The sequence below is a fragment of the Rhipicephalus microplus genome, chromosome 9, assembly GCF_043290135.1.
Source record: "Rhipicephalus microplus isolate Deutch F79 chromosome 9, USDA_Rmic, whole genome shotgun sequence".
NCBI lineage: Eukaryota > Metazoa > Arthropoda > Arachnida > Ixodida > Ixodidae > Rhipicephalus > Rhipicephalus microplus.
Window position 1 is genome coordinate 53,057,160 of NC_134708.1, and position 243,793 is coordinate 53,300,952.

The 243,793-nt window shown below is 47.6% G+C and overlaps 5 protein-coding genes across 6 annotated transcripts; 2 read left to right on the forward strand and 3 right to left on the reverse strand.

Moving 5' to 3' along the window:
* Positions 1–7,544: 7,544 nt before the first annotated feature.
* Positions 7,545–10,098, reverse strand: LOC119163832 (vacuolar ATPase assembly protein VMA12). Its single transcript, XM_037415896.2, has 2 exons — positions 9,669–10,098; positions 7,545–8,058 (listed from the first exon to the last, which is right to left on the reverse strand). Exons 1-2 carry the CDS (start codon positions 10,049–10,051, stop codon positions 7,833–7,835), a joined length of 609 nt encoding a protein of 202 aa, XP_037271793.2. The 5' UTR covers positions 10,052–10,098; the 3' UTR covers positions 7,545–7,832.
* Positions 10,099–24,310: 14,212 nt separating this feature from the next.
* Positions 24,311–39,773, forward strand: LOC119163834 (uncharacterized). 2 transcript variants are annotated; one of them, XM_037415899.2, is made up of 7 exons: positions 24,311–24,511; positions 29,833–30,018; positions 31,445–31,519; positions 31,622–31,741; positions 32,837–32,920; positions 33,008–33,068; positions 39,351–39,773. In XM_037415899.2, exons 2-7 carry the CDS (start codon positions 29,925–29,927, stop codon positions 39,682–39,684), a joined length of 768 nt encoding a protein of 255 aa, XP_037271796.2. In that variant the 5' UTR covers positions 24,311–24,511; positions 29,833–29,924; the 3' UTR covers positions 39,685–39,773. The 2 variants fall into 2 exon arrangements, with proteins under 2 accessions (XP_037271796.2, XP_075729777.1); XM_075873662.1 differs by lacking the exon at positions 24,311–24,511 and adding an exon at positions 28,811–28,941.
* On the forward strand, positions 24,505–28,711 carry LOC119163833 (uncharacterized). Its single transcript, XM_037415897.2, has one exon. It carries the CDS (start codon positions 24,592–24,594, stop codon positions 27,100–27,102), a length of 2,511 nt encoding a protein of 836 aa, XP_037271794.2. The 5' UTR covers positions 24,505–24,591; the 3' UTR covers positions 27,103–28,711.
* A 2,000-nt stretch (positions 39,774–41,773) lies between the features above and the next one.
* Positions 41,774–76,188, reverse strand: LOC119163835 (phosphatidate cytidylyltransferase, mitochondrial). Its single transcript, XM_075873661.1, has 9 exons — positions 76,013–76,188; positions 75,180–75,362; positions 68,859–68,951; positions 59,614–59,761; positions 58,307–58,452; positions 51,567–51,732; positions 45,676–45,738; positions 44,761–44,835; positions 41,774–42,297 (listed from the first exon to the last, which is right to left on the reverse strand). Exons 1-9 carry the CDS (start codon positions 76,142–76,144, stop codon positions 42,284–42,286), a joined length of 1,020 nt encoding a protein of 339 aa, XP_075729776.1. The 5' UTR covers positions 76,145–76,188; the 3' UTR covers positions 41,774–42,283.
* A 7,251-nt stretch (positions 76,189–83,439) lies between these two features.
* LOC119163836 (uncharacterized) lies at positions 83,440–234,883 on the reverse strand. The gene is made up of 4 exons (XM_075873663.1): positions 234,728–234,883; positions 180,978–181,497; positions 87,283–87,525; positions 83,440–85,645 (listed from the first exon to the last, which is right to left on the reverse strand). Exons 2-4 carry the CDS (start codon positions 181,383–181,385, stop codon positions 85,520–85,522), a joined length of 777 nt encoding a protein of 258 aa, XP_075729778.1. The 5' UTR covers positions 181,386–181,497; positions 234,728–234,883; the 3' UTR covers positions 83,440–85,519.
* Between the last annotated feature and the right edge of the window lie 8,910 nt (positions 234,884–243,793).

Below are 243,793 nucleotides of genomic sequence, written 5' to 3' on the forward strand. Positions count from 1 at the left end.
CGCAGCCCTGCAAGATTATTCACCTGTCCACAGCGAACAATTTCAGAGGCAAAGGGAGGGCCACCAGTTTTGGGGGCGGCGATCCCCACCGGTGGCACTGTTCAGACCCAAAAATGGCACGTTGCATTCGTCACAGTTTTTTACAGCGTTACAATAGAAGTGCACAAAGCTCATAAGAAGGGGGAATGGAGGAGCTGTGTTTTTGCTTTGCTATTTCTACAGTGTTCACCAATAAAGATTCAACAAACTAGGTCCAATTAGCGTAAGTAGGTTCATTTAAAGCATACATTGTTCACATCTCACCGACACAATATTGCACTTGCACCACAGCCAGCATCACCTTCCTTGGCCAGATTCGCAACAGCGTAAGGCGGTTATCTCCAGCAAGCGCACATATCAACTGCTATACTTGAAATCGATAGCTCGCTCCAATTTCTGAACACTGTATGTAAAATGATTGAAGTTCATCTAAATTAAGAAATCGTTACTGATAAAACAGCTCTAAGGTGGCCAGTACGTCAAGGAGCATCATAAGCTAGCCAGCGTAATTACCTGGCAACCATGGCACAATGAATAAATTTTTGGAAAATTTGCAGAGCTAACATGTCTTACAGGTGCGTTTTTTTTTTTCACTCACAAGGTTAGCATGTGATTGAGGATCCCTGAAACTATAAATGAGCAGACACTGCTGCGAGGCTCTCAATATTGAAAAATTTTAAAAGTGCTGGTGCACGCACACCGTATTTACTCAATTGTAACATGACCAAAAAAATTGTGTGCGTCACTGCACTTTTCAGACAACTTGAATTTCAGTATTTGACTAACGCAAGGGTCGACTTCAGGTAGTATGCTGCAAAAAAAAAGAAAAAAAAAAATGTGCCAGTACTCCAGTTATAGACCAGTGTTAAATAAACAATGCAATAGATATGCATGCTAATGTGGGTAGCCTAGAATGTATCATTTCGTAACTGATGCTAACAGCATATGGCATCCATCTTATGTTTATAGAGATATAAGAAGCTATGAATGCAAAGGATGAGCCTTTTTAAGCTGGTAGAAACTAATTGACAGCCCTTTCACATAGGATGCTGTACAACTGTGCTGTCTCTGATTGGATGAAAGGCACAAAGACTGCACCAGGCAATCTCAATAAGAGCTTCTCTGAATGTCATCATCATCATCATCAGCCTGACTACGTCCACTGCAGGACAAAGGCCTTTCCCATGTTCCGCCAATTAACCCGGTCCTGTGCTTGCTGCTGCCAATTTATACCCGCAAACTTCTTAATCTCATCTGCCCACCTAACCTTCTGTCTCCCTCTAACCCGCTTGCCTTCTCTTGGAATCCAGTTAGTTACCCTTAACGACCTGCGGTTATCCTGCCTACGCGCTACATGCCCGGCCAATGTCCATTTCTTCTTCTTGATATCAGCTATGATATCCTTAACCCCTGTTTGTTCCCTAATCCACTCTGCTCTCTTCTTGTCTCTTAAGGTTACACCTACCATTTTTCTTTCCATTGCTCGCTGCATTGTCCTCAATTTAAGCTGAACTCTCTTTGTAAGTCTCCAAGTTTCTGCTCCGTAGCTAATACCGGCAAATAAGAACCTCTGAATGTAAGAATCCCCAAACATGGTGCATTGTCGGCCATGGGATCATCTCTACCCATAGAAAAATGCAGGGGTGCTTTCCCAGCACCACACGGACATGTGCCCAGTACCTCCGACGTACAAGGCTCAACCTTTATGTCATCGTTCAAAGGTTGATAGGCGGTTTAGTTGGTATATATTCATAATGAAAGTACTGGGAGCGCAAACTAACGGGACACAAGAGAGGAGACAAACAAGCACAGTTTGTCTCCTCTCTTGCGTCCCGTTAGTTTGTGCTCCCAATACTTTCATTATGAATACTTTCATTATGTTTGGAAACCCCATGAGAAGCATATTCATATACTTAGCCTTACATTTACCACTGCTTCAAAGCCATAATAACTTTTCTGAAAACTTTGAATCGATAAATGATATCCCATCCGAAAGTCACTTTGCCTATTCTGAGAACTCCGCAGATTTTCGGAATATATGAAGTGCAGCAAGAGTCATCCACACAGTGCAATTACAGACCCCTTAAAAAGAATGGCGTAGCTTGATTGGCAATGAGCGTGCCACATGCGCTGACACAGACCAGTTAAAAAAAACGAAACAAAGCAGGCCAAGCCACATACCAAGTGCCATCAAGATTGAGAAGAAAATATGCTTTCTGGGTGCAGCACCACAAGACGGACTATGTGTCGTGGGAGTTGGGAGTGAAACAGTATTGTAGGACAGAGGTGGCCAGAAGCAGATGGTGTCCAGGGAGTCAGAGTTGCAGCTGGTCAAGTTCTTGGCTCAGTCTCCACAGGCATTCACCTGTGTACGCATCAACCTTTGTTAGACATCTTGACATCAGCCAAGCGATGCGAGGACATCCGGACAAGACAAATCCAAACCCATTAAAGAGACCGCACAACACTTTTTCAGCACTGTCAGAAAACCCTGCTGATCGGTAGTCGAGGCTTCCAAGAACACACAAGCCAAACATTGTAGCGCAGCACGGGACCCGGAATTCACAGTTCATTCTCAAAGTCAGCTACAAATTGTTCCCTCTTCTTTCTACAAACGATGTCACATACAGGAACACACGGCCATTGCCTAAAATGAGCATTGCGAGTTGCATAGCTAACAAGGCCACTGCAGAAGAACACCAAGTGTTGGTGTGCGCTCACGATCACATTAAGTATTCCGCACATTCCTATAAATAGAAAAGAAAAACGCTTGAGGTCATTACGCGTACGAACATGACTTCATTCACCCATGCATTCTCTCCCTGCTGAGCCTCGACACGCTCATCGGGACGAGAGAAGAGGGAAAGCAATTACAGCGTGCGACCAATCTCTATAACTCCACTCAACTTGATGGATTGTAAAAATTTGTGGAGCAAATAACTCTCTTAAAAAAGCCATTCGATATTTACTAGGAAAAGTGTTGCAGGGCCCCTTTGAGGACAGTGTCCAAGCGTATTCTGGGAAACGCTGAAGGAACGCCAGGCCATTGTTGTCCCCCGCACTCAATGCTTTCCTTTTGAATGTCGTCACCATCAGTACACTGCGGCCACACTATTGTCTGTCACCACCCTCCCTTATGCCTGTTTTTCCTGGCCATTTGTCATCGTTCCATGACAAGTTAAATGCTTTTCTGGTAAACATATCACTCCAGCACAAGTTACGCTTTCCAGCCTTGCACTATGTCTGTGTTGTGTTTCCCACAATTCGTACATTTTTCCATATCAGTCATCTTTTCTTGCATTCGATAAGCATAACGCACATTTACTATTCATTCGCTACCAGCCTCGTTTCTCCCAGTTATGCCATTGCTTTTGTTCTAATAAGACCAATGTCATAGCTTCATGACCGAGTGTCATCAGTAATAAAGAAATGCCATAAATAGAAAAATAAACCAACCTTTATTCAAATATGCATGAAGGTAAGCACACAATCCCAACCGATACACAAGGAACTACCTGGTTGGACTTCAAATGTAAGTACTGACTTGTTTTGGTGGTGAATAAAAGTACAAAGGGGAATGTGTGTGTTTTACAGTACAGCTCTGATGTTTCGGGACTGATTCGGTCCCTTCTTGAGAGGTTACTATTCGGTCAGCTCCAAAGCTAGCGACTTTTCTTGGGTGTGTATGGCTCTCCATCATCCTTCTTTCCGCCGTTCTTGTTGATGCGGTGTTTTCTCCATCGGTTTTGTAGACCATGCATGTATACACTCGATAAGGTGTACATGCATGGTATACGTAGCGTAGTAAAATCTCGCTACTACGAACATCAGATTAACGAAACTTTCAGATTTAGGATTTTTTTTAAATCCCTGCCGGAATGCCTATATTGCCAATATGAAAAACTTTCAGAACTACGAATTTCAGAATGCCGATTATTTCAGATTAATGTATGCAATTTAACACCAAAATCAACTAGATGCTTCATTATTACGAGCTTCCGTGGATGTTTTGGTATGAAAATCCCTGAAGCTTACTCCTATCATCACCTGCAGCAGAATGCACAAAAAAAACCGCCTCGACGGGTGCAGCCCCATTAGTGTTTACATCAACGTAAGCATCAAATGCATGCAACAGCGCCGGAGTCACATGGTCGGAGCAGTCGCAGCGGTTGTAGGCTGAGTGCCACTTCTCCCCCACGTTGTTAGCTGCTGACGGTTGGAGCCGCGAAGTTGAGATCGCGTTGCGAGTTCGCTTTTCTGGCAAAGAGTTCTCCTGGCCTCAGCGTTAAAAAGAAACGGCGCCAGTTTCACTTTAAAAAAAAGTGCACATTCTGAAAATATGAATCATGAAAAAAAGCAAGTGGACATATGCAGGGAGCATGATATTGTGCCATCAACAGTGGCAACGATACTGAAGGATCGAAAGAAGATCTTGAAATTACATCGAGAATCACAGCCTGCTCCCTCAAGAAAACGCTTGCGGCAGGACAACTACCGAAACGACGACGCTGCCACCCTCACATGGTTCAAGGATGCCAGACACCACGGTGTGCCCTTGTCATGCCCTATTATTCATGAAAAGGCACGACAGTTCGCTGTCGCTTTGGGCACCTTCGGCTTCGATGTATGTGCCGGATGGCTCTATCAGTTCTGGCAAAGCAACGACATCGTGTGGCAAGTCGTGTGCGGGGAAGAAAAGGCAACGTATACTGGAAGTGCGTTTGCCTGGTGGAACAAGCGCTTTCAAAAGACCATCGAATCACTCAGTCCAGACTAAGTTTTCAACACCGACGAAGCGGCATGTTTTTATAATCTGTTGCTTGACAAAAGAATGTACTCTAAAGGCGAAAAATGCAAGGACGGAAAAAAATCGCGAGTTTGCGTGTAAGTGCTCTTCTGCTACAACATCACTGGCACGGAAATACTCGAACCTCTTGTTATTGGCAAGTCCGCCAAACCTCGCCGTTTGAAAAACTTTGTCTCATTGCCTTGTGACTACTGGGCAAATAAGAAGGCGTGGATGACATGTGAACTGTTCGCGCAGTGGCTGCTGCAACTCGGATGACACAAAGAAGAAAAAACAAAGGAAGGTTCTTGTAATCGCCGATAACTGTTCAGCACACATGGCGAATGTGCAGTTGAGCTATATGCAGCTTGAATTTCTACCCGCAAATTGTACTTTTTTGTTACAACCTTTAGACCAGGATATCATCAGATGTGTCAAAACCGAATTTTGGAAGCGACTTGTGCAGCGCCTTCTCATCAACATACGACTAAAGCTGCCAGGGTCATGGTAGAACATCAAGGCCAGCACCATTAGCAAATGCTGGGTAAAGGCAGGCCTTCTCAAGACTTTCCTTGCTCTGCAGGATTGCGAGCCTACACCACGAGACGGCAATAATGAAGTGGAGCTCAATACAGAGCCGTGAAATGAGCTTACCAAGAAGCTCCCAGTAGACGCTGGGGTAACCTTTGAGGATTAAGTGAACAGCGACTGCACAACCGCTACGTCCGCAGAGCTCACCTGCGAAGAAATCGTCAGTAAAGTGCGGGAGCAAGATTGCTCTAGTAGTAGTAACAAGGACGACACTGCAGATGCTGAGACTCGGACAACGAAAAGACTAGTTCCAGCCCGCATGTTGTGGACTTCCTTGAGAAGACCCGATCGTATTTAGGGTGCTGCAAAGACGTACCCGATGACATCCTTAGGAAGGTTGCGGAGGTGGAGGCATATATGCACCAGCGTCTGTTTTCTACCCGCCAGAAGAAGATAACAAATCTCTTTAAGCAGTAAATTTTTTTCCGCACGGTGCCCAGTGTTTTTGTTTATTGTTCACGCCCCAACATGTGCACCTCCTTCAAAGGTACGTGATTTTCGTTGTGTTAAATTAGGGGCACCATTTTTCAATACTACAATGTTTCAGAAAAGCTAACTAAATTTGGCTGTCCCGCATAGTTCGTTGTAACGAGATTCTACTGTATTAGCAAATAGTTTTTTAAATCACATTTGCACAGATTCTTCCCCAAGGTTTTATTAGGTGCTCCGTAATATATAGGCACAACCCGTGCACACACACAGGCAAATGTACAGACAGATCCATTGTTGAAGAGAACACTTGCATGTAATGCATGTATGGATTTTACTCTGTTGCACAAGCATAGTGGCATTGATTTGCATATCACTGCTGGTGGCTAATAGTTCTGCCTTATTATAAAGGAAAGAGCTAAGCATGAGCAATGTTTCCATATCTACTTACAGTTGAGAGCAGTATGAAAGGAGCTCATTCCAAGTGTTCCCTTTAACAGTGGATCAAACTGTACATATAACCTTTGCACAGCGAACAGTGCACTAAGGAACCTGATTGAGGCATGGCCTTTTCTGGTGAGTCGTCTACAGAACACAATCTGCACCAAGCCTCATCAGTCGAATGTTATGAAAGGCTTCTCAGAAGCTATTCCATGTAGCCGATGCATACGCTAACCTAGCTATGAATCGCTGTTTCACAGAGCCACTAGACCCAGTTTTTGCTGCTATACCACTCATGTTTAAGATCCTTCCAGAAGCTGTCAATAGAAAAAACAACACACATTTTTGGTCATGTAAAGTAATACACAAAGAAAGACATGCTTCCTTTTTGATGAGAACACATACAATCAGGGCTCCTGTGTACGCTCAAAGCTTTCTAGGTCTTCGATAAACGAAAAGATTACAGCTGTATAGAGAGAAACTTGGATGTCATCTGCTAATGAAACATACTGAATGAAGCACGTGTCCACTGAATTTCACAGGCTTGCTTAAATTACTTAGTGCCAACCATTAAAATCCCATTTGCATAATATGCATGTGTTCTCATGCATTTGACCGGTCGGTAATTCTAAAAAGTTACGTGTGTTCGAAAGTTTCACGGGACGTTTGAAGCCAACAAAAAGCGTGACACACATCAGCCAATAAACAATAGAGCTCTTTCAAACACCTGTCAATTGTCTCGGCTGCCGATCTTAACAGCTTTGCATGTGGTTGCACATATGTCTTTCTAGAGAGGCCACATGATTAGAGCAGCTTTTTTTACAACACATGCCGCAGTGACGCATCAAATATGACCAAATGCTTGTAAGTGTCGCATACTTGCCTCTGTCAAACCAAACTTTCAGTGCTGCTCTCCTTAGACCTATCGAATCCACACCAGCAGATCTGTGCATTAAATAGACTGAAGAGTCTCCAGTACTTCATTCATTTAGGTACAAATTTCAGTAGTTAGTAGCTGGCACAACCATATTTTGGTGTTGCATTGTGGCTATCTTTGTGAGGCGCCCACTGTAATGCACACATGCAAAGACTCAAGAAAGCCAAACGCACGTTCTAAGCCTGTGTATTAATGTGCCTTTTTCTTTCTGTTCTCGCATATATGCACAACAGCAAGTAGTTTTAGAGCCCTTAAAATAATAGAAGAGCACGAAAAAGCTAGGGCAAAAGACACATGGACGGACAAGTGTTCACTACCGGCTATCTGTCTATTTTGTCCCGTCTTTTTCACACACTCCTTTTATTTTTAAAACCTTGAAACAACTGTACCGGCCAAAGAACGTTGTAAGGTTCCACCCCAAGTTTGATAGCATTGATTGGAAAGCCACACAAACGAGTCACATTCATTGTTCAACGTGAACTAAACATTTGAACATATTCTACAAACAGAGCACTGTTATGACATGTCAACATACAGAGGGTCCAGCCTCTGAAATGTGCCCAAAACAAGACATCGAAAGCCACTGTAAAGGCGTGAAGTTCCTGTGGACTAGATGACACGTATTAAGAAATACAACTCAGCTACAGCCACCACAATAGAGGTGATGAGTCCGACGAGGACCTGTAGAGGAATGTGGGGATCCGGCAGCGAATATTCGACCGCCTTGTAGAAGAAGGCGAAAGTCCCGCCAACGGTGACCAGCAGGTTAACCACGGCCCACGACTGCTGCTTGACCTGGCGAACCTCGTCGCCGACCTTTGTGAACGGAGACGACCTGAAGAGTAACAAGGCAAGAGACATCAACTGAACAACAGTTACACTTTGGTTTGATCTATTTTTAATTAACTTTTTGCTTCCTATTGACAAGTATAGCATATTTCGCATGTTTTGCAGACCCAAAACCATGAGCAGGGGTGTAGTAAGAAATCTTTTTTTGGGGAAAGGGGGACCAAGCTTTGATTGATTTGTGGGGTTTAACGTCCCAAAACCGCTAGGTAAGATTACGAGGTCCGCACACTACAACATTTCCGCTTCCATCGGAAATGCAGCCGCCGCAGCCGGGAATCGAACCCGCGACCTGCGGGTCAGCAGCAGAGTACCTTAGCCACTAGACCACCGCGGCGGGGCAAAGGGGGACCAAGCTGCTTGTGTATGTGTACTAGTGGATATACACCTGCTAAGTTGTAAACTATTGTGGCAGGGAGAGTTGAGCCCCACTCTCATTACGCCAATGACCATGGAGTAATTGAGGCCATTGATAGCAAAACATCATGATTTTCCTTACCAAAGGCGACTTGAGCATTCAGTTCTATTTTTCAAGCACACGTTGCATCAAATAATAATATAACAATAACACTTCTCACACCCACACCAGAAAAAGCGACTACAAGAGATGCAGGAGAAGTAAATCTCTTATTGCGTGATCGACAGTAATAATCAGCAAAATTTTCTCTCAAATGACTTTCATGCATTTGTTTATAAGTAAATCCCACAGAGCACTAAGACAGAATAATTTCTGAACGTTTCCCCATAAATAATTTAGGAAATAATAGTAAAAAAAAAGAGAAGTGAACTGATTTTCTAATACGCTGCTCAAGAGCTATCTATGAAAAAGCACAATTCGATTGAATTGCTGTCACAATCAGCCTATTCACGTCCACTGCAGATCGAAGGCGTGGCCGCTCCTAATGATCCCAAATTAAAACTATATTACACTAGCCAATTTCCGTTTTAGTCCTGCGAACTTCATTTCATCAGCTAACTCCACCGTGTTTGGCTACTTTCCCCATCCCTTTGCATTCATGGCATCATTCCACAGCTTGCCACTCCCGAGATCAACTTGGGTACAGTCGTAGGCGTGTGTTGGGTTTCCCTTCGGTGGCAGGGGGGTGAATGAAGGGGCAAACTCTACGCCCCCCTCTTTTAAGTAACTGGGGGAGGGGGGGGGACGCCCCCACCACCTCCCCTGCGCTCGCCTATGGGTACAATGTCGTTGTGTGATTGATTCGTAGTGTTAAGCACCCCAAAGACACAACTCCCCACATCTCGCAGACCATGACGTTGGCGAGAAGCGCCAATGGGCACACGGTTGGGCTCCACGAGCGTCTACAGATTAGAAACATTGGCTATCAGAAACAGCATTTCGGCAGGAACTGTGGTATGCAGCGAGTTCTTGCGCTGCAGCTGATGCATGTCTAGCTGATGGTGAGTCGTAATCGAAAAAAAAAAAAAAAAGCTGGCGGACAAAACCAATTGCATGCGCGAAGCTGGTACACCATCCTCGCCTTCTTGTAATTAGCGTCACGAAAGTTTCCTTATAATGGCACAGCGGGCGCGTCAGTATCAAATGAAAGCGAGACCCACGAAGACGGCCCGTTAACCAACCTGGCGCGGCAAACGTCCACATCAGATGTCATGCGGTCGTAGTCCCGATTCATCTGCTGAGCCTTGAGCTTCTGCACGCGGGCTTCGAGTTCGGGGTTGCGCGGAGGCGTCACGGGACTCGGCAAGCACAGCTCTGATCCCTCCAGCAGCTTGTGCAAGTAAACGGGTGCATCGCCGGCGGAGTTGACGGCATCGCGCAGGGAACGCAGCGATCCAAAAGGCACGCCCGCGGAGTCACACTTGAGCAAATCTCCCGCTTTGTTTCGCAGGTCTTCATCGCAATTGGAGCTGTCGCGCAGGCTCTCTAAATATGCGATTAGCGTAGTTCCCGGCTTGATGCGGACGCCCTCGAAATTCAATAAACCCTTCCTGTGCGGTGCCATGTTTAGATGACCGGCAGCTGAATGCAAGCAACAAAACAACACAGTCACCTAATCATGACCTACTACACTCCTGACCTGTTCAGATAGCGGGGTTCCTATGGGAGCGCGTGTCCCCGCTCTCGTTCAATCGCTCGCCGTAGGTGGCGCTACCTATAACCTGTTCGTCTGCTACTGTGCGGCCGGCAGGAGGGCGACGGACTGATACCATGCGTCTGCTTCTGTGACAAACTGCCTATACGTGTGATTGTTTTTTGCTGAAAAGGCTAACGTGTGCTATGTGTTACATTTTAGTAGTTAGGCTATACTGGTTGATTGACTTCTAAAGCTGTATATTTGCGTAGAAATGTCTTGCTGCATGGTTGTTTTTGCCATTCCAGCCTAAAAAAACTTCAATTTAGTATTCATAAAGCTTTTGACTAATAATGTACTCATTGGTAATAGAATATCAAACTGATTTTAGGTTGTTTAGGACGCGTCAGGTGAAACGCAGTGCCCCTGTTGAGCACTTACCTTGGACACTCGCCCTGGACAGGTGTTACACTTGTAGTCAATTGATAGAAGAGAATAATGCACATACGCCCACGGACGCATATCAAGGAGAGACACAGGAATTGAAGCTTTAACTCTTACTGTGACCTACACAACAAAAATTGTGCGTCAAATTTCGCTACGGGAGTTTGTCTGCTGGAACGGGGAGCGCTGGCCGATGCGCGTTTCTATGATTTTATATGTCCGTGCGATGAGATGATATGGTAAAGGCAGTGATGTGCCTATCGAGGGCAACACATTGCGACCCCAATAAAGTTTTTATCGTCATCATTATCATCATCTTGTCGAGCATAGTTAATAATAATAATAATAATAATAATAATAATAATAATAATAATAATAATAATAATAATAATAATAATAATAATAATAATAATAATAATAATAATAATAATAATGTTTTATTTTTCATCAATAGTTTGATGAAGGACAGCGGCAGGTAAAAGCTGCTCTTCGAAAGAGGCAGCTTGACATAGGCCCACAGACGCCTTTAGCACGACAGCACTGGCAAACAGTTAGCAATGTTATCTAAGCAACAATTACAAAAATATCAAGTTCAAATTCTAAAAATAAAAATAGCAACCATGATAACAATGTAGCAACTGCAAAGAAATCTTGAAAACTATACATGTGTATATCGTGCAATTGAGTTCGGGTACAGAGTAAGAAATCTATGCCAGCTTTCACATATTTATCAATTAACGTAGAAACTGTGTAGAACAACCTATCTGTGGAGTAGTTTGTTCTCGAAGTTTTTATTTTCCATGTTTCTTTATGTCATGTTTCGAACAAATTATTTGGCTGCAGTTTCGAGAGGTCGTACAAATAATGTCGACTTTCTTGAAATTGACGCCTGACCACCAATGCTAACTTAAAATCGTAGAGACGATGTAGGGGTGGTATTCCAGCCTGTTGAAACAATTCACTTCTGCGAGCATCATACGACCAGTAAAAAATTATTCTAATATACGTCTTTTGCATCAGGTACAGTTTTTGTAAGCGCGTGTTAGTCGTAGTCCTTCATACCAAGAAACAATAAGCAAGATGCCAACAGAACAGTCATTTATAAAGTAAGAATTTTACCTTGTATAGTAGAACAGTTTTGCCACTGTACACCGTGCCCTCTACGCGAGATAACTGACCCAGCACACTGTAAATGCGATCGTTTCAAAGCATATTGCTCGAAAATGTAACTCCAAGAATTTTTATACAATTTACTAACTCAATAATAGTATCGCCATACTTGAAATGTATGTTTTCATTAACAGACTTATTTTTAGGGCGGAATAGTACCGCCTTTGTTGTACTAGTGGTTATGTTTGATTGATAGCGCCCAAGGGCGACACCCGCAGTTGGGGCGCGTACACATGCTGAAAATGTGCCATTATACTCGTTTGTCAATGAAAAGCAGATCCCTCAAAGTGATATCAAGGTTTCTGCTAAAAGAATTTGGCGAGTGTATGCGTGTGATTCGAGCAATGTTACAGCACTTCAAAATGAAACAAAACACATTTGTCGCTTTACTTATGCGTGCCACAATATGCCAGTTAAAGCTGATGTTTCAAACAAAGTTTCTGCACTTTCGAAGAATATCCTACTTGCTGGCACACAGTGACGGCTTGTGTCTGCAATAAAGAAAAACATATGTACGCGTACAGAGCTGCGTGCATTTGGGTCATAGTTCAATAAAATGTGCTAGCAAGGTTCTGGGCGCGTACATGATACAATGGAGGCATGCAACTAAACTTTTAAAATCTTGCGAGATTTTGGCTTTTCGGCTATTCTCTTTCTCTTTCCTTCTTTGGCTGTTTTGTCCCGCACGTAGTTTGAGAAGAAAGGACGGCTAAATTTTTGCAACACTAGCCGCGCCATGGCTTCTCGGTGCTCGCTAGTAGCGCCTTTATGGCTGAAAAGAGGGTTCAAGGCCACTGCAGGTAGCACAGTTTGCACAAAAAGTGCCATCGGCCTCTTTTTGGAAATGGCCAATGGCGCAAATGCTTCCGCGGCCCTTTCTAGAGTGCTCACAAAGGAAAGAAATGAGATCGTTGGGTATGAAAGCCCTCCCCTGTCTAAATTAAATATCACAGCAGTAGCTGGTCCAGATGAGCTGGGAGCCTTGATTTTGCCGATGCAGTCGTCGCAAGTAATGCAATCCTCAGCTGCTTTCACCAGGAAGCCCGCTATAAGGCCAAGCGTGCTGGCCCTTATGCCTGGCTGTGGGGCACCTGTGGGAAGGTAGAAATGAAAAGTGTGCAAGAATTTTATCAGTATATAGATAAGCATGCATGATTAAACCGACACGTGTCCGTATACAAAATATGAGAAATATATATATATATATATATATATATATATATATATATATATATATATATATATATATATATATGTATATATATATATATATATATATATATATATATATATATATATATATATATATATATATATATATATATATATATATGGATGTTAATGCGCTTTCAGATAACAACTGTTGCCCCACCGCGGTGGTCTAGTGGCTAAGGTACTCGGCTGCTGACCCGCAGGTCGCGGGACCGAATCCCGGCTTCGGCGGCTGCACTTTCGATGGAGGTGAAAATGCCGTAGGCCCGCGTTCTCAGATTTGGGCGCACGTTAAAGAACCCCAGGTGGTCGAAATTTCTGGAGCCCTTCACTACGGTGTCTCTCATAATAATATGGTGGTTTTGGAACGTTAAACCCCACATATCATCAAGATAACTGTTCATTCAGCCGACGTTTGCGTCGGGAGAGCCCCGTCTTTTTCAAGGTATAATAATATTTACACATTTTCCGCGTCGATTTATAGCTTGTCACGACAGGAGGGAAGAAGTCCGGAGAATAGTATAAACAACAACATAAAAAAAACTGAGGGAGAAACGTTTAAAAATAAAAAAAAATCTAGGAGAAGAAGCAAGAGAAAGACGACGGGATTAGGAAGGGACAGCATCTCAAGAGAGTAAGGCGAACGCAAACGAGCCATGCCATCATCTGTGTGCCAGTTATGACAGCGATTCAAAACCGCCGAAAATTTCTTCCCCGATTGCGGGAAAGGGACGTCGGTTAGTCGAGTTGTGTGGGCGCCTGGTGAAAGCATGTTATATTTTTAAATGTAAGCCATAGTACCTGCTTGTACCATGGACTTATCGTTACATACATACACAGTATAACTGATTGAGAAGCATGTTTTCATCTACATCGTGCACTGACGCAAACGCTGCCTCACGCGGCTTGCATGTAACACGGTAAGCAGCGCAGAGTTTATAATATATGCATAATATCGTATAGTGGGGAATTGTTGGACGGTGTGTAATAATTTTTAAATAATGTAAATCATTCCATTACACGGAATCAACGAGATATGAAAAGCGCACCACGGCAAGTCTGCAGGGCTTCTAGATGTGGCCGCATCGTCTGGGTTATAGTAGCAGATGTCGATGCCGCGCACTCGCCTGACGACCCTTGATTCTGGTTTACTAGCGAGTGCATTTCCAGAGGTTGTCCGGCTTGCTTTACTGCTGTGGAGCACGACGCCTGCCTTGCACTGGGCGATCCAAGAGGAGACGTTGTTTGCTCTGTACTGCCGCTTGGTGATGAGTGCATCATTCCCATCACGAGGACTTTCTGCAGTGATGAAAGCGCAGCACGGGCGTCTGTCTGATCGTTGCTTCCTTGAAGCTGTCTGATGGTGGAAAAAAGTGCTTCGACAGGGTCACTGGAGAATTTGGCAGTCAACACGTATAGGAAACCTGAACGGATGAGAAATTGTGTGCACTGTACTGTGGACATTGTGGTCAGTTGGAGAGCTTCGTATGTTTCAAGAGATATGAATGCCCTCTTATGTGGTGCCGCGGCTTTCCATGCTGCGAAAAAGGGCAGAAATTCCTGCTCCAGCCATATCAACCTGAAAATAAAGCAGTTTATTGTAGAAAATATGAAACCTAGCGGGATAAATGGAATGTACCTGTCATCATCTGGGGAACTGAACGGCATCCTGTTTTGGTCCCGGCTTACTACGTGGAAGGTTGTATTTCTTATGTTGTGTATGGTGAACCATTTAAATATCATTTCCATCAGCTCGATGGTTGGCAGGCAGTCTTCAAACCCGAAAATGCCAAATCTGCGGCCGTATTGTAAGAGGTATCGTAAGGCCGATGTCACCTAGAAACCAAGGAGACGCGACATATTAAAAATGATCGGAATTATTTAGAGAGAGGTTTCTAAGCTTGGACGTTCGTATACAGCAAGTGAGACGAGTTACAAGTGGCACTGCAGTCATCAATAACGTGCACTTTTAAGTGAGTTTGTGTTAGTGAACATATATTTATAGAAGCTCTAATGATACGTAATTATTGTGTGGTAAGCAATACGCGCAGGTACATTCGTTAAGAAAGGGAAATTGTATGTTCAGATAACCATGCGCTGTTAGCAGCAGCAGTAGCAGCAGCTCATGTGCATGTTTTTATGTGACCATACTGATAAATATGTTAGCAGTTATATACGTATTGAATTACATTTTCACCATTTGCTTCCGTTTGGGTTCTACAAACAAATAAACCAGAAACTAACATGAATATTCACGTATCGTTTGCGGTGAATTACTATTAAAAGGCAGTTTTTGTACTGCTTCATTTGAACGAAAAGCTGCAAAATTTTTTCTGCTTCTGCATGAACATTCACTTGACGTAATATGATGTAAAATGAGTTGTGGCGTAATATTAGCGCATAAAAGTTTGCCCGAGCGCGCCAAAGAATTTGAGAAGTATAAACGTCACTACTGATAGAAAACTGCGAGCATGATTCTAGCTCAATTAGATGTATTTTTTTGTGTAATACAGGTTGCAGGAAGCATACATAATTTACAGCTAACGAAAAGGCATTTCCTGCATGACCTGTGTGCGTCACGCATTGTGATGTCTACAAGGAATACAGAGAATCTGGGAGTGTGTGACACTAACGCTAAATGGGTTTACACCTTTTCTTATACATGCCTGTGGAGAGAACACTTCAACGGCCCTCTTCACGCTTAATTTCTCGAAGTTCGTCGGGTAAACGTGCTTCTGCGTAAGGTTCCGAACAAGCTTGAACGACGACTGTTTTTCTGTTATGTCCAGCAACTTTCTCAAATACGTGGGGCTGTAGTAATGCCCATTGTTGAACAGAACGCGTTTGGTGGACAACATCTGGTTGCGGAGATTTTTCAGGATGTGGCAGTGGTCAAAAGAAAGGAAGAGCCTCCGATTCATATCCATTGGATGTCTGCAACAACAACAAAAAAAAATGAATAAATAAATTGGAGAAAGGCGGCGTTTGCGGTGTGAATAATTAGTTGCATATACGGTTTTCTGTTTTTTACCAAAGTAATGTAAATGTTAGCCATTCGAAGGACGTGTGCGTTGTTAATTATTACCTTATTATAAAATTTCTCCACTCATGCCATGATCCTGCAGGTCTGTGTGTGTGTTTTATTGAGATTACCTACACCTTAAATCTTCCGAAACTTTAAGTATACTCACCCATTCATACAGTCGCATGCAGGTGCGCATACATTACGCAAACGCGTAACGTCAATTGATTTGTAAAGACGGGCTATTTACAGCGATTGTACTGTTGATAGCAATCTTGTTATGGACACGGCTTTCTTATATGGCAGCGCTGATTAAAAAAAAAGAAGGGGGGGGGGGGGGCTCTGATGCTGATACAGGCTTTTTTTTTTGTGCGACCAAGTCTTTTGTTTTTTTTTTCACTCAAACACGGCATGCATGCGCGTGCATACATTGATTGATAGATATGTGGGGTTTAACGTCCCAAAACCACCATATGATTTTGAGAGACGCCGTAGTGGAGGGCTCCGGAAATTTCGACCACCTGGGGTTCTTTAACGTGCACCCAAATCTGAGAACGCGGGCCTACAACATTTCCGCCTCCATCGGAAAAGCAGCAGCCGCAGCTGGGATTCGATCCATGCATACATTGAGGGCACACTGCGAATACATATAAAAAAATATTTACACTAGGCATTGCGCACAGCTTAATGCGAGCTGAGAGCAAAAATATATACTTAGCAACTTACGGCACAACTGGCATCATACGACCATTCCCTAACATGGTGAACATCTTTTTGTTCGAAGCGTGGTTGTCAGCTACAAGTCGGACCACTTGGAATCCTGCTTCTTCGATGGACTTAATTACTTCAAGTGTTAGTTGATGCAGGTGGTCTCCTTTTACTGACTGCGTGAAATAATATCCCACGGGTAGCCTGAAAAAGATAAAAATTAGCAGTATTCTGTAGCGTCGGTGTCAGCTGGGCTTAAAATCTCACTCCGTTGGAGAGAGGAGGAGAGCCAATTGCTCATCTCGAGTGCTTGTCAAATAAGTGCACAATGCTAAAGTTGACTTGCCGGGGGAAAGGGGGGGGGGAGCCCTCCTTAAAAAATAGAAGACGACTCCCCCTGCCCCTCCCCAGACTTTCAGCCCTGGTCGCGGAATAGCACATCATTGGTTAATTAAAGACAACGTTTTCTTTTTATATCTATAGGTGGGGTTAGTCTTTCAGTCACAGCGAAACGTATAGTGATAGACAAAGTGATGATTCACTTACGTGTAGTGCGTTGATAAGCCTACAAATACAAAGGCGAGAAGGTGTGTGGCCAGCTCGTTCTGAATGCCCACTTCTTTTTCTAGGCCTCCCATTTCGACTAGGCCATGGACTTTGTCTCCTTTTTTTTCGTACGTCAGTGCTTGCTTTAAAGACATTTCATCCACAATCAAAGAGCCCATTTTTTCCTAACAAAAAAAATGGGGGGGGGGGGGAATTCACTGTTAACAGACATGCGTTATATATCGGCGGAGACAGTTAATTATATAAATAACCTTCTTTGTTGTTCCGTACATGACCCATAATTTAACAGAAATGATTAGGGTTTAGAGCAAACATAGCGCACTGCCGTATACTCTTAAACAATACATCTTACGTTCGAGTAATCCTTGCCACAGGTCTGGTCCCTGTTTATTCACTTTAAATCACTTTTCATTCGGCTATACTAGCATGTATTTTGATCAGTCAAACACTGCCGCGTGCGCTGCTTCCTTCGTTATTCGCGTGCATATTGTAAATAATTCTGATCGAAGTAACGTACCCGTTCGGACAAGTGTGTGCTTTCCGTGTGCAGCCTTTGCTTCATTAGCGACGAAACAACTGCTCCAGTACAGTAGCCAATGTAACGCTTCAGTGTCATGCGACTTGGAAGGGTGAGGCACCCAGACCTCCGCAACATTTCGTACCCGCAGGGTGATTTAGCTTGCCACATTATGGCCTGCCTGATGGTCACCTCTTTCCAACGGTGATTTTTCTCACGCAGGCATTGCAATTGCTCCTTCAAAAATTCAGCCTTCTTGTCGTTCTCGTCCAGCATTTCCTGATGATGAAAGGGCAGTTGAAATGCGTAAATCACGCGCAAGATAACATACTGGAAGAAAGCGGAAGTGCAGGGGAGAATGGAAGCTTGACCCGCTGAAACATCGTAGAGCAGGGAATGCCGGCGCATCCAACAATTCGACATTTACGTACTGGACTTGCCCTTGTCAAGACAAGTTTAGATGTTGTGGGAGAGTGAGCAAACGTTCACACACACGCTACTAAAGGAGGCTGTTGCTGTCCTGACAAAGAATAGTGCACCTGATTGTCGAAACCTTGCATTTGGCATCATTCCTTATTCAACAATTCATAATCGCGAGAAAAGATATGCGTTTACTCTTAAGACAATAATAGATGTTTCATGTCACCACGTGGACATTCAATTGCAGCTATGCTACATTAATGAATTGCGCAACTTCAGACTTGCGTCATGTTCAGTAACCGGCCACCGACTCACACATACGGACTAGCGGAAACTGTTCACTTACACTTTCCAAACCATTCCTTCCTTTTTGAATGCAATGCTGCTCGCTCAAGTTTATAAGGCAGACATCACATGTGCGTCAAGCGTGGCTTCCTGTACGAGCATAAACCGATCGGCCCATAGCACCAACACAACACAGCTTGCAAATTACTGTCTTTCCAGTTGTCAGTCCAATGTCCCTAATTGTTTGCGACGACAGAAATTTGAACTCGTTGTTCGCAGGATAAAGGAATAAACTCGGGGTGCGCCAATCACGCAAGGGGGTACACACCGACCTTCGTATCTTAAACACTTGCTCATGTGCGCGCTTACCCACCAACCTTCTTTTATTCCGTGTCCTTATGTCAGGCCTACACCTTCGTATGACCAGAAAGATTGCCAGCATCGGCGTACACTAAAATGTCACGTAAATTTATATGAAGAAGAAAATCTATAAACAGAGTTTCTCTCGAGCAGACATCATGACAGCGGACTTGTCATCCTTAAGGCTATAATTGTATTTCAGTCTTTCAGAAAACAAGCCTGCTTGTCGAAACGCCGCCTCGAAACAACTTTGCTAAAACTACTGATTAAGCGAGTTGGTTCATGATTATTTTCAGTGTTTGTGTGTGTGTAAACAGCGATTAAAGAATGGGAACAACCCCTGTTCACAGGTTTTTTACTGCAAGCTTCCATCCTCCCCTTTCTGACGTTTCTTACAAAAAAGTATAGGGACACTAAGTTAATAGACTGATAAATGAGTACCTGATAATTCTCTATCGTTCCTGTTCCGATCATACGACTATTAGAACAGAAAAAATTAAGACTAGGTTTAATGTTCTGAGTTTGGCGAACAATCTTCGACACGTGCACGTCGCTTTATGTTGCGTCGCTCCTTGTGTACTTGGCCGCATTGGCTGAGAACATTTCTTTGAAACTTGCTACTTCAGACCTTGCATCTACTAACACAGCAGTCTTAGACATTACCTGAGGCCGTCAAAGTATGACGTCACTGCTAGCCGATGCGCGAGAACTTAAGGGTAGCATCGCCACCTTTACAATCTCTTATAGTTTCGAGAATTCCTTCGCTCACCGGACGTCCTCTCGTAGTACGGGTGATGTTGATAGAATTGACTTACTCCTAAATTGTTATTATGTTCAGAGTCATTTAAAATTAAGTGCGAATATAAAAGGATTAATATAACATTCGTCCACTGACGTAACTGCGTACCTGCAGCGTTAGAGCGCCATTCGCCTCGGCGAGGGCTTTCATCTCGAAAAAATCTTTCTTTAGCTTCTCTAGCTGTGAATGCAAATTACTGTTCATTTCTTTCAGCCTGCTGCACTTCCGCCGCAACGTCTTAGTTGCCGCGACCAGGGAGCGCATCTTCTTCAAACCGATCGACGTTTGCGACGTCATGGAGCGCCGCACTGGCCTCTTCTGGTGTTCCCCTTGTATAACTGAACTACAGTCCTCCATGTTGTCCTGACTTGATGGAAAATGCAACCACTCGGCCTCTTGTGCAGTTTCAATTGGGTTTTCAGAACTATATACTTCCCCAGGCTCCGCTGATGCTCGCTCTTCTTGAGAAGAATCTGCGTTGGACGTTCCCCTGTTAAGCCGAAAAAATAGCGAAGCATGACAGATATATTGTCCCGCTAAACGCATAAGGGAATACTGCTAACATTATTCTTATCCGTTGTTGTGTTAGACTTCAAGTTTTACTTACAGTATTTTTACTTGTATGGGTGCCAGCGTTGTTTCCCCCTGCGTTCGTTTTAGCCGCTTTTTCCGCGGCATTGGATCTTGCCCACGTGGATCAGGAGAAGCGGGAAATAAGGAAGGCACGGCTGTGGGCTTCAACATCTTCCTTTTCGTCACTGTTCTGTAATCTTCAGCGGTAAAATGCAGGCTGCATACCTTCGACCGGTCGCTGGGCTCCCAGCGATGCTTTCCTGAACCTTCATCAAAGGTAAAGGCGTATACGCATGGCTAGCAAGATTGCAAAATAACAGTCCATAACACCTTTTTTGTAATTAATTTTTCCAAAATGTAACAAGCCAAATGGGGAGGTTAAGAAAAAGCATAGCCACGATTTTATTCTGGGGAAGTACCTGTATACCCATTTAGTGCATTTTCATATTTTCTCGCAGCCTTTGTAAATGTCTTTTTAGATGACTACATTCGTCGATTGATGTTTAGTGATGGTACGTGGTCGAGTCCAGTGGCATACTTGAAGCCCTTTATTCGAAGAGCTCATTGGCTATACAAGGTTTCATAACAAAGCTGAATTTCCTAATGGCTGCTCAGTAACGAAGCGCGACCCAATACGACAGAGCCGAAACCGAGGCGCACTTGAGCGCCTTGGTCTTGGTTTAGAGCGCAAACCTCTAACCTGTACAATGACTCCGCCGTTGACGACGATGACTTCAGTGGTTTTTGTTCTTTTGCATTCTCCAAAACGAATCTTTGTCATGCATGATGTAATCTCAGATGCAGCACGCACATAAATAGAGTATCTGTCGCTGATTATTCCAGGTTCCTCATTTCGGTTTCACCGGCTGGGTCTCTTAACCCTCACAGAGCCGATGGGCTCATTGCACGAAGGACTTCAATTATGTCATTATACCCGACCGCCTGCCAGCCCTATATAGAGTGAACAGTTAATCGCCACATTTCGTTACCGGCGTAACGTTTCTAATTACCTTAAGTAAGCTTATACAGAAACGAACAAAGCTGTATGGGAAGATAGAGGTTTGAGATGAGAAATACATTTGACCAAATTCGGTCGCTAACTTCAGTGACACCCAGTGTTCAAGAGTTGTCCATCGCTAAACACACACACACACACACACACACACACACACACACACACACACACACACACACAGAGAGACAAACTGTGGAGGCAGCACGTAAATATTTCATATCATTAATTTTTTTATGGATTTCGGCGGCATTTGTTGAGGCAGCCTTCGGGAAGGGTGCTCGAACCCCTCGCAACCCACCGCTACGCATTTTTACATAATTTACAGATTTCGTATATTTACTTTTTTCTTGTGTGCTATATTTAAATTTCTTGGCACTATTTGTGGAGCCTGCCATATTAGCCGCGGTACTTTAAAAAAGCTTTCATGTTTTTTAGCTCAGTGAATTAGCATAACACACGGAAATAAAGTTTACTAAAGCACCCTGGTGCTTCTTGCTAGCTTGCAACTCGTTCTGAATTGAAACGACTCTCAAAAACACAAGACTCACCTTTTCTTCCAATTGCCTCGATCCATTCTTCCCGTATGTCTGTGGCAGGAAACTCGTGAAAACTTACTTTACTTTGTTTGCCTTGTTCCGATTTGCAATATGGCACGCAGCAATACACCATACTTACATTTGAGGTGTCAGCTCATCTAAAAAAAAAAACTGCACGCGGCCACTATTAGAGCTGACTACTGCAGCTATCTGCCGTCTGCAAGTTTCTGCACACGACCTACTGTGTTTCTGCGTATCTTCTGCAATTTGTGTATGCGTATCGTCTGGAACCATCGTGATTCAGTGTGAACAATGAATGCCTAACAATAGTTTTTTTATCTCGTTGGACTACGTTTTCATTCAAGAAATATTTTCATAATAAATTTTCCTTCATTTGTAGAAAAGTTCCCGTCTGCTTGCCACTGTGACCCTTTGTGTGCTTTTTTTACGGTTCTATTTCTGCTTCAAACGTCCACACGAATGCAGCCAACTCTGACGAGGAATCATATCGCTTTATTTGCCATATTTTACACATTCATACACAATTCATGCACAATAAGAACGATTTGCACTGCCACAGCGATGGCTGAAGCAGACGACAGCGAACAGGTGCTGCCTAGCGCCACGCCGCTCGTAGGTGACGGCCCTAGCGGCAGAAGGTATGAACTAGAACGTGGGCGCTGGAAGAGGTGCTCTCTGGGCAGGTCAGGAGTGTAGTAGGTCATGCACCTAATTACCTCCTAAAATAGAGTGTCTAGTAGCGCCACACCATCTTTTTTTTTTTTTTGCATTTATACATGTTCACACATGTCTATGAGTTAACACTTTTAATGTTCGTATACTGAATTTATTTTGCTTCGATAAAACCAATTTTATTAATAAAGTATTTATTAAAGCCACGTGTTATTAAAACAAGTGCGTTCTAACTGGTATTCAATTTGGTTTTCTTTGTTGACTCGTGGCCCTTTTGCTACAGCGTACTAGAAGGGAGCAGTGGAGTGAACGAGGCGGCCGCGCCGCATCTCGGCTGAGTCTCCGGCGGGTGACTGTAGCGGCGGCGCTGTAGTCGCATGATACTAAAGATCTCAGGAGCGTCTGCAATGGGAGCGCGCGCGCTCTAGCCTGCGAAAGCATGAAATTGTTCGTTGTTAGCGCGTTTAATCGTCACCCCCGGAACGGTTTAATGCGTTTTTGAGCCTTTATCAGTAGACGCACCTGCTACGCACCTTGGTGCACGAGTGAATATGCACGCACGCCGAAATTGTGTCGATACGTTCACTGTTTCAAGAGCCTGCCGACCCAGAAAAAAAAAATTCGATCAGAATTTGCACGGATCCGCCTAGCTTCTTATTCAATCAGTGCTTTGAGCTGCGTTACATCATAATTGGCTACTGGGGAACTACAAAGAGAGGAGAAGTATTAAAACTGCGATTAAATCATACGTTCGTTTTGTCGGCAGTCGCTACGACATCCAGAGCGCAGTGTTCCTCATATGAGCCTACAAGCAATCGATTGTCTCACGAGAAACCCGAGTACAAGTAACGTTGTCACAACATTAATCGGTGACGACTCTGTTTTATCATGTCAGTTTTGCGGGAGATAATAATTATTGCTTTCTGAAAGGCTTATTATATATTAAGCCTACTAAAACAACACACAAAGATATTAAAAAGTGCCAATTATATATGTAGCCCGTCTGTTAATCTGCGTCAATTCATTCTGACCAGTTCTCATTTTGTATCGACAGCTTAAATTGTGCGTATGCAATGCCCCTTAGTACAGCTACTATTTTTAGGCGGTGCATTTCTCGTCCACATTAAACTTGAACTAGTTTTGAGACCTCATACTGTCAAAAAGGTGAAATCTACAGTGCGCATTTGTAGAGACACGCTATCATCAGCTTCGCCAACTGTAAACTATTGGCGCAGGACTACCCAGGATTTCTTTTTTTTTAAGGGAGTTGGGGTGTGCAGCAGAACACCTGACCTTGGCAATTGGTGGTCGCTGTGAATGCGTGTAAATATTTTAGTATAGCCTAAAAAGTTAAATTACGAAAACATTTTGTGTTGTAGGGGGTTCTGATTCCCTTCCTCTCCCCTCCTTACTTATGGCTATCTGGTTCTGCGTGCGTGTGACACAGTATTTGTTTTTTTAATCTCACAGCTTTCTGAGCACCGCTAACTTACAATAAATCGGCTCAGTTATTCTGTAAATTGTAGACACCTAACCAACGAAGAAAGAGTTAAGAGAGAAGAAATCAGTATAAGATACAGCATTTCTGAATTATTCTTTATTTTACACAAGGGCTTTTATGGAGCTCAAATTCAGTGGATTGGCGCGTCATACTTCAACAGCTATGGCATTATGCGCTAGACATGAATGATGGGCAGGTACGCAGAAATATGCATCAAGAAAGCGCGACGGAGGAGCCGAAGCACATAGCAGTTCCTGCACGCGGCTTTCAGTACTATTCGACTGCAACGCCGCCGCTGCTGGCAACGTGGAAGGGATCAGGCGGTGAGGTGCGGTCACGCCACTTAACACTCTAGTACACTCTACTTTTGCACCCGGCTCTGACAACGGCACCGACCAATCATGCTGTGCGACGAATAAGAACGCCGCGCCATTTTGCCGAGGCGTGCGTGGAGTGTTGGTGAGCTGTCGGTCGTGCATGTATGTTTGAATTGGTGCTCGTGTCCGGCCCCGCTGACTGTCCGTAAACGAGCGACGTCTACACCTCCCGGCCTCTGGGTCTCGGAACAGGTGCGTCCCGACGTGTTGACGACTTTCTTTTTCCGTGATCGTTGTGTGCGCGCTTCGGGCGTCGAGAACAACGAGCCAAGATGGCTCCCACGGCAGATAACGTAGGCCTAACGACGAAGAAAACCATGTCGGAGCTTCGTGTGATAGACTTGCGCAGCGAGCTCGAGAAACGTGGACTAGACAAGACGGGCGTGAAGGCGGCGCTCATTGAACGACTGACGCACGCGCTGCGCGACGAAGGCGAGGACGCGGAGACGTACGAGTTCGAGGTGCCCGCTGAACCGACGCCGGTGAAGCCGGCCACGCCGGTAGCAGCCAGCGTCGGGTCGGCGAAGAAAACCGTCACCAAGCGCGTCAACAAAAAGTTAGCCCACGATGCCGAGTCTGAGACGCAGAGCAATGACGACGCGCACGAAGGCGGCGAGTCTGAAGAGGAGGACGAGCCCGAGATCGAGACGCTCGATGAAGAAGAGGAGGACGATGGCGAAGGCGGCGAGGAGAAGCTGAACAATGGCGAAGCCGACCCCAAAGAGGACGGTGACGGGGCGGGCGGTGACGCGAAGGCCGACAAAAAGAACGCGAAGGATTCGGCTTCGAAAGAGGACGAAGACGCTAGTCACGAGGCTGAGCAGGCCTTAATTGTGCACGCGGACGATAACCACGACTTGGACGCTGATATCGAGGAAGAGAACCAAGCCGCGAAAGAAAGTACGACGGAAACGGCGAAACCCGCCGCGGCTGCGAAGACTCCGGCGAAAAAGGCGGCGGCTGAAGCCAAGAAGGAAGCCGCCGAAGGTGGCAAAGCGGAGCCCAAGAAGGCCACTACGCCTAAGACGAAGGCAGCCGGCAAGGCGGTCAAGACCACTCCCAAGACGCCCGCTGAGCCCATGCGCAACCTGTGGGTGAGCGGGCTGGCAAACACCACTCGGGCTGCCGACTTGAAGGCCCTGTTCGGCAAGCACGGGAAGGTGGTGTCGGCAAAGATCGTCACCAACGCTAAGACCCCCGGCGCGAGATGTTATGGCTTCATGACCATGAGCACGGCCGAGGAAGCGACCAAGTGCATTCAGCACTTGCACCGCACTGAGCTTCACGGCAAGATGATCTCGGTCGAGTGCACGAAGCACGAGCCCGGCGGCGCCTTGCGCAAGTCGGAAGCCAAGACGACCGGAGCGGCCACCGCCGCCGCGGCTACGAAGACCACGCCTGCCGCCAAGGAAGGCAAAGAGCCAGCCGTCAAGGCAAAGCCAGCGGCTGCGAAGGCTGCCGCCAAAAAAGCAGCGGCTGAAAAGAAGGCCGCCGCTGACACCAAGGAGAAAAAAGAGGACAAGGGCGAGAAGGCCGAGGAAGAAGAGGCGGCTGAGGAAGCGGCAGAAGAAAAGGAAGGTGAGGAAGAAGAGGAAGGCGACGAGGACGAGAAGGGTAAAGAGCGGAAGCACAGGGATGACAAGGAGCGCAGGCGAAGCCGGAGCCACTCGCGAGAGCGATTCGCGAGGCGCCGTTTCTTCAGACCTTTCATCCGAGGCTTCAGGGCGGTGCGTGGCTTCAGGCGCCCCTTCCTCAGGCGGCCCTTCTTCCGAGGACCCTTCCGCGGCCGCATGGCTGGAGGGGACTACCGCGAGTCTCGCGAGCCCTTCAGGCGCAACGAAGACGCCGGTTCGTTCCGTCAGCGCGAGCTGGAACGCCGGCAGCGCGAAGAGGCCTTCCGCATCGAGCGTGAAAGAGAGCGCCTGCGTGTGGAACGCGAGAAGCTGGAACGCGAGCGGTTGGAACTCCTGCGGCTTGAGCGCGAGAAGCAGCGACTCGAGCGGGAACGCATCCAGCGTGAGCGCGAAGAACTGCGCCAACGAAAGATTGGGCGCACAGCTGATTTTGGCGGAGGCGGTGCCGCAGACGCCCTCATGCGGCGTCCAGTGAAGAGACCGTACGACGAGGAGCCCGGTGTTTTGGGCGGGCCTGCTCGCGGGGGCGTGGATGCTGCCGGCGGCGACGCCTTCTGGAGAGACCGCAAAAGGCCCCACTTGGGAGGGGGTCCCGGAGGACGGGACTATGACCGTGGCGCAGACAGAGACGACCGGCGCTTTGAGCGGCCCGGCGGTGACTTTAGTGGTGACAGAGAGTTTCGTGGCCGGCCACCCAGAGATCGTGTGCCGCGCGAGTCGCCCCCAGTGCGACGTATGGAACCCCGTTTTCCATCTAAAGAAGGCTTCTCTGGTGGTGCGGCATACGGTAGTGGAGGGGCCCGCTTCGGAGGTGGGCCCGCGGCAGCTGGCGATCATTGGAGCTCCAGTGGACGAGGAGCCGGTGGCTACTCATCGTCTGGCGTTGGCGGCTCATGGAATGCAGACGGCCGTAAGCCGGACTCGGGCCACCAATCTTGGTCCTCTCAGCCAGACCGCTGGTCTGCAGGAGGCGTAGGAGCACGCGGTGGCGGCTTAGGTGGCAGTTCTATGGGTCAGGGATCGCAAGGTTACAGCTCTGGAGCCGGCGGCTCCGGTATGATGGCCCACTCTGGTATTGGCAGTGGTGGAAGCTTCGGTGGCACTGGAAATCGGTACATGGGAGGAGGTGGCGGTGTCAGGCGGTACTGAAGAGTGAACAGACCTCAGCATGACGATGACTCGCGGTATTTAGCCTCATTCTGTCTCTGCAATCTTTAGCAGCAAGCATGTCAGTCATTGAGGAATGTGAAAAACACCGCCATCTGTATTGTTTAGCTTTTTGTTTGTCGTTTATTGAGGCACTGTCAGACAAGCTTGTGTGGTCAACATTGAGAAAGAAGCTGAAGGGAGAGAAAGAAAAAAAGTGTAGTATTGAGAAACAAAAATCTGCTAGCGCCCCATTCTATCTCGACAACTGTTGGAATGTAAACGTTGCGTCACTTGCACACAGGTTGAAATTCAAGATGTTTCGAGACAAATGATGTAAGATTGAAAAATCTCGCGCCCCAGTTTTGACAACTGTTGGAATGTATACAATGCTTCGCTTGTGCAACAGTTCATATTCAAGATGTTTCGAGACAAACATATGTTTCACAGTGTGTATCGACTTGTACCGCGTCAGAGAAAAATGTATGTTCCCTGAATGAGGCAATGTGCTGTCGCAAACTGAAGACTTTTCTAGGCTGAGATGGAATCGCATGCCTCGTATCGTTATTCCCGCAATACTGGCTGTCAAGTTCAAACCGGAGTTGTAAAAAAGTCTGCCATCACATTTCAAAATGTGTCAAATTCCCGAGGCAGAGAGATTTTTGATGCCCAAATGCTGCTGAAGACTTTGGGCAATGCAAAGTGTCGACCAAAGGTTCTCTACGTTTTTCGTGTGCGGGAAAGAAATATCTGAAGAATCGGGTGATGCATCTTCAATATTGTATAAGCTTCTGACCCGAGAGAAATTCGCAAATTCAGTAATTTGAATTTTTCTAAAAAGCATTGTACCAGACGCGGCACCTCGGAGGTCAACACATTTCATCACTGCTCTCGACATACGTGGAATGCTTGCGCACTTTTTTTCTGAGCCTTTTCACCCGCATCGTCTCTCATTTTGACACAGAAAGGATTGTCGGAGAGTCAGCATTGCAAACTTCCTCCATTAGCATTCTGTTTTTTTTTTTTTAGGTCTCCGCATTTTCTTTCAGCATCACACACACTGGTAATGGTTGTTGTTTCCATTGTTTGCATTGCCGTTGCCTCATTTTCATTGCGCTGGTGTGCTGGAACGGCAAAGGCATTTTGCATCACCTTGTACCCACCTATTCAATGAAATTTTGCATGTTTCATCAAGTAAAAAATTCCAAAATCATTTTCTTATCATTTAAAAAAAATGCCTTTGCTGTCATGTGTCACAGATGTGTGCCATTCTCTTGTTCACATTTGTTTTTCTAAATAAACATTTTGAAAGTATAGCCAGACTTTCATTTGCTTGTACAATAGTGCTTTCTGCAAATTGTGCGCGGTAAACCCATGTGTACAGTCCTTAGTGTCGTTTAGTATTGGCAGTTAACTGCTGCAAATAGACCTGATTAAGGGCATTAGTATTAATGTAGCCTTGTGTAACGAGTGGGGAAGGGGACATCTAATTAGAGTGCAGTGCTATTAATTCGTCATGAGTTTCATTTTCAGCTACCTGTGCACGTGCGTTCCAGCGGCGGACTTCCCATCTACTAGCAGACCTTGAATAAATGATCGTTCTTACACACAACACATGGTCTTGTCTCATTTTGGTGTGCGTGTTTCGTCTAGGCTGCCCTTATCTTACCCTTGACAGGAAGACGCCCGTGCACACCAAGGAAATGAACAGCCCGATATCGCGACCAGTTCTCGCAGCAGGCCAATTTGTGTAGGCAGTTCATTCTGAGCCCGCGATGTTGCTAGTGCTTTTGCTGGTGTTCGCGCACTTCACTTCGCAGACTGTGGTGGATGCGCTGGGTGGTAAGAAAGCTTTGCCTAATTACAACAATATCGTCTGCAGATGTCAATTGGCTGAACTGTGTATCAAGTTTTGAGACGGGACATCAGTTGTGTTGGAACACATTCAATGCAGGTCTGGCATTCGAAGTTTGGTCAAGGTCTTCATTGGAGTTTTTTTTGAGCATCTACTGCTGCAAATCTAAAGTTGTTACACCAACTGAAGCTCTTGCACCCTCTGGAGATTGTCCTGATATGCCTATGTCTTGGGATCAAATTTGTGCATTACAGTAAGGCCCAACAGCTAGTGGTTAACATATTCAGGTTGAAGAATCCCACATGGTCATTCGTTTGAATATATGATCAGAGTTGATTTCTTTGTAGTATTGTGACGAAGTCCCACAAATGGGCCTGTATGCATTAAGTTGAAATATGTGGGCCAAGGGATGCGTCATAAATTCGTGACTTGGGCATGAGCAGTCAAATATTGGTGAAATTTTTCAACGAAGACCCTGCACACAACTTATTGCATGCATTTTAAGCATAGAGTAGATCGAAATGGATTGTAGGAACGAAGGGTCACATTCACTTGCGTTAGCCAACATTTTCATGACTACAAGGCAGCATGGAAAATGAGCGAAAACACCAAAACTATGCTTTCTTCTGTCTTTTAATTTATGAAAACCTGAGCAGGTAGGTTACATTAAATGGAAACAACTTTATTATAGCAGGCTACGCTACCATTGTGGTGGTAGTGTTAAAGAGACGCAGAAACATTTTAAGAGAGTTTGTGGAGATTAATAGCATAAATAAATTAGAAGCACTTTGTCTTCATTCTTTGCTACTTTAGTTAAGTCATACCAACAAGCCTGGTGCCATACCCTTTAAAATTATTTTCAACTTGGCACCTTGCAGTACCATACAGCCTGGTGGTGCTCGGTCATGACGACCTGGTCAACGACAAAACGACTCGCATTTGGGATGCCGATGACGGCACCTGCTTCTCAATGCCGTTGGAGCTGAACGAGACATTAGCATCCGTACGACTTTTCCTCGACCCGCCCATAGACATCGGACTCGTGAGAGTCGTGTCAAAACCACGTGAGAAATGAATAACTGCCGGGGCTCTTTCAACGTATTCCTGGCTTTCCTCAGTGCCATTAGCAAACCTGCAGATATTGCTTTGTGTCTCGTAATGTTGGCCGTATAATGCCGAGGTCCATTCATTATCAGTATTTCTGCTGCCTTCGGTTACTAACGATGATGATGCCTTTAGTGGTGGCTCAGCGATTGGTGGTGCGTGGCGAAGAACGAGATCGCATGTTTGATCCAGGGTCATTGCAGCGGCCTATCAATGGGTGTGCAACGCACAAAAGCCTGTGCACTTAGATTCAGTTTCACATTGAAGAACCATGAATAACGAAAGTTGATTTATAGTCCTCACTACAGCATACAGCGACATCCTAATGTTTAATTTAGCGGCAATGACAACAGGTGATTGGTCGACAAGCTGTTCTCTAATTACTGAAACAACAGATAAAAAATGTAGAAAATAAGGGGCAATAATCTTCACATCGCATGGCTTAAGTTCCTTCCTATCATCTGCTGTAAACTTACCTGCTTAATGCAATAATTGTTGATAACTGTGGCTTTTAGGCTTTTGAATTTTCAGCCAATCTTAGCACCTCGCGCGGTATAGGTGGCATGCGATAAAATGTTGGAAAGAGAGATTTCCGTCTGCTATTGCTCAAATAGCTTCTCGTAACCATGCTTTTACCAATTGCGAGTTGGCAACATGGAATAAGCTAACACAGCTAACTTGTGAGCCGGGTGAAGAAATACAGTCTACACAGAGCTTTCCCTTGCACATGGCAATGCATCTGCTGTTTCTTTCCTGCAATTGAATTGTTGGCATTGTGACATTAAGCTGATGAATACCCCTGAGGAAGTTTATGATGCCACTTTCATCAACATTAGACTACATGGGAGTATTAGTTTTATTAGCGTGTTCAAACAAATACACACATTCACAAGAAAATACGGTGGCCAGCACAAACTCAAAATGTTTATTCATCAGCAAAAGCACTGAATAAATTGGAAAGCTCTCGCTATATCAAAGCAGGAAACGGCTTACATGAGGGACCGCACTATCGGCCCGATCGGTAGAGTGAAGGGATATGCATGTGTATTTACTCATGTGATTATTTTGCGTGTGCGTTTTTTATGCTGCCACTTTTAATATTCGGAGCTTTTAATTCTGAATAAACAGTGCGAGTTTGCACTTGCCCCTACCCTTTTTTTTGCGCACATGTTTTCTTAATTCGCACATCCTAATACTTTTACGTATGCATAATACACTAGGCTATCAATGAGTTATACCAGAACTGAACTACTATTGGCACCTTACTATATGCGCGAGATGAAGACTGCCAATAGACCTGTCCTTTCAAGTTTGCCGCGCATCATTCCTACCCTCTTGTCACCATTTTGACATAAATGTCACACTGTAACAATACGCATTTTCCAGAACCGAACGTTGTGTACTACCTGCTCGTGGACAACAGCAATGGATTCCCCACGGCCGAAAAGGACGACTTAGAAGGTGCGAAATCGAATTACGCCAAGCTGTGTCGCACGTTAAAAATAATGCGACCAAAGTGGTTACGGTGTGTTAAGCCGATCGTTACCTAATCGCCTGCTGCAGGCAACGTGTGGATCTACGGCGGAGAGCTTTCTGCGAAGGTTCGTGGCGTCGACATACATAGCGTAACTGAACTGTGCGAAGTGTCCATATTTCGCATCAACGACAACGTAGACAAGATGGGTAAGAAACGTTCTGTGAGCAGATATCTCATTATATAGACCGATATTCTTAAACACAAGAAAAAAACCCCGTTCTCGCAAAATACCGCCAAAGTTTCAAAGAAGAGTCCGGCAGTAAAAGTATCGGACATGAAGGAATCGTCTGTGCGTTGTTTTTAAATACTATAGCGCTGCTTTTAGCTTAAATGCTCAAGAGACCTTTTTAAAGCAAGCTCTTTAAGCTTGGATGTTTTTCTACGACTTTAAGAATGCCATCTATCTTTTACACAGTCTACCTCATTTTGTCCTACTTTCCACTTTCAGTTACAATCTAAAAAAAATGGCAGCTTTGCCGCACACCACTGTCCCTCCCAGACAGAATTTGCATAAGTGTGTCATCCAATAGTGCCAACGCATTTTCGCGATGTCAAGCACCTTGAACATTTTTGATAGTTGACCTTCCCATACAAGCCAAGTTTGCGTCTTTGGCATAGGTTGAACGTCCTGGCGAGTTTTGTCGGAGATTTTGACATACGTGCTCAGTCAACCATAATATTTCGGTAATAACAACACACTTTCAACTCTTTACATATGTAGAATTTACATTAGTCAAGAAAAAGTACCCGTGGCTCAAGCAAAAACCAGCTGGCACGACTGTCTTTCAACGGTGTAGAGGAGGACCTGTGGTTTTTGTGTGCAGAGCTGATGATTTTTCTAAGGTTGTAACCACGTACAACATTCATTTGTGCTCTGATGAAACTGTAGCTGGCATAATGCTACCAAATGAACTTTAGGCTTGGTATCTTTGCTTCCAAAGAAAGCTAAGGCTAACTTTTTTTGACAATTAAGATACAGGTCCGTTTGGCAGTTCCTGAATTCTCACAACTTGACACCAAGAGATAGATGCAGAAGTACAGCCTTTTTCTAATTTTTGCTGGGCCTGGGACTCGCACCCATACATTGCCACTGAGAGAAACCCATCAATTTTTAGTTTCAAGGCTAATCCTTTACATTCCATAAGAGAGGATGATAAAAATCTTATTCGTCTCTCATAACATTAAGGCAACTTGAATATGTACAATGTGAAATGGCGGACGAAACACTTGGGTTTTTTTAGATCTGTTACCGCAAACATCTGGACGTGCAGCATCCTCGCGGCAGCAAGTGACCACTGGGAAGCTTTCATGGCGGCTCATTTTATGCAAGTATTTATGCATTTTAAGCTCACCTTACACAAGTACGCCGCTGCACCCACTTGTTCCTAACCCTACTTTGTCAATTCATACAGATGCCACGTTGCCAGTAATGGCCGTCGCAGCAATACTGGCAGCAGTACTTTTCTGGAAAAGGTAATTGCACCGATTTTTTTTAGTACTAACGACATTTTCTGTCTCGCAACTCACCAATGTTGCACTCGCTTTTAACAAAATGTGACATAAACTTCAAATGTTTGCACAAATTCTAATCGGAAGGCTACTTGTCATGTGTCCAGAGCAGGCCCTGTAGCCAGGAAATTTTTTTGGAGTTGGGGGGGGGGGGGGGGGGGAGCACTTTTTGTGGGTCGTGAAAAACACCTAATTTCATTATCTATGCTTGGTACCCCCCCCCCCCCCCCCACCTTCCATCTCAATTCCGAGGAAAGGCACCTACCCTCTCTGTGGGCCTGGTCCAGAGTCAATGCTGGTTAATATATTTTTGCACAAATCTGTGAGAATTCTTTATTGCATGTTCCAGGCGTTCGCATATGCTTGTTTTCATGGCACCAGATCAAAGCCCAACTTTAAATACTTGTGTCTCTCAGGAACTACGTTGTAGTGCAAATGCACTATAAGTAAAAACCAGATCAAAGCCCAACTTTAAATACTTGTGTCTCTCAGGAACTACGTTGTAGTGCAAATGCACTATAAGTAAGAGTGCTTTTGTCACACAGGCTTGTTCCCTTGTTTCTTACACTTGTACTTTCCAAGCAAAATTTCTGCCTACAATTTTTCAAAACATTCTATATTCTAGATATAGAATTGAAATACCTGTAACATGGGGAATCTCCCGCCATCAAAGAAATTCACACCTAAGATCACTTTCAAACAGAAATTACGTTTATTAAGAGCTCAAAATCCTACACAACTAGAAGATAAAAACACTCTTCATTTGCAGAACAATTTGCTTAAAACCACGATTTTCAGTTGTCACCAGGCTGCACAGTAAAAACGTGAGCGTCTTAAATGCAGTTCTCGTATCTGTACTAGAATTCTTCAACATATGAACACCGTCTATGGGTATGACAGCGAAAGTTTGGGAAACTGAAAGCATTTTTTTTTTTAGCTCCAGTGTCCAATCATCACTGGCTCAAACAAGCAGATGATGACGTTTTTAACAACTTTCAACGATGCAATGGTTATATAAGCAATAAACTCCAATTTCCTTTTCCTCTCTTCTCCCATCCTGCCCAAAGTTTCTGCCGGAGTCACTAAGTAAAGTTACCGATTCATTCATTCTAATGAAAAGCTTACAGGGCGCACACTACAAAGGCATAAGAGAAGCAGACTTTCCGTAGTCAACTCCTACTAACTCACCCAGCTTTCAATACTTCTAAATTTTGATTTTTCGTAAACAATGAGCTAAGTGTAAGCATAATAAAAGGGACAATAAAGGCAAACATTACGTCAACGTACTTTGTTGAAATAGCGTTTAAGAAACCTTGCAGTGCTTATTTCGTGACAAAGAGGTGCTTACAGTAAAATGCCGGGCAAGCGGCCCCTCCATTTTTCAAGAGATCAGAAATAAGCGCCAATGTCTGGTCCAGGACCGAGTGAGCGCCCGCCCTCCTTGCATATCTGGTCGAATTATTCTTCACCGTAACAGACGCGCTTGCTCGGCATTTTATGATAGTTCGAAAAAATAAGAATCTCGTTTTAGACATCTGTGTATTTTCAAAGCAATTCAAACCACCACCCTACAACAGCGACCCCGTCATGTACCACTCATTTTGCCAACCTTCTATAGCCCCATAGTCGGCGCTGCGGAGTACGGTCCAGTGAAAATGCAACCTGCATCGTTCTCAAGGGTAACATCAAAGGGTTCTTTTTCCCTTGACACGAACAGAAATGCACGAGTCACGTTTTACTCCGCCTCTTAGTTTGCTGCAATCTTCCTTCGTATCTTGAGTGGGCCCAGAACTAGCTATTGGTTGCATTGAGGCTCTGTTATGTCATTGAGCTCTTGTTTCATAATATCCCACTGGTGGTGCATATCGAATCCTAAACTTGGCTTAATTTCAATAACTAAGGCACATTTGTTCTCGGGTGTTCTCGGGTGTTAACCTTTCGCTCCGACTACATGTTATTCACAGTTTAGTGACCCTTCAAGCAAGTAAGTACAGTGGAACTATAATTAGCAATGATACTTATAAGGCTGTCTGCATCTGTCTGGACATTCAAAGCAACAAAAATACATGTAGAGGGTCAAGTGAACCAAACTTCCTGAAACATTTACGCAAAGTGTAGCGCCTTTAATGACTCGAAGGTATACTAAAGCCAAACGACATTTCATGTGGGAGCAAAAGGTCAGTGCTACAGAATGTCTGAAAATGTCAACAATCTCAAAATGTCAATGCGCAGCTGCGCTCTTACAATAGAGGAATTAAGGTAAACATAGCTCGTGATTTGCGCTACCGCATGGGACAATCTAGAACAAAAAACCAATGACAAAGTAGGGCTCCAGTACAATTAAACGCAAGCATTCAGGCTAGCCACAAGAGAAAAGAACATTTAAGCACAAGACAGAATAAAATGCAACTAGTGCATTTCAGTCTGATTCATGGAGAAAAGGGAATCCCTGGCGTTACCCTTGAAAACGACACAAGTTTGGTTTCTGCCGGTTTGTGCTGCATTAAGGCCCCTTGCTCCATTTCTCCAGCTTTCAGGTAGTAAAGCAAGTAAATTTTGGTAGGCATGGCTGCGCCGAAAAGCCAATTTGGGGGTGGGCAGCTTGAATTGTCCTTACGGCATGTTATGGCGCGTGGACAATTCATACAGGATTTACTTTCCAATTGGCCCTTTGATGCCCGCTGTTGCTCTGGGGCAACAACCTCAAAAATATTTTCTTCAGCATACACACCCTGCTACGTTACCTTTCTGGCCCTATAAGTGGTAAGAGACAAATACTACGGAGCATCTTGAGCTTTAAAAAATGCGTTAATATAAATGCATCACGTTTTTGTAGTTTTGTTACAGCGTCTGACAGGTGCGACAAAAGGGCTCAGCACACGGAAGGAAATTTATTCGACTACTGCAGAACAGGATGCTTCAGGACATCTGTTATACCTACAATAACTCAGAAGGCATTGTAGAACATTTATGAGCACACTGATTAGTTTGGTTACAAGTTACATAACAGAAATCTTGATACCAAATGGGTTGTTGCTCACGAGCTACATTGGGCATATATGGGAGTACAAGCACATATGGGGAGACTCTATAATAATAAATTACAGTGTGCGGAGCTGTTAAATTCAATGCTTTTATTGTGGGAGAGAAAGAAATATATCATTGCCAAGAACGGGTTAGCGCTCCTGTCATCTTCTTCTTCCTCATCTGTGTTACTCCCAGACCAATCACGCAGATCAGTCCAGCATAGAAAAAAGAAAAAAAAAACTTTATTTCTATGAAAATGTCTGTGTGGCTTGGTGCCCTTTTTATTTACACGATAATAAATACAAAAAGATCATTTTTATTATACAAAATGACAATATATTTTCTATTTCGTAGCTTTGAAATGTTTTTTCTAGGCTACCTGTCAACCAAAATTTTAGGATGTATACATTTAAATTTCAATCTTGGATGGTGCAACGTGCATCTACACCTTATTCCAGGCCGCTACTGCAGCAAGGCATTCCATGTGCGATATTATTGATGGCATATCCTATCATAACTCTGTATTGTTCTCAGTTTCTGGTATCGTCCCAGAATGCCGTTACACTTACTGCACGTTTCGTGATTTTAACCGCACTGATGATCAAGTAATTACCGGCGCCCTTTGTGACTCTTTTCGAAAATTTGAGCAGGAAAGCCCTACCAGTTATGTCAATACATTATCTATTTTTTTCGAAAGCCTTGTCTGTAAGTGTATCAATCGTTTTATTCCTCTGAAAACAAAGAAAACTAACACTGACCTACCCTAGATGACTAGGAATATCTTACATTTGTCACGTCGTGTGGCCAGACTACGTCGATCAAAGCACTCTGGTGACTCGACAAAGCTTCAACAGTTCGTTAGGGCTGAAAAAGAACTATCTGCTAAAATTAAGGCCGCTAAAGAACGTTATTACAAGGTTACCTTGCCGATGCTAATGGAAGCACTAAAAAAGAACTATCTTTAAAATGAAGGCTGCTAAAGAACGTTATTACGAGATTATCTTGCCGATGCTTATGAAAGCAAATCCCCGTAAATTCTGGAAGGCTATCCTACCATCTGGTTCTTCATCGCACACAATGTCAATTAACAATGTTGCAGTTTCTCATCCAGAGATAATTGCTTCAGCATTCAACAACAACTGACAACTCGGACATTCCTGCTTTTCATTCTGAATTTCATCCTGGCATTGTCGACGTGTCACTTGAGGACCTACTCAATCTCATTTTAAACTTAGACACCAAAAAATTATGTGGCCCCACTGGCATCCCGACAGCTTTCCTAGTTAGATACGCTGTTCGGTGTAGCAGATATCTTACACTTATTTTTAAAAAATCTCTTTCGTCAGTGACACTTCCATCCTCGTGTAAACGTGCTTCCATCCTTCCCTTATTTAAATCAGGTAATCCTCACTTATTAAGCAATTATAGACCCATCTCTTTAATAGCACATTCTTGTAAAATGCTAGAACATATTTTTAAACAAATCACGGAGTTCTTGAAACCAACAATATTTTGAGCACTTTCCAGCACGGTTTCAGATGTGATTTTAGCACCATTACTCAACTGACAGAATTCGTTCATGACATCAGCAACTCTTTAGACATAGGTGACCAGGTTGATACCATATTCATCGGTTTTGCCAAGGCCTTTGACACTGTACCTCATCCTAAACTATTGCACAAATTGTTTGTCATACTGAAGAATGCATCAATTGTTGGCTGGATATCCGACTTTCTTCTGCAGCATTCACAATATGTGTGCTTCAATTATACTAACTCGCATTCGATGCCGGTTTTATCAGGAGTTCCTCAGGGTTCTGTGTTAGGACCCCTCTTATTCCTACTTTACATCAATGACCTCCCTTTGCACACTTATGTGAAAATACTCCTTTTCTCAGATGACTGCATCTTCTATCATGCTGTTAAATCTCCACTGGATCATGCCAATCGCAACAATTCATTTTTCAATTTTTATAGCAGGTTTAAATCTTGGGAAATGAATATTAACTTCTCTAAGACAGTCATTATGTCATTTACCAGACATTCATGCCCGTTGATTTTGACTATGGTTTTAACAACGTTAGTCTGTGTAAGGTGTCTGAATATAAGTGTCTTGCTATTCTTATGACAGATAATTTATCATGGTCTAAACATATCGATCTCACATGTAACAAAGCCCTTAATAGTTTAGGTTATTTACATTGTACGCTCCGTCTTGCTCCTCAGGAAACCAAACTGCTTACCTACAAAACTCTTATTCGCCCCATTGTTGAATATGGTAGTGTGGTTTGGAACACCCATAAGGAATGTGACATGAACAAACTTGAATCTGTTAAAAAAAAAAAAAAAAAAGCTGTGCGCTTTATATGCAAGAGATATGACAGGCAGCTTTCTCCAAAAAATTTCCTTTCACAGCTAGGTCTCACTACACCTGCGAAGCTTCGCCAAGTTGAATGCCTAAAATTTTTGCACAACTTAATTCTTTTCGCTTAAGCACTCTAGAATCATATCTCAAATTTTCCAGACCTTTTTCTACGAGGAGTGACCATGCCCTTAACATTTCAACTTCTGACGTGTTCAAATACAGCTTCTTTCCTTCAACTATAGAAACCTGGAATATGCTGCCCAGAAGTGTTCGTTCGCTATCACTTCAAGAATTTTCGGAAGCCTGCTCATGAATGTTGATTTGTTTCTGTTGTTCGTGTTTTTTTTTCCACTCCTGCAATAGCCTGATTGAGGCTGCAATATGTAAAAATAAATAAGTAGTACCAAGTGTGCCCAATGTTGCTCAGGAGCAACAACTCATTACCTGCCTATAAATAGTCATTTTTTTTTTTTTTCAGAAAACGTTATTGACATATTTTATCACTTCCTTATACATACCATAGTTTTCTTGGTGTTGTTCATTGAAAGGAAATTTCGGGCACCAAAGGGTTAAGCATTTCCTTGGCACGAAAAAAGCACCACAAGCTTTCTAAAGCACCATTTCAACAATGCATGTCAACTCATTATTTGCCTTTAGCGTCCCTTTAAAGGTTTCATTAGGTTCTGGTGCATATGCATATGATTGAATCCAGAGAGCCAGAAGTGGCGCACTTAATATTTTAGGTGCACGTTAGAACGGAAAAACGAAAGCGCTAAAGCCCACGTGCACCCTCACAGCTGACGCCCTAGTGCAACTTTCACCTGTTGTTAAAGCTCGTACTTTCCCACAAACCAGGAAAAAAGTACCCTGCCTTCGTGCGAGCTACGCGTCCGGACTGCATCCGGCAAAGCGGCAGGGTAGACGGTCCCTGCCACTGACACCAGACGACGAAGAAGATGACAGTTTGGCCACGTTCGACACCAGCGACACGGCAGCTCTTTTCCACAGCCGCATCTCCGGCCAGCCCGAATGGACCCAATCACACAGGAACAAGCATCATCGCGGCTCGAATCCCGACATCATATCCGACCTGGAATTTGCCAACCACCTGCTCGAAGTGTCTCATGAATATGCCACGCTGGAGCCTCCGACCGAAAGGGACTCCAGCATCAAGAACAGAGATGTCTGAGCTACAAGGAAAAATAGCTACAGATCCTTCATTTTGTGTTACTTTACATTAAAGCGACCTTAAAGAAAACAAGCACTATCATTTCACAATGCGCAGTTGTTTCACTGCCAAGTATTTTACGTACGTGCTACACTGGTGCATCTAGCTGAAGGGGACACCATCATCAAACACAGAGATGTTCGAGCTGCAAGAAAAAATACTCAAGAACCTTCATTTTATGTTATGATACATTAAAGAGACATTAAAGGTAGAAACTCCGAATAATTTCAGATTAGAAGGTTATTGTTTCATTGCTCTTCTTTCATTAGTTTTACTTATGAGGGGGCTTACTACGATTTAGTGAAAAAAAAAATGCCAGACCTGTGCGGGACATGCAGTAGCCGCTACGAAGGCTGGTGAACCTGCCATTCTAGGACCTCCTTCATTATAGAAGAAGTCCTTAATGAACTTCTTTCATAATGAACCGTTACCAACTAGCCCAAATGGCTGTTTTGCTACAACACATTCTAGAGCCTCTTGTCAACTCTCTAGGAGCACAACAGCGAGAACAGAGGTACCGACTAGAGCGAAGTACCTGCTACGCCATAGATTATCACAATGTTGAGAAGTAAGGAAATGCCCACTAAGCCATGACTCATTATTCTGCAGGTAAATGAGGTACCCACTACGTGTCTTTAAGAGATCATGTGTGCATCGTAGATGCTGTGGCTGATGATGAACAATTATGGTAGGGCCTTGTGGTGGGTGGGTAGCTTTAGGCCTCCCAACCTTTGTGCAATTTGCATTGTGCGATGCCTGGTTGTTTTTTTTTAATTTTTTAACGTGCAATATTACATGTTAACGTAATTTCCTGTCTGATACGACACCTGTATTGGCTCTTTTTGCAATTAAATTTCAAGCACAGAAATGGCTCTGCAGTAGAATACTCAAAAGCCACATAGAAAGCTCAAGTGGAAATCCCCGCCTGATCCTTTAACTACGCTGTCAAATAGGCTGTGGTAATTTCACAATCTCTTTTGTCATTAAAAAAAAGGAAACAGAAGCTTAGCTTGCTTTTGCTGAATTTCTCGCAAAAAAGACAACAGTACTAAAGACATTAAAGAGAATTCACAGATTCCAATCTCATTTTCCAGCATTTTGGTCATGTTTTAGGCAGCTAGAGTTTTTGAGTTCATATGAATCAAGCTTCTCGTGTTTTATTTTTGGGTGCTTTCTTGCCTAACCATGAATTTTCTTGTGGCAATTTCGAAATCGTGAAAGTAATTTCCCAATATGATGAAAATCGTTTTTTTTTTCTTTAGCATCCCTTCAAAATATACATAAATAGTTTTGTTCTGTTCTATCAAATAATTTGTCTCACGCTTGTCATATGAGAATTAGACTATTAAGAGATGATCTCGTTTAGGGGTGATGCTGCAATGTACCACCACAACACACCATCTATAGGGACCCTGTTTTTGGGAATCTACAGTGGGAGGAGGAGGATAAAAATCATGTGCCACTTTTGAAAAGCACAGCTGGAAAGAAACTCGAAGGGGGGGGGGGGGGGTCGTGTTGCAGCCCAAAGTTCACGATTTCGCAAGCAACTTTCACGAATTATTCTCCAAAATAGAGATTCAAGATTTTATTACTTCAGCAGGTATGGTGAGCTGGACGGGGCACTGTTGCATTTCTCTTACAACATAGCCACACATCTGCTGCTCTGACCGGGTAAAATTTTGACGCAAGATGACAGGTGCCCTTTATAACAAGTTTTGCTTCGTGATGCTATCTGGGGTTTTACGACCAGAAATTTCACGATATGATTCTAGAGTAAGCCGTAGTGAAGAGCTCCAGAGAGTTAGACCATCCGGTGTTTTTATTGCGTACCAGTACCGCACAACTCATGGGCCACCAGCATTTTGCCTTTATTGAAGTGCGACCGCTGCAGTGGGTACGAAACCCACAACGTTCAAGCCAGCAGCCAAGCATCGTAACCACTGTTGAGCTCAGCGAACAAGTACTGCTTATAGCGACGACCTTGTACACATGATTTGCGAAATGTCCGCTGGGCGATACACTTTTTTTGAAGGAGGAACATACAACTAAATCTGTAATCAGTGAAACTTTATTCTTAGATCAGCGTACGCAAAATAAGTTACTAATATCTTCAATCGTCTCACTCAAAACACCAGAAGATATCTGTGAAAGGTAAGCAGAGTCTGCTCAATTCCAAGGCTTGGACTATCTACAACCTGAGCACAACTCGCTCGTCTATGTAAAACCTCTTTAATCCTTAAAGTAAAGCGCTTGCAAAATGGTGCCCTCTTGTTTCAAAGGCATATCTTTTAAAACGACCAAATCAATCGCTGTACATGCAAAGGCAATGAAATGTGGGGAGATGTCCCATTATATGGCAGTGGCTCTGTGACGAACTGATGGCGTGACTATGTTCGAAGTGTACACACTATCACAGCTGTGTGGGCAAACAAAACAGAACAACAACTGACGGAGCGATGAACGACCAACACGCTGCAACAAGCTCGTAAGTGCCCATCGGTGCTCGGAACAAAAACTGGAAAAAACAACCGAGATGCACGTATGTCCATGAAGAGAATCGTTACGTCTTCAAATCTGAAAATACAAGACAGCAGGAAGGGTGGCTTAAGATCAGCAATAAAAAGAACATGATTCAGGGAACGGAGCAAGCAATGACACGACATACAGCGGAAAACGCATAAAACACCCTATTATTCACACTCTTGAGACCAATATAACTGCAATTATGTTACTATGCACAGAAAATGCCCTGCCTGAAACAAGATTTTAGAAGAGTTGTCCGTAAAATAAGATTCTCAAAAACTTTTCGCAGTGCAAACCTTGTTTATTAGCATTGAATAAACATTTGAAAAGCTTTGAATTTCAACTATTTTTTCACCAAATGACCGTCAACATCAATGCATTTTTACACATGTGGTGCACAATATAATTTGCTCCCGAGTCGTCAAACTTTCCCGCTGCACTTTGAAGGGAGCTTCGATCCCCTTGTTGAAGCTCTTCTCCGTTTACGAGATGTGTCTCAACCAGCGGTCTCATCAATTCAAGAAAAAGATGGTAGCCATTTGGGGGTACATCTTGGCTGTTGGGAAGGGTGCACGACAGCGTCTCATCCAAATTTATTGACGACATTGTATGTTACATGACCGATGTGTGGACAATTGTAGTGTCGATGAAAACGCACTGCCATTGTGAGCCCGCATTTCTTCGTTTTTGAATCGTGCGGTGAAAATTTTTCACCTCCCCACAACAACATTACTAAATGATTGTGGTACCGGCAAGCATGAATTCGTATAACAAAGAACCCCTCCTTTCCAAAAAGACATTCGCCGTTCCTTTGCCACCAGACAGTTTTGTTTGAACTTGCACGGCTTTGGCGACTCTGAGTGTTCCCATTGACGAGGGTGTTGTCTCATTTCCTGTGTCGTGTAGTTGCAAAACATGCGTTTGGGCACTTGTTGTATGCTCATATACTTTTCTCCAAAAACTTCAGATGCTCGGGAACAAATGTTCACTGGCGCAGTGTTTTTTTTTTTTTTTTTGCACAGAAAACTAATCACACAGCGCGTGATCCGCACCTGGCGGGAGAAGATGGTACGGGCTTCATCCCTGGCGGCTGTCAGGCCAAAATTAAGTGTCACAGGTCACCTGGGCCGGGGACTGTGAGAGGCATAACCCAGCTACGCAGTAGTACCACCAGTTCCCGCATAACGGCATTCCATACGACTGCACTGCCTTGCAAACCCTATTCTACTGACAACCCTTCTAAATAGAATGATTCTGTCAACAAGCGCTAATTCGAACCTTCTCAGGCTGATGTCCGATGATAAGTTACTACAGAGATGGTAATCAAGTTTAGTTCGACTCAAGAGCCTTTTACAACGAACTATAATAATCAAGTTCAGTTTTGGCTAAGTTAGTAACAAACGTATATATTGCACACTAATAAAGCAACTTAGGCAATGCTGCAAGGCTCGTTCGTGATCGTCTCGAGTTCTTGTAGGCAGCCCTTGAGCAGTACCTGAGAAGCTGCATGCACCCAGTGGTTCGAGGATTTGACAAGTCCCACCGCATCAATCTTTGAGGTCCTGCTGAGGAGTTGCATGTTTCAAGTTGCACATCACCTCTACTCAGCGGTAGAGAAAACTCCTTTTTTGTCGATGTCTATATGTTCGCAAGCAATTCATGATGCATTAGCTCATGTTTAAAGAATATGGTCTACTTTTGCGCATGCGCACTACCTCAAATAAGGCTTTTCTTAGTGGCCCGACATTTCTCTGCAATTACGCTTAAAGGGTGCTTTAGCCCGAGCATTATTATATGTTTGCACTCAATCTCATTAAACTGTTTCATTGGCCATTGAATAGAAAGTCAAAATTAATTTAACACATTTCACGGATCGTCATAAAAGCTCTGGCCGGTGGGCACAAGAGGAAGACATGGATTATTTTTTACTACCTGAGGTTCTTTTACATGCCATAACCATAAGCCTAATTAGACAAGGCTTCTTTAGATTCTGTACCTACTGGAGAGCAGCTGCGGCGGTCGAACCTGCATCATCTTACAAGGCTCATGGGGACAACCGTGAGACTACCATGGGTGCTGGTTAACATATTGTGAAGCAATACTGATAAGGTGTATAGCAGTTCACCTCAAAACTTCCCAAGTTCTTCATAGTTAAGAGCAAACACAAAAAATTTTGCCCATAAAAATTATTTACATATGACAAGAGAAGCAAAATACAAACAACTAAAACTGCCTGACCATTCCTAAAACGCATGGGATTTTGATATTTCTTGAAATGGTATATTTCCTGGCAATGTTTCCTTTAAAATTAAAAGAAGGAATATCAAAAAGTACTTGGTTAGCTCTAGCTCAAATGCGAGAAATTTCAAATTTCTCCAGAAGAAGCTTCACAGTCGTCTCGAGAGTGTGTTCGCAATTTCACCACACACTAATTGACTACGGGAATCGGAGTTGGCTCGAAGCTACTGTTTTGATTGGTTTACGGAGGTGCAAGAAAACACTGTAGAGGCTTACTTGGCTGCGTTGTGGTCAAGCTTTTCAGCATTTTGATGACTTTCTTGCTCCCATAATGGATAGCATTCCACAGTCCTAAAGCCATGAAAAGATATACAAAAGGCGCAATTATCACTGTCCCAGAGGCCGACCAAGCGCATCCAATGGTAACAATTGTCATTGACCGGGAAGCGAGCAAGGACATAGAAAAATTAACAAGTATTGTCATCCTGGAGGCACGCTAGGACGCATGAAACTACAACAGACTCATCACACGGAGCCTCAAGGGACCAGTAAAATACATTCTGTTTACCGGGAGTTCCGTTTACTGAGAGACAAACAGGGGTGCAGAATGCAAGAACAAAACCAATCTTGCCAAAAGCAATTGTTCCATTTAAGCAGCGGTTTCGTTTAACACATTTTTCTTTACTAAGAGTTTACTGTATTGTGTTTCATTATTCTAAATTGAAGCAAAGAAGTACAAAAGAAACATTTATCATTGTCCTAACAGCAAGCAAGGCGTGCAAAATTAACAATCACCATTGCCCTAGGGGCAACTAATGACATGCAATAGTAATAATTATTATTTTCAGGGCAAGCAGAGCCGCACAGAAGTTACAATTATGACCGCTCTAGAGGTAAGCTACAATGGAAAAAAGTAGTGAAGCAAGTGGCAACTCAATTGCTTGGATCTAACACCAAATGCTTCCACTTAGAATCAGGCACATTCGGAACAGCATCTCAGCTGGACAACAGCCAATGATGTCGTCTGTTCGCATTACCACGACAAAAGGCTTACCAAGGTATCAGTGCTATGGTCATGATATCGTGATGTACCATTATATCAGACCCTCAACAGTTGATGATATCATGATAGCATACCATTGCATCAGACCCTTCATCAGTGCCATGTAAAGGGGCTTGGGGTCTACTTACCAGCTGTGACAATGCCTTTGGCAGTTTGGCCCCAACTTGACCTCCACACGATGCTTGCCACAGCTGTCGAAGGAAAAAGAAGGGGAGAGAGAGCTGACACTGTTTGTATGACAGTTCACTACACACACAGTTCATAATTTCACACCTTCTTATACGTGAGCCTTACGTGAACCCTGAAAGCGAAAGCTCGTACTCTTATAGAAGTAGAATTTTAAAGTTAAATCCACATACAATGAATATCTTGGTACGGCCAAGAGATGCTTCAGTCTCCGCCGCTCCAGACTACTGCCATTCGGTCGCACTCGCAACGATGTGCAAGTGCCACGAAAATTGGCACATGGACGTCGTGCAAACCGTTGGAGGCAAAGTATATTCATGTTCGGAGGAATGCCCAAGATACAGGAGAGAGAGAGAGGTGGGCAAGAAGCTGGCTATGAAAAACTGCTTTGTCTGCAAGCTTCTTTTGACAGCACGGGCCAGTAAGCTAACTCTCGAGTCTACTTATTAAGATTCACTCTTACTCGTATCTAGGCCCAGTCCGAGCGAACCTGAGTGAGTAATATCCTGGAGAGTTTCGGTCTGAGTGAATCCAGCCCACAAAAATTATCGCGATGTAGTGCCATCATCACAATCATCATTTTTTCCATCACCGCGCCGCGTGTCTCGCGCAGCTGGCGCGAGCTCGAGCTGCGCGAGAAGGAGAACGAGCTGACATGCCTGGCGTGGCGGACGCTGGTAGCCGACGTGGCTCCGCTCCAGGCCTGGAATAAAGTGGCGAGATCGACACGGCCCCAACGGCCGCCTTCGACGTCTTCTCACGTCTCTTCTTCTCTCGCCGCTACATTGGTGACCCGGAGAACACGCCCTTCGCCGAGCGGCCCGCGGCCATGTTCCCGCAACTCTGCCCGCCAGTGCCACCGTTCCAATCGACCTACCCAAAGGTATGGTTCATGCAGCTCGATGCCGTTCTGGCGCTGAATGGCGTCACGGACCAGCTGCAGATGCACGCCATTCTTCTCGACACCCTCCCGGTAGAGTTGCGCCATCTCGCTGCCACTTCAAGCACCAGCCCGCAGCCTTACGATGCCCTCTGCACCGCGGTGCTCGCCCGCAGCGGCAACACATACCGTCCGCTTCCGTTTACCCGCACCAGGCAGGTTTCCCCGGCATCGCAGAGCAAGGTACGAACCGGTCCGCAGCCCTCCATTGACCGCTACCTCGGTACCCCGGCTTCGACTACTTCTACACCTGATCCGGTCGCAGAAACATTCACTCCTGCACCTGATCACGACCGCGAGGTAGAAGACTTCGCCACTGCGACTGACCTTCCCTCCGAGAGGTACATTCCCTCAGAGCCCCAGTGCAGAGCTTCATCAGACGTACCTGCTACCTGCACGTTTTCCACGAAAGCGACGGCACGCGACACCGTGGCCCTCGCCGTTTCCGCGACCACCAGCTCAGCCGTCTCGGCCTCCTCCTCGCCGCAGCTGCTGGTCAGATCCTCGACGGTGCCCCCTGCCGCTCCGCCACCTGCCACTGGTGCCAGCAATGGCCTGCCGGGTGCCTCGCCACATTCCACTCGCACCTACCCGGCCAGCAGCCGACCACACTTGGCGTCCCCGCTCCCCGCCCCTGTCCCTGTCTCTGTTTCGTGGTCTACGACGGGCCCCAGCGCCGTGCCTTCGCGGAGCCAGAGCCTGCCCTCATCGTCGGCGTCGACACCGGCAACCACCAAAGCAACTGCCACCGTCGCCCCTCTGCCCGTGGCGCCGCAGCAGGCACCTGCGTCGAGACCCGGCGTCGCACAGGTGGTTTTGGCCAGCCCCAGTCCTCGCACCTCTGGTGCCCCCCGGCCCATCCAGCCGAAACAGCCACAGATCCTGCCCAAGCTGTCGAGCGGCAGCGCGAACATGACGACGCCTTCGGCAGCGGCGACCACCCGGTCCCAGTCTCCTCGGGCGGCCCAGCACAAGGCCACACCACGGCCCGCGCCTGTACCGGCGCCGCAGCCTGCGACCACGGTGCAGCGCGGAGCCGCGATGGAGCTCAACACGGGGAGTCCGCTGCTCATCGGGAACCCCGTGGCAGCGCAGCCGGGCATGTTTCCGGCTGGATCTGCGCACGGCACTTTCCTGCTGAACCAGTACATTCCGGGCCTGGGCCACAGCCCGATTCTGATACAAGGCACACTGGGGCAGACCCAGAGCTCTCTGGGACAGACACAGGGGGTCCAGCTGGGCCTGCGGCCACCCCATGCCACGGGCCTGACCCTGGGACCTCAGACGGGGCCCAGGCCCCATGGGGAACATCCAGGACCGCCTGGCACCCCAACGCTTGTCATTCCACAGAACCTGGGGCCAAGGCCCAACATCTTTCTGGCACTGCCACGCATGATGTCGCCCCCCTCGTTTGCCATAGTCCCGGGACAGCCACTGACGCTGCAACAGCTGCAGGCCATGCTGCCCACGCAGACCATGCTGGCCCAGCCCACACTGGGTGCGTTCCAGACAGACCAGCACCAATCCCTGGTGCAGATACCGACGTTCACCCAGCCGCAGATACTGGCGCATGCCCACCATCACCACCACCACCACCACCATCATGGCGCCCTGTCGGGACCTCTAATCTCAACAGGCGGCAGTATAGTGTCCTCTGCACCCAGCGCCAACATTGTCACCCACCATCCTGTCATGACCTCGCGACACACGGTCCACTCTCGGCCTTTCCGACCAGGTCACCGTGAGACCCGCTTGTCGGCTGCCACAGCGACCCGGCACTTCCTCCTGCGTCCTCTGCGCAACTCCCAGAGTCGCCCACCAGAGACCCGCTGCTTACCGATGGCCCATCAACGTTGACAACCTGGACTGGCCAAATGAACACTTTATGAACTGCCGTTCATGTACATAGCATTTGTCGCCCTCTTTCTTTTTTTTCATATGCGTTCAAATCGCGCAAAGCGCTAGGGGGGGAGCCCTGTAGTGCCATCATCACAATCATCATTTTTTCCATCACCGCGCCGCGTCTCTCGCGCAGCTGGCGCGAGCTCGAGCTGCGCGAGAAGGAGAACGAGCTAACATGCCTGGCGTGGCGGACGCTGGTAGCCGACGTGGCTCCGCTCCAGGCCTGGAATAAAGTGGCGAGATCGACACGGCCCCAACGGCCGCCTTCGACGTCTTCTCACGTCTCCTCTTCTCTCGCCGCTACAGCGAGTTCTAGTCCAACGGAAGAAAATTTTCCCGAGTGTGGTTCTGATTGAAGCACAAGCACAAAGTATGTTTCTCAAGCGTGTCTGAGCGAGCCCCCCCCCCCCTTTTTTACCAATGCTCTGGCCCATCATCAGCACTTACCGTATTTACTCGATTCTACCGCGCCCTCGATTGTAACGCGCACTCGGTTTTCACGACGAAAAAAAAAGTAAGACATCATTTGCAACGCGCACCCATTTTTCTCGTTGGCCCGCACAATCACACTACGTACTCGGGAAAACGGCTCCTTTCGGGAGCCTCTTCCGTTTATATATGAGGTACGGGGAAGCTTGTGCCTATCTGACGTGCAACGGAGCATTGCCGTCACTCTTGTTTTACCGTGGCCCGATGTCAGCATGCGAACTTGCTTCGCCCCCTACTTCTCGACGGTTGTGGTGCCAGGCATGTCGAAGTAAAGAAGCGTATGATCGGCATTCTCGATGTGCCCAGGCAGATAGCCATTGTTGTGCCACATGTTTAGCACGAACCTCTGAAAACTGTGAAGCTTTTCTTCATACTCCTCCGGCAAGTTTTGGCCCATGCCCGTTCGCTTTCGGAAGGAAAACCCTTTCCTCTTCATAAAGTAAGTTAGCCAGCACCTGCTCGCTTTGAACTGGCTCCGTGTTAGCCCTTTTTCTAAAGCTAACTGCATAGCCTACACTTGGAGCAGTTCTGTCGTCACGGGCCGCTGTGCCGCTCGCTGCTCAAGCACATACTCGGCGAGCAGCTCTTCGATTTGCGGAAACCGACCCTGCTGTGGTCCACTGAAGCCTTTGTGTGAATCTTTGCTGTCGACAATCTTCTGCTTTTGTTTCCGCCAGTCCCGCACGCACGTTTCGGGAACTCCGAACGACCGCAATGCGGCCCAATGTCCGTCTGTTTCGGCACACGCGATGACTTTTCTTTTAAAAGCGGCATCGTGGTGCACTCGTTGAGTTTTTGGAGTCGGCCCTTCCATGCCATCGATGCTAATGAACTACAAGATGACGAACTCCTCAGCACATGTACGAAGTGCCGCACATGGGAAACACATAGGCAGAAATGGCCGATGCGCTATGCCGAAGCACGTAGGGGGCGGCCATTTTGGAAATGCCGATGGCAAGAATTACCGTATTCATTTTTTTTCCGCACTCGATTTTAATGCGCATGCGATTTATGAACTCGTTTAACTGAAAAAAGGTGCGCGTTAGATTTGAGTAATTACGGTATTATCAACCTTGCCCTGGCCTACATTCATACTCGTGTTTCCTCACAGGTATTTCGACACACTAGCGCTCATACGCCAACTCAATATTTATTAATATTTATTGATCAGAGGTTAGGGTGGGGGACAAGGAGGCATCTTGACTTCCTCCCACAAGCTAGTATATTTTGTGGGAAGTTTTTCATAAAATATCTCATTTGAGTAGAGCCTTTTATAAAAATGTTGTCACTGGCTCGCAAGAACTCATATTTTGTACTTGAAGGTTTTTGCAGATATTTGCATTAAATAACATCGACACCATGCTCTATCTGAAAAAGGTAATGCACTCATAGGCTGATTTACTCGCACTGCTTCAAACTCGTATCGAACCGTGAGTCGAAGCAAGCCCAACTGAGTAATATTTTTGACAGTTTCAATATGTGTGAGTCCGGTTGAGAAAAAAATTACTGAGTCTGAGTCCGTGCGAGTCCGGCTAAGGGAAATTTTGGAGTGTTTGAGCAAGCTCGACCTTTTGTTTGCCGACCTTAGCTTGATAGTTCCACGCATATTTCAAGCGTGAAATTCGGCATGGAGGCTCTACATAGATATCTATAATAGTTTAAACTATTTTATGCAATTTAAAATTCTGTTGCAATCAGACTTGAAGAGAGACTCTAGAACAGAGGTGCAAGCCTTGCTTCGTAAAATTACTGATAAAGCAGTGCACAAAAAGACAGGTGCCCGCACACACAAAGAGAGGCAGAAGCAAGCACTGCACTTCAATTAATTATTGTTTCTACAAACGAATGAATGAAGGGCCATTGTTCAAGGGGCTAATTCCTTTGTCAGACACGACCAAATGAAACCGACGTACGATGAAGCCAAGGAAAACATAAGGGACATTATTCCTTGTTCTTTAGTGTAGTGTAGAAATTACAATGCTAACTGAAATGAATTAAAGTGAACAAAATAAAAAGGACCTACTGCATCAGTGGGGGCCAAACCAACAGCCTCAGATGTACACATCCAATGCTCGATAAATATTAGAAACTTTTCTCATCAGCATTAATAACAGTGAATGTGTTCGTACTCTTTCTGCTGTTCTGTCCCAGGAAAAGCTCGATTATTTAGATGTCTGTCTTGCGCTAGTGATGTGGCGACACGTGAAAGTACGCAAGAACGGCCCCCTCGCCCGTGTATTGTTTTTGCATGCATACTGATTCAACACGCTTCTATGTTTCATTTCAGTAAACTAAGGTGATGTCTAGCACTCGTCCTATCCTCGCATTTCCTCTTGTGTATGTATATTTATAATTTCTACAGCAACCAACTAGCCCACAATACCACTTTACCTGCTCGAGCAATGCTTCATAAATATGACAGCTCACCAACTAGCCCTTAGGTATCTATCAAGCAACTTTCTTTCGCAAGACTGCATTGCTGGAGTGCCATCTCGCGCGTACCCTCCTCGATGAAACCACTGCAGTGGGGGTCGTTCCCGATGGCCCGGAGAACGTCCTCCAGGTCCCGGTGCCTGCCGTCCTTGTTCCACACTTTGAGCAGGTGAGACTGCAGGGACTTGGGCAGCAGGTTCAGGTGGTGCAGCTTTGCATCAGGGCCCGGCTCTTGCTGCGAGATGATGCAATTACTATAGCCGTACGCCATGCTCGAATGATAGTATTTTATATAGTTGGCAAGGGCTTGCACAGAATAAACAGACACACACTTGGAAGCCAGCGAGTCTGATTCAATTGGAACTGACAAAAGGTTTGCTTACCAGTAAATCAATAACTGTTATTAGTAGAATTGTGCAAAAAGCTAAATTTTGAGTGTGAAGTGAATTCAAACATTGAAGTGTGAGTGCGAATCGAAATTTTTTTATTTTATTTTTTTATTTAAAATTCCTTACAGGCCCTTTACAGGGCATTGAGTAAGGGGGGTAATTGGTGAAGTTTTACAGATCACACAAAGTTAATTCACGCGTTACAAAGCATATCAGCACAATGAAAATATGACGCGGTTTGCAATATAAGTTGAAGTTAACAGGCGATAACAAGAAAAAAGAAAAGGCGATTTCATAGTGCACACACAACAGTGGGAACCGAATACAGTCATTATAGCATATGAAGGCGACATCAACCAAAGATAGCCAGCTGGCTTTACCTCAACGACATGCCGCAATTTGTTTATAAGTTTCAGAACATACAATAGAAAAAGCACCAAAAAACGCAGAACCTATGCCCATACACAGAAAACATTTCCAGTGTGCAACAAACATAATCGGGCACAAATCCGAAAAAAAAAAAAAATATTTCTCGGATATTTTTCGAATACTTTAAAGTGAAACTGCAGAATAAAAGTTGGAGAAGATTTTTAAGCATACTCTTATGAGATAGCAACATAAAAGTTTTCTTGGCTTGATGAAGCCCTGGCAGAGTGGTGTTTTATAGTTGTCTTATCAAGAATGACACAATGTGGAGGCCAAATTGTGTTTATGTACATGATTAAATGCAACGCAAGTGTTGCCGACAGCACTTTACACATGAAACGCAAAGCCGCTATCTTCTCAGCATCTCCTGCTCTTTTTTTTCTTTCAAGTTCTGTAGAAGTACAACTAACGTGGTGGACAAGGATTGGCCACCTTGGAGTCCAGAGTTTCAAATCTGCCTCACTGACGTCGATATATAACAGCATCTGAAATTTTGAATGCTAAAAATCCCTGGCGTCTGATTTCTCCGACTTCCTGCCCAAACTTCAGGTCCAGTACACCATTAATTAGGCCCCCACCTCTGTCATATCAATCATCTCCACGTTAAAACCAGCATTTTCTTGAGTATATACATTTGTACCTCTGGCAGGACTTGAAAGATAGCTATGCCACACTATGAAAATGTAATGTTGTGAAGCATATTTAAAAAATCCGAAGGGGCCATTGTTAATTGGACATTGACTATTTGTTTTTAGGAAGCTTGAATAGTAAAACTCCAATGTAAATCGATTAGTAAACACTATTTGAAAAATATATGAAATTTCAAATATGTGCACTCCTAGTCATTTGTCTTAGTCTACGTTTGTACAGCACTGCAGAGGGTAGAATGACAATCAATAAAGAATAATACATATCTAGGATAATTAGGACATCTTGAAAGGCTAGTTCGTTTATTCTAAGCAGAAAAAATTGTGCAAAAATACCAACTGTTTTTACTGACCGTAGAACATATCTGCGCACACGTGCCCAGAAACACCAAGTGCTAACGCACCTTATTTATCAAAAGGGACATTTCCGCACCGTAGAGCCATACCGAAGCCTCGCTCACACAGCCATCACTTTGCATGTAGATGAACGCTTACAAAACCTCACAAGCAGTTTTTTCTATGCCCCAGTATCTTAGTCTGCTGAAATCCCACTTCACATCCCCAGTCTGTGCAATGAGCAGGCAAATGTGCCAATTCATTATTTTTGATGGGCAGCTGGTGTTCATGTGCATGGTCGTTTACGCAGCGGCTTGTTTGGCCTACATATTGTTTGCCTCAGGAAAGCCGAATCTCGTACAACCTTTGCACCATTGGCTTGACATGCTTCTTGGCACAAAGTCTAGCGGGCTCCTGGCCGCGGAAAAAGCCTTTACTGTACATGTCATCTCATTCTAAAGTTGTAAAGAAGGTGATCGCATCACTGCATTTAAAGGCGGCGCTTATGAAATCGTGCTCGCATGAAAGGCTGGCCAACTTCCTTGCTCAGACTGAGAGGGAGGTAGAGAAAGGAAAGGCAGGAAGGTCAAGCAAGACTAAAGGCAGCCGGGTCCCCGCCAGTCAGTGCTAGCGGCTATGACTGAAACGCTTCTGAAGAAACTAAAAGGGTGCTCACGGAAGCCGTGGCTGAAATACTCGTCCAATGACTGTGAGAGAAAGAAGCCGCTAGTGCTACCCTATTTACACCGGGCGACGCACAATCTGAAGAAGGTTGCCAACCACCACGGAAGTCAACATGGTGTTTTCGGCACCTAAGGAGCTTTCATGGCTGTGCTCACGAATGTCGACTGGCAAGGAGAGCGCTAGCCTTTGTGGCGAGAAGAATGCCAAGCCAACGGTGCGATGCGATGTGAGAGTGGTGTACAAGATTCCGCTTTCCTGCGGCAAATATTATGTGGGCCAGACAAGCCACTGCTTAAACTACTGCGCACGTGAACACCAGCTGTCTATCAAAAATAATGAATTGGCTATTTTGCCCGCTCATCGCGCATCCTGTGGATGTGAAGTGTAATTTCTGCAGACTAAGATACTGAGACATAGAAAAAACGTGTCTGATCGTGGTATTTTGCAAGCATTCATCAACATGAAAAGTGATAGCTGTCTGAGTGATGCCTCGGTGTCGGTCTACAGTACATAAACATCCTTTTTGATGGATAAGGCACATTAGCACTTGATGTTTATGGGCATGTCTGCGCAGATATGTTCGGTTTGCTTATTTAACCGGCGCGCTACGGTCAATAAAAACAGTCGGTATTTTGTGCTCTATCTGTTTGTAACCCTTCTTTGTGGTGTCCTTTTCTATATTTGCGCAATTTTTTTCGGGACATCTGGCGTATTCCATGCCAAAATCATGATGTGATTATGATGCATGTTGTAGTGGAGGGTTCCAGAAATTTCGGCAGTCTGATGCTCTTTAACATGCACTGACATTGCATAGTGCATGAGCCTCTAGCCTTCTGCCTCCATAGAAATGCAAGCACTTCAACCGCCATCAAACCAGTGACCTTCAGGTTAGCAGCCGTGGGCCGTAACTGCTGTGCCACTGAAACAGACTAATCACAAACTCATGAACTGCACCAATAAACAATGAATTATGTTTACAGTGGCTGATAAGAGGTTATCAACATTTAACAAGAAAGCTTCTCATTAGTAATAGTTATGACGTGACGGGAATCACTGTTGTAATCTCGAAACGTGGAGGGTTCAATGCTTTGTTAGAAGGGTTTTACTGCTTTGACAGCTAAAAGCTGGAAGGCTGGTTTGGTATGTTTGACCATTTGTACCTTCCACTAGACTTACAACAGCTGTTAATAATAACCAAATGATAGCAACCATCAGAGGCATAGTTGCTTCATTTGCACGTTGACAGAGGCATAGATGATAAATTTATTATTGTAGGGGTCAAAATTTGGTAGCGTATTTACATATGCTTCATTCCAGCAGTGTACTTACATGTGGTAAAGTAATCCCAGTTCTTAATAAAGGTGATAAAACAATGATTCATAATTACCGACCCATTTGCATTTTGCCATTTTTTGGTAAAGTTCTCGAGAAGTTAATAGACCTCTCTCTGTTTGTAAACAGTGTGACGTCACTGCGGGCACCCCGCCCACCATACCCTCTCTCGGAGCAGGTGCTGGTTGGCAAGAAAGTTTCACCGGCGGCATCTTTCTGCATAGCAGAGCTGCGTGTCTGCATTCCTTCGACAGAAATTTCTGCATTGCTATATGTTCTGAAGTCACAGCTTTTTAAAGAAGGGGGACGCGCAAGGGTCACTTCTTATAGTGTGGAAATGTGCTTGTCGTAGATATATGAATGGAGAAACTTTATTTAGAGTACTGAAAGACACGACTAGCACGCAGTGGGCTTCACCCACGTAGATGGTAGCCACAAAAAAATCTGATTTTTTTTTGAAAGCGAACGTTTTGAGTGTATACAGTGACTGGAACTTTGAGAAATATTTGCATTGCATGGATGTAAACTTATTCAATTTCCATCGTGGCATGTTCAATTCAGTTCTAAACGAGGTACAGCATTGGCGGCAGCTTTGTTTTGAGCTGCTGTGCGCGACGTCACGTATAAGATTCTCACTCATTGCGCAAAAGTCTGATCGGAGATAAATTGAAAAAAAAAAATTACTTCTTGCCGCCCGTTAGTTTGAGGTTAGATAACCTCGTGAAAATTAAAGTGAAATTCTGCCGCTGCGTTTTTCAATAACCTAGTGAAATTCATGTAATGTAAAGCCCGACAATTCAAAAATTATATAATATTATCTGGCACAGTTACCTTGCTGCATTTGACACCTATAACGTGTTTTTGTACCTAAATTGCTCCTTTAGGCATGATACACAAACTTTTAATGCACATTGTAACTTCATAAGGATCAAGCCGTAAAAGTACAAAGTATATAAGAAACGAAAATCTCCACTGTTTCCACTAAGAAGTATCAGGTATCCGATAATACAAGTTATAATCGTAGTGAAGCATATATGCAGATTCGTTAACGCTACAACATGCTTTAGCTCATGCATAGTCGTAATTATCACCCGGAGATCGTGCATTTTTATTTTTCTGCATGCCGCGCATACGCTGAAATGTACCAACTCGCAGACGATCGCGTCAAATGCATTTTTATCTTGACTAAAATGTCATAGCGTAAAGTTCTATTGACAACCACTTACTGCAACTGGCCCACAACGAATACTAGTGTTTCCGCAAACAGGACGCATGGCGTTATTCGCACTGCACACACCCACGCACAATATTCACGGTTTCACCATACGTAAAGGTGAACCAACATTGCCGATGCCTTTCAACACACACTACACAACACAGTCAACACTGCACATTTTCGCAGATGATGCCGCTGTTCCTCGCACAGGCCGCCACGTGTGTTCACTTCTCCAAGATAAACAGCTAACCAACGTGGCAAATATTTCATCACGCACTTCACCACACACCTAGATATTCTCTGACACATACCACAGGTAATGTTGCCACTGTGAGATGAAGATTAAGTTTTCAAAATAAAAAAAAACTTGCCCCAAACACCGAGTGACTGCACCCCACTCAGCCACCGGTGGGAGTGTTTTGCCAACCACCGCCTTGCTCGTTCACAGGTGACGTCGCGCTGTGACGTACCCCGGGAGAGGTCTATTGGGGTACGCCTATCAAAATATCTTGCTAAATTTAATATTCTGTCACTTTGTCAGTTCGGCTTTTGCAATCATTATTCCACTGATCTGGCACTCGTTCATCTAACCGATCAACTAAAAAAAACTATTCACGATGTTTATTTGCAGGATCAGTATTCAACGATCAAACAAAAGAACCCGAATGTTTCAATCATAGCATTCTCTATACTAAACTTGAAGCAGTGGGTGTGTGTAGTCCTACCCAATTGCTACTATCAAGCTACCAACATAACAGCGTTCAAGTTGAGTCTCTTTTTCTAATGTATATTCTAAAGAACAAAGCAATAACATTGGTGTCCCCCAAGGATTAATTTTGGGACCGCTCCTATTTTTGATCTACAATAACAATCTTGGTAACTGTCAGTCCTCTGCTAATTCCATTCTGTATGCTGATGACACTACCATATTTACATCTGACACAAACATTTCACTTCTTGTTGACAAGCTAAGCAATGACTAGGAAAATGTTTCAAGGTGCAGCGCTAACTTGTTGACTATTAATTCACTTAAGACTAAATTTAGTGTAGTTTCATTGGATCAAAAATATTCAGCATTCTTTCCTTTAACTTCTGTTTGCACTCTATTTCTCCCAGTCCCTGCTCATCTTTTCTTGGAATTTCTCTCTACTCTAACTTGAAACACACAGATCACATTTCTCACATCAAAAAGAAAATAGCATATGGAATCCGTGCTCTAATTAAAACTCATGCCTACTTCACACGCGTCACATTACTGTCACTATACAACTAATTCGCTCCTCTCATATTAATTATAGTATATTGCACTGGGGTACTAACAGCTATACCACTCATTTGGCTTCCCTTCAAGTACCGTATTTCAAGACACATTGTATGCACGTGTTACACGTGTACATGCACACATGGGGTACAGAACCGCACACATCTTTTGCCAAATGATATCCCGGCCGCATCCCAGCCCTCCACTAGGAATATATGCATACACCACAGTCAGGACTTTGGCAGTGATGGTGAAAATTTAACCCAAGCTTCCGATAACAGTTGTTGCAGTGGAAGCAAAGTTGTCGAGATGATGGCAGTATTTGCAGTGACAGTCTGCTTCTGTTGCAGTGAGCGTGTTTACAGTCGAAGAAAAAACAGCTAAAGTGTGCCATTTCATCTCTTTATGGGTACTTGGCACAATATCATTCCTCACATTGTGGGTGGTAAAGAGTGGGTAGCATTAGCAAAAAAGACAATTCAGAGACAGTGAAAGCAAAAAGACACGGGACTGGCTACCTCAAACGTCTGCGTGTCTTCATTCCACGAGACCATTTTGATGAGCTTCAAGTACGGGCTGTAGAGCTTGCGGAATTCGCCCAACTGGGCCCCAACGATGTTGGCCACTTTGTTCTTGTCCTCGCCGACGATCATGCGGAAGTCACCTGCACAAAAGGAGAAAGCAAGGTCGCGGATAGTTTGCTACAAAAACTAGCAAAGTTAAGCTCGGGTGCTGCTATCATTCATTTAGCATAGGAATTGGGGTTATTACATAGATTTGTTTGGTTTACTGTGCTTCTGGCTTTGAAAGCTACTGCTCTATAAAATCCGAAGACTTCTGTCCAGATGAACTGGACTGAAAGAGAATACACCTGAAGAGACAGAGCAGCGCACCTATACGTTGCCGTTTACTCCCAGCAACAACCAAGATCCCCGTGCCACGCAATAGCCCTCATTTTCCTCTTATTCTAGCGCGTGCTATGTTCACTGTTACTTACAACTACAACCTCACTTACTGCCTTTCATACATCTTTAACAGCCATTTGTAAGACAATACATCCCAAAGCAGCATAGGCTGTAAGAGAAGCTATAGTATTCAACAAGCCAAACGGGAAAGTCATTGCCATAGTTTTCAGGCAGCTCTTAAGAAGCCCCGTAGTAGGTGGTGTGGGCATCTGATAGTAAGTAAATACGACATGGATCCATAGAATGTCGTCTTTGAGATGTCTAGCAAGCCATGGGTGACGCCTAGTCTTGTAGGCAATGTCCACACTGTGCCGGTTAAGGAAATTCCATGCTTTGCGTCATTTCCGGTGAACGACAGCATCACTTCCTTCTGGTATTTTTTTTGCTTGTTCTTGTTGTGCAGCAAAAACAGCATTTTGTAAGGCTCTCGATGGTATACATGCATCTTATTTCCTGATAATTTCGCATGGAGGCTACGCCCTATCTACATTAATTGAAGCCGATTTTGAAGCAGACGAAAATGTTTTTGTAGTTGACAGTTAAAAACATTGCCACTTACATGGCCTACAATACGATTCCACAAGCTTGTGCTCAGAATCATGTGCTGTCTAGCCACGAACTATAACTCTCACTATCTCCGATTTCTTTGTCTACTACAAGTCCACAAGTTGACCCATTCGCCCATTTTGACCTATTTAGCAGGAAATCACAAGCAACTGCAGTCAACAACATTTGGGAGGCATTCGCTGTGAAGGCTTCAACTACCGACATCCAGGCATTTCAAAAATTAACTAGCACTAGCATGCACCAAGGACGGTACTGTATAAATTGATGAATATCTGGCAAGGATGCAAGCATACCTACGTAGGAGAGCCCTGCAATTTTCAGGTAGAGCTCTTCCTCGGTGAAGACGTCGGGCAACATGAGCAGCGCTGTGTGTATAGCTGTCATGTAGTTGAGGCTCATGGCGCGCTTAATCTCGGGCGTCGGCTCCTGTAGAATCCGAACCTACGAAGTAAACCGTTCACATGATAGTTTGACACAATGGGACTTCTGAGTATAAACCACTTTGAATAAGTATACGGAAAATAAGAGAAAAAAAAGGAGATGCAGTTGGCTAAATTTCATTTCACAACGCTTCTTCATTACCAATTGCAAGACTTCAATTGTCATTACTAATTGTACAACTTTAATTGCTTCATCACTAGGCTATGAGTATTCAAAAAAATTTTTGTTCAGCAGACTCTTAAGCAGATAGCGCTAACGAGACAATGCATGTTTAGGGTTTGTGAGATAGTCCCTTCGAATGCAATCTCAAGAGACTACAAAAGCGTGTTCCAATTAACATTAGTTCCATTTACTGAGGCAGATGTGGAAAGGTGCAGCACTACCTGTCATGCACCCTCTTGGCATTCGTATTAGCTGATATGTTAAGCATAAATAAGTGAATGTGCCGACTAGTTTGTTCCATGGAGAATGTCCCATTAGCCTAGGCTTATGTTGTTTCTGTTTCAAGGAAGCATAGGTGACGTATCCAAAACAGCACAGATCTTACTTCTCCAACTCCTGACCAAATAACACGCACCAGTGCAGACAGAGTTTGTCACTTATTATTAAAGGTAGATTGTCGAATAGAAGAAAGACATTGAATACATCTGACAATATCGGTATTAAATGCCCAGTCAACAGGCTCCGAATTTTTACACCCCACAAAGAAGCTCTGCGATTCGTAGAGTAGACCACAGTGATCACGTTTTCTGAATAATGCAGTGCGGTGCACCGTTTTCCTTCCCTGTGCCTGACCAATCCTCCTTTCATGCGCAGTGACGCAAAGTCGCCGATTGGCGATCAGATGTAGCACGCTGCTCGTCAATTGTTCTAAACCATTCACGACTACGAGCTATGCCTTTCCCTCCCTGTGTGGGAGAAGAATGGCGAGGCCGCGCGAATATTTTAAACCAGCTGAAACCGATGTTCCAACCCCTGTAACTTCCTTAATAAAGCACATATTCGCAAAACTCTTGCGGAAGCATGTTCACAAAGCAAAAGCGCACATATTTTTTTATAACAATTTTTTGACCTCGGGGTTGTTAACTGGCCCTTTAAAGGGAGATGCTACTCGAAAAATTGAAGTTTTTGCCAAAATTACACATTTTTTGCTAGTTGCTTTCACAAGCTTAGTTTCTCTACTTTCATGACAAAAGAAGTTAACATTATAAATTTAACTCGAAGTGGGTTAAAATCGCTTTTACAGAGTACAAGGTGGCTATTAAAAACTAAAGAGAGCCCATTATCTAGAGTCTTCTGGAGACTGCCACCTGTCTGCTTGCTGTTGCGTTTCTCTAGAGGAGTACACCAAAGCCACATGCTCAAAATAACTATCAATCCCGAGCTCTCACAATGAAAGATATCATTTTACAAAGCATCTCTGCCACACAGATGAGCTTTCATTTTTTATGTTTAAACGGGCCAACAATTTCCCAGAATATGAAATGATACAACTTCACCGATGAAAAGATTATGTGTCACGTTGACCCAAACAACCCTGTCTTTTTCGTGAGAGGTGGATTTATATTTTTATTTCGTCATTGAAAGATGAGAGGAATGACCTGTGGCACTTTCGGTGGCAAAAGCATGAACAATTCGATACACCTGGCCATGTGACCGTTGACTGCTATACGCGGTCAACTATTCTTACTTAGTATTTAAATAATGTTCGTTTTTTGTATTAAAAGACATTACTCCATTAAAATATACATGTAGGCCTGCATTAGTAGTATGCATTAAAGTGAGCTGCCATTTCAAGATGTAACAATCTCATGGTCGTCAGCGCATCTTCAGCAACTGTTCAATGTGTTCCTGCAACCGTGCACGCAAATTCTAGACCACTAAGATTTTGGAGTGGCATAGTTTTTCTACCTACACTTAATCTCGAAAATGACCCGCACTAATACTCGGCACGGCCGTGCACATTCGTCGTGGCATTTTCGGTGGCTTGGCTTGGCTCGCATAACCAGAGTGTAAGGAAGCCAAGGCGAGCCACCATTTATACTGGTGCAGCCAACTTTGGGCACAGGCGCAGACAACGTGGTAGAAACACAGGGGAAGTGTATAATGCCACATCGCCTCATTTGAACAGCTTGTTGTTTTCAAAAACAAAGGTGGTATGAAGTCTTGGTTTGGAAGACCTTTATTAGGCCCGAGGAACCGGCAACCGACAGCTACAATGAATGAACCAAGATGATGATCCTACGACAATGATGATGCATGACCAACAGATGGTAATGATAATAATGTACAAATGAAGAGGATGAGTATACTAAATGCCCACACTAATTCCCCCCCCCCCCCCCCCCCCCGGTGAAAGCGGTTAGCCTGGCCGCGGCAAGTCAAGGGGACAAAGAACGTCGCATGAAGGGCTTCATACGAGAGACATGGACGACCTTAGTAGTTCGATAACGGCTATCTGCTGGGGCTACGAGTGGCGTCACGCGATAATTCATGGGTGAAGTCTCTTCGATAACTGCGTATGGCCCGATGAACGCTGGCTGAAATTGGTCGCACAAACCAGGTATGCCAATAGGCATCATGAGGAGCACTTCGTCTCCAGGTTTCTAGCTTTCTCTCTTGCTGTCGGGCTTCAGTATTTATACGAGCACGTTGGCGACACTGCACGAGTCGTAAAAGGTATTCCTCTGAAGCGGATGAAGATGAATTCGCGTTGCAGGTAAAAAAGACGTCCAGGAAGGAAGTAGGGGAGCATATGTAAACTAGGTAAAATGGTGAGTAGCCGGTTGTCTGCTGAATGACCGTATTGTAGGCGAAAGTGACAAAATAATAGAACTACGTCCCAGTTCTTGTGGTGAATATAGGCGGCGATGATGTCAGCGAAAGTGCGGTGGAATCGCTCAGTGAGGCCGTTAGTCTGGGGATGATAACTAGAGGCAGTTTTGTGAGTTGTGCTGGAGGGGTGAAGAAGTTCGTTCACTAGTTGTGAAAGGAAGGCTCTTCCAAGGCCCCTGAGCAATACATGTGGAGCACCACGGCGCAGTATAATGGCTCGGAAGATGAAATCGGCGATTTCAGAAGCTGAACCAGTAGTGGCGAATGCTGTCTCGGCGTAGGGCGTCAAATGGCCCACGACGATTGCTATCCACCGATTTCCAGCAGCAGTGACTGGAAGGGGGCCATAAAGATCGACGCCTACATCTTCAAATGGCATGGATGGGCATGGAAGAGGCCGTAGTGTTGCGGCCGGAGCAGATGTTGGTAGTTTTCTACATTGGCAGGTAGTACAGGACCCGACGTACCGACCTACGCTAGTGGTAATGCCTGGTCAATCAAACTGACTTCGAAGGCGATCATAGGTTTTATGGTAACCAAGGTGACCAGCAGTCGGATCGTCATGAAGCGCTCTGAGGACTTCAGACCGAAGCGATCGGGGTAGAACCGGAACCCAGCGCTGACCGTCAGGACGGTAATTTGGGTGGCACAGCACCGAGTTGTCTAGCTTAAATTGCGAGAGTTGGCGACGGAGCCTCGCATTAGGTGGACGGGAACTGCCAGTGAGGTAGCCTATAAGACGCCGACCGTATGACTAAGCCAGCTGTCGAGAAGAAAAATCGTGGGGGTTGTCCGAAGGCAGCTGGTCTACAGAGGCAAGACAGGGAACTGCTGTAGACGTGGACTCCGAGGGTGTGTTGTGCAAAATGATTGCGGAAAAGCCGAGTGGAGCCGCTGATAGTGGACAGCGAGAAAGAGCATCATCATCACTATTCTTTCTCCCACACTTGTATATGATGTCAAGATCATACTCTTGGAGGCGTAGAATTCAGCGGCCGAGGCATCCCGACAAGTTCTTGAGTGTCGAAAGCCAACATAAAGCGTGGTGGTCCGTCACAATGGTGAAATGGCGGCCATGCAGATAGGGACAAAATTTCTGCACTGGCCCAACAATGATGCGGCACTTTTGCTCGGTAATCCTGTAGTTCCTCTCGGCTGCGGAGAGGACTCAGCTGGCATATGCAACGTCTCGCTCTGGCAAAGAGTTGTCGCGTTGCAGGAGCACGGCTCCTAAACCGCGGCCGCTAGCGTCTGTGTGCAGAAAGATCAGTGCATCATCGTGAAAATGGGAAAGTACAGGGTCGGTCGTGAGTGCAATCTTCAACATGTCGAAAGCCGATTCACATTCCTCAGACCACTCAAAGGGCATACCGGAAGCAAGTACCTTATAGAGTGGTGCGGCTATGGAGGCAAAGTTTAGTATGAATCGCCAAAAGTAAGAGGCGAGACCAAGGAAACTTTGCAAATCTTTCCGTTTGTCAGGGCGAGAAAAGCGAAGCACTCGCAGCAGTTTTATCGAGATCTGGACGAATTCCATCCTTGCTCACGACATTACCGAGGACCTTGATAGATCTGCTGGCGAAATGGCACTTCTTGATGTCAGTTTGAAGACCAGTGCCCGCAACACAAGTCAGGACTTCATCCAAGCGTTGCAGATGTTGAGGAAACATTGATGTAAAGACAACAATGTCATCAAGGTAACATAGGCAAGTCTTCCATTTTTGGCCACGCAGCACGGTGTCAATCATGCGCTCAAAAGTCGCGAGCGCATTGCATAGACCGAACGGCGTAACATTGAATTCGTATAGGCCATCTGGGGTTGCAAACGCAGTTTTTTTGTTTATCATCTTAGTGTGTGGGGATTTGCCAATAGCCAGAACGCAAGTCGAGGCTCGGAAAGAATTCAGCACCTTGTAAGGAATCGAGGATGTCGATGCGTGGCATGGGGTATACGTCCTTTTTAGTGATCTCCTCGTGTGCCCGGTAATCAATGCAAAATCGTACTCAACCATCTTTTTTACACACCAAAACGATGGGAGACGACCAAGGACTGGTTGAGGGTCAAATTATCTCTCGTTGCAGCATACCGTCATAGTTTTCCTCAATGATTTTCCGTTCAGCTAGAGATACGCGATATGGACGGCGGTGCACAATAGATGTTCCGTCGCTCTGAATACGATATGCTGTAGCGGTAGTCTGGCTCAGGGTGGATGAATAGACGTCAAAAGAGTTTGCATGCTTTTCCAAGAAATCAAGCAGCTGCTGCTTTTGTGAGTCTGTCAAGTCTCTGCTGATGGCTACTGTAAAAGCCGAGGAAGCAGCATGATCAGCAGAATGGTCTTCAAAGGAGACAAGGGTGAGAGGCACGATGCACACAGGCTCCAGATCGGCAATGCAGTGGACAGTAGTGCCCTGCAGCCGTAAAATTTTATCTGGTGCAGTGTTTGTAGCAGCGAGAACAGCTGATACATTGTTGAAGCGAGCCACACCTGATGTGAGAGCTATGCCTTTATTAAGGCAACAGTGCGATGAGTGACCAAAATGTCACCAGAGTCGACGTCATTGGACAAAACTGAGATTGATTGCTGTTCGTGTGGTGGTACCTCAATGTCTACAGCAGCGATGAGTCGAAATGGCCTGTAGGTTTCGTCGCTGAGCAAGTGGTCTGTGTCAGTAAGATGGACGACACAATGTGCACAACAAATAGCCATGAAAGCAGAGCAAAGAACGTCCCAGCCTAAAATGAGTTGGTGGAAGCACGGGGATAGCACAGCAAATTTTATATGGTGAAGAATGTCGTTGATTAGCACACAAACAGTACAGAGAGCGGAAAGGCGAATCGTTGTTCCCTGTGCTGTAACCAGTGTTGGTCCATCATTAGGCGCCGTGACTTTTTGAAGACGGCCGCACAAATCAGCATGAATAATAGAAAACGTAGCCAGCCCCAGTGTCCACCAAAACATCAATATCCACTCCCTTAACTGTGACTAATCATACAGTAAGGGCGCGCAGGAGGAATTAAAGTCCTGGGTTAGAATGCAGTTTGTCCTCCCAAAACTGCATCGCTTAGTTTTCTGGACAATGTTTAGAAGCGAGGGAGGCAGACTGAAGCACAGAAGAGGAGCAATGATAGGGCGACGGTGAACGGCGTCGGGTTGATCGATGACTACTGCGCAGTTCACCCAATGCTGACGGGGATATAGACAGACGCGGTGGTGACGAATAACGACCGCCCTGGTACAAGGCTTTTCCGGTATAGTCCTGTTCACGTATGTTGTACCCTTGACGCTCGTCTTGCTGGCGCTTGCGGCAAAAGCATGAAATGTGACCGTAGTAGCTAGCGTTAACTGCAGTGGGAGAGAGAGCAGTGAGAGAGACAGATGAGGGCTCAGGCAGTGGTGATGGAAAGCTTGTGGGAGGTGCAGCAGCAATTGACGCGTACGTTCGTGGCGGCAATGTCGAGCTGACGATGCCTGATGGCGCGGCGGCCCCATACGAGAATGATGGGAGAGTGCAAGCGACAGTAGGCTGCAGGTGGACCATACGGGTCATGAACGTTAGCTCCTCTCCAATGACATCCCACAATGACGTTGAAAAAGACTGAATGGAACACAATGAAGGTAGTGCGAATCCCATTGATTGTAATTCTTCGCGTATAATCACCCTTATTGTGTCTCGTAGGTTTGGATCCGCCGTAATACGGGCTGCGTCACTGTCCAGTTGTAGGCGCATAATCCCCAAATTTATCAAGGCACTGACAGATTGTCGCGACATCAGCAATGGTAGCCGGACTGCAAGGGCATTGCAAGGGCATTGAATGCGACACGTGCAATCTCCTTAAGAAGCTGGCGTACCTTTTCTGACTGTCATTGATGTATCAACCCGGTGGCAAAGTGAAAGAACATCCTCGATGTAGGATGTATACGACTCCCTGATGTGCTCCACGAGAGCTTTCTTTGTGAGAGCCGAATGAACAGTCAGTGTGCCAAAGACATGGCGAAGCTGATCTTTGAAGGCTGGCCAGTTGGATATGTCGATGAGGCGGTTGAAGAACCACGTCTTCGCGACACCCGTGAGGTAGAATGAGACATGAGCGAGTTTGTAGGTATTGTCCCACCGGTTAGCAGCGCCAGCACGTTCAAAACTGTACAGCCATTCCTCCACATACTCCCAACGCACACCAGCAAAGGAATGAGGCTCACGCTGGAGGCTGTTAATGACGTGAGAAGGCGTGGCACACGATGGCGGCGTGGGAATGGCTGCAGCACCGACATCATCTTGCTGCGACATATTTCCGGACAACTGGCCCAAGCGGCAACCTGAACGTAGCTCTAGGGGGTAGAGGGGTCTAGATGACGAGGGGGATCGAACAGCACCTTTGCTTTTGAAGACCTTTATTAGGCCCGAGGAACCAGCAGCCGACAGCTACAATGAACCAACCAAAATGATGATCCTATGCAATAACAATGAGGATGCATGACCAACACATGGTAATGATGATAATGTACAGATGAAGAGGATGGGTTACTAATGCCCACAGTGGCTAAGCATAATTACAGTAACTCCTGCGAAATCAGAAGGATGACAGCCTTGACAAATCGCGAGAAGGGCTAGCAGCATCGCTATCAATTTTCAGTAAGCAAGAGTGAATGATTTGTGGGGTTTAACGCCCCAAAACCACGATATGATTATTAGAGATGCCGTAGTGGAGGGCTAAAAAAATTTCGCCTACCTGTGGTTCTTTAACGTGCACCCAAATCTGAGCACACGGGCCTACAACGTTTCCGCCTCGGCATCACTGCTGGAGTTTGCACCAGCATCACTGCTGTAGGCAGAGATGCTAGGCCAGCGCATGCAAAAAATTGGTGAGGTTTTTGGTTAGCGGCTCACAACTACGGACTCCGGACTCCTGCGTGTGAGGGGGGCGTTCATGGGAGTCAACACTACGGGTACTTTCCCGCGGATCCCTCGTGATGGGTCAAACATCGGTCCGCTGCACTTGCGATACCTTGTATTTGGTGTTATGTTGCTTGAGTGTTGTATTGGAATATTGTATAACATCAATTAGAGTGTCGATTGATATATGGGGTTTAACGTCTCAAAACCACTATATGATTATGAGAGACGCCGTAGTGGAGGGCTCCGGAAATTTAGACCACCTGGGGTTCTTTAACGTGCACCCAAATCTGAGCACACGGGCCTACAAAATTTCCGCCTCCATCGGATCAATTAGAGTGTCATTGAGTGATGTAATTGATTAGCAGTTTCAGACACTATGTACAAAATTGTGTGCACTGCTCGTTTTTGCTATTTGCAGTAAGGAGAGGCCAAGAAAGAGCATACTTGGGATGAATTGAACTTCTTGCATAATAAACTTGTCCTAATTTAACTTCATTTTGCAGTGTACTGATACATATGATCGCTTTTCTGAAGACACTACCACGTTCGACGAGTTGCGTGCCACTTCCTGCAAGCAATGTGAAAAGAAGGCTGTTTCTGTGCTCAAAATGGATATAACAGAAAATAAATTTTGCACTATATTCCTAGAATGAGTTTTCACTCTATTTATGCCAAAATTAGGCATGAATGATTTTGTGGTAATAGATTTTTAAATACAACTTAATTAGGACGAGTCACTATAACAGACATAAATTTAACAATTATCTCATAATTCTAACCACAAAAGCATACTAAGTGCCTTGAAGTACCGTTGTACTGATTTGACACATCTACAGACAGTTCTTCATAGGTGGTGTCAGAAAGGGTTAAGGTGCCAATGTCGTTCTAGTAGAAGCAAGTGAACAAAATGAACATGTGTTGGTTTGCCTGGCCGCATCTATTGTGTCCGTGTGTTCCCCTGCAACATTCAAAATAAGAAGAAAGAGTGCTCAAGGTCATGATGTGAACTGACGAGAGGACAAAGGCTCTTGCCCCCCTTTTTATTCCCCCCTCTGCGCAGCTTTTAGAGCACTCAATGGCACAAAAGGAGAGAGAAAGTGCTCTAAATATGTGGCGAATCGCTCTTAAATCTGCTCGTGCGTCACAGATTCCAAAAATATTTATGCCGATCGATTTGCGAGCCAATGAACTCACTTAACGAAGCTGCTTGATGATTACACTCAGCAGTTGATTGAGAATTCGTCTGCAGACTGTTCACCACCTCTCCTGACATGGTATAATTTTGGTCACTTCAGTCAGGAAAGAACACTACTTTACAAAAGTCACAGTACGGTGGCGCCTCTCTTGAAGATACTGCACTCACCGGTTTATGTAATCGGCCACTCAAGTAGAGCGTCTCCCAGTCTAGCAGGTCCGTGATAAGCCGGTCTGTGCTGATCACCCCGTACTTCATTAGCTGCGATAAGGCGGGAAGTTATCAACATAGGCCACAACATCAGCCAAGCAAGCCGTGTGCAGATGCCATCGTTATTGACAATCCCAACTGCATTACTCTAAGAAGAAGGGCTTATACAAACGAAGAGTGTCAAATTTTATGAAAGGGAACATATGAGCGCGTGGCTCGCGCACTCTGGCGGGTGCTCTCAGCGCCGTCAAGCGTGAACACGAGAAACCACAGTCTCTTTTCACGTCATCTAACGGCGAACAAAACGATCAGTCATTGGTGATAGGAAACCGACAGCAAGATTGCAACCCCCTTTCCCTCCATGGGAATTACGCAAGACGCTGCTTTTAAGCTGCGATTGCCATGTGGGCACAATCTAAACGGGGAAGCTTTGCCGCTTTGCTTTCACGCGCTTGCACTGCGGCGTATTTAGAGCAAATTAAGAGACAGCAGTGCAGCCAGGTGAACTTTTGTTGGTGGTTTCCGGTTTTGAAATCTCGCTTAAAATGCTGTGCAAAACACTTTTTTTCTTTGGAGAATCCCACTTAGCCGAGAATGTGTCACCTGTCTTTAGATAATGTACTGGAATGTGTGTGCTCTACATTCTAAAACAAGGCATAGAAAGCCTCAGAAAGCTCTTCATTCACCTGCAAAATGGCCACTTGCAGCCGCCTCTGGCTGGTTCTACTGTTTTCTGCGAATGTAGAAAATATTCGCCAATGCGGGACTCATACTATAACTTAGTCCATCAAATTATGTCACACATCTTTTCTTCGTTGATTGATTTATATGTGGGGTTTAACCGTCCAAAACCACCATATGATTATGAGAGATGTCGTAGTCGAGGGCTACGGAAATTTCGACCACCTGGGGTTCTTTAACGTGCACCCAAATCTGAGCACATGGGCCTACAACATTGCCGCCTCCATCAGAAATGCATCCGCAGCTGCCAGGATTCGGTCCTGCGACCTGCGGGTCAGCAGCCGAGTACCTTAGCCACAAGACTAATGCGGCGGGGCCATCTTTTCTTCGTGTTACGCATGACTACTGTTCTCGGGTTTGAATACGCTGCAAGGGGAATGGGATAATATTGAACGGTTGACTTGACAAGAAATCACGCGGCAAGCGCAGGTTTGTGAAATTTTTATGTGCGTGTGAAGCGAAAGCTGTAAAAATGGCTCGTGTTCCAATTGAAGAACCTCAAAAATTATTGCCTTGAGCATTGCTGGCTACAGCAATGCTCAAGCGAAATATAAAAAAAGCGAAATATAAAAAGGGGGGGGGGGAGTAGTAAAACTTGCTCACAGTTCATGGGTGAATTTAAAAGAAATATTTTACATACCTAAGGCAGATTACGAGGCACGCCGTGGTAATTGCAACTCCCTGATACGCCTTAACACACACCTAAATTTGCATAAAGCGCATCGGCAGTTTCCAGCACCATGAAAAATGCAACTGCTGCGGCAAAAGTTACCTAAAAAATAGTAGGCTGAAATTGTAGTGAAGACGTCTGATCAAACAATAATTTTCTACAGTTACAGGAAAGAGTATATTCAATGAGTGGCTGCAAATGCCCATTCAGGAGTCTTTGTCTGGGGCCTAATAACCAAGGAAGGCCTGGGCCCACTGGTACAAATCGAGGGCAGATTCACGTCCTCCTCGTACTGCTCCATCTTGGACGACGTGATGGTGCTATACCTTCTGGACGGGCAATTTCCTGAAGGTGACTACGTCTTCCAGCACAATAATTCACCAGTTCACTCATCGAGAAAGGTGACAAGTTTTTTGCAGGAGCGTGGCACCAATGTTCTGGAGTGGCCTCCGCATTCTTCAGATTTCAAAGTAATTGAAAACGTCTGGGGACTTCTGAAAAGCGCGCTGCGGGCCGCTCCCTACACGAACTCTTGGCGGACAACCTCTGGCTCGTCATTAAGGAGGAACGGGAGACGTTCAGAAGAAACACATCTCTGACCACCACTTTTTATCAATCCCTACCAACTAGAATGGCAGCTGTCGTGGCGTCAAGTGGTGACAGAACTAAATATTGAAAATTGTCATAATGTGTTATTACTTTTTTATGTTCACGTCATAATCAAAACGACACTTTTTAAAGTTTAAATAAGCTCATTGAACTTTTCACCCTTCATGCTCACGTCATTAAACTTACTTATAAATACCAATCAAAACATTTACAACCAAGATAAAACCAATTCTCCTTCTGTTTGCTATGAAGCACCATTTCGGAAGAAACGCTCTCATCACAACCCCAGTGGAAATCATTATGCCTGGTTTTAGAGCGCCGAGTGCACGAATGCCAGTACATTTTCTGAAGACAGGTGACACATTCTCGGCTAAGTAGGATTCTCCACAAAAAGACATTTTGCGCAGCATTCAATGTGAGATTTCAAAACCGGAAACCAAAGTTCACCTGGCTGCACCGCTGTCGCTCAAATTGCTCTAAATACGCCGCAGTGTAAGCACGTGAAAGCAAAGCGGCAAAGCTTCCCCATTTAGATTGTGCCCGCATGGCACTCGCTGCTTAGTAGCAGCAGACGACACTCCGCTGGCCTGGCATCTTGCGTAATCGCCTTGAAGAGAAAGGGAGTTGCAATCTTGCTGCCTGTTTCATATCACCAAAGACTGATTGTTTTGTTCGCCACTAGATGACGCGAAAAGAGGCTGTGGTTGCTTTCGTTCACGCTTGACGGCGCTGAAAGCAGCCGCTGGAGCGCGCAGACCAGGTGCCACCGTGTTCCCTTTCATAAAAATTGACACTGTACATGTTGCATGCTCAAATAGTGGAATATGCAAGAGGAAAACATGGAACAAACCACTCACATTCTTTTAAAATTTCGAAAATGAAAGAACAGTGAAACATAAAACATAGCAGTTTGCTTTTTTGATTTCTCTCTGGCTATCTCATGGCATAATGATGACGGAAAGATGCAAGAAATAGAACAGTAAATGCACAGGACAAAGCATGAACACGCAGGACATTACTACTGTGTCCTGCGTGTTCGCTATTCCGTTTATTTGCTCTGTTTGACCACCGTACTTAAGAACCAACTAGCTTGCCTGAGAACTGCTGTTCATGGCGTCAATCTTCAATGCAGCAGCCTGCTATAACAGCCTCAGTCCAAGCAAAAAAAAAAAATGAGTTAGCATTGCTTCCGATTATAGAGCTAAAGGGAAAAAGAATGCGTTATAACCAGAACAAATCAACAAATGTGGCTTGTCTTTGAAGGGAGCCTCATGAAACATCCGAAAAGAACTTTCCACTGCCGAAGATACGCTCACGCCTTCTCCGCTTACATGCTCAGTTGTAATTTTTTCAGTCATTCGACTTTCCTTGTAACAGTGCAGACTCATACTGTGGGCATATTGAGGGGGTCTTCACCCATTCTTTGGGCAAGATGTTGACACTGCCTACACACCTAGTTTTCGTATTAATATATGCAGGGTGTCTCAATCATCACACAGCACAATTTTAAAAAATAGGAACGACATTATGCGAACCAAACCAACTGTATATTGTCCCCAGTATAATGTAGTAACCACAACTAGCTTTGCATTAGTGACAATTAGTTAATTAGTCATGATTATATATGCAACAAAACAAATACTTGCATATTTATCTAAATGTCAATGAGGGAGATGTTCACATGTTGAAACGACATCTGTCTGTACTACCTTTAACAACATACTGATTGCATGCTCATTTTTTCATGCTGATAAAGAAAGTCCACAAAATATGAAAAATAACACGTGACTGCGCTCCCACCTGCAACAGAAAACAAAAAAATATTTGCCACTTCCCCTCCGAAGAATCTTAGGCAGTCAGGCTGTAATCAGAACAGTGTTCCAGCCGCTTTGTCAAGGAAAACAGTTGCTGATTAGATACGGAAAGCGATAGTGATGCACAATCAAGCAAAAGAAATCCCCCCAAGATTCAGGCCCATGTTGTTGGCACTTGACCTGCACCCTTTCAACGTGCGGAACGCGGTCTCTGGCAACGGAAAAGAGGCAAAGCAGTTGCTTGCACTAAGCTTATCCGAGGGCACTGGTCTTTTTTTGCGGGTGGGAGCGCAGTCATGTGTTATTTCGCAAGATTTCTTTATTGAGAATAAAAAACGAGCGGACAGTTATAACGTAGTTGAAAATAGCACGAACAGATGTCATTTCAACATGCGCATATCTGCCTCATTGACATTTATATAAATAGGCAAGTATTTTTAGATGTAATTATGACTAATTCACTATCTTCAATAATGAAAAATTAGACGGTCAGTTTCACAAAGAAGCAACAGGGGTGAAAAAAATTAGTAGTGGCTACTACACTATACCGGGAACAATATGCACTAGGTTTAATTCGCGTAACGGCGGTCATATTGTTTTAAATCGTACTGCGTGATAATTGGGACACCCTGTATAAGGGCCAGGTTATACGAAAGCGTCGTGTTGGCCCTTCATACATTTATAAGCAGGGTTCTACTGTACCTCTGCATTGAGAGCGCTTCAAGAATTGTCACATTTTATAAGGCTGTGCCACTTCAGACCGTCAGGTGAGGATGTCATTCCCTAGTACCATATCCTGTAACACTACAGTGAAAATTGAAGGAGCTTCAAGCCACAAGGTGTCATTGAATGTGCAAGTAAGCTTCTTTAAGTCGAATGCAACTTTCTTCAAAGATTCACAGGTACTTTGACCAGCATGTTAAGCTTTACACACAAAACTCCCAGGCTCAGAGACACCAGAGTTGTGTAGCTATGCACGGCATACATTCCGTGAAACATGCATGCACTTCAGCAGGAGCAGAGCAGTGACCAGCAATGTGGAAATGTTAAATGAATGAAGAACGTCACCTTGTGAGCAATTTCACATGCGTATAAGCGGAGTATAGTAGTGCAAATGCAAAGTGGCTTTAAATTTTAGAAATAGGAGACTGCCAGCAGTTACATATGTGAGGTGAATAATAAGTTTAGGATGCCACAGTCTCAACAGGGCTTGTTCTTCCATCCCAATTATTAGGATTACACCAAGTCTAATGGAAAGCCTCTAGTCCCAACTTATTTCTGTTAAGGCAAACGTTTTCACCTAAAGACCTGGTAAAAGCAAGAGCCACCTGAGGCACAAGCATACTCAACAATATCGCTGCTTAGTATAAATGACAACTCATCATTGCTCTACTATTATTCCTGTCCATATAAGTGACATTTCAGCTAATATTCTCAGCACTGAAAAACTTTTTAATGAACGGGCACATGGAGCTAATTATAGCAGAACTTTCCCAGCATTACTGGTCTGAAATCGCAATAAACTTTGGTATAACAGGCCCTAACTATTTAAAAAGCAATGTTGATAACTGTTTCAACACAGCTCACAGCAGTGCAGCTTTACTTTGGTGGGCTCAACACAATTCCATAACCAATGTCACATAAGCATGTTTAAACAAATAGCTTGCACTGTCATTATTGTGGCCACCATCATGGAATTACTAGAATGCTGAAAAGCCGTATTACCAAGACACGTCACAGCACAACAAGATAGCCTTGCTTCAAGATGACTGATAACAGTGGTAATCTGCTCAAGAAGTACAACCATCAAGCTCAAGGTGATGAATTCATGATGACACTGCGTCCAGACGTCACTGTGACAGCCATCACCGAGTACTATCACGGCGAACAGATGCATCCGTAGCATTCCGTGAAACCAGCCTACAGGCATAGTGTGTGTAACTCACTCATACGGCATGATGAAAACACACATACTTCATATGTGCAGTTCAGTAAAGATGAAAAATAGGGAAAAAAAGAAAAGTAAGATGTGCATGCATGTTTCACTACAATCGTCAGTCCAGCAGCTGCCCTTTAAACTCGTGCATTCGCTAGGCTTGTGGTATCCGCAGAGCTGCCTTTAAAACCACAGTTTCAAGTTTGTTCATTGGAATGATCTGTCTCTACAAGCAATAACACAAGAGCAACAGACATATGGATGAAGTCGCTAAACAAGCTAGTGCAATCATTATAAGTGTTCATTGTGGATGCATTTGCTGGGGCAGTGTTAATGCTGCTTCTACGTATTCCTACGCCAACGCCTCGCGGGCGTTGGCATCCACAACGATCATTGCATGAATTTGTCTAGTGACTTGGTCCACGTGCATGTTGCTCTTTTGTCGAATGCGCAAATTCACAGCGACGGTTTCAAATGCAGCACTGCGAGAAGTGGTACAAGCTACTCACCCCGTCATCGTACGGCACGAACGTGTTGTAGTAAACATAGGCGCCGAAGTCCTTCTGCACCTTGTTGACGAGATACGGCCCGCCGTACCTCAAGAAGGAGTAGTGGCGCCAGTTTTCTTTCAAGTTTTCCCTGTGCCAGGACAGCGGATCGTCCACGGCGAGAATCACGTCCAGCATGTTGTTCTGCAAGGCCACAAGGCGTCACAACCAACCCGTTCGATGTCCTCTATAAATACCGCTACTGCGCACTTGATACAAGATTCCGCCTTAATACAAATACAAATGGAAGGCGCACGATCGAATACATACGCATGGTGTACAAATCAGGGCTGCACATCACACTCAGCGGGAATGTTCAGACAGGCGTCACGAAGGGTCATCAGAGTTCAATGAACGAATCACATCATCGTAGTGTGTCGTGTTTTGTTTATTTCACAACAACTAGAGAGCGCGGCGCAGGCAGCTACTGACGAAACGCCTTCCCGGAAGTTATAGGCGCTTCACCAAAGCATCACCAACGGGCAAGTGAGCTGCAAGGCTCGAGATAACAGATCGAACCCAGCAGCAAAAGTTCGTCTGCTAAGCCACACCCGTTAAGCGATACATTCAACAGCACGCTTGCCGAAACGTGCCATTAGACGCAATGCACCCAGCTGTTTCCGGCTCCATACGGAAGCGTGACAGCCTCCGGGATAAGGAAACAGTGCCCGAGCTATTGTTTGAGAGCCGGAAAAAACGTCGCGATGCGCTGCGAACATGCGATAGGAAGGCATGTGTGCAGTGCGATTGCTTCGAAAACTCTTTAAATTGATCAGTGCAAGAGGTGAACTTACCTTCGTTTGCACGACGCCCTTCTGGGGAAACGCGGCCGAGCCATAGCAGAAGGCAAACGAGAATTTCCCTGGGAATATACTCAACATCCTCGACCATGACGCTGGGTCGACAACTTTTGCGGACGCCGCCATGTTGAGGCGCGAATCGCGGCCCTCTAGCGGCGCCAGTTCGCAGCCTGCGCAAGGTGAAATCACGAGTGGTTCGGAGGAGCTTTTGATTTCTCGCTTGGGACGACCTCTTTTCCTCACCATAAGTGCGGTGATGAAGAAGACAATAGCGGACGCGAGTCTATCGAGAATTGCGGCGAAATGCATTGACTTCGAACGGGGAGCCAGAGGTCACGCTGTCGCGTCGCATTGGGATGAATGTTACCGTGATTGAGCGTAATGTCCGCCGAGGTGGGGCTGGCCGCAGATCAACGATGCTGGTTGACGCATATCCGCCAGACTAAACGCTTATCGGTGCGCGACACTTTCGAGCGCCTGACGCCATGCAGTATGTCCAAGTATGTCCGTCTGATAAGTGACAGCCCTCCTCGTTCATACACGTGCGTGCACTAGTTCTCGCCTAAACGAGGAACGACTGTGGCGAGGCGGCGCGTGCAAGATCGTGGGAAATCGAACACACACACACACGTGGTTTCTTTCATACATAGGTGAACGTCGATTAGCTGAACAGGGTGAGGTTGTATTTACATTTGTTACGTACAGTACGCTTAAGGCTGTATCTGGTTCTGAAAGAGAGCTTTGTGAATACTAAACAAACTTGTAACTTTTTTGTTCTTCTTGGGCATCTGGCTGACGTGCACTACTGCATTCTGGCGAGAAAAATTGTGAACTTGGCGAAGTGTGAACTTGATATACAAAATATTAACGTCTAGTACAAACTGAAAAATATTTAAAATCGGCTTTAAACTGTATGCCGTGCAACTGAGCGTGAAACGAAGACCCTCACGACATCAACATCAGCTTCGCTTCATTGTATTGTTTATGTGTTGCCATGAAAACTAAACTCTGGGCATATACGAATAATTTCCCCAGTTGATCTCATCACTTGTGCTAACTCAATTTATATCCGTATAATTAAAAAAAAAACCTTGTTATTGTTCAATGCTGAACCTCAAGATGGCTCGGTCTACTGGTGTAGTTCTTAAGTGCATCTTGTGTCTGAAAACATCGCCCTGAATGAGTACTCGATGAAATAAACACCAAACAGATCGTTAACTATCAATCAGTTGTTTATTGGCCAGAACAATAATAAATACTCATGAAGGGAAAGAGGGAAGTAAAGAAAATATCCACCGACGTCACACACGAACAACTAAGGACCCGAGTTTATTAGGCACCATGATGCTGTATGTGTCGCGAGATTGCGGGAGATCTCTCCAATGTAAGAATGAGTAATCACGTACACGACGTGCGGATCAACAGCAGTAGCACGATGGTCTCACTTGAAAGACTGGTGGAGGCGAAAACCGCGATGGACGTTAGTGGGATTATCTCAACTCAAAACATCAGTTGAGATAATCCCACTAACGGAAAGATTGTCTGCTGCCCAACCTTAAATGAACCCCGTTTTTCTCTAAAACGTGGACTTATATTTTTATTTATTTTTTGGATGGATGCTGTGAGCATTCCCCGGCGGCGATATGTGTGCCACCGGACCCTCAAAGCTACTTTTGGCGCATCTCGTGGCGAAAAAGTCAGCACACTTGTCGGCGATCACGTCATCTTTTTTTGTGCACGCTGTTAATTGCTTCTATATATACGTCGAAATGCATGCGGCGCACTTTCTGCTACGGTCTTTTCAAAGTTAGAACGTGCAGATAAGCCTTTGTCTGTAATGAGCAGGACAGTTCGCGGATGCTCATATATATGACTGGTTGACAACATGAAAGTTGTTCGTTGAAGGTCGCAGAGTGCCTAACGGCTTTTGCCGATGAGTTGACAAAGTACAAAAATCGCTCTTATAGTCTTCGCTATTAGCTCTGGCAACCCGTTACTGGCGTGGCGTCAATCATTGAGGTGGCGAGAGCCTGGCCTGTAGCTCTTGGGGCCACCGGGGCGTCAAAGGGGCCTCATGGGGCGACCAGCGAAAATTTATTTTACTTGGCTTATATGTCACAAAACAAGCGAAAGTGTCATATCGGAGGTGCACGACCACAGTTGCACTCCGCGCTATAAAAATTTGAGCGTCGAAAGTAATGACCAGTTTGCGAAGAGAGATATCGGCACTGGTATAACTTTACAGCATTTGCTGGAGGACGGCTACGTACAGCTTTAAAGGCTTTCCAGCTCAATGAATGCTGTTTTTAAAACAATCACGTCCTTTGGGGATCAACCACTGCAGCTACAAATACTGCGTAGAGTGAGTCTCTTGCGCCCTAAAGAACTGGCCTTAAAGTCCCTTTAAAAAGGAACTCTGTTGCATTTTTCGACCACGTCGAAATAAAGCCATTTTCCATTCAACAGACGCGAAACAACTTCCGGGTACATTTTGCTAAGAGTGTCGTCAATAGTTTCAGATACGCGATAAACGATGGGTTAAAACCGAAACAGGAAGCTTCTTTGCAACGCGTTGGTTAAGCGATGACGTCACGAAATACCGTAAACGTCAGCAGGGCTGGCCACGGGTTAAACATATATTGCACGTGCATCTTATATGGCGCGAGAAACAAGCTAGCGATTTCATCCTACGCGGGATCAAGCTTTACCAGCCCGCCTGAACTTACCAGCAACGAGTTCAGCGATGATTGGAGCTATACACTGAGCGCGGAAGCATCGCCTTTGGATTTCGACCCACCGGCGCGTGCACCACATCAATCACATCGAGCTGCAGCAAAACGAAGGGTGAGCAAGGGGTTTTCTTACATTTTATGCCCCAGTTACGTAACTGAGTGCCAGTATGGTCGCTTTAACCGTTGCTTTAACTCGCACAGATGTTCCTGCGGTGATTCATCCAGGCTGCAGCCAGAGCATCCCCACTGGTATTCTCGCGGCAATGCTAGGAGCATTCAGTTCCGCGTGCGATCATTAGCTGTCTGCATTTCTAGCATATTGAGCGAAGTGATCATTATTGGGCGAACGGTTGACGCGCCGAACCGCACAAAACCACTTATCCCGGGAGAGCGCTGTTGGAGGGAAACCCGAGTGATAACACAAAGCCTTCATGTTCGCTTTGTTCGTGAAACTCTCATCGTTTCTTTTGTTGTTGTTTTTTGGCACATAATATGCAGCCAACAAACGCGAACAACGGTGATATCGCCTTCGTCACTTTAAAAAAAAATGGCAGCATATCCACGGAGTGAATGTTGGAGAGTGGGGCGAAGAATTCGTCCGTCCATTCGTTCTTGCTTCCATCCATCCATGCGTCCGTCAGTGTGACCGTCCATGCGTCCATCAGCCCGTCCGTGCGTGCGTCTGTTCGTGCGTCCGTCCCTGCGTTCGTCCATGCAGCCGCCCCTGCGTCCGTTCATGCGTCCATCCATGCATCTGTCTATGTGTCCGTTCGTCCATCTATTCAACACTCCAAATACCACCATCTCGCACATTTTCATCATATATTCGATGGATGGATGGATGGATATGGCTGTACCCTTTAGATCGGGCGGTGGCTAGCGCCACCAAGCCGTAATACTTAATGAACTCAAAACTATATTTATTTTTTTCCTTAAAAAGTGAGTTTGAGGATTCGTACTTTGCAGTGAAGAGTTTAATTTTTACTCGTGCCTTGACTTTAGCCACCAATCAGATAACCTCCTTCTAGTTAAGTCTACTTGCTTAAAGTCTATTTTGCCCTCCCGGTCACTAAACCCCAGTGCTTTGAAAAACTCTGCGCCATCATCCTGAACTATAGGGTGAAGCCCTTTACAGAACATTATCAAGTGTTCGGCAGTTTCTTCTTCCTCTCCACACTCCCTGCATACTGTGTCTACCCCTTCGTATTTGGCCCGATATGTCTTGGCTCGCAGTACTCCCGTCCTTGCCTCAAGCAGTAGAGAACTACCCCGAGTATTATCATAGATCCTTTCCTTGGAAATTTCCTGCTTAAAAGTTCGATAGATCTCTAGTGCGGACTTCTTAATCATGCCCATTTTCCACATGTCAGTCTCCGTTTCCTTCACTTTCTTCTTAACCGATAGTTCTTTTTGGTTTGGCCACCTGCTGTTTTCTAAGTATTTACCAGTCAACTTCCTGGTTCGCTTCCTCGATTTTGTAACGACATTCTTCATGTACAGGTAGCTGAAAACCTTCCTAGTCCAACGCTTCTCCTTCATTTCTCTCAATCGCTTCTCAAATTTTATCTTGCTGCTAGCTTCCCTGCCCTAAAATGATGTCCATCCCATATCACCTTGTACTCCCTGATTTGGTGTATTCCCGTGAGCTCCTAAAGCAAGCCTACCTATTCCACGTTGCTTAATTTCTAATCTTGCTTGAACTTCTGATCTCATGCACAAGACCGCATTGCCGAACGTCAGCCCAGGAACCATGACACCTTTCCATATTCCTCTCACAACATCATACCTATTGTAATTCCACAGTGCCCTATTTTTCATCACTGCTGCATTCCTGTTACCTTTAGTCGTCACGTATATTTCGTGTTCCCTCAGGTACTCGGTCCCATTGCTTATCCATACGCCCAGATATTTGTATTTATCTGTTATCTCAAGCGTGACCTCCTGTATCCTAAGCTCACTACCTTCGTTGTCATTGAAAATCATGACTGCTGATTTTTCCTTACTGAATCTAAAATCTAACCTATCTCCCTCATTACCACAGATGCCCATCAATCTCTGCAAATCTTCCTTGTTGTTGGCCATTAGCACTATATCATCTGCATACATTAATGCTGGTAGTGCCTGATCAATAAGTTTTCCTTGTTTGACTAAAGAGAGGTTGAAGCCCAGCCCACTTCCTTCTAATTTTGCCTCTAATCCTTGTAGGTACATCATGAATAATAAGGGTGACAGGGGGAACCCCTGCCTAAGCCCCCGTTTTACCTCTGCAGGCTTGGATACCTGTTTTTCCCACTTTATAACTACTTTGTTACCTTTATAGATACCCTTTAAAAGATTAGTGACTACATGTTCCACGCCTAGTGTGTCCAGTATTCTCCACAATTCCTCTTGAACCACGCTATCGTACGCTCCCTTGATATCCAAGAATGCTAGCCACAGGGGCCTGTGTTCCTTTTCTGCTATTTCGATGCACTGCGTCAGTGAGAACAGATTGTCTTCCAACCTCCTGTGTTTCCGAAACCCATTCTGCAGTTCCCCCAGCACCCCCTCATCTTCTATCCATGCCTGCAGTCTTTCCTTTATAATCTGCATCGCCAGCCTGTAGACCACTGATGTCAATGTTATAGAACGGTAGTTGTTTATGTCAGCTTTGTCCCCCTTTCCTTTATAGATCATGCTCATCCTGCTAAGTTTCCATCCATCGGGAACTTCACCATCGATTATTATTTTGCTCACTGCCTCTCTCAAAGCCTGCTTAGACTTCGGACCTAATGTCTTTATCAGCCTAATTGGAATGCCATCTGGGCCTGTTGATGTACTACTAGGAACCCTTTTCTCAGCCCTTTCCCACTCTCGTTGTGAAAATGGAGCCATTGCACCACTTGATTCGTCCTTGTCTATTGTGGTGCATAAAGTACTTCTTTGTTGAAATTTTTCTGTCACCCTTGTTCTTATATATTCAATAGCTTCGTCCCCTTCTAGCCTGGCACCTTGGGCTGTAGTTATAAAACTCTGCTCTAGGCTCGTCTCATTTCTTAGGGAGCCCCAGACTTGCACAATAATCGCTTATTAATTGACGATTGCACAAGTATGAACGGTACACGCCGTACTTGTGTACGAACGGTACACAAGTACACGCACGGACACGCCGCGGCCTCTTGCGGCGGCCCCAGTAACTCCCGGAACGCACCATGTTCAAATCAGCCAATGGCGTGATGCTCGGGCCCGTGATGCGATAGCTTTAGAATATAAAGCATCCTTTGTCGAGAGAAGACAAAGCGATTTTGAGCAAACATTGAGAATTCTTTGTAAATTACAGGCCACCGGCTGCTCTGTGATATTTTGCTCGCGTGTTCTCTGGAGCCTCGACCCCCGATCGGCAGCGTTTTCTGACCATGCTCCTAAAGCGTTGCAGGACCCCTTTAAGGGCCCTCATGCGCGTTTATCGATTTGTATATTACGATTCACAAGACGGAAAAAATGCCATTTTTTGTTGACCCCTAGGTTGCGCTTGCGTGTCGACCGCTTCAGTGAGTTCATTTCCTTTACTTTTTTTAAAGACGATAGTCTTTCTTGGGGACCTTCGATGCAGAAATTTTGGTCTGTCTGTACATTTGTCTGTTTGTCCATTCTTAACGGCACTGGGTACTTAAAACGGGCGACCCCATCCGCAGCACCCACCGATGATGCTCAAGGTTTAGCGTTCATACGTGCAATCGTCAATTAATAAGCGTTTATTGTGCAAGTCTGGGGCGCCATAAGAACACGTATATAATCTGCATGTGCATTTTTTTATGTAGAAAATTGACCATTGGCGTCTTGCGTCGGAGGCGTCGACACGGTGAGGTGGTGCAATACCAGGTTCACGCCCACAACGACGCAGATTGACGTGCGTTTTCCGTTATGCTTACCTTAGGTTATTATTGTCATCATCATTCGAGGATCCCCTCACACCACGCGTAAGAAGCACGCCGTGGGTTAGTTGGCGCCTCCTCTCGACTCTCTGGGTGCTTGATAACAATTGGAGACGGTGTTTGTTTGTACACTAATTGTAGTAATTAAAAGGCTCTATGCCTTCTCTATCCGCATTATTATTATTTTTTTATGCTGCCCTCTTCGGTTGTGGCTGTGCAATCATAGAATAAGAGGCTCCGAGATCAAAAGGCGCGCGGAGACAGTGTTTCGCGACGTTGCCGTTAGGGCGACGAGTCGTGGCACCGAGAAAAAAGCCGATTAGTGGTGTTGGTTTCGAATGAATACGTTAAACGTTGGCTAATTATTTATTGGTAATTAATCACCGGAGGTCACTTGAATATTACACTAAGCTAAATTTGTTGCATTCATGAAGTTATTGCATTCATGAAGGCGTGCGCGGACCCTACTGCAGCATTTCGTGACATCGCCGCTAGGAGAACGTGCCGTGGCTCCGGGAAAAAAGGCAGATTGGTGGTGTTGGTTTCCGATAAACACCTTAAATGTTGGCTAATCAATTATTGCTAACTAAGCACCGGAGGTGAACTGGCGAATACCCCGGTCTTCTAAGTTCGTTGCATTTCTCGTTACATATACGAACGTCTTTTGTGTAGTTTTTTTTTCTTTCTCCAAGGCATGGCATGACTTAGCTGAAGTACCTTGTAACATCAGGTGACGCACACAATCACCCCGAAGCACAAAAGGAGGACTCGGGCATTTAAAATGGATAAAAGATACTTTATTACTTTTTTTATTTCTTGCACAAAAAAGGGAGTAAAGAAGAAGCGTGGTTACAAAACTTCGGCACATTCGCACCCAAGAGCTACTTCTCTGCTCTGTTCCAAACCTCGTATAAAATACTTGTGATGCTACTACAATCAGCTGGCTGCACGAATGAAGCCTCGTATCGGTGGACCCACATTGCAATGGAAAAAGATGCATCCTCGATGATATTGAAGAAAAGGTGGCACAAAAGAAAAAGTTTTGTTCGTGCAAAAACAAAAACAGTTCCACCTGCACTCGTGACGGTAACGGCGTTACGAGAAGCGATACAAAAATAAACAAAAACAAGCACATCATAGACGTACGATGAAACGCGCATGACATGCAAGAGAAGCGGTGTGGCACGCCACAAACTGCTTTCGTCTTGCTTATGACAATGAGTTCAGTGAGAAAAGCTGCATATATAAAATACTATCGTATTCCTCTCTTCAAGAAATGCAAAAATAAAAAAACACGGCTCCACCGCGCGTTACGCGAAAAAAAAAAAGGATACAGTAACTTTCACACACAAACACAGCCGTACACACGCATGTACGTTTGGCTAAGCGAAAAAGAATACTGTCACAGCGTGAATACAGACATATAAAATATTTTTGTTTGTATTTCTCGTCTCGGGCACCACGAGATCGTCGCGAAGTTCTAGAGCACACATGCGTCGAACGGCCAGCTGTAGGCTTGAAACGTTTGCGCATAGTTTAGAGTTGCTAAACACCTTTTTTTGAAGAGTTTCTTGCTGAGAAACTGCTCCAACTCAATCTTCTAGGTGAAAGTCTGTCGCTAGAACTCTAAATAGGCAAAAAAAATTATAACGAAACTTTAGGCTTAGCGCTCTCTCTAAGCCTAACTATCGAGAACCGTCCTTAACAAGAGTCGAGACAAGCGTACTTTTTATCCATGCGTTAGTTTGTTCCTGAACACATATTCCTTCGTAGCAGCTAGCTCTACTTGTCAATCTACTTTAATGCTATCCAGCTGCTTGCTTCAAGCTTTGAACTCTGCAATGACCTTCCACCGCTCACTGAAGACGGATGTGAAACTTCACGGCCAGCTCGTGGCGTTTTGGTTGATGCGCAATATGATAAGGCACAAACAAGGCATTTTTTTAAATGGCAGCTTCATGTTCCTGTGAGCAAGTGTACAATGTCATACAACGTGTTGTCTTCTTTACGAGGGACGTTACGCACACAATGCTCGCCCACGCAGGCGAAATGCGCTAGAAATGTCAGTCACGGACTCGAAGAGAGCATCTCGTGAAAAGAAACCACGCGTCGGTACCTCCGTAGTTATGCCATTTGAAAGTGACGCTTAACAAAACGAAAGCACCATCAAAGCTCGATCGTTTATTCTCTGAGGTGCGTTGATAACGTCGACCCCATGATCCGACTTTAAGTTGCGCCTTTAGAGCCGGTGACGTGACACACTTGAGAGAAAAAAATTAAGTTCCATTGAGGCCGTCGGTGCAATATACTTTGGGGTAGCTGGCATACAGCACAACACGTCAAGTGTCTCCCAGTGTTTCGAGATGCAACGCCAAGTCGCAAAGGCCTCTTGAACAAGGTTAAACGAGCACTCTTACAGCACGGTGACACTGAAAAACTAAGCATGGGCTGAATTCCCCCGGACGTTCGCCTTTTTTTTTTGTAGCTTTGTTTCTCAACATACTGCCTCATTATTATCAGGGTGTTGGCTTGACAGTAGTGCAGAGTTCAAATTAGCGAAAGAGAGCGGAAAAAAAAAACTAAATCGGTTGTGGGGTAACGGTTCGTTGCTGGGTCGGAGGTCATGGAAGCTTGGTGGGTGGTCCTCTCGCCCCGTCGCCATTGCCAAAAAAAAAAGGGGTCGACGAGGGGGTGAGTGGGTCCGCCACGCCATTCTTCTTCATCTCCGACCGCTTCTCTTCCGCCGCTTGGCCCCAGCTAAAAAAAAAAAGTTGGTTCCGGCAACAACGCCTCGATTGATCCGCTGGCTCGACCGTGGAGGACGGGAGCCACGGAAAAGCGCCCGTGGCGCCGCCTCACGGGTCGTGGGCGAAGTCGTTCTTGGGGTAGACCTGTGTTCGGGTGACGCGCACGTCTCCAGCCACCTTGCCGATCGACTGGAACACCGGGTCCAGCAGGGTCCGCACAAGGCCGCCCCACACCTGCGCACGGATAGAAAGGAGTCACGAAATGAGTGTTGATCCTTAACTTCAATGAGCAACGAGATTATATGGCTTTGTCACGGACGGCTATTTTCGGCGACACCGCGTCACGGCAATTAACGGGCGCCGTACTCCCCGACTGACCGTGAGAAACGGCGGCACATGAAAGGGAAGCGATAAGTGCAAAATGGGGTGCTCTCCTTAGAACGTCGCCGCCGACAGTTAATCCTTTTGTAACTGTGGCGACGTCTGCAAGGTCGTAGAAGGCCGCGGTATACCCCGTACAAGGATTAGACTACAAGACGCCCGACTGAGAGCTAAGTGGTTGACCGTTCCCACGGAGAAAAGCGTGGGAAACGCTCCGGTGGCCAAGCCGTATGACAACAACCCGACAGGTTGCCACTCTCGCTAGTTGCGGGCCCTCTCCCTATTAAAAAGGGGTGGGGTCAAAATATTTTTGGGGCGGAGTTTCCCCTCAATTAAACGCGCATGATTGGACCCAGGTAGAGGTATCTTGTCCCAAGGAAGAGAGCGAGGAGACACGAGGGGGATTTAAGCGCAGGATTTTGCCCTGCTAGGCAGACTAGTCGCTGACCAACATGGTGTAGAAACAGATCAACAAGCATCTCTTCTAGAAGTTTTTAGTGTGGCTCTGTATCGGCTGGCCACCTAAACTTAGCCGTTCGTCTAGTTGTGACACGATATCAACGTCTGCAACGTAGACATCGGGACTTCGCCTCGAGTTAGCTCAACCTGCTCGAAGTCACCTGCAAGCACTAGCCTCCCGGAGCCACCAGCGTTGCAACACCGCCGACATCGCAGTCGTGCCAGAACTCTCTTCGACTTCTCGCATCCGATCGTCGGGGACGCAACGCGGCCGGTCATCACACGTATGCCTTCACCTGTTTATATCTTCGAACTTTCTATTCCGTAGTTCTATTGTTGTTAGTTTGTGTAGTTTGTGATAGTTCTCTCGCGTAAGCTGATTTATTATTTTGTATATATTTTTTTAGTTGCATCAAGTGTTGATGTACTTTGTTAGTTGTATTGAAGTGTTGTATTATATCCCGTGTGCTGCAATATCACTAGAGTAAAGTTGTTTTGTTTTCTCACGTCTCTGATCTCTTCACTGTCTCTGCTTGCGTGCGGAACGAACCAACCTGCTGTCATTCCCGTCGCCGACTTCGCGCTGGCGACGCTTGAGTGGCAGCTTGTAACAGGCTTGCTTTGTGGGCTTAGGCGCATAAGTGTGCGCATGGTTCCCCTTTATTGAGCGCTAACGCCATTGTGCACTAAAGGCATGCGGACCACTAAAACGTGATTTCCTTTCAAGCTAAGCATTTATCTGGCATGAAACAACCGCTACAGAGTTCTAGGAACACAATTTTAAAAATCCACGTCACCGTCCGGCAAGCTGAAGATGCCGCCCGGGTCCAAGGACTTCGAGCGGTCACCTGAGGCACCACCATCATAATCGACGGGGAGTGGGAAGGGACAAAAGTTAATCCCTTCTTCCCCCACCTCGCGCAGTAAAACTGCCGGACTTTAAATAGAGTTTATTCATTCATTCATTCGACATATTCGCTTCAAGCAACATAGCATGTTTGTGTGCGAGAAGGAAAGTGGGTATACCGTACCCTGTGCACGACGTGCAGGAAGACGTCGAGTACGCGCAACGCGGGTGTCAGCAGCCACACGTGCACGAGCGAGAGCAGGGAGAAGAGGAGTCCCCAGGTGAGGCCGCAGGGCAGCGCCAGCAGGGCCGCCAGAAGGCGGTAGCACCACAGGCGCGTGGTGGAGAACACCAGGTAGGTGAGCTTCCAGGCACCGTCGAAGCCGTGGCTCGCGTCGGGCTCGGCCAGTACGTCTTCGAACACCAGCTGCAACAGAAGGGAACCAAGTTTAGTGTGCACGTGGAAACCACCGAAAGTGGCTCTAATACCACGTAAAGCACGGAAAGGATAGGGCACGTTGGGGAAGAGTTTAAATGGAGGAAGTCAGGAATAACGAGAAGTTACATGCCGGGGCGTAGCCAGGAAATGGCACGCTGAGCTCGTGCCTCTCCCCCCCCCCCCCGAAATTTTTGTTCACCATGACATAGACAGCGAAAAATGACCATTTAGGGGGTCATCATCATCATCATCATCAGCCTGACTACGTCCACTGCAGGACAAAGGCCTCTCCCATGTTCCGCCAGTTAACCCGGTCCTGTGCTTGCTGCTGCCAATTTATACCCGCAAACTTCTTAATCTCATCTGCCCACCTAACCTTCTGTCTCCCCCTAACCCGCTTCCCTTCTCTGGGAATCCAATCAGTTACCCTTAATGACCAGCGGTTATCCTGTCTACGCGCTACATGCCCTGCCCATGTCCATTTCTTCTTCTTGATTTCAGCTATGATATCCTTAACCCCCGTTTGTTCCCTAATCCACTCTGCTCTCTTCTTGTCTCTTAAGGTTACACCTACCATTTTTCTTTCCATTGCTCGCTGCGTCGTCCTCAATTTAAGCTGAACCCTCTTTGTAAGTCTCCAGGTTTCTGCTCCGTAGCTAAGTACCGGCAAGATACAGCTGTTATATACCTTCCTCTTGAGGGATAGTGGCAAACTACCTGTCATAATTTGAGAGTGCTTGCCAAATGTGCTCCACCCCATTCTTATTCTTCTAGTTACTTCAGTCTCGTGGTTCGGCTCTGCGGTTATTACCTGCCCTAAGTAGACATAGTCTTTTACAACTTCAAGTGCACTATTACCTATCTCGAAGCGCTGCTCCTTGCCGAGGTTGTTGTACATTACTTTCGTTTTCTGCAGATTAATTTTAAGACCCACCTTTCTGCTCTCCTTGTCTAGCTCCGTAATCATGAGTTGCAATTCGTCCCCCGAGTTACTCAGCAATGCAATGTCATCGGCGAAGCGCAGGTTACTAAGGTATTCTCCATTGACTCTTATTCCTAACTGTTCCCATTCTAGGCTTCTGAAAACCTCCTGTAAGCACGCGGTAAATAGCATTGGGGAAATTGTGTCCCCCTGCCTTACACCCTTCTTGATTGGTACTCTGTTGCTTTCTTTATGAAGCACTATGGTAGCAGTTGATCCCCTGTAGATTTCTTCCAGAATGTTTATATATACTTCATCTACGCCCTGATTCCGCAGTGTTTGCATGACGGCTGGTATTTCTACTGAATCAAACGCTTTCTCGTAATCTATGAAGGCTATGTATAGGGGTTGGTTATACTCTGAGCATTTCTCTATTACCTGATTGATAGTATGAATGTGGTCAATTGTTGAGTAGCCTGTTCGAAATCCTGCTTGTTCCTTTGGTTGATTGAATTCTAATGTTTTCTTTACTCTGTTAGCAATTACCTTTGTAAATAGCTTGTATACTACAGAGAGCAAGCTGATCGGCCTGTAGTTCTTCAAGTCCTTGTCATCTCCTTTCTTATGTATTAAGATGATGTTAGCGTTCTTCCAAGACTCTGGTACTCTTCCCGTCAGGAGACACCTCGTAAACAGGGTGGCTAGTTTTTCTAACACAATCTGTCCTCCATCTTTCAGCAGATCGGATGTTACCTGATCCTCACCAGCAGCTTTGCCCCTTTGCATGCTCTCCAAAGCTTTCCTGACTTCTTCTATCATTACTGGTGGGGTGTAATCTGGGTTACTGCTAGTTCTTATAGTATTAAGGCCGTGGTTGTCACGGCTACTGTACAGATCTCTGTAAAACTCCTCTGCTATTTTAACTATCCTATCCATATTGGTAGTTATTTTGCCTTCTTTGTCCCTTAGTGCATACATCCGACTTTTGCCTATCCCAAGTTTCCTCTTCAATGCTTTGACACTTCCTCCGTTTTTCAGAGCGTGTTCAATTCTCTCCATGTTATACCTTCTTACATCGCATACCTTACGTCTATTAATCAACTTCGAAAGCTCTGCCAGTTCTATTTTGTCTGTTGTACTTGACACTTTCATGATTTCACGCTTCTTAATTAGGTTCTTCGTTTCCTGGGAAAGCTTGCCAGTGTCTTGTCTAACTACGCTGCCTCCAACTTCCACTGCACACTCCGTAATGGTACTCGTTAGATTATCATTCATTGTATCTACGCTAAGGTTCGTTTCCTCACTAAGAGCCAAGTACCTGTTCTGCAGCGACACTCTGAATTCCTGTACTTTCCCTCTCAGTGCTAGCTGATTGATTGGCTTCTTGCGTATCAGTTTCTGTCGTTCCTTCTTCAAGTCTAGGCGAATTCGAGACCGTACTATTCTATGGTCACTGCATCGTACCTTGCCAATCACTTCCACATCCTGCACGATTCCAGGTTGTGCACTCATTATAAAGTCTATTTCGTTCTTATTTTCGCCATTAGGGCTCCTCCATGTCCACTTGCGGTTTTCTCGTTTTCGGTAGAAGGTATTCAAAATCCGTAAATTATTGCGTTCTGCGAATTCTACTAGTAGCTCTCCTCTGGCGTTTCTAGTACCGATGCCATAATCTCCTACTGCCTGGTCTCCAGCCTGCTTCTTCCCTACCTTTGCATTAAAGTCGCCCATCACTATAGTATACTGTGTTTTTACCTTACTCATTGCCGATTCCACGTCTTCATAGAAGCTTTCAACTGAAGCGTCATCATGGCTGGATGTAGGCGCGTAAGCCTGTACTACCTTCATCTTGTATCTTTTATTCAGTTTAATTACGATACCTACCACCCTTTCATTAATGCTATAGTATTCCTCTATGTTGCCAGCTATGTTTCTGTGAATTAGGAACCCCACTCCCAGTTCTCTTCTGTCTGCCAAGCCCCTGTAGCAAAGGACGTGCCCATTCTGTAGCACCGTATAGGCCTCATCTGTCCTCCTAACCTCACTGAGCCCTATTATATCCCATTTAACACCCTCTAGCTCCTCGAACAGTACAGCTAGACTTCCCTCACTAGATAAGGTTCTAGCATTAAACGTTGCCAAGTTCAGGTTCCAATGGCGGCCTGTCCGGATCCAGAGATTCTTAGCACCCTCTGCTGCGTTGCAGATCTGACCGCCGCCATGGTCAGTTGCTTCGCAGCTGCTGGGGACTGAGGGCCGTGAGTTATTTGACGTAAGCATGTGGGAGGTAGTGGCCAGATACTGCACCAGGGTGGCCAATCCTTCTCTGGTGAGGGAGTGCGTTCTCGGCGGTGTTTGCCGGTGAGGCCGCACCCCAGGCCTCTTAATGCAGTTCCATCAACACGCGGATTTTTTTTTTTTTTAATCCGGTTGGGAACTGCGCGGTACCGGGATTTGAACCACGGACCTCTTGCATGCGAGGCGGATGCTCTAACCACTATGCCATCGCCGCAACGCTATATATATATATATATATATATATATATATATATATATATATATATTTAGGGGGTGCCCTTCCCAAAATAATGGAGGTGCCACCCCCTCCCCAAAAACATTTCTCGGTACGGCCCTGGTTAAATGGTAAGCTCTGTACTACTGGAAGGGAAAGACGGGCGATAGAAGGCGAGAGATGGATCTATCTATCTATCTATCTGTCTATCTATCTATCTATCTATCTATCTATCTATCTATCTATCTATCTATCTATCTATCTATCTATCTATCTATCTATCTATCTATCTATCTCTGATAAAGGCAACCGGAAATAATAAACACGATGTGATGTGATCGTGCATTGCAAGGATATGAATGCCAAGAACGGGATATTAAAGTAAGGCAACCGAGTCCGCACATGCCGACAATATGGAACGCGGTTAGCATTTCTGTTACGCCAGCCTGACCATGCGACGGCTTCCGTACGATCTGAATGGTCTCCTTTGCCCAGCAGCTCCCGTCAATCGGAAATATATCACAATGTTCAATTAGCTCCCTTATCGTAGCACAATTGAAACCAAACAGCGACGTCCGCGAAATGGAGGACGCCAGCGCCACTCCCTGCAGCATTGACAATACGGGGAAGCTGTTGACACCCAGACAGGAGTAAAAAAAGGATCCTTATTGTTCCGTTACACAATTCTCGCGCGTGCCTTTGATGTAACACTTCTTCAGAAGCGCGAACACAATGTACCACCTTTATTGGCGTAATGCACGGGAGCCCCGGTCATCATCACCAACCTCCCTCGGTTTGCCACGAGGCGAAAAAAGAAGCGGCTCCCCCTTTCTGTACAATCATCTAGGTCACGCGGGGCACGTCATCGCACCCTACAGGGCGCGAACACCCGAGAAGAAATGCTATAAGTCTTTGCATCGCGAGAAAAAAAAAGGAGACTGGCGTCTGTCGGGGAAAGCGCCGAAAGGCGATGGCAGATGACGACGACGCGGAAGAAATGATACCCTTTTCAAACGGAGAAAGAGAGAGCGAATGATCCCGAGCCAGACCGACCAAATCGACAAGACCGGGACGACTGCCGAGTCTCCGGCTGTCCGATCGCAAATAAAAGCGATAGACGTGCTCTTTTTGCGCGCAGTCGGCGAGCTCGCTCGAATCGGCGAGCTGTAAGGGCGGCGGCGAGCCCCTTTCTTGGGTCCAAAGTGATGGCATATAGTCGCGCAGAGGGGGGGGGGGGAGCAGAGACGACGAGCTTGGACAAAGGCGGGTCTTTCTTATGCGCGACTCGTGTACCGCTTAACAAGAACGAACGGAATACAGGGTTCCCCCCAACGCCCTTCTTCACCCTACTGCAACTGCTTATCTGGAGCTACAAAGACCGCCACCACACCGCCACAACATCGCCGCTCCCTCGAGAGAGTGAGGAACGTTCAAAGGCTTCCCGCCGCCGCACGCAGTGGCACCAGCAGCCAAGCCAGCTGAGTTTCGGGTTGAAAGAAGGGGGGGCCCGCCTCGGGAATGCGAGGTCGGCCTCCTAAAAAACTTCTTCGAGGGCGGAAGCCGAGGCTTCTCTCTCGACGCCCTGTCTTCCGCCGTCGCAGTACGCCGTCACCATCCCCTCCCTCACCACGTGCTTGTGGAAGGCGACGTGTCTGCTGAACGTCAAGTGAGGAAGACCGCGATGACGGCAAGAAAGAGAAAGCAGCATGCGCACGAGGGCGTGAAGGGAGGCCCCCGCGTTTAGGAGCGGCAAGCCGACGGCTTCTAGATGTTTGGCCGCCCGTGGATGCCGAGCGTGCATTGTTACATGGGCTGTTACATCTCTCTGTCGTTTGGCAGCAGCTAAGTGTCCCGAAAGAAAAGTCCCGAAACGAAACGTCAACGCGGGGGTTGCTTTCTCTTTGACAGGGACGATGCCGCGATGCGCCAGGAATGTTACGGCGGGTTCTACTTCCGCAGTGCGATGAATAGAGAGGCTTCAACGGAGAAGACAAGATTGATAAATTGATATATTTGAGCGGCCGAAGATGACTCGTTCGCCTCCATGCAACGTATATAAGCGCTGCTAATCTGTCGCCAAGCTAACCTCCCGAACTGTTCTGCTCAAGCAGCGATGGAAAAGAGGACACCGCACACGACGTCACAGATTTCGGAGTTGACCCACCGGTGTAAAGCAAAAACCATCCGAGATGAGTGATTGCGACATCTGCTATGCGTAGTCACACATACGTGCGGTGTATGTAAGCGGAAGTTGGTCGGTAAAGTATGTGCTCCGAACCCTCCCTCGCGCCGCACACCTTACAGCAGCTCTAAATTAACAGCCGAATTTTGTTTCACACAAAAAGTAGGTGACACTCGCATGAACCATGCTCAATCTTCCAAAGTTTGCTCAACGGTATACACATGCTACGCATTCCGACTTCTATCTCTCACCCTTCTTACGTCCAATGGAAAACTTACGCCTCTGCGACAGATCGTACAACTCTAGTTCACTAAAGAAACGTCAACGCAGCGACGTCACAGATGTCACCACGATAGTTCTTGGGATGATGCATAACAAAAGCAACGCTTTGTTTAAATCTAGCCATATGTTCATTTTTCTCCGGTGGTCTCTTTGTATCGCTGTCCAGAAGCCGAAGCTTAATGGCGCTGCATCTTAATTTGAGTTAGAGCCAATCGGTACTCCATGATAACCTGCAATTTTTTTTAGAAAACAGACGAATTGCGCCCGTCCATGTTTCGTATGTTGTCTAAAAATATTTGCGCAAAGAGTAGGTACGCCGCATCAGAAAATAGAGCACCTTGTAGTCCATGTGTGCATCAGGGTAAATATTCCGTGGCCCTCGCCTCCATGGCTACTTTAGATCAGCTAAAGTAAAGATTACGATTAGAATGCTTCTTAGTGACAAGAAACAGCCCGCAGGGGAGCACGATTAGACGCGGTAAGTATGTATACCGCACACCAGTCAAGAGCTGTAGGTCAGAACGGAGGAGACGCAGACATGTACAGACCTTGGCCTCGAACGATTGCCAGAACGCGGCCTCGGGAAACGTCAACGCCCCGGCCGACGTCGGGCCGTACATACATACACAAGGGGAACCCAGAACCTCCTCGAGTAAATACACAGGACCTTGCACTTTCTTCCACCACGAGTATTTATATAGGATCGTGTATATGTTATCTTTACGTGCCATTGTCCTTTCTGGCACGGCCCCCGGGAGATTAGGCCGCCGGCGTCCCACCGTGTCGAAGTCCTTGTTGACGGCGACCCCGAAAGGCCCTTTCCTTGTCCCGTTTGCATACGGTACGGTATACATGTACGTGTGTACAGCGTTGTCGGTCGGCGACAGTCTGGTCCTTTGAAAGCGCGTGATGAATGCCAGGATTGGACGTTTCCGGTTGAGCAAGCGCTGGAAGGAAGTCATGTAAACAAGCTGCAGCTCTTAAGACTGTGGACCACAGACGCAATGTGCTGTTGGGGGCATCTGCAATCTTTAGGTGTCATTTTTGCAGGGATGTGACGGCCCCACTATCGTTTTTTTTTTTACATACACGGCCAGAGCAAATGTTTCTGTGCTATCGCGGGGATGCCAGTGTCGAGAGTCCATAGTAATTTTACAGCACAGATGCATTTCTATGCATGGCGCTACTAAATGAATCATCATATCTCTTCCGATGTGAACAGCTTAGCCAAAACTCATACCGCGTTTAAGTTCGTTCCGGTAGGGTGCTTTGGTGGGGAAGCAAATCGTGAAGATGAAACGCTGGTAAAAACGTGTGTGGACCTGCATTCCGTCGTCTTTTCGTGAGTCATATTACTTCGGGCTTTACGTGGCTTCTTGGAGCAACAGTTTGACGAGGCGTTGTTTACATTTTACTCCCGAGCAGATCCACTCGAAGTGCTTGTAGCCAAGTTGAACGCTCCAAGTGGGACGCTTTCGAGTCGCTGACGAGCCAAGCGTTTATCGTTATCTCCAACGATAAAGCGGCGCAGCTACACGCTCACTAGTGAAAGTACGTAGGTGACACGACATTCTCGGACAAGCCAAGTGTCGTTGTTTTCCTCCAAGTCACCAACAACGATACGACCGCCTCAGCCTATGCGTAAGATACGAAAGTATACCACTTCCCGAATTCAGGGGGCGTATTCTGTCACGTGACCTATCGGATCTGCCGTCGAACCGGGATCGAGGATGAAGATCACGTGGTGCTTCCGTATCAACAGTGTTACCGCCAAAGGACAAACGACTTCACGCGAGCTGCAGGGTTAGACGTCCCTGTTAGGAACATTATGGTGAAAGCTTATGCCACCCGCCGTGGTGGTCGACTGGTTATGGCGCTTGACTGCTCAGCCGAAGGTCGCGGGCCCAGTGTCGGCCACAGTGGTCACATTTTTGACGGAGACGACAATGCCTACATGTGCATATTCAAGAACCCCAGGTGGTTGAAATTCCCAAAGCCCTCCACTGCCATCGTTATTATTATTATTATTATTATTATTATTATTATTATTATTATTATTATTGAATGCTTATGGCAGCGCACATCACATAAAAGTTGGATTATGTTTGCCTAATCTACATAAGATTAGGCAAACATGTCATCTTTGTTTTTTTACGTGGGCTGCCAATAGCTGTACTGACTAGACAACTAACTAGCCCACAGGTAAGTCTTGATCAAGCTGTAACGAAAATGTTAGTGGAGATGGGAAGGAAGGAGACACATCCTTGAACGTGCATCTGAAGCACTGCGCTCGAATGTTTTCTGTTCTTCAGTATTTCACAATCGTTCTACGCACGTCACGACAGCAGTGGCACACAGGACCCGTGCCCGGTGTCCGAACTTTCGCGTCCAACGGACGATTTCCGCGTGGCCGCTTCTCCGCTCTGTTAATAGTTCCTGGGCTGTTCGGCCTTTGGAGAAACCGATGTCAGGCCATAGCTGCCAATTGCCGCCGGCATGCTTTGTGGTCGATACTGGGGAGAATGAGACGAGAGATCCTCGTGTTCCTCTCTGAGGAGCTTTTCTTCCTCGGGGAGCACGAGTTTCTGAGGCATTGGTCGTGCACCCTTTCGTCAAGGTGGAACACGAAAGGATACAACTCATTTTTCGACCGGCTTGGTGCTAAGCAGCGCCCGTTGAGTTGTTTTATATTTCATTTGTTACAAATCGTGTTTAATTGCATCTATTGTATCGTTATACCATTGTATCATGATATCGTATTTATTTCTTGTGTACATGTATGCCACCATTGTCATGTATATTAGAGCAAATGTCTTCACTGTAATGTAGTGATGTTGGTCGTGATACATAGATGTGCCGAAGTGTATGTGCCCTGTTACTGGAATGGTATGAAGCTTTTGTGTTCTGTACATACTGTAAATAATTTTTTTTCTAAGCAGGTCTGAGCCTGTGAGAGCCTCAAGAAGGACAAAGTCATCAGGCTTGACAAAACCAACACAAAATGTTTAAGGTGTAAAGAAACAAAAATTCTCAGGAAAAAAGTACTTTTAAAAAGTTGACCGCACACGGTAAAACCCCCTTAATCACGAACAAAACACAAGATGAGTTAATTAACGCTGGTGAGCGGCGGAGCGGGCAAAGGTGCGAGTTCAGTCTCAGCAACCACGCAAAGGCTCGACTCTTGGAGCTGACGCGAGTCAGTTGCTTGCACCAAAGAAACGCTGGCGACTGGGCGACGCGTCGATAAGCCAGGGACCACCTGGCCAGGCAGCTGGACGTGCAGCCCGAGCCCGTATCCCGACTGCTGCTGCTCGCCTGTTCACTCTTAAGTCTGCGGGCTGGAGTTGGCGCACAATGGTTCACGTCTTGCCACAAAGGAACACGAAGGCAGGAGGACCCGGACAGTTGAAGTCTTCGTGGCTCGGGTCCGTAGCCCGACGGCCCATCTTCAGCGCCCGGTCCGGCGAAAGCCTTCCGCTCGCCGCGTCCTCTTCGAACTCTCCTGTTCTTCGTCGGCTTAGGATCTCTCCAACTCTGGCCCACTTGTCCCGTTCTAATTGGCCATGCTGAAGTTTCGTGGTGCCCAGCCATTGGGCCCTGGAATCTCCGTGGTCGTTGGCCATTGGTTCTCTTTTATTCTATTTTGTTCACTTCGCGCCGCGCGCCCTCGTGCCTGACGCTCTTCAACGTCGTCGTTCTCTTTTGAGCAGCACCGCACGTGCACTCCGCCAGGTCTGGCTCTACGCGCGCTTTCTCAAAGGCGCGAACTTCAAAAGCGCACCACACTAATCACACTCCCCACAACCCCGAAAAAAAAATTCTGCCTACGCACCTGCATGACAGTGAACATCTTCGTAGTCATAGACCGCAATTGAGTATAAGCTAGGCCACACGGGCGCGCGCTTCTTTTGCACGGCGAAAACTGATATCAGCCTCAGCCTGCGCAAAATAGTGAAACGAAAGCGCAACAGCAGAATATGGAGCGGACCCGATGCGAGCCTCCGAAAGCGTGGTTTGCACCTTCGAAAAAACAACTAATAATAATAAACTCAAACAAAACAGATGCGTGTTTACAGACGCTGCCGGTTGGTGCTCCCTCGGAAACGGGTTGAGCTCTTAAATTTTGCCTCGGCAGCGGGTGGTGGCGGTTGGGCGTAAACAAATGCCGCACGACCCGTCGAAGAAGAGTGCGAGGACTTTTTTAGAGGATGCATACAGAAAAGGAGGATGAATGAAGGGGCTGACGGGCTTAAAAATATCTTCTTCGCAGTGGCCAGGGTGTATCACGGAGGCAAACAAACACTCGGTCCGGTATCCGTGCAAGGGTGAGGCGCTTGCGTTAGCGATACGTCACGAACACGGCGAGCGTCGAGAATCTGTGAATTTTCAAACCGAGACAGGCTCTCAAACACGTATCAGCGTTACCCCCTTTTTTTAGTTATTATCATTACATAAGCACTCCCGCGGTTGCTGGATCTTCTACACGTTTTCACGTAAGCACCTCTGATATTGGATTGGATTGGATAAACTTTTATTTGGTCCTCCAAAACACAGATCACTGGGTTCCGGCCAGCTCCCACGTGGGGACTGAGATGCCAAGCTCCTCAGCCGCCTCGCGGGCTTGGTGGACAGCCCAGAGCTGATCTGCCAAGGATGAGCTGCGGATTGCCGCCTCCCATCTGGCAGAGGTGATGTTCGATATATGAGCGAATTTGGTGCACTGCCAGAGCATGTGTTCTAATGAAGCTAGTTACCCACAATGTGGACAAAGATTACTTGGGTATAGGTCAAGGGTACATGATGTGTAACATTTTCAAAGTAGGGTACATCCGCGTTCGCAAAAGCCTTAATGTAAGTGCTTGGGGTCGAGTTACATTTTTGTGAGGAGCACCTCTGATACTGACGATGTTATCATCCCCCGAAATGAGAAGTGCATACGCGAAAGATATATAAAGAATACGGCGAACGTCGAGACCCCGGTGAGTGAATTTTGAACGTACAACAAGCTCTCACGCATATGTTAGCGCGACACTTTTTTTTGTAATTATTATCATTACATAAGCACCTGAGGCGCCATTGGTATCCTGGTCCTCAACAAAAACACATGCGTGCGCAAGCGACATGCCAAGAACTAACTCGGCGAGCATTGAGGGCCGTGACGTGAAATGCGTTCTTAGTGTACACGTCACGCACTGGCGAGAAACGTACGACAAGCTCGCAAACAAATATAACCAAGGCACGTTCGTTTTCATTATACCAACGCGAGAGGCAGTAGAAACGTACTATACACTTCCTGGAACGGCGTCGAGAAGTCTTCAGCTCTCTTTGGTTTTGGTGATAAAATATGGTCGAAAGCCAAGTGAGTGCACCATGGAGCGTGGGGATATCGCATATATGATGTTTCCGTTGAAACAAATTTGACAGCAGAGAGGCAGAGCCAAGACGTTTACAGAAACAGTCTGGATAAGCGTTTCACCAACTGTAAAGGCAATCTTCTGCCCCGTGTGCATAAGTCTCAAGGAGTCACAGGAGTCCCGCATTAAGTACCCGTTCGCGCTTCTTGACTCGTCTCATGCAAGTTCTAAACCCGCTTCACAATTGATAAGAAAATTAAAATATGAACGACGAAGCAATGACAAGTTGCTGTAAATGGCCTGCCTTTATAGTTTGCGTCTTACAGAGAGTAAAGATGGGAGTAAATGGCCCCTGGAATGCCCATAATGACAATGACAGTCCAGGCTTGGCAGTAAAAGTACTGTTTTCTTACTGGATAGTTACGGCACCACAGTTTCAATGCGAGAGGGGACTTTCCATTGCGTCCAGGAAAAAAAAAACCGTAGAAATGGTAATGTTTCGGTATTCTGTTGTAACGCGAGGGTCGTTTAGGTAGCAAATATCTAACAAAAAATCTCTCATTACATTTGAGTAAATATGGTAAGTGGCAGACTTTGCATTTCTTCCCCCCCCCTCTGTGATAAGTGGCAGTCCCCCCCCCCCTTTCTAATCACGTGAGGGGAGGGGGTGGCCTTGTGCAAACATATGCGCATGCGCACGTTGTGTGGTGTTGCCAGTTAAGCGCGTTCCCATAGAGTTTCCTAAAATTAACTAGAGGAGACTCTGTCGCTGCGATCGTTCAGCGACTATGGGAATGATGGGTAGTAGACACAGTCTTCGTACTTGTGGGCGGCGAATCGTACTTGCGGCTTCGTTTATTGTTGTTTCAGTTTTGTTTTGAAAGAGAGACGCAACCCTTTTGAACTTCGTGATCCGATTTGGAAAAGGTAAGCCTAAAGACAATAAGGTGGTGAAGCGCAACCGCTGAACATTTGCCGAGTTTTATTTCGTGAGAAAACAGCTCCAAGCCACACGAACACACACGGAGCCAAAAGCAGACCAGAAGTACGGAGATTTAGCAAATGTGTGTACTACCCGTCATTCCCATGCTCGCCGAAGCGCCGTGCGTTGCAGCTCCCATAGACACCAGCGCCAGAGTTCCCTCTATAGTGTATATTAGGAAACCCTATGCGCGTTCCAACGCATTGTATCAGCGCACTGTACGAAATAACGCCACTATAGATGCACCCCAACGTAACCAATCGTAGCACGGACTCTGTAGACGTAGTCAGAGGCGTCTCGCGCGAGATCGTGTTCACGTCTCGCCATGCATACTCGCAATCACGAGGCACATTTACATCACTGCCGCGTCACGCGGACTCGACGGTTCGGCACAACAATTGCGTAACTATATACCGCACCAGTCTCGGCCGCGACGCGGTCACCTTTTGTCGGTAACCGGAAACCCCCAACCTTGGCGTGCCAGAAATGCGGCTCTGCTATACCTGTCTGCCAAGGTGTAGTATAGAGACATAGTTATGCGTGAGCTTGTTATTGACTGCTTGGTGTATGTTACACGGTAAGGAACAAACAGAAGAGCCCAGGAGAATGCGATTGTTCGAGTATAGGAGGTGGAAACCGGGGACGTCGAACGCCACAAATTCCAAGCTGCGTCCGAATTGCATCAAGAGCGTATAGGCCCTTGATGACATCCGGTTTCATCCGCCGATGTGCCTGAATAGCATCGGTAGGCAAGAGGAGCGTTAGAAAATAGCCCGCTTATTTTCTACACTTCTCTTCCCTCATTTGGCAAAATATATTCAAACAAGTGTTCGTTTGAGCTACATAAAAACTACACGAAATTGCCTTGAATATTACGCACATTCTCTTTATCTGAAAAACTAATAAGAGACTTTCCTTACCCTTGAAAAGACGTGAAAACGTCCTTTGGGTTTCGACGTTACGAGCTGTATGGTAAATGAGGTGACCGGAAGTTCTTTTGGGGCACAACGCTTGCAATCTTGAAACCAAGTGCACGTGATGCTCACGTGACCCCTGCGTTACTCGGCAACGTACGCCAGTGGTCTGTACGATTATTTTGTTGTTCGCGAAATCGAATTGCGACGTTTCAGCTAGTAGTCTCTCAAAGCTTCATTTTGCGAAAAGAAAGAAAGAAAGATTGCGGGAGCCCAACAACAATGTGCATGAATCGGTGCTTGCATTGTCGAGATTGCGGATGCCAGCCGGATTCCCGCGAAACTAAAGGTGGTCGCTCGGCACAGATGGCGCGCGAAATCGTTGAAACGCCCGAGATTACTCGCCTGGAATATGGCTGCGTCAGTACGACTTCTTCGGGACTAAAGCGCAAAGAAATGATATATCTGAATCAATAATGCAAGATTTACGATAAGTGCGTGTTCCTTCGGCATGACTGGACATTGGAATTGTATTGTTAAAATTTTATAATTAGTTTTTTTTTTCGTTTTTTGTAACCTAGAAACGCAATCGCACAATGACATCATGTGTACCCCCAATAAATTCAGTTGGAAGTTTGCGCTTGGGCCTTCATCCCAAATGCTCGTATTTTAAGCAGTACGCAACAACGCAAAAAAAAAAAAATTAAACGGTCAACTGCATCATTAGAGAAAGAAGGCAACTGAAGACGACAACATGGACAGAGATGGCATACTTCCCGTAATGACCATTGTATTAGTACTGTTTCAAGTGAAACATTATTCTGTATGCTGGAAGATTCCGACGTATCTTTACCACTTCGATCATATTTTGATTAGACATACAGATATCGTGTTAATGCTGAGCAAATCCAATGCAGGAGAGATATGAGATCGCTCGGTTTCCTACGGAACTCTTCCACACAGGTGGCGAGATCCAAATCATCACGAAATATTTTACCAACAAAACTGATCGACAACCTATCTCCGAACGGCAAACATTTAACCCGAGCACTTCGTTCACCGTCGGTTACTTCCCCAAGAACGTTCTATGCGTATAAGTATTTCGCGTAAACGCTGCAAATTTGCTGGTGTGTCCGTGTGGGACTCAATTCCTTCTGAAATTAAACAATCTTTCACGACAAGCTCATTTTGCCGACGAACCAAAATACACTTAATCACTCAACTAACTAGAACACGTTAAGTATAGGTGCAATTAGGAAATTGAAATTGATTCATTTTTTTTTACTTTCTGCTTGTTTTGCACTGCTTTGATGAATTGTACGTTATATGTGTAAAAACAGTGTCGCTACTCCTATAGTGTAATTTGAGATGTACACCACCCCTAAAGAAAACGTAGTTTTATGTATGGTTCAGTTCTGCTCTTCTAATTATTGTAGACTCGTTGTTTATCTTCATATTTTCGAAAATTGAGAAAAGTGTTTTCGTTCATTCTGTTCACGCTACACATTGTATTTAGAACTTTGTCACAACGCCAATTGTCTGCGGCATATTATGCATAATCTTATTCACAATGTGTTAGGAGGTCCCCCCGACAGTTTTCACTCTGGGACTTCCTCATGTACTCCGCTTATCTGTTCATTTATATGTATGCTTACCCTTCAATAAACTTCAAACTTCAAAATTGAGGGCAACGCAGCAAGCGATCGAAAGGAAAATGAAAAAAAAATGTATGTTGACCACTGCTGCAGAGGAAGCACGCACGGCTTATGTTAACGCCACCTGACACATGCATTTCCAGTGTCGGTTATGTGCTTTGTGTGTTCGGCGTTCTGTATAAGCTCCGTGCTTAACCTATCTCATTTCTGTGCAGCCGATGTATATACACAGCCTCCTTCGAGGCACGCCTCGCAATGTGTACACGCATGCGAATGACCTCTGGAACGTATAGTTTCGTAATCGTGACCGATTACCCTTATTAGGCGGACGCTGATGCCGTGGCGGCTTCTTCGTGCCTCATCCAAAAGAAGTCCTTTGCGGTGACGCCCAAAAAACATCCGAACCCACGAATACACGTATACGTGCATGCAGCAGCGCAAAACATAGTGGTTCAAACCGCTATCACGACGAGGTCGGGCATCGACGACTAACAACAACCGGTTGGTCGTCGTACTCATCGCGGCAGCTTGCGCGCATGTTTATAGGCGAGCGGACAAATTGAGGCATCGTTGCGCGTATTATGCTCACCGCGTCATCGGAACTGATGCGTACACCGCAACAAAACAACGACGAATGTGAGACAAGTCAATCATAAACTAACGAAGGTCTTTATCCCGATGTTTCCCTCACCCTCTTTTAGCTATCCATCTTGATTTCTCTCTCCTCCTTTTTGATCCTCGACCTTGTCCGTCCGCCTCGTTGCACTGTCTTCAATGTTAAAACCTCCTTTTTCCCCCTTTTGGTTTGTTGCCGCTGCCGTTCTTGACATGTGACGTGACTTGATACGGAATTGTATTTTCCAGCAATTCATTCATACAACGCGTGTATAGGAGTTCCCCATGCAGACTTTTTTTTTTATGGCTGTTAATCTTGTCGATTCGGGCGACATAGCAATTGTTTCGCCTAACGTTCATTTATACATAGACTACCTGTCAAGTCACGTTCGGCCTTCCTTCAACATTGAGTCGCTTGTACTGTTTTTGAAACGTGAATTGACAGAACTCTTCGTTTTCTCGGTTCCGTTGCTGACCGGCTTTGGTTGATATGCGGGCACAACAAAGTGGTCGGCTGGCATCTGCTGTTGCTTACAGTTGCTCGTATACAGATATATGTAAGTTCCTTTACTCTGCATAAATGTCACCAGAACTGTTCTCATAGTTTCTCCTCTCCATGGTTTATTGTCATAGCGGGGACGGCTTTGGGAGGTCTCTGTGTCGTAAGTATAGATAGTCCCGAGTCCAACATGGGGTCGGGGTTCTATGCATGGCCACTGACCGGGTGGAGTTGATCGCAGTTCAAGAGTGGATCTTGACTGCCCGGCTAGTGCGTTGACTCTCCGGCTTCGAAGCCGGTAGGCTCAGTCGGCGGAAGAGCCGTAGCGTGTAACGAGCGCTGGGGCTGACCGTGCTTAGACTAAGGTAGTATACATAGGCGGTTGGCGGACTTAATGCAGCCGGTTGGTTGGCTGACGCACTGGGAGTCTCTCAAGATACCTGTCCGAAAGCGGTTCTTTTCTGGGAATCGTTACTCTCGAGAGGTTCAGCTTAAGCGGACAGCTTCTGGAGACTCATGACGACTCCATGTCCTTTTCCTTGTTTGTTCTTGTGGACTCACCAATAAAACGCAGACAATGGACGCGCATTGATTTCGTTTTTTTAATTAACACGTAGCCCATTGTTTTAACCCTTAGCCCAAATTTGCATGCGGTCAAAGCCTCTTTGGCATTTTCTTGAACAATTGTAGGAATGCTGATACAACGTGACCCAATAGAAAAACGTGTTTCAATAATAGAGCTTCAATATTGAATAATAACAATAATAATTCTGGGGCTTTAACGTCCCAAAACGACCATATGATTACGAGAGACGCCGCAGTGGAGGCCTCCGGAAAATTTTAACACCCGAGGTTCTTTAACGTGCACCTAAATATAAGCACATAGGCCTCAAGCATTCTGAGCCGCCATAGAAAATGCGGCCTCAGAGTGCTTTTCATGAGCGCACTTGTCGTTCTAAGTTCATTCAACTATGTCTGCGAGAGTGATTGAGGAAAATAACAGCTAACGCAAACCCCTGCAGCTAAAGTGGCACGGCTCAGTGCCACAATGAAGGGAGTAGGGAAATAGAGGAATACCATTTGTGCATCTGTTCTTTTTAACACTGAAAATGAAATTGCCTTGTTTATGGAAGTATTGTATTGCCTGGGGCGTTTGGGCAGACACATTTGTTTATAAACATGGACTGCTTAACACTTCCCGCGGCTTTGAATCTCAGCAAGAGTGGCGATATGGGCTTGTTGGTGAAACATTTGAAAGAAATTATGTAGCGCGAGGCGAAAAAACGAACACAGGAAAGAATATACTGAGAGGACAGAGCGCTCTGTCCTCTCAGTCTATTCTTTCCTGTGTTCGTTTTTTCGCCTCGCGCTACATAAATTTCTTTCAAATTTCTTTGAATCTCAGGTCACTAGCAGGTGCCCCCCTCTCACCTGGCAAAAAATCTGGCTACGCCCCTTGTCCACCGGTCTTGCTAGTATATACTCTGCGCGAGTGCGCCCACTAGGGCGCGCAAGCGATCGACTGGGACACACGACGCGTTCCAGACACGACGACCTGACACACCTTCTAGCCTTGCCCCCTCTTCCTTCCTTCCTAGTTGCACTTTAGTCTGTTGCGTGCCTCTACGTTCGGCATGGAAGGCAAAAGAAGAACCGGAAGAAGTGGCGGCGTCCTTTGCCGTGACGTAGAAGCTCGCACGCGACAACGACCTGCATGACTCCCCTCTCTCCAGGGCCGACCTTCTTACTGCTCCTCGTGCAGACCCCCGAGAATAGCCACAAGCCGAGACGAAGCTCGTCCAGAGGTTACGGAGAATAAGCAAATGCAAAGTTGTCGCTACCAATCCGGCCTGCGCGTGCGTGCTTGTCTGTAATTCGCAGTGACCGTGAGCCCCCTCTCCACTACGGTCAACTCGCTACGTTCAGACCTCTTCCATACTCTTTGAAAGTAGGTGCTCACCCATTAGCTGCGTCTGCATGCGAAATAAGAGGGGAGGGCAAGTTTTCGTCTCGGCCAAGACGAGATGTAGAGAAAAGAGCGGGCTCAGCTACGCGGCGTCTTCGGTAAGACGTAGAAGAAGGCGCCGTGCATGCGGTGTTCTGTGCTTGAGAAGGAAAACAAAGGACAGAGGCGAGACGTGGTGGCTATTAAGGATAGAGGGCATATATAGTCCGGCTGCTTTGGGCGATGGACATTATTGCTGTTGCTGTTGAGTCCAGGCTCGCCCCTCGGAAGTACACGGCTGGCTGGCTACTACCTCCTCACTCTCACTCAATGAGCTTCGATTGAGTGAGCCTGCGTCAGTTTTCGACGCTGCTTTTGTGTCTCTCTCTGAGTTTGTGTGTACCTATATAATATCTACACTCCCCTTACTTACGGACCCCATGGAAACGGAGTTGCGGCCGCACGCAAAACGAAATAAATGAACAGGAAAGAGAAAACAGTGAGGAATGAGGCAGGTAGGGTGTGCGAAATAATGCGCAAGAAACACAACGGAGAAAGGGAGCGTAAAAGAGAGAGGAAACGAATGAGGGGGAGATTTGATTGGTCTGCCGTCCGCAATGGCAACAAAGCCTGACACAACGAGCAAGCAAACAGATGCATGCGAAAAGAGGGGGGGGACGCGACTCGCTGGTCACGCGAACCGAACCAGCAAGAGGGGGCGAGAGCGGTTGTTGAAGGGCGGGATAGTCCAGGGAGGCGTTTTAGGGGAAAGGAGGGACGATGGTCTGCGAACCGAGAAGTTCGATGACCGCCGCCAGGCTTAAAGCACCTCCCTTCTCTGGACGCCGCTGCGTCCCTGTCACAGACAACGCGGTGACCACCACCGTTTTCTCTTGTTTTTTTTTTGTGTGTGTGTGTGTTTTTGTGTTTGTGTGAAAGAGAGAGAGAGAGAAGTGAAGCCGAGCTGCTGAAAATGGGGAGAGAAGAGAGCCCGCGTGCCGAGTCCAGGCTTAGAGGATGTCGTCATCCTCGTCTCGTTAATCCTCTCCTTTTTTGTTTGTTTGTTGTTCTCCTGGAAGCTACACGTCCGCTAGCAGCAACGACCGCGCGATGGCCGCTGGTCAAGCGTCGGACAGGCACTTGACAGTCGCGACTCGAATCTTCTTTCTACGTTACTTGGAGGCGGTGAGATGGGAAAGATTGCGCCGCTGTTCAAAAAGCACTTGGGCAGCGCAGTGGTTTGTCCTTCATGAAGTAAAGCAAGACGTACAAACACGACAGAAGGGTACAAGATTGTACAAGCGCCGATTTTCAGATGAAGAGGCACACAGAGGTGAAAAAAAAAAAGAATGTGCGCATGCATAGTTGTGTTAGCGGAGCCTTTCAATTTGTCACGCGTGTAATTGTACGCGAGAAATAACTGATAAGCGCTTCGCGATCTTTCAGCTGAGAGTCGGCCTTTGTTTCGTCCTGTAAACTGTAAATGTGTTGGCATCTATACTTTCTTCCGTTCAGTAGATTGTCGTTACTTAGGCACTGCATGTATCATAAAACAGATAGATAGATAGATAGATAGATAGATAGATAGATAGATAGATAGATAGATAGATAGATAGATAGATAGATAGATAGATAGATAGATAGATAGATAGATAGATAGATAGATAGATAGAATGACAGACAGACAGAAAGACAGACAGACAGACAGATGGATGGATAGATAGATAGATAGATAGATAGATAGATAGATAGATAGATAGATAGATAGATAGATAGATAGATAGATAGATAGATAGATAGATAGATAGATAGATAGATACTTGAAAGGTCAAAACAGATACATGGCAACTCCCAGCTTAAGCGATGCCTACCAAATGAAAGTGCCACTCAATGATATATGTTTTCGCCTCTACCTTTCGTCTCTTTTGTGCTCTCTATAACGAGGGGCGTTAGCATTCATACGGGAGTTTTGTACCGGATCTCCGCCGCCGCTTTGCTGTTCAATCAAACCCAGCTGTAGAGAGTGGAAACGCGGTTCACGGCGCCTGGTCTTTTGTCTTCGAACGAACTCTCTGAATAACCCGGACGTTAAAAAAAAAAAAGAAAGGCAACTGTTTGGACCTATATTCCAACTGTAAGTGGGGTGACGTTCGCTATTTGAAATACCCTTTTTTTGGTTGTCACCAGCTGCTGACGCGAGTGAAAAGGCGCAAGCGCTACCGAATGCGGCAAGTCATTAAGGGGCGCGGGAAAGAGAATGCGTACGTTTGTGTTTCTACAGCTAGAAGTTAAGATATTGCTCAGAACGACATATTCGTCAACGAAATCGGTGAACTCCAATATACGCATCAATTAAATGTTGTATTCAATAAACGAATGAAAAAATGTCCAAACACGCCGAATATTTCCTAGCACTCATGCGGGACATCGACTGAAACGAGATTCTGGATTTCGGTAAGTTCGAAACTACCTACGAGGTGCTTTCAAAACGTGGCATATAGAGCGAATTTCCGGTATAACAAAGTTCACTTGAAACGGAGATCTCCAAAATATTACGTCAGCTTTCAACGCCCCAGAGAAACGATAGACAGGCGCTGTAAGCATAGTGAACAAGCAATGGAGGAACGGTTCGTATGAATACGGAATATTCCTCCGTGGCTTTTACATTATTCTTGTAACAATAATGGCGAAAATTTAATTACGCGGCGGTAGCTTTTCCAACACGCACCGATACCACGCTGAAAAGCCCATAAACTGCGGTTCCTTCTTGGCAGGCGACGCAGCGTCTATCATATTCAACGCTTCCGATTACGCCCTAATACAATCCATCGTGCCTTATTGCGCAGCGAGGTGAGATCATTAAGTGATCGTTTTAAACAATCTGGCATGAGAAGCGGAAGAAGAGGCTGTCCATCTATAAGTTACCAATCCTCCTATCGATGAATGTCCGGCGTTTCATCGTACAGATTAAATTCTGCGAAATAACGCAGTAAAACAGATAGAGCTGGGCCGGATGTGCAATGCGTAGGAACAGTAGATGGGGTGTCTGCCAGAGAGAAATTGAGTAACGGGTGTGAATGGAGGGAATGTCAGCAAATACAGAGGAATGTAGCGTGATGAAAAAAAAAATCTCTAAATCATAAAACGAAAACAATAGTGTGATACAAGACGGTGTAGAATAATTTTGGCAGAAATAGCTAGGTCTTCGTTCTGATATATATGTAGGGTTTAACGTCCCAAAACCACCATATGATTATGAGAGACGCCGTAGTGGAGGGCTCTGGAAATTTTGACCACCTGGGGTTCTTAACGTGCACCCAAATCTGAGAGCACGGGCCTACAACATTTCCGCCTCCATCGGAAATGCAGCCGCCACAGCCGGGGTTCCGACCCGTGACCTGCGGGTCAGCAGCCGAGTACCTTAGACACTAAAGCACCGCGGCGGGGCGGCCTTCGTTCTGCAAAGGGCACAAACAAGATAATGCTGGCGATGATAACGACAAATGCACTCAGCGTTTCCCACTGGCCGAAAACTCCTACAGCTTTTGACAACGTTCCCCTGGTTTGGTGATGGCGCTTGTGTCCAGAACTCCGCGACTTTTTTTGCACGAAGAGGATGTTTGTCCTTACAAAACTTAAAAAAGACAGCAAAGCTGTGACCTGTTTTGTTTGTTTCGTACCTGCATTCCAAACGGAGCAAAGCAACTAAAAACAAGAAAGCAATAAAATGGCGGAGTTCTTGAAACCAGGCATATTGTGTGAAGCTACGCTCCATAATGCGGTTTGTGCACATCCCGAACAAAAAGATAAAAAATAAATGCACTGTAACGCGCTGTTCTAGAGGTCAGTGTACACACAGAAGCACGGTAGCAGTCGACGGTGAGCACGCGGAGGTCGTTTCTGTTGCGCGAGACATTAGTTTACATGGCGACGCCACTGTGCCATCCCGCACACGTGACCAGCGAGGACAGCCTGCTCTCTCCTGCGGGGCGTCTCGACTAATGGACCCCTTTTCTTTCCTGCACCTGCTGGGTCTAAATTGCGTACCCCCTCTACACCCTCATCCTGCGTACACTTGGCGCCGGTAGGAGGGGCCCCTTTTCACCGGTGCGTCCGAGTCGGTCCCGACCCCCGTCGGATACGCGCACGGACGCAGCGAACCGACCACTAGCGGCTGGACGGTTCGCGTCGCGGGGAGAGGGGTGTGTGTACCGTAACATCCCTTGTAAGACACGTCTCTACGTGTTCACAGCCTCTGACACGAGGGTGATTCTTAAGAGAGAAAGGAAGAGAAAAGTGAGCCCCGTAACTGGTCTGCTTCAGTGAGCGATACCTCAACAGTAGCTCACAAGGGATGGGGGTGAGGAGGGATAAAAGGGGTAGGAGTAGAGGTGTAGAAAAGAGGAAGAGACGTGAGGTGGTAAGCCAGAAGGAGCGACAACAAACCGAGGGGATAGGAGATAGGAAAGATGGAAACACGGTCGCAGGAGTCTGAGCACGGGGCACCACTTGAGAGAGCTCTTGTCGGCGTCAGGAGATGGCGTAGAGCCAGTCCAGTCGGTCAGAGCTACACTGTCGTCGAAGGTCGTCGGCGTCAGGAGGTGACATAGGGCGAGCCCAGTCGGCCAGAGCCACACTGACACCGGAGATCGCGAGGGCACAACCGGTCGGCACGGAATCCAGCAAGCGAGCCGAAGGCGCCTTTATACCCGTAGTGTATAAGTATTCACCAGCGTGGTACACTTTGCGAGCGATAACAGGGACGAATCACGCTAAACGTTGAGAAAAAAAAAAATAAAAGCATCTTCAACCATATAAGTGTGGCAGCTTGGGCTAGTTGGTATGGCATGACGATAGTTACAGCGCGATTGTTTCTTTTTTTGGTTTTGTTTTGCTTACTCATGTCTTGCTCTTTGTGCCATATGGTTTGTGTCACATGGTTACTGCCTCCTCTAAATATTTTCGTGCTCTGCGCAATAAACTCAGTTGGAAGTTAGCGCACGTGTCCTTCTCGTGTCCTTCTTGTCCCTGTGTCGTCCTTTATATCTTAGTTTAAATTTTTCGCCTTCTTTCAAGGAGGCGTGCACTAAAATATGACGCGCGGCAGCCGATGCGGTAAAGAAGGAACTCAGTGTAGACATACTTCAGAGTGCTTGCCCTACTCCATCCGGTGCAAATTTTCAAAGCACCTCGCTGCGTGAATCTGACCTCGGCCAAGGTCTAACGCCAGTGCAGGAGTTACCCTTTCTGATATCATTCTGCTGCTTCAAGCATACTTCTTACTCAAGCAGAGTGTTTATTCTCGACACACGTGAATATTTATTTATTTATTTTATTTACAATACTGCCACTCTCTTCCGAGAGCATAGCAGGAGGGCATACAAATGTGTGTACAAGAAACATGTGAATCTGCAGGCTTGATTCATGAGGAAGAACAAAAAAGAACATATGCACACAAAGACAGAATAATTGCACAACTTTACGCATAAACACGCCTATATTACAAGCTGTAGTAACAAGAAGAAGAAATAAACCAAAGAAACAAGTCCATCAAAAAGGTAAGAATAGTTCCAATACAAGGCTGCAGCAACGAAATACACAAGAAATTAACAGATTTGTAAGCTGGAAATGCTACACGTGTGCTGTTCGGTTAGCGCAACAATAAGTGTTATTTCTACACTGAATAATTTAGCATTTCGACGAACTTAGATAACGAGTCAGTGCTTGTTATTACGGGGTCGAGTTTATTCCACTCGCGTATTGCCATGGGAAAGAAAGAGTACATGAACGTGTCGTTACTGCAGTTAACGTGTCGTTAACCTTTCTCGCCCCTACTCGCAACCGCAACGTAGCATTTCGTAATGACAAGCTCTCCATATAGCTGCCCACACAGCCCCATAATCTAATATCTAGCGATTTACAGCTCAGCGCCAGCGCCTAAGGCTGCTGGCATTATATTCCGCAGGATCAACGCTGCTATTGGTAACACTCTGGGCTCCGTTACAGCTTGGGAACTCTCCCATCGCTATTCCAGTTGGCGTTATAGGCGGGCATTTACGGCAACTCTGCTACCAGCCGCGGCAGCACTCACTTCCCCGCTGCCGGAGGAGCTTGCAGGGTGGGCTTTCCTGCGAGGCCTACGCGGCCATTGTGCGCGCAATTCGCTCCGAGGTCGTTGACGTCACGCATGTACTTACCTACCTCGACAGACCCCATGTCTCAGCTGTTACGTACGTGCGGCGGCGTGGCCGCTGCATTTTGCGGCCCCCCTGCGCCTCCGTACGTGTTCAGTGGTTATAGTGTGTATATAATGTAACCTTGCGCGTGTACTCACGCAAGGCACAGTGACACCGACGACACTAACAACGCTGCCACTTGCTCACGCTCGTACTGCGTCACCTTGCGGTGCGTCGCTTCGATGCAACTGCGCGCGCATGTTTGCACGATAAAACAAACGATAAAGGGCAAAGGAAAAAAAAAAACGGACTTGAAAAGGCCCACTGAACAATTTCAGACAACCGTACCGAATGTAGCAACGAATTTCACACTGCTTCCCGTGACCCGGTTTTGACAACGAGGTTATAATAAGTTCGTAGTCCACAAGGAAGGCATGGACGTCCTGACGTGGAAAACCTGAGCCCGGATATGCGTGTGATGCTGCCGAGTGCACTGTCTGGTGTTCATGTCTGGTGCTCGTGTCTGGTGTCTGGTGTTCATGTCTGGTGCTCATGCCTGGTGTTCATGTCTGGTGCCTGGTGTTCATGTCTGCTGTCTGGTGTTCATATCTGCTGTCTGGTGTTCATGTCTGGTGTCTGGTGTTCATGTCTGGTGTCTGGTGTTCATGTCTGGTGTCTGGTGTTAATGTCTGGTGCTCATGTCTGGTGATCATGTCTGGTGTCTGGTGCTCATTTATGTCTGGTGTTCATGCGGAGTGGTACATTTCGCGGTGCTCCACGGCGACGCTCCCGAGCGCTCGCGTATGTTTGTATTTGTACTGTTTAATTATATAAGTTCCATCGAACAAATAAGAACAAAATGGTTTAACTTATCAACCAATATAACCGTTTTCCGTGAACCGGGTTTGACAGCACCGTTATGTAAGTTCGTAATGCTTAAGGAAAGGATGGAGTGGACGGTAAGACAAACTCAACCAGTTCTCAGACCGGCTGTGTACCTCACCCAGCTGGCTACCTTTCACTGGGTAAAAGGGTCGCGGCTATTAAAACATAACCAAAAGGATCGAAGCGCTACAGAAGAATGATCCCATCACACTGATTCAAGTAAGACTCTAAGGCTACTTGTCCATAAGGAGCCGTGGAAATCCAAATTTCTACAAATGATAACACGCAGAACAACCACGGTATTAAAGTTCCATTTCTTAAAAAATTGGTTTGGTTGATGTTTGTGGGCCATTGTCGTCACTGTTCACGTGTTTACGTGCCTTGGGAATGATAGTCAAATGCGATCACATGTCCGTGCAAACATTGATGCGGGAAAGAACCCCTTATTTGCAAAAAGTCGCGTGCTTGTTCGGGCGCACCAGTTACTTGTATCGTGCTACTACAGCATCTAGTTATAATATATGGCGACAAATAATCAACGCCTATTAGCATAACAATAACAAGTCCCGAATAAGACTTACCGAAGTTTGAGACGTCACGGGGTGTTGGTGCGATAACAAGTTTGTGTCGTCTGAGCCAGGAGCGTATACGCTTGCTCTTGCTCTTCTTTTTCTCTTTTTTTTATCGTCTTTTTTAGATTACGAAGACACCGCGCGTGCTAAGGATAAGAACACAAAAAAAAACGAAGATAACAAAGATGGCGCAGAGGGGGCAAACCAAAAGTAGGAACGGGAGCCAGGTCAAAGTCGAGACCGTGCGAAGAACAGAAGCACGCGATTGGGTCGAATATACAACAGCGTGATTTATCTCTCCGCATAAATTATTGGTTCACGATGCCGAATGAACGTGCACATGCACCCCCCCCCCCCCCCCCCAGTAAAACGTGTAACGTGCCCTCTCTGTAGACAGCGGTAAAGATTTTGCCGATAATCAATACATAAAAGACAAGAAAGACAACTCTGGCGATCGCGAGTTAGCACCACACAACACGTCGCTGTACAGACTCCACAGCTGCACGTCACGATCTCTGCTTTGGATGCAGCTTCTAGAGGCGAACCGTTTCATCGCAGCATCTTCTCTAGCAGTCGTGTGCGCATTCGCACGGCGTTTTGCAATCCTTATTCTGCGTCCTACGCGCCGTGAAACCAACTCCCATCGAGGCAACCGGTCTCAATGTAGCGATTCGCCGATGCCTTACCTGGAGGCATCGCGCAAAGCTCGTCATCCCGCTGTTTATTTGTGTATAACGACGACCTGCCAGAATGATAAAAAACAACAAAACAGAAAAACAAAGAGAGTAATAGAAGCAGCGAGCCATGCGGGTGGCGATTCAAACCAGAACCAGTTAGGGCTGCCGCCTGTTAACCGACTCTCTTCTGTGCGCGCGCACACACACACACACACACACACACACACACACACACACACACACACACACACACACACACACACATATATATATATATATATATATATATATATATATATATATATATATATATATATATATATATATATATATATATATATATATATATATATATATATATATATATATATATATATATAGACGTACTAGCGTATCGATGCGCACCGCACGTTCAATTAGGTCCGTAACGCTGCATGTCTGCCTACTCCACAGCCCGGTCGAGAGAGGATCGTTCAACCCGCTGCGATGTTATCGACGCCGCAGTATCGTAATTTATCGACTCGACCAGACCTGGAAAGCGAGCGTGCCCGACAGAAGAATCGGTCGCTCGTGGCGCGTCGAATCGGTTTTCTCGATGCGATGTGTGTTCCTTCCCCGTTCTTCTTTTTTTTTTTTTCGAGTCTAATTCGTGAGAATCCCTAATGATGTCGCGTTGAAGAAAACGAAAAGCAACCAAGGAGAGAGAAGAGAAAAAAGGAAGAAACAAAAGCGTGACCGATTTGCTGCGTGTTCACTGGGGTCGCTTCATACGGCGTGGATGGATTACCCGAAACCGATGTGCGTTAATCGGAACGCGAGTTCAAGTAATTGTGATAAAGAAAACGTAATCGGAAGCTCACTCACTGCGAAGCACAAACCGATGAGCGTACACACGTCGGCGTTCACGTCTCGCATGGAGCCGATGAGCCCGCGTGCCGGGTCACGATACCGTGATCAGGTTTTCTGATGGTGGTTGGGAACGCCATCGAAAGCACTGCCTCCGAGAATACGACACTTCTTCATTGCTGTCGCCGGCGTTAAGCTTATATGGAAGGAGGAGGAGGAAGAAAGTTTAAGCGGAAAGACTGGGAGGTTAGCCAGTTCTTAGACCGGCTGGCTACCCTGTGCTGGGGAAAGGGGTGAGGGGAATGAAAGATGTTAAAAAGAAATGTTGCGAAGAGAAAGAGAAATTACAAAAACAAATTGCGACAGAGGAAAGGCAACATCAAAGAGTATAAGACACTAAAGTCTGTCTCTGAGGCCAGTGGTCCGCAAAAAGCGCAGCAAAGCTTTCAAAGCCTTCTAGACGATCGGCCTTTGTCGGAACAAAGGATTCTGGGTCATTGGCCGAGCCCATCCTCAGCCCAGAAGGCTTTGAAAGCGTTAAGCTTATATGGTACATTTTGTAATAAGAATCACTGATATGATACGGGCTAAAACTATAGAGTATGGTTATGCGGGACGCCTCCCGCAATTTCGACCACCTGGGGTTTCCTTAACAAGAACCAATATGTTGAAGCTCCCGGGCCTCTGGTACCTTTGCCTTCATCGAAATGCAGCCGCCGTGGCCGGGATTCAAACCCGCGACCTTCTTCGGGTCAGCAATCGAGCACCGTAATCACTAGACCACCACGGTGGAAAGGGGTATATTTTGTCTCAAGCATAAATATATATTGTAACTTATGTATGTAGTATCTATAGTAGTCTGCCTTAATTTACCTCGAGAGTCGTTCTGTCTTTTTATTTCATTTTCAGCACCGAAATTGATGTGTGTGTGTGTGTGTGTGTGTGTGTGTGTGTGTGTGTGTGTGTGTGTGTGTGTGTGTGTGTGTGTGTGTGTGTGTGTGTGTGTGTGTGTGTGTGTGTGTGTGTGTGTGCATGTAGGCGCACGCGCGTTTTTTTCTCAGTGAGCATGCAGCCTCAATTGATAATGAATTAGTTTTAGTTCCCGTGTAATGCTCAATATCGAAGTGGAGCGTGAGACGCGCAAGAGCGTCCGAGAGTTCCTTTTTTGCCTATTTATTTTCTGCGTGTGCGTCGGAATCGGTATAATGGTGTCGTCATCGCGCATCAGTTGCACCACGAACTGGGTCTGCGGCTTTCCTGCGAGGCACCACGTCACGCTCGGAGGGCCCAACGCATTGGAGGTCAGCCACCCGACGAGCCAGGAAGTGTAACGCCTTTCCGTGACGTGTAAACTAATGCAAATGTACGTTTTGCGTTCAACCAGCCGAGTTACATGTGGGACTTCTTTCGAAACGTTACACCGCACTGCGACAGCGTAGCGTGTTACATCGTGCATCGACTGCGGAGAGAAGCACCGCTTCTTGCGCATATGAAACAGAATTCACAAAGCGCGAGTGCATGAGAGGTGAGTCCCGCGGGTCGATCGGCTTCACTCATGACACAACCAAAATCAGGATCGGCTGAAAGTTAATCATACCCACAATTATTTCAAAAGTTGTTTTTTTTTAGTATAAACCCTGGTCCCGTGTTCACAAGGCTCAATTTTTTTTTTCATTGTGGCTTTTGTTCTTTGTAGCGACTGCCTCCATTAATTATATACTCAGTGCAATGGTAGGCTTTAGATCTATATTCCGAAGAAGCGTAGCGTATGAATGATGCGTCCCAGTAGTAATACAGCCATGCAATGCAATGGTAACGAGCCGATGATTTACATGCAAATTAACAGTAGCGTGCCCCTAGGCGGGTGCCAATAGTAAGGGTGTCGCTAGTAGGAGCGTGCCAGTAGTAGTGGCGTGCCAATATTAGCAATGCCACTAGGCGCGTGCCGATACTTTGAGTGTCACTATTGCCGTGCCAGTGCTGTCAATAGCAGAGTGCCAATAGTAGCAGGCCACTAAGAGCGCACCAATACTAAAAGTACCACTAGTAGCGCGCCAATAGTAGCACATTACTAGTAGCATGACCGATCGTCGCGCATTCAATAGTAGCACAGCGATAACTTGCATCTTGACTACCGTAACTATAGTCTGCTTAGCTGGTAGTAAGAACGATCGCTCGCTGGATTCCGTGCCGACCGGTTGTGCCCTCGCGATCTCCGACGACAGCGTAGCTCTGGCCGGCTGGGTTGGTCCTACGCCATCTCCTGTCACCGACAAGAGCTCTCGCCAGTGGTGCCCCGTCCTCGGACTTCTGCAACCGTATCCTTCTTTCCTGTCTTCTTACTTCCGTCACTCTCTGTCGCACCACCTCGCTCTCTCCTTCCTCTCTCTCTATCTGATTGATTTGATTGATTGATTTGTGGTGTTTAACGTCCCAAAACCACGCTATGAATATGAGAGACGCCGTAGTGGAGGGCTCCGGAAATTTTGACCACCTGGGGTTCTTTAACGTGCACCCAAATCTGAGCACACGGGCCTACAACATTTCCGCCTCCATCGGAAATGCAGCCGCCGCAGCCGGGATTCGATCCCGCGACCTGCAGGTCAGCAGCCCAGTACCTTAGCCACTAGACCACCGCGGCGGGGCCTCTCTCTCTATCTGTCTACCTTTTAATCCTATCCTTTTATTCCCTTCTTTACGCCCCTCCCTCGTGAGCTACTGTTGAGGTGTCCTCCACCTGAGAGACAGCTACGGGGCTCACTTTTCTCTTTTCTTTTAAAAATCCTCTCCCCCCCCCCCCCCCACTCTTAAGTGCACTCTTACGGGACATTCGCTTAGAAGTGTGGCAGCTTGGGCTAGTTGGTATGGCATGACGATAGTTATAGCGCGAGAACAAAACGACGACACAGAGACAAGAATGACGTGTCTTTCGTGTCATTCTTGTCTCTGTGTCGTCGTTTTGTTCTCGCGCTATAACTATCGTCAGGGACATTCGCACAGCGACGCTTCAATGAGATACGTAGTAGTATACGGCGACCAGTAGTTAAAACGTTAATCTAACGAAACAAGCTAGCGCAGCGGTTTTGAAGACTTTAGGAGGGGGCTTTGAACGAGAGCGCCAGATGGGCGCGCGGAAAGGTCGCAACACATTCGACACAGCTCAGGACTGAGCGATAACGAGCTACGCAGGCGAAGACGACTTCTATAGGAAGCCAGCGCGAAGTAAAGAAACAAACGAAACAAATCCAGGGAAAGAAACACGCGAACCATCCGAAAACGACTAAACAAAAGTCGGCACCGAAAAAAAAAAAAAAAAACGACTGCCCCATGACAAATTGGAGCCACTGCAAGACCGAACGCTCCCGCCTTTTGGGCGCGGCCCGTCTAATGTAACTCGTATGTATACACCAACGCCTCCATTGGTATACACAGATGCGCAGCTCGGGAATGCGACCGCCGCGCCGACACGCGGTCTCCGAATGCGACGCCGCCGCGGCATTAACCGAGAGGGCGGAAGAAGGAAAGAAAAAACGGTCGTTTATCTCATTGCCAAGTCAGCGCGCACACACGAACACACACCCTTCAGATAAAAAAAAAAAGAAAAGGTGTGGGCTTTGAAATCTTGTTTTCGTTGAGATTAGATAAGGAACTTCTTGTCCTAGACCTTTACGGCCGTCTCAGATTAAATGGGTTTGCGTAATTCATTAGTAATCGCCGTGGGTGTTGTAGATCAGTCTTGGGCATGTGTATATATTAAACCACCTTATCTCTGGCGCGAGCTGTGTGACAAGGAAACCAACTTGAAGCTCTCGTTACTCTCGCGTGGTGCAACGAGAGGTATAGGAACCTTAAGTGGCTAGGCAACGCGCGTGTTGGGACAGGAGCGATATTTTGCACCTTTGTAACGATGCGCGGCCTTGCGCGTGGATGAGATCGCGCCGCCCGCACTGTATGTGTACCTGTAACGAGGTGCGGTCGGTGTGTGTGTGGGTGGGGGGGGGGGGGGGTGCAAAAAAAATGGACGTCGCGAGAGATGTGTGCAGTACGCCTTACTCTATCGGCGCTCATCCGTAGGGATTCGATTGTTTGGTTGAGTTGTTAAACGAATAGCGTTGTACGTGACGGCACGGCTCTGACTGAGTCAGTCCGTGGATCCCATTGTATCGACCCGTCAGGTAGCTGAAGATAGACACAGATAGACACAGGAATGCAGGAAGCTTAGTCGGTATATACAAACTGCTGACTCGTCACTGTGCGTGTGGAATGTTAATGGTGTAACCGCCGTGTGATTGTTAGTAGATATGAATGCCCACGGTCGCAGTGAAGAAAACTTGACACTTATACACACTCAGTGCGAATTGTCTCGTATTAATGCCCAGAATGACTGAACCAACAAGCGAATGAGATTAATCATAGCTAGCTACCTAGCTAGCTAGCTAGATAGATAGATAGATAGATAGATAGATAGATAGATAGATAGATAGATAGATAGATAGATAGATAGATAGATAGATAGATAGATAGATAGATAGATAGATCTACCCGCTTTCCAACATCGTAAATTTCGAAGGAGGACATCTCGTAGCATTTCTCTCAGACACTTCGAAGGATAAGACCGTTAATCTTCGCGCCACGCCCACTCACGTACTTATTGTTTTGCAATCTTTTTTTTTTCTTCTTGTTTTGTAGTTCTTATTTACGTTGCTGTTTTCTACACTCGCGAAGAAGCGGCGGCTATCCACTCCCGAGAATTAGGAAGCGTTTCGCACCTCAAGAACCGACCGCTCTTGCCGAGTTTCTCGGATTATTCCGACAAAATCACCACGCCGCCGAGAATGCGGAACACGAAGGACGGGGGGGCGTGCCAGCAACAAGCAGGCGAAGGATCAGGTAAAACGATGGCAGGCTGCGCTATCTACTCTTTCGAAGAAACACGCGCAATAACATAACGACCTTAGCACAACACAGGAAAAGACAAAGGAGAAGCTCTATAAATAAGCAAACTGCGTACAGCGAACCATGGGCTGGGCGAAATCGATTACAGCGAAAAAATACGCGGCGTTCGCTTGTCCCGAGCGCGAACGCACGTCCCAAGCAATTTACGGCTGAACCGCTCAAGAAGATGAAGGCTGGCACAAGCCACGGGCGTGTTGCTGCCCCTTGAGATGCATAGCGAGGACTTCCACGGCGGGCTTTCCACACACACACACACACGCACACACACACACACACTATATATATATATATATATATATATATATATATATATATATATATATATATATATATATATATATATATATATATATATATATATATATATATATATATATAGTGTGTGTGTGTGTGTGTGTGTGTGTGTGTGTGTTCTGCTTTCTTTGTTCATGTTTTCTATCCCGGAAATCAAGAAACGCCCACTTGTATAACCGTGCTCCAGCCTGTGCATGGAGAGGTGGATCCGAAACGCATACATGCCTATTTATGCTTCAACCTGTATCCCAGGTGGGAAGTCCAGCGGCGCCCAGCGGGGGTCATTGCTCTGACCGAGGTGTTAGGTTCGGTTAGTTCAGTTATAACTAACGGCCTATAACGAGTTATGGGAGAGAATTGAACTGCAGGAGGAGGGGAACAGACCAGCAGTGCTTGCCAAGTGGGCTCAAGCGAAGCTTGGCACGAGCGTGTGCTTCGCGCGCTAGTTTACTTTTGTTTCCCTTTATTACACAATGCTACCTCCCAAACTCTTCCTGCCTTCGTGCCGGGAACTGAATTTTCATACGCGTGCTTAGCGGCGCAACATTCCAATTGCTGTAGGCAACTGCGAAGGCCACACTTTCATATCCAGGCAAGAATGCAATGTTTCAATGCGAATTTACACGTAGCATCAATGAAAGGCCGTATTGCCATAGCAGAAATGGCCGATCACAGACAAGGAATCGGAATAAATCCACGCATTACCACGAAGTGAATGACCATGAGTGGGCGAAGCTAGGCCCCAATGTTCATGATGCCGACAGGCATCATGAACATTAGGCGACTTCAGCGTATACGCTGAAGTCGCCGACTAATATAAAGGTGTGAGGCTCCTATTTGTTTTATATTGTTTTACTTTTCCCAATTAAAATTGATGTTAGGCTATTGTTAAACATTTTCGTGTCACACATCTGCGTCTCGCACCCACGAATCTCCGCGGCGTGACGGAGGCAAACGTCGACAAGGCTAGCCACAAGTATCTAAAAAAAATAACAGCATATTCACGGAGTGCATGATGATGAGTCGGGCGAAGCATCCGTCTGTCCGTCCTCACGTCCGTCCGTCCATGCATTCATCCGTCCGTCTGCCCGCCCATCCATGCGTCCGTTCGCCCGTGCATCTGTCTTCCCCTCCGTCCGTGCCTCTGTCCATCCGTCCGTCCATATACTGTATACTCTAAGCACCACCATCTCGCATGTTTTCATATATTCAACATATAGAAGTACCGCCATCCAGTGGACGTTCCAAGGACTAACGAGAAGTGGCACGGCCGGACTAGAGGAGAGGCACGCGCGCACTCTTATAGGGTCTGCGCTTCGCGTATAGTTCCCCCTTTTCACCACCGCTTGTTCGTGGCACTGCGGCCCAACCCTCGATAAACCTTGCTAAAACCAAGGAGGTTACGCCTAGAGAGTATAACGCGGCAATCCTTTCTGGTCAGATAGTGTTCGAAGTGCGTCCTTCTGATCCAAGCTTTTTTTTTAGTACACATCAAATTCAAGGCAAATTTGATTAGAGATCAAGTTACCGATACTCGTCTTTGTAGGTTATTTCATCAGAAACAACTATCTGTTTATGATTAACGTGCGCGGGTTTCCTCCTCAGTTCAAAAGAGTTTGCGCTGCCACTCCTCTTGTCTGGTCGTGGAGGCGACTACCTACTACTACTATTACTACTACTACTATTATTACTACTACTACTACTACTACTACTACTACTACTACTACTACTACTACTACTACTACTACTACTACTACTACATACATTGCGGACCCACGACCCACGGCTTAAAGAGCTTCGCCCCTAAAACGTTGGCACGGACGCACCGCATCTCAACTCGACCTCTTTCGCCCACTGTAATCGCGGCCTCAGCCGCGCGTTACGGTGGCCACGCCATAAAGCGCAAGCTTACCGCAGCTACCGACCGCACTATTCGTTTCGGGCCGCGGCCATTCGCGACGCCTCCTACCGGCCGCTGCGTTACCTACCAACGTTCGGCCACATTCAAGATTTCTTGATTAATCTCGGCCTTAATGAACTACGAACCGCCAGGCGTGCGTCACGTATAGGCGTGCAAACTTACGCGCAATGCACAAACGTTCGCGTTTCTTCACGCCTATACACACCGTGGTGTGGCGCTGCCACCGCGTGCGCTCGTTCCGTATGCAGCCAGCAGAGGCCGCTTCCTATCGCGCTGTATATGCATGCGGTAGAAGCGGCGAAGTAACAAGTTTAAGCACGGCCGAGGGAGCACCTTGTTTTTGTTGCGCTCACGTATGAGAGCGTATAGCGAAGTTGTGGAGCCAACCCTTGAGCCCTCCTTATTACGGGGGCCGTGAGCTAATTACAGGAAGGGCGGCGCGCTGATGTTTGCGTCTGGTTAAGAGTGTGCTTGTCGCGATGAGGGTGATAAATTAAGAGAACCGGCGTGCGTTTTACACGGCAGAGCTCGACACTGCGTAGTGGATGAGCGTGATTATATTATGCGCATGACTGCGGGGATCGCGTGAAACTCGGTGGTCTGGAGAGAAGTTCACGTGTCACGATGATTACAGTGATTCGTCACTCTTTGATTACATCATCTGTTTTTGTATATTTTTTGCAGTGTGGTAGTGCATACCCGGATGTAAATTACTTAGGTTACCACCGGTCAGACATCATATTAACTGAAACCATGTTACTTAAGAAGTTCCACCTCGGACACACATTGGATGATAGATGAAAAGGAATATACTTAAACACAGCGTGAAAGGACAGTGTTAAGATATAAAAGGCGCGTTTGTTTGGCTTTCAGAGTATGCAGCCGTGGAGCAGTGGGTAGCGCAACTGGCCGGTGTTGTCGCGGAGCGAAAGGTGGAGGGTCCGACTCCGAAAAAAAAGTTCCGTCAATCGAACTTTTTTCTTTGTTTTTTGATCGTGCGTACTTTTTCGACGTCATTTCCGTGACGAAAATACGTCATTAATGTGTTGGTGGACCACGGCATAAAACAAAACGTTAAAAAATTACGATCATGTTTTGCTCATATTGGTACTTTTGTGCAAACCACGCACGAACTTTGACGCACTTTGGTGTACAGGGCACGCAATGTAGAACAAATTCTTCGCAACGCTTTCCGACCCATACACGCACGAGGCATGACGCAAATCAAACAGAGACGTAGAAGCATCACATCGGCCTCTTTTCCTGCAGGAGAAATCACTGTACACACGAAAGCACGGTAAACAAACAAGGCTTGCCGACGGAACATCACCGCCGGTCCTGCGGACCAATCTATCATCCGGAACCTGCACACAATGGCGCAGCCCAATTTCGAAGGGTTCGATTAGGAGCTCGTAAATCATCGACGCCAGCATGTCTAAAAGTTCCATTCGTCCCATACTATTAGGCAAGAGAGTCGTTGTCAATTATGAATCGACCTATGCATGTGGACGGGGCTTGGGTCAACAAATCCCGACATAAAATAAATGTCGGGACGCTTGATGGAGTATGTATATTTCTGATTAGCGCGGACACGTTACAGAGGCAGGGATTTTTTTTTCTCTACTCAGCAGCGACGTTTTGGCGTAACAAACGACGTTGAACTGGTCATCTTTTTCGTCCGGCAAATGAGCCAGGACGAGCCAAGACAAAACGAAGAGGAGGCACAAGCGGCATCTGCCGAGCCGGGGAAATACATGAAGCCCCAGCGCCTCAGGAAGCAAATGGTCCGCCAAGCGAGTCGCGGCGCTCGTTGATGCAGGTGGAGCGTAATTATTTCTGCTCGGCTTGTAATAGGGAATTGCGCAAGGGACGATACATCTCATCGTGTGTACCCAGCACTGAAAGAAGCAAAGAAAGCTCCGGCACTGAATAAAGTCGCGCACAGCGAGCGGTACACGTAGAAAGAAAGAAAGAAAGAAAGAAAGAAAGAAAGAAAGAAAGAAAGAAAGAAAGAAAGAAAGAAAGAAAGAAAGAAAGAAAGAAAGGTCGCGTAAACGCGGTTGGGATGGGTAGGGGGTGTGGGGGTGACCCGAGGGGTCACCGGCGGCATTCCTCAGCCAACATTTTCGTGTAGGTCCACACGTGTTCCTCCCCGCACCGTCGGCAACAGCGCGGGAGCGTGGGAAAAAATACAGAAGCCGCGCCTCGGCTACGAACTCTAGTACCACGAGAACTCAAATCCACCCGAGTAACCTCCCCCCCCCCCTCTCCTACACCTATTTCTCACCAATGCACCCCAAACTTCCCCGCCCGTGCCCGTTTTCAGCTCCCCCGCTCGGTTTGCTCTAGGATATGGGGGGGGGGGAGTTCCCTTTCCACAACGGACTCGCTCTGTTACCTTGCTATGCATCTGAAGGCCACTTGTATGCGTATTTTTCCACCTAACGCCTCCTCCTCGGAGTAATTCTAACGGTCCAGTTTACAGTACATTGTTTTCCATACACGGATGGTATATCTAGACTACTTTTTTTTAACAGTACAATTCGCACTTTCTATTCGCCCATCACGGTGGTCTAGTGGCTAAGGTACTGGGCTGCTGACCCGCAGGTCTAGGGATTGAATCCCGGCTGCGGTGGCTGCATTTCCGATGTGGGCGGAAATGTTGTAGGCCCGTGTGCTCAGATTTGGGTGCACGTTAAAGAACCCCAGGTGGTCGAAATTTCCGGAGCCCTCCACTACGGCGTCTCTCATAATCATATGATGGTTTTGGGACGTTAATCCCCACATATCAATCAATCATCAATCACTTTCTATTCGTACTTTCCGCGTGACTTGTTGGCACTTCCCCGGAGCGTCAGAATCCTGCTCTCCATCAATCCGCGCGGGCGCCAGCACGGCGAGCCTTCGGAACGTTGCACCACTCAAACGAAGAGTACACGGACTGATCGCTAACTGGTGAAGAGATGTAACAATGAGTGCATATGAGTAGCACGTGTACCGAGTCAAAACGAGGGTGAGCGCCAAATGTTGTTGATTGTAAACAAAGAAAAAAGCGCGATAAATGCAGCAACAAATGCGTAAACAAACAAAGGAGACCGATAGTTTCTTCTGCCGTGTACCTTCATGCATCAACTAGCCGTTCGCATTCGCCTCGATTGACCCAAATAAAAGTGTCAAGTGTCCATTGTTTTCGTACTGGAGCGAAAACTAGTCCCTTTACCAGGGCCAAAGAAAATCTTGTTAGTCGCTAGCTAGTAATAATGATTGGCTTTGTGTCTCCTGCACTGCCCTGGGGTGCTACGTAGTTCATTCCCCGCCAACGCAAGAAAAGATTTCGCCGTGAGCACGATCGTGGCATATCCCATAATAGCCACGTCAAAGACGATGCGGCGTGCTTTAATAAGGGACGCTTGAAGGTGTGTCGCCCGCCCTTCGCCGGTCGTCTCACAAATTATCGGCTTGCGTGCCTCCGATCCGTCAGAAAGAAGTTCGCACCCTCCCGCCTTCCTCATTAAGTATCCATGCACATAGAACAACTCTCCGAATATCGCAGTTCAAATCAAGAGCATCAGATTTCCCCTCGCTTGGTCGATCAAGGCCGGCTGTGATAGATACGATAAGCTTCACGCAATTATAGGCAAGTGCGAACAACTTCGTTTAGCTTCTTTCGCTTTCGCTCAGACCGCACAATCAAGATATACTGTACTGGGTTGGGAGGGGAAAGGAATAGCGAAGATATTCAAGCACGAGTAGCACGCTTAAGGCTCGGGAGGGAGAGAGGCAGTTACGGCTCTCGAGCATGGCGACAAAGGAAACTGAAAGAGAGATCAGCGGTTCCACTGCGGAATGTTGAAGGATCCATTCCAGGTGCTCGCGAAGCAGAGAGGCATACAAAATATACGTTCAAACCGAAGCGCGAGAGAGAACGGGAGAGCTGTATGGGACATCAAGCGGCCCTTCCGAGAATCGAAGAGCAGTCCATCACTCTCCTCCGCATCCATCTTGAAAGGGATGGTGGCGGTTGTTGGGTGGTGCGGCTAGAAGGGCGAGAAGCGGTTCCAGCCTTGACGGTGGGGCCTCTCGGACGGCGAGAAATGAAGAAAGGGAGGGGCACCTGGCCGCCCAAGGCTAAAAGGAGCGAGTTCATGGCCCAGTCCGAGTGTGCCCAGGGGCAAGGTCGCTTTCCAGCGTCCTCTATTATGTAGAACCGAGGGTGGAAAGATAACGCGACGGAGGGGGAAGTGGGAGCTGTTGCATGAAGCTTGGCTAGTTGATGACGACTTTTGACTCCCCTGGACAGAGGGTAATGGTGAGAGCGAAGGTTGGGGCCAGTCTGGGGAGGGGGGGGGGTGGCAGCGATGACTGCAGATGCCGACGCCCTGAATGATGCCGCTCAGACTTCCCCACGTCCTCTTAATGTGCGGCACAGACAATTTCTTTTCTGTCTACTTTGATGTAAGCGTAGGTTCTTGCGCCCTCTATTGGCTATTTGTCCTTGCAATCAAACAACCTCCCTCACCAGCTGTCACGCTACGTCAGGGACGCCACTTTCGGGGCCTCGTGACTGTCCAAAAACAAGCGCTCGAAGATGGGCGCGCGTCACGCTATCTGGTGCGAAGACCTCGCCCATCTTCTTTTCCTTTTGTTCGATGCCCTGTAGTGCCGTGCGGAGAAAGTGACCATTACGCGCCTCACCGCTGCGAACACGTATACATTTTGTTGTTGCTGTTGTTGTTGTTGCTGTTGTTGTTGTTGTTGTTGCTGTCGTTTGTGGTGGTGGCGGTGGGGCAGCGTATCCACAGTTTTATGCGCACTCGCAGGTGCACTAGCGCGCTTTTGATATTACACTTTCGGTCAGCGGAGCGACAAACTAATAGAGCGTGACGGCGACTCGATGAGTGTGGTTTGCGGGTTTGCGTGTAGATCGCGCACGCTGAGTGTATCAACAGATGCACTGCGATACTCAACCAGAATGGGTGCAGCAACAACGAAAGCTGTTTACACTTGAGAGCCTGCCACTAATACGTCCTGCACGGACGTTCGACCGTCGTGCGCGTGCAGCGTTTGTCGAAGCAAATAGTAAAACAAAATCGGGCAACGAAGCAAAGAGGAGGAGTGCTCGCTGCGAAGCAAGAAAACTTACAATGAATCAAGGTTGGCTTATCAGGCCAACTCCTAAATGCTTCAAGATGGCCAGGCCAATTGACGAGTTGCGAATCTGGCAATGGAACTGCAGGAGCTTCACCCACAAGAAAGCTTTCCTGCAGCAATACCTCCGTAGCCACGAAGCCAAACCTCACATCATGCTATTACAAGAGACTGTAGTACCAACCGCCACGTTTTCCGGATACCAGTGGTTGCCCGGCCCCTCGGGAGGACGCGGTATCGCCACCTTGGTCGCTAACAAGATTACCTGCACAGCGCACAGTCTCAATGTGCCCGAAATTGAGCACGTTATGGTCGAAATTCTCCCTGGAAACATATCACAACAAAGCGTATACATGCTCAATGTATACAGTAGTCCCAGCCACCATAGACAAAGATTCACACGCTTGTTCCAGAAAGCTGTCCGCCTCGCGGGGCCTAACCCGCTAGTGATTGCAGGCGATTTTAACGCTGCGCATAGCGCCTGGGGCTACACGTACGATACACCCAAAGGTAACGAGCTTTGGAAAAGTGCGAATGACATGGGCCTTATTCTCATTACGGACAAGGCCTTCCCCACTCGCACTGGTACGTCCACGCAAAGAGGTACTACGCCGGATCTATGCTTCGTCAAGAATATCTCCGACGCCCACTGGTCCAACCTCGCGGTAGATCTCGGTAATGACCACTTCATATTGGCTGTACACCTCCCCACAGTAAGCAGGAAGACCAAGTCGTACACGTGAGTCGACTGGGACCTCCTTCGTAAGACCCGCGCAGAACGACCTCCTCCCGATACCCCACCGAGCCTCGAGACGTGGACGGCCCAGCTCAAAGCTGATGTAAACAAGGCAACGAAAACTATCAGCACAGACCTTCCAACCGAAAGGATGGACAGTCGTCTCGCCCACCTACTAGAGGCCAAACAGTCTCTATTGGCCCGGTGGAAGGGCCAGCGCCTTAATCGGAGGTTACGCAAACGCATATCTCAGCTGAACAAGACCATGATGGATCACTGCCGCATCCTTTCGAAACAGCAGTGGGACGAAATTTGTAATTCGATTGATGGTCAGGTTCGAAATGGCAAAACGTGGAACTTACTCAAACACCTCCTCAATGAAACCAACACCCGCACAAATCAGCGTCATTCGATCGTGAAGATACTTCATCAGGCTAAACGAACAGTGTCACCGGAAGATGTTGTCAAGAACCTCGTGGAAAAATATCTCCCGCTCCCCACGGGCCCTGTGACCCCTCACCCTGATTACTCTGGCAGCGACAACACTAACTTAGACGCCGAGTTCTCTACTGAAGATGTGCGCCGAGCTCTCCATGAGCTCAATGGCCGCTCAGCCCCTGGCCCCGATGGCATCACCAACAAGCTCCTACGCAACCTGGACGATTCTTCCGTCACTTACCTCACTGACACTATCAACGAGATATGGAAAAAGGGTGAGATACCCGATGCTTGGAAACTAGCTCACACGGTTCTCATACCCAAACCGGGAAAGGCGCCGAGCCTAGATAACCTACGCCCCATATCTCTCACGTCGTGCGTGGGCAAAGTGGCTGAGCACGTCGTCCTCAACAGGGTTGGTCGATACCTCGAAGATAACGACTACATCCCGCACCACATGATTGGCTTCCGACCAGGGTTATCCACTCAAGACGCCATGTTACTCCTAAAGCATCAAATTCTAGATGGCGGAAACACTCGGGACACTCGTGCAATACTCGGTCTCGATTTAGAAAAGGCCTTCGATACCATAACGCACTCGTCAATCTTGAAAGCGATCGCAGCCCTCGGCCTAGGTCATCGATTTTACTACTTTATCCGCTCTTTTCTCACTCGGCGCAGAGCCGTCCTCCGCGTAGGAGACCTAGTGTCGGAAGAAGTGGAGCTCGGACAGCGGGGCACTCCTCAGGGATCCGTCCTCTCACCCACGCTCTTCAACCTCGTGATGATCGGGCTTTCCGAACGACTTTCAAAAATAGACGGGCTAAATCACACTATCTATGCGGATGATGTAACCATATGGTGCTCCACAGGGTCGGATGGCTTCATTGAGTCCGCCCTGCAAGAGGCTATCGACACCACCGAGTCTTACCTCGACCACACCGGTCTCAGGTGCTCACCTGCGAAGTCGGAGCTGTTGATATATTTGCCCAAACGCCGGGGTGCCAAGCCCAAAGGGTGGAAACCTCCGGCGGAACGCAATATCACCCTCCACACCAGAGATGGTCGTACTATACCCAGGGTAGACACCATCAAGGTCCTCGGCATGATCATCGAGTCCCGCGGAACCAACACCCAAACAGTACACAAGCTCAGGACTAAGACTGAGAATGCCATACGACTCGTACGTAGAGTAGCCAACAGGCACCATGGCCTCAAAGAAGACAACCTGCTGCGTCTCGTACACGCGTTTGTTTTGTGCCATTTTACGTACGTTGCCGCTATACACAAGTGGCTACGTGCTGAGCGCGATCAACTCAATGCGCTTATTCGCAAGGTGGTCAAACGAGCCCTTGGCCTCCCTATCACCACTCCAACGTACAAACTCCTCGAGCTTGGCGTACATAACACGCTAGAAGAGATCGCCGAAGCTCAGGAACGTGTGCAATTGACCCGACTCACTACAACCAAGGCGGGCCGCCATATTCTGCGCGAGCTCGGCTTCTTCTCCTCGAGGGCCAGGGACCCCCCAGAGTTGACTCTAATTCCCCGTGAAATCCGCGACCTTATTACGATCGCTCCCATACCACGAAATGTACACCCCGAATACAACAGAGGCAGGCGCCTTGCGCGGGCGACCGCCATTCTCAAGCGCATAGACATGGAAGCGGACAACGTCTCGTTCGTGGACGCCGCTGCCTATCGCAACAACCAAGCCTTCGCCGCGGTCGCGGTATCATCCGCGCAGCAGACTCTTAACTCAGCCACAATCCTCACCCGAAACCCCGAAGTAGCGGAGCAAGTAGCTATAGCTATAGCTATGCTCGACAGCAAACGGGAATTCATCTACAGCGACTCCAGGCCGGCCATCAAAGCCTTCGAACGCGGAGTCATCTCCGACCAGGCGTTACGTATCCTGCGCAATGCGGACCCGAGTGCCCTGAAGCACCACACTGTCATCTGGTTCCCCGCCCATCTCGGCCAGGTGCCGGGTGCCCTATCCAACCTCAACGAGATCGCCCATGATGCAGCGCGCGCACTTACCGACCGCACTGCCACAGGGCAACCTCATCTTGCTGGGTTGGATACCAATCGGGATACACCAATTACGTACAATGAAATTACAAAGCACTTTTACTTGGAACGCCGCATTTTTCCACCCCCACATCCGAAACTTAACCGACCGCAGGCATTAACCCTACGCCTATTACAGACACACACGTACCCAAACCTTGCCACGCTTCACGTTTATTATCCCGATGCATACCCCAGCGACACATGCCCATCATGTGGACACACAGCGACACTCGAACACATGCTCTGGGAGTGTAGAACAACTCCTCCCGACTCTACCTCAAGCAAGTGGGAGAGGTCCCTCAGGAGCTCACTTCTCGCCGACCAGCGATGGGCCGTCCAGCAGGCCCACGAAGCGGCCGCCAGGTACTCCCTGTCGGTCCCTACGTGGGAGACGCCCGCTACGCGCTAAGCGCGTCCTGCAGGACCGAAATAAAGTTTTTTCATTCATTCCAATCAAGGTTGGCTTGAATAGCGGCGTGCTTGATTTGTTGCGTGCAGTGCGCCGAGTTTTGAAGGAAAAGCTGGGACGGTTGCCAGTATAGCGAGAGATTAGCCTAGTTTTGCAGGCTGGCCGTGAACTCGAAACTCGACGATCCGGGCAGTTATCGGTGACCGCGTTCAATGACACGCTCGGACGCCGCAAACGGTCATTCATGATGGGGGGAAAAAAATGTCTACATTTTTTTACGCACTGGAAGCGGACAGGAAAACACCTATAGTTTGGTAAGCCGCCAATGCTAATCTTATAGCCTAGGTAAACTTGCGCAATCACTTGCGTTTTATTTTACATCTTCGCGTGTTATCTATAAGTTCCGTACCAAAAATTTCTAGCAGGCTGAGTTCATTAGGGTGGCTTATTAGGCAGGTTGGTACGTTGTTTTATGGTAACAAGCAGTGCAAAGTAATAATAATAATAATAATAATAATAATAATAATAATAATAATAATAATAATAATAATAATAATAATACGGACACACAGGTACATTGCTGCTAGAATAGATCCGTACCAACTGGCCCAGCTATCTACATTTCTGCTGGTACATAGTTCTTCGGAATTCCAACAGCACCAAAAAAAGAAAACAGGAGAAACCGCGACAAGATAACGTAGAAAGGAACAGGAACAATGCTAGACAGCCAATCGGCTTCAGTTATTAGTCCTGGAAAGTCAGTTGATGGTCTCGCACCCTACTCGTTCCTGTCTCCATTTTCTTATTTCGGCTTCTTGTGCTTTTTTGTGGTGATGCTGGCATTCCCTTACGAACAACTACAGCAGGGTGACTTTGCCGTACAGCGCAAGTTTATACAGAAAAGCGAAAGTAACGACAGAATGTGGAGGAGACGCTGAGGTTGTAAAGAGTAACAGGGTGGGGCCTATGCTTACCATTGCCGTTGCTAAGGGGGGGGGGGGGAGGCAGTGTAAGCCTCACCGACCCGAAAATTCTCACTGTTGTTTTAAATTAGAGCGCGGAAGGGCGACGAGTCTTTCTTCGGCCATGCAGTGCAGCCTAACTACAACGTGACAGCTGTGGGAAGGCTTTTCGAACGCGTCATGCCGGCGGAACGCGTCAATGGAGTTGGTCTGGAGCCAATTATCGGAACCATCTTGGCAGATGGCCTAGCCGGTACTCATGAATGGATGTTCTTTGCCATACGTACGCGAGTTTGTCGCTCCAGAAGGGAGTTTCTGGTAGCCGAGAAAAATATAGCCTGGCTTGCGAGAATCAACCCGTCTAGTGACAGCTAAAACGCCTCGTGACGTTCACATGTTCCGACGTCGTTTGTGACACGAGATGATTTAATGGGCCCCTAAGCCACCCTCCCGGTCGAAATTTAGTTGAGGTGAGCAAGTTGTGCTCGAGTTTACAACGAACACGTAACCGTGAGAATTTTTCGAAACGGTGCCGTAATAGCGGAGTTACGCGCGTTTGATGAACGTAACGCGACGATCGCTTCTTTCGCTCTTTCCTACGCTACCCTCTTCCAAAACCGCTTGGCCCCTCTTCGCTGAGTCAGCTGAGTGCCCTTCCTCAACTTGCGTGGCATACGTCACGGCTGACGCGCTGTTCGAGAGAGCGTATACTTCCTGTAGCTGCAATCCGCCACTCCGACGACCCAGCTCTCCGTCAACTGTGTTGTGCGTGTCATCTGGGTGCACTGATCGTTGACTGATCGCTGTTGCTGTCGTGCCGGCCCGTGCCCCTACGAATCGTGCCGGTATGGACACTGTGTTGCGTTACGGGCCGCAGATGCCGATTCGCGAGCGGCAACACGACCAAGAACAGCAAGGTGCGCGCGAACAGCTGTTTTCAGAGTGACCGGAAGTCGTCGGTTGTCGTTCGGCCAATTGCTAGCATCGAAAGTGGTAACGTCATCGAGTTTCGCTGGTGATGTCACACACGTCAGTGGCGGGAATGGCCGGGACCGGAAAAGAGAAGCTATTTTTTTTTTTTTCGAAATTGTGCCGCGCCCGCTTCCTGTAGCGTTGCGGCGCCTGGCATCGTTGATCGCGACGGCATTCTGCACACGATACGCTTGTTCACTTGAAATGTTTGGGAAAATATCAGAGGGGGTTTAGGGACCCTTTAGGGTCTGACCCCACGCATCCGTCGCAGCGCGTCAGCACGAGGCTTTTTTCACGCGGCGCCGCGCCCTCTCCCTATAGAGAGGGTGGGCGCGCAGTTTCACGTAGCCACGCGCCATCTATCTATTAAAGGGAGAAGATGACGCCGCGTCAAAAAGTCCCACGCTGACGCGCTGCGACGGGTGCTTGTGGTCAGGCCTTTAGACGACGAACGATAAATAGCTTTTCCGTAAAGTGATCGACAGCGTAGGTGCAGCGACAGGGAACGAGCGCTGACAAGTACCTTTCGACAGCAACGTCAGCCGCCGAGTACCATAGGAATAGAGGTCACTTCTATCTCGTTTTATTGTCTTGTGTTATGATACTCCAGTGTGTGTCTATATCGAAACGCTGCGCTAACAATACGAACGGAGGAAGGGAACCGGACACGAGAGGGTCCGCTTGTTTTCTCACATATAACAAAGCAGCAGCCAACAGTGACAGACACAGAAAGTGACAGAAGAGTAGAAGACGGATTGTATAAAGAGGAGGAAGAAGATGAACGCAAGCCAAGGAGATTGAACCGGGACTGTGGTCGGTTAGCTATTCAGCACCGGAGGATAAGGCTGAGAGAGAGAGAGAAATAGGAAAGCTCACTGATGTAGAAAGACACGGCGCATGTCATCACTCGTTCCGCCCTGCCTCACAATCCGATCGCGCTTCCGTTCGCAGTAAACGAGACTCCCTGACATATGGCACTCGCGCGCCTGGAACACGAGCACCGCCGCGTGGGCGGCCGATGGTCGTGACCGGCTCGGCCAGCCATCCGGCTAATCCGAGCAGACCCAGAAAGAGACTATATATAGCCGGCGCGTTTAGAGAATGCGCCAGCCCTGCTGGGAGGCTTACGACCCCGTGGAACAGAACTTGCGCTCGGGGCCTGCAACTTTGCGAGGGTGCAACGAGCCGAACAGTTTGTGTATACATACACGCCCAAAGTCGTACAACCAAGAGGAACATTTCTTGCGATCCTCTGCGCTGCGTCAGCGGCCGAACAATGCTAGTCTGAGCGCTCGCCCTACAAGAAAAAAAAGTATGGTGGGGGGGGGGGGGGATGTAAGATGGTAAGAAGACGAGAGATTGAGCACACCCTCCGATTCGTTGGCGGGCGTTTAAATTTTCTTGCACACGAGCTTGGGTGCAGGAACGGGGGAGGTGTTGACTGGTCATTGTTACCAAGAGAGTTCGTCAACCTCCGGTAGGCATGCCACGCTTTCAGCTCCAGCGTTGCCAGGATCATAGCAATTCGTCTTTGAACCGGCTTCTGCGTTTAGATGTACCTGCGCTGTTACATGACTCGGTTTTGTCCTCGCGTTCATCTGTCCTTTAGTTCGCTGAAAGATAAGAATTACCCACGAGACACACCGAAAAAAAACAGTTCTTGTGCCTCATTCCGTCAAGGAGGATATGTTTCCCTGCTTTCCGAGGTTGGCTGTTGCACCCCATGTTCCGTTGCACCAGGAACGAATGCGAGCATGACGCACTCTGGTACTCTGGAAGATGAACCACTCGTGACCTGGAAGGTAACTCCGCCATTTTACCTGACAGGGCACTCTTCTCAAATGAGGCATATTGGAAATCGGAACACTAAAGAATGACTTATATGTCACGTTCCTGAGATCGTTCCCATCTGCAACTTTCCTACGTGTAAAAGCCTTGTATACGTGTCACGGCGAACCGTTTGAAGTGGGAAATTTTTTGATGACCAGCGGAATGCCACTGACAGCCCAAACTAGAAAGACGGACATGGACACTCCACCGGGCACGCGATGCGGCCGAGAGTACAGGCCTTTCTGTGGCGACGTAAAAGCGTCCCACTTCGTGTTAGCAAACTAGTAAGAGACCTGAATTAACTTTTGCATACCGTTCTCAGAACTGTCCACAACATGTAGAAGATCTTGCGCATTCAAACGGGGAACCAATAAAGACGTACAAACGCTCTCTCCTCCAACGTTCATGAATCGGACCTAAGATGTGATGTATGAGCCGAGTGGGGTATAAATATGACTGACCTCGTGGTGTGACGGCAGCGTCTGATTTGCGAGCCTGTGCCGGCTAGCCCCACTCGTGCCAGAATTGGAAGTGCTTAGGCGGTCACCCATGGGTAAGTACAAGAAAGAAAGAAAGAAAGAAAGAAAAAAGAAAGAAAGAAAGAAAGAAATAAAGAAAGAAAGAAAGAAAGAAAGAAAGAAAGAAAGAAAGAAAGAAAGAAAGAAAGAAAGAAAGAAAGAAAGAAATCAGCTATGTCAGTAGTTCTTCATCCGAATACATTAGGCATGTCGAAAGACACGCTATGGAGGCGCACGGGCCGGTATAAGGTGTGTTGCTTCGCAACGGACGAAGAAAAGAAGTCAAATACGTATACTCTACGTTCATTCTGCCACAGCATGGCGAAGGAAGCATCCGCGTGTTCAGAGTGCACGTTGCGTGCGAACTGGGCGCGCCGATGAGCGGTCCCGTCGGACGCCGCACGTTCCCATTTCGAGGCTGTGCCTCCCAGCGTGCGAACCAGCACCGCCGCAGAAGAAGAGCTCCGTTCCATCAAGGCCTGTCATAATTTGGCATTAGCGGTGTATTTATAAGAGCGGCCGCAGCAGTCGGAGGGCGACGAAGGAATGGAGATCTAGCAGCGGGTTTGTACGCTGCGCTGTCTCTTCCAGGTCACGTGGTAGGGTCACGCGAGGCGCATGCGTGCGCGCGCACGCCTTCGGGCGCAGCATCGCACGCGACTGTATACAGGAACAATGAAAGACAGGTCTTCAGTACGGGTACCGTAACTTTTCGGAAGTAACTCCAGTGTCGAACGCGTATGTAAATACCACGTGGATGCTTGTCGTCCCTGACAGCATTACGAATGGATTTGCAGAGACAGGGATATGGCATCTTTTGGATTAGCACGGTAAGTTGGTCGAGTTAGACACGCACTTCTATCTATCTATCTATCTATCTATCTATCTATCTATCTATCTATCTATCTATCTATCTATCTATCTATCTATCTATCTATCTATCTATCTATCTATCTATCTATCTATCTATCTATCTATCTAATCTATCTAATATGAATCCTGTTTTTACAATGGCTTGTCGGTTGTGTCCCGGCATTAGGAGAAATCAGGGGTACCCATCCTCCCATCCGACTCACGAATTTAGGCAAATTGAAACGTCTTCGATCACGGTAGTTGTCAGCAGTACTAAATAAACGACCCGGAATTTGTCGATGCGGTAGTTATAATTCAGCACCAGAACAGACCACAAAAGCCTGACTCAAACAATATATTCTTTTGGCCTTAGCCGTAAGTGACGTGAGCCGCCAGTTCAACCTGCAGTCAATCAGCGATGGCTTAGTCGGCCAGGTTGAAGCTTTTAGTCGAAACTGGACAGACGCGCCTCCCATAGCTGCCGTGTGTGCGTCAGTGTCATTTATGTATGTGCCAGCAGTGGGGGAGTGCTTCGGGAAACCACAGATAATGTTGCATAGCGTAGGACTCCCTCAACACCAGGGGTAGGAACGACAGCTTGCGGACGAGGGAAGAGAATGAATATCGTACTCTTTATAAAGTCTTTTTTGGGATACTTGAACACAATTTTTTATCTGTCTGTCTGTCTGTCTGTCTGTCTGTCTGTCTGTTTGTCTGTCTGTCTGTCTGTCACACGAAACGATTCAGCAACCCGATCGAATTTTTGAGCACTTACTCAACACTCAGCCATCTTGAAATGGCGGCAGCGTTCGTACTCTCGAACATAGTCGATCAAAAAGCAAATATTACGCATATATGAGGCGCACGTTCAATACGTAAGTATTAGGAGGCGTGTTTCTTTACTAGAAAATACATCGATACGTGATTCTAAAAACCCTAGTGCTTCTTAGGCTGAGCTAAAAATGCGACGCTATGGTCGAAAGAAGGCCGCGAGAAGACTATCGTCTTTCGACGACGTTTGCAGTAAAGCACGCAGATACGAAGCCATTTTTTTTTTACTTGGAGCATCGATCTACGAGTCCCAATGATACGTATCCCAAAAGGGTCAGCTTATATCGGCGTAAATGCGGTACACGCGCATCACATCACGCCACAAACGGCGACAGCGCATGCGCAGTCATTTCTTTCTTCACCGTTCGCCGAGAGGACGCCGACAGGTCTGCCGAAATTAGCCATGCAGCGTCACCTTTTTTGCTGTACGAATGGGTGCTGCAGTGCCACGTGTGAACCGTACCACGACCATGGAACAAGACCCGGTCCTCACATTGTCTGCACTGATGACCTGGGGATAACAACTCTGCGTATAGCGTAGCAATTACGAGATGCGCGAACGTATTAATTTCGAGAACAAAACAATTGCGACAGGTTATAGTCCACTGTCTACGTCGGTTGTCCTCCACACCTTCTGACAGGTAATTTTCGGTTCCCAACTAAACACGCTATCACTTTGTGTCATTTTCTTTTTCCAGGACAATACATACACGGGCAAGTACTTTCCGTCCACTTACAAAAATGGCGTGTGTTCTTTCCAAGGGTGGCTACTGTATACGGTGTCGACCACAATAATTTCCAACCGAGTTCTACTCGGTACCTTATCTATTCATATCCTATCAATAATGGCTCACGATGGCTATAGCATCTTGAGAAGCCGTCCTTAGCAATAGCATCCGCACTCTTAGCCAGCCCCGCCGCGGTGGTCTAGTGGCTAACGTATACTCGGCTGCTGACCCGCAGGTAACGGGATCGAATACCGGCTGCGGCGGCTTCATTTTTGATGGAAGCGAAAATGCCTCAGATTTGGGTGCACGTTAAAAAACACCAGGTGGTTTAAATTTCCGGAGCTCTCCACTACGGCGCCTTTCATAATCATACAGTGGTTTTGCGATGTTAAACCCCACATATCATTCAATCAATCACACTCTTAGCCAGGTCATATTTGAAGTGCCGGCTATATCGATGAAATGAACGGTTGGTCTGGTTTCTGGTTTTGTACGAAAACTGATTGATCTAGCACTTTAAGCGAGAACTGATTGAGAGTATAATCATGCACTGTACCATTACCAGGTGCCGTACTTAGCGGTGCCCAACCGCTACTAGCTACCGCACTTAGTCGCACACGACCGACAGTTGCGTACGTTACCTAGCCATTGTCGACTGCCGGCTTGAGTGGACATGTACTGGCTATCTGCTGCCACATGAGCCACATGAGTATTCCTCCTACATCCGAGGATCAAACTACCAATTTTCATAAAATCCTTGTTTTGTTTCACAGCCACCAAAAGCAAGATCTCGTGATTCTGGACACCTGACGCAAACCCGGCAGCCGAGCCGAACAGTTTGTGTACAATTCTAACCCCCGTATTCACAAACGCTCCTCGACTCGGTTTTCACCCTTCACTTGACAGAGTTGAGCACTGCGCCACCACTCGGCTGAAAATGACGCTGCGCTACTCAAGAATCGCAGCAGACTATTGCTGACATGCAGTGACTTACCGTACCTAGAGATGGCGCTCCCATCGGCGTTTTCAAGTGAAGGCGAAGCGTTGAGTGAAGGGAGGTTCTAGAATACGGGGGTAAGGCTCCAGAAAGCCATCAGACACACGGGCGCGCACATGTGAATGCATGACAGTAAGCGCCTCAGTCGTCGACTACATGAAGCGTATTTGCAACGTATGTCCCGCGTCGCGTCACCCGGCGTCAGTGGGCTTCATTTCTGCACAGCGCAGCTGCCGCCTACCGTCGCTCCACTGCACTAACACAAGATGCGCTTGTTCTCACACCCCGGTGCATAAGGGTTGCTTGAAAGTTTTTTTCTTGTTATCAAAGGAACGCTCACCCAAGAAGGTATTAATGCGCGCTACTGCTCTAAATACGGAACAGTACACAACTATTGTGTCATGGCAGGTTAATTACGTCACATGTGTGCTGCTCTCTTCTTCCACTCCGGTCGTTAGAGCTTCGGGGAAGAGCGACGACACTCATTCAGATAACGATAAGGAGAAAGCGAGAAGCCAACAGAACTGTTTCAAGGCGACCACCTAAGTTGAAATTCAATGTCATTTTTTTTCCTCATTTATCTGTTTGCCAACAGATACGCCCCCACCCACCCCACTATCTCGGCCACACGCGAAGTGATTGCGTCATCAGGAGACCACTATATATATATATATATATATATATATATATATATATATATATATATATATATATATATATATATATATATATATATATATATATACCTATCTTATACGTATTCTACGCCACTTCACTGTCGGGCCGGAAATGCCTCTTCCGTCTCGGACTCCCTCCTTCCTTTCTGGTCAACCCTCCCTCTCCATTCTCTCTACCTTTTTATCAGAACACGCGCATCTTGCGTACGCTCACGCACGTGCGCGCCCAAATTCGAGCTCACGCCGGCGAGCCCACGCTGGCGTGGCAGGCATCGCCGTCGCATCCCCGCGGCGCGCGTGTCGGAAGTGCTGTCTCTCTCGGGAGCTTTTCCTCCGAGGCCCGGTCCGGCCGACCGAGAAGGCCACGCGCGGCGAGTCACTGACCCTGAAAGATCGCCGTAATCTTTTTTTTTCTTCTTTTCTTTCAAAGTTTCCTTGTATACGGGTGTTTTATAGACGATAGTCTTTCTTGGGATACTTGAACGCAGACACTTCTCTCTCTCTCTCTCTCTCTCTCTCTGTGTGTGTGTGTGTGCGTGTGTGTGTGTGTGTGCGTGTGTGTGTGTGTGTGTGTGTCGAAGTGTCGAACCCAGGCGAACGACCCAGGTTCGATCCCCACTTGGAGCCAAACGACCCTGGTTCAATACCCACTGTGATTAAGAATTTTTTTATCATTTATTTTATGCCTATAGTTCTCGATTTTTCGGTGACAACCACCGACGCCAACGCCGACACCGGAATTTCTGCGAAACGAGCTTTTATGGCTATCAGGTTATTATTTATTTATTTATTTATTCGTTAATTTTTGTTTTTATTACCTCGAAGCCTCCAGTTTAGGGGTTTTACATTATCATCAGTTCCACGTAAGAGATGTTTGACAACTTCTTTGAAGAGTACCGAACCCGAGTGGTGCAAAGTACCGGCAAGGAGAGCGTTCCAGTCGTTAGACGTGAGCACGAAAAGGGACTACGAGTGCATGGGCTTCGGTCCGAGCACGGTGCGGGTGAACGGCTTTAGTGTGGTTGATTGAGTCTGCTTGATTGGCAATGAGCCGGAATGATCACAGATGTACAAGGGGTAGCGTGATAAAATTTGCGAAAAAGGCGGGCGATTTAATCCGTGAATTTAGCTCTGTAATGCTGCTGTTGTGTGAGTAACCAGAGAGGATGAACCTGGTTGCACGATTGTGAAAATATTCTGGTGTTTTAATCAAGGTATATTGGTTGGGATCCCATATGTATTTCTTACCTTCAGTCGCAGTAGAGTGTTATATGCTAATTGTTTAGTGAACACGGGGCTACGTGTAAGTTCTGGCGTAGGTAGTCAAGTACGTGGTTATTTGGGGCACCAAGAAAAAAAAAGATCAGTAGTAAGTTCAATGCCGAGGAATGTATAGGAAGTAACAGGTTGAATCGGTGAGTGACAAAGAAGGTATTGAGGTGTATTATAATCTTTCCTGCGGTGAAAATAGAAATGTCTTATTGACGTTTAGAGACATAAGCCACTTTGTGCACCAGTCATTTATGTGGTTTATTTAGGTTGGAATGAAGCGCTAGGCTGTCATTACTGTTGTGAATTGGCCGATAAATGACGCAGTCGTTAGCAAATAATCTGACGTTAGACGAAATGTTAGTAGTTAGGTCGTTGATATAGATTAGAAATAGTAGAGGGCCAAGTACAGACGCCAGAGGAACCCCCGACCTTACGAGAGACGACTGAGTATAGAGTGAGTGTTTACAAAGACAAATTGTTTCCTGTTAGTCGAGAAACCATGGATCCGATTTGGTACAAGCGGGTGCGACCGCTTAAAAAACAGTCTTTTATGTGGGACCTCGTCAAAGACCTTCCAGAAATAAAGCATCTACTGGAACGCTAACATCGATGGCGGAGCTAATGTCGTTAATAAATAATGCTAACTGCGTTTCATAAGAAAGACTTTTTTGTGGCTTAACGTCCCGAAACCAAGGTATGTTAGGGGGAGAGGCCGTAGTCAGGGTCTCGAAAAATTTTGGCCATCTGGTGTCCTTTGAGGTACACTGACATGGCATAATACATGGGCTTATAATTTTGCCTCCGTCGAAAAGCGACCACCGCCGCCGGAATCGAACTCGCGACCTTTTGGTGACCAGCGGAGCCCCGCAACCATGCACCGCACCGTGGCGGATTCTTGTTGGTACGGGTGGTACGCTCATGAAACGATGACGCAGATCGAGAATAACATTAAGAGACCGAATGAGGGCGTCATTCACTACCTTTTACTGTGTCAAAGAGTGCTTACCAGCGCAAACGACAGGGCAGGAGGGGACAGGAGAAGAGACGAGACAGAGCGCTCTGTCTCGTCTCTTCTCCTGTCCCCTCCTGCCCTGTCGTTTGCGCTGGTAAGCACTCTTTTATCATGTTATATCAACGCGCCAAATCGTACTGCCTCTTTTACTGTGTACATGTTTCGGTTCTGACGTCACGGTTTCCTGTAAACAGCCCCCGTGACGAATTTGGGGTGTGCGTATGACGACGCCGTAATTCGCCGACGTTTCAGCGTGTATGCCTTCGCTGCAGGAACGCGATCGGGCCGTCATATACGAGATGCGTGGAATGCCGCAGTCAGTGGTGAGCCGTGAAAGACAGCTGACCTTCTGAACTGTAACGTCCTCAGATCGTGAGCGTATACACATGGAAACGCTCGAAATATGTACGGGACTCGAATGACATGCACGCCATAGTATACAAAATTCAGCCTATTCACGGTGAAGCAAAACGACGTGTGACCACTGAAGAAGTCCAGCGTGCCCTTGCCTCCCCTGCTGAGCTGAAGACTTGCGAAATCGAGCGTATAGTTCACGCATGCGTCGTCTCTCCCAAAACAACCCCCCCACCCCTTTTTTGTGTGTGTTCTGCGTGTTTTTTCAACACGATTCTGAGACGCCTTACTGGCGAAGCCTTATTCATGAACCTCGGGTGCAGATATGACGTGCGCAGTTTCAAGAGATCTCGTTGGCGGAGCCTCATTCGAGGAAGTCCGCCGCGGTGGAACAGCGCTTAAGGTGCTCGACTTCTGAACCGATGGTCACGTGTTAGATCCCGGCCATGGCGGCCGCATTTTCGACAGAGGCGAAAATTCTTTGAGGCCCACGTGCTGGATTTAGGTGCACGGTAAAGAACCGGAGATATTATTATTATTATTATTATTATTATTATTATTATTATTATTATTATTATTATTATTATTATTATTATTATGAGGAGGAGGAGGAGGAGGAGGAGGAGGAGGAGGAGGAGCTTGATTGTGGATGACGTGTGCCACATCCACGGTTCCAAATGTCTCGATTGAACGGCCTCGAATTATTCGGGCCAGACGCACAGCTTGGCAAGCCTCTTGTTTATGCGCCTTCGTCAAACATGTTCGCGCGTCGAACGAAAGCGGTGCAACACCGACTACAAGCGCGGCAATCAAGGTACGTTCCCTACCGAGTCCAAGACTGGACCAGTCGGAAGAGTTTCCGACAGCTTGCGAAACATTCGAAGACGGCCGCTGACCCCAAAGAGCTTGACGATAGTTATAGCGCGAGAAAAAAACGACGACATAGAGACAAGAAGAACACGAAAGACACTAGCGCTCGTGTCTTTCGTGTCCTTCTTGTCTCTGTGTCGTCGTTTTGTTCTCGCGCTATAACTATCGTCATGCCATACCAACTAGCCCAAGCTGCCACACTCCCAAAGAGCTGTCCGTGATGGCCAGCCTCCTCTGTCGAACGGGCTCGTGTTTATTTTGAGCAACGCGCAACAACAACAGCCGGCCTTTCTCGTTCGGAAAGAAGTGAATGTTTGTAAAAATCGATGCAGCTTCGCACTATAGTGCGGCTAGTGCCGCCAAGGCTTTTTTTTTTTCCTCTCCTCGGTTTTCTCTTTCTTTCTTTCTTTCTTTCTTTCTTTCTTTCTTTCTTTCTTTCTTTCTTTCTTAGTTTCGTTCCCACCTTTATCTGCCTTACTTTCTCCCCCGATTTTTATTTTAATATAGACGTTTCAAACTAAGCGTCTCATTCACAAACACTACCCACCAGACACAAACATAAAGCACATTATTACAAAAGAAATGCAACATCGATGTGTTCAAATATCCTTTTTTTTGTTGCGATTTGTGAATGCAATATGTTGGCACCTCACAACGCGAACACTGAATCATGGTCTCAGTTTTAGTCAGAATTTGTTAAAATTTAAGCAGCTAGTGACGTGGGTATTGAAACCGATATGAACATGCGTACAGTCTGTTTCACACTTACGAGGAAAATCTCGGATCGCATGCCACACGGTGCGACCGGTGCTGTAATCGGGTGCCGCCGTAGCTGCAGATGACAACGGTTCAACACCATGTACGGCCCTTCAAGTGTCTCCGCATGCACGAGCTACTGCCGATGCGTGACTGCAGCGCTGGGCGCACCGCGATTCGTGTCGTTCCGAGATTTTACATGAGTGCGAAACAGACTGCGCTTGTACGTTCTGTAATTAGTCACGCAAGTAGCCTTCATAGTTGAACTTGGCATTGTGTATGCAGTTGTGTTTCGTTTATGTATTATGTAGTGTAAATATTGCTCACGCACAAAGTGCCAAGTCGATGTTGCTCTCATTTTCGGAATTGGTGATTTGTTACTGTGGTGAGCAATCATAGCGTCTGCCCACCTGCTATGGTCTCAGTAGAGACTGACAGTATTGCACATATTAATAATTTATTTCTATTTTTCCACCTATATTTTTCCAATTTTTTATCACACTTCTTATATCTCGCCTGCTTCCATTTTTTTTTGTTCTATTTGTATGAATGGTTTGGACTGCGTTACACCAAGCGATGGTAACAGCCCCCCCCCCCCCCCTAAAATGCTTCGCAGTCAGCGGTGAATGATTCTTAGTATTTTGTCTACCATAGCTATTCAAGACTTTTCAAATGCGGTCGCAAGGTCTGTTTCTAGGAAAAGTGCTGAACGATTTAGAGTACTTCGTACTTTATTATGGGAGAGTATTAAGCCGTTCTAAAAACGGTCTTTATATAATGATCGCAACTCATCGTTTAATGTGTTTACAGTTTTTTTATTTAACGATTTAGAATACTTAATGGGAGAAAGCGTCCGGAGCTGTGTTGTGTTTAGAAGAAACGTTCAACGATTTTGAGTACTCGGTACTCAACTATGGGAGAGCAGTAAGCCGTCCCTTAATAGCCGTGTGTTTACATAATATGTTTAACGATTTCGAGTACTTCGTACTCGACCATGGGAGAGCACTGAGCCGTCCCGCTTCCGAAAAAATGGTTGAAAGAGTGTAAGACTTTAGTTGCACGATTACAACGTATTCAATTTTAGTCTTATCCCACGGGACCGTCCCAAATGTTCAAGTTGACCATGCGGCTTTTAAAAGGGCATTTGCTGACGTAAACGGCAATTTGGCCGAGTTTTAAACATCATCAAAAAGTACTTCAACAGCGACTCATGTCTTTTATAGCAATAAAGCTTTATTCTAACTAATCGGTATTATAGTCTGTTTGGTGTGCTTAGCTTCCTGCGCACTTTAAAGCAGTCCCAGGTGATCCACATTTCCGGAGCCCTCCACTACGGCGTGTCTCATGATCATATCGTTGTTTTGGGACGTGAAACCCCATAAATTGCCTTTCACTGTTTAAAAACACAGCCCCTTGATGATATCGGGTCCGGTTTTTAAATGCGAAGCATTTCTTAGCGAACTTCGGTCACTTTGAGCGTATCTATCTATATTGTAGGCATTCATTAAGCACATCATCTATCTTTACACATATTCATCATCATGAGTGGTCGTCATCTTCTTCTGCTGTGGGGACTTGGCTTGTCTGAGTTCTGTGCCTTGGGCGTGGTCGCTTCATCGTGTCTTCCGGGCCTAATAAAGGTTGCCTTTACTGTTACATCACAAGTGGTGGAGTGTGCTCTACGATCTTCCGTCCTCTCCCAGCCCGATCTGCCTCCTGGAGCTGCGCTCAGGTCGTCGTGTGTACCAGGTGTCCGGTAACATGCCTCAGGACGAGCCAACCGGCGCTTCTGCGTCTACCTCCACGGCCCCGGCTACCACGGCCTATCCATCGTGGATTATCACCGCGCACCAGCGTGAGCCGCCCACGTTCGCCGGACTTCGAGGTGAAGATGTGGAAGATTGGTTGGACCAGTTCAATCGAGCGAGTTCCACTAAACACTGGGATGATCCTACCAAGCTTCGCCGTGTTTCTTTCTACCTCACGGGCGTAGCGAAAACATGGTTTTTCAATCATGAAACGGACATTACGGACTGGACGCGTTTTAAGCAACAGCTTCGCCAAATTTTCGGCACCCCGGCGGTTCGTTCAGCTCTCGCGAAGAAGACACTGGATTCTCGCAAGCAACAATGCGGTGAGTCCTACACATCGTACATAGAGGATGTGCTTGCTCTCTGTCACCGTTTCAGCACGTCCATGTCTGAATCAGAGAGAGTTCGTCATCTACTGAAAGGGATAGGCACGGTCGCGTTCAATGCCTTGGTCATTCAGAACCCGACTACGGCCGCTGACGTTGTTGCCACGTGCCAACGCCTGGAAGAACTTGAATCCCAACGGTTACCGCCGGACAGCTCTGAAAACACTACCACGACTGAGGCCTCATTGCGTGCCATGATCCGGGCGCTTATACGGGAAGAGCTACAATCTTTCGGCCTCTCAATGACACCGAGTCCACCTCCCCCCTCCAACAATGTTTTGCGGGATGTTATCAAAAAGGAGTTGGCGTCCATGACCAGGCCAGCGTTTGTAGACACTCCAGTACCTCGACTCCAACCGACGTACGCACAAGTCCTCGCTGGCTCACCACCCGTGGTACAACCGATGCCCGCACACTCGACGCCTGTCCCGCTGGCTTCGTTAACTCCGAGTGTGACTAGCCAGCCCTTTCACCCACCGTGTCGGCCGCATCGTCCGATCTGTTATTACTGCGGCTATCGGGGCCACATTGCACGCGTCTGTCGGAAGCGTCAGCAGGACGAGCGTCGTGGACTCGACACCTACGGACGGGATGATGGGACAAGCTGGTACGCTTTCCAACGTCGTCCTTATGATCCGCCGCTACGCCGCTCACCGTCTCCAACTGCGACATCTGAGCCAACCAGTTCCTACCGCTCTACTAGACGCCGCTCACCCTCACCCCTCCGCCGTTCCACGTCTCCATTGCGACCTGTCTCGCAATTCACCAACCAACGCCCGGAAAACTAACCTCTGCAGCTTTTGGAGGAAAAGCTGCATCGAACGAAAAGACAGAAATTCCTCCAGTGCGTCCATATAATACGATAGCTGTTTTAATAGAAGGTGTGTACGTGGACGCTTTAATAGACACTGGTGCCTCTTTGTCTGTGATTGATCGTTCTTTGTGCTCACGTCTACGAAAAGTCACCACCCCTTATGATGGACCTACACTGCACGCTGCTCAAGGGGACGCCATTAGACCTGCCGCTATGTGCACCGCTCGTGTTTTCATCGCTGGTATTCTTCATTTTGTACAATTTGCTGTGCTGAATTCGTGTGCCCACCAGATTATATTAGGCTGGGATTTTCTGTCTACGGCGAACGCTTCCATTTGCTGTAAAGAAAATGTTGTTCATATGATGGAAACTGACTATGCCCTGTATGCGGATGACAAGCCCGTTCGCTTGCTCGCTGCTGAAGAGACCGAGCTACCACCTGGTCATCAGCGGATAGTTGCCATCACTTCTAATGTGATCGACTCTGGTGACGTGTTTGTCCAACCATCTGCACGCTGTCTCGCAAGAGGTATAGCCTTTGCTTCAGGTCTAGCGCGATTCCACAATGGCTCCGGACTTCTCTGCGCTACAAACAGACTTCTGAGAAAACTCTCATTCCTAAAGGCACCACAATGGCTTGCGTTTCTGAATCTCAACCTGTCTCTGTTGTCTCTCTTATGCCAGCGTGTTCTGGCCTTCCTTCTATTGGACGTACATCAAGCGTTTCTGTTCTTGCTGCGACTATTAGTCCAGAACTGACCTCTTCACAGACAGATGAGTTGCTTGCCTTGCTACAAAAGCATAGGAGATTGTTTGATGCCCATTCCTCATCTCTGGGACAGACGTCCATTATTAGGCATCGTATCCAGACCGATGGCACTTCCATCGTACGCCGTCGACCATATCGCGTCTCTTCATCCGAGCGTGAAATCATTGAACAAAATGTAGCCGATATGCTGCAACGGAACATTATACGTCCCTCCGCGAGTCCTTGGTCATCCCCTGTTGTTTTAGTAAGGAAAAAAGATGGCTCCGTGCGGTTTTGCGTGGACTACAGAGCACTTAATAAGATTACCCACAAGGATGTTTACCCCATGCCGCGCATAGACGATGCTTTGGATTCACTGCAAGGTGCTGAGTACTTTTCAAGCCTAGACCTGCGTTCAGGTTACTGGCAAATACCCATGCACGAGGATGACAAAGAAAAGACAGCGTTTTCAACACCATATGGGCTGTATGAATTCAACGTCATGCCATTCGGCCTTTGCAATGCTCCAGCAACATTCGAGCGGATGATCGACACAGTTTTACGAGGCTTGAAGTGGAAGACTTGCTTGTGCTATTTAGACGATATCGTTATTTTCTCGTCAACCTTCCCTCAGCACTTGCAACGACTGGACGAAGTTCTCACGTGCCTTGCAAACGCAGGCCTTCAGCTGAACACCAAGAAGTGCCGTTTTGCGAGCAAGACGATTAAAGTGTTAGGCCACATCGTAAGCAAGGACGGTATTCGTCCCGATCCTGACAAGATTTCCGCTGTCCAACAATTCCCGCGTCCTGAAAAAGCCAAAGATTTGCGCAGTTTCCTCGGCCTCGCTTCTTATTTTCGCCGATTCATTCGAGACTTCGCCTCAATAGCTTCACCATTGCACAAGTTGCTCGGATCAGGCGTCGCCTTTGTGTGGTCTCCTGAATGTGAAGCGGCGTTTGCCCAACTGAAGTGTGCACTCACATCCGAACCAGTCCTCTGCCATTTCGACGAAACCGCGCCTACGCTCCTGCATACAGACGCTAGTGGTCGAGGCATTGGTGGAATTCTTCTACAGCGAGACAAATCTTCACGTGAGAAAGTCGTCGCATACGCGAGCCGTGCACTGACCCCTGCTGAAAAGAATTATACCATCACCGAACAGGAGTGCCTAGCGGTCGTATGGTCGATACAAAAGTTTCGACCTTATCTCCACGGCCGCCACTTTACTGTGGTTACGGACCATCACGCCTTGTGCTGGCTCTCGACAATCAAGAACTTGTCCGGCCGCCTTGGTCGCTGGATTCTTCGCTTACAAGAATACGACTTCACTATCACGTACAAGTCGGGAAACAAGCATCAAGACGCCGACGCCCTTTCGCGTTGCCCGCTCTCTTCGGAGCCGCTTAACAAACTCGCCACTGCTGCACACGAGAAGCTTTCGGCCGTCTCTTCCCTACATGTTTCGTCATTAACTACTTTGGACCCAACTTCTCCAAGCGAGTGTGGTTTGTTCTTATCTCACCAACGTGCTGACCCTTACTGTCGCCGCATCATGGACCGTCTTGACGGGACTTGCCGGCCCCCTAACGCCCGTCTTCGCCGACAGCTGACGCAATTCAAGCTCAACAACCACGTCCTGTACCGTCATATCTACCACCCTGATGGTCAACGCTGGGTGCCCGTTCTACCTCGCTCTCTTCGGGCTCAAGTCCTCAAGACATATCACGACGACATGTCTGCTGGACACATGGGCTTCCAGAAAACGTATGACCGCATAAGATGTCACTACTACTGGCCGGGCTTGTCCACCTGTGTCGCGAAGTACGTTGCCTCATGCGCCCTTTGTCAGCGTCGCAAGCTACCTACATCAACTCGAAGTGGACAATTACAACCGCTCCCGTGTCCCCTGCAACCATTCGAGGTAGTTGGCATTGACCTGTATGGTCCGCTTCCTATGACTGTCACGGGCAATCGTTGGATAGTTACAGCTGTCGACCACCTGACCCGCTACGCCGAAACAGCTCCCGTGCCTTCTGCATCAGCTTCGGAAGTGGCCGACTTCATCCTTCGAGCAATAATCCTTCGACACGGAGCTCCTCGTGTAATCCTGAGCGACCGTGGAAGAGTATTTCTTTCAGCACTCGTCGAAGAAGTGCTCAAGGCAGCCGGCACTACACACAAAACAAGCTCCAGTTACCTTCCTCAGACGAACGGCCTGACTGAGCGCTTCCATCGTACACTGTCAGACATGATTGCGATGTATATCGAACCCGACCACAGAAACTGGGACACCATTTTGCCATTTGTCACTTTTGCGTATAATACCTCTGTACAGCGCACAACCGGTTACTCGCCGTTCTACCTCGTCCACGGTCGCTTCCCCTCTTCTTTCCTCGATGTTTCGTTCTTCTCTGCGCCTGTCAAACCATGTTCATCTTCAAGTGAAGAATACGTGTCTCGTCTACTTCATTGCCGCCAGCTGGCTCGCGTCAACACTGAAGCCAAGCAACAGGATCGCAAGCTTGAATATGATGCCTCCCATCGTGCCGTGTCTTTCAGCCCTGGCGACGAAGTCCTCCTTCTTACACCCATTCGCACTCCCGGACTGTGCGAGAAGTTTCAATTACGTTTTATTGGCCCCTACACTGTCTTGGAGCAAACGTCTCCTGTGAATTATCGCGTGGCACCCGTTCTTCTTCCGACGGACCGCCGCTACAGGGTAGCAGAAATAGTCCACGTATCCCGCATGAAGCCTTTCATACGGCGTTCATCTTCGCTTTAAAATGCGGCCAAGAACTGCGGTCAGGATGACCGCTTTCACGTGGGGGGGGGGGGGGGGGGGGGTAGTTAGTGTAGGCATTCATTAAGCACATCATCTATCTTTACACATATTCATCATCATGAGTGGTCGTCATCTTCTTCTGCTGTGGGGACTTGGCTTGTCTGAGTTCTGTGCCTTGGGCGTGGTCGCTTCATCGTGTCTTCCGGGCCTAATAAAGGTTGCCTTTACTGTTACATCACAATATATCTATCTATCTAGCCACCTACGACTTTTAGCTCTCCTGGCCGTTTGGATAATAATATCAATACCAAACTTCGTATGGTATAACATGACTGTATGAAGAACATATTCGACTAGTCACAACATGAAGATCGTGACATGTATGTCATGATTGTCATGATTTACATGTCACGGCCCAGCAGCTTTTGCGGTGGATTCGTTCACGTGGCATGTTGCAAAACAGGTATGGTATGACATGATCGCATGGCGAACATAAGCGACAGACCCTAACATGAAAATCATGATATGCGTGTCATGTAACAACATGACTACATGTCACGCTCATGATGCGCTCGTGGCCGTTTCGCTAGCGTCACAAATACCAAATTTGCTATTACGATACGTGAATGAACGACGAAGGTGTGTGACTGGCACAAACATGATAATCATGACATGCCGTGTCATGTAACAACATGACTACATGCCACGCTCATGATGCGCCGGAGGCCGTTTCGCTATAGCTTCAGTTATACAAAATTTGGTATTACGGGACGTGAATGAATGACGAAGGTATGATACTAGTGCAAACATGACAAACATGAGATGCGTGTCATGCAACAACATGCCTACATGCCCCAATCATGATGCACTCGCGGCCGTTTCGCTAGCTTCACATGTACCAAACTCGGTTTTACGCGATGCGAACTAACGACATAGGTAAATGACACATCCAGCCATGATAATCATGACATGCGTGTCATGTAACATGACTAAATGCCACACTAATGATGCGCTCGCGGACGTTTCGCTGGCTTCACATATGCCAAATTTGCTATTACGTGACGCCAATGGATGACGAAGGTATGTGACTAGTGCAAACCTGATAATCACGAGATGCGTGTCATGTGAGAACATGACTACATGCCACAGTCAAGGCGCCAATAAATTTCGACGTGACGCGGTGTGCGTGCTCGCCGGCGTTCATTTCGTCGCGTGACGTCGGCGTTGGCATGCGAGGCGCCGGTGCCATATACTCGCAGGCGCGTGCCGCGGCTGCGTTGCGTCGACGCATGCGCGTTTGAGCGCGTCCGGCGTCCCTCTGTCACGTAGAGTGAGAGACGCAGTGTTGCCTGGGTAAAGAATCGGTGCAAAATGCAGCAAGTCGCATTTCGCACCGGTTGCTGTCGCGCCGCGCTGACGGACGCTGGTCGCGCCTGGCTTCAGACTATGAAGTGCTCGCGTTTCGCAAACGTAGCGTCACTGCATGTGCCCAGCGTGCGCACGCGTCAACGCTATATTGGAGTTTATTGGACCCTTTATGATGCGCTCGCGGCCGTTTTGCAAGCTCCACATATACCGAATTTGGTGTTACGTGAGGTCAATGAGTGACGAAATGTATGACTGGTGCAAACATGATAATCCTGACACGCGCGTCATGCAAGAACATGACAACATACCACGCTCATAGCGTGCTCGCGGCCGTTTTGCTAGCTTCACATATACTAAATTTGGTATCACGTGACTAGCAGAGATGACGAAGGTGAACGACACATCCAAAAATGATAATCATGACACGGAACTCATGTACGGCATCATTTACCTCCACCTTGTAACGTTGTGCTGATTTTAAAGTGACACATCAACATTTCGCATTCATGCTTCGCATATAATAGGTTCCCACTGTACGTGGGATCTGCCATTTTTTTCCCATTGAAGTGCCTGAATAGCATCGGTGGGCAAGAAGAGTTGAGAAAATAGCCCGCTGTACACTTTTTTTTTCATTATTTGGCAAAATGTATTGAACTAAATGTTCTTTTTACCTACATAAAAATTATAAGAGGTTCCCTGAACTTTGCGCACGCTCCTTTTATCTGAAAAACTGAAGAGAGACATTTCTTACCCCTAGAAAGAACTTGAAAACGTGCTTTGAGTTTTGACGATACGGGCTGGTAAATGAGGTGAACGGAAGATTTCTGGGGTACAACGCTCGCAATCTTGCAACCGTCTATTACTGATACCAACGCCTCCTAGAAAAACTATGCCTGGAACGTGGCTCACTCTTTAATTGAGAGCTTGCTGCCAGCAAAAAAATCTCGGAGGCCATGCCTCCTACCGAGTATTGCGACCGTCCGCCGCGTGGGACCACTCACCTCCGTACCGCTCTGTCACGTGATATCACAGCTGCTCGGAGGCAACTGTGAGAGCACTGCTGTGTTCGCAGGGGGTGACCGCCAGAGGCGCTCGCCTCCGTACCGGAGGGTGAGAGTAAAATCCGAGGATAGGGCGGCGCGTTCGCGGCTCACGTTCAAGGCTTTAATTTTTCCAGGAGGCGTTGCTGATACTGATACTACTTTTCCTGTCGATGAAGTGAAAAGCTACGGTGCCGGAGCTTCTGCGCGTGTATTCTTGCGCAAAGTATTTCGGTTTGGCACGCGTCTCGTACCGCTGTGGTAAGCGATGGCTTCGCGCTATCCGCGTTGCAGTTCGACGGAGACGCAACGTTTGAGGTATACACGAAGATGGTGGAACTTTCTCACGCGTCCAAAAAGAAAGAAAGAAAAGAAAAATGCGAAATGCATAATTTATGACGCGAAATAAATACAAATATCTCACTGGTGTGTACTGCGTCCTGTCTCAAAATGCTGCATGTAGAAAAAAAAAATTGCACATCCCACGTACAGTTGGAATCGATTATATGCGAAGCATGAATGAGAAATGTTGATATGTCACTTTAAACTCAGCACAACGTTACGAGGTGGAGGTAAATAATGCCTTACATGACTTCCGTGTTATGATTATCATGTTTGGATGTGTCCTTTACCTTCGTCATCCATTTACGTCACGTGATACCAAATTTAGTATATGTGGAGCTAGCGAAACGGCCGCGAGAACGCTGTGAGCGTGGTATGTTGTCATGTTCTTACATGACGCGCGTGTCAGGATTATCATGTTTGCACCAGTCATACATTTCGAAAGTCATCCATTGACGTCACGTAACACTAAATTTGGTATATGTGGAGCTAGCAAAACGGCCACGAGCGCATCATAAAGGGCCTGATATACTCCAATGTAGGGTTGACGCGTGCGCACGCTGGGCACATGCAGTGACAATACGTTTGCGAAACGCGAGTATTTCATAGTCTGACGCCAGGCGCGAACAGCGTCCATCGGCGCGGGCGACGGCAACCGGTGCGAAATGCGACACGCTGCATTTCGCGCCGATGCCATAGAGTAACATTACTCTATGCCAATGGGTTACCCAGACAACACTGCGTCTCTCACTTTTCATGACGGAGGGACGCCGGACGCGCTGAAACGCGCATGCGTCGAAGCAACGCAGCGCGGCGCGCGCCTGCGAATATATGGTACCGGCGCCTGGCGTGGCAACGCCGGCGTGACGCGACGAAATGAACACCGGCGAGCACGCGCACCGCGTCACGTCGAAATGTATTGGCGCCTTGACTTTGGCATGTAGTCATGTTCTCACATGACATGACATCTCATGATTATTATGTTTGCACCAGTCACACATCTTCGTCATTCATTCACGCACCGTAATACCAAATTTGGTATATGCGACGCTAGCGAAACGGCCGCGAGCGCATCATGAGCGTGGCATGTAGTCACGTGGTTACATGACACGCGTGTCATTATTTTCATGTTAGGGTCTGTCGCTTGTGTTCGCCATGCAATCCTGTCATACCATACCAGTTTTGCAACATGCCATGTGAACGAAACCACTGCAAGAGCTGGAGGACCTTGAAATGTAAATGATGACATTCATGAAATACATGTCATGAATTTCATGTTATGACTAATTAAATATGTTCTTCATACAGTCATGTTATGCCATACCAAGTTCGGTATCGATACCATAATCTAACCGCCCAGGAGAGCTAAAAGTCGTAGGCGGCTAGATAGATAGATAGATAGATAGATAGATAGATAGATAGATAGATAGATAGATAGATAGATAGATAGATAGATAGATACGCTAAATGTCGCCGAAGTTCGCTAGGAAATGCTTCGAATTTAATACTCGGTCCGGTCAATCTGTGACAAACGCTGCTGTCTCGCACGTACGACGCGATCATCATCATCTTCTTCATCCACTTCACCATCACCGTCATCCTGACCATATACGCCCACCCCAGAGGGCAAATCTCTCTCAAACTAATCCAGTCCCGTGCGTGTCACGGCCGCCGGCGATGTTATGCACGCGAACTTCATCTCATCTGACCAAATGACTTTCAACTCTCGCTGGCGCACTTGCCTTGTGTTGGAATCCAGTCTCTTACTCGTCCAGTGCAGGATACGCTACCTTGGTGTGGAATGTGACACAAATGTCACATAGTCCTTTCTATGTAGAGTAGAGTAGATTAGACTCTAGAAACTGGCTCATATCCACATTGGGGAATTGGCCAAGAACCAGTTAGCTAATTGTGGAATTGAAGTTCGACCTTTGATTAATTAAGGCAGGAATATGGATTAATGAAAATAAAAATTGTACAAAAATAGAATAGATTTCAAGCAATGAACCCGAGAATCTGCAGGGGATTTCTTTTAAGAGTCCTCTATGCGTTTCCCTGAAACATCAGGCTCTTCTCCATTTCAATCGCTATAATAATCCTCTCCCACCCTTGTCGAATGCATCCGCGTTCGGCCCGCCAAGCGATGGTTGTGATATGATGACTTCATCTTGTCACGTCACGTTACGAGATGTTAATGTTGGGCGAGGTATCTAAGGTTTATCGCCACAACATCTCACAGTACAGGCCGAGTTCACCTATACCGGAGGTTACGGGCCAAGATTGTCACCATCCTCACAACCGGTACCAGCTGGGAAACTGTCGTTTACCAACGCTTCAAAGCTGTCCTGGAGACTCGCACGTGCGCCTGCTCTCACAGGCGTGACGGGTGCGTCACGTTTTGGTGCTTATGACGCGCCGCAATCAACGGCCGGCAGCCGGCGACGTCCACGACAACGTCCCGAGACAACCTGATGGCGTGTCCGCAAAAAACGGTCCGCTGCGCATGCGCCGTACAGCACGACCACACGGGCGTCCCCCATCGGGAAGGCGATGAACCGCGTATTCACTTTGTCCATCTGTCGTGCGTCCGTCTTGCCTGTTTGCGCAGCCGCAACAGGGCTTGGCCACAGAGAAGCAGCAGCACGACAGGGCTTGGGAGCTTCGGCTTATGCTGGGATCAAGACGAGCGTGCAGGTGTGTGCCGTTTTTCACGGCGGTGTCTGCGCTTACTTTTTCGATATATTTTTGCGGAGTTCCACCAGCTAGACCTACGTCCCCAGTCGCGGATATTTGAGCAGAACAGATTCCCGGTACGCTCACAACCCTTCTGCCACCTACAGGAACCCACTCGCAGACTCAAACAAGGCCTTGTTCGAAATGGTTGCACAGGCGACGGCTGCACGGTCGGGGAATTTCTCGTGAATGAATGCAATCACGGGGTCAAGTTCGCCCGAATATAGCCGGATGTGATAGGGGCTCTCACGAGATTCTGCGCTTTAAGGTCACTGTTCTATCACGTCACATATCCTGCATGTAGCGGCGTGTGTACAAACAAAAAAAAATACACTCACCACGAAAGGCCAGCAAACTTGCCCCGCCGCGGTGGTCTAATGGCTAAGGTACTCGGCTGCTGACCCGCAGGCCGCGGGATTGAATCCCTGCTGCATTTTCGATGGAGGCGGAAATGTTGTAAGCCCGTGTGCTCAGATTTGGGTGCGCGTTAAAGAACCCCAGGTGGTCGAAATTTCCGTAGCCCTCCACTACGGCGTCTCTCATAATCATATGGTGGCTTTATAGGACGTTAAACCCCACATATCAATCCATCAAAAGTCGGCAAACTTGTCCCTGCCTAGAAAAACAAGTGTTAACTTACACATGTCATTGCGATGTATACGTCCAAGTATGCCAAGTGATGACACGTGCTTCGTTTCATAAAAAATGTCCACAACGGTTTCCTGTGCGATAACATTATATCATCTCCTACCTACATCCAATATTTATTGATCGTAGCCTTAACGCTCTAAAATGCAATGACATACCATCACATACCAAAACTTATCATGAATCGTTCATTTTCAGGACCTCTCGGGTATGGAACCACCTTTCCTGCAGCAGTAGTTGTTGCTATGAAAGATATTTATGAGATAACTATCAGTTTTATCAGAAAGATAAATAGCAAACATTATCGCTCCCGGAGGTTCAATTAAATGACGAATTCTGGTGTATTCATTGGTGTATTAGTACTCTTGCTTCTTTGTTATTATCCTACGTGTACTGTTACCCGTTCCCCTCTGTAATATGTCAGCCCTAAGGGAACAATTAAATTAAGAAGGATTTATGCAAAGAAGCTGATCACTATCGCGCCGAAAAATTCTGCTTTTTCTTGGCCTTTTTTATTTTTATTTTTTTGCCATCGCCTTCTGGATCTTGTTCTCCCATCCGACATGCAGGTGGTTTCACGTCTAAAAAAAATCGCGTGCGTTCCCGCATTGCACGCAAGCGCACTGCGCTGAAGCGGCCGACTGTGGGAGTGTTTACCTCAGGAGTGTGCGTGAGGTTAGTACATACACTTGCCTGGGGGAGACACACCGTGGGAAAAAAAGCCAAACCACGGATGCAACGTGACGCGACGCAAAGACGTGGATTTAACCGCAACGTGCGTCCTCGATCCACTTCCTTTTATTCAATTTTTTCTCTTTTTTTTTTCGTTGTCGTTACAGAGCTTCGGTCAGCTCGCGTGCGTGAGCGTAGGCGCTGGGGCAGTCGGGAGAGGGCGCAGTGGTTGCGTTTGTCGATGCTCTCTGTACTTTTTTTTTTATTTGCACGTGCGCAAATCTCACGGCGACTGCCTGATATGTTTTTTTTTTCTTTCCATCGTTTCTTTTTCAACCTCTCCTTATTGAGACCCCCTTTCCAATGAAACTAAAGCCAACAAGATCGAAAATGTTTCTTTAAAGCAATCCAGCATTCAGGCGCGCCCCACGACTGAGTGCGTGATATGGTGTTTCCGTCTGGGCACTGGGCATTCACAAAAGAGGTGTCGTGACCAGTTTTGGAAGTTTTTAAACGTTACACAACACGCTTGTGACTGGTGATGAACTACTCTCGGAAGTTTTTGAAGCACCACAGATCTCGCACGTGACTTACGACGATCGACACCAGTACAAGTGAGTTTTGTGTGATCAGTCGACAGAGGGACATAGCGCAGCATCTTAGCGGCATAGTTCGTGAGCCAACGGCATGTGCAGTGCTGCTTCATGCCACCCGCGCCATCTTGGTAGCATGGCCGCGCTCCGCTTTTAAAGAAATGGACACGTTTTGAACATCACCAGAAAGGACGAAGCCGAGCGGAGCTATCACCTGCGTATTTCGCGAGGCTAGATTCACCGGCAACCAACAAAATCACTCACCTCCCCCTACGGCTTCTGTCAATTTATTTCCAACGATGTATCGGCTGCGTTTGTACGTTACCATGAGCGGATGGCCGTCCCCACGTGACTGTTTTCGCACAGACATCATGAAGGAAGGTCATCAACAGACCTAAGATATCGCACGTAACACACATACACAAACGATGACGTTTGTCGTTACTCTTCGCTTTCCTATACGTATGCTGCACTACATGGCCCGTTTCTACCCCCTGAAATTTAGAATACCACGTGACACGTCACCGTCTTCTGGCGACTGTCTGGTTGCAACGCTTTCGAACCACAACTTGCAGACGCTGTTGAGCAAATGACAAAATAAGAAAGCGAGGAATAAAGCGTAGTCAAAACGTAACTGTATATCCGGATGTATGCGCAGCTCGCGGTGCTGACTTGAAATTCAAGACGAACCGCCGCATAAGCGCCAGCTACGTTGGTATGCCTCACGCTGTAGCAGAAACATAGACAAAGTTGCCAACTGACACGCGGTCTACGGGGCGCTATGCAGGCGACAAGGCACCAGTGGAGAGGGAAGGGGGAGGGGAGCAGAAAAAGACGCGTCGTTGCCGGCAAAGATGCAGACCATCTTGCGTACTGAAACAGAAATAAAGAGAACAAAAGTACGACTTCATACTTAACACGACACGGATGTACGTGGATAGGCCTCCTTCGTCCGTTGCTGACGCGTAGTAATGTGCGGCAATTTTCGGAGACGAGGGCTAGACGAAAGGTGGCAGACTGGTCTTTCTGGGCCTGCATTTTTTTTTTTTTGTTCTCAAAATGTTTTCCTTGTGGGACAGCACGTGATTTATGACGACGCCGTGTGGGCGAGCCTGTTAGCACGTAGATGTTTATATCTATGTAGTGATATTTTTGAGAGACAAGAAGGTCTCGGTTCTCATGCTTGAAAAGTGCGACTTTAGTAGGCCGTTAGCCACGGTACGAAAGTACATCGTGGAATATTTTACAGCACTGGGGTTAGATACGGACAGAGAAGGGACACAGCGCAGAACTCTCAACTGAAATTTATTTGGAAAAAAAAAAGGACATATATGGGAGACAATGAGTCATCGAAACTGTGCTCATGGGCACGTGCCCTTCCACTGTGCTTATCTAACCCATTGCGCCGTAAAATGTTTTACGATGAACATCCACCAACTCACCCGATTCGCGATTTTGCTTCAGTACGAAAGTAGCCGGACTGTCAGCGTTGTATACTTCAAAGTTGAGGTTATTGAAATCACTACACTTTTGCCGACTATAAGTCGGTGAACTCACTCATGAGTCAAATCATTCGTACTCACTTGAACTCAGATCGAGCCATGAGTTAGAGTCTGAGTGAGTAATATTTTGGTGGGTTTGAATCCGAGTGAGTCCCGTTCGAAAAAAAAATTGTGTGGGTTTGATTCCGAGAAAGTCCTAAGTGCGAGATATATTTCTTGAGTGAGCTCTACAACTTTCGCCGACCTATGCTGCCGACTCGTGTCCTTCGGATCACATGCTCTGGCTGCGCTCAGCCCTTAGTGCCTCTCCTCCCATCACAAAGAAGCAATGGGATGCATCTCTGAAGAGCAGCAGTCTTCACCCGTAACGCCAGGCAGTCTAAAGGGGGCCCACAACGTCGCGACGGAACTTCCAACTGCTGGTCAAATCTTGGGCGGAGCGACTAACTTTATCTATGGAAGAGGGGCTTCGGCTTCTCTAAATATCATTTCCTCGGCACTCCAATGAGGTCATGTCACGTCGAACGTAAGGTAAAGTTTGTGTATGAGCCCGAGAACTATTGAGAAATTCTGTCGTCACCGATAAATGGCGACGTGAACAAGATAAAAGCGAGACTTCCCAATGTTAATGATTTCATTTCTAAGCAACAACGGAATATGGCAACGCGAAATGGCAAGTGACTTCAATAAAAGATACGGTCACCGTATCAAAAACGGCTGAAGGCGCCAAGCCCGAGTATCGAGAGGGCTCCAATGATTGGGAAACTACAGCTTAAAGAAAAGTTCATGAGATGGGTGCATCTTCTGAGGACCGCTTTTCTGTGTGCTTTCCGGCCCCGAGTTTCTTTGTACGACGCCTGGGTTACAGAAGCTTCGACAAAAAGTAAATGAGAGATTCAAATGAAGGAGAGCGCAAAGAATTCTGGATCCGTATGGCTGCAGGGAAAGGTCATACGAACAAACGTTGCACCAAATGTAATACCGTATAAGCAAGTCGTAAAAATATTGCGAATAAAAATAAAAGTTCGGCGCCAGCCATTGGGTCTTCTTCAAAATGACATTCCTACGATTCCTACAATCCTACGTTCCTACAAGCAGCTACGTTCCTACAAATTCAGCGCCGCCAACCGCGGCAGCTGAGTGACGTCACCAACGCCACTTGTAAAGCCTACCCTTTCAGACACCGTCACGCGTACTGACAGCCCCCTCCCCCCCCCCCCCCCTCGCCACGATTGGTACAAAGAAAGGATACCAAAAAAGACTAAAACACATTCCACTTGTCACGGTCCAAACTCGAAGTTATCTCCTGGTTCCCTCCGCCTATTTCCGGTGTCAACTTCAGACCCCTTTCTGCCCACTCGCCGCGTCTTCGAGTGGGACGTCCCGTATGCGGTACACCGACAGGCATCTCGTGTCTCTTCACATATCTCTCGGCCAGACCCTGCCCCAGGAACACAGCCGCAATCTCTCACGACACGGGCCGCTAAGCTCCGGCGGAACACATACAGTCTCAACTCGAGAGATTGATAAGGCAGATAAGGATTCTCCCTCCCTCTCTATCGACCACCTACGCGTGTATAGAACACTCAGTTGTACATAAAGGCGTGGGTCAACGAGCATCGCGTGTACATCTTCGCCTCCCACCAGGGTTATCCTTTCGTACTTTAACGTGTGCTTCGTTTCACACATCCCTGCGCCCGAGCACGCTCTCGTGCATACGAGATTCCCTTCGCCCACCATAAGTATTTCTCTTTCTTTCTTTCTTTTTTTCTTTCCATCGCGTTCGTGCCAACGCTGTCGATGACCGCGAATTAAACTTGCGCCTAGCGTGTGCTGCAGCCTCCCCTCCTCACGTACCGAACGCATAGCGAATGTACTGAACAGTCTCGGCACGAGCACAGTAAGTGGTCAGGCTGAAATGGTGGCACTTGTTCTTTCCTTATCGTCTTCCTTATCATCTTATTGATACCGGGCGAATATCTCGCGCGGGAGCGACACCCGAAATCCAAGGGGGAGTAGCGCGAGACGCTGAGGAGAGAAAAGACACACGCGAAAAGGGGTTCGGCCTCGTCCTGTGAAGGCAGGCAGGCGTAACGGTGTCGAGCAGACTCCGTGATGGACTGAGGTGGTTTGCTTTGCGGAGAGAAAGAAAGAGGGGGCAGAGGGTAGATCAAAGCTTGCCGGCCGTTGATCTTTGTTGGTTGTCTTGGTTGAACGGTTAGCGCACTGCACACAGCCAGGCGAACAAAAGCGGGGTTTCACCCCATCGTGTTGTTTAACAAAGAGCCGCAGCTTTTTTTTTTTTCTTACCTGCTGCCCACTGCGGAGTCACCCGTCACGCTGGTTTGAATTAGACCGAAAGTTTAGTTGCATGCACTATGTCCTCGCATCACACCATTATGAATAATGCACGGATCGCGTAAATGAATAAATGAGCGAGTTTGTAAGGTGATCATCTTTGTCGGTGTTTTACGACTCTAAACCACAGTGATCATCAGAAACGTCGTATTTGGAGGACTCCGGAAATTTCGACCACCTTGGGTTACTTAACGCGCACCTGGATCTAAGCACGAGGACCCCTAGCAGTTTGCGACCAGGGAAATGCGGTCGCTGCGGCCGGTATGCGATCCCGCGACCTTGTAAAGTGAGCAGTCAAGAGCTTTGACCACGAGACCACCGGGGTGATTCTTTTTTTGAAGTATACCCAAGAACAGTGCTTTTGTAACGGTGCACATTTCTTACACAAAAATAGAAAAAAAACATTTTAGGTAACTTTACGAAAAAGAAAAAAAAAACATCGTCACGGCTTTTCAGACTTATGGCGGCCTCCTACTATACGAAAAAGGAAACATGCAATAAATAACAATTTGCTCGTCAACGCCAACATGATGGACGCCTAGCCACGAGGCATACCCTTCGTCCATAAAAAGAAAACAAAAATAATTTAATAAATTGCGCGCGTCTCGCGCCTGTCGCGCGCCCTCTTCCGGCCGTTCAATTCAGCGCGTGGCCGATCTGAACGCGCGTTGCGCCACTCCACCGACGTTGAGCGTATATAGCTACGCGGTCGACGTCAGCGACCGCGGGTGCACCTCGAAGAAAAAAAAAAAAAACACCACCACCAACCGGAGCCCCGCGTCGTCGTTCTGCGCACCGACCCCCGTATTTCCATCCGCCCACGGTGCTTCTCCGACCCAATCGTGACCGGTTTGAGCGAAAAGGTCCGCTATTTTCCTTATGCCTGGACGCTGACATTCAGTCTACCGAGTGTACGGCACCCCCCTCTACCCCCCTTCAAACCCGCCAAAGGAGGGTGGAGTAGGGAGGCACTCTTGGCTATAGGTCTGGCAACCTGGGCCTATGATCATGGACCTATAGGCCTATGGCTGTCGCCGCGGGGCGTTATATACTGTCACGTGCGTCCCGCGAAAAAGACGAAGGCGACAGCGCATACGCGCATCTGCACGCTTTTATGCAGAATGCAACAACGACAAAGATGAGGAACTCTCTCTCACGCGGTTAACAAAAGGACCGACCCGCTGCTGTTTTCTCAGCGTCTTCTAGTACGACCTCTCTCTTGACGCCGGGACACTGGTGGAGGTGCTGGGGCCTGCAACCTGATGCAAGAAGGCGTTGTTCGGGACCGTACACCCAGTCCGGAGCCTCAACGTCTTGTTGCGACTCCAGTACACCGATTCAGCCGGCGCCTATTAGGCCTAAGCCCAGAACTCTTGACGGCATCTCCTGTTACCAACATGGCGGCCCCTTCAGCGTCTGCGAATCTTCCCCCGGCCCCGGCCCAAACGACTCACCCTTACCAGGTAACTTTTGAGACTCCTCGTGTTCCCGAAGTCTTCCGTGGAGAACCGTATGAAGATGTCGAGGACTGGCTCGACCAGTTCGAGCGGACCGCTGTGGTGAATCGTTGGAGCGTGCAAGAAAAACTTGGCCGTGCCTACTTCGCAATGGAAAATAGCGCTCGCACATGGTACGAGAACAGGGAGCCTACTTTCCAAACCTGGGACGATTTCCGCCAAAAGCTTCTCGAGACGTTCCTGAGTGCGGACCGACGGGATCTCGCACAACAGATGATCGAAGCCCGCATGCAAAAGCCGAACGAAAGCGTGGCCATGTTCGCTGAGGATATGGTCCGCCTATTTCGCCGCGCTGACCCTGACATGCCCGAGGCAAGGAAAGTTCGTCATCTGATGCGGGGAGTTAAGGAACCGCTTTTCGCCGGCCTTGTACGAAATCCGCCAACAACAGTGGATGAATTCATCAAAGAGGCGACTGTCATTGAGCGGGCGCTCCGGCAACGATGCCGCCACTTTGACCGCCTGCCCGACCAAACGCCTGTTGGTGCCGCCGCTCACAACGCTGCCGTTTCCGAAAACTCTTTACGGCAAATGATTCGACAAATCCTGCGGGAAGAGCTGCGGGCCCTCGGCCTTCCGTCTACCGATCCCCCAGTTGCTTCTGTTGCAGAAATCGTGCGCCAGGAACTACGGCAAGCCTTTCCATCACCGGCGCCACCACCCGAACCACGTCCACTGTCCTATGCTGATGCCGTGCGCCGTCATCCGCCTGCCCCAGAAGAACCACCCTTTCAGCCGCGGCCCGTTACCTTGCCGTGGTGGCAGCGTGAACCTGTGCGGCGACCACCAGTACGTCGGACCGACTTGTGGCGCACTGCCGACCGTCGACCCCTTTGTTTCAACTGCGGCGAACCAGGCCACATCTCGCGCTACTGCCGTCATCGAGAAACCCGGTTTGGAAACTTTTCTCGGCCCGCTTCTTTTTACTCTGAAGACCCTCGTGACCATGGTGCTGATCACCTACCGACCAACCAAGCGTCTTCACCAAGTCGTCGCTGGCGGTCTCCCTCACCTGCACGAGGTCAGAATTCCCCGAATCGCCAAAGATACGCGGACGCCATCAGAAACCGCTCCCCAAGCCCGTGCCAGGGAAACTAACTGCCGCGACCTCCGGGGGCAAGGTTGCCAATTGCCGAGACGCCAAAAAGACCCCCTTGCCTCTACACAAAGACGACGTGACGACGGTGATGACGAAGACGACAACAACCACGAGTACTACTGCCAATGAATTTGTACGTGCCGACCTCAGCGTTATTATAGACGGACACCACGTAACAGCACTGGTTGACACTGGTGCTGACTTCTCTATTATGCGACAAGAGCTCGCCGACCGCCTTAAGAAGGTTAAGACGCCGTGGAGTGGGCCGAGCATAAGGAGTGCTGGTGGGCAGCTAATGACGCCAACCGGTAAATGCACCGCTCGGCTCGTAATCGATGATTCGAACTTCGTCGCCACATTTGTCATTTTACCGGACTGTTGTAAAGAGTTAATTTTGGGTATGGATTTTCTGCGAGAGTACGGTGCTATCATCAACATCCCAGAACGTATCGTCACCTTTTCCTCCCATCCTTACGTCGACGCCACCACTGAAGAACAACTGCAACGTTTACGTGTAGCCGATGATGTGATGCTCCTGCCGAAATCTTGCTGCCTTGTGTCGGCGTTGTGTGAATGGCCGTGCCGTAAGGAGGTGATAGCGGAGCGAATAGACACGCTATTGCTTACGCAAGGTGTTTCCATAGCGAGAGGCATTCTGGCACTAATTGATGGGCGGGCAGAAGTCCTCATCACCAACTTCAGCAACGAGCGTCGTCACATCCAGAAGGGCACCGCGATTGCCTACTACGACGACGTGGACCAAGCCAGAGATTGCTTCGCTTTGCAACCGGACGAAGCGACCATCCCAGCCTCGACACCTTTGTCTGTCAACATTTGCTCAAACCTGTCAGCCTCGGAAAAACAGCGCCTACTAGAGCTGATACACCAGTTCAAAAATTGTTTTTCGTGCACGTCGAAAGTCAAGCAAACACCACTGACACGGCACCGAATCATCATTGAAGAAAATACGAGACCGATCCGTCAAAACCCATACCGTGTGGCTCCGAAAGAACGTGAGGAGATCCAAAAGCAAGTTCAGAAGATGCTCCAAGATGACGTAATACAGCCTTCCAAGAGTCCTTGGGCATCCCCCGTGGTATTGGTTAAAAAGAAAGACGGCAGCTTGCGTTTCTGTATAGATTACCGCAAGTTAAACCAAGTAACGAAGAAGGACGTCTACCCACTGCCACGTATAGATGACTCTCTTGATCGGCTGCGGCATGCACGCTATTTCTCATCGATGGACCTGCGAAGTGGCTATTGGCAAATAGAGGTCGACGAGAGAGACCGTGAGAAAACTGCTTTCGTGACGCCCGACGGTCTTTATGAATTTAAAGTGCTTCCATTCGGGTTATGCTCAGCGCCAGCCACTTTTCAGCGTTTAATGGACACTGTGCTATCAGGACTTAAGTGGCAGACATGCTTGGTTTATCTAGACGACGTTGTCGTCTTCTCAGCTACATTCGAGGAACACCTAAGTCGATTATTCGCAGTTCTACAAGCTATACGTTCGGCTGGCCTGACTTTAAAGCCAGAGAAGTGCCATTTCGGTTTCAACGAACTTTGCTTCTTAGGCCACGTGGTCAGCCACGAAGGTGTTCGACCTGACCCGGACAAAATCGACGCTGTCGCAAAGTTTCCCGCACCGCATGACAAAAGAGCAGTGAGACGCTTCTTAGGCCTCTGCGCTTATTACCGACGATTCATCGCCAACTTTTCGTCTATTGCGGCGCCTCTGACGCGGCTCACACGAGAGGATGTCCCCTTTCTTTGGAGCGAAAAGGAACAAACAGCGTTCAACGAATTACGCCAACGCCTCCAAACACCTCCGGTTCTGGCACACTTTGACCAGGAAGCGCCAACAGCACTTCACACCGACGCAAGCAATGTAGGCCTGGGCGCCGTACTGATACAATGGCAAGATAACTCCGAGAAAGTGATAGCCTATGCCAGCAGAGCTCTCTCTCGCACGGAAGAGAACTACTCGACTACCGAGAAAGAGTGCCTCGCCGTGGTTTGGGCGGTTCTCAAATTTCGACCGTATCTGTACGGCCGCTCATTCAAGGTCGTCAGTGATCACCACTCGCTTTGCTGGCTCACTAACTTGAAAGACCCATCCGGCCGTTTAGCACGCTGGAGCCTTCGGCTTCAGGAGTTTGATATGACCATTATTTATAAATCAGGGAAGAAGCACACCGACGCAGACTGTCTCTCGCGGTCACCCGTTGAGCCTGCCGCTATTAATGACGAGTCTATGGACGCCGCATTCTTGGGAGTCATCAACGCGGCCACTATCTCACAAGAGCAGCGCCGTGACCCTGACCTGCTTTCGCTTATTGATTTCTTAGAAGGACGACGGGAAGACGTGCCGCGAATTTTTGCGAGAGGAGTGCCATCTTTTTGTTTAAGGAACGACGTCCTATACAAGAAAAACTTTTCTCCCACCGGCAGCCCATACTTGCTCGTCGTCCCTGCATCACTGCGAAAAGAAATTCTGGAAGCCTGCCATGATGAAGTCACCTCTGGTCATCTCGGTTACACTCGAACATTGTCCCGTCTGCAAAACAGTTACTACTGGCCTAACCTACCTGCTGCTGTAAAACATCACGTCCAAACATGTGCCGACTGTCAAAGACGCAAAGCACCACCCGGCAGGCCGGCAGGCTTATTACATTCCGTTCAAGTACCAGCAAAGCCATTCGCCCAAATCGGAATGGATTTCCTGGGCCCATTCCCAACTTCTACCACAGGAAACAGATGGATCATTGTCGCCACTGATTACTTGTCTCGCTACGCAGAAACTAAAGCCATGCCGAGGGCCACAGCAGCAGAAGCGGCTCATTTCTTCATAGAAAACGTCGTCCTTCGGCATGGTGCTCCAACAGTTCTCATCACGGATAGAGGAACTGCGTTCGTGGCAGAACTTTTGGAGTCGGTTCTCAGGCTCAGTGGTACAGCTCACCGGCGAACAACGGCGTACCACCCACAAACAAACGGACTAACAGAGCGGCTTAATAAGACCCTCGCAGACATGCTCTGCATGTATGTCGACACAGAACACAAGAACTGGGACGAAATCTTGCCTTATGTGACCTTCGCCTATAATACTGCCCGGCAGGAAACTACCGGAATGACGCCGTTTAGTTTAATACACGGGCGCGAAGTCACTACAACGTTGGACGCTATGCTGCCGCACGAGTGTGACGACACTCACGCTGACGCCGAAGAATTTGGTCAGCGTGCCGAAGAAGCCCGACAGCTAGCCCGCGTGCGTATTTGTCACCAGCAACACAAAGATGCGAAACGGTACGACCTACGACATAAATTGGTAACCTACAAACCAGGCGACAAGGTATGGGTCTGGATCCCAATACGTCGACGCGGACTTTCAGAAAAGCTATTACGACGATACTTTGGCCCATATCGAGTCACCCGACGATTGAACGACATCAACTACGAAGTTATTCCTGACGGCAATTGCAGTTCCAGTCGCCGAAACTGCGCACCCGAAATCGTGCATGTTATCCGGATGAAACCCTACTTGTCCAGCTAACTCTCGTTTGTCCTGTGCGTGCCGGTGCATATGTGCGTTTTTATAAGTAGAGTGCCTTGGCTACGCATCGGGACGATGCCATTTTGGGAGGGAGGCAAATGTCACGTGCGTCCCGCGAAAAAGACGAAGGCGACAGCGCATACGCGCATCTGCACGCTTTTATGCAGAATGCAACAACGACAAAGATGAGGAACTCTCTCTCACGCGGTTAACAAAAAGACCGACCCGCTGCTGTTTTCTCAGCGTCTTCTAGTACGACCTCTCTCTTGACGTCGGGACAATACGTTAACAACATACAAGCACGAGCGTTCGCGTGATCTTCGAGTCTCTTGCATGTGTGTATATAGGCTGAATTAGGAAGGCGCGCCCCATCGCAAGAACACGCTTCTTTATTTTTATTTCTTGTCTCGTTTTGGATCCGGTGGACGGGTACGCCGCTAAGCCCTTCGTGACTGACTTGTTTTTTTTTATAGTGGTATTACTTTTTGGAACGTAAACAAAGCCGTAAACGAAGAGAGACGCTCCCGCTCGAAGCATCCAGGTCAAGCCCTTGTTGTTCACGCGCAGGATCGCGAAAAGCCCTTTCTGGACTGGATGGCAGCGGACCAATGAAGTTGGGGCGAAACGGCACGAGAAACACGCATAGCACACGTGCACTAAGCGGCACAAGCATTGACCTCGACCAAACGAGCGCATAAAGAAACGTAATAAAAGTCTACACGCGTCTTGGCTTTACAGGCACTAAGCTTCTGGAGGGCCCGGGTTGTGAAATGTGGTGGTTCGTGCGCGAACACGGCCAAATAATAGGGTGGTGCATAAAGGTAGTCGGTGTGCAGGCTGTTGTGACTGGGGGAATTTGTCGGGCCTTGAGCCATCCAAGGGTCAGGGCGAAGACGGGCCGAGGAGCCGGAGCTGATAACTTGAACGATTTATTTACACTATTTTACATGATGTTGAAGGTAGCGTGTTACATGGAGTAAGCATCATACTAGATGATGGAAGGAAGCTCTCTCTCCGAGCGTCCTGCGCTCGCGTTTTTATGCCCCCCGAAGAGAGAAAGTCACACCGCCTCCTTCCCAACCTGGGAAGGGAGGAGAGGCCCGCCCAGTTCGCTGCCCGGCGAGGGTGTAACACACACAATACACGACACCACTGGCACAGTGCGAGAACGGGGAGTCGGACGCGCCGAGATGACTCCTCGAGGAAACATCGCTCGGGAAAGGCGCCATGGAACGTGAGGAATGTCCCCGAAGATGAATACAAAGCGCTCGGCTCATTGTCCGCTGAATGTTGACGACCCAAGCAATGACCACTCCTTCTAGGCAGCCCAGACAGCGAACAGCCCCCCCCCCCCGGTAATCTGTCGGTCGTGCGTGCCCAAAGGGCTTTTTGGCAAGACGAGCCGACGACTCCAAGGAATTCGCAGCACTACTGCTGTGTTGTTGCCGATTCTGGACGTCTCAGGACTGTTGTGACCGGCGCCAGAGCGGAAGAGGGAGCGGCGCTCCTTTAATCTTCAAACAAGTAACCGAACGACCGGCTGCCTACTGTTAGGACCGGCGCCAGGTCTGACAATGGATCGGCGTTCCTTTTGATGTTCCTTTTTAGTCGCCAAACGGGTTGGCGGCCTGTGTCCGCCATGTATTGTTCCCCCCTGGCCGGAGGGTGCGGCGTCTTGCCGCCACGACACCGTGAGCAGTTCGGGAGACCACAAGTGCCGCTTCTTCTTTGGAAGATGACGGCGGCGGCGGCGGCCGGAAATCGTCCCGCTAATTGAACGAGTCGTTCGGCGACCATTTGAAGCTTGTTTACGGCGGCCCTTTCGATGGATGCAGTCATCAACTTCAGACCCCTCGCCCAGCGACACCCCTTGACGAGGAGGAGCCACGTTCGTGCCACATGGCCGTGCAGTGACCACGCTTCAATTTTGAACGTTCACGTGGACCGTGCGTGCTCGTCACCCTCGCGGGTAATGTGTGATCCGTGGTTGGACGGTGCCCTCTGTACGCGGTCCCCGATCTAGGGATCTGGGGAGGACAGACCCTTTATAATGAGCCCCCACGGCTCATTCGTGTGTGCTTTTTTTCGAGAGCAGAACCGAGCAGAACCATGTAGAACCAAGCACCATGTAGCGCTATGTTAGGAGACATGTAGAGGCCTGCCACGTTTGAGAGCTCACCGTGTAGGGAGTTCGCAATGTACATATTGTAAATAAACCCTCTTCAAGTCTCTCTTCCTCCTGCCTCGACAACTTCATCCCGGACCTCCGGTGTCTGGAAACCCCGGTCGCAACAACTGGTTGGCAGCGGTGGGATACGAGTCTGCGACGGAGAGCGACATGTACCGGAGGCCAGCCGAAAGCCCTGGAACTCGGCGGGATCGAAGCAGCGTACCACCACCGCACGTAATGGGGTGAGTGCCTGGCTTTGTGCTTGAGATATATCGAGTCTTTTAGCCTAAATTCGTTAAAAGATAGATATAACCAACAACTGCCTGGCCACTGTGGTTGTTATCTCAGCACAAGGCAGCACTGGATGATTATCTGAGCAAGTACGCTAAAGCAGGAAAGCTTAGATGATTCAATAGGAACAAGGGGTAATGTTTCAAAATTTCTAAGGGTACGTTGCGGGTTAAATTTTAGGATGTTGTAAAAAGCAGGAGTGAAAAATTAACAAGAAAAAGTAGAGAGGGATGTTGGCCACGTAGTGCTACTTGGGTGCTTAAGCTTGTGGTCTCCGCTGTGAGATTTGCCAGGCTTCAATTTCTCTAGACCCAGAATTGAAGCGCTGGTGGGTTTGTGTTTTGTCACAGCTGAGCCAAAGCAAAGTAGTCGCCATGGATCTTACGAGATTGACGAGAGAGAACCTGCTGAACCTGTGTTGGGATCTGGAGCTAGATTTTAATGATGATATGCCTGCTTCTAAACTCCGCGAAGTGATTCTCGAAAGCAATAGTGACAATGAGGAAATCGAGCACTTCGGGAATATGTACTTATTGGACCAGAAGGAGGAAGTACAAAGGGCGCAAAGAAAGGAAAGATGGCGCCAGGAGGAATTGGAAGCTGAGCGCAGGCATGAAGAACATATAAAAAGGATGCAGGAATTAGATGAAGAGATAGAAAGGCTTAATTGTGAATTGGTGGCATTGCAGCAGAGTGGTCAATCCATAGATGTAGCGCACGAACGGTGCGATGTAGCGGCGGTGCCGTTTAAGACCGAAGCGAAGGCTACAGGTCAGACATCTGTAGATGTAGCGCACGAACGGTGCGATGTAGCGGCGGTGCCGTTTAAGACCGAAGCGAAGGCTACAGGTCAGACATCTGTAGATGAAGTGCACGAACGGTGCGACGTAGCGGCGGTGCCGATTAAGGCCGAAGAGAGGGCTACGGGTCAGAAATTTGCAGATGTACCGCACGAACGGTGCGTTTCAGCAGCGGTGCCGTTTAGGGCCGAAGAGAGTGCTGCGGGTCTGATATCTGTAGATATAGCGGCGGTGCCGTTTGAGGCCAAAGAGAAGGCTAGTGCCTGTAAGGGAATGGAACAGGTTTTAACCCATTCTGAGGGAAAAGAGCTCGCGGTCACAGCAGGGTGTGAGGGTTCCGTGGTGGGGGAAACGAAGTTAAGATTAACAGAGTGTTCCATCGAACCTTGCAGCCCTGTAGACCATGTTGATGAGCGTCAGAGGCGGACGAAAGGCTCCAGGTTTGGCACCAAGGAATGTGCCAAACGGAGAAAGCGTCCGAAAAACAGAAGCGCGGCAAGGCTCGCGATCAGCGCGGCGCGTTTGACGAGGACCTTCAAACGGCGTGGCGGATTTGCGAGAAAAGGCCCGTTGTCTTCTCTGACTGGCTTAAATCGAAGGCGTCTGAGCGGCCGGAGAGTAAGGAACAGAAGTGCGCAATCTACGCGGCCGCGGTCTTACGATGAACTGATAGGCAATCATCAGGACTGGGCGCGCGAGATGGCGGAGGAGCATATCGGTGATGAAGAACGTCAGAGTAGGACGAAAGGCTCCCAGGTCCGCACAAAGAAGCGTGCACAGGGGAGAGAGCGTCCGAAGGGCAACAATAAGGCAAAGCTCGAGATGAGCACAACGCGTTTGAGTAAGGGTTTCAAACGGCGTGGTAAAATCGCGAGAAAAGTGCCGTTGTCATCTCTGACGGGTCTGTATCGTGTGCGTCCGAACCGCCGGAAAAGAAAAGCGCATCGTACGCGGCAGTGTTTGAAGGATAGATTGCTAGGCAATTATCCAGACAGTCCGCGCGAAAAATCAGATGAGCATGTGGGTGCTGGTGAGCATCAGAGATGGGCGAAAGGCTCCGTAGACGGCACCAAGAGACGTGCAAAACGGAGAAAGCGCCGTAAAAACAGGCAGGCAAAAATCGCGACGCGTTTGAGGAATGTATTCAAATGGCGGAGCGAAATTTCAAGAAAGTTGCCGTATCGCAAGCGTCCAAGCGGCCAGAGAACAAAGAAAAGAGAAGCGCATGGTGTGCGTAAGTGGTCGAAGGGCAAGAGACCCTTCCGTTGTTCTCGCGGTGCATTGGACGGGGTGCGGGGCAAAAGAGTCGGTGGTTTTCGAGGGGCAGGAAGCGACAGCAAGTCGGCTTCGAGGAACGTCGCGGGGTTCGGTAGCAGGGCGATTGACGCGTGTTGTAGACCCCGTTTCTCGAGAAAATCGTTCCGGGCGCGACCACCGCGAGTTCGACTCAGAGTTGTTGCGAACAGCTGTTAGCCTCTCGGAAAGCGTCGACTCGGGACTGTTGAAAGGAACATTTTGTTTGTTTTTGTGATTTTGTAAATAACTCGTTTGTACTTTGTTTTCGTTAGCGCTCTATCATTTTGGTAGCCTATATACGTTGTATAGATCTATTGGAAGGATAGTGACACGCATTAGAGCGTACAGAATTAGGCGTTTGTCATCGGCACCGGAGTTGGTTTGTATGCGTCCGAGCCGCCGGACAAAACGAAAAAAAAAAAAAAGCACGTTGGGTAGAAAGGCAGACCCTTTCGTCGCTCTATCGACGGCATGTTTGATGGACTGCGGGAGTGCGAGGTACTCAGCGAGAGTAAGAACGCAGGTTGTCAGCACAGAGCTTTGCGGGGGTCGGAGGCGAAGCGAATGGGTTTTGCCATTGTTCCATTTCCCGTTCGCCTAGAAAGACCCACAGGACGCGACACCGCGCGTTAGTCCCAAAAAGGAGTAGACATCCGTGAGCTTTTGACGATGGTCATTAGTGGATTTATTTTGTTTTGAAATTTGCTTTTGACTGTTTAAGTTGTTTTGGATTTTAATGTGTTTTTTAAGAATCTCGTCTACCAAATAGTGTTTAGGTAACACAATTTTGGTTTTGTTCATTTCTTGGGCGTTGTACGTTTAGCTAAGGTAAGCGTTGTGCGATTGCATAAACGACACGCATAGGAGCCTGCGTCATGGTAGATACGTGTAAATGAGCAGGAGCAACGTTATGAACTAATTATGACTGAGCGTAGAGACGCAAAGTTATTGCTTGCGAGATTTTTCAGGATTCATGCGAAACTTTTTTTTGTTGTTCATTTAATGTTTTGTTCGCATGTGTCCGGTGTGTAAGAAAAGCTAGCTCGTGAGTTTATATGTATGCTTTGTGAAAGTGGCAACAGCAAGGGAACGGTTAGGTGGTATCTCATCCAGGCAGGAGCACTGTGATGTGCGTTTGCGGATATATAATAAAGATGTTCCTAATGCAGGTGCAGCACGGCAGTTATGCTTTCGTCTTCTCAAAAGGAATTGACGACTGGCTTTGGCGGCACTAAATTTCGGGAACTAAAAGATAGCGTGAAGTAAAATGCTTTATTTTATGAGTATGATACCTGGTGGGTTACGGCGGATTGCTCACGCAAGCACTCGGGTATGCCACGGTGAGCGCATCACTTGACAGTTAGTTTTCTTGAAAGCAGTTTGATGGGAAGATTATTATCGGATCGGGATTAGGAGTTTTGGTGAAACCTCAGAGAAACGTCCCGATTGCTGCTTTGTGTTTGGTAATACCGCTTAAGTAAGGTTGCTTTTGGATAATTTGTCGGACTCGACGTGTCTCAGTGCGGGCAGGGTGCTCTCCCGTGCCTGTGGTGGTGTGTATGAATGCTTTTCCCAGAGGGGAGCCACAAGGAGCGAGAGGGAAAGAGTCCTTGGCTGAGCGTCATCAGCAGTGGCCTGGAAGACAGCACTACACAGCGACACTTCGGGCAACCTGTGCAGCTGGTCACCCTCAGGTCGCTTCTCCCGCCGGCGGACGAGCTGTTGTGACCGGCGCCAGAGCGGAAGAGGGAGCGGCGCTCCTTTAATCTTCAAACAAGTAACCGAACGACCGGCTGCCTACTGTTAGGACCGGCGCCAGGTCTGACAATGGATCGGCGTTCCTTTTGATGTTCCTTTTTAGTCGCCAAACGGGTTGGCGGCCTGTGTCCGCCATGTATTGTTCCCCCCTGGCCGGAGGGTGCGGCGTCTTGCCGCCACGACACCGTGAGCAGTTCGGGAGACCACAAGTGCCGCTTCTTCTTTGGAAGATGACGGCGGCGGCGGCGGCCGGAAATCGTCCCGCTAATTGAACGAGTCGTTCGGCGACCATTTGAAGCTTGTTTACGGCGGCCCTTTCGATGGATGCAGTCATCAACTTCAGACCCCTCGCCCAGCGACACCCCTTGACGAGGAGGAGCCACGTTCGTGCCACATGGCCGTGCAGTGACCACGCTTCAATTTTGAACGTTCACGTGGACCGTGCGTGCTCGTCACCCTCGCGGGTAATGTGTGATCCGTGGTTGGACGGTGCCCTCTGTACGCGGTCCCCGATCTAGGGATCTGGGGAGGACAGACCCTTTATAATGAGCCCCCACGGCTCATTCGTGTGTGCTTTTTTTCGAGAGCAGAACCGAGCAGAACCATGTAGAACCAAGCACCATGTAGCGCTATGTTAGGAGACATGTAGAGGCCTGCCACGTTTGAGAGCTCACCGTGTAGGGAGTTCGCAATGTACATATTGTAAATAAACCCTCTTCAAGTCTCTCTTCCTCCTGCCTCGACAACTTCATCCCGGACCTCCGGTGTCTGGAAACCCCGGTCGCAACAGGACGCGCTGCGAAGCCGGAACCATTCCACGCGTCCAAGCGGCGCCCAGACATGGGGGCCGATCACAACAGCTCGTCCGCCGCCGGGAAAAAGGACTCGTAGATGGGCAGCCCAACGCTGCACCTTGAAGAGGCCTGGCAGCGCAGCAGCTCTGGAACGGCTGCGGCTCAGGTTTTCTCTCTCGCTCAAGTGGGGTCAGCAGGTCCGTAAGTAGTACTCTCCGTCGAAGGGGCCCCCGCAGGTCGAAGGCTGGGACTGACATTAGTGATCAAATCCGCACAGTACCCAAGCAGCGACAAGGCGGTACACCACCCCTCCCGAGATATGCCAGGCTACTGAACTCTTAGCCCGTTGTCGGCATAAAAGCAGCCACACTAGAACGTTGCCTGGAACGTCCCCAAACAAAGCAATATGGCAACGCTCCTAAAGTTTTGAAGAATTTACCTTAAATAAATTGCACTCAAGCCGCAAGTCGCATAGCCTTGAGGCAACTGGCGAGTGAGAAGTGAGAAGGTCGGGAAACTCAACTAACAAATTATATCCCTTTCTCAACGTCTGGCCGTGGCAGGCAGACTAAGTAACAGGTTCACCATGCAGTAAAGGTTAAAAAAAAATCCAAAACGAAAAGATACACGGAATGACATAACAAAATAAAAAACCCGGGCTGTCGTAACTCAATCGGAATGCGCTTGCTCCTTATCACAGGAAGCCTCGGCTGAGAGCATCAGCATTTCCATTATCCCGCCCCTTTTTGTAGCGGATCTCAAAATTATGTTCTTGCAGTGCCAAACTCCATCTCAGTAGGCGGCCATTTTTAGGCGACATATTCCGAAGCCATGACAAGGGACAGTGATCTGTCTCGACAAGAAAGGGCGAGCCGGCCAAGTAGCACCGAAGCTTGTAAATAGCCCACACTAAGCATGCACACTCTTTCTCTGAGGTGCTATAAGCCTCCTCACGTGTGGAAAGCTTACGACTAATGAAAAGCACGGGGTGCTCCTCTCTACTTTCATCTCGCTGACTCAGAACAGCCCCAAGACCCCTTTCACTAGCGTCGCACTGAAGTACAAAAGGTCGGTTATAATCCGGAGCTCGTAAAATCGGTTGAGACGTCAGTGCTGCTTTCAAAGCCTGGAACGAACTTTCCCTTAACTCGTCCCACTGGACTTTAACGGGCTCTCCCTTCCTTAAACTGTCGGTCAGAGGACTGGCGATCTGTGAATATTTGGGGATATAGTGTTGGTAATATCCAGTGAGGCCTAGAAAGGCCCTGATATCAGTTTTAGTGACAGGTCGGGGATAGTTCTCGATGGCGGCAAGTTTTACCTCGTGGGGCCGCCGGCATCCTCGCCCAACAATGTGCCCTAGATACTCTACTTCCGCCTGTCCCAATTGACACTTTTCTGCTTTAACAGTGAGGCCCGCGTTCCTTAAGCGCGTCAAGACGTCCCGCAAGTGGCTCAGGTGTTTTTCCCAGCTGTCCGAAAACACTGCAATATCATCTAGATAAGGAACAGCGTAGTTCTCTGCTCCCGCCAGCACACGATCCATGAGCCGTGAAAAGCAAAAGGGCGCGTTTTTGAGCCCAAAACTCATGACCAGGGGTCGGAAAGTGCCCAAGGGGGAGATAAACGCTGCGTATTTACTGGCTCGTTCGGTCATAGGCACCTGCCAGTAGCCGCGTGTGAGGTCTAGCGTGGAGACGTACTGAGCCCTGCTAACAGTTTCCACTCTCTCCTCTACGTTGGGAATAGGGTACAGCTGGTCTCGCGTGACGGCATTCAGTTTCCGATAATCGATGCAGGGTCTCGGTTCCTTCCCGGGTGCTTCCACCAGTATTAGAGGGGAGGTGTACTCACTCTCCGACGGGACGATGACACCAATTTCCAACATTCTTTGAATCTCGCGTGCGAGAATTTCCCTTTGCCTGGGTGACACGCGATAAGGCCGTGAAAGAATGGGTTCATTAGAAGTTAGTTCAATGTCGTGCTCAACTAAATCGGTTCTTCCTGGCCGGTCGACGAAAGCTCCCTCAAACTCGCGCAGTAGGTTCTCCAGTTCTCTTTTCTGTTCTGCATTCAAATTCGAGTTACTGGTGACCGTGTCTAGCAAGATGTCGAGGGACTGAGAATCAGAAGCCTGCCCGGGAAAAGGAAAATCTGTCTCTAATTCCTCCGGAACGTTAAGCGCGAGTTGAACTACTGCTGACCGCTGGTGGTAAGGTTTCATCAAGTTTGAATGGTAAATCTTTACCTCTTTCCGCCTTCCCGGTAGTTTGACCACATAATTGGTGTCCGACAACTTCTGCATAACCTTCGCAGGGCCCTCCCACTGAACCGCGAGCTTGTTCGCTTTAGATGATGCTAAAAGCATCACCTGATCTCCTTCTGAAAACGAACGTTGACGTGCGTTCTTATCGTACAGACGTTTTGCTTTAAGCTGCGCCATTGTCATGTTCGCCTCAACGAGTTCTCTGCAGGTCTGAAGTCGCCCGAGTAAGCCCAACACATACTCGATCACAGTGGGATCCTCACCCCTCCCTTCCCAAGATTCTCGCAGCATGCGAAGTGGGGTCCTTAGAGATCTCCCATATACTAGCTCAGCGGGACTAAAGCCGGTGGCCTCGTGCGGCACAGACCTCAGGGCAAACATGGTGGCTGGCAAGCATGCTTCCCAATCTTTCCGATTCTCGTAGCACAATGCCCGTAATACCCTTTTGAGAACCGAGTGCCATGCTTCTACTGAATTGCTCTGAGGATGTCTGACGGAACTGTGTATTATCCTAATGCCACACCTCTCCAAGAATGTGGTAGTTAGTGCGCTAGTAAACACACTGCCCTGGTCGCTCTGTAACTCTGACGGGAAGCCTACTCTCGAAAACACTGAAAGCAAAGCATCCACTATTTCTACAGATGACTGCTCCTTCAAGGGAACCGCCTCCGGGAATTTTGTGGCAGGACATATCAAGGTTAAGATGTAGCGGTACCCTGACTTTGTCACAGGCAGGGGGCCCACAACGTCCACGACAAGGCGGCGGAAAGGTTCACTAATGAGTGGCACCAACTTTAAGGGCGCTTTCTGCTGGTCGTGTGCTTTGCCTATTCTTTGGCACACATCGCAGGATTGCACATACCTCTCGGTATCCTTGAAACAATTGGGCCAATAAAACTCCCTAAGTAGACGAGTCTTCGTTTTCTTTTTGCCAAGATGGCCCGACCACCCGCCACCGTGACACAGCTCCAGTACTTTGGCTCGGTATTTCTGTGGAACCACTAATTGATCATAGTGCACCCCCTTCGAGTCTTTGTACTGACGGTACAAAATTCCGGCGCGGCGGTGCAAAAAGACGTTCTTCCGCGCCAACCCCTCCTCCACCATATCGCTCAACTTTTGCAGCGTTTTATCCTCGGCCTGTTCCGCAGCGATAACCTCCGGGCTTACTTTCGATAGCTCCAAGAACCCGCCCATGCAAGGTAGCACGGAAAGAAGGTTAACTTCCTCGCTGGCCTCACTGGAACCCTTAAAGCTGCTTTCGCCATCGCTCGGGACGTTCTCCTGATTCGCGTCTGCCCTTGTTTCGTCGGGGGCCTGTGCCTCTCTATTTTGGGAACTGCCGAGCTCCTTTGCGATCTCCTTTGCCTTAGACCGCGTTAGAGCATGTACAGTGTGTTCTCCAAAGCTCAGACCTTTCTTTCTTAACAGGTCCTCCGAGTGGTTAGAAAAAAGGTAACCGTACTGCTTCGGCAAACTTTGTGACACGGCAGCCTCTGTTTCCAGTTCTCCGAAGGGACCCTTGATGAGGACTTTGGCCACTGGCAGACACACACTGTCTTCCTGCGCTACCTGTCTGATCCACGCGCAGTCTCCGGTGAACCCATCCGCGGGCACGTAAGATGGGTGTATTACATCCATAGTGGCCGCAGAATCGCGTAGAACCCGGCAATTTTGCCCATTGACAGTCATCTCTCTTAAGTACGGTTCAAGTAACCTCATGTTCTCATCAGTATGGTTAAAAAGGGAGAAAACGAGTTTTTCCTTACGGCAACCCACTGCTAAGTGCCCCGGTTCATTACATCGATAGCACACAATGGGTTTCTTTGCCTCAAATGCTCTGTCGCGATTCTTATCCTGTTCTTTCTCTTTGCCAGCGCGTCCACTCATGGTCGATTCCCCGTGCGTGTCTTTTTCATTCGTCCCTCCTGGTGCAATAGGGGCATAACTGTTGCGCTCAGACTGCTTAGAATTCTCACGGTATGGTTTCTTTGCGGGTTTGTTGCGCTCTCTTATTTCCTCACGCCTCATGGTGTACTCTTCAGCCAGTTCTGCGGTACGCTCCAAATTCTTTTCCCCGGGCTGATCTAATACCCATAAGCGTGCTTCGTCACTTAGAACGTTCAGAAATTGCTCCGTGCAAATCAACTCGACTACCTTGTCATGGTCTCCAAAAGCTCCCTCGCCCTTAAGCCACTCGGTGAGATTGCACCTCAGACTGTATGCAAAATCGGCAAATGATTCACTGCTACGTTTGCTACTATTTCTGAAACGTCGTCGGAAAGCTTCAGCAGACAGCCGATACCTCTTTAGTAGCGCACGCTTTACAATATCGTAGTCATTCGCCTCATCTCGCGGCAAACGAGCCAGTACATCCGCTGCCTCGCATGGAAGCACGGTCAAGAGCATTTGTGCCCATAACTCACGCTCAAACTTGCCTTCGCAACTTCTCTCAAAATTGACCAAAAATAACCCGATATCCTCTCCCATCTTAAAAGGATTCAGGAGGTCTTTTATTTTTGGTGCCTTGCTTACTGGAGCATTGAGTGTTGCGCCTCCTGAGGTAGTTGCCCGAGCTATTTCTAAGTCTAGGCGCTTCTTATCCAGTTCGTGCTTGCGCTCGCGCTCGCGCACGCGTTCCTGCTCTTCTTTATGGCGCTCGCGCTCCTGATCTTCCCTTTTTTTTTTTATATCCTCCCACAACTCCACGATCTCCTCGTCATCTCTGCTTGCCTCCATAGCCCTGATGACTTCCGCCTTTTTAAGATGTTTCCCGCAATCAATCCCGAATTCCCCGCATATCACGTCTAGGTCCGATCTGTGCAACTTTCTCCAAGCCATGGCTGCTACTTTTCTGCCGACAAGTTTCTCAAGGGAAAGCGTTGAAGCAAGGTTCCCGTGAACAGGCTTCCAACACTCTTGTTACCAGGAAGAACTAATTTAAGCCTGGCAACTCTCAAGGAGAAAAGGTCGTGCACTCACCAAGCCGGAGTCGAATTCCTGCGCAGATCATCTCACCGCTGCCATCCACTGTTGTGACTGGGGGAATTTGTCGGGCCTTGAGCCATCCAAGGGTCAGGGCGAAGACGGGCCGAGGAGCCGGAGCTGATAACTTGAACGATTTATTTACACTATTTTACATGATGTTGAAGGTAGCGTGTTACATGGAGTAAGCATCATACTAGATGATGGAAGGAAGCTCTCTCTCCGAGCGTCCTGCGCTCGCGTTTTTATGCCCCCCGAAGAGAGAAAGTCACACCGCCTCCTTCCCAACCTGGGAAGGGAGGAGAGGCCCGCCCAGTTCGCTGCCCGGCGAGGGTGTAACACACACAATACACGACACCACTGGCACAGTGCGAGAACGGGGAGTCGGACGCGCCGAGATGACTCCTCGAGGAAACATCGCTCGGGAAAGGCGCCATGGAACGTGAGGAATGTCCCCGAAGATGAATACAAAGCGCTCGGCTCATTGTCCGCTGAATGTTGACGACCCAAGCAATGACCACTCCTTCTAGGCAGCCCAGACAGCGAACAGCCCCCCCCCCCGGTAATCTGTCGGTCGTGCGTGCCCAAAGGGCTTTTTGGCAAGACGAGCCGACGACTCCAAGGAATTCGCAGCACTACTGCTGTGTTGTTGCCGATTCTGGACGTCTCAGGACGCGCTGCGAAGCCGGAACCATTCCACGCGTCCAAGCGGCGCCCAGACATGGGGGCCGATCACAACAAGGCAAAGAATGAGTGATGTAACTGGATGTATGAAGACCAGACGTGCGTATAAAGATTGGTATTGTTCTTTTTTTTTATGCACGCAAAGACGCCCTTGGTGAACCTGAAAGAGGTCTGGGTGTGTGTAGGAGTGGGAGGGGTCACCAGTGTTCCGACGGTGTGTCTCCCGCAGAGGAGCTTCTGTAATACGTGGGAATTTACGTACAGTACCAAAAAGGTTAAAAAAATATACCAAAAAGGTAAAACCAGCAAAAGAATAAAGTGGTAGTTCTACGGACAATAATCAGAGGTGAACTTCAGAGGTCCATCATTGGTGTTGAACTATTTGCCATTGGACGACAGCCTTTTGTATCACCGCTGTATTCTGTAAAACCGCGATTGTCCGACTCTCGCTTCTGCGATGTAAGTTCTTGCGTACGATCGTTTTTGCGAATATGAGCCTGGAAGAGCGAGTAGCTAGTTCATTTCGGTCAAAGACGTTGACAAAGTCGAAGGCAGAATCGAAGTCACCAGGCCGCTGTCTACAGGGGCCAGTCCTGACGCTGAACATATCAAGAGTGAAAGCAATCACCCAATGGCAACAAATTTCTTTAGAAAGAAAAGAAAAAGTTCTCATGGGTTCGAGGCCCCCACGTTTCACGAAGACGAGTAGAACTAAGATTACATAATACCGCGAAAGCCGCCACGCGGCGTGACGTAGAAGTCACGTGATAGCTAAGCCAAAAAAATAAAAGCCAACTCACGTTGATGCTGTCGTTGACGTGCTTCTCGTCCCGGTCCAGCAGGTTGAGCCCGATGGTAAGCGTCTCAACGCAAGATGGCGACCGCTTGTGCGACGACGCCTTCTTTTCCTTCTTCTCTTTCTTGTCCTTCTTCTTGTCCTTGCCCTTCTTGTCCTTCTTGCCGGCCTCGGCGTCAGACTCGCCGCCAGCCTCCTTGCCGCCAGCGTCCGAGCCGGGCTCGGCCGTGGCAGCGTTCGAGTCCTCGCCCTTAGAGCCTGAGTCTCCGCCCTTGAGCTCGAGCTCAATCTTCTCCTTGGCCTCGTCGGCCGCCTTGATGTCGCCGCCACCCACGTCCTCGAGCAGAGGCAGCGTCGACTCGTTCAGGTTGGCCCGAGAGCCCGACCGGGAGCTCTTGTCTTTCGACTCCATTGATTTACGTGTCGGAGTTTTGTGGCTGTCTATTACACTGAGGAAGGCGCTAGAGTTCAACGAACTATTTCGGTGATCTCCGGCTTGTGTTCGTTCCTTGTGGCAGTTTCACCTGCACAGACAAAGAGAGTGGTTCAGGTAAGTAGACGGTACGCATAAAAAAAACATAATTCACATTAGAGGCATAAAGGATAAATGGTCTAATATAGGTATACAAAAGCAAAACGTAGTCGTTTTAATGGTGGAGTAGTAGCACGCTGTTAAACATACTTCGAGGCACGCCACCAAATTTTTTTTTGTTTTTTAACGGCCCGCGCCGTTGACCAACATCTAGTCATTTCATATTTTCAACAGCTTAGCGCAGAAAATATGTATCTGTGTTATAAATAGGCATCTTCAGGTTCAGGTCCAGCTACTAATAAGTGTTGGTAAAGACAAGTAGCTTTAAAGAGCCTCTATGTGTGTTTTTTGTTAGTGTACACATTTTAAAAAGTCGTCCACCTATGCAGGATCCCCGGAGACATGCGAAAGAAAAAAAAATACTTTACGAATCATTGCTTAACACATATCTTCTAAGTTGGTTGGGCTCATTCTTCCTTGGTTAGGTGGTCCGTGCAAACACCACAGTGCAGTGTGCCCCATGTATCATTCTGCTACGAGTTGCTGTTGACAGAACAACGCGCGCTGTGTCTCTTGCGGCGCCCGCTATAAGAAGAAGGGAAGCGGCGGTGGCAGCAAAGGAAGAGCGGCGGCCTTGCGACTTCGTGCTCATCGGGCGTACATCCGGCGCCTCCTCAAAAGGGCGACCTCGCCGGCTTTGCGCGATCACATACTGCCCCGTTGCGTGTTCCTTTAGCGGTTTATCAACATCCACGACTTTTTTTATTCTCCGTCGAAGTTATACTTTTTTTTTTGTCGTCACAGAATAAAGCTGGTGCTTACAAGGACTCAGTATCATCCCAAATGCACAGCATAATGATCAAGTTCGATGATCAGTACTACAGCGAAAATCATGAGTCTATAGAGGTAAAGTATAGGGTACACCTTCTTTTGTCTTTATTATTGCTGTTGTTTCTTATGACTCATTTCTTAACGCGGAGCCGTTGCAGATTCCTGCAAAGGGGTTGCCATATACAGGGGGTATTTCAAGATGTCGTTTTTCCTGGAGGGCACACAGCAGCTAGGAGGAGAGAATGCAACGGATGTCCACAGCCTTCCTATGACCCACTCAACTTCTCAACACGTGTTTACGGGATGATCAGGCTGAACACTTGCCCGCTATATATGCAAGGCTAAACCCACCTGCTGCAACGTCACAGCCACCAGCATCGCCACCACCACTCACTTACTACACCTTCCTTAAGTTAAATGGCCAGCAAAACAGCACTGAGGTCCAAAAACTAATACAAAAATAAATACGTACACTTGTGCTTGGGGAACATTCTGCCACAGGAATTTTGCGAATACGTGCTACATCAAAGAAGTTACATCGGTTAGAACATCGGTTCCAGCTGGTTTAAATTTTTTGTGCGGCCTCGCCATTCTTCTCCCACACAGTGAGGGGAAAGCGTATAGCCCGTCGCCGCGACTGGTTTAGACCAATCAAAGAGCTGCGTGCTACGTGACGTCACCGATCGGCGACTTTGCGTCACTGCGCGCGAAAGGAGGATTTGTCAAGTGTAGGAAAGGAGGTGCGGCGCGGTACCGTGCAAGTGCTGTAATATTCGGAAAAAACGTGATCGCCGCGGTCTACTCTACGAGTTGTCGAGCTTTCTTGGGGGTTGTGAAAAAATGAGGTTGGAGCCATGGTTGACTGGTCCTGTTTATAAGCTCACCGAGACGTTTAGCGGTGCGATAAAAAAAAGAGAGTTTTAGTACTGCGTACGCTGCGTACGTGGCGGCGTTGCGTACGTAAGGACGCCACGTTCTGCGTAGTGCGCATGCGCAGACCGCAACGCGCACGTATCGCGTTACGTACGCAGCCGCTACGTACGCACGCATGAGATGCGTGCATGCGTACGTATGAGCTGATCGCGCCGCTCTCGAACAAGTTCGCGACAGCGCGAGACTTTGTTTTGCAAAATGGCGGCATCGAAGGCAAGCACCGACCGGCTCTGTGGCTTAAAATATGGCCATAATCTGGCTATAACACTTGGATTGGCTCACATTGGCTGTCAACAACACGTGCTTCTATTTTGATCTACCAGACGACGCAACACGCTTCACGCTCGTTACGTACGCGGGTACTACGGCGTACTAAAAGCCGATTAGTGGCAAAGGACGCCACGTAGCGCAAGGCGCTTGCGTGATGCGTACGCAGCACCATTCTGCAGTACTAAAACTCGCTAAAGATAGAATCTGACCACCTCGTTCATGAACGAGCGGGGCGCTTGAGATGAGTCGATACGGTAAAGAGCGCTGCATATCGTATCGTCTGGCTATACACCCCGATAGTAAATGTACCCTTCCCCCCCCCCCTCCCGCACGTACCAAGCTACAGCCTCCCCACGTCCTCTTAACGCGGCGGCGCTCTTCCCATTAGCGTCGAGAAAAGCCGCGCGCTCTCATTGGGAACACGCCGCGGCAAAAAACACGCGGCCTCCGCTGATTGGCCGGTCGCATTAATAGAGGCGCGAGCAATTAGGATTAATGGGCGCGCTTTCATGCGGCGACGCGTCACCAGCTGGCCCGTCTGGCGATGGTCGCGTGCTGCGACGACTGTGGTCTATACAGACTCCCTCTATAGGGTAAACCGGATTCGAGCGCGAACCGCGCCAAATTACGAATGGATGGCAAATACCATACGTCACAAGAGGGGAGCGCCCCCCTCTCTGGTTATCAAGGAGTGGCGACGCTGAGATCACCGTTGCAAGCAGTCGAGCACACAGATGCAAATGGTCACAAAAAATAACTACGTAAAAGCTCATTGTGCGCGCTTACCTTTTTTTTTCTCCGTATACACGTGACAATGACCCGTAATGACTGCTACGTGAGTCAACAGAAAAATGAAACTACGTCCATTTTTTTCTTTCGTTTCCTTCTTGCAGAACTGCGAGTTACTGCAAAAGCGTACACCCATTTACTGGACATTAGCGAGGTTGTAGAACTGCGACGGTGAGACAATTGCTGAAATGGAGATCATATTTTACGGAAAAGTTGAAGCATCGATTTTTAAGGCTGCCCCCCCCCCCCCCTACCTCTTTTTTTGTGAATTATTAACAAAGTAATACTACCAGCGGCTCATATTGATAGGAACGGCGGTAAGGATGAATCACCTAGACGTATCATCACCACGTTGATTTGATGTCACGACACTTACGAAAGAAAAAAAAAGAGGAATCGCTCGTGCACAGAAGCACGAAATGGCCACGCCCACATATTGAAAAGGGTATAGAATTTTCCGTTATTCTTGTGGTCAAGATGCGAGCTTGAAATAATTATATGCGAGCTTGAATAGATTATATGTCTAACAAAATCATACTTGACATGGTATACGTACTTTTATGTATTTGATGTATTGTATACATACAATCCGTTGTTTGCATGGAACAATGCTGCAAGATACTGCAAATGACTTATCACAAATATGTTTCCTTCTTATATTTTGTTTCGATTTTTTTCCTTGTATGATTGAAGTGTACTTATAAAATATCTGCTTTGTTAACACAATCTGTTCCTTTAAATGCATATTTATTTAGACCCCCTACTAGCCAGTGGCTATGGGTCTAACCAGTGTTGTGTATTTTCATGTAATAAGAGAACTTGAAATAAAATAAAATGAAATAAAAATAAATAAAATGAGGGCACAGAGACACCAGCAAGGAACAGCTAGGCACGCTATAGTTCATCAGTGGAAAGCAGACCCGTAGCCAGGATTTTTGTTTTTTCGGGGTGGGGGAAAGGGGGGGGGGCTTCTTTGGATTTGAAGCGGGGTTGGGCAGACAGATGTATACTCCAGTGTCATTTTGTGCTCTGTGTGTCATAGCTAAAAAATTCGGCGGGGGGGGGGGGGTGTGTGTCACGAGTCATGCGTGCCACACACTGGCTACACCGAGTTACACCACTGTTGGTGACGACATGCCCAGCTGTTAACTTTGCCACGCCACGGTAGACGCGTGCTTATACGAAAACGGTTGGGTCGGTGCTTTCAACGTTCAATGACCTCGTTACCTTCCTTTCTCGGCGTGCAGAATTAAGAAGACATTCGTATAACAGTCCAGGACGGCAGTGCCCATTTGCCCAATGCGAAATCATCCACAGGGTGGCGACACGTCGTGCACGTACCGGGTCCTTGAAAAGAAGGAAGCCATAAACTCTGTCACTCGTACACAGACGTCTCACGGCGCAGTATATAGTGCGGCGTTTATGCATAACGCATTCCAACGCGTGCTGCCAAAGTGGCGCCAAGGCCGGTCGCGCCACTGCGGGGTGTTAGAAACGAAAGGGGGGAGAGGGGCAAGGGTGCTGGCGTTAGAGCTTGCGCCGACGAGAGACAATGAGTGTCGACAGACACGCCACTACAGCTTGTAAACGCGAAAAAGAAGAGAGAAAAAAAAACGCGCACTCAGCAATTTAGGCATGCATGCAATTGATTGATTGATATGTGGGGTTTAACGTCCCAAAAACACTATATGATGATTATGAGAGACGCCGTAGTGGAGGGCTCCGGAAATTTAGACCACCTGGGGTTCTTTAACGTGTACCCAAATCTGAGCACACGGGCCTACAACATTTCCGCCTCCATCGGAAATGCAGCCGCCACAGCCGGGATTTGAACCCGCGCCCTGCGGGTCAGCAGCCGAGTACCTTAGCCACTAAACCACCGCGGCGGGGGGGGGGGGGGGGGCATGCATGCAAGGACCAATTAAAAGATCTGGAGGGCCGAATGCACGATGCTCTTTTGTTGGCGAATACTATTTTTGCGGATTCACAACATCAAGATTTGCTGACATGTTCTATCGGGAAACGATACTACAGCGTAGGAAAAAATTTTGTGACTGTATGCCTCGGGACTGAATTCTTAATGTTTCGTGTTTGTTAAGTGCATTTTAGACATTGGGCAGCCATGGCTTCGTAAGGAGGATATTTTACGATAGCTTAAATTTAGGCGAGATGATGCATAGCTTTTCTGAACCTTAGAGCTCAAAATCAGAAATTCGTAGGAATGAGAGACACGTAACGAGCATTTCACTCACCTCACTTACTTCACTCACTCGCTTTCTGGGAATACTAGAGCACAAAACCAAACCTTCACGAGAACGAGACACACAGGGTGAGTGAGACCCGCCGAGGTGGTCTAGTGGCTAAGGTACTCGGCTGCTGCCCCGCAGGTCGCGGTTTCGAATCCCGGCTGTGGCGGCTGCATTTCCGATGGAGGCGGAAATGTTGTAGGCCCGTGTGCTCAGATTTGGGTGCACGTTAAAGAACCCCAGGAGGTCTAAATTCCCGGAGCCCTCCATTAAGTCGTCCCTCATAATCATATGGTGGTTTTGGGACGTTAAACACCACAAATCAATCAATCACAGGGTGAGTGAGTGAGTAAGGCCCAAACAACGAAACGTTCCTTTCCTTTGACCGCGTCCTCTCCTTACGTGAGGCTTCCTTACAACCAAGTACCGACGGAGGAAGCAAGCGTACTCTGAAAGCTCCCTTAACCCGTCCTCGCGGGAGGAATGGTTGCCGCGCTCCTGCGTTCGAGATTATCGAATATAAGCTTTGCTCACAAGCGCTTATTCTGTAAAAAAAAGTTGGGTCACCACATCACTTCCAAATTGAAGTGTTAATATAGAGACGCGTGTACGCTTTCTTCCAACTACGATTACTGAATGTGAAAAGCCACTGTAGTCGAGCGCAAAACGTGGTGCATTCTAGCAACACTGAAACGCCCCACGGAGGAAGGAAACAGGTTTTTCCTTTTCTTCCTCCGTGGTGCAGTGCACGCACGCTCGCCGCTGACGTCTCCCCACAGGGGTGGGGTGAGAGGGTTGCCTCGAAAACGAAAACATCACGTGGGCTAGCTGTGAGGCGAAGCGCTCGTTCAGGGCAAGGAGCGGACCTAAGGGCGCACGAAGGTAGCCCCAAAGCAACCTTAAGCTGAGGAAGCGCCAAGGAAGCCTTTACCGAGGGCTCCTCAGTGAGGAAGCTTTCAGAGTGACATAAGGCGGCCTCACAAAAATGAAGGCTTCCTTACTGAGGAAAGGAACGTTTCGTTGTTTGGCCCTAAGTGAGGGAGTGAAAATTTAGCCTAGTTAAATTTCTGCTGTGGAATCCCAGATGACTTTACTGAAATGCGACTTCAAGTTAAGCAGAAAAAACGCAAAGAGCGGCAGAAAATGAACAAATAAAAAAGAGACATCATCCCATTCTTACAGATTAAGAGAGCGTGACTACGCTCGTCGACGAAGGCAGCGCACTTTTCATAGCTTCGCCTTCGTGACACTTCCCGAGACAACATGAGAGCTCATTCGCGAACGGTATTTTTTTTTTTGTTCCTTCTACGCTTTTTACCAAAGCGGGTTATAGTATGGTTAACAGGCTTTTTTCCTGTTTACGCAGATGCCTCGCAGAGCACGAACCCATGCTTCTCTTTTGAACCGTCTGACGCATTCGTTTTCGAGGATGAAAGAAATCAGTTTATTTATTTTGCCTGCGTATGTTTACACGCGACTGAACCGCCGGCTACAGGTTGTCTGGAAGTCGGAAAAGGCACACGTGTTGGTATTATTATTATTTTTTTCAATAGGGGTGCTCTGCGCCGCGTCAATAGGGGTGCTCTGGCTACACCGAGTTACACCACTGTTGGTGACGCCATGCTCAGCTGTCATCTACCGTGTCATGCTGGGCATTTTCGACGTTGGGCAGCCATGGCTTCGTGAGGAGGATATTTTACGATAGCTTAAAATTAGGCGAGGTGATGCATAGCTTTTCTGAACCTTGGCGCCCAAAATGAGAAATTCGTAAGAATGAGAGACACGTAACGAGCATTTCACTCACTCACTTACTTCACTCACTCGCTTTCTGGGAATATTAGATCGCAAAACGAAACCTTCACGAGATCGAGACGCACAGGGTGAGTGAGACCCGCCGAGGTGGTCTAGTGGCTAAGGTTCTCGGCTGCTGACCCGCAGGTTGCGGGATCGAATCCTGGCTGAGGCGTTTGCATTTTTGATGGAGGCGGAAATTCTGTAGGCCCGTGTGCTCAGATTTGGGCACACGTTGAAGAACCCCAGGGGGTCGAAATTCCCGGAGCCCTCCACTAAGGCGTCTCTCATAATCAAATGGTGGTTTTGGGACGTTAAACACCACAAATCAATCGATCACAGGGTGAGCGAGTGAGTAAGTGAGTGAGTGAAAATTTACCCAATCAAGTCTCTGCTGTGGAATCCCAAATGTGTGTGCATGTGTGTGTGCATGTGTGTGCATGTGGAATCGATCGCTAATCCGGGCCTATGCATTTTCCAGTAATACCTCGAAAGGCCCATGTACTGTGTCATATTGGTGCGCGTTCATGAACCTCTGGTGGTCGAAATTTCTAGAGCCCCCACTATGCGGCGTATGTACTTACCGAGGTTACGGGCCTACTGCGAACCAAGACATATCGGGCCAAATGCGAAGGGGTAGACACGGTATACAGTGCGTGTGGAGAGGAAGAGGAAACTGCCGAACACTTGATAATGTTCTGTAAAGGGCTTCACCTTATAGTTCAGGATGATGGCGCAGAGTTCTTCAAAGCACTGGGATTTAGGGACAGCGAGGGCAAAATAGACTTTAAGCGGGTAGACTTAACTAGAAGGAGGTTATCTGATTGGTGGCTAAAGTCAAGGCACGAGTGAAAATTGAACCTTTCACTGCAAAGTACGAGTCCTCAACCTCATTATTTAAAAGAAAAAAAAATCAAGTTGTTGGTTCACTAAGTATTGCGGCTTGGTGGCGTTAGCCGCCGCCTGATCTAAAGAGTACAGCCATATCAATTCATCCACCCATCCATCCGTTAGGGGACATGAAATGCCACATATTATTTTCTTATTATTAACCTTAGATGCCTAATCGGACAAGAAAAAACTGACATTCGGCGGCAACGCGAACAATGTGAAATATCACCAGCGAACGATGTCGTCATAACGGCATCACTGTGACATCACAAAAGTGCAGTCACGCGATCACAACAAAGCCAATTGTTCAAACGGAACCGCCGACTGGAACTGCCTCTGCTTTGAGAAGGATGAACGGAAGGTCTCTTGTACACGAAACTTGTACATAAACAAACGAAACAAAGAGAACAAGTAAGAACAGTGTAAATTTTACAAATGAGCCCTAGAACCCCATTTGTGTCAGTGTATCCGAATGTAACAAGTTAAAGAAGCAATAAAGTGTATCGAACACTTCACATTTCCGAGAATGTCACGCGTGGATGCGCGTACTAGAGTGGGCACATCGTTAGTACGGAACAACTAGAAGCTCCAGCTGTACCTTCTTTACTCTGAAGATACATGTGTGCCATCGTCGAAGGAAAGCATCTTCACCGTGCCTCTCCAGCTGCTCATCGAGGTAGTTCCACACGATGAGCCGTGATTTATGGAGTGCGGGATAGGCGCTTTTGTGAGGCCTGCGGCGTGCTGCCGCATAAATAGCGTCATCGCAACAGTACGTGCAAGGTGTGTCTAGAAAAATTGCTTAAAGATTTCAAGTACTTCGTTCTCAACTATGGAAGAGCAGTGAGCCATCCCTCGAAAAATTAATGAAGAATAAACACAAAGCCAAGGTGGAACACTGCGACCCTATCACTGTTGCTGTGTTTAGAGAAGGGTGTTTACGAATTAGAGTGCCTGGTACTCTACTATGGGAAAGCATAAAGCCGTCCCGACGGCCCCACACTAAATCAAGCCGTGTTGACAAATATTACGCCGTGACCTCGTTACTATGGGAAAGTAGTGAGCTGTCCTGATCATAGAAGACGCTCAAGTGGCTTAACCACGTTTAAGAGAATTTTATTTCTGAAAAAAATCATACATACACAGAAGACATTTCCGTGTTACATTGTTCCTTCTCACGACATGTTAATATATCTTAATATACATTCAAATGCACAGCAGGAATTGTTTGTACCTGTAAACAGAAATTCTAACGTGCATAAAGAAAACTATGCTCGGGGGCACGTACAATTCATGAAAAAGAACGAAAAACAATATTTAAGAAATGCGTATAAGAATGAATAAATACTTATACAATACTCAATGCAGGTTCAGTGAATGCACAAACCCTAGCCTACCTTCTCAGTAATGAAGGCAAGGCATGGACACTTTGTTCTTTCTGAGAATAATGAATCGTGTTGACCACCGCAGGAGGAAAGCTTCCTCCCCCAGAATGAATAACTGTTCGTTCAGATGTGTTAGCATCGCGATTGTTAAGCGATGTAGCGGAGGAAACATGGCCCTCTGAGGGCGTCCCCGCAGGCATGCCAGTCCCCTCCGCTTCCGCAATACAAAAGTACCAATGCACATTATATACCCAACAAAAATGTCTCTGTGCCGCGACTGCCATTGCATTCTCACGTGAAACATGCTGGTCACCAAATGCCAGAAAGTGCGTGCCACAGGACATTCGTAAAGTACATGATTTAGAGTTTCCGTCCGGCCGCACTGCGGACATGAGGCGGAGGGCGCCACACCCCACGCCGTAAGGCCGTTGGCAACGCTTGCCATTCTCTCAACCGTAAGTGAAGTCTCGGACTTCAGCAGGTAGGGTGGTGGTTTTTATGAACCAGCGTTGACATTTACGACATTTCTTGCGCTGAACATCATTTAAATTTTTTTACAGCAATACATTCACATATTTCAGTGGGTGACATATCCCTTAGTTCACAGTCTGGTAAGTTATGTGTTTGGAAAAAAATGTTTTACGATTTCGAGTACTTCGTACTCAACTATGGGAGAGCACTGAGCCATGCCGCTAAAAGACCTGACATTTGACACAGACTGATCATAACCTGACAATGGGGGCCTATGAAAAAGGCTATTCGTGTTTCAACGTAGCCGTATGAGCTGCCCCGGGAGAGCATTGTTATGAGGTCGTAGAATCAGTTCTTCTAAGTGGATCAGTGCAATCCCAAGAGTGGCGTTTAAAATTAACTCCACCAGCTACAACAGCTCTTTAGCTCAAAGGCCTCCTTTGCGCTAAAGAGTGCTATAAACTGTGGTAATAGCGACGCATAATTAACGGGTTTTCGATTAATGTGCGAGACTAAGCATTTCGTCGGCTACTCTGACGTCATTTTTTGCATTTGGTGAGGTATCTCAGGACATTATAGAAGGAAGGGCACAGGGCCATTAGCTTAATAAAGCATGATTCTTGGGAATATAAGTACATATACTGTGCTAAGGTAATGGACACTGAGCAGAGTCATTCATTACCTTTCAACGGGGCACTTTATATTTCGTTGCCGATGTCGTATAACAATATCTATCTATCTATCTATCTATCTATCTATCTATCTATCTATCTATCTATCTATCTATCTATCTATCTATCTATCTATCTATCTATCTCGTGCTTTAATTAACGCGCCTCAGATTCTGGCGCAAAAATGCAGAACGGAACAGTGGGAGACCTTGCTCGCCTGTGAGAAAAACGAGGCCCAAGTCGAGCTCCTGCCAAGACTAGGCGCGCCAGGCTGCTGAGGCCAGCGGAGCCCTGGACTATAGGGGCCCAACCCACCAGCTTTTAACTGTTCCTTTTTAGCTTCGTTTTCCTTTAATAAACATTCTCCCATTCCCTTATCGTGCATCTATCTAGCACATCGGGACATCAGGATAAAGCATCTGCAGAGTACCACTGCGCCGTTCCTACATACATAACCTCGGCCAGCTGTTGCTCGACTCGATGTCCGGTCGTCCCAGCTGTGTTTAGCGGTGCAAAGCTGCGCGTGGCAAACCACGCACGAAAGCAAGTGGGGTCGGAGGCGCAGCTCACTGTAGCGGGGGTGTCTGCAGAATGGAATCCCGAGGCAAACGAAGCCGCCAACCACAAGGTTGCCGGACGAGAAAAAAAAAAGAAAAACCATGAAGAGGAAGAGAAGACACGCCTGACGAAAGGTCGCAAGCAGCTGCAGACCGATGATGCTCGCATCACTGCTTTTCTACCCCCTCTCTCCTCTTTTTCTTCCCTTCCTTACGCGTTTATTTGGTTTTTCAGCTCGCGCGCACACTTGTACTCCAGCTGCAAAACGGCGTGAACCTCTCTTTCCCACCGCCTCTCTCTCTGTGTTGACAAAACCATACGACCGGCCACAGCCAAGCTATACGGTAGGGCGTAGCCTCCTGCTTTTGAGAGACATACTGGGACCAACACGACGACACGGAGTGCTAACTGCCCCCCAAAAATGAGTACGCGAATACGGAGCAAGTCATATTAAAAAGCGGATCTTCCAGCAATTCACGTTCAAAAATAAAACTGAGTAAACGCGACGAAATTTTGAAGAGTCTACGAGGCACAGCTTTCGTGTGTGGGGCGTCTTTCATTGCGTATTACATCTCTCTTTTTTTTTGTAGTAGCACCAAATGTATGCCATGGATGGAGATGGGTTCTGGAGCTTTTACGCGCAACACACACTATATGATTCTGAGACGCACCGTAGAGGGCAAATCTGGATTCTGGTGCTTTTACGCGCAACACACACTATATGATTGTGAGACGCACCGTAGAGGGCAAATCTGGATTCTGGTGCTTTTACGCGCAACACACACTATATGATTGTGAGACGCACCGTAGAGGGCAAATCTGGATTCTGGTGCTTTTACGCGCAACACACACTATATGATTGTGAGACGCGCCGTAGAGGGCCAAATCTGGATTCTGGTGGTTTTACGCGCAACACACACTATATGATTGTGAGACGCACCGTAGAGGGCAAATCTGGATTCTGGTGCTTTTACGCGCAACACACACTATATGATTATGAGACGCACCGTAGAGGGCAAATCTGGATTCTGGTGCTTTTACGCGCAACACACACTATATGATTGTGAGACGCACCGTAGAGGGCAAATCTGGATTCTGGTGCTTTTACGCGCAACACACACTATATGATTGTGAGACGCACCGTAGAGGGCAAATCTGGATTCTGGTGCTTTTACGCGCAACACACACTATATGATTGTGAGACGCACCGTAGAGGGCAAATCTGGATTCTGGTGCTTTCACGCGCAACACACATTATATGATTGTGAGACGCACCGTAGAGGGCAAATCTGGATTCTGGTGCTTTTACGCGCAACACACACCATATGATTGTGAGACGCACCGTAGAGGGCAGATCTCGATTCCTTTCGGCAGCCCGGAGTGTCTCCATATCTAAGCACACGGGCGTTACGCGGGTGCACCGGCTATAAACTATACTTCTCGCTGCGCAAACTTCCACCGAAACACGATGAAATGAATAATGTAAAGATATAAGGTGCGCAGCATGACGCCATATTTAACACACGACAAACTACTCGCGCTTTAAACACAAAATATTGGGCATCAGGCCAAAAATAAAAGGACAAGAAAAGAAACAAGCGCATGGTCCGGTATTACAGACAAAAAAAAATACTGGGGCGGGGCGAAACGTTTAAGGGAGGGTGTTTAAGGTCTACGAACGCCGTCGGCGTAGGCCTAACTTGTAGGCTTAACTTGTAGGCCTAACTGTCGCTTTCTTTTGGGTGTGCTTAAAAAAAAAAAAGTGGTTAACGATTCAGAGTACTTGGTAGTCTACTACGTGAGAGCAAGACGCCGTCCCACATAGTCAACAACGCTATACAGTATGCTCACATAGAAAGAAGGCGAGGCGGCACAGTATTGTGTTTAGAAAAAGTGGATCACGATGTAGAGTGTGTTTAGTAAGAGTGTTTAACTATTTCGAGTACTTTGTACTCAACGATGGGTGAGCAGACAGCCGTCCCTTCTAGAACATGTTTTCTGAGACGAACGGGGGGGGGGGGGGGTTAGAAAAAGGGGGTAACGATTTAGAGCACAGGGTACTCTACTATGGGAGAGCTTTAAGCCGTCCCGTGGGCCTCAACGCTGTTGTATAGAGGTTTAAAACTGTGGAGGCGGCATTGTCTCGAACGGTAAACCAAAGGCTACAAAGGTTAGCAGATGCGTTTCCAAGCAGTGCTGTGTCAAATTAGTTACATTACAGCAGATACGCACGTATGTGCATCTGGTTCTAGATAAGAAACCTGAGCGCCTTGCAGAATTTCGGCGGGAATTCTGACGTGGCTACTAAGCCAAACATGACTTTTTATGCAGTAACGACGAACCTTTATTTAATTTATAATCTGTATATAGCATGAACCGGTGGCGAGCAATAAGATTTACTCGATTTCGGTAAAACGTTCCCGTTTATAAAGGACCGCGAAGACGACACGGCACGGCAACAAGCCGATACCCTTGTATACGTCGTTTCGCCCCTAAAGTGTAAACAGCGCAGTTTCGCGCCAACTTCAAAGGCAACCGCTACCACGTGGCGGGTTCCGAATCACCCGACCAAGTTTCCTAGATGAAGGAAGTTTCATCTAGGAACCTCACACCCGACACAGCGCCGCCGGTGACAAACGCCAGCCGCGCAGAGCGCGCGGAAATGGCTCGTGGAAATGACACCACCGACTGGACACACAAGGCACACGTAAACACACACGTGCACGCACACACACACAAAACACGAGTGCGATCAGATAGACGCGCACACGAAAGGGGCTCGTACAAACGACCACCGCAAAGCGCTGTGGCCGAACGAAATGTTTTCGCTCGTCGCATTCCGCGCATTCTACGGGCGATCATTAAAAGGAACGCATAAAGAAAGCACGATTACGCGTTGCGTATGTCACGCGTCTCGTTTTCCGAAAAGGTCGGCGTATGTGTGCGTGCGACCTCGTGTATGGTGCATTCAGACAACGGACCGAATCCGGATTTGTCGTGGACGCGGACAGCTAATCCGCGGATGGTCCGCCTGCAGGCGCATCCACACGACGGACGGTGTCCTAGGGGAAAACAGCCGGATTACCCTCGACAGCAGATTCGGCGCTCACCTGCGCCCGCTGGCAGCAGACCGGTTTGAGAGTATTCAACATGAATGCCCGCAAGAAGCGAAGCTTGGCTGCGATGTCTGTCGTGTTGTGACAAATGAACGAGTAGTGTTATTCTTTCAGGAGAAAAGGGAGTTGCTAGCAGGATATTCTTTCAACTACATTATTCCCCACTTGTAGAACTTCTAAATGTGTCTACCGCCTTTTTTTAGAAGCGGCACGTCGCCGGTTGCAAAAGTTAGAATATTTCACCACCATGACGGCTAAGATTAATCTCGCGTGTTGAGCGACGGCGGCGACATTTCCCGAACCACCAAAAGTGATTTCTGCATATTTAATTACCTGAGAACAAAGCCTCCGGAAACTAAGTAAACAATGCTCAAGCGTAGATGATGCCGACCAGTCATGCAGCTGTCCGCGAGCCATGGAGGACATGCCGCGAGCAGACGGAAAGTGTACTGGTTGCCACCGACCCCAAGCTTTTCCGCTGAAGTACCGGCTCTCCCCCGCCAGAATCCCGATGTGAGAAACAGGTTGGGTTCATCCGTCCGCGAGCCGCGCGGACGAGGGGAATCACTGATGTGAGGTCACGTGACGCGCCGTCCGTCCCGCCACATCGGGATTCGATCCGTCGTCTGAATGCACCAGTAGCGATCATACACGCTGCGTACAGCTGTGTTGAGTCATGCCATCGCTCCAGATGTTCGGAGTGGGGTTCCGGAAACGACCACTCCACTAGCGCTCGGCCGAAAGCAGGCGGATTGGCGTTAACACTCTTGAGGCCTTCTTAATCGACAGCTCCTTTATATATTTCAAAAAGTGGCTAGGTACTCGTACTGCTTGGTATGTACACTTACTCCTTAATACTGCCTTCTAATAAATTCTCACACTACTCCTTAATAGAGCGGAAGGGGTCGAAGAAACCTGCGACCCTCCCGCCTCGTTCTCCCCGCCCATACAAGCAGTGCATGGGAACCTTAGGGCTCCCTTCATCATTTTTCTCAGCACTGACTATCAAATAATGTTGTCAAGTCATGTTATGTCATGCCATGTCATATGTAGGCACACATCAACACACATGGCGCGATGTGTGTCATGTTAGCACGTGCCTGTAGTGTGTGCACCTACATTTGCCCCGTCTTTTATGTGCGCTACAGGGTAATATACTGAAGATGTGTTAGAGCAAGTCCGCATGGCACCCTTCGTGAAAGCCCATGAATGTCGCCAGTACACACACGGATTCTTTCACGAGTACGCGCTGCCCCGCACTCTTAGGAGACCTATTACCCCGCCCGTAGCCCGAAAGTTTCCCCCATCCCTCAAAAATCTTCTAGGGGAGGAGGGTGTCTTGCCGAAAGTTTATCATGAAAATACCTCCTTTTCTAAAGCAGTCAAGGACTCCCAACAGTCAAGGCATTCAGCGTGTAACCCTTCGAAATTAATACATGACAGCGGGTATTCCTCTTACTGTGCGCATACCATGTCTGAGGTCACATCGAATGCTACTGTGCATTCAAGCCTAATGTTACTATTCCACGCTGCACAATTCCACACTGCGTATAGTGCGTCAGAGGCGCAGTGCATGAGAGAGGAGAGGGGGGGGGGGGGGGTCGGACGGAATGTCTTCGAGGAAATGATTCACGCAGGGGCAGCATACGGTTCACGTCAAGCGTGAATGCCTGCAGAGCATTCCTTGTGTTTATCTCTCATTTGAGAGAGAGAGAGAGAGAGAGAGAGAGAGAGAGAGAGAGAGAGAGAGAGAGAGAGAGAGAGAGAGAGAGAGAGAGAGAGAGAGAGAGAGAGAGAGAGAGAGGCCCCGGTTTCCTGCAAGGCGAAGGAATCGTGTTGCGATTGGGCGCGCCGCGTTTGACGAGCCGGAGCGACAGACTCCGCCCCGTTGTCTTATCCGCGTTCGCGGCTTATCCCCTTCGGGTTATCGAACGAGCTCACCCCTGCCGCATTCCCGAGAGGGCCGAAAGATATCAGCGGGCATAAGGAATGGCATTCTGTTAACCGGCGGCGGGGGTCTGTTTTGTCCAAACCAGCAGCAGCCTGCTATCAAAACTGTCAGTCATGTCTTTTCTTTTGAACAAGGTTTCGTTTCTGTATTAAGAAACTGGACGTAATGTGTTGGCTCACATGTATTGGCATAGAAAAGAAGAAAGCTTCCAACCCGCTTTTCTTCCCCCACACTGCTACGCCGATGTCATGGCATAGCGGTAACAAGTATTGAGAGAACACGAATAATGCTAGCGCGCAAAGCATTTGGTTCAGTGTATGTAAGAGCTGCTTTATTTTTATCATCGAACGCTTTGTCTTGCATACTTACATTATACAGTTATCTTGGAAATCGCGTACTAGGCAGATATACTGTCAGCGCAGTTTAGTTGGGCGTGTTTACAATTTCGCGAGAAAATGTAGCCGCAATGGTTGAACTAAGACGCAATACATTGGCGTCCGCTTGTCTTGTGACTTTGCTCTACCAGCGTTTTTATTTTTCAAAAAATATACAACACGCTCGTTGCTGTCGCAGGCACTAAAATAAAGTATAACAATAGTGTATCGCGCTGTTTACGCTTCCTAATAAGCAGCTGTCTCTAAACGAAGGTATCGCATGTTTGCAGACAGCGATTCATAACTGTAATCTTGCATAACAGTGTGAATGAGCTAAGGTGCCAAGGCGGTGCAATGTATCGATTCATATTGTTATGTTCCGATCTATTTTTATCGACGAACTTACCGAGCGACTGGGCGATCTTGATAACTATAAGGTGGAGTGTTGTTTGAATTCATCACCGTCGTTGCTGAATGATTTGTTCCATCCAGCCCAACTTACAACTCTCTTGTGCTGTTAGAACGAACGGCATAGCGAAAAAGAAGATTATAATAGTTACTTCATCCCAATTTATATCTGGTTCTCACGTTCTTACGGGGTGTGTCGACGATGTGGTTAGTCTATCTCCCCGCATTCACCGAACGCTGTGCTCATCGTGAGCTTTCTCCGCACGCGTTCAAGTACGACGGTGAAGCTATCTTTACAACACTCATGATCGAAAAGCAATATTTTTTTCCTTGTGTTTTTCTTTAAATCGAATCTACAGAAAAGCCTGCTTTGGAGCTACTTGGAGCACGTTAATGTAATAGAAAGAGCCGCGAATTATTACAACAAGACAGGAGATAAACTTAAATATTAAGAAGCACTACGCACATATGAATTTCGCTTTCAAGGACAGCATGCTTACTATACATAACTGACGTTTCGCGCCCCACAGCGGGCTTAACCATAAGTTAGACGGGCAACCTCGACGTTTTCAAAACGAGAATTTGTTTGGCTACCCTTTCAAGGCTTCACGTCGTCTTCCATAACTTGTATAACTATACACCGAAGACCACAAACACCAAGCTTCATGAAAAGAAAGAGAACATCACGTTTTTGAATAACGCCTTCGTTTCAAGATCGCACAAAACCACAGGTGGCGTTACGGAAGGCTAGCCTTGAAATAGTATTGGTTAAGTACTTGTAGCGTGACTATGACAAATTTAACCTGTTCCCACTTACAGTAAAGGACCACCTCGATTGACCATTATAGCATTAAACTACCCGTTCGGTCGTGACTTCTGCAGCACTGGAATCCCTAAAGACGCAACCGGCGCTACAGTTACTTGCAAAGGCGATGGCCGCTCTACTGGCCCGGCTTGCAGTTTACGTAACCATACGTGCAAAACTCGTTTCGACGAGTCAGGAGGCGCGTTGTGCGAACGCTTCATCCAAGCACTGTTCCGACCGTATAACTAGTATAACTACGCCCTCAACGCATGGTCAGGCACCTCGCTTGATACTAGAGAGTTTTAGTACTGCGTATGCTACGTACGTGGCGGCGTTGCGTACGTAAGGACGCCACGTTCTGCGTAGTGCGCATGCGCAGACCGCGACGCGCACGTATCGCGATACGTACGCAGCCGCTACGTACGCACGCATGAGATGCGTGCGTGCGTACGTATGAGCTGATCGCGCCGCTCTCGAACAAGTTCGCGACAGCGCGAGACTTCGATTTGTAAAATGGCGGCATCGAAGGCAAGCACCGACCGGCTCTGTGGCTTAAAATATGGCCATAATCTGTCTATAACACTTGGATTGGCTCACATTGGCTGTCAACAACACGTGCTTCTATTTTGATCTACCAGATGACGCTACACGCTTCACGCTCGTTACGTACGCGGGTACTACGGCGTACTAAAAGCCGATTAGTGGCAAACGACGCCACGTAACGCAAGGCGCTTGCGTGATGCGCACCTAGCACCATTCCGCAGTACTAAAACTCTCAAATAAACGCCCGCACGGATGCATCCAAGTGAGTAGGGCCGTTAACTAAAGCGGCGTACAAGCGTTCCATCTCAAGGCAATGATTAGTAAATAACAAAGAGCGCACGGAGCGAATGTCTTTAAAGCTTGAAGAGGAGTTGCCCCATGGCGAGAATTGCACGGATGATTTGACGATGCGCGTACAGCCGTAACAATGTGGTAGTCCGTCTAACTGGGTTAATGTATGCCTTTACTCCACAAAGAGATTTAAAAAAAAGCTAAGTAAAGAAGCACTGAAAGCAGTCACGCGCGGACATAGGAATAAGCGCGTAATATAACCCGGTTGTAGCTGTGAGCTTCGTAAGCGATGAATGAGGAGCCGAAGCTTTCACACGGATGAGTTGGTTTAACCCAAACGTTGGTTTAACCGAGCGTCAACCTCCCATTCACGAAGGAAAAATGAGTGAATAGTTAAGTCAGTCTAACTAGGCTAATGTGTATCGACCTCTCCGAAACGAGCGCGAAAGAAAACACTCAACAATGAAGGCAGGCCACGTGGCGCACAGTTTTTCTTTCTTTCTTCCTTCCTTTCTTTCTTTCTTTCTTTCTTTCTCTCTTTCTTTCTTCTGTGATTCTTCAAACACTGAAGGATCAATTTCAGGCCTGAGCTTCAAACCAGGTATAAACAAATACTTCCAAGTTACCGAGGCGAATCAGGTATACTACATAAGCCTGGAGCACGTCGTAAACTAGAACATTACAACCATGACCCAACAGCTGCGCCTCCATGCGGCATTTCGCAGGAACCACACCGAATTACCCAGAGCCGAACGTAAATGCGTGATCGTAATAACGACGCGCCACACACGCAGTGTCTTAACTATGCTAACCAATGCTGACCTCCACGTTGAAAGTAACTTGTATAGTAGTAAACGTTAACCACCCGAGCCCTCGGCAAAACCGGTCAGGATCGCTCGTAGACTTGAAAACATGCTTGAAACGGGACGGCTCATTCTGTAGAGTCGCTGCGTATGTGCGAATAGCCGCAGAGCCCGAACCAAGACGAGTTATTTAGCGAGAGGACGGCTAATCATAACAAGGTCCCGTCCCTAATTGCTCGCGCATCCGTGTCACACTACGCTGCGCTCGTACATGTGGCGCCCCCTAGGAGAGAGCCCCTGCTGGAGGGGGCAGTGTGTGCGCGGATAGCTCAGGCTTGTCGTTAAAGCGGAGCTCGCGAGGAATGTAAACACGACCGAAGGGGGGCGCTGGAGATGCCGTCGGCAAAAGCCAAAGGGAGACACAGAAGAGAAACCGAGCAACAAGACAAGCCAAGCAGCTTAGCACGCCTGCCAGCTTGCAAAAGGAAATATTAAGGAGCAAGTAAAGAAAGTATATATTACGCCAAAGCCAGGGACATACACAGGGACACTACGAGACACAAGTCAAGAGCCTGCATGTCGGGTGACGGGAGAAGAGATTGGAAAAAAAATAAAGGAAAGATCTAAAACCGGAGGATGTGACCGTATCCTTGTCTTTAACTCCATGCCGCCGCCCTTCCCAGAGTCGGATCTCTCTTGCGAGATGGTCCCGAGGCAAGGAGATGGGTTGAATGGCATCACGAATTACTACGAGAGTTGTTTTCCTTTCCGTGAACTATATCTCTGCCACGAGCGCGTGCCGGGGTTTGTTGACGTACGCTTTTTTTTTTTTTTTTTGCCTGTAGAAGTTCTGCGGGTTAACGCCCGCTATTCCTGGAAGCCCCTTGCGTAGTGCACACCCAATGTCATAGGTCTGGCATGGCGTCTTTAATGTCTAGCGGCTGTAACGCCATTCCTTTTGTGGTACACACGGAGTTCTGATTAAACCTTGCCGCCCTTTATAGTGAACTCGTACAAACTCAACTTCCCCATGCTCTCTGCTGAATAATAACGACTAACGTAGCGAAACACATAGATTACGCTGTTTGTAAGCGTTTATTTACCTTCGTACGTGTTGTTTTGGGTTGCATTCATTAATATGCAAAGCCAGCTCACCCAGCAAACTACCCTTGGGCTAGAGAACTTGTCTTGATGACAGCAGCGTTCCGGGAATGTTGGGAATATCAACATTTTGACACCAGTGGTTTTTTTGGTGATTCATTGTCGAGGTTGTGGCTGTCAAACCACATTTAATCTTCGCACGATTGTTTTCAATGGCAGGACGCATTTTCGAAATCACTCGACGGCTCAGGCGATTGCTAAACTATAGGTGGTGAGTGCGTCAGTTACCCTTCACTGGCCCTCACCGACGAATCGATTTGTTTGGCAGCGACGTCATCTGATTGGTAACTTTCTGTATAGTTTATTGCCATTACTTGTCGCGAATGCGTAGTCCGCTCTTTCAATACATAAACCAGTTCAGTGGCGCAATAAGTTTAGTTAGGTGCGGCTTTTTAGGTGTCTTCTCTCACGTGCATGTCTTCATTTACTTTTTGTGTGTGTGTGCGCAACCATACTGAACTAATCACTTGTCTTCGTTAGGGCAGCCCTGACGATGGTATCTGTGTTGGGCAGCTCAATACGTCGCCTAAAAAATTTGGTCCGGATGCTTGCCCCTCTTTTCGATTTCGGAGCTCTTAATGTCACATACTTCCTTCTTCTTTTTTCTTTCTTACTTTGTTTTTCTTTCATCTGTATAGTGTATTTTATTGCTGTTCAAGACAGCGCGATCAGCCGTTAAATTGTGACGCGAAACGGCATGACGTAATATCTATGGAATGCGGAACAGAGCCGTCTGCTTCTGCGCTTGAAGCGAATAAAGAAATGAAAAAAGAAAAAAATGAACAAAGAAAGAACTTGGCCCACAATGTAGAAAAGTGAGCATTAACGAGAGGACAAGGGAAAAAAATAGACTGCACACGACGCAAGCTTTGCTCTACAACACTGACCTCTAGGACGGAGTGTAAAAGAAACAAAAACAAAACTAAAAAAGACGAAGTAAGGAAACATGCATGAAAGGGCGTTGAGAAATAGCAAAAAGATAAAAAATGGCGGAGATTATCGTGGAAGGGACCGCATTCTTTCTTTTCATCCAGTTTTCAAGGTCCCTTATGCAGTCTCAAGTGAGGCGAGAGTGTCCTTTTTTGGCGGGCATTAAGAAAAAAAAGAAGTAGACGGATAAATAGATAGATGCAAGTAGGAGGTATGAAGGCGGCGGGAGGAAGATGGGGCGGGAAGAGGCGACGGCGGAGGGGGGGGGGGGGGGTTCCCATTTGCCGAGGAAGTCGGTCAATCAAGAGATACATTGTTGCCTTATCAGGCGCGCCGAAGTGGCTCTCAAAAGACGCCCGCGGCATCTAAGGCTTGGACGATAAAGGACCCCCCACTGTTACCAACACGGTGAAGAAAGGAGCAGCTTTCCTCTCGGTGCTCCAAACGCTTCTCAGCCGTACGGGTCTGCAAAAGACCCACGTGGTGAAGTACACATGCCCCCTGAACGCTGAGTGAAAAGGGAGGCCATTTTCTTCTTTCTTGGGGTTTCGAAGAAGGAAAGGGGTGTCTATCAAGTTCAAATAGAACGGCTCCCAAATGCTTGCTCGGAGGTCGCATCTGAGCAGAAATTTATACATCCCCTCCCCACAACCTAGCACACTCAATCATCGTTATCATCAGCCTGACTACGCCCAATGCAGGGCAAAGCCCTTCTCCATGTTTCACCGACGAACCTGGCTGGTCCTGCGCATACTGCAACGACGTTACAAGCCTAATTACGCTCCTGCTTTAAACTCGCGCGTTTGCCTTCTCTTGGAATGCATTCGGTTACTCCAAATGACCAGCGGTCATCCTGCATTCACGTCACGTATATAGCATGCCCAATGTACTCTTCTTGTTGATTACGACTAACAATACCGATGTACCGCTACGGATCAAATTTATCGATTATGACTAGCTTTCTTAATGCGATCCGCAGGATGTAGCCAAACACTTTTCTTTGGATTTGAGCCCAATCACACTTCTTGTTGATTACGACTAATAATACCGATGTACCGCTACGCATCAAATTTATCGATTATGACTAGCTTTCTTAATGCAATCCGCAGGATGTAGCCAAACACTTTTTTTTTTATATTTGAGCCCAATCAGGCTTCATTGCGATTAGCAAAGCAGCGTATGACACCGATATAGGATGTCCTTAAGTCCCGATAGCTCCCGTAATGATAGCCGCTCTGTCCTGTTTCCGTGCCTCAAAGATAAACATATATTCGTCCTTTACATGCCCGTGGTTCGAATCCGAGTGCCATGTGATTCTCCACTGCACTTCTTTATTTACAAAACAAAAACAAAACTAAAAAATCGCGTATTGAAGAAAGAGTATGAAGACGCTAGGGGTGCTGCCTTATACCGGTCACCAAAGGCCGTACTGCAGTTTCTCACAAGACTAGGATTTACTAACCTGGTGCAGTACCTCGCCACTATGTCCCAGACGAATGCACCAATTAACAACCACCAACACCTGCAAAATTTATTCGAGACAAAAACCCGATCTGTTCCTCCCACCTTACAGACACGCATTCATCCACGCATTTTTTTTTACCTTCCTTCTTTTTTTTTCGTTTAGTTTTTTTTTTTTACTGTTCCTCCCACCTTACAGACACGCATTCATCCACGTATTTTTTTTACCTTCCTTCTTTTTTTTCGTTTAGTTTTTTTTACATCTCCGATCAGTTGGGAACTCAAATGCTCGTACCGCAAAAATGCTGTGTACGCTATCCTTATTACGCAAGACGCACGAATTTCTATTTACGTCAACGCATTGAAACCAACTCGATAGCCTTTTTTGTGTTTTGTTTTTTGACGCGTGTACATTGCGAACGCGTAATTCAAACGAGCCAAACAATGGTCGGTCACTAGGCCTGCTGTCGACATACCTGCCTACTTACTGGAGCGCAAGAAGCACGCACACCTCTCACATTAGACGCTCAGCTTTAGTTGCGTTCCCACGGTAAGTGCTAGTGCCTCCCCCCCCCCTCCTTTCATTTCCCCCGTCCGATCCAATCTTTCCAATCCTTCGTCATACGCCCGTACACGGCTCACACGAACATCGGTGCTTGCATCACCGGCTTTCAGGGTCACCAGGACAACGACGTCCCGTCAATCGAGAATCACGCGTAGCAAGAAAGGAATAAAGACGAAAAAGCATATATGCTCTGCTTCAAGGCGCTTCGAATCGCATTTTATTTATTTTTTATCCTTAAGTTGCTATCCTTTGATTACGTACTGCATGCGATGTCCTGTCTCGCCCGCCTCTATCCAGGTATGCAAACACAGAATCGGCGTCGTAACGAAAGCCTAACGAGGCGTGGAGTCAACTGTCCCACTCTCCCTTCCTCGATGCGAAATAAACCCTGCTCTGCGTTTTCGTGACCCACCTTCCTTAGCGAATGCAGAACCTGTCACGGCCGTGATGGATACCCAGGTCACGGAGGCGCTGCTACGTCGTCGTCTCACCCTCATATATATATATATATATATATATATATATATATATATATATATATATATATATATATATATATATATATATATATATATATATATATATATATATATATATATATATATATATATATATATATGGGAGGCTGGGAGTGACCGTAGCAGGATTGGGATCGTACGTGCCCGCATGTGAATGCAAATGCACGTCACGACCGTGCTCACGCATCACGGTTTGCCTAGCGATAATCTCAGCAGAGTTAGCGGTTGATAAGGCCCGATAAACTATCATTCCAATCGTGTGAGTCACGCGAGCGCCGTGTTTTCACGAATCGTGAGACCGGGCCGTTTTGATTGACAAGATTGGCATTAGCAGTTCACGAAAATTCGATTGTGCAGTTACTACATCAGCATTCTTATCCTAAGGCTAGTTGAAATTCAATAAAGCATAAGCATAAAAAAAGGAGCGTGTTACATACGAGGACTTGCACACTAAGAAGCAGCAATGCTTACCCCGGCCACTCGTTATGTTTGGAGTACGGCAGGGTCTTGTGTGAGCACTGCGACGACGAGTTTCGCGAAAGTGTGATACGCTTGTGTCCTAAATCATTTGCTGCGCTGTGACCATATGCTTCGAGAGGTGCTGGGATGTGGAAAGCCTGCTAAAAGCCTCTCTAGACAGCACGTAATGAGCACAACCTTATAATCAAGAATTTTACATAACCTTATTGGGATTAATTGGACTATCGTGGGGAGGAACTCAATTACCCCCCGCATTGGTTGATATAAACTGTTTAAATACGACAGACACGTTCAAGGTATCACGTTGACCCTACTTTTGGCGGTAAGACGTGGGAGATGTGTACATTTCGATATCTTTCCGTAATTTACAGCGTAGATAAATCGGTAGTTGTTGCACGTTTCTGTGCTAATATCACATTTAATATCGCCGTGAAGACCGAGCGATCTTTATTTAGCCACTATTCACAGCGAAAGGCTACGCACCGGATCGATTGACAATCTTCCCCTTTTCCGATATACCGTCAATAATATTTGCACCAGCGCACGCTCAAGAGGCGCATTGGCGCTGCTATCCAGTGCATCTGCCACAGCGTGCATCTTAATTACTAGGCGCCCCTGTCGATAGAAACCGCCCTACTTAGCAAGCAACTCCAACTGCGGAAAATGTGTGACGCCTTCCTACGTTTGACACCGAGAGGCCTCTTTCTTCACAACACATGTTCTTCGTACTGTTTACACGAAGCAGGCCAACCAAAGAAAGTCCACGTTAGCACACCGTCCTGCATGCCCACGAGGGGGCGTGCTTGCACGCACTGGCGTTATGTCTCGTACAGAAAAAGGGAGAAAAGGGACGAGGCGAGCTTTCTTCTAAAGGCTGTACGCGGATTTACCGAGACAAAAACACGCTCCATCAAACAAGAAAGGGGTCCGAGACCGTAAGCGCTGCATTCGGCCCGCTTCGACGCTGCGACAACAAAATGAACGTACAGCACGGGCATTGAAAAAGAAAGGTACCCCCAAACACACTCGAGGAAGAGCGGGCAGCGAAGCCTGGCGGCGGGCGACAGAGCGAGACGCGGCCGTTCGCACCGCGGTCGCACGAACGACCACGCTCAGAATGAAGCGCAAGCGAGCGACCCACAAGGGAGCGTCGATCTCCGTTAGAGGGCGCAACGCGCGCTTCGCGCGTCGCGTTGTGTGCGCTCGCAGCATCGGCAAGAAGTAACGGGGTGGGTGTTAGCGCACCGAAGAGAACAAGGACGGATTTAGCCCGCCTGAATGAGTAGCGGATCGCGGCGCATTAGCGTGCCCTGGAAAACAGCGCAGGCGCGCACTGACCGAAACGACGTGGCCCGCGGAGCGAGCCCGACTGTACGGTTGTGTACACGTTGGTGCGTACGCCTTTTCGGGTGCGTTCCCGTTATGGGGACAGATTTAGGCGCGTTATCGCTTGTAAGGCGATCAGCACGAGGCATGCCAAACGGATAAAACTTTAACGATATGCAAACCAAACTGGATTAAACCACTACGCTTTGTCGTTCGAACGACGCCGTCAAGAGGTCTACCGAGATAGAGCAAGTGAGATAGGAATCAGCTATACGCGATTGTACGTTTAAACATACAGTATACTGTAGGAGAGAATTGTTCGGTGTCAGTACAAGAGGAAACGGATCAGCAATAATATAAACTAGATTGCAAGACTCCAAAGGTGACTCCAACTAACCGCACCATGCAGGGTCGTGGCTGAGGACTTCGAACATAAGCCAGGACTCAAGCTGGAAGCAGCCAAGCCTTTCAACTTTATTGGTAAACTTGAACCACAAGTAACATCACTTTAAATAAAAGCGAGGACGTAGCAAAGCAAGTGCAGTTTTCTGGCTCTCGCTTTCTCTTCCATCCAGTCACGAATAAGTTGCAAAGAAATTGATAATTTATAACATCTGTAGTGAAATTGCACGTCTACTGGAAAGAGCAGTAGTTGATAGTTAGAGCTACTTGCGTCGTTAGTGAGGTGATTAGAAGAATAATTTATAGCATCTGTAGTAAAATTGCACGTCTAGTGGGAAAGAGCAGCAGTTGATAGAGCTACTTGCGTCGTTAGTGAGGTGATTGGAAGGTAGTCGCAATATTGAAAGGAGCATCAGCATAGACTCACAAAACGAAACAAACAATAACGAATGTTTTCACGGTTTGTTTCCTCTTACTCGGCTCGTAATAGGCGACACGTCGAGTGTCCCGGAGCCAGGCATTTCTGCGCTTGTGAAACAAACGGCCACTTTCACACGGAGTTGTTGCGAACGAAGCCGCCATCCTTCCGTTTCGACTGCAGTAACGGTCCCGCGGGGAAGGAAATAGACGCCGTCGGGCAAAAGAAGAACCGCTCGCACACCCTCATGACCCCGTGGTGCGCGGGAGGAGTGCGGTGGGAAAGGGGATGCACGCCCGACCTTGTCACGTCAACGTCCCGCGACCCCGCCGCGCGTCTTCGGGGGCGCCTCCGGAGACACCCCCTCCCCCTCCCCCCCCCACCGTCGAAGTCTCCCCTCCCCCAACAACGCTTCCTTCGCTCACCCTCTACCGTTCCACGACCGCAGAAGATCGGAGTGTAACTCAGCCTCTTTGTTGAGTGAGAGTGAGAAGAAGATTAGGCCTAGCTCGCACTTGTGATCGCCGCCCGCACCCGGGTTGCAGATAGCGAAAAGAAAGGCCTAGTGCATGCACTCCCACCCCCACGTTCTGACTCGATTGTTTTCTTGAGGAGAGGACGACCCCCGCGCGGCGCGGTCGACTTCAGTTTCACATTTTCGCACTACTCGGTCGAAACCACTCTGTGCATAAACTTTTTCGGCAACGCTGTCGCCAAAACGTGTGCGATGTAAAGGCGGGGAGGGATGAGAAGTGAAAGAGGAAAGATATGGAATACGAGCACGAGTTTGAATCTTTTTGCGCTTCCCCGTGCTAATGCCCGGCTGCGTGGAGGCGAGCTTATAGAAGATGATACGCTTTCAAGTAGCGTCGTATCGTCTCTTTCCCTTCTCTTTCCTTTCTCTTTCTCATCTCTATACTACCCTTTCTCATTCCCCCAGCGTAGGGCAGCCAACCGGGCATGTGCCTGGTTAAAGAAACACTAAACGAAACTATGACTTGGTTTACATTGATAGACTGCACTCTTAGAACTGTAATCAACTTATGAGATTTTCCATGTGCCCCGCCGCGGTGGTCTAGTGGCTAAGGTACTCGGCTGCTGACCCGCAGGTCGCGGGTTCGAATCCCGGCGGAGGCGGCTGCATTTCCGATGGAGGCGGAAATGAAGGAGGCCCGTGTGCTCAGATTTGGGTGCACGTTAAAGAACCCCAGGTGGTCTAAATTTCCGGAGCCCTCCACTACGGCGTCTCTCATAATCAAATGGTGGTTTTGGGAAGTTAAACCCCACATATCAATCAATCAGATTTTCCATGTCATAAGCTCATTATTAGCGGAGCAAACCAATGTTAAACTTTCTTATTTTTAAATTTCGCGCCGAAATCTCCGCGCGTGTTGTAACAAATTTCGAAATGCATTTTTCTTATTTTCGCAACTTTGGCTCGACGAAATTTTCCGAAACTTTCTTATGCTAGCTCTATGGAATGCACAGATAACAATGTGCTTCAGCTTCATCGATTAGAAGCTATGTATGACCCGGCAGACGCCTTCGAAATTTACTGCGTCACGGTGTTTGGTGCGGGAATCGTCATGGTGGCGTCTCCACTGACACTTTCGCGCGTTTTCTGGCTTACCCGAAGCGTCGTGTCGCGCTAAGAGCGGTCTTTTCGGGGTTGTGAAATTGTACTTTTTTTCGTACGCGAAAAATTTATTTGCTCTTTTAGTGCCCCTTTAACCTCTCGACCTTGTATATTGTTGTTCCTCCTCCTTCTCGTACATCAAAGAAGAGCTACTGAGGGATGATCGTTTTGTTACTAAAACCAGCCACCCCTCCACCTTTATGGCCTTTTTGTTTTTGTTTTTTCATCTCATTACGCTTGTTTAACCAGCGTATCATTGCACTGAAGAGCTGGTGGAACCATGAAAGAGAACCAGTAAGAAAACGACACAGCTCCAAATAGAACTCTTCGCTGCCAAAATCTTGACACCACTGCTGCTGCTAACGTCGTAGCTAGCATCTGAGATGGTCGGGTACCCCTGAGGCATTAGCAGATCCAGCCATTCAGCTGGATGGATGAATGGGTGTACGGATGCTATTCCACTTTTTGACGTCATGGTGACAAGCATGCCACCAGACTCAACAAATAAAAAAAAAAACACCTTTTAGCTCTTCTTCTTAGTTTCCCTACCGGCTTGATTGTCTGATTCGATTAAATCTTTCTTACTATCAAAAGATTCACAGCCCAGTTTCTACCCTGTACGGAAGAGAACTGAGCTTACGGGGGCATTCGGAAAGCGAGCGAAGAAACGGAGTGGGGGGTTACCATCCACAACCCTCTGGATCGACCACTGCCCAGTGGAGGCCTATTACTGCTCCGTATCGTTTTCGTTTGGCTAGTGTATACTATCACCAGCACCACCTCAATAAAAAAAAACAGAAGATGATGAAGCCAAGGTTGGTTTTCATTAATTAAGCTTTGCACTTAACAAACAAGAACGAGCCTCTATATTCTCCTCTTTCGTACCAGCACTACTAACACTATGTACTAACTATATTACACTTACGAGCAAGTTTGGAAACCCATTTTACATTCTCAGTGTAGAGCGTATTCCCTCCAAATAACCGACAGTACGCAGCCTTGTGAAAGAACACCTCACCGCCGATTCACAGCCCACAAGACACTGACAGGCCCCCTCTCGTGTCACGGACTAAAATAAAAGAAAAAAAAGCAATACAATAATAAACCTGTCACCTGCCCGTCACGGGACGACGAGTATGAAATAGCACCACTCGACTACCAAGCTGCACTTTTTTCCCACACACGACACGTGAAAAAAAAAACAACAGAAAAATAAATATTCTAATATCAGCAGTCGTGACGTTCGTTCCATGCGATTCCTTTTGTCTGCGGCGCGAAACAACGCCGACCTGTTCGTTCCAGGTGTGTCTCGATTCCTCGTGGGAAAGAGGCGAGGAGGAAAGAATAAAGCATGCGGCGGACGGAGAGAGAGAGGCTGGTTATACAACTGTCATATCGGGGCCGATGACGTCACAAGAGGTATCGCGTTTAATCGTTCCGCGTATGCATACGCGCTTAGTTTGAACGGTGTCGTATGGTATAGGATTTCCCCATTGTCCCAGCGTTGCCCGGGCATGTCTGCAGGCGTCTCCACGACACCCGAGCTTTCTTTTTATTATTATTATTATCATCACACGCCGCGTACGGTGTCATCAGCGCCTGGTACTGCTGGACTTGTTCTGATAGCTACCGAGGCTGCGGGCACCACGCGGTTTGATAGGTAGGCGGTTTGATGACGTAAGCGGTTTGATGACGTAAGCGTTGTCGCTAACTGGTTCATAGAGCCATCATGTGTGCGTTCGTAGCACCGCCCTGGTGGTTTAGCGGCAGTTAGACGGCGCACTGCTATACACTTCGAGGACACGGGTTCGATCCCTGGTCGCACTTCACCGGGGTAAACAAAAAAAATAAGAACAAAATTAATCACGAGTACCCCCTTATTACAGTGCGCCTCACATTCATGTCGTGGTTTTTACACATAAAGCCAGAGAATCTACTTCGAATATCCTCTTGGAGGACGTCTTCCTCACCTTAATTAAGCCGCATTCACGCGACGAATCAAATCGCGGTTTGAGCCTGCGCATAGCACACTACGTCACCACGCATCATTCGTTCTGATTCGTCTGCGATCACGTCCGTTATGATTACAGCTTGAAGGGGCACTAAAGGGCAACAGTGACTTGGTTTAGCTTGATGACCCACACTCTGAGAACTCCAAGGCCATTAGTTTCACTATGGTAAGTTGATTCTCAACAGATAAAATCAAGATCGAAGTTTCTTCTTTTGAATTACGCGCCTTGTCTCCGCATGCGACAACGGAAATTTCTTATTGTATTTTTCGTATTTTCGCGACACTGGCTCGACCAATGTTTCCGAAGCTTCGTACGATATGTTTATGACACCCACAGATCGCAATGTATTCGATATTTATCGATTAGAAGCTATCGTAGGAGGCGGTATACGCCTTCAAAATCTATGACGTCACGGTGTTTGGTGCGGGAATTTTATGGCGTCTTCAGGCGCATTTTCTTTTCGTGCGTTTTCTCGCTTATCATGTGTTCGCGTCTAGCGTTAAGAGTGGTGTTTTGGGTATTGAGAAATTGCACTTTAGTAATACACGAAAAATTGTGTTGATCTTCAGGGTCCCGTTAAGGTCCCTTATTTATAAGCCACTCCAGACTTCAAAGACGAGTGAGCGAGTTCTTCCTCATCTTCTCTGCCCTTCTTACGGACGCTATCTCATTCTAGCCACTTATTTCTTGAGTGACAGCGTAAACTACGCCACGCGCCACGCCTACCAGAATTTTGCACTGTACGCGCTGTGATCTCCGTTTGCGCGGCCGAAGACGCACGAAATGGAGTGAAATTAGTCGATCGCACGTGCTAGTGATGGGAGACTAGGCAGCGCGGGTGTACGACTGCTAGACGAAACGGGGTTTTAGACCATTCAGAACTGATATACCTCCTATACGGATCATTAGACAGCTTATTATTTGCTGATGACGTCACGCAAACGGCGTTGGCGTCACGAATCGTGCCGAGCCTTTTGTAAAACCCAGGGAGAGAATGACGCGCAAGTTCCTAGTTTCAGAGCTTGCTTAGGAGCTCTTTGAGTTTAATCAGTGTATCGCGGCTACTGTGCGTACGGCGCCAAGCGAGTACACCTTTTGTTCACGGCCTGATCAGCTACTCTCGGTAACTTGTTCAGACGTATAGTGACGACCACAAACTCAGGGAGTGCTACGCAAAAGCCGGTCGCACACCTGACGCACTGCACGCGCAACGGAGTTCAGTCGAGTGCTGTTGTCTTGGTCATCCCGATTTGCTAAAATTATAGCGAAGCTCCTCCAGCGATGTGCGCCTGCACAGTCTTGGAAGCAGTTCTTGGGCAGGTCTTTGAAAAGCAGTTCCGACCTTAGACACCCCTTTGACTCGAGAACCGCTCAATTTAGGCCCAGACGTACTAGTAACTGCGCACACGCTCAGCATTCACATTTATAACCAGCCGTTTACAAAGAGCCGCAGCCGTCCTTGCTCCAGGACTTGACAGCGGCGCTTAACCTAACACGGGCGGGCTGTGACGACAAAGAGCAGCTGCGACGACACAGAGCAGGACGCATGCGCACACGGCCGAGACTGGTCGGGGAAACTACGTAACCAGCGTCATTGGTTAAAGAGCAGGTTCTGCGTTGAAAGGGATGGGGAGGGTTGCTGAATACGCGACGGACATATGGTGGTTTCGGGACGTTAAACTCCACATAACATCACCAAGCAGGCGATCTTCTGTACGCAAATAAAAAGCATGCAGAGACGGACGGTCGTCGTTGCAGAGAGAGAGAGAGAGAGGTGATCACCGGAAACGGAGAGGCACACAATTCACGACGGGCGAAAGGAACAACCGGCAAAAGATATAAACACCCAACACAACTTCCTGTTGCTGCTTGGTTGCACGGTTAGATTCTGAAGGAGCTTCTCTCCTCCTCCTACACTCGCTTTCCCCTCGCCCTAATCTGAGCACAACGAACCCCTCGTCCTTTTACTTAGCCCTCAGTCTCTCTCTTTCTCGCCCTGAGAGCGAGCAGTGGTGGGGTAGCTTAATTTAAATGACTACCGCGCTTAGACGACGCGTTAAAAAAAAAAAAAGAATTGGTGAATGCGTTCCTACACTGTCCGCGCTCTGTGAACAGCAGTTTTTTTTTTTTTCTCCTATCATTGAACGCATCCTCTTCATATCTAGCGATCAACCCTTCCGCCACTTTCGCGGAGTTCCGCAGAACTCATCAGAACTCACTTGCATTACTTGTGTCCATTAGCTTAGAAGTGTGGCCCTTAGGGCTAGTTGGTATTACATGACGATAGTTATAGCACGAGGACAGAACGACCACAAAGAGACCTTCGTGTCCTTCTTGTCTTTTTGTCGTCGTTCTGTTCTCGCGCTATAACTATCTTCATGTCCATTAGCTTCGAGTGGTCGATGAATTCGCCCTCGCGCTGTCAATTGCTACCTCCCTAGTTAGCTCAGGTGCAGAGCGACCGCTCCGGATAGGTGTTGATGCCGGGTTCGAACCGCGGACCAGGACAAATTTTTTGGCAACTCAAAAGGCTTTTCTTTCTCAGAAATGCGTACAGGTTTCCCTGTGGCCTTGAGCTACAAACGGGTGATTGTCTTCTTTGCCTTTCGATCCTCGCCTACGGCACAACCGCCTGAAATCGAGCGCAAGAAGCTTTTGGCGATTCACTGCCATGTTCCCGAGCCGGCCAACCGCGACCCACACGTGAGTTGAGATCTCTCATCCTGAGGTAGAGATGACCGCGGGATTCTGAGTGGTTCTTACGGGCACCGCAGAGCTGCACGCAACTACGAGACGAGTAAGTTTGCGGGATTACGTGGCGCGCGATGGTGTAATCTCCGGGCTCGTTTCGACTGGCGGGTGCAGGATTTCTCACTATAATAGAGTGATCGGGGGAGAGTGGCAATGTTTGAACGCCCCCCTCCCCCATTGGCCAACACCAAAGAACAATATTCTTCACATTGGTTGAGAAAAAGAACAAGAAAACAAAGCGGTGACGTGTTTCTCTCAATCGCCTGCATTGGATCCCTGACTTTTCAATGTTAACTATGGGAAGTATACTGTGGTCCTTGGTATGCAACACCAGGAACCTGAAGCCGCCATTGTCAAAACACCTAATGGCCGCAACCCATCTCTTCAAACGTGGACGGCACAGGTTGAACGGAGTAAAAAAAGGATAGTCCCTCGATAACTTTGTAAGGCTGAATCTCCGCTCACCCCAGGTGGCCAGCCATTCGATATGCACGCCTATGTTCGAAGCTATCTTGTGTAAAGCTTCCTGCATGGCGGACAACCCAAAAGCGAAAACGTGGAAGGAGACGGAAGAGAAGAGGAGGAAGGGAGAGTGTGCTTGAGGTTGAGGACACTTCGCTTTGGGAAGGCGCCTTTTGCGAAGAAGCGTCCCCCGACGACGTAACAGTTGAGAGCGAGGAGGAAGGGAAGTCATCGGGGGATGCCCGTCTCGCATCGGGGGACTCCTGCGCCGCGCGCGCCGCAGCGTGTCATCAAGCGTACTACGCCTGCAGGACAGCCCCTGCAGATCCGCCTCGAGGAAAAAAAGAATAGACACTCGATGGGCGGTTAATGTGCGCCGCCGCGTCCCAGGGAGGGAACTTCGCTGTCTCGTTCCAGGCCCGTCTTCAAGGCGGGCAATGGATGGCGAAACGATGGGGGCGAGGGACCTGCCAAGTCGCTCGCTCGAGGGCTGTGTAAGCCACAGTTTTAGGAGGCGGCGTTCTCTCTCCGCTGCTGCTTGAAAGTGAGGACACATACATGTTGCCTTGTAGCGTATACGAGAGCTCACGCAAGGTGAAAGGACGACATACGCGAGAAAAGTTGTAGGTCTTTTGTGTGTGTGTGTGTGTGTGTGTGTGTGTGTGTGTGTGTGTGTGTGTGTGTGTGTGTGTGTGTGTGTGTGTGTGTGTGTGTGTGCGTGTGTGTGTGTGTGTTTGTGTGCGTTTGTGTGTGTGTGTGTGTGTGTGTGTGTGTGTGTGTGTGTGTGTGTGTGTGTGTGTGTGTGTGTGTGTGTGTGTGTGTGTGTGTGTGTGTGTGTGTGTGTGTGTGTGTGTGTGTGTGTGCGCGCGTTTCCTGGCATCCTTTCACCAGGTGTGCGCTGCCATGATGAACGGCTAGCCTATCAGTACAATTTAAACTGTTCTTTCCGTTTCTCTCTCTCTCTTTACCGCTCTCTCCAGAAAGGAACGCAAGCGTCGCCACGGGACTCGGGTTTCAAAATGGTAGCGCGCTCCATTGGATCCGGTCACTCTGACGTCGGAAAACAGGGCGTTCACTCTTCATCTCTTTTTTTTTTTTCTTTTTTTTCAGACACTAATGATGCAAGGACCCGCGCGCGCGCATCCAGCGATGGAATGGAGGTGGTTGCAAGGAAGGCACTTGGCAGCAAAATTCCGTGAAGCAGCCGACCTGGCCACTGATACAGCCATGATGCACGGTCGCTTGGAGGAAGAAAGGAAGGCTATTGTACTCTAGGACACTCCCCTCCGCCGGACTCTCACGACGGACCTACTGAACTTCTGCAGTCCGTGTGGTGGCCGATTTGAACGCTTTTGGGGTGCGCTGGCCCGGTCACGTTCCGAAGATTCGATTTCAACGTCAATGGACCGGGTGGATGGAATGAAGAGAAGCTTTTTTTTTTACGTATTAGTGGCAGTTTCTTTTCATTTTAATTTACAAATCAGGCTAAAGTTCGATAGCTAATTTATTGGTTAAAGTGCAGAATCATGCAATGAGGCAGAGGCTATTTATTTATTTACTTAGCTATTGGAACTAATCTCCTTAGACCCGCACCCCGCCGTCGAAGCTCCTTGCGCGGAACAAGCGCGCTCAGCAAAACACCACGTGCGCGCTCCCAGCACAGAGGAGGCACACGCGCGGACAGTTCAAGCGAAGCATCAGAGTGAAATGCAGGGGTCGCATCATAAGTTTCTAGCTCAATTTTCGGTTCAATACACCTGGTGGCCACCTCATATTTCGCAACTACTAATTACACGTTTGCAAACGAGGCTTACAAGTTTCCTCTGGCTTACGAGGCTTGCGCATTCCTCTAGCTTAAGTGCTTAACTTCCATAATTACGCTTTCGTTCACTCTCTCTATAGACTCAATGTGCAATTGCCAGCGAATCGTGCCCGATGCCTTTCGTAATTGTTTAGAAGCAACAGAGTGCAACCGTCTTAAGCTGTCCAGCGCTAAAGACGAGCACGAAATCGGGGAACGAAGTAACAGCGTGCTCTCTTCCGGCTATTAATCGTCGTTTTAATTCGGTACTGTGTCCCGGTCCAATCTCTATTTTGCACTAATGTCCCGGAAAGAAGGGGGGGGGGGGTGTCTATCTACCGAACGGACACACACGACTGTCGTTGCGAATAGCCGTCGAGGAAATTAATGTGAGAAAGCAGCCGCGGGGAATACGAGGTACGGGGACTACCACATGCACGCTCTAGACTCCACACGCATACACGCGCGGTATACGAGCGGAGAGAGTCCGCGATGCGACGTCCAGGAGCCAATGGAGCGCGAAACGACGGCACCCCGTCCCGCATATAGCCGTGGCGGCGCCGACAGGAGTGGAGGGGCGCAGCCATGACCGAAGACCCGCAGGGCAGCCGTCGTTCGGTCATCGAGCACGCAAGAACGAGTGCGGCCCTGGCTGTCGGGACGACGCGCGATGCGGGCAACCATGTGCGGGTAGGTCGCGAGGTGCCGCGTTTATTCGGGTATTACCCGCGGCTCCCACATTCGAGCCTTACTGAAGCGATTGAGGGGTGTCAACGAAAGGTGGAGAGATCGTAACGAGGACTGAGGACTCTTAACAACTGCAGCGTAGAATTCTAGCAAACGTTTGAACAAACAAACAAAAAGGTGGAGATATTGTAACGGGGACTGAGGACTGTTAACAACTGCAGCGTAGAATTCTAGCAAACGTTTCAACAAACAAACAAAAAGGTGGAGATATTGTAGCGGGGACTGAGGACTGTTAACAACTGCAACGTAGAATTCTAGCAAACGTTGCAACAAACAAACAAAAAGGTGGAGATATTGTAACGGGGACTGAGGGTTGTTAACAACTGCAGCGTAAAATTCTAGCAAACGTTTGAACAAACAAAAAAAAAAAGGTGGAGATATTGTAACGGAGACTGGGACTGTTAACATCTGCAGCGTAGAATTCTAGCAAACGGTTGAACAAACAAACAAAAAGAGACCTTGAATGCGAAGCAAAGTCACAGTATAATGGATGGAACCTTTCCGCCACTTTGCTCTTTACTATTGGTTTTCGTTCTTCTGTTTTATTGCCTTTTGCTACCATTCTAAGGAGCAGTCCATTAACGACACTGTACCGGATTGGGGGCAAGGGAGAGAATGGTAGTTAGTGGAGAAGGAAATAACGAAGTGCTAAAATGAGCAGGTCAGCAGTGGACGCAATATAGAAACTCTAACTAGACATCTCTCGATACGTACCCCACAATTTCAGTTGGTTACATGCCCGTTCATAAAAGAACCGCACCCAGCCAATATACCAGGACGGGAAAAGATGGTGTGGGTCTTACACGCGCAAATGCGGTGCTCGCTTATCTGAAAGAGATGCTTTTTTTAACCTTCTTTTTTGACGATCTATTGCTCGGTATAATGGAGACGGATCGGCCGTCACTGCCATTTTTCGCTGTGCTTCGACTGCACAGCTCGCGGCGGCGGCGACCAGATGTAACCAAGTGACGGCGGACGTAAAAGACGGGCGGGGGTAACCAGAGGCCTCGTTTTTTTTTTTAACCGATGTTGCGTAACGAAGGCTGGGACGCCGTTTTACCGCTGCCTAGTCTGAGTGTGACAGTTCACTCTGTCATCTCTACCGCGCGTACAGATGTTGATCTAAGTGGCGATAACACTTCCTCTATGGCTGCGCGCCTGCAAGATGTACGGTCGCGTGCCTGGACCATGGGTCTGGAATACTGGATGTGTTCGTGGTTGATCAGCCAGCGCGTATCATGGGAAGTGCACGCTTATTCCCCTGGGGGAGGGGGCCACTTGTCACCGCAGTGTACCCCCTCCCCTCTCCGACCACCCGATCGCCCAGAGTTTCCTACAATATATACTTACACTCAAAAAAAGAAAAAAAGGAGTATATGTGACTCCTTTTGGGTAGTCCTGCCTTGCCACTTCTAAGACTCTCTTGTAAGACGCAGGTGAACTCTCTTCGAAAATGATCCTACTCTCTTCAGAGAGTCGTGTGACCCACAAGAGAGTTAGCGTGCCTCTTTAGAGAGAGTCATTCGTACACGTGGCAAGTCAGGCCTACCCTGAAGCATTCACATTTATTTTTTTTTTCTTAGAGTGTATAAGAATGCAACGTTGGAGGTCGTCGGCTGCTATTACCCTCAAAAGCGTCCTGCGCGACCGTAACGACGCAGTAATAGTATAGTGGCTAGAAAGGTTTCTAGAAACCTTTCTAGCCACTATAGTAATAGTACGATGTTAACTCGGCACATCTCCCCCCCCCCCCCCACCACCACCACCACCACTGCCGCTCAATGATCGGGGTGCGTGGTGGGAAGCGGAGGGCAACGGAAGGCTCCCACTTGTATGCGCGTGCTGCAAAAGCAGTCTCGTTCTCGTCCGACTAACCGGCCCGATGCTAAACACATCAAACACTTCAGGGGAAAAAACAGGAAATTGACAAAGCAGATTCGACCGGAGAACGACAAAAACATGTGCAGTATCTTTAACGTACGTGTGTGTGCAGTGCCCAACGTTTCCACGACACACGAGAAGCAACAGGAACACTTAAAACTCCGTGCTGTAGCTAAACTACGCTACGCCGATGGATGAGTGTGCGGGTGCAGGGACGTTCTGTTCTCGTAACATCAATATCTTCATTCTTGCTGTACTACTTCCTCCCCATGATACACCGTACCATAGTTCTTTTCTTTACCTCTTTCCACATGGTGTTACGTCATGGAGGAAATACAAAATAATGGAGGGAGCATGGCGTGACGCAGCCCGCCTAGGCAAGCCAACCCGTTGTGGAGCCAGCAGCGTCCGCCCAGCCCAACACGTGACCTTTCGTGTCAAGATCACGCGAGCAACGAGACTTGCCGAGACTTCGTGGTATGACAGCCGGTAGCTCTTAATTCTTAATCGAAACGGGCTTGTTCGGCGCGGTACGGGCGGTTCACGCGGGATATTCAAATACGGAACGCTACAGAGAGTACTGAAACCTACCGAACGCTCTGGCGTTGCGGTCACGTGTTGGGTCGACAGGGTGGGCTTCACCGTAACCCCCGGAAGCTTTTCAGGCCTGCGCGTCACGTGACGTGACGTCGACGACGTCACATCGCGCCGGCCGGCCGGCCGCCCTTCGCTGGGTGGCTGCGCCAGCCGCGAGCGCCCTTCACGCCTACCGACTCGGGCGAGGTTCCTTGACACCATGTCCGCACGATTTATCAAGGTATCCATTGATCGTATGGTTTAACGCGCCGACGCAACGCAGGCGATGAAGCGCGCCGTAGGGGAGAGCTCAGGATCAAGTTTTACTACCTGGGAATCTTTATTGTGTGCCGAAATCTCGTACACACGGGCGTTTTTGCTTTTCGCCTCCATCAGAAATGCGGCCGCCGCAGCCGGGTATCGAAACTGCGCCCTAGTGCTCAGCAGCGCTACGCCTTAGCCACTGAGCCACCGTTGCGGGGGAACTTATCAAGGTATCAAGAAATAATGAATATCGTGAATGGAATAATGCGTATTTATTTATCACAGCCAGACGCCGTCTGTACAAATATCACAGTGCACATTGTTCTCGGTCCAGGCAGACGACAGGCAACACAAGATGTTGCCCTTAATGCTGAAAATATGCCAAAAGTACAAAACACAATATCTTGCCACATAAAACTCAGAAAACAAAACAGATTGTAACAGCAAAAACATCCCCGAGCTTTGGAACAGAAAAAGCACACTTTCATTTAAATTGTAGGTTAGAGGAAAACATACCATTCGTTTATCATAGTAGCAGTAGCAACACAAGGTATCAGGTTCAAACACTTGCCAAAAAATACAATACAAAAGAACACTGGTGACTAAATTGTGGTCCACAGCATGATAAATGACAGAAAGAAAAGTAATTGTACTGCCACAGGTAGGTGCATGTCCTAGGGAAAAAATCAAACAAAAATCTAAGAAAAAAACAAATCACAGTGCACAACATGTCTGTACACAGAGTGCACAAGGAAAGTGTACACAGCTTAGGTACCAAAACGGACTGTACAACTGCTACAGTGGGCACCGAGGCAGTTCGAGTTAAAAAAAAGAAAAAAGTACAGCACCTTTAAAAGCTAACAACTTGTAAAGAGATACAAAACTGGAAACAAGGCTCAAACAAGGGAATGTATTGCTTGAGCCAGGTGGCAATAAGTGCAGCGCTCCTCAGACAGCATCGACAGGTTGTTCAAAATTTCCAACAAGGAACTTACTTTTTGAACTGAGTCTGGTACAACAGCGCTACCAAGGTTCTTGATTGGTGAACCTTGATAGCAGGCAAAGACTTCAAGGTTTGCAAACACGGTCAATGACGCATTCAAACAAGGTTCACGATAGTCGATAATGTTCAAAAACATGGAGCACTCTTCTTTATGAATCACAGTCCACTTTGGAGACACTGACACCCCTTGCAGGCGAGCCCTTAGTTCTTCGAGGGACGAAAACCGGTCTCGTTTTTGCTCCGCTTCATATGACGCCAGCGACTTTTCTACAGCACGGGCGAGTTGGCAGGCTTCTTGTCGGCTCCTCTTGGCGTCAGGGGTTTCTCTCGTGCTCTGGTCTCGTACTGATAGGTAGGACGGACAGCCGGAAAATACCGTTGGGACAGATCCAGGACGCAACCGTGCTACTGGGAGTGCAACTTCAATAACTCTCCCTGTCCTTGGATCCGTCTACGATGTCGTCTTCTCAATGCATGAAGCGTCGAAATGATTCGCGCACACCTGCAAAAACGTTTCAAGAACGTCTGAGACGCCACTTCTCAAAAGAAAAAAATGCGCTCCCGTTTGCATGACCGCGTTTACAGTCCGTGTAGCTAAAACAAAGTCTACCTACGTTTCGCAAGCATCTAAATAAAAGCGCTGCGCTAAGCGGTACAAGCAACATGAAAGGAAACACGGGAGCGTGATGTCACCGCACTCCACGAAGCGCTTCCACCGAGAGCTTGCAAGAATGGACGACACCACGGCACTGTTAGTGAACAAAGCGCAGCTGACCATCCTTGCTGCGAACGCTGCTGGCGTCAGCGCTTCGCGAGGCCCGGCGGCCACACGCTCAAGTATTTCCCATCATAGGTGATTTCTACCCGAACATGCAACGACAAGCTAAGAACAGGAGCATCTCAAATTCTTACCTTAGTGCACGAAGTCGGCACGAAGTCCTTCCTAGGAATGGCGCGTAGCCATTGTTTGAGAGCGTCGGCGTCTTTAGGGAAGGAAAACACTTGTATCTTCTTTCCTGTTTTGTAGTTGCCGGTGCATCCGGGTACACAACACTTATTCGGCATTGTCGCATCACTCCAGCATCACGCACGGAAACGAAATTGCCGCAAAACAACAACGGAAAGCAACAAACGTGAAACACCGTCAACACCACGCCGCCGAACCGTCACCACCGCCGCCCGCGCTGCGCTCGCTGCCGCTGCGGCTTCCCCGAGAGTCGGCCGGCCGGAAATGACGTCAAATTGCTGGGCGCAGGCCTGAAAAGATTTTCCGGGGGTGACGGCTTCACTCGTGTGACGTAATACTGCCTCCTTTCTTTTTTTCATTCCTCCATGTGTTGCGCATTGGCGAGGCGCTGCTCATTTCCGTCTTGCTTACTGATTACGTTCGAAGCAACACCAACTTTACTGATCAGACGGTGATACATAACCATGCTATTGCAATCGTGGAACACTGTTGTCACTAACGACAGAGGAAGCCTTTTTATACTGGATGTTTTCAATTTGTCCATAGACAGACAGCGCTTCCTCTTCCTACTAGCTCTCCCTCTTTCTTTTTGCCCACTTGGCAACAACACGTATACCCACATGCGCTCTGCTTACCCCATCACACGGGTAACATATCCGTGGAGCTCTTTCCGCAATCACAGAAACGGCTGCACTTGACGCAGCGCACCGCGATAAATTACTTCCACGGAACGGAGAAAGAAAAAAAAAAGCTTCAACTATCTCCGAATCAAAACTAACGGACTAGCAAACTATAACTAACAGCGGTCACGGAGACGGGAATGAACCGCGATCACTTTGAACCGGGTACATCTCGTTTTCCCATCCAGACGAAAGAAGGGCGCGTTATATTTACAACCATGGATGGGGCGATTCACGCTACCAGTTCCATAATCGAATGAACGAAATAAAGGGGGGGGGGGGGGGGAGTTGCAGATGGAAACTCACCGATGTACTACGGTTAACGTGTCGCTGTCTTTACAGCCCGTAGATGCGTCCCCTTAACCCTCCCCCTCTTTCCCCCTTGCGGCGTTTATGCGCAGTTGATTGCTGTTTCGTGGGACGTCTGAATAGGGTCCATCATTTATGCACCTCGAGGCGGGATGGTTCTCACCGCCTCCTTGCGGACACAAGTGGTAATAAATACGGGAGTGGCGCGCTAGTGTCAGTTAAGCACGGTTACTTTACCTTAATAGACTGCGAAAATAGCCTAATGCATCTGAGGAGTACGATCGTTTATACCACTTGTATTCCATTTTCAGTCAGCGTGGTACGGAGATTAAAATAAAGCAAACAATGAGCGCGTTACCGCTGCGGCATTCAACCGTTCCTTCCACCACACGTTTAACCCTAATTGGAAGCGCCACTGCGCCCTCTGTCGGCTGCAGGCTGATTGCGCGCGCTGCTGTGGTGCACCTTTTGTCAACGTCGCGAAATATAACAGGAAGCGCCACTCCTCGTGATGTTGAGAAGCTGGTTCGTCCGGTTTTGGGCCGGGTTGTTTTTTGTTAGTGAATGCGGGACCAAAGTTAACGCGTTCTCGCGAAGTTATAAATGCGTCCGCGTGGTGTGTGCTTCCGTCGATGCGAAACGAGGGGAAGCGGTTCGACGTGCGAGAGGTCGTACAACGTTGCACGATCAAGGTTTAAGGCACGAGAACCAATAGCGAGATCGCATCTTGGAGTCAAGAAGAGGGTATATGGGAACGACGGCGAAATTTCGACGAAAAAAAAAAACGTAAACTAGCAGGCCGGAGTTTTAGTAACCTATGAGTAACCTAAGATAAGGGTACACCCATTATAACAACCCCATTATAAAAAAGTTCCATCTTACACAAAAGTAAGTTCGTTATATCCAAAAATTCGTTATAAAGGTGTATTCTTAACACCATATCTATTGCAAGACTATTCTTCATTTACTTCGTTATAACCATATTTCGTTATAACCGGGTTCGTTATATGAGGGATTGTGTGTACTTGCTTGAACAAGTTGGTAGCTATTCATGGTTACGCTATTGCGCACCACTTGGAAGACGGAACAGTTAGAAGACACGTCTCCTGAGTCTTCACGTCTTCTACGCGGTGCGCAATAACGTAGCTATGAGATGACAGACGGTGGCCGCTTCGGGGGCTCGTTAAAAACACCGGGTATGGTCGAAATTTCCGGATCGCTTCACTATACTGGTTCCTCGTAACGACATCGTAATTCTGGGACCTTAAACTCTGGCTGTTTTTTTTATTAATGCAACTGAATCTAATTACACGGGTGTTCGCATTTCGCCCGCATCGAAATGCGGCTGCCGGGGATCGAACCCGCCTCCTCGAGCTTCCCCTCGCCCGTGTTCATCTTCCCTCAATACTTCAGTGAGTCGAAGATCTGCTGGCTTTCCTGCAGCATAGACACGCCGCCACCTCTGTCATCTGTGCCTCAATTTGTATTCTTTTTTTACGTACGTATTTCAAAAGAATTCTTGAAAGAAGCGGCCAGCCGTCGCGGCGCGATCCGTCCGTATTCGCCGCCTAACGGCTAATTTCTTTGGCCATTTTCCCGGTAAAAAAAAAACAAAACTAAAGGTAGCCGCGTCATCCGCGTTCTCTTATCTCACTCCTATCTCTCTATCCTCTTGGAAAACGAAACGAGCGAGAGAGATGACGGGTGCAAACACGCACGCGAGTTTGCGCGCAGGTGGCGCGCGGCGCCGGACAAGTGGCGCTGCGCGCGGTTCCCACACGATGCCGACCGCGATAGAGAGAAACGCGCGCCTCATCCTCCCTTCTGTACGCTCGCGTTTACACGGTAGATGTACACATGCACGAACAGGCCATTCGCTTGAGGCAGCGTAGTAGCAGTCGATTGCTGTGGTAGCCGTAGTGTAGACCATCGTTCGTGCAGATAGCCTGCTCGTGAAGGTACTATAGGGCGTATTGACGGGTGCCTATGAAAGAGGGAGTTAACGACGCAGGAAGTGAGAGAAAGAGGGATAGTGTGTGTGTGTGTGTGTGTGTGTGTGTGTGTGTGTGTGTGTGTGTGTGTGTGTGTGTGTGTGTGTGTGTGTGTGTGTGTGTGTGTGTGTGTGTGCACGCGCGAGTTAGTGTGGCACGAAAGATGGGAATGCTGCTATCACGCGCGTCCGAGTGAGTTCAGCCTGTGTGCTCGCCGTGGTGCGCGACTTTGTTGGAGAAATCCCTAGTTCTTCGTCCTTGCTAGAGCCAGAAACGAAAGCAGAAAGTTTTTTTTTTTTTTTTGGGGGGGGGGGGGTACACTACTTTGTGGAGTATTTTGTCTTTCGTCTATGCTACAACAAGGGGTGCACACAAATTTTTTTCGGGGTGGGAATGGGGGGGCGGAGATATTTCCAGAGTTACTGGTAGCATACACAGTATATCTAACCACCTCGATCTGCAGTGGGGGCCGGGTAGGCAGATATGGTGGAGTGTTATTTCATGCCCTATATGCCATAGCAAAAACATTTCTGGGTAGGGGGGGGGGGGGATGGGGACACGGGCCTGTTGTTCCAACCCCTGGCTACAGCCAGCCTGCAGAAATGCCCGGATCCAGAAATAAAAGCTCGCATAAAAAAAAAAAAACGAGCGCTTACGGGGTACGGGTACCCATACGCCGTAGCGCACTGCGTGCGCAGAAGGCTGCGCTCTTCAGAAAAAAAGAAAGAACAAAAAGAACCAGCATACTGGCCCACATTTACTCAACGTTTTTCTTGTTGACGTCTACAAAACAGGCAAGTGGTCTTTTCTGCAAGGCTCCTAATCACGACGGCAAAGTACGTCGAGCAATTATAGTGCAACCACGTGTTAAATATGGGCACTGTTCCTGCCCTAGTTTGTTCACAAGTTGCAGCCTATATAGGCTTCCAAATTTATACAACCTAATCTTTGTTTAACGATACACCACCATATACAGAACGCGCTCAGTGTAGTTCGGCCAAGTTAGACATGCGAGGAAGTCCGCTTACCGACCTTCGACTTTCGAAAGTTTTCATGGTACGATTGGTATCCAAGCAAGCAGTCGGGACAATACAAGTCTTATTCGAAGAACGAGCGTTGTATAGAGACCATTTGGGAACCTTAAGCGATCTCGGAACAAGGCTGAGAATGTTAAGCAGCCTGAGGAGAGGCTTAAAATTGATGGCGATAGTGGCCCTCACAAATAAACGCGTTCACCCCGTTTACAAGGAAGGCGCCGAAGGTCGCTCATGTAGGATAAGCGCACTAAAGCCATTCTCGCGAAACGAAGTCCCACCTGTCAAACATTAAAAAAAAAAGTCCGCGATGAATCTAGAAAAACCTCCCACCGCGGTGTCGCTGCCATCGTTTCTTACGGTGACAGGACAGAATATATACGGACGTCGTCGGGCGATAAAAAAACCGGAAACGACACCGACAAGTGTGCGCGTCGAACAAACGGACCCGAGAAAACCGGTAACATCGCGCCTATTTTGTGGCGCAGACGTTACAGAACCGGTCTGGTATACGTCGCATCGACTGTTTCTCCGGGAACCCGAAACATGCGTGCGCACACTTTCGTAGACTATAGATGGCGTTCAAATTCACTTTATAAAAAGCACTGCATTAGAAACTAGACTGTAGGGTATCATGATAAGTGGCTACTGTACATACGCACCACCTCTTCTTGTCCCCATCATCACCCTTCATCCCTCTTTCCTTCCCCTTTCCCTTATCCCCTGTGTAGAGTAGCAGGCTAGAGTGAACTAGCTCAGGCCGACCTCTCTGCCTTCTAATAAATTCTCTCTCACACTGACGTCACACTGAAACCACCGCGTTGGAGCGGAAACACTGTAGCGGGGCCAACATTGTGATTTGAAGTTAGTGTTATCTGCCTTCACGTCATCAAAGCAGCCATGTTGGGAGTTGGAGTATACCAGTGCGTTAAAGGGCCTGCATCCATAGCGTTATCAATAGCAGTGGGAACCTTAAACGCCGATATTGTTATAGCGCGAGAACAGAGCAACGACAAAGAGACAGGAAGGACACACAAAAAGGACACGAGCACTCGTGTCCTTCGTGTCCTTCTTGTCTCTTTTGTCGACGTTCTGTTCTCGCGCTATAACTATCGTCATGTCATACCAACTAGCCCAAGCTGCCACACGTAAAACGCCGTTCGTACGTTTTCCTGTAACTTACGCCCTGAAACGTCGGTACCGTTTCCACTGATCATTAACGGATGCGTCCTCGCTTTTTTTTTTCTGTGATCCTTTGACACATCTAAAAACATGTTCCTAAGATAGATAGATAGATAGATAGATAGATAGATAGATAGATAGATAGATAGATAGATAGATAGATAGATAGATAGATAGATAGATAGATAGATAGATAGATAGATAGATAGATTTGTCTCGAACAAACGGTACATCCACAAATGTGATTCCTTTACTAAAGAGCTGGGTGATTTATTTTTTTTTTTCGCCGAACTGACACCCCTCTGTGTCTCCTTCCGCTACTTCCTGACCGCGACGTCATCCACCCCAAAAAGAACATGGCCTCCCTAATATCCAAGCTGAACGTGACTAAACCGCCCCCTTTTCCCTCTCTCAAAGAATGCCACCGCCTCCACGTTCATTTATTATCGCGCGCCTCCGAAAAAGCGCGTTCCGAGCATCTTGACAACGAGCCGTACATGACGGGTCATACATTTTGCACCGAGGTCGTCCTCCACAGGTGCTGCGTGTCAGGTAAAATGGTACTAACGCGAAAGTTCGAAGCGATTTTAAAAACATAATAGAGCAACGATGTCAAAACACATAAACGCACGCTCCACCGCTCGCTTCTCTCGTACTGACAGCGTTGCTAATGACCGTTTTTTTTTTTCGTTGCCCACGGTGTAAATAAGCCAATAAATAACGCTGGCTGCCGTAAATAAAACAAAACTCTCGCTAAGGGGCGCCACTGTATCCGAAGACGAGGAGAGAGAAAGATGGCAAGTGGAGAGGGTGAGAAAGGGGAGGAGAGTGCCTCGCACTTTGGCGGGGTCACCAGAAACAGCACAAGTCGGAGCAAATGCGAGGGCACGCTTAGTGGCGACAGTACGAGGCGGACCGGTCGTCTTTTGTAACTACTGTAGTTGCGAATATGTGGGCATTGCCGTGGTTACGTCCGAAATTCCGTATTGCATCACACATTTTGGCAAAGATTTTGTGTCCAGCTCAGTCCTTTGTTGTAATATTTGTGTCCGCACGCTAATCCTTACTGGCGCTGTGTGCCTGTTAATTCAATGCGAGAAAATAGTGAGAGGACACAGTGTCTACAGTTAGAGGATAGCAACACAGTGTAAACAGGCCCATAGACAGGTGGGGTGCCCTAGACCCCCCCCCCCCTGAAATCACGATGGTGGGGGCTGTTTCAGCTAGAATAAATAACAAAGATCTGTTTGTTTTTTTTTTCGAGGCTTTCAACATGTACCCATCTCCCTCCCCCTCCCCCCGAAAAAAATTTCTGGCTACGGGCCGGTGTGTAAATATTGTGTATATAACGTCATTTTGCAGCCTCCTCACATCTGTTGTGAAGAAATGCCTTAAGACAAGTGTATCACGCAAATAATCAATATTTACGATAACGAGACCCAACAGACAATCAAGCCAAGAAAAGTATAGGGGACACCAGGGCCGTACCCAGGAGTTTCTTTCGGGGGGTGTTTATGTGTAGGCCGGTACACTTTGCCCACTGGCGGTCGACGTGAAGGCGTGCAAATACTTTCGTGTCTCCTGAAACGTCGAAGCGTGAAAACATTTCGCGGGTGTCAGAACCCCTTCAACTCCATCCACTCCTTGTTACGGCTTGGGGTACGTATACGTTACCCGTAATCGCGCTACGAATGCGAAGAAAAGTGGACGAAAAGACAACTTGCCGCCGACGGCGGGGCTCGAACCTGCAACCTTCGAATAACGCGTCGTATTCAAGAGTGGCACACGAACACGGCACAGATTTGAGACAGCAGCGCTACTACGCAGGCCTAAAAAAAAACCTCTCGCGATCGACCACATGGTGTCACAATAAACGGTTGAGTTTCGTCTGTGTTACATTAACAAGGAAGACCGCGAGAGAGGTTCCCGGGTATATCACCGCTAAACGCGACGTTTTCGCTCCTCCGAACTGCTCGAAGGCCGCTTTATGTGACAACGTACATACATGCCGCAGGTGAGCGTTCGCACTCACGGCGTCATCCGACTTTTTTCAAGGCCGCGCGGGGCGGTAATTGCCCCTAATATTAGACTACCGGAGGGATAGTCGGGCGAAAATAGCCCGCCGCATACTTTCCACCCATTACGTGTTTATACCGTGGGGGGCTACCGTTACGGGGAGGTTCCATTCCTTACCGTACAACGGCTTTCCGTTTATCAGTTGTTTACGTTTTTTTTTCTCCTTGCATAAATTCGCTCCGCGTGACACTCCTCTATTACGACGTCTGCACATCACTTGTCCGAGCGTGAATGCATGGTTGGATTCCTATAGGAATCCAACCATGCATTATACGTTATAAACGTTATAACGTTTGCGTTTTGCCGATTTGGCTGACCTTGACAAGTCAGGGCGAGGCTTCGTGTTGGGAGCACGTATTGTTTTATTTTGTGATTAGCCACCCTCTGTGAATGCCTTTTTAATAACAACAATATGTGAGGCTTTACGGCCCGAATCCGCGATATGATTATTAGAAACGCCGTAGTAGAGGGCTACGGAAACTGCGACCACCTGGTGTTCCTAACACGCGCTGACATGCACAGTGAACGGGCCCCTGCTATTTCGCCTCCATCAAAATGCGACCACCACACCCTGGATCGGACACGCGACATGTGGGTCGGCAGCCTAACACCCGAGCTACTGATCCACCGACGAGGACGACTGCTTTTTTGTTTGTTTGTTTGTTCTTAAGGTGTGGGCGTGACACGTCTCAGCTGGCATGTTGGAAAGAAATTGAAAATGAACATTTTTTTCGTAAATGTTGAGCCTATAAATTTCTAGCATGCGGGTGGTTTTTGTTGTTGTTGTTCTTTAAACCGCTTCGTACAGACATGTATTGCTAAAATGATGCAAAAAAGTCAACATCATTTCAGGTTCAAGCATAACAGACACACAACTGGTGGCACTCACACACAAACAAAGCTTTTTTTTTTTTTTGCCTAACTAAGTGACGTAGACACGAATGTGATCTTCGCGACGTTCGTTGTACACGACAATTAAAGTTATTTAAAGTAAGGAACAAGTATTGGAGATTTCCTGTGTTTTTAAGTCAAATTAGTCTTGCATGAAGCCGATAAACTCCCAAGTTTATCGGCTAGTCTTTCAGTGCATTTGCGGGCACTCGTTCCCACGACACCGTATAATTGAACGAATATTAATTGCAGTTTATTGAGTGATATTAGCAATGATAAATGCAATAAGACTTGTCGAATCCACGCTATAGACACGAGAGATAATACGTGGCAGGCAGCAAAAGCTGCGCATATAATGAACAGAATAATAAGTAATAAAAGAGACAAAGCCAATGACGACGCGTAGACTGCGTAGTTCGCTTAGCAGCGACCTATCATAACATGAAAGTTAAACAATACTTTATAGTTAAAAAAAGAATTAATAGACAATTCAGTAAGTGAGCCGAGACTCAATGTTATGTTTCCCCACATTTGCTCCAGTAAGTGGGCGTTTATTTTTTAGCGTGTACCTGCTAGTGAACGTAGCATGCGACTGGGTGTGGCAGTTCAATTTGGTCGGGAATGCTGGTAGAAGCGCCTACAAACAGGTGCAAGAAGTTATTGTCCTTGAAAAGATCATAATAATAAAGAATTACGCTGAAGCAACCACCATTCGGAACGAAAGATAAAACCGGGAAAGGAAGACTGTATAGGAATAATCATAGAATGAAAGAGCAATAAAATTAATGCAGGCACTGGACCGTCGAGCTTGCTCGTTCAAACATGTGGAACAACACGTGACCCTCTGACCGGCGGTCATGGTCGATTATTATTACGAACAAGGGCACGAAACACGTTTCTGTTATGTAAAGGGGGCGAATTCTGACACGGATTTTCAACAAGTTTAGAAAGTCAAGAACAGCAAAGTTGTGCTGCTGATAGCTGGAGACCATGCTTGTTTTTTCTGACTGACTCGTACGTGTACACTGTGTTTTTTTTTCTCTTCTTTTTTTCTCCGTTTTTTCTTTTTTTCACATGCACATACAAAGTGTTTCTGTTCGCCCACCACTTGATGACCATTGAAGGGAAACGGACGAAGATGAAAGAGAGCCGACCAACCCATTAAGGGGAAACCCTTTCCTTACGCACGCCGTCACGGACCCTTCACGCCACCGCGGCGACAATCTTGGGTGGCCCGACACACGCCGATAACTGACCAGCACGGGATAGGAACAGGATGTGGACGTACACGGACATTTGGTTTTGTTCTCAATGTTGACAGTGGTTCTTCCTCTTTTTTACTTTCTTTTTTCTTTCTTTTTCCCTTTTATTCTTTTCGTATTTTTTCTTCTCTTTTTTCTTTTTTTTCTTATCTTTCTTTTTTTAGTTCTCTCTCACTCTCGCAAACATCTTCCAAGGCGAGAGGGACGCGGCAGCAACGAAGTTTGGAAAGTTCATGTCAGTATAACGTATAACTCATCCCCTGATGAAGGGAGGACCCCTCCCGAAACTGTTGGGAAATATATTTATCCTTGTTGACAACGCTCCCGTTGTGCCACATCCCATATATATATATATATATATATATATATATATATATATATATATATATATATATATATATATATATATATATATATATATATATATATATATATATATATATATATATATATATATATATATATATATATATATATGATGCAGAGACGAGGCCACTATTGATATCAAACATAGTCATACCGTACGTGAGGTCTTTCAGCGAAGGAAGGATATTTGTTTAGTGGTTCGTTTATATTGTTGGCACAACAATTATTAGAGAAGAAATTCGTGTCAGGGAAAGGGAAAAGACGATACTAATTGTTGTCTTTAAATACGGTGTCTAAATTGGGACGTAATTTGAAACGAATGAAGGTGGGCAAAAAAAAAAAACTTTCCGTCCACGGGGTTCGTGGTCTTTACGAGTCATGAACCAAGCGGAGTATTGTAGTAAATGTGATAGTGCAGCTGCGAACGACCGTCAAGCAATCATCGGCTCTACACAGTAAAGTCGCGCTCAATTGTGCTTGTTTTTATTTCAATAACTTAATATCACATTCTTATTTGGGACCTTACTCAGTGAGAAACACGCCTCTAGTAACGAAAATAAGGGGCTTCAGTGGAAGCCACGCGCAATCTTAGAACTTAGGACACGTGCTCCCGCGTTACAAGTCATATTGAGCGCGACTGTACCTGAATTACCCACTAAGCTCCAAATTTTCGCTTTCCAATCCGCGAGTACTGCACACAACGGAACCTGTAAGGCGCCGTCTGCTGTCACGGTGCAAGGTCGGTCACACCCCCCCCCCCCCCCTCGCCACGGTCGCTCCCATCGGCACGCGGTTTTGTGAAGGTCAATGCTGACCGATGCGGCGAGCGGGGAGGGATGGACAACAAAAGGAAAAGCGATCCCTCTCTCCGGGGCGGTTGGTGGTGGAACCGCGCGCAGGGCGGAGTCCACTCCACGGTAACCAAAATTTGGCAGAGCACGGACGTAAATAAAAATACACTAAAAAGCGTAGTTGAGAGAGTGTAGGGGATCCGCGAAACCAGCCGTAAGTGGCGCCACCTGTCTCCCCGTCACGTGGTCGTAGACGGCGGTAGCGAATTTTCCACGCGCGCGTAGGAAATGACCATAGCTTCCCCTCCCCCTGTTTATTTATTTATTTTTTTTCGCGGTAAGTAAAGATTCCGAAAGCCCCCCGCCCCTCCTTTTTTTTTGCAAGCTTCGGTTGCACTACAGAGCTATGCAGTATGCAAGCTTTTTTTTTTTTGGGGGGGGGGGGGATGTTGTTTTCTACCAGCATCGTGGTGACATTTTTGGGAGTTTGCGAGCTTTTGGATCTCAGGTAAAGACACCTGCAACCAAGAATGTTGATTCCGTGGCGAAACATAAAAGAAAAAAACCCAAAGTAGCTTGCAGACCTCTTTGTGCGTGTGTGCCTGGTTGCTGATCCTCACCTGGACGACGCCTTCACCTGCGCGCCGTGATTAGTCACGATGCTTTTCCTTGTCCAAAAGTATTTCGCATTTCGCCCACCAGTGCAACTCGCGCATTCTTTGCTTACAGCTTTGTTGGACAGGTAGGTGGAAGGGCAAACAGAGAGCACGTGATCCATATCTTGTAGCATAAAGGCCTAACGTCGTGGTAGAACCGCAGTGAATGCGGCGCAGCTAAATACGCAGGACACGGCGCTGCCGAATGTCAACAATCATAACGTTTAGGAACCGCCTAGCATAAGAACCCTTGTATAAAGCGCTTGTTACGCAATACAAGCATGTACTGTTTTTCGTTAAAAAAAGCTGCGGCAACTCGAACTCGACAAAATTCGTCCATATAACTCATTTGCCGATAAATGAAGAAGGCTACAATAAATAGACCTCAACTGGAATCGTCTGCTCGCCAGATTTGGAGGCGCTTCCAACTCTCGATCACAGCTGTCACATTAAATGTCAGTAGATGTGCACAATAACTGGCGACGTCAAAGCCGTGAAAGCCATACGGAGGGGTGTGGCAGATACTTCGCAGCGTTTACATATCTCACAGTTATAGTTTTTAGGAGAAAGCTAAACCTTAGACACTTTTAAAGAGCGACTTTGAGCACTACGGCAAAACAACTGTAGTTTACGAACACTTTAAATAATTCAAATGGGCACTGAACTATGAAACCACTTTTTTTTTTCAGCTTAAAAAAGCAGTGACCGTATCGATACATGGTAGCTGCATTCCAGCGCACATTCAGAAACAATTTTTTTAAAGCATTCAAGAACTTGCACAACGGGTGAAACAGACACACTTTAGGCGTAAAACATACTTCTGACGGATGATGTACTTCATGTACATTTATGCTGGCCTTGTCCCGGAAATTCGAGCTTTTTCGAGCCGCCCCCCACTAAATTTGCTTTTTCCTGGAAGGGCGGGCTTACAAGAGCGATGTTTTTCGATAACGCCGGTAACACTTGAATAATAACTCCGGCTGAATTCCGTCAGGAGGATCGTGTCGACGAAATGTCGCATAAAACCCTACTATGAGGGCTGGGTAATGTAAGGAGTGGTCACAAACGCAATGTGTCCTTCAAAACACTAAGGCTGTAGAGTAAACAGTTTATTCGGGTTTGAGTCTACGTTAGAAACGCTCTACGAAACATGTTCAGAACATAGTGCGACAGCTAGAGACTACGCCCTCCTCAGCCGTTAAAAAAAAAAAAAACACTTGTGGAGCAATTATTATTTCTCTTGTAGTCATGCGTACTGAAAACTCTGAGAATCGTTTGGTAAGCTATCCGATAGCAGCGCTAACAGGCCAGTATTTGTCTTACAAGCGCAACAGGCGCGGCATCTGATGTCGCATTTCCCGCCCAGCTCGACTCGGTTCGTCTGCTCCGCGCGCGAGAGAGAGCAGACGACGCTTCTTCTCCGGCAAACGTCCAAGTTTGTTTTGTCTCGTTACCTAAAGACAACCGCGGCAATTAAAACCGTAGTCATTACTTACCAGATGCTTGCAAGGATGCGGTGCAGCTCCTCGTTAAATGCTTTCGCCGGGGCGTTCTCGTTGCGACGAGCAGGGGCAGAGAAGAACAGCTCACAAAGGGGACCACAACGAGCGCTTGACGGCGGTCACGACTGCGGAGTTTTGCCCGTTTCCGAAAAGATGGCTCGCCGCTCCCGCTAGGGCCCTCGCTACCAATCAGCGCGAGCCGGCGCCCTTCGGCCGACCAATGGGAGCGCTCCCAGTGCGGGCGCCTTTTTTGAGGAGGAGAGCGAAGCGTCTCTCTCATTTTTGAATTCGGCTGTGGATCCTCTGCTGACCCCCCCTGCTTTAGATCGGGCGCGTTGATTCACGCTTCGCTTTTAGCGTTCAATCTTCGAAACCACGGCGAACGAAGCATTGCGCCTTCCTTTAGCGCCCGTACTTTGACCGTAGCGTAGCGTTGGCGTTCAAGCCAGTGTTGTCTGAATCATGCTCGCCTCTTTGTTTGGCTATCAGTTTTCGTGGATGTACCGGGAGTCCGCGCGCTTGGGTTCAAAGCGCTCGGAGATGTTACGGAGGGCTCTGCCCTCCGAATGGGCTTCGTAGGCGCGACGCGCTTGGATGCATCGTTGCTCTTGTGAAAAATGTATTACGCACCATGTGTAAAGACGGTGTGTATTGTACTACGGAATCATCGGTGTGAAATGCGACGGCAAATCGAGTAATTTCTGCTACATATTGAGGGGGGGGGGGCGAAACGATAATGTCATAGAAGGTGTTATGGGCGAATGTTATCTGTCCTTATGAATAAAAGAAAACACTCGAAAAGCAAGGAGAACGAGACTGGATGGCGTATGAGCGCGGACATATGTAATAAACAGGTATAAATTAATAAGCGAATCAGAATGCCGATACCCGCACCATCGTACCAACACACCTCGAACGTGAGCCCTGGCGGACTTTCAAGTGACTCAAGGTAGTGCTACGCCGGCAGCAGACAATTCTGAATTGACTGTCACTGGACCATAAGTCTTGTATTATCTCACTCGTGAACCATGCAATCTGTGTAGCATATTAAACATAACGCACGTGATATTGGCATTTCACCCTGCTTCTTAGTGCAGACAACAAACCCCCTTCACCTTTTCAGCATGTCATGCGTCAATCGAACACCGGGAATAAACTTTTAGTTTATTCCCGTAACTTCCCAGCAGTCGGCGACTGCTCGAAAGTTACACATTAACAGAAAAAAAATGGGGGGGGGGGGGGTTGAAGATCTGTCGCAGCGTCCCCCTCCAATTTATTGGGCAACCTTGCGCCCCCCCTTCCCCCTAGTCACAGGGCCCACCTACGATTTTCATATATTGGCCCGACTTCGCCCTCCTCTTATGTGACTAAAGGGGAAAACCACCCCTCTGCCTCCACCCGGGCACACGCCAATGGTGACGTCACGAAATGACCTCGAAGTTCACATATGTAAAATTATTTTTTATGTTCAAGAGTTATTTTCATCTCTTTCTCTCTCTCGCATTTCATTAGAGTGCGTTTGAAGTATCCTCTCGAGCCCCGAGACGCACTGCATGTGACCGTGTGTGACCGAGCATGGGAATACATACCGAACGGGACAGACACAACGTTTTTGAAAGCTACTCGGGGCGTGATGACACACCCACGAGTGGATCCTCCACGTCGAGTTCTCTGATACCGCGAAAACACGCAGTACACACATCGACGCGCTATCGCGGCCGTATCTCGAGACGCTTTTTAAAAGTTCTCCGGGCTATCAGCTGGTTTTTCGGCCTGCTGGTCTGGGTTGGTGGTTGTGGGGGAGGGCGTGTAACGAGGCTATGGGAGCGAAGTTAAGAGGTCCAATATGTCTGGGGCGTCGCTTCGTTTCCGGCAGCCGATAATTCCGAGAAGCGCGGAGGCCCTTTTCGAGCAGACAGGCGGTAATTATTTCGTCCCAGGGGAGCGAAGTCTTTCTGACCGGCGGCCGTGGGGAGTGTGGTTGCCATTTGTACTCGCGCATACGGTATCGACAGGAGGTTGTTCAATTTCTCTCGGAAGCATAGACCTGCAAAGCTATTGAGGGAGTGAGCTCGAAAGCAAGCGCGCATACAAACACACGCACAAACAGGCGTAAAGAATAGTTGACCCTAGAGTTACAGTGAAGGTAGTGTAACTCTAGTTGAGTTTCTGGCTGTGTCCCTGGCTGACACACAGCGATGAAGAAAAGCATGACCGACGGGGTACAGCGAAGGAATTAATACTGTAAATAGCAAAGGAGTTGCGATCCTCGGGGGGACTTAAAAAGCGTTTTACCAAGAATCGGGGAGGGATCCGAACAAAAAGGCGAGAGGGGGCAATTCATCATCGAATAGGCGAGCTCGCGGAATTCAAAAATGCTATCAACACATGAAAAATTGTGAATACATCTCAAGACACCAAGATTGAGCGACATTGTTTTTCAAAGCTTGAAATTGCAGAGAGCTGTAGAGTTAATTTACAACTCTATGGCTGAGAGGGACGACTTCAGCACTTTATTTCCGTTAATGTCTCGAGTCGACGCCAGGTGGGGTCTCAATTTGATGGTTCGTTCTGTGGTGATTTTCGGCGCGGGATTGAGCAAAGCCAGGTGCAAATCAGGCCGATTCGATTCTCCGGGCTATGGCACTTACGTGTCAATCCAATCAACGTTGTCCCGAGACCATCTTGTATCTATCATATGTATATAAGACATACAGGACCGCCGCCTGTTCTATGCACATTTCGTGGCTATTCTCACGTCTCCATCTCGTCATTTTGTTTTATCCCTCTCCGTTACAGAGAGAACCAGAGTCATTCAGCCGATAAAACGCTTGCAAAATAGCTCCCCTGCTGGTATATTGAAGCGAAGCATGGTTTGTAGCCTCTTTACTACAAGCTAGTAACCGAAGCTATGAGCAATTTTAGTTCACCAAAAAGCCCTGAGGAGGATTTACCCTTTTCCTCACAAAGAACTCGGCATAGAGCAGTCGGTCACCTGGAGACAGCTTCACACTAATACATATTCTAATCTTAATCTTCCCAGCAACATCTATTCAGCAATATGTCCTCACAAATAACTCGGCATAGAGCAGTCCGTCACTTGGAGACAGCTGCACACTAATACGTACCCCAATCTTAATCTTCCAAGCAACATCTATTCAGCAATATGTGACAACAGATGCCCGCTGTGCGGAGAACGCCCAACGCTTCATCACGTGACATGGACCTGGCAGCACGCAAAGGTAGTGCCACGAAACAGCACACAAACACCGGAGCACCATGGGAGGCTGCGTTGTCTTGCTTGAAGCCTGCAAAACAGCCCGAGCTGATTGACAGAGCTCTGTACTGAGAACTCTACCTTCACCGGATGAACTTACTTGAAATGAAATTTTTCATCAATTCCTTCCTTCTAACCACAGAGTTTCCTAAAATATATAAAGGGGACTCTGGCTCTGCGATCGTTCAGCACCCATGGGAATGGTGCGTGCCTGCGGGCTTCCAACGCACTTGTGGCTTCGTTTATCGTCGAGTTTTGGTTTTGTTTCGAATAAAAGAATAGACTGTTTTGAACTTCATGACGCGATAAGAATTGGCGGGCCTAAAAGGTTAAGGTGGTGAAGTGTAACTGTTGGACATTTGCTGATTGTCGTTCCGTGACAAAGCAGCTGCAAGCCACGCGAAGCTAAACGGGGCCGAAAATTACACAGATTAGTTAAATTAGTGTACTACAAATCATTCCCATGCTCGCTAAAGCGCCATGCGTTGCAGCTCCCGTAGACACTAGCGCCAGAGTTCCCTCTGGTGTATTATTCGGAATGCCAGTCAGAAGCGCCTGGTCCAGCCGTTCACCTGAAGAGATCCGTGTGAGCCTATCGTCTCCTACCCTCTCCTTCGCCCTTTCCTGCTCTCCCCCATCACCCATAGCCTTTGCGTGTGCTTTGCGGTCATGGGGGAGAAAATCCCTCATGCAGTGTCTCCCGACGGAAATCGTATGAACCATTTTTTTTTCTTCAGTTGTACAGATGCGAGGGGCGGCTTCTCGGTCACGCTGGCTCTGCAAAGGATGCGTCGTTTTGAGATAGTGTGTCACCGTTCATAGAGATGGCGCTACCCATCATGTAGCGTCGCATCACGACCACTCCTTGAACTAAGGCGGCCCGACGGCTCCCGTCGAGAAGCACGCGTTTGCCCTGGCATTAGAAGAAGTAAAGAAGGCATTGCTTTTGACCATGACCTCCGGGATCACACACAGCGTGCCCGCCATTTCAGAGGCTATGTTTTAACAGAGGATGTTTTTTTCAATACACCGTTACGCGTGACCTGCAAAGCAAGCTGTACCCAGGGCGTGCAACGCAATAAATAACTCGGCCGGCGCGCGCTTTTCTTTTTTTTTTTTTGGGTGGGGGGGGGGGGGGGTCTTTTTTTCAGAATGGTGTTGAATGTACATAAAGTTAGTTCATCCTTGATGACAGATATTCAAGAAATGAAAATCGATATAGTATATTTGTCTGTGCCAATTGGTAAATTGGCAGATAGTAAGGCCTGAGGCCAGAACACTCATTGAGGCTAATACCATCCATCAGTAATGTAAGTGTCTACCGTGAAGTCGGAGCATAAATCTGCTAAAATGTAACAAAAATGCCTGGAAAAATGTCGCGTGGACTTGTGTTTTTATTACCGGGACGGCTTTAAGCTCTCCCATTGTAGAGTACCCTGTGCTCTAAATCGTTACCCCTTTTATCTAACCCCCCCCCCCCCCAACCGAGCCTGGTTTCAGGCTTACGGGACGGCTTTGTGCTCTCCCATAGTAGAGTACCTCGTACTCTAAATTGTTAACAACTATTTCTGACCACAACAAAACAACAAGCGGGACGGCTCAGTGCTCTCCCATAGTTGAGTGCGAGGTACTCAAAATCCTTAAACATTTTTTTAAAACATACAATTTCTTTCCTCATAAAGTGTGAGGACCGTGGGACAGCTTTAAGCTCTCTCATAGTAGAGTACCTGGTACTCTAAATCGTCACCCCCTTTCACTAAACACGAAAGCCCACAAAACTCCTTTATGCTCTCCTATGGAAGAGTACGAGGTCCTCCAAATCGTTAACTACTTATTCTAAAAAGGAAATCGGTGGTCTCTCTCGGGACATTCAAGGACTCTCCCATAGTAGAGTGCACGCAGTGCTCATAAGCGTTTGCAGTGTACTCTGAACCCACTGAGGCTGCTTTCAGCTCTGGAATAGTTGAGTGAGTATGCCAGGTACGCTATATATCTCTTACACTTCTAAGCACACATGTTTCGAACAGTTGGGCCAGTAGCCTAGTGATCGTGGTGCCTCACCCCTCCGCTAGGGTGCTTCACCGAGGTAAAATAATGAAAATGTGTGTTTTGGCCCTCAATATGCCCCCCTCCTATTTTTCTGGAAAAAAAAACATTCCTGGCGACGGGCCAAGCTATAAAGAAATGGGATCAGATATGGGCTCCTTTTTCTTTTGTTAGACTCGATATCTATAAGGAGTAACAGACATCAATGCCAAGGAAAGTATGTTATTTGTATTTATTCAAATGTTATTGAAAAAGAACGAATAGATAATCTGAAACTGACACGGAGGAAAAAAATTACACCACCTCCTACTAAGTAGAACCATGAGCAGCATGCAAAGCAGTGCGTGGGTCGACCTAAAGCTACGTTCATCGCGGGCACCTTGCTTGATGTTACCGCGGAGTGGTTCTTAAGAGAAAGGAAGAGAAAAGTGAGCCCCGTTATTGTCTGCTTCAGTGAGCGACACCGCCACAGAGCTCACAAAGGGATGGGGGTAAGGAGGGATAAAAGGGTAGAAGTAAAGGTATAGGAAAGAGGAAGAAGAAGCAACAACAAACTGAGGGGATAGGAGAGACAGGAAAGGTGGAAGAACGGTCACTGGAGTCCGAGGACGGGGTACACTTGCGAGAGATGTTGTCGGCGTCTGTAGATGGCGTAGAGCAGGTCCAGTAGGTCAGAGCTGCGCTGTCACCGAAGACCGTCGGCGACAGGAGGTGACGTAGGGCCAGCCCAGTCGGCCAGAGCTACGATGACGCCGAAGGTCGCGAACGCGCGGAGCGCGCGGGTCTCTTGATGTTACCGCGTCCTTGCAAGGGGAGCACACCATGAGTTCACTGTGTTTTCTTTTCCCGTTACTCGTCCCGAGCTCATGTTGGAGCAAGCTACATGTGTTCATCACCACGCCGCTAAGGAGCACGTGGCTTCATCGCGCGTCTCATGGAATGAAGGAATACCGCAGTACTCGAATACAGCTTTCATCCTTACATGGCGCGTCTGCAGAATCTCGTTCCCCGACGCCATTACGTGATTGCTGAGATAGTGTAAAGGGGCGAGGCTCCAGCCCCTTAGCTACTTACGCAGGTCCCAAACGTGATAGCGTGTGCTAGTACGTTCGGCCTAGGATACAATGCATTGGTTCATCGCGCATGTGAAAAATCTCGTTCCGCAACGCCATCACATGAAAGAGTGGGGGAGAGGCATCAATAGGTCAAAGTTCTCAACCGATGCTTGTATTTGACTTAGCCTGTTCCTCAGAAGCTTCGGCAGCAAGCGCCCTGGATTTTCTGGCACCGTTTTCGAGCGCCATTCTCAAGTTCATCGGTATAGGCTTAGCAGTCCTGAGTGTATCGGCTGAATACGTAGCCTCAAAGATGTACAACTTCCAAGCTCAGAGGCCGCGTATGTTGCGAGTTTCTAGTTCTTCTTATGCTCAACAGCTGACGCTACAAATAGGTGGAATCCTTTTGGTGGCGATGCGACTTGATTATCTCCCCTCAGAAGTTCAAATGAGACATAGAATTATAATCAGGAATACTTCTGGTTGGTCCATTGACGAGTACTGCACACTATAGATATATACTTCGAGAGTTTTCAGGTTCATTCTCTTCGGTCACTGCGTGTGACGCTGGCCTGGCGCTGGTGTCAGCTTTTAGAGGCGAAGCTCCTGTTCGTCCTTCGTAGCCGTTGTAGTGTGTAACAAGTATAACATTTTGACCTCCAAGAAAATGCCGGTGAGAGATTTGTTCTGTGCGTTTTTCAACAAAAAAAGATAGTGCTCAATGTACATGCCAATGGCTGCTAAGGGTGAATGTGAGACAGGAGCATTCGGCTTTTAGTTAACGCGCACGCTGCGATCCCCATTAGCAGCCATTGGCATGTACATTGAGCACTATCTGACAAGAAAGGGTTGCTACGTTATACTCGCTGGGTGTAACCTCCTTAGTTTTAGAAAGGTTTAGCGAGCGTTGAGCCGCAGTGCCATCAATACAATGAACTAGTATATGATATACCACGAATGAACTCGAGGTGGTTAAAGGTGGGAAGTAGATACGAAGCGCAAGCCGTAAGAAAGTTAAAGCCGAATTCTCCTGTCTCTCATTTCCCATTAGCAGCCATTGGCATGTGCATAGAGCACTATCTGACAGGAAAAGGTTGCTACGTTATACTCGCTGGGCGTAACCTCCTTGGTTTTAGAAAGGTTTAGCGAGTGTCGGGCTGCAGTGCCATGAGAGAGAGAACAAAATGAGGGAAAGGCAGGGAGGTTAACCAGAAAATGGAGCATCCGGTTTGCTACCCTGCACTAGGGGAAGGGGGAATGGGGAAGAAAGATTGGAAAGAAAGCGAAGAGGGAAATAGACGCGCGCAAAAAAAAAGGGGGGGGGGAGCTGGGGTGCTACAGTCTATACAAGAGGCCGCTGCCACGCAAAAAGTTCAGTAAGGCCTTCACTGATTTTCTGTGAGCACACAAATCATGTCGTCTTTCCAGCACTGATTGTTCAGACAAAGGTCTGTCGTCAAGGCGAGCTAACGCAGCAGCTAGTTGCCGTCTTTGCACGCTGTAACGAGGGCAGTGACAGAGAACGTGTTTCATCGCTGCCGCAATGACCGCAAGCAGCACTGTCTTCCATGAGCATGCCATGAATACAGTGAACTAGTATATACCATGAAATCGAGGTGGTTAAAGGGGGGAAGTGGACCCGAAGCGCAAGCCGTAAGAAAGTGTGGGTGTGCCACCTCTCGTTTAGTCCTTGGAATGTCCGCTGGATGGCGGTGCTTCTATATGGGGAATTATGGAAGATTCAGTAAAGATTCAGTAAAGAAATATGCAAGATTCAGTAAAGAAGAACAATGCACATGCTGCGGGAAAGATAAGGAAACGGCGGAGCATGTTCTGATTGAATGTGGAGATATCCACCCAGGTGTACGTTTGGGCACGAGCCTACAGGAAGCCTTGGGTTTTAGGGACAACAATGGAAAGCTGAACACACCCGCGATTGAAATAAGTAAGAGACGGTTGGAGTATTGGTGGCAGAAAATTAGAGAGAAAGGACAAAAATAAATATTGGAAAAATAAAATATGGACAGTGTGCCGTAAATGGCAGAGAACTTAAGCTGAAAATTTACCTTTTTTTCCATTAAGATAGAATTTATCGAAGTAGAGGCATTAGGCCAACATAAAAAAAAAGAAAAAAGTTTTTTTTTTTTTTTTTCGAGCCTGGTGGCATACTTGTCACCACCCCGTTATAAAGGGGACGCTCATAGCATCCATCCAATAGAGTGCCTCGATGCACGCGCCCCCGCTTAGAGTGGTGTCAGCTTTTGCAAGGGCAGATGCCGCCGCCTCGGCTTCGGCGCCAGCGCGACCGCCATTTTGGCGCCTCCGGCCGGTAGTTCGTGCTTGGCGTGTGAGGTGTTGTTGGGCAGTGTTCATTCCCTTACAGTTTTATGCACCCATCTCCGCATCACCATGCCCGGCTGCTGCGTGCCGCAGTGCTCGAATCACCCGAGAAACGGATGGAAGTTGTACCGGTTTCCAAGAGACCCAAAAAGAAGGCTTCTTTGGACCGTTAAAATCAAACGAGACAAGTGGCAACCGACTGATACGTCGCACGTATGCAGCGTAAGTAAACATTTTTTTTTTAGTGCGTCGTATTCTGACTGGTCAGCATTATTAAGGGCGCCGTTGTTTTTATTTAGGTGCGCAATGTAAACGCAGGACAGCCAAACGTCGTGCAGGGTA

Coding starts and splice junctions, on each gene's coding strand:
- LOC119163836 (XM_075873663.1), bottom strand. CDS start 181,385: ATGGAGTCGAAAGACAAGAGCTCCCGGTCGGGCTCTCGGGCCAACCTG. Junction 87,526..180,977: donor ACGTCAACGACAGCATCAAC/GTGAGTTGGCTT, acceptor CTTCTGTTGCAG/CTGGTGTTCGAAGACGTACT. Junction 85,646..87,282: donor TCCTGCACGTCGTGCACAGG/GTACGGTATACC, acceptor ATCCGTGCGCAG/GTGTGGGGCGGCCTTGTGCG.
- LOC119163834 (XM_075873662.1), top strand. CDS start 28,875: ATGTTGCTAGTGCTTTTGCTGGTGTTCGCGCACTTCACTTCGCAGACT. Junction 30,019..31,444: donor GAGAGTCGTGTCAAAACCAC/GTGAGAAATGAA, acceptor CGCATTTTCCAG/AACCGAACGTTGTGTACTAC. Junction 33,069..39,350: donor GCAGTACTTTTCTGGAAAAG/GTAATTGCACCG, acceptor CCCACAAACCAG/GAAAAAAGTACCCTGCCTTC.
- LOC119163833 (XM_037415897.2), top strand. CDS start 24,592: ATGGCTCCCACGGCAGATAACGTAGGCCTAACGACGAAGAAAACCATG.
- LOC119163832 (XM_037415896.2), bottom strand. CDS start 10,051: ATGGCACCGCACAGGAAGGGTTTATTGAATTTCGAGGGCGTCCGCATC. Junction 8,059..9,668: donor GTGGACGTTTGCCGCGCCAG/GTTGGTTAACGG, acceptor GTTACTCTTCAG/GTCGTCTCCGTTCACAAAGG.
- LOC119163835 (XM_075873661.1), bottom strand. CDS start 76,144: ATGGCGGCGTCCGCAAAAGTTGTCGACCCAGCGTCATGGTCGAGGATG. Junction 59,762..68,858: donor GTGGCCGATTACATAAACCG/GTGAGTGCAGTA, acceptor TTTACTTCGTAG/GTTCGGATTCTACAGGAGCC. Junction 51,733..58,306: donor AAGACACGCAGACGTTTGAG/GTAGCCAGTCCC, acceptor ATCATCTCGCAG/CAAGAGCCGGGCCCTGATGC.